The sequence below is a fragment of the Paralichthys olivaceus genome, chromosome 1, assembly GCF_024713975.1.
Source record: "Paralichthys olivaceus isolate ysfri-2021 chromosome 1, ASM2471397v2, whole genome shotgun sequence".
In the NCBI taxonomy this organism is placed as follows: Eukaryota; Metazoa; Chordata; class Actinopteri; order Pleuronectiformes; family Paralichthyidae; genus Paralichthys; species Paralichthys olivaceus.
In genome coordinates, this window is record NC_091093.1 from 8,203,998 (window position 1) to 8,447,790 (window position 243,793).

The 243,793-nt window shown below is 39.4% G+C and overlaps 1 protein-coding gene across 1 annotated transcript; it reads left to right on the forward strand.

Annotated features, from left to right (window-relative positions):
- Positions 1-76,819: 76,819 nt before the first annotated feature.
- Positions 76,820-243,428, forward strand: LOC109624922 (carbohydrate sulfotransferase 8). The gene is made up of 4 exons (XM_020079851.2): positions 76,820-77,432; positions 120,021-120,214; positions 237,326-237,363; positions 239,038-243,428. The coding sequence occupies exons 2-4, from the start codon at positions 120,055-120,057 to the stop codon at positions 240,148-240,150; spliced, it is 1,311 nt and encodes a 436-aa protein (XP_019935410.1). The 5' UTR covers positions 76,820-77,432; positions 120,021-120,054; the 3' UTR covers positions 240,151-243,428.
- Positions 243,429-243,793: the final 365 nt, after the last annotated feature.

Below are 243,793 nucleotides of genomic sequence, written 5' to 3' on the forward strand. Positions count from 1 at the left end.
TGGCCTGCAATGCTTATTTTGGAGGAACATGATTTTATACTTCCGTGTTTGTTTTGGTCTTTGGCTTATTTTGATGATTTCAGCTCATTGTATATTGAAAAGGAAAAAAGCAGAATTAACAGAAACTTCATGTGTGGAGTATTGTAAAGAAATCTGGTAACGTTCAATTATCTGGGTTTTTTAGGAGAGCAGGGTAGGGGAATGAGGATAACTATTATTAGAATGATGCTTTGTCCATTGAATTCATCCACACAGGTTCCATATGAATTTTAGGGTGAATTATAATGATTTATAATAAGAAATGAATGAAAGAACGATGCTATAAAAAATAGTTTTCCTACTTGATCTAACTCAAGGAAAAGTCAACCCATGGTTTCTGATCAGTTTAAAAAAAAAATGTGAGTTGTAGGAAATGGTTTCCATCAAAAGAAGATCAGTTTAGAATCCAAGTGACAAGCAGTCTTGAGATATCACGTTTTAGAGGCCAAAAAAAAGTATTCTGAGGCCACTGTGACCTTGACCTTTGACCAAAGAATTCTAATCAGTTAATCAGTGACGCCAAGGGAATTTTGCCATATGTAATGAAAATCCCTATGGGAAGTCCTACTATATCACATTCTCAGGGACGTGAGGTCACTCTGACCTTGACCTTTGACAGGCACCAATATAAAATCAGTTCATCACTGAGTCCAAGCTTTGTACCAAAGCTGATCTTAGGATATTACTTTCAAGAAAAACATATAGATACTTCGTGAGGATATTTGTACCTAAATTGTATGTACACAGTCCAAATATTGCAGGGTGAGGCCTCCACCATGCAGGCAGACAGGCGTCTCTGTTCTGAAAAAAATTAGCAGAGGGAGCTAGCTTCTGACAAACAGTCAGTGGATTGAGCCACAAGAAGCAATAGGTCAGGTGAGGGGCGGCGGGGAAGTGGAATTAGCAGGGGACTATTTTAGAGATATTTTAAGCCCAAAAGCTTCTAGGTAATTACATTTTAAAAAGTATAACTCGAATAAAAACTTTGGAAATTTAAACTACTTGAGAGTTATTCTAGTTTAATGCATCTCAGTGGTCATTACTGTGACTTGTACTTCACAACAACCAGAAAAAGATTATGATAATATTCAACATTTGCCATTCACCCTGTGCTTGTAGTACTTACAGTAGAGGATTAACTTTAATCCAATTTACCTTTTTTAACAACTGTGACCATCACAACTCAGGCAAAAATGTAACATTTAAGAAAAATCAATGAACATTACACAAAGGCTGTGATGTTTGTCATGTTGACAATGATACAACAGCTCCCCCCTTAGGAGAATCTGTAAAGTTTATGAGTCAGTTACAAGCCAATGCCATGGAGTGCTTGTTTCTAAAAACTGCTAGTTAGATGGTTAAAACCAGAATCTACTCACCACATGGTTCCATCAATGATTGAATTGTCAATGGAAGCCCCAGGATAGCCGTAGTAGATGACTGAGCAATTATGAACACACAATATGAATGAATTAAAAATATGTATAACCATGTATGAATTTTAAAAAACCAAGGTGGTAAATGAATGTGATGTAGCTTATAGAAAGCTACTATTGAAAAAATTCTAATTAAATTGTGTATTTCAGGACAGAATCCTCCTCATTTTCTAGCTGTTAATTTGTACAGGGAAGTAGTTTGCATACTCGAGTACTAAACCCTTTGAGATGCTCCTTAAATACAAAAGGCCAAAGCGTGATTAACTACATCTCAAAATTCTTCATCCATAGTGATGCTGCTCGCTGTCAGTAACCAAACAACAGAGAGAACTCTAAACTCTTGTGACACTGGCAACTTCTGAACTTAAATTCACCTGGGTGACATTATCCTTATTACAACCATCTGAATTAAACAATTAATTGAGATATTAAGAGTAATTAGACACTAGGTCAGACATTATGTTGATGAGGTTTAATGGGAAAAGCATACATTGCACAGATACACACGTATGAAGTGTGACACATCCCTCCTTTAGTGGAGCAGAAGTAGTGCTGGAACAGGCTGGAAACAAAAGTCCACAAGTCAGTTTAACATTTTCAATGAACACCATGGTTTTAAAGAAAACACTTGTTGATGCCATGAGAATTAATTCAGCATTCATTCTTCACTATTCTTCATCACACGGTCAAGCACATGAAATTGTTGTACCAGACACAATGTTCTTACTGTAGATCAATCACCAATTTGATTATGGCCCTGCAAACATTCCATTCTATAATTCATAAACTTATTCCATATCTAAAGTGTATGATAAAACACCATGGACTCCTAAAAGAGCTAGCACGGCTGTGAAACTTGACATAATTTGGAGTACTCACCACTGTATATATAAAAAACAATTGTACAGTTATTAGAATGTTGAAGTTCTCTGTGTTCCATGTGATCTAAAAATAAAGTGTAATTTAACACCTCTCACCTTTCTATTTCATATTATTTTTGGCCAGGTGTCACATGCTTCATGACCTATAACAGTGTGGATATACCTGTATGTGGTTGCGAACGACTGGATGTTAGATGTTGAATCCAAAATCTAGTGGCTGAAAATGCTCAACTCTCTGTGTATGTGACATGATATAAGAGTTTGCAATGTGGCTTTATTGATTACTTGCTGGCAAACTTTATATATTGACTCTACTTGAAGCACAGGAATCTAAGTAGGTGCATTTATTGCTGCTGAGCAACTGTATAACCTAATTAGTTTTCCAGTATCTTTCTCTCCTTGTTTATTTAATGCTGTTGCACTTCCTGTGTCATCTCCACTTTTAAAACAACACTAACAAATGTGGATTAATCCTCAAACATAGTCTGCAGCATTTATGCAAAGTGGATATAAAGAGTTCAAATGTCAGTGAGGGCGTCTGCAAGCAGATGCTGATTGGAGAGAACATTTTCTTGAAACATATAAGGAGAATGTCATATCTGAAAAACTACCAAAATTAGAGACTTTGGGGACTCATGGGTAAAAACATACAACATAAAAACATCTGATCACACTGGTGATCAGTAGAATTAGTGAAATAACAGAGGGAAACAATATTGAATGCTCCCAGTGAATGATTTCAGAGACAGATAACACTGTGAGGTGAACTGCTGCTCCACCCCTAAAGGTTATTCATGGTAATAAAGTTAAATCCTGTGCACAAGAAAAATAAAAGCTTTAATGTTACAGCTTATTGGTCAAAGGCTATCTGTGTTAACTGCTGGCCTCTAAGCTACAGGGTGAAGTTAAAATCAATAACATTTAAACAGTTTACAGCCTCAGAGGATCCTGATGCCTTTAACTCAATGAGCCACTTGACACACTTTGATACTTTGGGTTTTTTAAATCAAGTTCTGAACTTAAAATTTCAGAGCATTTTGTGGGCTTTACTGAAAATCCTGTAGAGAGAACACGTAGCCAAGTCTTGATCCCAAAAATCTTAAAAAATGCTGCACCTTAAATGCTGCACCTTAAATGACTAGAAATGAAAACACATACTAGAGAGTATTAAGGATTTCTACAACAATAGAAGCAAGTAAATAACACAAGGCACGGTAACCAATAGTAACACTGATGAAAGTGAAAGAAAAAAATAGTCCTTTAAAAAAAAAAGAGAACCATACGAACTGTGAAGAGAAGAGGGGGCAAAGGGTTCAATCAAGTCCTTCTCCTCAGGAGGTGTGCCTGAACAGCATTACTCCTTATTTCAGAAAATGTCAATTCATCTGGAGGCTGCAAACTCTAATGCCAAGGACGAGCAGGCAAGCACGAAGTCCATTACAGCCGTGAACACCGACTTCTGACTCTTAGAGGGAAATAAAAGCCCACATTTCTGATCTCACACACACAATAACCTGACTGGGCAGCTGCAATTACAGAGGTTTGTGTATTTAATCAGAATCTGACTGAAAAATGAAAAATGTTATAAGACTAATTTAAAATAACTTACCATTCCACAATGACTGGGTGTAAAAGAGTGTTGTTTACTTGGAACCTGATTTTAAAAGATGTAACAAGAAACAGCACAATTATAGATATATAATGCAATCTGATGCTAATGGTTTTTTTAACTTTGAAAATAAGAACAGAGACTTTTCAAAGCAGTTAAGGTCAGAGTGTCGAGGAGATACAATAATGAAATATATGCAGTTAAAAAAAGAACAAAGGCTAGTGTGAAGGACAACAGTAACATTACATTCATTCATAACTCACAAACAAAGGCTTAATTTAATTACAGTGTGTTCAGAAATAGGTTAATCTGCAGCAGCCAGTGTGCATAAGAGTCTTCTGTATCCTTGGTGGTTAAAGACCCCCCCCCAGTAAAAGAAAGTACAACAATGTTCATGCAAATTGATGGCAAATAAACATACCCACTAATTCCTTCAAAGGAGGCTTCACGGCAGATGCTCCCACTGTCTGTATTCTGTCCTCGCTGCATGGAAGGAAAAACAAACAAAATCACCACCAACTGCATTTTAACAGAGCAGGAGGCTGGTTTATATTCATGATGATGATATATTCCAAAAATAATTTATATAAATATTTAGTTTACTGGATCTGTATAAGTATAAGTAGTAAGAGGACTATACATGAATTCTCAAACTGCATCTTTAAAAGCAGACCAATAATCAGATTTTCAAGCTGACACGATTGTAAATGGCAGATATATGATGCCACTTTAACAGTTAATACACAAACACAATGACAGGATCCATTGTTTTTTGGTTTCATATGACGAATGAGCTGGAGCACAAACATAAAGTAAGACAAGATGGGGTGAGGCACATCTGACTGAAGCTTTTACAGGCCTCCGTCCCTGAAGATTATTCTGTAAAATACTCACACCACACTTGAAGAGTTGCTCTTGTCTTCAGTCATCTGATAGCCTGTAAATGATATATCCAGATATTATCAGGTAAGAATGAGTGATGCATTCCAGTGTTAGGAGCACTGCTGGAGTCAGCTTGGTCAGGACATCAACAATCTGAAGGGAAGCAGAGAAGAAGTGATTAGTAGACTGAGACAAACAATAGAGAAGCAGAAACAACACACATCATCCCTCTTCTACTCTCAGGCAGCAGAATAAAGGTCACTCTGGCAGACGCCATTGTGGCCACATGGTCTCAGGTTCTCTGCAGCACGCAGACCTCAAGCAACATTAGTTCTCCTCTGCTAAAAGACTAAATGTCAAGATTCCTAACCAGACACAGTGGTGATTCTGGAGGATTGTTTTTATTTATTAAAACTGGCTTCTTAAAAGAATTAAAGCAGAGTGCCTAAATTACCCGAAATCTTCATTGCAGCTTTATTTTTGGACACTAGAATAAGTGTCGTGAAATGAATTAGCTAGTTCCAAAGATACAAAAGATTCCTTTAACCACTCTATTGACTGAAAGTATGAACAACAATTAGAGACTTTAGAGATTTAGTCTTAGAGATATATTCTATGCCCAAATAAGATTTACTCATATTTGAAGGAGTTGAATTAAACACACTTGAACCACAGAATGTGGAGCTTCCTCTGCAGAGTAATGAGTTTTTTTTTAAATATAATAAAACTAAAATCAATGCAAAGACTTCAATTAAAGATACAACATAAGTTTGAGATCATATACGACTTGCTGAACAACGTTTTTCCTGAAGATGTTGTCACAGAGATCCAGGATTTCTTCACTCCATCTCAACCGGTGATTAATGAGTACATCTAACACATCAGGTAGGTGGAGAAATTTCAAAATATGAATAAATGAGTCATTTACAGGTCACAGTGTAAATGTAGAAATGCTATCTGATCATATGTTATTAGTTGGCCAGTAAAAACTGTTATATTATAATCTGAATATATTATTTTGATTTGTCAAGATGCATGTTTCCACAGTAGCTCCAGAGCTGTCAAGCCTCTAAAAATGGCTCCCCTCGGAATCGGCTGTCAACACTTCTACACATGACTGTTTCCCAAACTCTGAGAATAAGCAATTACACATTCTGGACAGGACTGAGGTGTTGTTTTAGACTACGTTAATAAACAATTCCCCAGAGAATTTAGTCTGAGCAGTGAACACTGATGAATTGTTCCAACAAATGTATTTTCAGTATGGTGGTGCACGTGCTTTGGGAGAGCTCAGCTACTTACACAGTCCCTCATGCAATGAACTGTCCCCCCAGAGCTTTTACATCATAATGTCCAAAACATCCAATCTAATGCAAACACAAACAGGCCTCTATATTCAAATGTCTATGTTGATTTCTGTTTTAATTCCTTTGAATCACAGGTTTAGTTGAGGAGATGAAAATGATGCAGGTCCAGTGTTTTTGCTGCCACTGATCTTTTTCTTTGACAAGAGAAGAGAGGATGACTTTCACCTTTAAAACAGTCTGTGGAGGCACTAATGTCGTTTCCTGTGAGATCATAGCTCTGTGACTTAACATCAAGGTTCGGTTACGGCACAGGAAAAAGGTCACACACCCAAAGAAGGACGCACACAAACAGACAGACTTACATCACAGGCGTATTGCACGTCATCAACCGCGTACTTCTCCTTGAAGTGCTCTTTCTTAAAGATCCTGTCAACAGATGCAAAACACAAAAGTGGAAAAGACGAGTTGAATAAACAGTAAAAGACAAAAATAGATGGATTATGTTACAGTTCAGGGAAAACCATTTATGGATTCAGAAGAAAGACCAGAGGAACAAAGCAAAACTAAAGAAAACATTAGTACATTGTTGTGCTGATTAAGTAACTCCTGAGTGGAAATGGGCTTTTTATATAAATGACAGGAATGATGCAAGGTTTATCACCTTGTTGCCAAATGTGTGAGTCATTATTGTTAATCTGCAATCAAATGTCATTTTATGGGGGATTTTGGGCATTTTGCAAAAAGATTAATTATTTCCAAAACAAACAATAAGTACATTTAAAAAATCCATTATTTGATTCATTTATAATGTCTAATATAGTGCTAAAAAGTCACTGTAAAAATAAAGCTATGTTACGATGCAATTTTAGCTGCAGTTAAAATTAATGAACTTAATTCAAACACAATCTGTGGAGCAAAGCTCTTTGAGGTGTAGGGGGACTCACTCTCCCATCCAGGTGGCATAGCTGTCAGGCAGTTTTGGAACCAAAAGGAAGGATTTCCTACATCAATGGTTCCTTAACAGTCAGGCTCAGTTACTCCAAAGGCCCAGTGGAAGAAGGACTCCAGAAGGGAAACAGTCAGCGATGATGAAAATGAAGAAAATTATAATACTCAGCGAGAACAAAGCAGGGTGTCAGCATATTCTGCTCAGATGATTACATGAAGAAAAACCAAGATGTTGTGCACTTTGAGCTGGATTTACTGAGGTGAATACATAACTCAGCAACTAAAAACATTCAATGTGTTTATTCATTTATGTTCACATACAGTCACAGTTTCAAACTGAGACCATAAACACTGATTTCTCTGCAAGGCGGTTGTGACACTTTTTTGCATTCCATTAATGCTGTCTATTATTTTATTATAGTGAACTTTGATGGTAATCAAAAAAGTTTTGATTAAAAAGTTATAAAGTTATGGGTGTATATTTTATGTATCCAATAGTCTGTTCTTTAAAACAATGCTTTTGACAAAAACGTGTCTGTCTGTATCAGTCCTGCTGCCATTTGCTCACAGAGACAAGAGACCTGCTACACTGGTGCCCGACATGGAGCTCAACAGACAGTGGTGAATGAGATGGTCTTCGTGCGGATACGCCACTCAACGACTCCAAGAGCACCTTTACGACCATTGCCACTCAATGGTGATCCTGTTTGAACATGTTAGTATTCGCCTCATTGGGAGATTTCACAGAAGGATGTCACTTTTTGTTGGTCCTTGTGGATAATGAAATGTAATATCCAGATGCAGTGCCTTTGCATACCATTTCTGCAAAACAATGTTGCACAGGCAATGTTTTCAGGTCATGTCCTGGGTGAGGATCTCAAAAGAGAACCCTAACCAACCAGGGCACCCATTTCATGTCAGGCAAGCTTAAGAAACAAAGGGTATGTACCCAGACTGGGTAAAAACAACATAACTTGGTCTTCGTGAACAGAAATAATGTTTATGTTTGTTTGTATAGTGCGGGGAGGTGAGATCCAATCTGAGATCCGATCACAAGACGCACACACTCAGAGCTGTCCACTTGTGATCGGATCACAAAAACCACACGTGAATACCAGGTGTGCACAGGGCCTATGATCTGTTCCACTGAGAGTAACTGAACCTGTGGGCCAGAGAAGCCAGGCTGAAACAACACTGGGAGACTTTGTGTCCCTTTGTTTGAAAAACTGTGACAGGAAACCCCCTACATCTTCCATCTGCTTCATAAATGGATGATTTAATCAATATGATCAACTTTATTATTTCGTTTTTTCACTTGGTTGATGTTTTTAGCCACGTTTTTGTAAGGCAGTGAATGTTCATTCTGACAGTACCTGCTTACTGGCCATAGGTGTAGAGTTATCAATGGAGAAGGAAAAGGAGAGGAAACTAAATTGTAGTGGTAAGCAACAGACTGAAAAGCTTCTTAACAAAGAAAACTCCCAGTCAGAGTATTTGAATAAACACTTCCCTATAAAGTTTGAACCGGCCTTCATTTTTAATTGTTGTGGGAAAAGAAATACAATTTAAAAGAAATGCCAGGTTAAATGGAAATGTGTTGACATTGTCACTAATTTAGTGATGCAGTATATGATTAAGAGCCTGATAATTTGCTACATCAATTAAACAAATTAGTGTTTTTGATTTATAGAGAAGGTAGATGAACCAGACAGGGTATCATTAGACCTTATTTATCATTTTTATTTAAAAAATAAAGCACAAGAAATAAGGTTAAATAAGGTTAGAAAAGTTTTTTAAGAAAATGTTTTAAATATTCATTGCTATTTACAACCTGTGTAAATGCTAAAGCATAGAAGCCCAATTCTTAATTCTTCAGCTGACTTAAACATGCAGATGGGACACCTTGCACCCAACTCAGCCTTATTTTTCAGTATTGTCAACAATCAAAGACAACCTATACCTGCCTGAGTGGGACGTCTGTGTCAGTGCAGTAACTGTGTCTGCTCTCCACCCTGCAGCACCACCACTGACTTTGCCAACACTCCGTCTTCACTTTTCAGCCCTTTGCACAGTCTTTGTCGGTTCTGAGCAGCAGACAGGTCTGAGCGGACAGGGAGAGTGGTGGCAGAATCATTGGTACACATGGTGAACATGAGAACTACAATTGAGTCTGATCCACTCTGTCCCAATATCATTCAATTAATTATATGTAATTGTATGTAAATAATCAATTTTAATGCCGTAAAAATCATTTCTGAGAGACATTATGTGAAGTTGAAGTAGCCATGAGCAGGTAGAAACTCAGATATATGGAGAGGAACTACTGAATGTTCTGCACCAATAATCCGCTTATAATTTAAAAAACTTTCTTCTTAACTTCACTGTATTTACTGCTGTCTGCCTTTGTGTTGCAGTATTTACTCATATCTTACTTGCAAACAAAACAATATACTCCAAAGCAGCTAAAGTGGGAAGAACAACTTATTTTCTGACTTGTGAAGCTGGAGATGCTGTGGTAATAGTACACAGTATGACTCATCTGTGTCCTTAAATTTGCATAATTACTATTTCCCGTCATATTTTACTTTATAATACGTTCTAGTATCATACATCTTCAGATACTAATATCTTCCTTATATACTAGATAATATTGATTCAGTTTCACTAATATGACAAGTTTAATATTGCTTTCAACTCTCTCCAACTTATAGAGGCTTCAGTGAAAATTGCTAATTCAAGTTTTCAAGTTTGAGTTCTATCTGTAAGAAATACTGAGAATTTTCAACATCAACATATTTCTTATGCATCATGCAAGCACAGTGAGAAGGTCTAACACATAATTGACCGACCTCAGATTTATAAAATGCTGTTGTTTATGAAGAAGAGTTGAAACCACATCCTTCACCCGGAAGGAAAATAAATAATAACAAAGCATTTATATGATAATTATGGATACAGTATTGACTAATCAACATTTTGTCCTTGATATAAATTTAGACAAGGCAAGGACATTTTCTTTGTATAGCACACTTCAACAGCAAGGCAACTCTAAGTGCTTTACATAAAATACAAAAGACACCATGACAAATTGTCAAAGCAACACAAGACAATACCAAACGCATTTTAAAGGAAATTAAAAGAGTACAATACAAAATAAAAGAATAAATACATAGTTTGAAATAGCAGTGCAGTGTAACAAAATATGAATTATTTGACTTGATAAAAGGCTGTGGCAAACAGGAAAGTCTTCAGCATTGGACCAGCAGTGGCCATATCATACAGCCCTGTTATTATATGCATCAGATTCTGGTGCAATTTCAAATAATTCTCCTGTTTTCTCATCTGATAAAATCTCTTTAGAAAACATAACACATATTTATAATCTGGGTGATGAGTTATTTCCGATATTGCACATTTTAAAGTAGGAACAGTGCTTGACATTATAACCAGTGTGAGACACATAAACAACAAATGCATAAAAAATAAATAATATAATATTACAGTGGTTACAGTACCAGTGAAAACTGGTGAAGGTTACATTCTTATATTACTGCATATTTTTAAAGATATTTTACTGAATTCTATGGGAGTTGAAGTTCTTTCTTTCTTTTTGTCTTTTTTTGAATTATTAATTTATTATCTTCAAAAGACTTAATGAAATGTGCACAAGTTTACCTCAAAGATCTATTCATTTATCAGATAAAACTTGGGTTGCTGTATTATGTTATATATATTTCAATCAATGTATATCTGTCTTTCCATATTTTAAAGAGTTTTGTCTCTGTTTTATCTCTTCTTTTATATAATATATCTATAGCTTTATTTATACCTTCATATGAAAACATTTACTTTATTTACATTTTTATATATTCTAGACTTTTCTATATTAAAGACTTTCTTACTCAGAAACATGGCTTTTATTACAGTGTTGGACTTTCCCAGTCTTTACACTTATATTGCACTTACATAGCACTTTGTAATTTGGCTTTTTGAGTCAAAATGTACTCACTTGATTCTTGTTGTTCTGGGTGGTATGCCTCATGGTTGATGCACTTATTGCAAGTCGCTTTTAATAAAAGCGTCAGCTAAATGAAATGAAATGTAATGTAATGTGTGTGTGTTCACATATATTTATGTGCTTCGTCCAGCTCTGACACGAATATAAATGAGGCCAAACTAAGAGAATTAGAAAATGTTTTATAATCTACAGTGAACAGTAAACTGTGTTCATACTTTAACATGCAGAGGTGAGGAGACACTATTATTTGATTATTTAGTCATCCTTCTTTTCTGGAGCTTTTAAAACATTCTGACTTAAGGTGACTGAAGCCAATGTACCACATACATACTGTATAATTACCTTAATGGTCTGAAAACAAACTGAGTTGTGAGAGGTTCAGAAGCACATAGAAAACTCTTTTGAGGGTAGAGGATGCTGCTTCTTGAATTGATTCTGCCCTGGTGCTTTTACAGTAAGATCAGTAGGGGGAGATGCAACTCTCTTTTGACAGAGTGCAGGGGAAGTCTGAGAAATAATGAATTATTATGAGACTGCAGAAACACAAGGGTGGTAACTCGAAATAATGTGTCAGAAAAGACAACATCCAGGGACAGATGACAGACAGCACACGCACTGAGTAACAGGAGCTAATTTCACTGTAAAAGGTAGATGTCTGATGATAGAGTACATGCTAATAAAATATTACAACACCTGTCACTCACACACAATAAAGTTTGCCAATGATTTCACAGTTCTAGTACTGATAGACAGATCTCTAATGTTTATTTTAAAGTTTAGGGGTAGACTTTCCAAACAAACAAACCAAATGTTAGAGATCCTGGCCTAAAAGATTGTTTAATATTCTGTACAGATTATAATATAATGTATTTTCAAATATCATTTGTCCATATATCCACTTGTATTAAGTATGTCTTGGCAATTTGGACTTAATATTAAGCTGAAAATTATATCGTACACTTCTGTAGATTTTCAGATTGTATTAATAAGACTCCTAACCTTTCCACCACCCCTTCTTCCAATAGAGTCTAAACTAAATGAGGCCAGTGCTCTCAGTAAATTGCACCTTATTTGAACTACAGGCAGTTTTGCTCGTACATCTGTGTGCATACATTTGCCACATCTAAAAGGCCAATGTATAATCCAATCAAAGTCATCCTTTTTCTTGCAAAATACAATAATTTTCCAGAAAAGTCACAATAGTTCATAAACTAATCATTGGCCTCATTAACACTCCTGACGCACACATATATATATATATCCTCTCGTTGCACAATTTTTTTTTTACCCTCAGTGGTCCCCTGGCAGAGAGCAAATGTTTTTGCTGGAAGCACAAAGGAAGACTCTGGGACACCAGGCGTCAAGCCACCACTGTCACTGTAGACTGAGTGCCAATTCCCCTGCATCCTAAGTTTTTATCTCATATGCCAGCTGTAAGTTGTGCTGATACAGTTGAACTGCCCGGCTTTGAACTCAACACTTTGCTCCTTGCGGGCTTTGGACATTTGCAAAGGAAGGAGGGGTGTCTTCAAAGACATGAGGACTTCCAGGACAGAAAAGGGCCAAAATAAATACATGTTTAGTCTAGCAACAAAGTCGGGAGTATGGGGACACACAAACATCCCATTTCTGAGGGTCCTGCAGAAAAAATGTTCAGTAATGATGAGTACGTTGCTATTTCATCAATACCAGGTTTTCTTTCCTTTGGCTATTATTTTCCAGATATAATATAATATATATAACTTCTTCATCATTGCTGTCAAGTCAAGTTCTTAGTCAACATGCTTTATGTATGCATTAAATCGAGAAAGATATGCTCCAAAGAATACAAAAAACACTTTGCTTCTCTTATTCACAGGAAAGACAGTAACACTGAAACAGAAGAGAGAGGAACAGCAGTTCTCAGGACTTGTGTAAAGCCTGAGAAGGAAAACAATGTATCTTACTATATTTTGACAGAATATGTCAGTTTGTGAATGAAAACCAAAGATTAAATTTTTAATGCATTGCAGGAATAATTTCACTAAACATTTTGATTCGCTGATCCATTTCAATTTCGATTTCGATTGGAGTCAATTATAATCTCCATTTACCATAGAACATTTCTTCTACTGTTTTAATTATATACCCTGGTCACCTTTAAAAGTTTAAAGGGAAGAAATCAAAAAACTAAAATCTTTAGACAGTTTAAAATGATGTACAAGCACACCTTTTGTGAGAGGCTCCGAACGGAGGAATGGAATAAATAGAGACTACAGCATGTCGTGGACAGTTAGTCTCTAGGGTGGAAGAGTATTTGTAATGTTTGTCTGATGATTTAATATAGAATAGGGGTAGGACAAGATGAGCATGTTGCTCCTTCCTACTTCTTGATTAACGCTTGTTACTGAATATGTTTTTTCAACTTCATATGTTCCTGATTGTCTATTTTTTATGAATTTATTTTATTCTATCCTTTGAAAACATGTAATCTAAAGTAAATTAAAGTAAACTAAGGTAACTGTAAATCAATGGTGGGGCTGGTAATTTGTAATTCATAAATACTTTTAAAAAGTAGAGATGAATTCTGGCCATTTTATAGAGAGAAAAAGGCCAAACTCAGTCAAGGTAGAAACATGTAGCTGAACTGGCTGAGTTCAGTGGACATTTACTCTTGTTAACGCTCTTCAGTGGAGTTAATGTGCCTGCAGCAGATTTCTCAGGACTGATGTTTCGTGGTAAGCGAGCTAACAAGGTAAGCTAAGCTGAAAAGCTGTACCCTCATTCAGGTGAAGTTGTTGCTGATGTGTGGAACTGCAGGAACAAGGCTTTGTAAAATAGTTCAGTCTCAGTTTGTCTCAACAAAGAAACTGAAAAAACCCCCACTCATAGACCAACAAGCTGTTTTAATGTGAAGGTGGAAGACCTGGGATTTGATTGAACTTCTGAAGATGAGGAGCCATCAGACACCTTGTCAAACAGAAGCAGCCCCAGCCACACATTAGAGAGGTAAGTGTATGTGTGCAATAATTGTGTATGGCTGAGAAAGTGTTATAAAAACTGCAAAAAGTGCAAAAAATACTCAAACCAAAACATGTGAACTTGTTCTTTTAATTCTTTTTTTGAGAACAGGGAAAGTCCTGCTGTGGTACATTTTGTGTGGAGCCACAGCCTCGATTATAAACACTTCTGTATCACAGTGATATGTGGATCCTAAAGTGTTTTTGCACAGATGGAATCAGGAGAGCTTTAGCTCCCAAACAAAGTATAATTTGTGTTGTTGTGTTGTGTGAGGATCTGGTCTAGTACTGACCAAAACACAACAGGAGTAGTGCTTATGAGGCCAAAGTGTCCCCAAATTGGGGCGTTGTGTTTATAAAAAGTTAATCTAAACTGACCATAATACAGACATCTCACTGCAACCTTACAATCCAAATACTAGAAAGCTAGATAAGATTATCTTTATTTTCATCCAGAAAGAATCACTTTTGATTCAGATTATTTATTCTCCTCAGATGAGAGGAACAGGGTTTAATTGAAATACAAAAAGCTGCCTGGCGGCAGGTGGACTGAGCTGAGAGGGCTCTTATTATTATAATACCCTCTGGTAAGCCTCTCTCAGACACATGTCTGTGGCAGAAGTTGATAAATTCAACTGAAAGGCACACAAAATATCAAATAACATCAAATTTAGCAATTCAATTACATTTAAGTACTTTAAAAGCTTGTTTGTTTGTTTTGTGTCTTATTTTCAGGCAAAATACCACAACATTTTCCACATTTAAGCAGCTCCATGATAATGTATGGAGCCAATCTTTAATTAATAGCTTGATTCTTTTGCAGACAAAAAAATGTATGTAAACAAAGGCCCCAACCAAGATTAACGTCTGTGTTACATTGCTTCTAGTTGGTTAGGTTTGGATTCACATTACAATTTAAGTATGAGACTATAGAATTTAGTGTGACATATGTAAAGCTTGCCATCATCTACCTATTCTTGACATGGATTGGTTTGTAGATGGGTGAGTGTCTGACATTAATTTCAATTATTTTTTTGCCTCTGTAATTTAATTATTTTGGTTCAGACTAAACAAGAAAGTTCAAAGCCCCTGACCAAACGGTGTGAGAGCTCTGTGTCTGTATGCTCATGGTTTCACCCAACAAGGGGAAATAAGTGAGTTTAACTCATCAAGCCCTAATATAAATTGTATACATTAACTTCAGGTCACTTACAGCAGCAAGTCCAGATCCATCCAATATCTATACTGCTTATCCTTTGAGAGTCAAAGGGGGGACTGGAGCCAATCCAAGGAGACACTGGGAGAGAGGCAGGGTACACCCTGGGCAGGTCGCCAGCGCATCACATCCAGAGATAACCATCCATGCTCACATTTACACCTTTGTAAAGATTGAGTTTCCAATTAACCTAAGCTGCATATACAGTATCAATATCAAAGCTATGCTTCTTTTTTTTATTTCAGACCTATCCTCTTGTCTGTAATCAATCTGCCTTGAGCAGGTTTCATTTATTCATTCATAAATTTAGTCATACTCCCAGTGTCTCTGTTTTGTTTTTTGCAGGACCATCGACCAATTGGAAACATAAATTGCAGCTCTTCTTCCAAGCTGCTGGCTAACAGTTTAAAGCTTTACTTGTACTGGAGAGCTCAGGTGTGAAGACAAGCATGAATATGAATGTGAATGAGTAGAGTCCTGAAAAAAACCTGAATACACAAAAATCTATTTGAAATTTAAAATAGCCAGTGGGCTGTTTAAATAAATATAATTGTTAATTAAATTAAAATGCAACTTTATCAGATACTTAATTGTGAGAGTTTTTCAGCCCACAGGAGATAAACTCTGAGTGGAGGAAAACCTCTATTACATGAAAATTGGACGATGCGGTACACAGGACAAACTTCAGACTTCGTGATTATGATCAGAGCAGTCGAAGATCAGAGACAATGCTAATCAGTTCAGATCAGTGTTAGACAGTATATGTCTTCATCATCGCAAATGCTTTCTTTTTTCTTGCCCCTTAGATATGCAGCTTTAGGATTACAAAGTGATCTCTAATCATCACACAAACATGCACAGCAACACTTGAGCTGTTCTGACCACTCAAACTTGTCAGCATGTCCTCTACAAGAAGTAAATGAATGAATGATACTGTCCCTTTGCATTAAAATGACCTTGGATTTTGTATATATATATATATTATATACAGTATATAATATGTATATACACCGGTGCACGACATAAAGCTGTCTTTATAATATTTGCCAATTAAAGTTATTCTGATACTAATGTACTGGAGGCAGCGTGTTGTAGGTCACGGCTAATGATCAAGATTAATTATTGTGATAAGCCATGTGTTCATGCAGCACCAACACTTTCATTGTTGACTGATTTCACAACAAGAATCAGCAGCACACAGTAAATACATGAGCTCCGCTGATTTGAATAGTGTTATATGGAACACATAGACATCTACCTGCATGGAAACAAAACTTTCTATCAGAACAATTACACAAAGGGCTGAGTTGAAAGAACAAAGGAAATGGTAGATAATGCTCCCTCACTATGAGGTCTGTTGAAGGTAGCGTAATGCTGATTAGTAGCTTCTGAAACTGATGAATAGGAGGCTAATTACTGCAACACACTGCACATCAGTAAAACTGGAACAACGTTGATTTTACATACTGTAAGAAAACAGAGCAAGGAAAATGTTTGAGGGTACATTTTCACACTTCGATTATTGGGACCATGATGTTAAAAGTCTGGTAGGTGTGCTCCTGGTATGGGTCATCTGTGAGGGTAGAGACAAGCGACCTTGGAGGTCTTCATATAGACTAGACTCTATGGACTGTCTAGACTGCTGGGGGAACTCCCATCATGCACTGAGCACTTCTCCACTTCTCTCTGTCTCTCTGCCCCCCCACACTCATTTATTTGTTTTAATACATGTCAATGACTATTTCACTTTATACTCCCATAGTCTCTCTCTCATTTCATATATCTCTGACCCCGGAACCTCAGGACAACAACTTTTATCATTATTACTATTATTAATTTCAGTATATAATATTAATTATTATATGAATTGTGCCTGTTATCAATAATAATGAATAGTCTTTACAATGTTACTGTTTACATTTCAACTAGTCAGATCTGATACCTGATGGCACTCAAGTGTTCCCGGTCTCTCTCGCCTCTTCCTGTCCTCCCCACTATCACTCTCTCTTCTCTCCCCTCTTTCCACCCATCTCTCCTCTCCTCCCCCAGTCGAGGCAGATGACCGCCCATATTGAGTCTGGTTCTAGAGGTTTCTCCCTGTTAATGAGGGAGTTTTTCCTCCACAGTCGCCACAGTGCTGCTCATTGTGGGAACTGTTGGGTTTCTCTATATTCATACGATTTTAAGATCTTAACTTTCTATGTGAAGTGCCATGAGATAATGTATATTATGATTTGGCGCTATACAAATAAAATTGAATTGAATTGAATATATTCATCTTCCTCACAGCATGTTCATACAGTATAGTATACCTTCTGTTACTTTAAAAAATAAATAAGAAAAGTCAAATTAGCTTTGATTTCAGCGTTAAAGGTCCAAGCAATGATGTAGCCTTATGTGTTTGCACACAATTCTATACTTTACAGCATATTTGGAGGTTTAGGCTGCTTTTACCAGGCTGTCTGTATGAAAGGAAACATTGTGACCACCTGTGTGACCATCTAAATCAATCCTGCTTCTGTCGGTAGAACTGATCTATTGAGGCCACATGTACACTGCTCCAAGGTCAGCGTGCTTTCACTATTAATGGACCTGCACAGACCATTTACTCAAGTTTGCTATAAAAAGATAACAAAACAAAACCTTTGAGGATACTTTCATGAATTCCTTGTATAAGTGGGCTTATATGTTTTATATACCAGGGAATAAATATGCAGAGGACAATCTATTTAAATGTGTGAAATAATTAGATTCTACTATGAATGAGGTGAATGAGGGAACTGGCAGCCACATGCACACAGAAACTCATACCAACCAACACTTGACTGAAATGTAAATATATAAAAATTTGAAGTCTTGAATTTAGCAATAACAATGTTCAGTCATGTTTATTTACTTACTATGAGACTTCTATCCTTCAAAATTTGACAGTCACAATGTTTGCATCCCCGTGGGTGCAATGCTGGTGGCACAGGTATGATGTGCCAATTCCTTTCCATCTGCCGAGATGCCAGAGCGAGAGATGAATGGTCCAGTAGAGACGACTCTGCTTGTTTCCATCTTGTTAATATGCCTCTGAGAGGCCCACTGTAGTCAGGAGACTCACTCGAAGCTGATCTCCAGAGACTTGAACAAGATAAACATGGCTATAGAAGGCAGTGGAGACCTTCCGAGATGCGTAAATAACCCTGAACAGAGTAGAGGATGACTTGCTCTTCTATGCTTTTTGCACAGAGGTAACTGGAGCAGTTTTGACCAAGAAACAGTCTAATATGAGCCACTCAATACCTTAAAGCTGATTGCACTTGTAAAAAAGATTATTTAGCAGTCCTTTACCCGACAAAATTTAAATTTTCTTTGGTATTTTAATCCATGTTCTTTGGCCACTTCATGCTACTCAAATAATTAATAATTGTGCTATGTTGTGGTTGGAAGCAGCTGCCGATGAACCAGCTTGTTTTGTTTATTGGATAAAAATAATTAAACGGTACTGACTGAACATCTATAGATCACATTAGCAGGAGTCATTTGGTTCATGTTAATAAAAATATAATAATAATAATAATAATACATCTTCAAACAGATGTAGTCATGTAAAGTCTTGAGGTCACAGTGGTGGATAGGCATGTACTACATGGACCTATCATTGGCCCTTTTATGAACATTAGACACACCACGTTCATAATGAAAAATCGGAGCATTAGAATTGGAAATAAAATTGACTGTATCCCGCAAGCCTTGGTTTTGCAGAATGTTCTAATGTCAGTATCTGGTGATGGGTTTGCATTTCCAGATGGAACTAGTTTATACCCTTTTTAGTATTGTTTTTCAAAGTGGTCAACTACCCTGTACTATCACAATTATCACTGATGGCCACAAGGAGGCTGTCACCACTGAATGTCCCATTTTTAATGAGTGAATTGAGACATGAATTGGTTTTCATATACAATAAGTCCTATAAATGTTGACACTGCACAGAATGGCTAAAAAAAAAACGTTTTTAGTTACTTCACAATTAAGTTCCATCTAGATTTATATTAATTATTCTTGTTCTGCACCTCCAATTATAAGTGGAGTCCTATACCTAAATACCAATTCTTGTCCTGTATTTGTAAGATTTGTCAAATACAGACACCATGTAGACACACCAGTGTAGTCCTAAGGGGAAATTGCAAAGTTCCACTGTGAAGCAGGGAATACATACTGGAGGATAATATTTATATTCTTTTATATCCGCTGCATGTAAATTAACATCAGGGAGCCTGCAGGGTAATTTCCAGCCTTGACATTTGCACATGTAAACAATGTTAGACCAAAATAATTAGCACAAACAGCAAAACTATCTCCCTGCAGGTTTCAAGAATTGACATTTTACCTTTTTTGTAACTGGGATTCAAAAGCTGTGGCTGCACTCAGATGTCAATGGGTGCATGTGAGAATAGCAACCAGGGCATGTGCGTACATGTTCAGTGAAGTGTGTTAAAAGAAAAAAACAAACAAATAAAGGCTCATGAAGGCTGTTAGGCATTCCAAAGGTTCTTTAAAAAATGTGAGTAATTAAACTATGACAGATGGTGGGGAAAAGAGATCAGGTTAGTGTAGGCAGACCCAAATCCACATCAAAGGGCCTCTCTGTCGGCAGGTTAAGCAGCAGCCACATCCATAACCCAGGACAGCTGGTTATGATTGAAGAGGATTAGGGACAGCATACATATTTCATCAGGATTTATCCTCGTCAAATTGTAAAACTGGATTGCTCTAAAGCCACTCACTTTAACTGCTAAATAATTTCACTTATTATGCAACTTCTATGGAGGTCAGCTGTACCAGTGTCCCAAGCATTTGGCACATCGAGTGTCCTTCAGGTTTATCAGTACTGGCGTGGATGGAAATAGAAAGGCTCTGTTTTCATTTCAGAATGACATAAATGCCTGTATTGGATGCACAGTCTATCAAAATCAACACACAAGGACTTTAAGGATAGCTGTAGAAAACCTGTGACCCTGAATCTGTTCAGTGCAATGACTTTTCTTTGTCCACGACTGTCTGAGTTTTCTACAAGATACATTTGACTATGCTGAAAGGAAAGGGAAACAAGGTCTACTTTTGTTTAATTCAGCTTTTATCTTCCATTAACATCACAGTGCACTGAATAATGGTGGGTCATTTAACCCAAAATGAAGATTTTTACTCCTCTATGACTGTAAATCAGTAAGTAAGTAAAATAAAATTGACCCAACATTGTTCAAAGCTGTTTTCTGATTTAATTTTCTTGTGCTTTGTCAAATGTGTAAAAAGCACATTTGACAAAGCACAAGAAAATAAAAAAAGTTTTAAATGAATACCTAACTGCAATGCACCAGTAACTGCAGGTCTGCTTGTTCCCTGTAGCTCATTCAGATTACTGTCTTACCTCAGACAAACATAGTTAATTTAGCATGATGGTTTAATGTTGACTGTTGATAGGAGACCATCAACGTTGGTATCTTAAAGTAAAAGGTGAACTTAGATATATTACATCAGTGTTATTTATTTATTTATTTAACTATCCAGTTGATCCACTCAATTAAACGTGAGGAGCAGTTGTTTACCCTAAAACTGGAAAAAAATTACGTTCACTTGAGTAAACTGGACTTGTGTTTCTGGAGTGAACGAGAGCTCAGCGGCATAAGTGTGCAGTAGAGCAGGACAAGAACCCTCCAGCATCGACTGGTTCTGCATGTAGCATGTTGGGGGAGATGGACCGACCCTCCCATCATGCTCTGAGACATAGTAGTAGACGTATGTTAAATGGTGTTCTAAGACATTAGAGATGTTACTTGGCACGTTCCATTATTATTCTGTTTCATTATGGTAGGTACAGTTGCTGTTTAAAGATTATTTTGATTCCATTTTGACAATTAGTTACACCCAGAATAGATGTGCAGAAAAAAATGTGGTTGCTACAGAGACAAATGAGAATTTGTTGTGAAATCACTTTCTCTTGCTTGCTCGAGTTCTTGCTTTGTGAAACCCAGTCTGCTAGAGAAGCATACTGGAATGTATGTCATCACTGATGAAGATGAAAGCCATACTCAAGTTGGTTGTGTATGTTGAATAATTCTAGATTTTTGAGACTGAGTAAATAAAATTATCCAATTAAGTCAGCCTAATCACTTGCCAGTTTTACTTTGAACAACTTGACAAGGTTTAAGTGAAATTAACAAGTAGATATTAAGTGAACATAACTAAAGACCATCAATTATGTTTACTCACCTTTTTCAAGGCAACCTAAATTTTTAAGTAAGATCAACTTCAAATTTTACAGTTCTATGTCGATTGGTTGATGATGATTTTGCCCAAAACATAATTCTGTAAGGTTAAACAAATACAATCGTTACGGATTTTTTTGTGCCTAACAATTACTGGAGATTACATTTACTCATGATCTGTAATGAAGTACATTTATGAAGCAATTGTACTTTACCCTCATGCTCACTTGCACTGACTCGGCCACTCCAACAGGGAGATTTTCTCTGCTTGAAGTATTTCTGTAGTAGATTTACTTTTGATGTTTAGTGTCATTGTCCTGCTGCATCACTCGTTTCCTACTGACTTTCAGTTGCTGGACAGACATCCTGTCATCACCCTTTGAGATACCTTGTTTAACTTGAGAATTCATGTAGCGCTCAATGATGGTGAGAGGCTCTAAGGCAGCAAAGCAGCTTCCAAAATCTTGATGATCCTTCCTCTGAACTTTGCCCCTGTTTTCATGTTTGTATGTGGTTCCCTTTTCATACCACATATCTTGTTATGTGTTTTTCACAGACAATTCCTCTTTAGTTTCATCAGTCCACAAAACACTAGGCATTAGCTGTTACTCTGGGCTTGATCATTCTGCATTGTGCTTTTGCATTTATCTTAGCTGGGTGCCCGCTCCTGTGGTGAGCAGCCACAGAACTGAATTGTCTCCATTATAGGCAGAATAACTGTGGAATGATGAATATTTAAACTCTTTGAGGTGACCCTTTCAACCTTCATTCAAATTAACAATTCTTCTGAGATCTTTCACATCAGCATATAGTTCCTATGAATAGAAACTGTTTTTATGAGTCAAAGTTACTCAAAGTTGCACCTTCTTATTTCATTGAATGGACTCATGACTTTTATCAGCAATTATGTGAGTAAATGATACAATATCCAAAAAATAAATTACCATTTGGCTGTAAATGGATGCAATTTATAGCAGAAACAAGACCAAGCAACTATATCAAATGTGGATTTCTCACCTCTGGACAATATCTAATCTACTTAGTATCATGGCCATTATGTTTCAAGGTTGTATCTGGTGCTCCCTTAATATCAACCGATGCACAACACCAATGAACACAAATACAAAGAGAATAGGACAGAAAGAGAGAAAATGTAGTTACATATATAGAGTGTGTAAAGAGTGGTATTTTGACCAGGTGTGGGTATATACAGAATTATGGCTCCGTGAAATTTGATCTTTAAAAAAATGGAGAATGGTTTCATCAGGCTGGAAAGGCCAGGTGTTCTGTCTGAAAGAACAACGTGGGTGAATAGATTCATGAGTCCTTCTGCAGGACACACGCAGTCTCTCATCTATGTCCCTCACTTGTATTTTGGGGATTTTAAAATGAACAAACTGAAGGCCATCCAGCACGTTAACTTGCACTTTACCTTATTTACATACTGTATGTGCAAATATATTTAAAGGTCCGGTGTGTAAGATTTAGGTGAAAGGGAACTATTGGCAGAAATTTAATGTAGAATATTCCTCATGATGTTTTCACTAGTTCGTTGCATCTAAATTTAAGTAGTTTTCTTTACCCCAGAAAAGGCCCTTTATATTTAAATACTTTATATTTACATCGAGGGGGTCCCCTCTACAGAGGCCGCCATGTTTTTTACATTAGTCCAGACTGGACAAACTAATCACTTTTTGAGTTTTTATGACAATTAAAGGCTACCACAGGTTCTTTTTCATGTTTGGAAGGAGAGGGTGAGGTGAGCGGTGTTCAGCTGCAACATGTGATTTCAACACTAGATATCACAAAATTCTACACACTGTACCTTTAAGCAATGTGAAGGCTCTGCAGAGGTTATATCTTGATTGACCAAAAAACAAGTGAATATGAATCTAATCCCATAGGAGATGACCAGCTTTTAATGTATATAAAAATCAAATTTTATGATGTAGTGCACTGAGTGTCAAAACTGAAAAGGAAACTGATAAAGTTGTGGAGAAACCCCTCTGTGCTGCTTTGTTCTTAATGTGGGATATCATTTCAAGACTAATAAAGTAGGTGAGGGATGGCTGGGTGGGGAAAAGCTACAAATGATTAGTGATAGGCTGATACATCATAATTTCAGTCACCCCTTTGTTCGATGAGATAAACCCACTGAAGTTTTCTTTTTTCTGCATTTAAGTGATCATAGTCTCTGACATTATACTAATCATGGTTAGTTTGTCATGTTAGTCAGGGAAAATGCTGTTTTGTCAACCAATTCTTTTATTTCTTATATTTCAAACATGCTGCACCAAGGAAAATATGAAGTGAGTGTTTAGATCCTCATATCACAGCGGATGGTCCGAGGTCATAAATACTCATTAGGCGAAGATATTGAGAGTTGGGGAGACTGGCAGATTAATGAGAATAAAGAAGCTTGTGTGTGTGTGTGTCATTGTAATGAGTTGATAATATTCCTAACCCTGCAGAACAAGCTCAACTGATAGAAACTGTGGAACATAAATGTTATTTATGCTTTGGAGGGGATTGGGGGGTAGAAGTTAATTGCAGATATATTGGGCTTTACATTCACACAGTGATGCCCCCTGTCCTCTAGTGGACTGTGACAACTGGTTATTCATTTAGCAGTGACACTTCATTGCCACAAAATAATTGCCTCTCCTGCCAGGGATAATACGAGATTAAAATATTGATATAATTTAGCCAGATAATGCATGCAAAACCTTTTTTTTTTTTTAACATGATTAAGTGTCCAAGGAAAGATATTTTTAGCTGCACAACCTCTGGCCAAAGCAAAACTAGAGTATGTGCTTGAAATGTTAACTAGTAGACTGGTAGACACCCCTGTCTCTCTAGCTGTTCAATTGAAGTATCCTTATGAAGATTGGCAACAACATCAGCAATGGCAGACAAAACTAGACTGGCCCTCAGAGAGTGCATACCTCTGCCAAGGCCCAGTAGTACCCTTATGAAACCACATTAAAATTCATCGGATCCAGATTTTTATTTGGATCTGCACCAAATTGCACACACATACAAAAGATCCATGTGTTATTCTCTGAGAAATCTTTTAAAATGTCGAAAATGCTCACACGTAATTATCTGTATTTTTTTCGAGAAATTTCAAAAAATGATTGAAACAAACAAACAAACAAACAAAAAACACCCTCTCTCCCACTTTTAAAGATAGTGGGGAAAAAAATCCTGGACCCTTCCCCCCTCTGGATCTGCACCAAAATTGAATGGATTCTTCCCTGACCTGCCCCACATTTTTACAAGAAGTTTCGTGGGAATCTCTCCAGTAGTTTTTACATAATCCTTTAACTAATGGACAGACAAACAAACTTAGATGAAAACATAACTTCAATTTCGGTGGTTATAACTGAGCTGCGAATCAAAGAGCTCTCCAGTTAGCCTGGGTAGAACAGGCAGTCTGTCAGTCCTTGTTGGTCTCTGCAACCATACCACAAGGGGGTGGCACCAACCCCACTCCTGGCTTTTCCTCCTGGGCAATGGTAGTGAAAGGCAGGAGGACAAAATTCTCTTCAGCCACTTTCCTATGAGGTCATGATGACCCTATTATCTACTTTTTCAGGCTCTTGTTAATACATTTTGTAAATAAATAAACTTAAATAGCATCATCCAATGAGTGTTACCCACCCAGAACTTCTTCCAGGATTGATCTCTGATAACTACTATCAAAGCAAAGCTAACTCATAGCTAGCACAGTGATCACATGAGCTTTCTCTCAAAGCTGTTTCTGAACTCTCGTTTACACTGACTCAAATTCAGCCTTCAGTCCAGACAGTCATAGTGCATGTTGGATTATGACGTCTTGTCCAGACGATTAGTCAAGCTCCAGTGCAACTTGTGCAATCATTGGCCGTAAATATTATATCAGTGGTTTCAATTAGTTTTGAACTGAGTTTGATTCATATTAAACTGAGGGCTGACACCCTGGAAACTGGAAGGGGACTGGGGAAATGATGTCAACATCTGAGCAATAATAAAACTCTTAACTCCTTCTGATCCACATCTCAGCAAGACCCTAACTAACTAATCTTGAAAACAATGATGAGGCTCCCTGTTGCTCTTTTTCTCCTTTTAAAGATTAATCTCCAAGTGATAGTTGCCAAGTCAATAAAAATCCTCACAGTAAGTCCACCCAACTAACAACTACAATCATATCCCCGTCACAATCAGTGACAACCGGAGTTCTAAATATAAGAGCCAATTTTCAACATCAAATCAACATTATCCCTACTCACGCCTCCTTTTCCATCCACTTCGCAAAATGTTACTTTAAACTTTCTACATGTTATGATATGATAAATGACCATAGTCTTGATATCATGGTCTTATGTGAAACCTAACTAATGCCTGAAATTGCACTCAGCTTCATTTCTAAATTAAAAAGTGGCATGAAGAAATCAAGGAGAGCATATAGCTGCTGCATATTATTCCAAATCTTGATGATGACAGTGTCTAACAACACGAGAAAGTGACTCAGATTAACTTAAGCAGAGGGGCAAAGAACGAATAACTACCACAGTAGTGACGAGGACGAACTGGCGATGACTGGGAGCACAACCCTGCTGCGGATCAGCGGATGAGCTGCAGATGCGGTGGTGAGCCAGCCTGGCCGTGCCTCTGCCGAGTCATCAGGGGAAGACGGCACACACATGCGGAGGGGAGAGAGACAAGGGAAGGGGGAGAGAAACTGGGGGACACAGAGGAGCTGTGACACGTTGCCTCTATTTCAGATCGAGTTATCAACCAACCTACCTACCCTAGATCACTACCTATTCACTTCTGAGATTACACTGTTAATACTTTATAGCAACCTCTGTGAACACTACTTATCATATTGACTCAAACTTATTTGTGAACTTGCATAGCATCTCCATTCGAATCACCTTAGTTTAGTCCTTCTTCCTTAACAACTTCACTGACAATTTAAATCCCACATTGAATCCAGTTTGCTCATTGTCTGTAAGAAAGCTATAAACTAAAACTGACAAAAAATCTTGAAAAGAAATATGTAGACAACTAAAACACAAAGGAAAGATCAAACTTCTCAGTCTTGTTAGTCTGAGAGCCTACTTGAATATAAACATGCTTTCTGTGCTGCTAGAACTGCTCATTTCTCTGACCTGATACACCATGCTCCCTTGTCACTCTCTATATGCAGGGGTCTCCTTGTTATTCCAGTAGTACATAAAAGACCAGTAGGCAGCAGGGCTTTCTCTTACCAATCTCCTATTCTCTAGAATCATCCTCTTATCCAAATTCAAGAGGCTCAGTTGGCTCCTTCAGAAGTAAACCCAAAACACACAATTTACTTTAGCCTTAAACCACAGTTAATCTTCTTTAAGTACTAAACTCTGGTTATCCAGCTTTAGTTTTGGGTGTACACTGCTACGTATATTATATGTTACACATTTATGTGTGAGTGTTTACTCATCTGTATCCAGGTGTTGGATTTTTAGACTATGTGAATATTTCTCAACAAGTTTAATATACTTATATATATATATATATATATATATATATATATATATATATATATATATATATATATATATATATATATATATGGTTATTATGTTTGCAAACTTTTTTGAGTGCATAGGAAAAAGTAGTCTTTCTGTTTAAATGGAGAAAATAAATGAACCAGTTCATGTTTTTCTAATTGGGTTGCCAATGTAATTACATTATGGTATTACTAGCTGCGTGAATGTCCTAGTTGTACACTTATATAATCAGGTGCCTTAACAAATACACCAATCAACATTCATCTGCTATGTCAAACAAAACATATAAAATACATTTTACTTTTAAACTCATCTGGATCCGTCTGCTGTAGCTGAACGAATTTGACCCGTTTCCAAGGCAGAAGGCAGGATTTCAGCTTTTAATGTAGCACGAATGGAAATCTCTGTTTGGTCAGGTTAATGGTCACATATTGCTCTGGATTAAATGTCATTAATACTCACAGTATGTTGTAGATAGGTTACTCTACGCAGGTACAGAAAATACAATATACTGTATGTTAGAGGATGATTAAAAGGAGGGAAGCTTCAAGCTGCTTTTATATCTGCAGCAACCAATTCTCTTTTTTTCTATTTGTGGGTGACAGCTACTAATTAGGGAAGGAGTGGTATTCTATGGGTTTAGAATCATGAGTAATCTATTCATGTGTTATTTGTATCTTGAGTGCAGCAGTGAAAAAAAATCAGTTTAGACAATTATAAGCACACAGACAAGACAATGTGGGCTGTCCACCAAAATATCAATGAAGTGCTGCTCATGAATGCATCTTACATCATGCACCTTCTTTCAGTGAGCTGAATGTATTGGTCTTTAATTTACCAAAGATGAAAACAACTGAGAACTGAAGGTGGGGTGTAGGCTTCTCAAAAGAACCTCAGATTTACAGATTCCCCAGGACTTGCTTTGAGAAAACATAAGAAACATAAGTGAGTCTACCATAGCTTCTTATTCTTTGAAGTTAATCATATTAGATATAGTGATATTCCATGTTTGAGGCTGTGGTATTTTTTATTCAACAGATTTTTTTGTGTGAAAGTGTTCTTTCTTTGGTGACAGGGACACTGTGGGGGACTAGTGGGAAATATACAGTAATGAGTGTGTAGCTGAATCAGTTTTGAACACTGTGAAATAGAAAAAGCGAATTCTGCCATCCACTTATTTTGTTGTGATCAGGATGCACACTCGTTGGACAAGATGGTGAGTATCCCTTGTACATTCTGCCACACTAATTAATGCCTATCACAGGTTGATGTTATCGGATGTACATGTAAGTGACCACCAGCTGATGTTAGGGACATATTTTCAGTTGTGTACCTTAGCGTCATCAGGTGTTTTGGCCTTTTAATCACAAGACACCCTCTTCTGAGGCAGGCCTACCACAGGTTGATCAGACCTGGGTGCATGTCCCTAGCATCTTGGGACCCAGTTGGGATCATTCCTCCTGATCCAGACCTATTGGCTGCAGCGTTCTGCAGTGTGTGACGTTTCTTTTATGGTTATAATATAAAAAAAGATGCCTGATCTATTTAATCCTTTCCTTACATGCTCCAAAGTTAGCATATATATACCCTATGGAAATGTTAAATGCCATATGAGGGCATCTCAAAGTTAGAAAAAAATCTAATCAGTGGGATGAAGTCAAAGGAATGTACTTTAGTTAATATGAAATGAATGTGGGGGTGGAAAGCCTTCAGCAATATTTTCTTCTTTAATCCTCGCTGCACACAACACTGTGGACTCTATGATTAACTTCGCTCTTAACTAATACTGTGTAGCAACCAAGAACGTTTACTCAAGCTGTACTTTAGTATTTCTATTTTATGCTACTGTACACTTCATAACATTTCAGATGGTATGCTATATTTTAGTTATATATCTGTCAGATGTCTCTGAGGTGTATATATCTCCAAAATAATATTTTAATTATTCTATAAATTCTATAAATGCTCAAATTAAAGGTCCAGTGTGTAACATTTAGGTGAAAGGATTTTTTGGCAGAAATTGAATATAAAATAATCTAAGGGATGTTTTCACTGATGTTTGTCATCTTAATTGTATGAATTGTTGTTTTCTTTGCATTGAATGAACATTTATATTTAAAAACTTTATATTTACATGGAGATGGTCCTCTCTCTGGAGGCCACCATGTTTTTTACTGTCGTCCAAACTGGACAAACTGAAACCTATTGAGTTTTCATGACAACTGAAGTTCACCACAGGTTCTCTTTCATGTTGGGAAGGGGTGGGTGAAATGAGGAGTATTCAGCTGCAACATGACACTTCACCTCTAGATGTCACTGGATTCTACACACTGAACCTTTAAATCTAAAGTCTTAAGTTAGCAGGTGAGTCAGTGACGAGAGGGCAGATGGAGGGGGTGGGATGTATCAGTTGCATTATAGTTGAATAGTATATCCCTGGATAATCAACCCTTGGTTTAATCATCTGGCGGCCCCTCATATTTATCTGTTGTCACTATATAAAACTGTATACTTCGAACTATCTCAACCTCCCCTGTCACTACAACAGTAACATGCTCCTTATACACTGTTTATTTAGTACTAACAAGCTAATTATATCACATATAATATAGTATATGATTTATTGTATTGGTGCTTTTACTTAAGTAAACTGATACTTCATCTATCACTGACCGACCCTTACCTTCTTAATAAGCAAACGGTGACAGGGTAGGGCCTGACAACTGTCATTAATATTCATTCATACACTGCCAATGTCATTTCACTTTTCCTGAGGAACTTTAGTGATTTTCTGCAGCTTGGAGTTGTCAAAGAGAGTTGAAAATGACTTTGAAACACATCCTCCTCTTCTAAGGCTTTTGAGTTGATTACAACGCTTCTCCAGAGTTTGTTTCTGGAAGGCAGTGTACTCCAAAGTCGTAGATCGGAAGTGACCCTGGTAGTTGCTGACTGGGAATCAGTGGGGAGAGGAAATGTATGCAGCCTATCTTATCTCGTCTCCCACTCGCAATCATTACTCAGCTCCATTGCTGATGATACTCATTGCCCAGTGGTGCAGTGGCACACTGATCACCCATTTGCATGGTCTTGCTGGCTGCAAACCTATACAGTAAGTGCCCTGGCATGCCACAAATCAGAAGAAAGCCATGACTTGTTATCTCGTTGCTGCTTTTCCCCGGCCTTTGCTGACGAGCCATATCTCCAGCTTTGAAGTCGGAGCCACTGGCAATGTCTCAAGCGCTGCTGCCATCAAGTGAGCGCCTCTTCATTAAATCCTTGAGCTGCTTCTAATTACTGGCTGTATCAGGAGGCTCTCTGTGGGCACTGGGGCAGAGAACAATGTGCATGACATAAATGCCAAAAATCACAGGGGGTTGGGGGGCATGAACCTCAACAGACAACCAAACCTGTACTGTAACGCTACTCTGTTTCAAGAGGAAACTTGAAGACTGCACTCTCACAATATTCATTAACACAGTTCCTGCCACAATTATCAATCGACAGGTGAGCTTATGACGGAGCCCATGTCTCGGAGTCATATTCTACCTATAAGTTAGTAGATCTGCAGCAAGGGTTTGTGGGGTGGATTTCATCTTTGTCTTTCATCCTGAAACTCTCGGTTCCCTTGTCACCTACACTCCTAGCAGCTCTATTTATAACTTGTAACCATAACAACTGGTCTTTTCTCTTTGCCAAACGAAAAAGAATTCCTGTCACTTGGTGTCTTTATGCTTCAGAATGAAAAAGAATGTCACAGTATGCCAAAACTTTCATCAGCGTTGTCAAAGCAGATACTACCCTCACAACATATTAATGGGGATAACTGCAGCTATTAGTAGGGATTTACATTATTATCTTATAGACGGAGCATCCTAGTGAAATCATAGTATTTTAAATCCAAGGGAACGAATCTAGAACACTTTGTTCCTCCATGATGAATAAATTGTCAGTGCTGAAGGCTGACTGGCAGAGATGAATGAGGCTTTGAAGAAGAGTATAGGCGTTGTTTTAAAAAAAGTTTCATCTACTTTGCATCAGTTTTAAAGATGGAGAAGAGCTGCCAGATAGTTTTCAACCTCACATCTAACGTGTCTCCTTCCTCCAGGGTTTCGATGGGGGGAAAATAATGTCTAATGCATGAAGATTTTGATTAACAAACAGGCTCCTTGGGATTTGTGGGTGGATGAATTTTAACAAAACACAATAGTTTTATTGATTTGAGCAGCTCAGTCACTTACATGCACACACACACACACACACACACACACACACACACACACACACTCGTTATCATGACATGATATAGTGAAGCAAGTTATGTTGAACAGAGTCTGAAATCACTCTGAGCCACAGTGTGTGCATCAGGGGAGTAGTCATGCAGAAACACAAAACGCTGGCAGTTCACCCTCACAGCAGCCAGGGTTAACAGGCACTTAGCTGATGAGGGGTGAAGCCATTGTTTGACATCTCGCTGCTCCCACCATCCCACATCTTTTATTGGGAACTAATTGCTCTCTGAGGGACCAATCCTGTGGTCACACCTAAATGAACCTGACCCAAGTGCATCGAAGGGTATGGGGCGAGACCTTCTCCGTGTCTGCTGTCTTAACACAGCAATCTCTTATGCATCCTTGTCACACATCTGCAATCGACTCCACAACAAGTGCTGTAGTGGGCGAGGAGGGGCGAGCGGATGTCCTCGTGCTTAGAGGAAACCAAAAGTGTTAATTTGCAGCAGCACTGATGAAAAATAAATAAGCACCGCAATTTGTCTTGCGGTGCAAACAGGAGGGGGGGGGGGGGGGGGGGATTTAAAATGATTACAGAAACATTATTATTTCTGAATGTGCTCTGACCTTGTTTGTAATGTAATTTGAAGCGCCTTAAAAGATTATGATGAGATGACTAATGTTCCAGTTCTCAAATCAGGGAACAGAGTGGTCTGCGGAGGGGCCAGTCTGAGTTTTGTCCTAAAAATAAATTATTCAATCAGTTTCAATGCCAGTACAAGGTTGAACAGTTAAAAGCTCAATCTGTCATTCCAAAAGACATCGGAAATACTCAGCCCCATTCATTCACTTTGTTTATTTTGCAAGAAATAATGTTGTTAAGGAAAAAAGTCTGGTTAAATGACATTACAATACTGTATATAAAGTAAAATCTGTGGACATACTGCACTTCCGATCTGATTTACCTGATACATTGTTACAGATATTGATCTTTTTAAGGAGAGTCATTGATTCTTATACAGTTTCTGTTTAGGTCATGAAGTGCATTGTAAAAATGAAGTGTTTCTGCTGTTAGTTCTGTACAGTCAGTCACGGAAGGAGACTGAAAGAGATCCTCACAGTGAGGTTCATCAGTATCATGACCTATAGGGCATTAGTATTGGATGTGTACTGTGTTTCTGCTGTCAAGCTGAGGTATCAGGATCAGGAGAGAAAAGGTTGAATGGGAGCATCCCCACTTCAAGTTTGTGAACTAAGACAGCATTATCTAAATCACCCTCAACCACAGCCAGTGGCCAGAGGCATTATCTTTTATGAGTTGTCTGTCCGTCCGTCCAAGGAACAACTTCAGAGAACCCTTTAAATTTGGCACAAAGATTGATTTAGACTCACGGATTAAGATTTAGATTTAAGTGTATCTCTGTTGTCTAAATGTCTCTGTCTGCGATGCACAGTAACAGGAACCACACACGTGAAATGAAATTCCTTTTCTTCTTTATCAAAAGCATCAGGGGAATGGTGAAGGTGCCTGATGATGGACCCCCATCGGGAATAATAGACTAATAGTTTTACAGCATTGTTCCTTAGCAAAGGTGTGCACACACAATCAAAATGTTCAATCACATTATCAAAAAAAAAAGGTGATGATGTGATGATGAAGACTATTCTCCAGATGCTTTAATGTGAAAAGAGAAGAAAAAGACATGGAGTGCTGACCTCTCTATTTTTCTTGTTAGTTCCCTTTGGTTACCACACTATCTGTTGGTGCAGTCCACTTCTCACTAACCTACTGAAATGCTCAATGCCCCTTCTGAAAACTGTAGGGACAGACATACACAGCTAAGTTAAAGCAGATCTGCTCCCTGACAGTCAAAGATTTGTGCAGTGCAAACACCATTGTTTTCATTTGTAGGGTGAAATAAGACAGGTGATATTCAAACAGTCATGTTCTAAGCAGGACTAATGAGACATGAAACTATTTTTGCATTTAACGAAGCTTGTGGAGAAGGTAGAAAATGTATTTCTGTAGCTGAGCCGTATGAGAGTATCTGAGGCTTTCTCCTGTTTTCTAAGAGCTCTTTGTTTGCTTGCTGCAGGTAAATAATCTCCACTTCAAAATGTATCAGCTTAACATGGAGCCTCTTCCAGAAATCTTCTGTCTCCTTTTCATTTCATTCCTCCCAGTGCTCTAAGAATCACTACAGCAATAAGCATGGGAGGATACACAAACACGATTACATAGTGTGGGCAATCGATTCAGCACTGTTTCAGTTGTAGGAGCCAGTAAGCATTATTTATTTTCTCTGAGAGCCGTGCGTACTGTACATAAGCCTTTAAAATATTTTGAAGCTGAAACATCCTGCCAGAAGTCTATCAACATAGAATGCATGTCAGCCAGGAGTGTTTTCACACTGCTAAGAGTTCAAGGAGGGGAGGTTGTACATGGTAATCAATTTTTGTTAAATAATAAAGACACTTTATCTACATGAGCCTTAAACCTTCTGATATACGTTACATAAAAAACAATAATCTGTTCTTTCTTTCTTTTGCACTCCTGTCATCCATTTTTTTGTCCATCTATGTGTGTGTATCTTTGTATATTAACTTTAGTCAGGTAGTAATTACAATTTTTACTCTTATACAATAGCATCTTGTATCGCTCCTCAAGGACATTTGGTATGACTGGAATTCTATATTTGGAGTTATATATTTAGAATTTGGATAATATTCTCTCTATAAATTGGTGCATGTCAGTTTACATTAGCTTGTGTGAGCTCATATTCCTGCCATGAGAAACCTAAATAAGACACCTGGGATATGCCATAGCTGGGTTACTGAGGCATGTGCAACCTTATGCCCAAGGTTGTCCTGACAGGCAAAGTGCGGTTGCCTTGGTAATACCCTGAGAGAGTCAATGCTGATCATTCATTTTGTGCCTTGACACAACACCAATGTGTACTGGTTGTGTTTACCATGTTCACATGTGCAGACAATAAGAACAACATGCCATTGTTGTATTTACAGTGTTACTGCCTGTTGTGTTATTCTGCACAAGCTTTAGGTTCTCAGGGCAAACTGGAGGGATAAAGAAATGGAGAATGTCCATCCACTTCTCACTCAACTTTTGAAATGCTCAATGCTCCTTCTGAAAACTGTAGGGACAGATAAACACAGCTAAGTTATAGTAGAGCTACTCCCTGACAGTCAAAGATTTGAATCATCAGTCGCAGACCCCCGCAGTTGACTGAGAAACGTCAAGACAAAAATTTATTTTTCAGTGTGCCATGCACTTCAGGGGACACATCGGTCACCAGAAGTAGCTGCAGAGAGCACACTCGATGCTCTTAACACTGCTCTCGGAGGTAAAATCATTCCACTATGTTAACTCATCCTGTCTGCTAGGTTAAGATGTCTTTGACGTGTACAGATCACTGTGGACCCGGACCCAGGGTGAGTCTGAGCGAGACAGAGGCAGCTGCTCGGTCAGAGGTAACCTTTTCCTCCTCCTTCTGTTTAGAAGTGGTGAATTTACAATTTAGCATGATATAATGTCTGGCATTTCTTTGCTATCTTGTGTCTGCAAAAAATGTAGTTGAACATTTTCTATTTGTATAAAGTAGATAGCAGGCATTATCTTGGAGGGATAACCCGGCTTGTTTTCTATTTAAATGTGTGGTTGTTTAATAAAGCATTGCTTGATCTAGGTATAATCCATCCATAGTATCAGTACATGTATATCTGATTCGACTGTCAAAATCCTCAGTTTGATACAGCTCTATGGAAACTAAATTGATTGTAATTTTAATTAAATTTCATCTGTACAGAATTTGTGATGTCATTAAGGACTTTAATTTGATTATGAGTCGTGAACATGTTGTGAAGGAGTTTCAGCAATAGATGATTTTTCACATCTTATTTAGCCAAATCATTATCCTGTGAATCATAAGTGAACACATTGCACAATCAATAATTATGATGCATTCTGCATTTAAATGAAATCATTGTAATAAAATCTGACCAAACAATGGTTAGACGGAAAAATGTATAGATCTTTATGACATTTCATTTGTCCCAAAAAAACTTAATAACATTTAAATTATGTAAATCAAGCAAATGGTCATTACTGCACTCTACCAGTATCAGTATGTGGAAACAATATGTATGACAACATGAAACTGAAGAAATGAGGCCTCTTAGATAACTGCGACATAAGGATGACAAAATCATGTTCCAACTGTTCCGTGATGTTCAAATAACAAATTCATGACGTGATGCCAGAATGATTCCTTGGACCGTGATGTTAGGATTCACTCCATGCTGACCACATGCCCAGCTGGTATAATCCTTACATGAACGCAGCAATAAAGACGCTCTGGGAAGGAGGAGGGCTGGACTTCGGCACTGAAGAGATGGGATGAGACGATGACGTTCATCACAGTTACAGATCCAACACAACATGTGGCATGATGCAGGGTGAAGAGGGCAGACAAACTGAAGAGATTGAGCAGAGCTGACATGCAGAGAGTTGGTGTCCCCTTCCCATCTATGATAAGAACCACCAGCTGAGGACTCTGTGTGATTCTGTAGTAATGTTCATATTGTAGAACATTGCTTTCATAGGATTTCAGGCAATGATACTTCCATCCAAAAGAAAATGTTCCTGTTTCTGTGCCACCATTTTTCTTTCATGTAAGTTTGTCAGATATGTAAAATAATCACAGTTAGAAAACTAACCAGTCACACTAGTTTTAAGTTTAAATGTGCTTCCATGTCATAGTTTAAGAAGAGGTTTAGGATACAAATAACATAGTGGCATAACAGCTTATACTCAAGGTAGGGTTGGTAAGTTATATATTTTTCTCTTTTTTTTTTGAAACCCTTTTCACATCTCAATAGCCACCAATAAATAAAGTTGTGTGAGCAGGCACTCAAAAATAGTTGAGTTAGCCTGGCTTGCCAGTGTCCAATACAATGGTCCAACCTGTTGGGAAAGATTAAAGTCTCAAATCACTGATGGTACATTATCTCTGCAAAACAGGCTTCTCACAACATGTAGAATAGGAAAACATCTTGTATCAAAATTCACAGGGTGTTGACTCTAAAGTGCAACATGCCATAAGATCACACAGCTTATTGTTTGATTCTATATCTGCCAAAGCTGGAAACACACATACGCCTTCACATTTATGAGGAGGGCAAGCCCTGACAACACACATCCATCACAGACATCAGATTAAAAAGGATGGGTTGCCCATGGTGTTTACCAGCTTATAGTTGGCTCAACTTGCTTACTGTGTTGCTGTAGTAGGCTTCATTTAACTGACGTGTGTGTGGTAAAAGATTGCGAGAGCACTAATGCTTAATCTTAACAGTAATATTTGGAATGATAATAATCATGATAACAATAATAATATCCACTGTGATTTTCCTCTTCTGAGGTTGAGATGATAAGAAATGTTGTACTGACACAGGGTTAGTTCAGCCACACAACAAATTCTGTTATATTGTTAGAAATACAAATACCAACATATTCTTATCAGTTACCATGACTTGTATAACAAATGGCTGACTGACTACTGAATCCTGGCAATATATGTTTGAGTGCTTTCTTGTTTGCTGAAATGCACAAGGTCAATAGGGGGCAATGAACCGCTTGTGTCAGTAATGCACCACAGAAATTGACAGCGTGTCTTCTATCAGTGCCGACCCTCAAATGTCAGACAGCCGCTGTCGAGGGAAACACTTTCTCAAAGGCCTCAGACTTCTGCAGACTCAGACACACACGGAAATGCTGTGCCTGCTCTTCTAAAGCAGAATGAATGCTCGTTAACCACCCAGACTTCAGTGTTAAATATGGCTCCTTGTATCACTGTTAAAACTTTAGGCAAGAGCATCAACCACTATCTGGATATCAATGTCTTATCAAAGTCATCCTTCGAAAAGAGCTTGAATAATTACTTTCAGAGTAATTATATTTACCACCATTGTTGACTGTGGAGACCCCCTGACTGTTTTTACTCAATGCAACAAAACTCATTAATGAAATCCCCCAAAACATTCTAATCTTGACAGACTTTAATCCACACGGATAACATGTATCCTACCTCTGTCCTTTCTACATTTTGTGCAGCTCAGTAGGTGCACTTCCAGATTTATTGGTTTCATTTCCAATGAGCCCACTGGTGCTTAAAATGGATGCAATCGTTGAGTTGTAAATTGCTTTCTCGAAAATGAATGTAGATTCAACCACATACTTACAATGGTTAGTTTTCGATACTTTAATGTTTGAAGCTACACCCGGCACATTTTAATGCAAAAATACTCCAGGCTTATCAGCCCAACAACCTCACCCACCCAGAGCCTATGGAGTCACTTGATTTGCCTTATCTGTACTTCTCTGCATAAGAATCCTGTTACTGTTCACTAGCAAATCTTTCTAAAATCTCCTTCTTATCACAATTAATATTGGGGAAAGAAAATCGAGAGGAAGCCTTGACAAATGTTTTTCAAATTCTTTTTTTGCCATTTGCTGAGATGAAAGCAGGTTGGAAACCAGCAGGTGAAACGTATGAGAGCTATGCCAAACAGAGCATGGTGTGTCGGGTCACTGGCTGTGTCCTCGTGTCATATACTTTCCTTCACAGTGAGCACACAGCTGCCTTTGTTTGACCTTTTCACAGATCCCTGCAGTCCCTCTCTTTCCACGGTTTTTCTCCTTCACCCATACCTGCTCTGCCGCATCCTGTCTGCTTTCTAATTACCTCATAGTCATTAGACCTCTCAAATGCCCAGTGCAGTATCTCAGAGCCCGAATGAAACAGATGAGAGATTAAGAAACCCTAACTGGCAATATGGCTTTTCTTTTATAATCATCAGCCCTCAGGTCAAATGCAGCATCTACATGGGTAACTTGAGAATAATAGGTAACAGATAGGATCACAGGTAAAATCCCATTTCATCATGCTCTGGTACACAAACAGGACAAGCTGTGCACATGGTGGAAAATCTGAGAACAATATCAGCAGAGATCTGTTTGCTCATGAGTCAAGGCGTGCAGCTCTGTGTCATATCTGTGGTCTCTAGCTGCTGTTTTAACACTGCAGATGGCTCTAGATACAACACTGCCACAGATTGGCTGAAACAATTACCCAAGCCTCTCTGTTGTTTGGAATCATCCATTCATTGGCGACAAATTCCAGCAGAAAATCCAATCCTGGCTTGGTTTGATGAGCAGAAGAAATTGTAGGTAGCCATGAGAGAAGTGCTGTGACTGTCCTATCTGTACCAGGATAGATATACTACTACAAGCATGGGAACGAAGGCTGACATTGATACGGAACATTCTTTTGATGGAGAAAGAGTGGTACACACCATTCAGTTACATTTTCTTAACTGTCAAACAACATGCACTTTACCTTTCTCTTTATAATACGAAATATTATTGTCACGTCTGCCAAGGAGGTTATGTTTTCATTTTGATTGTGTTTCTGTCTGTCTGTTGGTTGGCAGCAAAACTATAGGAGGGGTTACCACGACACTTGGTGTATGGATGCAGTATGGGTAAGGAAATAACTCAAAAATGTTGGTTTGGATCTGGATCAAGGGTCAGACGCAGGAATTTATTTTCACTTTCCTTAACATTGCGAGATAGGGTGTTTTGACCTGCAAGTTTGCCCAGTTTCTCGTCTCCTCTTGCCATGCGTTCGTTCGTTTGTGCTACGATGGAAACAGTGACCCAGGAGGTAACGGTAACTTGAGTTGTCCCAATTTAGAACTTTATCAAACCACCTGTTCAAAAAACATGAAAGTCTCATCTGTTTGATTGCAAGCAGTCTTGTTAATTATATGAGTTTGTCATGAATTGGAGACTCATGTAAACATATCTACTGTCTGAGACAAACCATTTTATGTACCCTATTAATATATTTTATAAGTAAAGATGTCCCTCAACATTAAGAAGATATATTATTATTACACCAGTAGGACACAAAAAAGAACAAAAACTTTTAAATCCTGACAAGAGATTCATCAGATCTATAGATAGATATAAACATTATCGGCCCCATGGGGAAATTTAACTTGGATTCCACAAAAATAAACCTGTTAACATAGATGGGTCCCCAGCACCAGTGAACAGAAGATGTCAAATCATTTTGTGTTTTCACTAAAGTCATGGATAATGTGACATGAAGAACAAAAGCAAAGATGGCGAGGTTGACAGTCTTTTAACATGCACACATTCTTGGCTCTTGAAGGTGTCTCTGTTGAATGTGAAGAAAAACACTAAAATGCACTTAACTTGTCCCTCAACTGTCCCCAGAGCTGGAAACTCGGGGGTGACTGACAGCTGAAATTATGTCTTTCTCGCTCTTCAGTTGGTCAGATACTCAAGTCAGAAAATGTCCTGTGCTATGTTGCTGAGATGAAAGAAAATGTTTTAGTCCATTGGTCTCTACTCAGCAGGGTTACTTTTGACAAATTCTAACAAAATCTAACAAATGGAAAATGTTATTTCACCCACTGCACCAGTTTCAAATAATGATGTACATTTTATTTCGCTGCTGGCTTATGACAGTGACTCTACTGTAGGTCTGAGTTACATTTTACTTTCCATCAAATGCCATCCTCTGCTCAGGAAGCTGCTCTGAATAACAGCTACAGCCTAATATTTGAAATTGACAACACACCCTGTTGCTTTCCAACTCAGCTCTGTTCAAGGTCAACTTGCCTGACTCAGGACAAATGACAATTCAATTAAGGTCAACCACCATATCTAGTTCACAAGGGAACACTTAATTGTCACAGTATAAGACCAAGTCGGTTGAACTTCAGGGATATCAACCTGTTCATTTTGGAAGCACAAGTGATTGTGAATCAATTTCAACTGCTGACAACAGGTGCAATGGAGGTAATGTGCGGTTGCAAGAAGGTTTGCTGTGTCTCTCAACACACTCTCAAGAGCATGGAGGAGATACCAGAAGGCCGGCCGTCATACGAGGAGAGCTGGACAGGGCTGTAGAAGGGCATCAACCCAGCAGCAGGACTGGTATCTGCTCCTTTGTGCGAGGCGGAACAGGAGGAGCACTGCCAGAGCCCTACAAAATGTCCTCCAGCAAGCTACTAGTGTGCATGTTTCTTACTGTCAGAAGCAGACTCAGTGAGGGTGGCATGAGGGCCTGATGGCTTCTAATGGGACTTGAGCTCACAGCCCAGCACCTTGCAGCTCGATTGGCATTTGCCAGAGAACGCCAGAATTGACAGGTCTGCCACTGGCGCCACGTTCTCTTCACAGATGACAGCCGGTTCACACTAAGCACATGTGACAGGCGTGAAAGAGCCTGTAGACGCTGTGGTGAACGTTTTGCTGCCTGTAACTTCATCTGGCATGACCGGTTTGGTGGTGGGTCAGAGATGGTCTGGGGAGGAATATCCTTGGAGGATCACACAGACCTCCATGTCATAGTCAGCGGCACCCTGACTGCTGTTAGGTACCAGGATGAAATCCTCACAGTGATTCTCAGACCATACTCTGGTGCAGTGGGCCCTGTGTTCCTCCTGGTCCTTAAGTGGCCAGGATGTGTAGGCAGTTCCTGGATGACGAAGGCATTGATGTCATTTAATGAGCCTCACGTTCCACCGAAGTAAATCCAATTGAGCACCTATGGGACATTATATATTGGTGCATCTAACGCCACCAAGTACAGCCACAGACTGTTCAGGAGCTCAATGATGCCCTGATCCAGGTCTGGGAGGTGACCCCCCAGGATACCATCCGCCAACAGGAGCATGCCCAGACGTTGTCGGGAGAGCGCACTGGCACACGGAGGCCATACACACTATTGAGTCACATCGTGAGTTGTGATGATGCAATTCACACAAGTTTGATTAGCCTGTGATTTAAATTTTTAATTTAGATTTTCAGTGTGAAATTCAAATCCAGCCCTCCAAGGGTTGAGGATTTTGGTTTATATTGTCCATTGTTACGTTATTTCGTTCTGAACAAATTATACAACTTACTTAAGTAATGATTTTCAACTTGAATAATTTTTTTATCAAGATCTGATGTGTGATTTAAGTGTTCCTTTAATTTCTTTGAGCAGTTTCCCTTCTATATTATAGAATAAATTGTTGCACAATGGTCTGTAATAATCGGCAGATTAGGAAAAACAGTCAACATTTTTTTTGGGAGGTTCAATATGCCTCACTTTAGAGTCCAAAAAGAACCATCAGCAGTTTAAGTAGAATATCAATGAAAAAGAACAGCTGCTTTCCTGTTAAAATAGACACACTTGAATGGCCAAGTTTATTTTTTGGTTTTTTTTTGTCCTGTTTGGCTTTGTACAGCAGACTTCTTCATCATAATGATTTTTTATGTAACTGTGCTTAAGCGGCACAATCTAGGCCAAGCTGCTGCAAATATTTGATACAAAAAAAAGGGCTGATCTCTGTAGATGGCTAAACAAAGAGTGGCCAGTCTTGAGAGAAACTTTATATTTTAAGACTCAGCCAGGGCATGGAAAGAGGACATCACGTTATAGTTCAGGGAGAGAGGGAGGGACGTGATCAGATGCTTAAAAGAGGCTCAGGTGCTGGAAACAGAAATTTAATGATGTCCCAAGAGAAGACAAAGCCAGAGCAGGCTGACCCTGTCAAGTCAAAGCCAAGGATAGTTACCTAGCAAGGGCACAGGACATGCAAATGGGCTTGTCCCTCTTCATGCTTTGACATTTCAACCAACCAAAATAATCTACCTCATTAAAGTCTTAGAGCATTTAGCAAAGTTGAGGGTGTGTGTGAGATGGTTGTGCGATGTTGTGTGGTGTCAAATGTGTAGAGAAGTTTGGGTCAAAAAGAGCAGATTTGTCTCAGTAACATGAAGTGGAGGCGAGCAAAGCAGCCTCACTGTCATTGAGCTGTACAAGCTTTTTCTACAGTGACAGATGGTGCAGTCAGCTTGAAAACAATGGTGAAGGACGCAACAGCCACAATGTCATGGAGCCTCCCTGCCTCCATCTATTGACTTTGCGTGAGTGCAATTTAGACAGCCTAACGTTTGGCTTCTCTTATAACACACTACATCAAATTTATACAGTGCGTGTTGTTACTGTTCCCCTGACCAACCCTGCCCAGCACCCTCTCATCAAGCAGGTCCAAGGGTCAAATGGCCACATAGTCCGCCTCATGTCAGATTTACAACATACAAGAGTCCTTGAGACACATTCTCACATTTTCTCAACACAGTGCGTGACAGAGTGGCCTCTCCTGGGAGATGCAATCTCCATCCTCCACAGTGGCCTTGGTGGTGCTCTTTGCTTTACGGAGTCAATTAAACTCAACACAAATTACATCAACCACGAATTGTGCAGCCCTGCCCACTGCAGTTGCATTGCTGGTCAGGCTAATCTGCAATGCAGTATTTTTAAATGCACCACCCTTCAACATATGTGGTGGAGGTGAAACTTTGATGGATATTCAGAATGACTGCTTTGGCTCTATTGATGTGAGCTGACACAAGGTTTTAGGTCAATGGTTCAAGGTTTTCTCCTTAGAGAAATTCTCTTGGCTGAAAAACAAGATATTAAATCTCACAGATAGATCACACCATAAAAAGTGATGTCTTCTCACCGACATACACCATCATAAACAACACGCTTCAACTAATTTACTCGTCAGATGGGTGAACTGTATCTAAGAATCAGGAAGATCTGGATATTAGTGTTTATTTTTTGGGATTAATCTGGCAATTGAAAACTACATAATCGTGCAGAGTAGTTTGTGACAGATGGGCATCGCATTATTTCTGTGACAAGAAATTGAAACAAACCCATCTGTGTTTGTGTTCTCACACATACACGTTTCACCAAAGCTTCTTTTCAGTGTCCAAAATGGCTTTTGAGATGCACTCATTAATTTGAATATGATGCTCAGTTGTGCACGAAATATAAGGACATAAAAAGCAATTGCAACTATATTTTATTTTTGAATTACATTTAATCATTCAAAGGGACAAGGAATTCTGATTTAAGAGAGCTTTGCACCATCTGATTAATTTATGAGCTACTTAGTGCCACAGATCTGTTTCGTTATGAAGACAGTGATGGTGCTGATTTAATGGCAGAGGGAAAAATAATGCAGCGAAATAAGTTCTTCTTCATTGAGATACTGAGAAGACATCTTAGGAAAATCACATTGTGAAACAATCACCAGATGAAACATACTTAATTGAGTTAATCAGGGGCCCAACCTGTTATAGTATGTAATAACCGGCACACATGCACCTACAGTGAGTTATCTAAACAATCACATGGAAAAAGGCACCTCAGTGGAGACATTTGCAGCACCGCAAATATTGTTTTCATCTCCCCAATATTACATTAACTGAATAGGATTGTAGTTGCACCACTTCAACATCCATCAGCTGCTGTATAACACAGAGGATTCAAATGTAATTATATTATCAAATCTCTGCTATTCACAGACTGCTGAGTTTCCTCATGACAAAATCTGTGTATTGGGTTACACAAACCACTAAAGGCATCCACAAGGTGTTAATGGGTGAGTGCATAATAACATGTTTATCCAATTAAGTAAGTGAGAATGAAAAGAAATCATACGACTGTACAGATTAATAACATTAATTGTGTCTCGTTATACTCACATGCTGCATTTAACAAAGTATCTGCTTCTGGGGTAGAGTCAGACCTCCACTACTTTGACTCCCTGAAGGTGCTTCCACACCAATAATATTCTGCTCAGATAAATATGCACAGGCCTGCCCATGTGCACTTGCCTTGACCCCAGACACTTTTGAAGACAGCAGATACATTTTTTTTCTCCACATGTGGAATCTATTTGTTTTTGCCCCCTAGAGCCCTGCACTCCTGCAAGTATCCCTGCAGCGATAAAAGAAAAAGTCACAGCCGGTGGAAGTGGAGCAGATATTAGTCTTTATCAGACCAGTGAGACAATGACACTTATGAAGACCTATGCCATTTAATATACATCAGCAGCTTTATCGCTGAGAACGGGAGGAGGAAGCAGAAGCCAGTGCCTCTGGCAGCTCAAGGCCGGCCTAACCAGCAGGCAAGACAAGAAATCTGCCCTGCCTTTCAAGGCCACCTCTTTTATTCTGCTCCAAAAAGAATAAATTTCATTTAAAGATCTCTAGCCTAAGGAGCAGCTGCAGGTTTCAAGGTTCACCCCACATCTCATTATACAATAACACTGGTTTACTGTGAAGAGGACAGTAAATCCCAATGTGGTAATCAGTGTATCAGATGAGCATAGTATGCACAGCATCTGTCTCAGTGACAAACTAGGGTTGGGGGTTAACAGCTACACTGAGGGGTTTGATTTATAATTGAGCGTCTGATTTCACCCGCTGATAGCACCATCTCAACACTACAACAGATCTAATGTATGGCCTGTTATCAGGCACGGTTGTAGTTTACTCATCATCCCCACAGTGTTTACATGTGTTTTATTTACTGTGCAATAGTAAGCTATACATGAATATCCAGGTAACTAAATATAACTATATATTTTGTGAGCAGCTTTGCAGTAGAGATGCCTGTGATGGATGTGTGCCACTGAGAAAGCATTAACTTGCTGTCCTCACTATAAAATACTTAAACAATTAAATGTTATAGTACTAAGACTGATTTATAATTATTCATCACAATATTATATTGTTATAGCCAGTGATATAGTAGCATCTTGCAGTGAGGTTGCAGATTAACTGAATACACACTCTCTTTTCTAAGTGTATAGAAGAACCAATGGGGCTTCAGGTAATGTGAGATCGTGTAAGACCTGTCTGAAGCCAATGTGACCACACTAATGAAAACACATCAAATAATAGATGGGTGCTTGGAGTGCACATACCTCCACCAAAGCTCTTTCTTGACATGTTGGAGAAAGTGAAAAGAAATTCCTGGATCTGCTAATTCAGATCTATTCCAAAATGTTATGGGTTCTTCCTGGGGTCATGTCCCACTCATGGAAATCAGTTTTCTAGTTTTTGAATAATCCTGCTGTCAGACAGACAAATAAATAAACATACAAATGAAAACATAATCTCCTTGGCAGATATATTTATGTTGCCTCTCTGGTAATAGATCCCATTAAATCCTACACACCATTCCTTTAATACTGACCCATCAATATGCAAGCACATATGTGTAACTCAGTGTTTCCCTCAGAATGAATTCAATCTAAGGTGGTAACGGGGGTGTACGTGCCCAGGCACGAAGGTCATTCTCATGTGCAACAGATTCCAACTGATAAGTACACAGACTATAGTTCAAGAAGACCTTTAGAAGAAGTTATTGCGGGAGGATTCAGCTTGCGGGAGGTAGTGCGCACATGCAGCATAGTGAGTCACGACAAGCCTGAGCACTGCATACACCAAGCTATCGAGCTCTAATGTTATTATGAGAAGTGTAAAATATTTGGGGTTATGAAATTCGAATATGGTGGGCCGCCACACACTATGTAATTAACGGGAAACACTGTAAGCTTTAAATTACCTGCAGTAACCCAACCCAACCTGCAGGTGGGTACATTCCAAGGGGTAACATGATATATCTGGGGTCTCATGAGATCATTAATTAAGAATTAATGACTTAAGAAAACTGTTTTCAATCACTGGTCAGACCAATTCTTCCTCCAGTGGTTTCTCGAAAACATTGTCATTGCATCGTTGAGGCTGCCAGTGTGATGATGGGAAGACAGGATACACCAGGAACAAACTCACCATGATGAATGCAGTTGTTTTCAGAGTTATCACACCTGTGCGTCCATCCTGCTACGATATGCTACATATCTGCTGTGGAAAAAGGTCTGTATAGCTGCAGAAAAGAAATAGCAGAGATTGAAGATTGTTGGTGTTTAGTCTGTGAAACACTGTTTGAGTATCACAGTTACTTGAGAAATAGTCTGTCAAACGTGTTGTATAACAGAGCAGTTCTCATACGGACGTGAATGGTGTCACTACTAGTGATATGGACGGTTAGTATCTATTAAATGAATAGTAAAGACGCAGTAAAGCTACCTGAACGTTAGGAAAAGAAGAATATCCTGCTGGCAGTATAATGTGAAGAATATATTTTTTTTATCTGGCAGAAATGTTGGGTTTACAGCCACAACAGCACTGGTTGTAATCACAGCTCTGTGTATTCAGGCTGGCAAGAAGAATTATATTTGGACTATTTGAACAGCCTCATTCAGTGTCCCCCTATACACTGTTTCCTGTGTCTGCAATAGCCTCAGATCACATAGTTTGCTCACATGCTGGCCTGATAATCATACGTAGATGGAGTTAAAAAATACCCACTTAAATTACAGTGAGTATTTGCTCTGAGTGCTGCACTGGACCTAGGCCGAGAACATACAAAATTTGCCAGCCTTAATCTCAGCTGCTGTTGAAGAGCTGCTCGGTGGAGTGAGTGTGAGTGAAGAATACAAAATTTGAAGCGTTCTCATCAGACACGCTCACCTAAAGATAAGAAGACGGTAATAAATATAAACATAATAAAATCAACCCTCAAGACTGCCGTTTTGGTACACATGGCTCAGTTTAAGAGTTTTCAACTGTGTTTGTATTGCCAGAGGCTCACAATCTATTCGCTGCATTAGCTGCACCTTCCTCTAACAGCCTAAATGCTGCAAGAGGATGCCAACCCCCCCACCTTAAAATATGCTCAGAACATGGGTTTTAGAGAAATGTGATGAGTTTGAATAAGGAGCTCGTCTCCCCCTGTGGCAGGTCTGTCCAGCCTTACACGCTTTTACAATTTAGCGGGCTTGACTGGAAATCCTGTTAATGTGGCGCAGGACCTCCAGCTCCTTATCTGTCTTAAGCGCAGGCTGCAAGAACAGACAGCAAACAGAAAGTGTGAGATTTGCTCCCTCTGATCAGTACATCAGCTACTGACCCTGAATATTTATCAAACATCTTCTTCGCCGTGTGTGTGTAGAGCCAAGGAACTCTGCAGCTAAAGTTTGAAGTTACACTCGATTGACCCTTTTAAATCTTTGCTCAAAGTGTCAACTGCCTTTTGTTACCTGTCATACCTGTTGTTAGTAATATGATGCAAGACAAGTAAAATCCAAGGAATAAATGTTTGTTGCTCTTGGTTGTTTCTTTTACATATAGGGTTCTTACACTTAGAGTCACCATTGTGATTTCATAGTGAGAACCATTTGGCGAAGTTATCTATATGTGTATATGTCTGTGAGTTGTGTTATAATAATATCAACTTCTCTGAGTTGTACTGCCTTCTCGCTTCTTACTGACAGGCGAGCTTTGAAGCCGTCAAAATGTCAGGGAAATCAGTTGTTATCTTGTTAGCGAGATGTTCCTAACAGTCTATCTTTAGCTGCTCTCTTATGACTCCCGCTTGGTGATTCTTCAAGTGACACTGCCTCCGATGACTCACTGAGCGACAGACTCCAGAGATTATTAATGTTTTTATACAAAAATACTTACACAGAAATAACAGCAGCGGCAGTAACCCGTGGTTACAGAGATGACATCACCTGGTGTCATTGATCTCCTCTACGCTTCATTCCCAAGTTCCAATTAATCCGAGGTGACAACCTGTCATGTCGGGATGTGTTGTCTCTAAAGTCATTTTCATTTAGAAGACAAAAAAAATAACACTTTCGATTCACTAGCAGCCACCCAACCCGAGAAAATATAAGTCAATATTTTTTCCTCCAGTGGGAGATATGCTCGACTGGTGTCCCGGCTCATTTGAGCAATGTTGCATCGTCAGACAGATTCAGCCCTTGAACTCTGTTTGGTAATCTTTGGTAATAAGCAAGGGGAGCGAAGCAATAGAAAGTTTGCAGGGGAGAGAAGCGTGGCCATAATGAAGCTTCTTCCTGCAGGGTAATAAAAGTCTGCTTCTAACGCCAAGAGGCAGCCAGGCAAGCACCGGGACCATTACAGCTGAGCGGGCTGGCTTACAGCTCAGTCTGGGAGGCCAAAAACAGCTTGGAGAAAGCCCCCGCCCCCAACGCCTCAACCCCCAGCTGCTTTTGACTGTAGAAATAATTATCTTGTAAGGTTCCAGCCAGTATTTCCTTCTGGTGCCAAAGGTGAAGATATGTAATGAAGGTATGAGTGCAATTCTCGCATTTCTTTAGGACAGCAGGACTGAGAGGAGAAGGCAGAGTACGGCAGACACACCACAAAGAGACAGTGTACTTGAGCTGGAGGCAGCGGGCCTGATATTTTCTGAGGTTGCCCTTTGCAGTGTTAAATAAAAGAAAAAATAATTTCTCTTGAAAACTGCAGTTAAAATGCACGCCTTTCACTCTCTCCTGAGTAACTAATGGTAAATTCGTTTCAGCATGTGATGTAATTTCATCTGAGCGTGATTAGCATAAATAAATCCTTGAGGTCAGGCTTTTTCTAAGCTGATGAATAACAAAACATGAAATGCACCCCAACTTCTAATTGCTGAAACACTTTTTTTTGTTCAATGGAAAAGAGATGCAATGAAGAGTCATACTGTGATCTTTTAGCACAGAGCAAAAGAATTTGCACAAAATGAGATGCAGGAAGTCATTTGAAATGGCACTGAGGCTTAAAGAGGAGAATTGCAGATGGTGATTTGTTAAGAAGTTGAACCAACTCTGAATTGAATTTGCTAGGACTTTGACAGCACACATAGTGAGTGTAGCCTCTCTCACACTGCTTGGAAGTGAGTCAAAGCTGCTGAATAAAAATGTACCTCATAGTTTGAAATAAAACTCTATATTGAAGTTGGCCGACATCCCAAACTGCTTCACTTTTGCTCAAGGTTACATCATACTGAGGAGGTCACACAGAGAGGTGTTGATGTAAAGGCCTAACCAAACCAGCAGCTTTACATAAACCACACCTGACATGAAAGAAAAAGCTGCAAAAAAGAAGAAGCTGCACAAAAAAGCAGAGGCTGATTCCTGTTTTATCTCAACACCATGTCTTTTCTTTTTTTCCCCCAAACCACTTCACTGTAAACCATAAAGAAAAAGTGGAGCCAAAATATCTTGATTACCCCCTACTTGCTGGCTGCAGCATAGGTCATAAGCCTTTCCTCCTCCATGTTAGTGGATCGGACATGGACCAAAACAATCAATATACACATTAAATCAAAGTACAAGATAGCCATCCTAATACAGGTGCAGCCTGTTTCAGAGAACTGTTACATTGAGTTAAAGCGTGATCCTTAAGCATAGATGTCTGGTTGCTTGCCAGCACCATTACCTTTTTGTAAAAAGTTTGTCACACAACTGCAGTGAATCCAGGTATAGGATCTTTGGATAGGAATGATTCACCCATTGGAACCTTCCTTTCTCTTGAAAGGATACATTTGTCAGCCGCTGTGACGCAGTCAGTCTTCAGTTGCAGCTCTCTCTGAATTGAGACACATGTATCGGATAATTCTTTTTTCTAAAGATGGTGTTTTCCATTTTAGGTAGTTCTTATCACACTAATGTTTGTTGAAGTGTCATTTTTCAGGCAAGTTTGCTTTTAATCAGTTGGATGAAATATCATGATTGGCAGCTGAGACTTGCGTTTGGTTGAGCATGTTATCTGCAGGATTTTACTACTGCTACTGTGCAGACTGAAGTATTTTAAAACATCTGCAGATGCCTGCACTTTACCGAAGTAACTCTTAGTGCACATGACCATCGCACAGCAAAACAGTGTCAGCTGCACTTCCACAGATGCAATATACTGTGTGTCAAAGTATACAATGAATATAAATACTGAATCTGTGGGTTTCTCTTATAGAAAGCAGGCTTTGAATGTGCAGTGATATATTGCTGAACGTACATTTGTACATTTATTTTCCATGCTTCATATTTTATGTCCTTTGTGCTCTCAAGTCCCATCATTCACTGGTCTAGTGTCAGTGTTTATTCTCCATGCAGCAGGAAGTTCTCTGTTAGACTTTAGGAGCCACCAAGAAAGTAGATATTTTCTTGAAAAAGATCTTGTCTTGAATGTAAGTGTCAGAGAATCTCCCACTATCCACAGCCACAGCAAAAGCTTTAAAGAGATTAAATTATTTTCCGATGTCTCCGCTACTTGGAAAGAGACACGTAATATTTAATCTTTTATCTTTCATCAAACACTTCCTCTCTTTTAGCCATCGTAGACTGGCTATAGGGGGGAATCGTCTTATTTTCTCGTAAGAAATAACTTTGATTCAATAGCATGCTCAGTGTGTGTGTTCTTTGATTCAGTGTAATGAAATTAGTTGCTTGAGAACATCACATTTCTTTCCAAAACATCTGTAACATCAAAGCTGGCATACAATTAGGCTTCCCTCCAAATATCATCTATTTATCCATTACTGTGCCAATGCCATTAGCTGATGTTTCATGGTTTCAATTTAATTTTTGTTTTTATTTAGGGGAGGGGCTGCAGTAAACAAGATGTCACAGGGAAATTTTAATGGATATATCTAGTCAAGGGTCAAAGAAGGTGAGACAGATAAGAGGACACCTAAATCTGAAGTTGTGTGTCTGCAAGACACAATGCACATTTTAATGGCACAATCAACTCTTTTTGTATAGTTACATTTGAAATCCAATTACTCCAAGATAAGCAAATTAAAATATGTATATAAAGAAATAATCACATAAACATACTATTTGGGGTCTTCAAAGAGATATTGGAAGAGACAACACCTTTCTCTGCGCAGATTTAGAGATTCAGTCATGTTTATCTTTGCAGATGAATAATTCTATCTTTAAACCAAGTCCTCTGTAAAGCCATGTATGAACAGTTTAAGATTTCAACTACATACAAGACCTTTTATTGTCTACCTTCAACCTTGATCATCCTGTTACCTTTTCCTCTTTCTTTTTTTGGATTTGCCTAAACTTCGCTCACAAAACACAACAAATGTATATGGTGTCAGATTTGAGGCAATTTAAAGTGAGTAAATGATGATCTAATTGTTTTAAACAAGATTCACCAGTAACTGTGTATATATCAATGTTACATCTCAGTGTTTTCCTGTGTGTACCCCCCAAAACATGTCCTGGTTCCTCACTGTGGAAACTGAATTTGAAGAAAACACACAAAATCTTTGTGCTGAAGCTTAACAATGAAAAACACTGTTCAACGAATTGAAGTGATTTCCATTAAGTGATAGGCACATATAGACCAGCAACAGAAAAATGTCTCTGATTATTGTCTACTTACTGAAATGATCTCCCTGTGGCATTAAGACTCGGAGCACTCAGGCCCTGTAATCTGCTGCTGGAGTCCATATGTGCCAGCTTCCTTTAATATGCCAGACAATATGCAGTAGCTATCGACTCATACTGGCTCTGCAAATTCAGTTTCTCAATTAAACACCAGCCATGACTCATGAGAGGCTCATTCAATTATCCATAGTCTGTACATTTAACAAAATCATCATCATCGTTTGCCCCTGTGAGTAAACTGATGCTGCTGGTTTGTCTGTGGAGGTGACAGAAGATATGATATATATACTGTATATATAAAGTCATATGATGGACATTATGATATAATGATTGACGGATAAGCAGCTCATTATCAGCCACATATAATATGAGGCTAAAACAACAATAATGGTGTTTGCATGGACACCACTATTCTAATATTAAATGAATAAGACAATCGTCTGAATAAGACTGCCATGCCTTCTCTCAGCTCATAATAGCGTCTTAATGAAGATTTAAAACGACATGTATGGAAGTTTGATGTCATATTCTGACTATGACCTGAAACTTGTCAACTGGTAGATGAATGGTATATTGTATCAGCAACCCACGTGAACATCATGATTGAAACAATGTCTTATTCGGAATAGTATGGTTTTTTATAAGTTAAGTTTATTTATTTCATTCATTTCAGTGTAACTAGAAGGTCAGTATTGCTGGTGTCCATGTAACAGTCAATGTTATAATACACTATAAAGTTCATAGATTGTGCTCGAAACACGACTTCACATGCTGTATGACTCAGAGAGAGAAACAGAGCAGGAAAGAGGAGCGTTTAGGTAACTTCTTTCCAGGGCCATCACCTGGCAAAATTGTCCATTTATCTCCAAACTGGCAGTGGGTGTAGGAGAGACATATCCAACAGCATCTTTTTTGAAGTTAACAGAACAAATACAGCATTTATTTCTTATTTTAGTTATCCAAGCGGATTACATAATTAATATTATTCTCCTTAATCACATTATCACTGACATGAAATGGAGACTTTATGTTGTCCTGTTGCTTGTTGCATTAATATCTATATTTTCTGGGTCATCCAAAAATGTGAAATGTTATTTATATGGTTTTCTTAACAACAAACTGATCAAAACAAAGTGCAGTGCTTCACTTTGTCTTTGCTCTCATTGAGGTGACCTATCTATCTGCTGTCTGTCTACCATATTTTTACAGGCATACAGGGCTCAGCCCCACATGTCTCACATGAGTGGTGATGTGGATTTGTGGCTCCCCTGGTACGGAGCAGAACATTTAAAAGGCACAGATCAAATGAGCTTAGTACACTTTATTACCCATCTGCAAACAGCTTAAGTGTCAAGCAACACATCCTTGAGTTGGTAATGTTCACAGGCATTGCATGAATGATGAGGGCAATTAGCCATGAGATGCACACATGGGTGGAACATAAATAAACAACCCAGAGCTCCTATTCAAACCAAAGTCTAACACAATGCCACAGTGTCCTATTGTACAGTGTCTATTCTGTTCAGGAAAGATAAATGGTGCCAACATGAATATGGTTTTGAATGAAACCTTGACTTGATGATGGGTGTGTGACTAAACATGGTGTCTTTCTGTCTACCAGTGCTGCTGTTTGAGTGATGAGGGGATGTCCAAGATGCCTCTGGGCAATAAAGATACCAAATTATGTGTGTGACAGTGCAGATAGTTCTTGTCCCTAAAAAGTAGCAAAGCTCCAGTTTTCCCTATAACAAATCTGAGTTGTCAGTCCAGCTCATTCACAATAGCTTACTGATAGTTCCCATACAGTTGATAAGGATCAACAGACTAACTTCAGTTCAAAGTCTGAAGGTCACCGAGATATCTTCCAGCTTCAAGTCATAATTTTTGGAATTCACTTCGGTGTTTTTATGTAGGACATGTTCACCTGACCCAGTAAGGACAGTGGCTCTCAGACACAAAGGTGATTTGTCAAATTAAGTTTCAGCTGAGAATTACATTACTTTTTCAGTCCTGACAGGAACAGAGAGTTAAACTAATATAATAATATGGGGTCAGTTTGTTTATATTAAGCTATATTTATTTTAGGAAAGGTTTTAAGATGCATTTGGTCCAGTCCCAGTGTCTCTACTTAAGCCCTAAGCACCTTCACACACTTTAATTAACATAACATGTGTGCTCAGCAGAAATGTAAAAGTACAATAGGGAGGCAAGCACTAAGAATGGTTTATAGAGTTGGGACGGCACTTGGTGACATCACATGTTACCTGGGCATCTCCTCAGATGAGGCCAGTAAAATTTGAATCGGTGCTGACTTTCGGAATCATTATTCAGGTCTGAGGAAAAAAAGAATCGCTGCTCAGAGAGAGTCTCAAGCACTTACTGATGTCGTAGTGGGACAGACCTTGTCCCAATCTTTCCCTGCAGACCATGGACTGTATATAAAGATGGATGTCACATCTACACTTCCTCACCATCCAGTAATGTAGCCAAAGTATCCCTGGATACAAACACCGACATCTTGTGTTGATGAAATCATTTGGAGTCAGAGTCTGCCCAATAGCAACTAAGCAATGGAGCCACATTGTAGAGGTCCCACCAAATCACATGCCCCACCAATCACATTTCAATCGATTGAGACATTTCAGACCATTTTTATAGCTTCAAATAAAATCACACCAGAAGCTTGAGCACAAACCATCATTGGGAAAAACTAATTTAATGTGTTCTTTGGCTTTTTTAGTTTGGTCCATGTCTCAGGCATTTATTATCATCATTATTATTATTAAGACCTATACTGAAGCCAGCCACCAGGGGCTGATCGAGATGCTTTGGCTTCACTTTTGGGAAGTCATCTCATCCACCCGGATATTTTTGTATGTTTATTGCATTTAATATACATGTATTATTTATATAATTGACTTCTAAATATTTAATTTACCATACTGTGATGTTTCAGTTTTTTTGTTTGCCTGTTTTTTACCTTTGAGACACCTGCTGGCCATGTGTGGATAATCCAGTTAACATCCTGTCTGGCATTCCAAGACTAATGTGTAAATATGAAATAAAATATGAAATATGTCTACATTCAAGTTGCAAAGATGGATGAGAAAACAGTGGATTGTATTTGGCAAAGATACAACACATAGAGGTGTTTTAAAAATACTTTTGGAGACAATTCATGTATTTTAAGATTGTTAGCACACAGTTGCCACAATTTGTGACAAAAATTGAACTCCTTGGTGTCATAACATATTCAAATCTGAGCACTCAGACATGATAAATGTGTTTCAAGCCAGTGTGACTTTTACTTTCCATTAATAAAATTGTCCCATGAATATTCTTTCCTTTAACCCCTCAACTTGACTGGGAAATGACACATTTTTAAATTGTCTCCAGAATCAAAATTGTTTTTACATCCATGGGGACATCGTAAGTAGGAATATGTATAACTTTTTCTGCCTTCTTTTAACCTAGTGACAATTTGCCCATATATAAACAACTACGAGTTCTACAACCCAACCATATCGCTTCTGATACTTAAAGGCCCAGTATGTAAGATTTAGATGAAAGGGAACTACTGGCAGAAATTTATTGTAGAATAATCCTTTTTTATGAAGCTACCACAGGTTCTCTTTCATGTTTGGAAGGAGAGGGTGAGGTGAGGGGTGTTCAGCTGCAACATGCAATTTCAACAATAGATATAACAAAATTCTACACACTGAACCTTTAAAAAAGCACCTCAATAATGGTAGCTGCACTGGACCTTGATCGCCATAGTTACAATAATAATGACAGGTTATGTTTTGGCACAAAAACTACTTGGTTACATTAAAGAAAAGATCAGATATGGATTCAAATAAGTATTTAAGATTACAGGATGTTTGTTCTTTACAAAAAGGTAATGTGGTTAAGGTTGTGGGATGGAGCCTACACCCTCACCTACGCAAGTGGCCTATGCTGTTGTTGGCATTATATAAATTTGTGGTTTGCAGTGTAAGCTAACTGGCATTTGCTCTGTTGGGTGGAGTTTCCATGTGAGGTTGAGAAAGAGCGTACTGTGTGTTCTACGAATGACCTGACAGTGAACTCATGACCACACAAGTAAACATTAATGCAATTATATAGCGCAGTAACCTGTATTTAAACAACCACTACTGACCACCTCCCAAAAACCAACACCAGTTAATGCAGTTGAAATTAGTTCAACGTTAAACATCTACAGCAATGACATGCAACACACACGTATGCAGCAGTAATGTTATAGCATCAAATGTAATAGTAAAATATTAATTCATTCTTTCAACCTTTTATTTTAACTCAGATATACATTGAGACCTCGATTACAATTGTGAAAAGATAAAAGATTGATGGAGCCAAAAGATAAAGTGAAATAATCAAAAACTAAAGTGAAATAATCAAAAACTAAAGTGAAACTGCTGCAAGACATCATAAATAAATTACCCGATGAAAATAAGGGTACGTTTTAGATTATTCTGCAGGTTTTCCAGGTTACAGGTGCACAGGGAGAAAAAAATAATTCTCTAGACTCAGGAAAAACAGGCAGCACCAGCAGTATAATACAAACACTGACAGGGAACATTTGTACACATTTGTATTAGTGATACTCTTGAGTACATTTTGCTTATAATACAATAATGTCATTATTACTGTATTTCAAATGTAAGCCAATAGTTTCTTGGGAAGCAGAGAAATATATTCAACAAATTAAAACCTACTAGTACTGTATGTCACCCAAAATATTTGGCACTTTAATTAAAAAAACAAAACATTTAAGTATTTGCCAAAGCTCTGGAAGGAGCCTCAAGTGAAGAAAGTACACAATCTGAGAGTAGGTTTACTCAGCATTCACTAATGTAGCAGTGAGCACTCACCTCCATATCAAACATATTGTACTAGAATCCTATTTATCATCATACTTAAAACTCACTGGAGGGTTAAGTAGACGAGAAAATCCTCACTATTAAGCTGATGTAGGAGGACAGCGATGGTCATTTAATTCTGCTTAAATAACCCAGAGGGATCCAAGTGGAGCCCATCATCTCGTTATGACCACTCTCAGTCTGAAAGTGCTCTGCTGCATGTGGGGCTGAAATCTCAATCATTGTTTTACCTCTTTTGAGTTGACACGTGATTATAAATCCATCAAATGTTCTTATGTTTTCGAGTTGACTTTTTTTGATATAGGATAATAATGGTGGTTAAACAGGATTTCCACCAGTCACTGATCCTCTTCGTTCCATGGGCAGAGATCTGACTGTGCTTTTTATCGCATGTCCACATCACACACTCACAGTGTTTACTTTTTTGTTTGGTGCACATGTTAGATCTAGCATCTGCAGTTTTTCACGAGATGAAAAACATCTGAAAAGCTGATTACTAGTTAAGTGGAAAATGACGATCATTACAAGCAATCAAGATGGGCTTGTTTGCATTTTGGAGATAAGTTAAGCAGCTGTAATTGCAGCACTGAGCACAGGGGCTTTTCTGCAGAGATTACATGTGATAGAAGAGGATGATTCAAACAAGATTTAATGCTAAAACTGTCATGGGCCCATTTCCCTTTTTAGTTTCCTCTTATGTAAATTACAGACCCAATAAAACTGTGTTGGTTTCTGGTGTTGAACTCCTTTTACTTGGTTTTAATAGTTAAAACAGAATTGTTCTGCATTTCAGAGTATGTACTGGCTCACTGGTGGATATTCAATATCAATGAATATGACTTTACTTGATTCTCAAAAAGGACGAACTTCACTGCACAAATTGCTCGAAGGAACTTTTTAATTGGGATTAGGAATTAGGATCTCTGTAGATTCTCAGAAAATGTTATTGACATGTTTCTCCCAAAAAGCAGCAAAGGTCATAATCCTCATGCTCGTGACCTTAAAGAGTCTCTGTGACAAGCATTTACAGTGCGGTCGATTAGTCCATTTCTCTTAGGAAGTTTCCTAATTGAGTGATATGACCTGGAAGTATTTCAGTGGCCACTATAATAAGAGCTGTTTAAATTTCCTTAATGATAAGGGAAGGAGCTTCAATCCCTCCTAATTTATCGCTTTTAGCACAGGAAACACTGGATCATCTTTTATGAAAGGAAAGGAGACACTGTCATTTTACAATTCATTGCAGGAGCAATACCTAGTTTTTAGCAACATATGTTGTTATTGTGGAGAGACAAGTGGTTAAATGTTCCCTCTGTATAGTCTTAAAACATCTTTTATTAGGTGATGTCGTTCTCTTTTGGAAACTTTTCTTAAACCGTAAACACACAGCACAGTTTATCACAGTACCATACAGTCTATGCGTATCTTCTGGTGTTAGTGGAGTCGGATTTTCTCCTGGTTTTCCTTCTCTTCTTATGGCTTCTCCTTCACTCCTTTCCTTGACCTTGTGTTGTTTTCAATGGGGGCCAAGGAACAGTGGTTAGAAAAGAAGGTAATTTGACTTTCTGACCACAGCCTTGAGTTGACTTTGGTGGTATTCAAACCCCACAGGCCAAAGGTCAGTGAGAGTTGCTGAATAGATTACAGGTCAATGTTGTGTAATTACTTTCATTGTGATCTTCTTTATAGGCATGTTTTTTATAACAAACTTACTGGGATGATGTGCATGTCCTGCTTGAAGCCGAAATGAGGACCGGTGAACTTGAGCTCGGTATTAAAATATTAATATCCGCCAGTATTGGTGGATTTTGTGCTCAGTATTCAGGCTAAGGGCCAAAAGCTTTATAACATCCAGCTGTCCCAGCAGATCTACCACAGATGCTGCACTTATCACCTACATGCTTATCAGCCATTTCAAATCTGGAGTGAACTGAGGTATATAATACATGTATTTCTATGTATGTTTATTTGCAATTAGAAAAGCTCAATACATTATATTATATTGTTAATGTGTTTGTAGGTTATTTATATTCAAAAATGCAGTCATGGGAAAATACTGATAAGATGCTCATGTGGTGTTATCATTAACATCTATAATAATGCGTATGCTGTCAGATATAACATAAAACATCGATTTGTGGTCAGGTCATCAAAACACAATTTTATGCAAGTAGAAACTATATATTTAAATGCTAATGTCCTTTAATGGTATTAAAAGCTGTGTGTGAGCTATGTTTTCAAACAGTTAATGTTTTCCTCTTGGACAGAGCTGGTCAACTTCCATCAGCAATTTAACAGCTCAGTGCATCTCTGTTTTCAAAATGAACTGCTCTGGATCTACATGAATGTATCCAAATAAAACAAACATGACATTATGTAAAAACACTGACAATCATTTTGTCATGTTTTTTATGATATTTTTACATAAAGTTTTTTTCAAAATAACCTAAAGATTTGCAGATGATAGGTGCAGTATTCTTTGCAATGCTCTGTGGAGAGTGTGTACAAATTACATTGGTCAAAGTCGTGATCTGTTAGACAAATGGAAACTTGAGTGCTGCAGTCAGCCGTTAATGCAATGAGATACACTGCATGCAAAGCATCATGTGGTACTTATGAAACTGTAAATTCTTCACAGTCTGCAGTTGCTTAATAAATATGTTTTCATATTCTCACAGCGGGGCCCAGCCCCTCTATTACACTGCTTACATGGCACGATCAAAAGCTGTGGTGGGGCGATATCAAACCCTGCCTGGATCTGTGTGTTGAGAGGAGTGTTCAACCTGGAGGCAGAGAAGACAACACCTCTGCTTTCATCACCAGCACAGGGCTCCGTCAGAGCGCTGCATGTTGAACAATGCTTGTGAGAAACCAGCCTCTCCTCTCCTCTTCAGTTGTGCCACAGGATTATTTGTGTCATGCTGAAACAGAATAGTTTAATGGCTGTGTTCTCTTCTTAACAGACCCAACAAGTCCCTTTCCAACATACAGCCCCGCAAGATGCAGCAGACTGCTTGAAATCGTTGCCAGCCGCCTCCTGCAGTGAGTCACAATACACTGTTGCAATGCTGCTGAATTATTGACGAGCCAATACAGATTATTCAGACTACAGTCGGCGAAGTTGAAAAAGGAGAAAAAACTAAAACCACAGAGCTACCGGAAACCTGATGTAAAATCATACTATTTTCAGACTGAGCGTCAGATGTATTTTTGTACAGACGGCAGTCCCCACTGGAATTTAGTGAGTCACCCCCGGTTCACCCCTCCTCATTCAGTATGCACCTGATCAGACAGGACATAAAATAGACCAACTCAATATCATCAGATATTAAAAAAGATTTAACACTTAACTGCCTGTGTGACACCTGCCATCTGATATATCTGGAATGAACACCTCCTCTTTCAGTGCAGAGTCTAACTTGGCTGCAACCAAACATGTTGCACAGATGCCTCTCTGATAGGAATGAGCAATATATGCAAAAATAAAGGGTTCAAAAGCCATTAACAAATGTCAAAAATTGTCAAGAAGTCATTCAAAAATAAACATGGTTGTTGTTGCTTAGCAACAGTGAGAGAGCCGAACAACTAAATAGTCAAGCAACCAAACGGCTACTGTAGAGCACGCTGTCCTAAAAGTAACTTTGTTAGTAAAGTATTAGTGACTCTGATGGAAAGCAATTGGAATTCTGAATGGGCACATTCCGATTTTCACTTGTCTGGCTGATAGAAGACTAAAATCATGTGGTGTTGAAACTATCTATAGCTCCACTCCCATTCACATATTATTGAGTGAGACTCTCTTCCTTCTTATTTCAACACATTTCCAATGATGGAACCATGTCTTTGACCTTGTTTCCCAAGAACTATGTTCTGATTCTACTTTGTCCTTCTGTTTATGTATGGGACTATGTCATAATAAATATTTGTACCATCGGCTAACTTTGTCTCAATTCAGAGGCAGAGGCAGCCTTTGTGTCACAATGGCGCGACTACACTGTCCAATTTTTAAAAGGCTCCTCCAAATGCCAAACCAAAATGTATCCTTCCACCTCTGAGAACTAAAGGCTGCAACGGGTAAATCCATCTGAGGCCAACCTATCCCAGAAATCATTGCGCTTTGGTGACAGGTGTGGGTGGAGCAGTAGATAGAGGAGGGAGGTGACGATAAATTCTGTGGCAGAGATCACCTGTCTTTCTTTTCAACACATCACCACCAGCAGCGGCTCATATCACTACAAACTATCTTGACATCATGTGTGTCCTTTGTCTTTTGGTTTTTTCTTTTTTGTATCTGTAGCATGTTAGAGGCATCATCGACCCCCCCATCACACTCACTCATGGTGAATACTTCATCCGCTATGTTCTCACATCGCTCCAGATTTTCTGTAGACTTTATACGAGGGGGCTTGCAGGAAAAGGTTTGAAGAAAGAGGCTCTGACTCGGACATTTGCGTTTACACACAGCCTCTTATGGAGCGACTCCAGGGGATCTCTGGAGATTAGTGCATATCTGAAAGCAGCTTTACAGAAGGCAACACCCATGGAGCTGCAGCTATTGTAATTCATACCAGGACAACTTTATGAATTGTGATGTGTCTTTACAAGGGCGTTCAAATCAACCCTATGGCATTAGAAGAAGAAGAAGAGATACTTTTTTTTTTACATGCATTTTAACCCTGAAACACAACCACACACACACAAAGGGTTCAAAGACATGCAATGTGGAGAGAGATGGTGGAGTGATGGGCAGCCCTGGAGGAGCGCCCTGCTTACAGAAAAATCTTACAAAAAAGTAAAACAGCTAATGACTCATAATTTTAACACCGTAGAATATTTACATTAAGTTGAAGTGAAATTAAATTTAAATATTGCTGTTGAAAAGTCAAAATAATTTATTGTAATCACAAGGAAACAAAACCTGTAATTTCAACTTCACGAATATAAAATACATGAAAAAAACTTAATTTCAGCTTCAATTAAAGTTTTCTTGTCTGCCAGTCACTTTGTCCAGTTATTCATTTTATCCAAAGCAGCAGGTTTTGCATCTTAAGGGACACTGCTAAGTGTCAAAGGAAAAGCATGCATATTTCATCTTAATGTGCCATATGCTTGAGGAAGACAGCTAACATCATGCTAATTGTCATGCAGCTCTGCAGCAATACAGATTGTTTCCATGGACATAACAGCCTGAGGACTTTGTTTTCCCTTAGTGGAAGAATGAAGGGAGATAGATAACTACATTTATAATTGTCCACCTGCCGTTATGTTAGTGTATTAATATAAGAGGAAAACACGTTTTATTAGAAATCAGAATTACAAAATGTATCTTTCACATATGAATAACAGGGAGAAAATATGTGTTTTGCTAAATAAACATCAGAATAGCAATCGAAGACGACTCTCTTTTGTATGCTGATAATTAGGTCAGGTTGGTTTTGATCACTGGCAGCACAGAAATACCAGACAGTTGCTGTGACAATACACAGATAAAAAAAGAACAGCCTCCACTCATTTGTACAACACCTGACAGTGTTTTTGTTAAGTTATGCCCTGCTCACATGCTGCAGAACCTGTCAACACAGGCAAACACAACCTCTCCTAATGAGCAGGCCGCGGGGCGACAGGAGGAGAGGCTTCTTGCAGAGTGGATTAGTGAATGCTGTGGTTCTGCCGTCTCCTGAGGGTGCTTGCATCCACACTGCCAGAGTCACAGCGACTTCCTTGTCAAGGTCAAGCAAATGAGTCAGGTGGGATGGCTCAATGCGGAGGGAAGGTGCAACTGTCCTCCATCCGTCACGCCGAGAAACAGCTTGACTACGATGACACAATGCCACCGTGTCACAGCGAGAAGGACAGTGGATTTATTTAGCTTCTTTACTGTAAGACATCTCACATTGTTTGCACGTGCCACAGTTTCAGACATGGATGCTCGGATAAGGAAACCAGACGAAAGGCAGAACAGTGAGAACATTCAGTGCATGCAATGTCAAAGGGAAGACGGCTACAGCACAGGCAGCAAGCAGCATGGACACAGTGTTGGTTTAAAGTATCAGTTTGTCTCTTTTGTTCCAAGCTGATGTCCTGAAACTGGCTATTCAAAGTGTCATGAATGAGAATGACTGTGGCCATTTTTTAAATTTGTATTTTCCAAGCCATTCTCACAGCATGTCATTGGGCAACGTGCCTCACAAGCTGTTTGCAGGCAATTAAGAATATAACAGCTAATACTTTCTTGTTGCTCCCATTACAGCTATATCAGCAGTGATATCTAGGGAAAATAAGATGCTTACTGTGTGAGAAATAGTGAGTCCCAATAGGCAAGCTTCCATAACCACCACAGTAGTCAGAGGGATAAGCCAGCACTGCTCTAATTAGTCCAACAGAGGAACTTTTAAAAGCTGCATCTGAGCCAGCAGCTGAATAAATACGTATGAATCTGCAATAGAGAAAAGTATAATAATATCAATGTGATCAGCCCTGTGCTGAAGCACTCTTCTATAGGAGTTCTACTGCGAGTCTGTCTCTGATAAGCCGGATACCTCCTATTCAATTTGCTGATTAAAGTCATATCATGCGGCGCTCCTGACAGCCGAGCACCTGTGCAAAGATGAAAGTGCGCAGTCTAAGGAATCAGTTTCAAAACACCAGCGTTTGCCCACAAAGATAGATGCTACACACATGCATCAAAAAAAAGAAAGATTGCATATCCATACTGAAAATGTTTTCATTTAAAAATGAAGCTGCTCTTTTCCCATGTGATGAAGCTCAGGCACCTTGAATGATTTACTCTCTGCATAGTGCTGGATGCTCTCAGGCTTCCCAGAGAAGAAGAGGCTGCTCCATCACTGCCTCCATCACTTTAAAAGCCCAGTGGAAGGCCAACATAAACGCAGGAGTCGTCATCCATGTTCCAGAGTCTCAGTCCACAGAGAATATACATGAATGTTTGTAATGTTAATCAGAAACCCAAACATGTGTGATTGCATATTGTGCTTTTAAGACGAGATATATTTCATATTTGGGAATTTCCATGATTTAATTAATGCTAATTATATACGGTATACAGTATACATAATGTATTCTGCTCCTTAATTTAGAACCAGGACTATATTATGTGGTGCAACTTACATGTATGTTGAGTGAGTCATTTCATCATTTTCATCAGGGATTTGGATAATAAACGCAAAGTTACACAGTCATCGTTCTCTTGCTTTACCCACAATATAGCAGCACATTCAGGAGATGGTTGGCTGGATGTAAAAAAGCTCTTTGGTAGAGGCCAGGGAAAGGTGGGGTTTTTTTTTATTAAATAAAAAAAACCCACTGCATCTGAGATCACTGTGAACTTTTGCTTTTCCTGTCATGGTGTGTCTCAGTTCAGGGGCTGCATCCTTCATCAGCCGCATTCTTAGACCAATTGTGTCACAGCACTGCAACTGGACTGTCCCAATTCGAAGACTTAATGTGCCTGACAAATGTGTCCTTCCACCCCCGAGCAAAAGCAAGGTGAAAACATCAGGAGAATTTTCTTTCAAATGTCAGTAGTCAACCAAACATGAAAACACAAAAAAATCTCTTTAACAATGTTTTTTAACTGTAGCTTTGTTGCTAGGCGACGGCTGCAACACAATAAGTAAGCTGGCGACACAATATGAAGACCAGACCCTCCCATTTCAGTTTGGCCGACGTGGTGTACCGTTGGAGGACGCAGCTGACTTCGGCTGCGTAGACTGGGTCCTCCAAAGGATGCAGAATTGAGAAACAGCTAGTGTATACACCTTCAATTGTATATAAAGATGCACAACATATCTCCACTTCCTCTTCTATCCAGAAATAGAGCCAAATAGCTGGGATACAAACGCTACCATCTTGCAGGTGTGGAGCCTGAGTCTGCACAGAAGCAATCGGGGGATGGCGCCGTGGTATCGAGGTTATATATGCCCTATTATGAGTCACTCTCAGCCCTGAAGTCTCACCCCATTTTTACAACATCAAATAACTCATTAAAACCAAAATTCACCAAAGAAATTAATACTCGCACAAAGATCGAGTGCATCGAAAAATCATTCTAGATGTTTTTCGAAATTGAAATTTCTTTGAGTGATGTCCTTTTGTAGTTTCTTCATACCATTATCTTACAAAGTAGCCAGCCAGAAAGTACGTTGGCAGATCAAATCTAAAATAAGATTGAAAATGTGATTTCTTGCACAATGCGAGATCTCATCTCGGCTATACTCAGGCTTCCCATACAGGTGGGACGCAAAATTCTCTCATGAATACAAGTAACGTCTGAGCCTGACTTCTAATCCTAACTTGTACATCAAAATGTTTGGCTAAACCTCTCTCACATAGGTTTACCCTGCGTCTGACGTTAAACTATTTGTAAAGAAGCATGAGGAACAGCAAAACAAAGGAGAAAACATAACAGTTTCCCCAGCTTCTGTATGTTGTTGGATAGAATGTACCTACAAACCACAAACAAAAGTTTGAGTCGGCACAATGTTTGTAATGCCATAAAACACAACGCAAAAAGATCATGATGCAGCAGCATCCAGTTTACATCAGGGTCATGCATCAGTAAATAAATGTAAAACAGATTTTTATCTTTTTGAATAAAATCAGGTTAAGGTAAAAAGACAACACAAATACTCCAATGGGAGCCTTTCATATTTCTGGGAGTTTAGCATATATGATATATGGTTGATTTATAACAGACCGAAAACAGCAGTGACAGCAACAGCAGTGCTGCGACAATGCTGCTATCCATAAAAGTAATGATAACTCCACAGCACTAGGGTTGCAAATTAGTCCACATAAATAAAACATTGAAAAACTGCAAAGCATTTTAGAAGTGATGAATGAAAACAGAGTAAAAAATACATTAAAATTTAAAGCAGAGCCATTATAAGTGAGTTTTAGTGAAACCTGTTGTTCCTGGACTAAATTCATTACCGACTTTACTTCTGCCTCACTGCTCCTGGAGGCTGATAGATAGGATTAGTGCTCATTGCTCTTTTCTCGTGCCCACACCCAGAGGACAGAGTGATGGATGATTGGCTGAGGACAGCTGCTGCTCTGTCACTCAGTGCAAGTCGGCTGGAGCAGTGAGTACAAAACTGAACAGAATGCCCCCGAGGACAAAAACATTTCTATCTCTTATCATTGCATTAAACAAACCCACAGAGTTTCATACAGCTTCCTCTTCATGTGCTAATATCTCAGACAAATTGGGTGATGAGCTGGAAGCTGGTACCTGAGAGGGCATGCTACATAAATGCGTGGGAGTTGGCAAAACACTCAAGCTACAAATTCACTGGACCCAATAAAAAAAAGGGTAATTCATGATCACACTGTAGGTTCTCCTACATGATAGAAGAAACGAACAAAGATGCATTGATGGAGGATCAATTTTCTTGCTGATATAAATAGCACTAACTAACTTTTTTAACACATGGTTCAGGTTAAAAGTCACTTTTGTGTGATGAATGACAAATGCGATTCTTTCACAATCAGCTTTGTTGTAGTATAATAAAAATAGCTTGGCTAGCCGGGTCTTCTCGTGACCACTGATTTTTTATACATAATGTGGAATAGACCTGGGACCAGCGGTAATTGAACGGGACCCAACCCGGACCCAAGTGACTTTATAAAATAGGGAAAAGGTACAAAGACATGAAACAAAAGAACATCCAATCCAATATCACTGAAAAGCACTAGGAAGAGAAAGGCCGGTACTCTCGACTAAAAGGAAAGAGATAAATTGGCGATGAGGTGATGGAACAAGAGTAAATACACCAATGGGAAGAAGATTGGACACGGATGAATAACGTCAGGGCAATTGCAGAAAATCAAGTTGGCGGGAAACGCATGAGTGCATGAAGTGAAGAGAACAGAATTACTAAAAAATAAAACAGGAAGTGAAAACATGAAACAAAAACTTGATATTGGGGCATGAGACTTGACAGAATGTGATACTTGTTTCATAATAACAGAACACTGAGGATTTGCTGGAACTGCATGGAACTACAAAAGGGATCAGCCGAATGCATTGGCACAAAAATAAAAAAATGTTCAACTAGCATAAATTTATAGCTTGTAGGTATTGCACTAATAGTTCAGAGAGGACTACAGTAACAGTGCTTTACTGTCCAGGCACGCAATTACAGTCACAGCGACAGTGATATGTCCTGCTGTGTTATTATGCAGTGACGTCAAGTCCTCGTAACAAATGGACAGGGAGCAAATAAACAGCAGATGTCCCTTAGAGAGGTCAGTGAGAGCTGGATCTGGAGACACACGTTCACAACCAGAAAGATCTGGTTGACTTGCTGACCTGAGAGAAGTTATGTGCGTGTGGACGATCCCCTGCACGATATTCCACCGTGACTGTGCCAAGTAAATCCAACATGTATCCCAAAGCAAGAGCCACTCTATCTATTTAAAGCACGTGCTTGCAAAGTAGGGAACACAATTGCAAAATGCAGCCTTCCAGCTGTCCTCATACACTAAGTTCTCATTAACATCGAATCCCTTTACTGCACAGGTGACAGTTAATTTGTAAATCTCATGCATACTGCAGCGAGCTCTTTGTTTAATCTACCATGCATTCACACTCCCTTGAGGATTCACAGTTGAGATTATAACAGCAGGCGCTTTTCTGGGTGTGGCTGGCTGCATCCTGCACACAATGGGAACATTGTGTGAGTACACAACTGCACCATCAGCTGTTTCACATATAATCAAAACAATGGACTATATACCAGTGGCAAACAAACAAAGGTAATATTGCAGGAGAGTGCATAAATACTTGCACTGCTTGCAGTGTCAGTGATCCCAAAAGGCTCTGAAGAATCCGAGCCGTGACTTTAAAGGTTGGATTTGTTGTTGAGCTGCTATGGGCCGAGCTGAAAAGATAGAATGGTTTCATTTGGGTCAGGTCATTCGTGCAGTTTGAGCCCCAGAGTACGTTAGAGAGGGCTGAAATAACGCTCTTAGACAGGGCAAGGAGCTGAGTTTAGTGCCATTGTTGCCCTGTAGTGCTTTTATCATGCCCTGTGGATCCTTTGGCTTCATTAAGCAGTTTGGGGTTTGTGTCAGCAGCCTCTCCACAACCTGCCATGACATGGGGAAAATGCCCTTGACTGGGGAAAAAAAGCAAGCGCTACAGGTAATGCCAGTAGGGACGCCTCAAAGGCACTTTCTCTAAAAGCCATTTCCAGAGTGAAAAAGGTAGCAATCTGTGGGTGGAGGATGAAGAGGGAAAGCAGAGCTCATTCATGACTTCCATGTCAAAGTTATATATATATATGGTATTCTATAAATGTAGATATTAGTTAAACTTTTTCTAAAATAAAAATTTAAATATTGTGAAATAGCTCAAGTAGCTGATAAAACTTATATTTAGATATTGTGCTTTGGAACAAATTCTTCATATTTTAAAATCCCAGACTGTTGCTTCTGAGGGCCTGTCTGGCCCAGTGATCAGAGAGAATGTGATTTAAGGTGATGATATGCAGAAGTGCCATCCTTGTCTGGCAGACGGCTGCTGCAGTGCGGTATGAAAGTGCTCCCTTCGGCAGGGAGCGTGCGTTGCTAGCTGCCTCCAACTTAGAATTCACCAGAGATAGACAAGGTTCATTGGCACTTAAGCCAGAACCTCACAGCTTCAGGTATTTATACTTTGTTCAATAGTCGACTGAAATATGGCAAGATACAATGAAAGTATTCTTGAAGTTTGAAGGCCAAAACCTAATAGGATTTGTTAAAGTTTGTTATTTTTGTTCATTGCTGAATAAGAAACGTTTTCATTTTCACAGGGAACAACGTTAGAAAGTTATATTATTCTCATTCATTGTACACATTCTCCATTAAAAGATTCAATCTGCTTGTAGTTTATTTAGATCGGATTTTGAATTCCTGTTTCTTTGCTGATAATGGCTGGTGGACAACTGTCTGATATGTTGCCAGTATCATAGCTTTGAATGTTATCAATGAACACTGTTGAAGGTTTAAAGGTGGATCCACCAATGAAAACCATACTTGGAGAGGTTTATTTTTCTTTTGCTTTTAGGAAACAATGCACAAGTAGCACTGCAGACTGAAATGTGAAGGGATTGTCAGCATATATGATTCATAATCTCTCTAAACGTTCAGTTTTGGAAACAAAACATAAGTGTATTACAGATAAGGCACTTGAGTGTGTAAAAATGTGAGGAACACTCACTCACTCACACACACACACACACACACACGCACACACACACACACTGTCCTTACAACCCAGTGATGACAGTGCATGTTTGCAAATTAGCAATCATTACCATTAATGTAGATAGAAGCAGTGAAATGCACCAGTCCCTAAATTCAATGCAAAACTAAGTCATTTGTATTCTCTTTCTTGGATTATTTATTTAAACTATAAAATAGGCTCTCACTTAAAGGTTCAGTGTGTAGAATTTAGTGATATCTAGTGGTGAAGTTGCATATTGCAGATGAATACCCCTCACCTCACACTCCCCTTCCAAACATTAAGGAGAACCTGTTGCAGCCTTCAGTTGTCATAAAAATTCAAAAGCTGTTTAGTTTGTCCAGTCACGACAACTGTAAATAACATGGTGGCCTCTGTAGAGAGGGCCCACTCCTGATGTAAATATGAAGTATCTAAATATAAAGGGTCCATTCTGGGGTAAAGAAAACAACAATTCATACAATTTACTTGATCACACACAAGTGAAAGCATCACTATGATAATTATATATTCAGTTTACCTTCACACAGCTGAAGGTTCCAAACCAAGGTTGCAGATAAAATGAAATTTGAATTCATCACAAAATCACAAAGGCTGAAATGATTTAAGCAGTAGAGCTTTAGGACAAAATATTGAAGCTTCTTCAGAAGTTCATAGTCCTTATCTCATCCAGTTTTTACTTCCTTAAAATGTGTGTTTTTGGACTCAGCTGGACTGGACACGTCAGATGATTATAAAGTCATAGATAAGTAGTGGAATCTTAGTTCACTGTTACTTATCTAAGCTTGCCTCTTACATGAGGGCTTGTGGAAGAATATTTCAGGTTGTGTTCTTAGCTGAACTCTTTGCATCTCTTTAAGTCATACAGCAATCTTCTTCTAACTCTAGTGAATTAGTCTCTGGGGGCAACAGACCATATTTTGGGACTACCAGTGTAGACAGTGGATACCCAGGCCAAGACTTTGTCTTCTCTTTGCAGTACACTGTTTACATTCCAACTAGACTTTCTTATCAAACAAGTCAAAGCATTTCTCAACACGAATCCCAAACAGAAATGCTTGTTGTAGGAGTTTCAGAATCAGATAACATTTTGGCTAATCTCTATAAACAGCTGTCTGCATATGAATGCAGATAAATTTTAAAAAGTGATGCATTTGGTCAATGTGTTCTGTCTCTTCTGCTCTCCACACAGACTGTTTACCTGTGGGCACCCAAAGCCTGCTCAAACGTGATTGGTCACATGGAGAATCTCACTATAGAGATTAGTAATACAATAACACATGTGCCACTTTATTCTGTGCTGATTTTGTTCCATATTTACATTTTTATGTAACAACTGTAGCCTCACAAAATAATAAATGTAGCCACCATCGAAAGCACCTGGCTGAATTTAGGGATGTCCCAGTCAGATTTGTGATACAACCTGAAATCAATATTTAATGTTCATTTTCACCCTGTCTCCTCCTGAACTATGGCAAATTGGTTGCTGGGTGCCAGACACAACCCAGCAGATGCTAGAGTCAAATATATGACTGCTGGACTAGTAAAGTCGCAACTCATCACTTTGCACTTCTCTGGAAGAGACAGGTCATCCTGTGGTCCTGACACAAACATGAATCCTCCTCACCCAAATACAGCCATCCCAGAGCACATCACCTAGTCAGCAGGCAGGTGCTCTCCAACAGAATCTCAGAGCCACTGAGGCCATTTGTTTCCCTCCCCGACAAAAATAGGTTACAGTAAAATATCTGCAGCTAAAATGAAACAAGGCAGTACAACAACCAAACCAAAATAAGCATAAAAACATGGCACTTCACAGACAACACAGTTTTATTAGCCACAGCAAAGTCAGATGACTTTGCCTTTACAGAGTCTTTATCGCTAAACAGTACTCCGAGCCATGTGTTTAAATATTTGAAGATAATACATAGTCATAGACACATGCAGAGTGTGAGGCAGGGGTCTGACAGTTTGATCTGGCCAAAAACAGACAAACTCAGAAAGCTTTCTGTTGTTAGGAAATAATAGATAAACATTTATTTCTGGTCAGGTCAAATCAGAATGAACACAACACACAGGAAGCTGTTACATCATCACACTATGAGCATTACTGAGACTTTCACATTCAGAAAAGTTGACATGGAATGTTCCACTTTCCAATAGAAATGGTCGAATGGTGATTTTCTTTATTCCAGCTGAAATCAGATTGCCCCTTTCAAAATATATGCAATGATGTGTGGCTTTGCTCAAAGCTATAAAGCAAACAGTAAAGACGGAATGGCTTAAATGTGCCCCGTTACTGAATCTGGAATTATTCACAGATGTTGGACACATATTTTGGCCTCTCTATCTAATTGTGGCCCCTTTATGGCCCCAGACTAAGAAAAATCCTAGATCCATCCCTGCTCTTTGCGTTGCAGGTGAAGCCTTTTGCCAGTAAAACAGAGTCTGTGATAATTTGTCACTGTGAGCCCTGCGTTTTGTAAAAAAAGATGTTTACTCTACACATAGTAATCTTACAAACTAATTAGAGTTAATTTATTGAGTAAATGTTGACGGATGTCTCTTCTTTCTAAAGGACCACGAGGCTCCATTCAAGAATGACCCAAAACCTGAAAAAACAGCCATGAGTAGTATGGGTTGGAATCTCTTGGCACTTTACAATTCATTCAGATTCAGGGGACTCTGATTCGATTATAAAACGATTATCAATGCATCAAATCATTTTATTTCTATAAATTATTGATTTTTTATCACTGTGTGACTACTAGATGATGATGATGATCATGATTTGTGCTTTAAAAAAGTATTTTAGACGATTACTGTTATTGCAAGTTTGCTGTAATTTACAAAATAAGGTCTGACATTCATTTAACTCAGTTTGGACGTGTGTGCTGCATCTTTAGTTTTTACTGTATCAGGGTGTTTAAATACATGCCTCATAAACTCTAAAGCTAATCAACAAACACAAAGTAAATGTCAGTACCGCTCAGGTCCCAATAACTTGTGATTAGTGTTAGTGCTTAGTGTGTAAAGTGAGCACAGGTCAGAGAGATAGTGGAGGTAGGACACTCAAGACCAATTCATGCTTCTGCATCAAAGCTACGCTGTAGCCTATGCATTGACGTGTACCTTACACAGAGCCCTGCACCATACCCTGGCTGGTTTGAATTAAAGGATTTTTGTGCCGTCATTTTCTCTAAAAAAAGGATGCATAGTTGAAGCAAATAGAGCTTTAATGAAAAGAGAAAAAAGCCTGCTGGCATGGATATCAAAAGCCAGTAGCAGGCAGCATGAATCGATTATGTTCTGTCCCTCAGTGATGCAGAGTCGTTCACATCTGCATCGTGATGCATTGAAAAAACGATTCATTTGCATCATCTACATCCCTTTTTCAGACACCTCGCCAAAGAGAAGCAGCTCCAGCCATCACATTTTCGAGGTTAGTGTGATACATCTGTTCAGTATGGCCTTCAAAAGAATTATATGAACATTGAAATGCTCCTTGATTCGAAAAAAATGTTCCCCACTCCTGGCCTATGGTTTTCGCGTCCTAAATGCCTCCACATTTGGTCCTTATGCTTTTTCTCCACACCCTGATACTAGAATGCTCAGCCGGGGGATTGGCTGCCCACGCAGCGCCTTGCCTGTCAATTGATCAGGACCCGACTCCAGCTTAGTGCATCCTCGCTGGAAACCTCAAATGAGGTGCAGCACAAATGCATTCATCTTCATCAGAAGAGCACAGGATGGAGTATCAGGGAGTTATTGTGCTGCAGAGAAAAGCACTGGAACCATGTTTTATTTTTTCCTCTATTTGTTGCTTGGAGTGTACTATCACTATCTCATCATGTCTCTGCTGGGATATCTAATTATGTGCTGTCATATCAGTCTTTGAGCTTACAATTGCATCTTTCTTAACTATATGAAAAACTTTATGCTCACAATTTTTCAGGTCTGCAGGGTTTTTGTTCTTATTGGATGAATCACCGCTCTACCAGACACTTCAGTGACTGGGGTGAAAACACAATGCGCCTTTGAGGCTCCGACTTGTGATGAAAATGGAGATGGTTTGTATGCAGTGTTCCAGTCAATACCAAAGAAGAAACCAGCCCAGTGAGATGGAGAATCTGGATTTATTCTGGCCAGAGTAATTCATTAAACTGTTGCTCATGCCCATTTATCATAATCAATCAAAGGGTGGCTGGGCCAAAAGAGTAATTTAGAGCACTGCAGAGCTATGCAGGAGCTGAGTCTGTAATAAGTTTGAGGAAGATTATATAAGGCATTATTGGACCTTGGAGTACAGTTTGTGTCAGAATCTAATGAATCATTCATTAAGCTACTTGATAACTTGCCTATAGGCTACAAATCCATCCACAGGTTAACCCAGAGAATAGAGTAAAAACTTAAAGTGAATTAGCTGCAAACTTACAAATACACATAAAGAGATGGAGCGGACCAGATGGTGAGAGCATGTGGAGGTTTACGGCTGATTTTTAAGCAATGGAAACAAGAGTTTTATTTAAAATAGCACTGAACTTTTCTGTTGCAAGTTTTCAGTCCAGCTCAGACAAAACAAACATACTTTTGTCATGACGGTAACAGAAGCTATATAATTGGCAACTGCTTGCTCTGGGCAGACTTTGGAACCCAACACTATTGATTGTGAGTAACACCAGATGCCAGGGTTGGATGAGCAATGAGCAGTGAGAGGGATAGAACTGATGAGTGTGCCACGAGGGGGTTGTTTGTCTTTTGGCCAGGGAAATGTGTCAAGACTCAGAACCTTCAAAATCCATCAGGATCCTGCTGTCAAACACACTACATGTTCATTAATGTGCATTAGGCATGTCCAGGAACCCCCCCCCCCCATCCACCTTAAGAATTTGAATCTTAAACAAAGGCGTTAAAACCTAGAAATCTCATTGATCATTCACTCACATAATCACCTCTCACTAATTTCCTTGTCTGTTAATAAGAGGATGCATTATATTTCTTTATTGTAACAAAATACAGATACAGTATTATATGAGAGTATAGTAATGCTTTGTGAGATATTTGTTAGAAAGTACTACTTTGTAAATGGTGCCGAATAAAACAATATAGCCGACAGATTATTCACCGGAACTGATGCCAAATAAGCAGCTCTGATCATTTCCAGTGCTTTTCCTCATCAGGTTTGCTGATACCACACGCAGTGAATGAGCGGCCCACAGTCCCAGCAGACACACGCTGCAGCTGCTGTGCTGCTGCCTCTTAGATCTTCAGGACTTGGGCTATGTTTTGCCCCACTTACATGCAGCAGCTTTGTGAATTAACAAGGCTCCACAATAAAGCCTGCTTGTGCTGCAGTGGTTAGCAAAGCCTTCCTGTGGGTCTGAATTAGTGTTCTTGGACTTGTACCCAGAGTCCCTGCAGCCAAAGTAAGCCAACAAGAGAAAAAGAAAAAAAAGAGAAGTTCTTTGCTGCCTAACACCAGCAGAGGGGGGTGTGCTCAAGTCAGGAGGAGCCTGTGAGGGTGGCTGAAGCCTCCTATTGTTTCTTAGCAGCCACACCCTGGGAAAAAAACACACAGACAAAACTGAATTGTTGTCTTGTGTTTGATTGACGATACAATAATACATCCTGGCACACTTCACAAATCTGGTTCTTTTAATCAAAGCTACATTCAGGATTCAACATATACTTTAAAGAAGAAATGTAACCTTCACTGGTGTATAGAACACAAAAGAATACAATACAGTACATAAAAAGACACAATGAATCGCCTTGATGTAAAAATTCTGAAAATGACCAAATACTGCATGGTAACATGAGTCATCACATAAATAAAATCCACAGATAAATAGATCAAGATAAAATACTATACTTCTTTTCAATATAATAGAATTAACCAATGACACTCAGATATTGAAAACCTTTGACCGACTCCAATAGCTGATATTTATAACCAGTTAATAGAGTTGAGCCCTTTCAGCAGTTTGAGATATGAATTACTTACTCATCATTTCAGTAATAGACTTTTCAAAGTGTTCTGAAAATAGGTTTTTAATTGTTCTGGCTGTTACTCAGGAAACAAACCTGAAAACCAAACTGCCTCAGTAGATCCAAGTCAACAGTGTTCCTCCTGTGGGGTGCTAATATTAAGAGTTTTTTAAAAATGGGGGAAAAAAGGCAAAGAAAAAACTGGTTAGAGAAAGCCTTTCTGTGGGGCTTTGTGAAATAGTCTGAGATGAATTATGCACATCCACTGGCTTTTGATATCCATTCCAGAGGGCATTTTTTCTCTTTTCATAAAGCTCTATTTTCTCCAACTATGCATCCTTTTTTTAGGGAAAATGACAGCACAAAAATAATTTAATTCAAACCAGTGCAAGATTAAATTCATAGCTTAATGTGTGTGTGTTTTTCTGCGGCCTATGGCTGGTCACTGGCTGAAGGCTGTAATGTTTTACATTAGGGCTTAATTTGATAAGGCAGACGTGTTGTAGGGGCAGTTTGATGCTATCACAATGAAACAGAATGACAGTACCTGAAATCAATAACAATCGCAGTGTGCACGTGTGGGGCAGTTGTTGAAGGTATAAAACTTGTAGCAGGTTCACTCTCACATGTGTGCTGTGGCTTTGTGTGTCTGGTGCTGGAACAGTAGAAGTGGAAAGGTGGAACAAAATGCAATGCGACATAAGGGACTGAACATCTAAGTGGCATAAAAAATGTAGCTAGGTTTATTTATCCAATCATAAAACATTCACTCACACACTTGAACATGTTTGGGTACTTGGTGTTTTGAACACATTAAGCACTTAATGTCTCTGTAGTCCAACGTTAGACCAACCTTCCAAATGAGTCAAGTAAGGGCTAGTAATCATGCACTGTTTGCTGATGTAATGCTTGTTACTGACAGTCTTGCATGATAGCATGTTGAGCAGGGGTCCTCACGTTTGTTTGATCCTAAACTGGCAAGAGTGGCACACAGACTTAATGCAGGCGGTGGCTGGGAGGCAGCGCCCCATCCCTCAGTGAGAGAACCATTTTTGAGTTGGACTGTGAAAATGTTAAAAAGTAAAAAAAAATGTACAGAAAAAACTAGAGAAAAGATCATGATTACCAGTCTAAGAATGTCTATAGAGACAAAAATATTTAAAACACAAATACATTACATTACCCTTTTTACAATAACTGGTTCTATGAATATTTCACTGTGACGCAGAGCCCCCCAATCTGATCAAGCTATAGGACCAGCAGATGCACAGCCCTCTCCAACTCTACTCCCAATCTAACCCTCATTAAAGCACCTTGACTTGACTTGACTTTATGGTAAATGGTGAACACAGCTGTTGGTGAAATCATTTCACACAAACAAGAATGCTGGAGGTAGGAGTGCGGATGGCTTTGCAGAAACCCCTACTGGCGAGAAGCTGTAACTATAAGGTTAGAAAAAATAAATAAAAATGTTATATACAAAATTTGATTCCATTTTTAAAATCAGTGTATATGTGAAGCTTATCTGACCTTGAAATGTGGAATGTGGCACAGATACAGTGAGACGGAACTCCTACTGCTGACCTTCCACACAAGCTGCTGTGCTGTTTTGACATACAGCAGGTTGGTGTTCAGGTTTGCTGTCTGTTGTAAAATCCTCTAAAACAAGTGTTTATTATAAATATATATAAAATGTTCTTGGCCATTCAAATGAAAACCAAGACATTGAATGTTGCCCAGCTGCACTGTGTTTAACACTACATGGACTTTCTCTCAGCACCCCCAACTCTGACTGACTTCCAGCATCATATGTCCACAAACATCCCGACATGCAGTGCACCTCTGCTTTCTAAATCACAATTCAAGTAACAAACACTAACAACAACTACTTCATAACTGATGACTTCATTGACTGGACAGATGCTGTGTCTCTCATATGTGATGGAGGGAGATGCATGTAGTGTAAACTCTGTGCAGCCTCAGTCGCATGTTGCAGAGCGCATCGAACAGGGATGCGCACCACAGGACAAAATCAAAAACCCGGGTTGCATTAAGGGAAAGACACGGAGCTCATCCATATTAGAAGAGTCTTTAATGAACTCAGACCGTCAGAGACACTCCTCCTCCTCCTGCTCCGCGCCCGTAGCCAGTGGGTGCGCGGGATGAGCTCCACAGCTCCGTCCCTATCAGCAAGCATCAGCAGCAGCAGCAGCAGCAGAAGCGGCTCCGCCTTGGAGACAAAGGGAAGCACCGCGAACCAAAGTGTGCAGGAGAAGCCAGTTTTTTCAGAGACAACCCCACAGTGCAGCCGTGCTCGCCCGGAAGAGGCACCCAGACGTGCGCCCTGTCCCTGGAGACTCCTCTGGACTGCGCAAAGATGTGAGAGTAAAAGCGCGAGCGGCATCGTGATTGGCCACACTGTCTCTCTCTCTCTCTCTCTCTGAAAAGCACCGGGCAACCGAGTCATGCTTCCTCCACCCACAGCATCATCTTCAGCGAGGCGGCATCAAACTTGAGGGAGCTACGTTCGCAGTGTGCACGGTGGATGCGTTCACAGCGTCGACCGTAAACTTGCATCATTCATCCTCTCCTCCCTCCTCCTCTTCCTCAAAGAGGCGGCGGTGCTGACACACAGGGACTTAGCTGATCAACTAGTGAAGAGGAGGAAGACGCTCTCACTCCTCACAGCTGCTCCACAGCTTCATGGTATATGAGAGCTCCACCTACAAGGTAAGTCCGGAGAAGCTGCCTTCCACTCAGGTCTTTGAGGTTTTGTTGGCTGTTACCATCCTCAGACGCTCCCAGCGTCTGATGTGTTGCTGGTCTCAATGTCTGTCAGATGAGAGTGTAGCTGTACAAAGTTACAGCTGCATTATTTTACATTTAGGAAATGAAAGGACCCACACATCGCCTGTTGATTCCATTGATCCTGCTCACTAAGTGTTCAACATTTCAATTCAGAGACATTTCAGCTGTTTTCTGCAAAACTGCAAAAAAAAGAAAATTCTTGGACCAACTTAGTAAAATGCATAATTTCTTATTAGTAGTTTTCATTAGGGTTAGTAATTGTGTAGTTGAACAAACTATTGATTCGTAATAAGAAAGTTATTTTTTCAGTGCTTTGTTCAGAGGAAGTTTGACCCTAATCTGTTAAATTCTGCTCATAGGTATTTAGTACATATATTAAGAGTTTATTTAATTTAATTCAAATATACTGTTGAGCAATTTGTTTTCTCTGGGCTCTTTTATATTTTCACACATGTCAAGGTATGACTTGTGTGTAACAGGTCGTCTTTTCCTACATTATTGGAGCAACGATGAGGAAGTGATTCATCCCACAGTGCTCAATGAATTTTATAATTTTTTCTCTTGGGTCAAACCTGTGGAGGGAGCAGAATCAGAGTAGAGGAGATCAGTGCAGAGCTTTGTGTGCACTTCTTGTTTTGGTGTCGCATTGGATCGCTGTGTTTACTAGACTACAAAAATAGCCACTGCACGCAAACTGGCCCCGGGCACGTATTTTTTGGGTTATGCCACTTTTGTAGCATAAATGATTTTGCTTTAGCATCTTGAACACAACCTTGAGCTGTGTGGTGACTGTAACACTGGAGATGCTCCGGGAGTGCAGTCCAAAGAAATCAGAATAAAAGCTGCCCGTACCAAATCTAGACAAACAAAAACAAAACAACAACAGAGGAAGCAACTAACACAACATTTCCTGCTTGATTTCCTTTGATTCCTTCAATTCATTATTCAACATCTGTGGTCAGTTAAGAAAGTCTAAAGTCTAAAAGATCTAAAACGGCGTTGTAATTGCAAGTGCTGTGACTTGCTTGCTTTAATCAATTACTCCATGGAGCTGAGAGGGAGCGTGGGAGTCATCAAAGCAGTACAAGACCCTTTTGAGGTGTTAAACCTGTGGCTGAATGACCTGAGTTGCATTTCATTTCAGTGCATGATAAAGCTATGAGCACAATCATACCAGTCTATTGTATTGAAATACATTTGTTATTTGAATCATTAACTGAATTCACTTCGAATTGAGGTTTGCACATTGGTGGCTCAGATCCACAAGTTATACTTAAGTATAAAATACTTTGACCAGCAAAATACTATAGTACAAAACTGTAGAGTCAGATGATCTAACATAATATAATACAGGTTCTGCTGCTGTTTGAGAGATGGTTTCCACTTACGTGTTGATTCACCTCTTAAACCATGGACGGATGAGCATTTCTGCTGGAGTCCGTGCCTGATTAAATTTGTCCTGCATGTCTTCACTAGAGGAAATAGGATTTCCTCCCTAATCTCACCACATGTCGTAATTTAGGCTGGAGACAGGTCCTTTTTTTTCCTGAAAATCTTGTTATGGTACTTGACCTTTGTGTCAGGTTTTAGATTCACTCCTCATGCAAAAACAAACCCTCTGCAAGATCATAAGAAGGGCTGTAATTGCTGGTAAGGTTGCTCAGCAGCTTTAATCAATTACGAAGGCGTCCTCCATCCAGAGAGACGGCGAGCGCAGGTGTCATCAAAGCAGAATGAGGCTCCTTTGAGGTGGGTAAATGTGAGCCTCAATGACTTCACTCAGCTGGGTCACTGGACACACAGCAGAGCTTTGACGCGTACAAATTGTGCTTGAAGATGCTGTGTTCATCCTGGGAGGCTCAGCGGCTGGCAGGGGACCAGCGGAGCGGGGACATTGCACTCCAGATGGCCCAGAGAGGCTAGAGGAAGAGAGCTGTCCAAGCCCAGCTGGGAGCTAGGGAAGCTGGACTGCCGGTAGTGTGTGTGTGAGTGTTTAAGTGATTGTGGGAGGGAGATGGGATGAGAGAAACAGTAAAAGAGGTACGTACGAGGGTGTGTGTGCTGAAGGAGTGATTGGGAGAGAAAGGGAGGGTGAGAGAGAAAATGAGAGGGAATGAAACAAGCGCCTCAGTGTGTGTTTGAGTGTGTGTGTGTGTGTGTGTGTGTGTGTATGTGTGTGTGTGTGCATGGAGGTAGTGATAGGAAAAGTGTGGGAGGAAGACAAAATAAAAGAGAAGATGAAGGAGCTTGTATGTCTGTGCGACTGTGTATTTGTGTGTGTGTGTGTGTTTATTGAAGGAGTGACAGGGATGCAGAAAGGGTTGGAGAAGAAACAGGCGCATGTGTGTGTGTCTGTGTGTGGGAGGAGAGAGAGAGAAAATGAAACTAGGAAAAAGCAGGCATGTGTGTCTGTGTGAGTTAGTGTGCGATCGCAGAGAAAGCATTACTGGGAGAGAGAAAAGCAGGAGGGACCGACAACTAAAAAAGAGGAAGGATAAAAGGAATGTGTGTCCCTGGGAAAAAGAATGCATGAGAGAAAAATGAAAAATAAGAAACTGGTATGGAGGGATGCTTGTGTTTGTGTGTGTGTGTTCAGAGATCGGTGCATATTGGTCTTAATAATAATACTAGTGTTCTCTGATGATAATTAATTTCCACATATAAACAATTCCAACAGCGTCTTATCTCACATATGTTATTAACGCATTTGTTCAATCATTCAGTCGGCTCTGACCTCTGACTCTGAGCTCCTTTATTCACATGCTTGTACAGGAGCCATGTGACGCACAGCACTCGTCATGTATGTGCTTTACGGCACACAGCTGCAGGCACACTACCTGCTGTGAGCTCAGAATCTGATATCAACTCCTCGCTCTGATTGAGAGGATTTGCTGCGTGTGGGAGGCTGTTTTTTTCCCTCCTCTAATTTTAAATCACTAGATCTTTAACGGTTGGCACCCCTTCGAACATGGATCCACCTGAGAACCTGCACAAGATGACAAAACACATGGCGGTGCCGCAGAGAGAACTTTGCCTCACTGTTTCCATTTGGGGGAGCCGCTAGTGAGCAGACGGAGAGAGTGCACGCTCTCTTCATTCCGCCACATCTGCTCTGTGATGGAACGAAGCATGATCTGCACTTTGATCACAATGAATTATTCCTATCCCTGACTATAAATACGGTCTCTCTCTCTTGCCTTGGAATCTGTGCTCGCGCCAGTGTGGCTTTCTCCCGAGTGTTTCGCTGCGGTCGTACTGCTGCTCTGGTTTCCTTCCCCGCACACTGAAGGAATCAGTCGTCATACCTCAGTGCAAAGCTTTTCTGGACTGTTTTGTGTCTAGCCCAGAACATTTTATAGACTGAGAGCAAAACAGTAATAGCAGTATTTTGCAAATAATAGTCTTACAACAAGAAACCTAAAAAGAAAGAGGAACAATAAAGCTGTCCCAGGTGATGCTCACCTTCTGGCACCATTTTCAAGAATGTATTATTCTACATAGAAACTTTAGCTATTCAACATAGCAACCGTATTTAATATGTTTGTTTCCATCACAACTGTTAATTGCCGTACAATACAGAGCTTTCTCTAATGTCCTTCATGCACACGCTGTGTATTTGTAACAAATCCAGTAACTCTCAGTTATAGTTTCACAAATACACAAATAATATAAAGTGATTGATTTCTGCTAATTCAATCCCACTAATAAAGCCATCCAAATCCTCCCTGTCTGTCCGTCCTTCGATTTTCTCGACCAACGTTCATCAAATCACTTCCTTTGTCCTCCTGTTTGCAGAAAAGCCTCTTGAGACTTAAGAGCATCTCTGCTGACAGTTTGAGCTGCTGTAACAAACTGTTTCCAATTAATACAACACTGAAGTGTCATAATAAATAACTGTTTAATGCTGATGGAAATAAGCAATTGTTCAGCTAATAGGTTCAACGTACAGTACACAAATGACAGCATATCTTTGAGAGGACGACGTGTCATTTTAAAATCATGGTATCAAGTTAATGTCATTATTTTTATGTTCACAAGTTGTAATTACTGATATTTTGTTTAAAAAATTAATATATTGTAATTTCTGTGGAAAAGTTTTTCTTTTGAATTTTATAACATGCCTGAGGAAAATATTACCAACAGCCTCATCTTGACCCACTGACATTATTCCTTTGTATTTCCCACATTAAATTACCTGCCTGCTAGCTTATTAAATTGTTAGCTTCTGTGGCTTCAGTAACATTAGCATTCTTGTTGCCGTTGCCTAGCAGCAGCATTCCGCTGACTTCACCATTTGAACGCCAAGCACAGGCCTACACAATGTCTCTCGTCCGAACACACCATCAGTAACGATGCTCGGACAACAGGCAGGAGTCTTTCGGACCAAGTGGCCCAGCCCTTAAGTAGGGTTGTGCAAAATAACCAGAATCTGGTATCCTCTTAGTCATTTCATATCCAGATACATTTATGGCTGTTTCCTTCTTCTCTTCTGTGTCATGATCTCCTGCATGTTTGTGTTGTCTGCATGCACAGTCCCTGTTTTCACCTGAACACAAAGCATCATCCAAATAATGAAAATATAACAGTGATTTGTGGCACAACTAATGAAATGATAGAGTGATATTATAGAGAATATTATATTAAATGGAACATGGAATAGTTGTTTTTCTATCCTCCATCCTACACAACATTTATCGTCATATGGCACAGTGCTACTATACCCAGGTTGTGTTAATGAAACATTCACATGAAAGATGCATTGCACAGTCCCTCAACAACTTATGGCATCCTGTCGCTTTAAGCACATCCATCAATCAATCAATCTCCAAGGAAGAGCTGTCATGCGTGCTTCGAAATACAGTCAATCTTTAATGTAGACTCTGTCTTAGATGCACGGTGCACAGCAGTAGCGCAAAGTTTTACATTCTGAATGTACTATATACATTTGGTGATGTCCAGGGTTCTGTGATTTATTACCTCATTGAAATACAAGACTCTGAAATAAACCATAATTCACTGGAACACAAGGAAACTGGACCTAGGCGGCTGAGCTGGGATTGACTTTGTGTTAATACATCATTTCTGATTCACGGCGCTGACTATAGGCTCTTGACTGGCATACTCAAAAACCCTCTGATGTATGAGGAACAAACTACAGTACGATTCATATGAGAGCATGGGAGTAGTGACAAAGAATGGTTTCAGGCTGTGCTTTAGCAACAATCAACGGAGACTGCATCTATGTCTTTGTATATCAATGAATCCCACAGGGACGTGTCTTTTCTTAGCATCACTGCTTGTGCTTGAGAGTTTTTAATAGAGAAAATCCCTCATTCTTATACACAACACCTTCACATTGTCAAACAGCCTCACCCACAAAGCATGGCACTATCAACCTATCACCTCTAATGGGAACAAAAGGTCAGGTCTTAATTATTCATTCGGGATGTCAAACAATGCGTGCCGGCTGTTATTTAGGGTGGGGGAGACCCACTGAATAATTCACAGGCAGGATTCTATTACCTTCGAGAAGCAGCTCACTGGTTCAGATGTTTGTGAAAGTCTTATCTCCGCCCAGGAGCCCTCTGTCATTCCTTTGCTGACCTTGGCTGTCACTGCCACGGCAACATGGATGGCACAGAAGGTGGCAGAGACTTGTGTTCTTCCCCTATCTGCAGGCCTCCTCCACAGTGAGTGAGAATGAGTAGGAAGCACTGCAGGGAGCTGGCTGTTCCTTGTCTAAGTTCCCTCAGTGTCTGTTTACAGTACACCATGTGCCACGCTGTGCCGAGTGGGTGCCAACATACAAAAAAACAGCAGATTACTCTTTTACAATGTAATTCTGCTTTTCACCCGCAGTTAATTTCTGTCTTGGTACACTAGCCATGTCAATTGTGCTTAAGCGGCTTTCTTAAGATGTTAGGAGTGTTTATTGCGGCTGAAGAGTCAAAAGCAGATATTAATGCTATTAAAGTGCATTAAACTGAAGAATGTTGTAATGTGAGTCACTTCCATGGCAGGATTAGAGGGAGGCGGCATGGGCAGGATATCTGAGTGAGGAGAGAAAATGAAAATGTTGATATGTGAGAAGCAGGAGGAAGAGATGGAGACAGATGAGCCAGTAAGAGAGAGAGTGAGAGAAAGTGTGTCTGTGTAAGTGAGAGAGAGAGAAAGAATCCTTATGTCAACCCTACCATCTCTGAACAATCAAATGCAGAGACACATATACAAATACAGTATACATTTATCATGCTGATGCAGAGCAGCCCAGCGGAAATCAGCCCAGAGGAAATCAGCCCAGAGGAAATCAGCCCAGAGGAAATCAAATGAGCAACATGTTTGTCATTGTAAATGCAATCAACAGAATGACCCCATCTTTCTGCGGCCACTGTCTCACTGCTGTGTGTATTGAGGCACTCTGCAGGCAAAGGAGATCATCCGGACTGACTGCTCTGCCACTATAGATAAAATACAGTGATCAATAACTATGGATAGAGGCACTTAAGTCATCAGCTGCATTACAGGACACTGGGTGTGAAGAGGTTTTGAACAGCTGTCCTCAGAGTGAAGACATCTTTCTGAAGTCTGGTATTATTGGTTAGATCCAGGGAAGTACACAGACATTTTGACAGGCTGGTGTTTTTACATTATGTTACTTTACACGTGGTTATATATGTATTAACAGTATATATGCTCTAGAGTAATCCTGCCAAACTAAGTGTACTTTTAAGGGTGCTTTCATAAATACCGCACCATATTGGTCTGGACCGTTCAGTTTTGTCCAAACCAAAATAACAGCCTTGAAAGGTGCCTCGGACCACAGTCTAAACCAATGGTCCGAAACAACAGACCCAAAGTTTAGTCTCAGTCGAGCTCAAGCTAAACTAGTTCTGTTTGTCGTAACTTTGGTCTGACTTTAGGGCCAGTTACAGGAAATAAAGAAAGTATTGAACAATAGTAGATGAAGAAAGTGGCTTGTGGTCTTTGTCTGGGACAATATAATTTCTGAATGATGAGGATGTTCATTGGGCGCATTCAAAGTAGTGTCAAGTACTGCATCTGAAGTAAGTGTTGCTAGTACTAAAATCATAATGATATTATTAGTATAAAATATTAAATAACCAGCCATCATCATACGCACACCTGTCTACAAACAAATCAATGTCAATTATAGGTACACAGTGTGTGGGCGATGACGACAAGACTTACTGTCATTCAACATTCTGTCAATCAATTGTAAACAATGCAACAAAGACATGAACCTTGGTTTGGAACTTGTGTTGATGTGAAAACGCCCTAAGAAGACAATTTCCACAGCATCTTTCACTTCATCCCACTGCATGGCACTTTGTTATAGAAGTTACCTCACACTCGGCCCTGACCATATGTACTTGTCTGATGTTTTTTCTGATGCTCAGCTTGCCTCTCTTCTCTCTCTGCTCTAGAACGACAGGGTTGTGCCTCTTCTTAAATCAAATTATTAAACTTGGAATTAGATGTAGTATATATTGCATACAGTCTATATTGTCCACAAAATTTTCCAATCAAAGTTGCTTGGTCATGGTAGAAGTGCTATTTAAGATAACAGGTACCTTATATGCACTTTCCCGGTTCAACAATTCCAATCATTTCAATTGTGAAGGTCTGACTGAATCAACAGCCTTTATCTTCTCTGTGAAGAAAAATGCAAAGACAACTGAGTTTACTGAGTGTAGTGTTTAGTGAGTGTGTGTAGACGACTGTAGCTTGACTCATTGTGTTCTGGTAAAGCCTCAGAATATGACAGCGAAAGGTAATTTCTACTAGAATATAGAATGATTACAAACTAACGTCAAAGATTTCTTTAACGTATTTCACAAAAGCTATCAGAAGTATTTTACCTGAACACCCTACTTCTCTGCACTGGAGCCCCTGATATATACTTATGAAACTTTAACACAATGTTACCATTTGCGGCCTGATTAGAAACAATTTTATTCTAAGAAAACAAGCTTATCTCACATTAGATTATTTATGCATGATTTAGTTGCTTTACATTTCTATCACAATGCTTCAGCTGCTGGTTGTCTGAATCTAGCTCTTTGTTGTCCTCGGCTGTAGTCTCCTCCTGCAGCCACAACAGTGAAAAAGAAATACAAATATGTGTATATAAGAGGGCTAATAGGCTGTTGCTCAGCCTCGTGCATGTCCTTGGTTGGTCCTGGGTTAAAGATTGAATGCACAACAGAGTTATACAATCGCTGGGCTTGACAATAAGCAGACATTGCAAACTTACCACAGTTTTGTTTGAATTCAAATACTACCAGTCTGCCTGTGTCCCTGACATTTACTGTAATTGTTGCTGTAGTATTTTTGTGTATGTGAATATAAAAATGCAGTATTGTGTGCCATGTGTCGAATGCACACATTAAGAAGTAGCCTAATAGTTAACGCAATCCTGTTGTCTTGTCTCCTGCTCAGGTTCCAGGTTGATGAATTGGGGAATAAAACAGACTTTTATCCAGAGACACAGATGCTCAGAAGTTGGTTTGTAATGTCAGTATTTCTTTTAGAGCTACTGACCTTATTGCCACCTTCACTGTGTGCAGAGCAGTGACAATGCTTGTTTATCCTGGAGCTGAAAAAATGCCTGAAGAGAAGCAGGTTTCGTCTGTGTCTTATTAAAACTGGGGAGGATGTTGATTGCCCCAGAGAAGCTGCAGGGTGAGGAACAGCCTTTTCTTTCAGGCTGACAAGGTGACTGGTTCAGATGCTGGGCCAGGTGCTCTCTAAGTTTGAAAACAGCAGGGTGCCTTGAAAACCAAGGACCAAGGACATGAACGTGCTCGCTGCCAACTTCTGGCTGCACTGCAGGGCTCTTAAAACATTAACTCTCCTGGAAGCACACATGCCCAGGTGCCAGGGTGTTGCTGACCAAGTTAATTACACTAATTTATCTTGCCTACAGTAAGATTGTCAGTAAAGCCTTGGCAACGCATTTCTGTCTCTTGGATGCAGCGGTAGCTAAGTCTGAAGGTGAGCCCAAATGCATTAATCGTTTCCTCACAGAGCAATCAGGGAATAGGGCTGCATCGATTATTTGTGTTATGATTCAGTGCCATATATTTTGAAGTAGCCTAGTGCCTATATTTACATTTGCATGAAGTCAAAAAACTGACAAATAAAATAAATGTAAAGACAGTATAATATTTCTTTAGAAGTAAACTCTACCATGTGCTGCCAGGATTTACTACCGTAAAGAGGAAAAAGCTGCACAGGTTAAAATAAGACTACCGTAAATAGAAACGCTCCATCAAAATCTCATAATAGGTCTTGGTCTGTATAGAATGGCGTCTAGGTCCGGTCCGGACTGTGGACCACATATTGTTGACCTATATGCTTTAGATGATAATAGGCAATTATTTTGGCTTTAGCTTGCTCTTTGGGTGAATCCATGCTTTGACTGTGCGCAGCCATGGTCCTTATGATGCTTCAACGCACGTTACGCAAAAGGATCTAATCAACGTCATCGATTACGTTGACCTGTCACCCGAGCCGTATCAGGGAAAAACACAAATTTAAGTTGGTTGAGGTTTAAAATTTTAATGGCATACGCCCAATTCAATGAATTCAAAGCATATGTAAGTAAATTGTACACAAACAAAACGGGTTGCAAATCAATTGATTTCTGCTTGTATGCCAAAAAATTATTCATGAAAGTTTAAGGCTGTTACGACCCTGCCCTTTCTCTCTGCAGAGGTTCACCTGGCCACTTAATGCAGGAGCCTGCAGTCAGAGAGGGTCGATATCGTGATGTCATATAGAATTACATCTGTCTGCTGTAGTTAGCATCAGAATAGGGATATTACTCCTGCTCACATTTTACCCCGAGATTGGCTTTCCCATGTGTCTCAGTCGAGGTTTGTGGATTGTTGAGCACTATATGAAGTTGAGATTCCAGAAAAGGAGTGTGAAAAATAGCTTGTCTGAGGCTGGAGTTTTAAGCAGGTACAGGGATGTTAACTCTGGGCAGCAGAAGGAGTTGCTGATGCTGCATACAAAGCAGAAACTGGTTTATTAGTTCAAGAGATTGAATTATAAAAATTTGTTCAAACTTTAAACTTTAAAACATTCAAAGACAGAACTATGTTTTACGAGTTGGTTCTTACTGGTAAAGCAAAGTCTGTCTGTTGAGTGTATGAGAGAGAATGTCTGCAGCATTGTTGGGGGGATCACATAATTCTACACACTGTATCTTTAAGTAAGAGTGGCTTTACTTTTGGCAAGGAAAGTCCAAAAATTAAATGAGGCAGCTCTTCACAAGTCTAGTTATCATGTTAGAACACTTAGTTCTAACTCTTGCAGGTAGTGTCAGGTAGGCCTGGGACGATAACAAATTTTGCTGGACGATATATTGTCACACAAATTATTGCCGATAAACGATATTATTGTCAACATGATAATATATCATAATAATGCACACCCTTTCAAAGACAATAAACTTTTATTTCTCAGTGTTTTTTTACCTTTTGCGATGTAGCGAACTTCACTTTCAATGAGCTCACACCATTTTGCGCTGTTCCGTTTATATTTACTTTGTCGACCGAACGCCTCAGTGAGTGTTGACTGTCGGGACGAAGGCTCTGCATCTCGAGGTGCACTTTGTTTCCCCAGCTGGGAACACTGGGTCGGGTGGTGATGCTTTAGGTGGGCATGCAAGTTTGTTGTGTTGCCTTTTTTCGCTGCCACCACTTTTGAACTGGCTCGTCCGTGTTGATGGGCTCACCTTGCTCATTCGGTTTGGAGCCGAAACATTCCCACACCGGGGCTGTGGCATTTGACTTTGCAATCATCTTTTCTCCTCGCGTTGCTCCGCACGACGCACACTCGCTGCACTCTGTGTGTGTAGCATGTTTGGCTAATGCTAGTGGCCCCGCCTCCCCCCACAGAGACAAAGAGGCTGGATGACTGACAAGAGGGTTCACTCTGTTCATTCCACAACCAACGCCCCCAGGTGCTGAGACCGAGCACAGAGTGAACCCTCTTGTCAGCCAGCCTGGAGGCGAGAGAAGAGGAAAACAAACGCGCATGCACATGGCGATATATCGAGGCCGGAAAAATTATCAAGTTCATTTTAATTTATCGTGTGATTAATTGATTTATTGATTATCGGCCCAGGCCTAGTGTCAGGCAAGGGGCCACTGAAAAGATGTGTGCCTTGTGTTGAAACTTAGGACGGCCTCCAAACTGGTGAAACCTGCGGCCATGGCTTCCCAGGAGCAGGTGGTTATTGTTCAGTAAGAGCCTCGTATTGGTCAGGTGGCTCCTCAGGAAATAACTCTGCCTTCGAGTGAGTAGTTGACAGGAAGTAGTTTTTCAGTTTCTCAAGTCCACACCTATACTGCATTTTGTGTATGGTTCCATTTTCTGTCCCTGTGCAACAAGTTGTGTTGCACGATATACTGATACTAGAAAGGCACCACGTTAAAAACATTAAAATACCTCATTTTATTAGTGTCTGTATTTTATGAAAGACGCCCTGGGCCAAAAGAAACGGGTGTCCTACAACATATTCGACAGATAAACATTGAAACTGTGCTGAAAGATTGTTTTCTCTGTATATGTGAGGTTTTTTTCTTGCAGAAGCTGTCACATGTCACATGTACATCTATAATAAGTCGTTATTTTATTACAGTTAACAAGTTTTGATCTTGATCTTTACAATTATAAAAATCATATATATGATGGAGCTCAAACCCAGGATTATTCTGCACACTACTGGTTGCCTCGCAAACTATTTAAACCCTCTGCTATGACCAATATATCACTTACCACAGAAGTCTGGTGCCACTTGCTCAGATAGAGCAACTCTCTTTTTTTAAGACAAGTATAGAAAAAGTATCAGTATTGAAATTCATGACTCACTATCAGTACCGAAACAAAAATGTTGGTATTGTGAAAACACTAGCAAGTGTTTGGACTTGTCATACTCTTTGCCAGAAGACTACTAAGAAAGTTCACAGACTGAGCTAGTGGCAAAAGAGAGGGACGATTTTTCTCCAACTGAGCTGTTGAAAAGATTTGGGCCAGTGGGAGAGGTGAGGGTTATGGCTCAGTGTTATCAGTTGACTGAGTTCCCTCTTGGAGAAGAGTCTGTAGGAGAGCTAATCTTCCAAGTTGTTGTCCCTGTTGACCTTTACAATAAAGTACCCAGGTTTCATATGGAAATGTGATAAGTCATGTTGGTGTCTGATCATAACAGCAACATTTCTCCTGGCCACACTAATAGCGAGATACCGTTGTCCTCATCAAAACGTCTCCTACATGTCAGCTCAGCCTGATCAGGGTGGTAATCTTGCTCTGTTGTAAATTCATGCAATTGGATGTCATCTGAGAATATGATTGACTCTGTTGGTCCCTTACCCTCATCTACATCAAACATACCTGTTGACTGTAATGTGTCAGGTTACAAGGCATCTGCATATCCACTTTGCTCTATCACAGCCAAGGCAGTTACCAGAGCATCACTTTGCAAATCAGTACCATGCACAAAGTCAGGGCACACTTGATCACTTAAAGGTCCAGTGTGTAAGATTTAGGTGAAAAGGAACTATTGGCAGAAATTTAATGTAGAATAATTCTCATGAGGTTTTCACTAGTTCATATCATCTAAATTGTATGAATTGTAATTTTTTTTTATCCTCGAAAAGGTCCTTTATATTTAAATACTTTATATTTACATTGAGGGGGGTCCTCTCTACGGAGGTATTTTTTACATTTGTTTTTACATTTGTCCAGACAAACTAAACACCTTTTGAGTTTTTATGACAATTAAAGGCTACCACAGTTTCTTTTTCATGTTCGGAAGGAGAGGGTGAGGTGAGGGGTGTTCAGCTGTAACATCCAATTTCAACACTAGATATCACAAAATTCTACACACTGTACCTTTAAACCAAGTCCAGAAAACATTGTTGCACTGTTACTTTTCAGAGCGGTCAGGTGGGTAGGAGGAGGGGCTGTCGTTGTACTGCAAATACTTAATAACCAAATACAGAAATATGCTGCAAATGCTCACAACACAACCAAATGAAACAGGTGTGTTGTTAAACTGATCATGTTTTTTTATTTTTTTTATTTCGATGCGTTTCCTTGGGTTGCAGTGTGTTGTTCCCTCTTGTTTTTTCTACATACATTTACTGCCTGTATGTTGTATATAAATATACAATATAGTTTTGGTTTATTCCCCAACCCAAGTTTAGTGTGGCGCACAATGTTTCAATTACTAATCATGTACACTGAAGACTAGGGCTTGACAAATATGCTGAGAAATATATCTGTGGCCTCTACTAACACCTTCGGATTTAATTGTCAGATAAAACCTTTTGACAAATGACTCAGTCAAACTTTTTTATCAAGCCAATACATCACAAGTTGAGAAAAGTCACGGATTTGAATTTGACACACAGCAATTACATGTAAGATTGTAAACAAGACAAATGTACGGCAATGTGTTGTACACAAATTAGCTTTCACCTGTTGCTTTAATTGAAACAGGCATATCATTAAATTAGCTTATTAGACATTTATTCCCTATTGAACAAATGCATTCACACATTGTTTTTCAGGTAATACCTTTTTCATTAATCACGTATGCATTTGTTCACGATTTAATTTGCCTTTAACCTATTGTTTCCTCTTTCCTCTTTAATTGAGTCAAAACAATCACATCTACCTTGATTGTTATTTAATGTTGATTGAAAAAGTGATCAATTTATGTGGCGCCATAATTACAACAACCCCCCTCGCCTCCTCCTAAAAGAAAATGAATCCCATTTTTTCTGTCTGCTTCTCGGGAATTAAACAAGAATCAGAAGCAGTAGGTCGCTCATTCAATTAGCGTTTCATTTACCACATTTAATTACCCACAATATGTGCCCTCTTCGACCCTGCTGGAAATCTCCTATGACTAATGAGTGCACTTACCTGATTTCCTTGTGTAAGACATCACCTCAGTGTCTATTTTCCATGATGTGCTCACAGGAAGGCAGTGCATCTGGTGACTCAAGATTAAAGGATTTTTTGTGGGTGGGGGGAGAGTATGTTTTGACCAGGGCAGGGGTTTCAAGTCAGTATTGAAAGCCCCTGTGATGAATCCAGCCGGCCACCTCACTCCAGCCTGACACTTTGATCTGCTGAAAGCAAATGAAACCACAAGTTGAACAAGTAAGACATTTGGGCAGGCTGGATAAGAAATACCCTGGACTTGTTAATTTTTATTTGATCATTTAAAATTGTTCAAAAACTGGCCTGTAGCTTTTTTCACTTAGTTTGCTTCACATGGAATTCATTATGTGTTTTGGTTTTGCGCCTTGGATTCATCCTTAATAAGCCATTTTACAGGCTGTCTGTACATTTTGGACCACATATTCTCCCTTTGTGTGGATTGAAGATACCATACTGCCGTCCTTTCTTACTGCTGGTTTACAGGCTAATAACAGTTGTATATACACTGGAGGTTTTTCAATTTTGCTTTATTAAACTTTTTTTTTATCACACTCACTACTGGTGTACGAAAGAGAGACAAAAAGAAGCCAACTTGCTGCTGCATTATACTTAGGAAAGAATAGAATACAGACGTGGTGCAATGTAAATCGGGGACAGTAGAGAATCGCAGGGGCGTTGCAACAGACAAAGCAGGCAATTGACTGGGACACCAAGCTGAGAGGGGTCCCTGATGATGTTAGGCCAGAACAACTGTGGGGCCCCCAAAGTCCCTTGAAACGCTGCTGATCACAGGTGTCATTGTATGTCCACAACAAGGAAAAACCAATCTTTTTTTGGAAAAATGTAAAAACTGCACAATGGTGACCTGGCATTATTTCACCAACAGGAGATGACACTACCAAATACAGTATGTATAATGGACAAGGTAAATCATATCAACCCATAACTTAACCCAAAACTGTTAAATTGGACATCATTTGAATGTTCTTTGAAAACTATTTAATCTGCTGTGTGTGCCACACACTTTCAGATTAGGGGTGGGTTTAGTGTCAATACGTTCTGTAATAGAGATGAGTCACTTGAATGTCAAGATCAGAATTTAGAAGCTTTCATCAGCTGAATACTTAAAGTGCTTTAACAAAAAGCTTTAACTCAAGGACAAGCAGAGTGCTCATTAGCTGCATACATGACTGTCTGAAGAGCTGTAGCAATGGAGTGTGAATGATTTACATTTGTGAAGTGGTTTAACGAAAGTCCTATCACAAACTAAACTGCATGTTTTGCTCATTCTTGTAATTCATTTTCAAATAATGAGCACTAATTGGAGTCACGCAGAAGTAACTGGAACATAGTTTAAACTTGATGGTCTTGGAATGAAATTCTGAAGAAATAATATAAGACATAGTACAACTAAATAATTGAATAATATAAGTGACTTCTTTTCCCCCTTAAATATTAACATTCAACAAAGAAAGACAACAAAAGAAGGATTGAGTTCCCAGGTTAATGAACCGCGACTATCACTTTGGTAGAAAACTCAATTAAACTTTAATATGAGCCATTTGCTTTTAGCCGTGTTGTTTCCCAGAGAACTTAGCCAGTGGAATTAATTTCTTGCATCTTGTTATGGTATACACCTGCCGTTAAGCAGTGGAGTAGTATTTCCTCAATATAAGTGCTGTGCATTCAATTTTAATGAAGGAAACCTATTAATATTTAAGATGAATTGAAGTCTTAGTGTCTGAGCTCTGTGTTGATGTCTTCAGAATCTGGTATGTGGTGTTTGATACGTATAATGACGAATTTATGCAGCCATAAGAAATTTACATTAACATTGAATCACTGTTAATCATCTCCTAATCAGATGTGAGTCTATTATGCTTTGGCAATTTAAGCCTGGTATTAAAGCAGGTATTACAAAGGGCAGGTTCACATGGAGGATAGAGGAATTTGATCATGCACATCCAGAATTACTCCACAGTCCGCATTACCATTTTACCTTTAGTATAATATCAATAACATCTTTCGATCCAAACATCATGTCAGAGACATCCTGTGAAGCTGTGTTAGTACTCTTTTATAAGGTTCATATTGTGTGGTGAGGTTTTGGCAGCAAAAGCAGTTAAAGGTAGATTTGGTTAAATGTCAATGAAGAAAACACATTTGTTTTCAACCACAATCTTTTCTTAACCTTGACTGAGGGTTCAATCATTCTTTAGTTGCATTCATCTGCTAAGAAAACATGAAATACATCACTTATTTTGTGACTTGCCAGATATATTCATAACAAAAGGTTCATTGTTATGTTGATGACATTTTATTTGTAAAAAAATGTCAATATCTACATGCTGTGTGGCTCCCTGTGCTGTCTCCTGTTTTATTTTGTAATTGTTCTTCTTCGGTGCTCTTCCAGCATGTTTCTGACAACCTGTAAGTTTATGACATTCTTTGTTGTTATAAATGTGTATTCTCTTTGCCTGCCTGGGTTGTTGCTTTTGCAGGTTTGTAGTATTCAAATGTAAACCCTAGGAGACAAGGTTGTAATATTGAGTGAAGGCTTTGCTTTATAATGCTTAGTTCAGGTATTCAGCACTGTACAATAGATATTCACACGTGGGAGCTGCCCAGCCAAGGCCACTGAAGGCTTGTGAACAGCTTCTGAGGCTCGGACAGCATTGCTCTTTCCCTTTCTCTGGCCAGACTTTTCCCAGCTGCTTCTGGAAATCAAACCAGCACCTTCTTGTTTTCATTACCTGCCTGGTAGTTTCATATACTCTGTGATCCTAGTCATGTTTGAGCATCTGGATCATTAAATACAGGTCGAGGGCTTTGTACTAATGACCTCAGATGTTAAATTCATGTTGAATTGTTTCAGTTGTTGGCTTTTCAACTGAGGATAAGAATTTGTTTTAGCAGAAAATAAATACTTTCCTTTGAATTGCAGATACACGTTGGCATTCAGTGTCTATAAGTTAATTGTTGGTTCAACAATTGAGACTGAAATTACTGTTTATAGTTAACATGATCATGGTCACTCTTAGCAGATAACTTCCTCTTGTCTGCCGTCTGGTTTACTATAATTTTGTGAGATGCCCACATGGTCCTAGTGAAAAAATATTTTTTTTTCTCCAATGAAAAGACAGAATACGGGAGAAATGGATGTAGTGAAAAGAGACAGGTTTGTAGTTTGATGTAGAAATAGATCTGGGAATTAAAAGATGTTATTGTTGGGATAGTGGGTCTTAATTTTTAATTATTGCAACTTTAACTATAAAATCAAAGATTTAGTGCTCATATCTAAAACTGTAGTAACTGATAAAATATACTGTTTTTCTAAAACAAAGCTGTTGTGTTATTTGTAAAATATTAATTTCTGAGTAACACTTTTGAACATTTGGTGAAATTATACCACAACACTACAAAATTGATTTGTGAAAATCCAATTAAAAAATGAAAAAACGCAACAAAAAAAGCAACACCTACCACCCTTAGTTCATTTTATTGTTTGGAACAGTCTTTGAAACACATGATGCAATTCAGAAAACAAAGGCAACATACTTCTGGATCATAACACTATATATTTATAACTGCAGTCTCACACAAGCAGCCGTGCTATCCTGTGAAGTCTCCCTCTGTTATCACATTCCCCATTTTTTTATTCTGTACTTGCACAGGAAACACTCCATAATTGTTTATGGATTTTAAAAAATCATACTTTGATTTGAACACTAACGAACACTATGACGACAGAGCATTCATGTCACCATGTAAAAGTGACTGTGGAGAAGAAAACGAGGACAAATAATAAGTCAATGGTTCAGATTTTTAACCATGTTTGCAGCATGGCTACTGAACATTGGTCAATGTTAGGTTCACCACTGTGGTCCATGAGGAAATATCTCAGCTACAACTGATGTATTATTTATTTTTTAATGAAATATGTCAACTATTTTATAGATTTGACATATAATTAGACACTGTTATCCATAGTCACCACATGATGAATCCTAATATGGTTATCCTCTGATTTTTTTAATCTACCAATACTGATTGGTCAATTATTTTAACTCATGCAATTAAATATCTTCACATGATGTGTAGATTGGCACAATCCATACAAAGCTTGTGGAATGTGGATAATTAAACTATTGGGTAGTTTGCCATGATATTACATGATATTGCATGAATTGTAACAACTTTGATGATCCCAATGATCTTTTCATCTATGGCCACCAAATAGTCAAGTTTTTAATTCTATTTACCAATTATCTGATAAAAGAATGACTAATTTTGCTAAGTGCTAAGTAAGAAATGCTAGCAGGCTAATATGTTAAACTGAAGAGGTGAATATGGTGAACACTAAACCTTCCTAGCAGCAGCAACATTGTGAGCATATTAGAATTCTGATGTTGGCTTCTAACTTGACAGTACACTCTTAGTCTTGTTTTAACATACAGTGGAAAAAGTCCCTCACCAGCGATTGGAGTTATCGATGCACACTCCTAAAAATTGGGGTGTTTTACACGGTTTTCTCACAACAACAATGGTGTTTGTGTGTTGTCTTTATGCATTTTCTCCCAGTACTTCAGCTTCCTCCCACAATCCAAAGACCAAGATTTGGGTTCTACTAAACTGGCTGGTGATGTAAATGTGGTGTAAGTGTGAATGGTTGTTTGTCTCTTAATGTTGGCTCTGTAATAAGCTGGCGACCTGTCTGGGGGGGCGCTCCGCCTCTCGTCCAAGGTCAGCTTGGATTGGCTCCAGCGCCCCTCCAGCTCTCCTCCAAGACCATAATTTCCTTGTCCCATGACTCAGGGGACACACACAATAACGTAAGACATTTATTTGTAAGTCAAGTGTTGGCAGTGAGGCAGTTGGCAGATATTTTGGCGGCTAACGCATCGTTTTCACATGTTTGTGACTGTCTTTTCAGTGAGTGTGCGATGGCTGTGAATATTTTACCCTGTTTGAATTCAAGGTGAATATACCAAGTATCTACTTTAGTAATAGTTATGAGCACATTGAAAGATACCAAAAGTCACTGCTGTTTAAGACGCTGTTACCTGGAGGCTTCAACACATATTTGTACAAGAATGTATTCCTATATCTGTACCAGGGAAAATTGTGCAAATAAGCAGCCCTCTCTGTTGGAGCATCACTTAAGTAATTTCTGTTTCTAAACAACCCCATGTACATTGTTTAATTTACAGTATAATATGGGACCTGTTCACGGATGTATAATCAGGCTGATTTATCTCTTTCCACTGAGCATATTAATGGTCATTAATCAAACCAAACGTAATCCCAGCTGGCTTTGAGTTCTTAATGTCAACTGGGTTCCTCTATTATAGCCTGTAGAGAAGTGGGGAAATTCTAATTATTCTTCAAGTTAACAGGCTCACCTTGAGGATTTCAATTTGGTCGGCGGAACCTCTTTTTGGATTGAGGTCGACTCTGAGCCAATTTCTTCTTTAACAGTGGACAGCTGATTAAGTATTTCCAGGTTTAATCAATCTTTGTAAAACTCCATTTCCTGCAAAAATTACTTTTTTGTTGAGTCATGTTCAGTGTTCTTGTCTTGAGTCACAGGTGCAGCTTAGATCTAACAGGTCTGTGATGTTACTGCTGACTTTACTAACTCTGGTCAGATTTGTTCTGATTTGAACATTGACCATTAGCTCTTTGTAGTCCATCAGTAAGAGTTGGTACAGTGAGTTGACAGATGTCAGCAGGGTTTGTGGTTCCCATGCCTCAGGCCTAAAGCTCCCTTCAAACAGACTCTCTGGTTAAATGGAATTGTCAGTGATAGCCTTCTCAGATACACCTTGACGTTTTATAAGCTAGAGCTGCATGCTTCTAGGGATGACAATGATCTGCTGCTCTATAGAGCCACCTTTGGTGTAGTTACTGAATTTACTTTGTAGAAACATGAATGGTTCTCACAGGATGAATCATACTGACATTGAAGATCCTCTTGAAGGTATAGTTCACAGACAAATGAAAATTCACTCATTATTTACTCACTTACCCCAGAAACTCCTGAAGTCTTTTGTGGACTCAAACACTTCACTCCCCCCCCATCTGCAGTGTTGATTAGATCTTAATTTTTCGGTGAACTGTCCCTTTATTTTCCCCTTTGCATTACCAAAACCAGAGAGGCGATAAATCAGATCACTGTGAATAAAATATGATTGTAACTTTAAAGACATTTACACTATAATGAATGTTTTCATTGTTTTTGAATATTAAGATATATGTACCTTGTTTGTCTGTGAATTCAATGAGTATCAGTTTAAAGAGCTGTAGTGAAGGCTAATTGGGATACATTAACCCAGTGTAATAGTTTTGCAGTGTCAATTCATAAGCTTGTTAATGTTGACAAGACTGTGTAAAGATGGACAGCATGACAGCTCCCCAAAAGTGAAGCCAAAGCATCCTGATCGCCACCTGGTGGCTGGCTGCAGTAAAGGTTATAAATCCTGCCTCATCTATATTAATGGATAGGACATGGACTCAAAATAATGAGGAGATGTGACCAGCACCACCCTTTTCTATTTTTAAAAAATCATTGTACCTACACACTCTCACTGAGAACTGACTATGGCTTAGTAACATTTTCCATTTAAGGCATCTACAGAATGTGAGCCACTGTCATAGTATTAACACAGTGAGTGAAGCTGTAATTTGGCAAATGTAATTTGTTGGTGACATTTCAAGACAGGCATACAATGCAAGATTGACACTCAATATAGAGCAAAACATCAGCCGGCCAGTATGACAACAGGACACTGATTATACACACAGTACAGGGTAATTAATTGTTGCAGTGCAGCAGACATATAAAGTGATATTTTTGGAGCAGTGTATTAGTCAGGGTCATGAGTACAAACTGTTTCAACAGAGCAGAACAAGAGGAAGCTGCTGAGCATAGCACAAAACAAAGTGACAAGACTGTGCTGGTGTCACAGATGTGCAAAGTACCTGCAATTGTGGCTTTCAGCTTGTGGAGGCTAAAAATGGCTGCGTGTGTTTCGCTGTAACTGTGTGGACAAACTTGCTTGTGTCGAGTCTGACCTCGGAGCGCAAGGAGAGCAGAGGCCAGAGACAGCAGGGGTCGTCATTGCTGTCCATTGTGAAGCTGTGCTCTCACAAATTTTTAGCTAATACCAAAGTGTTCGCTCTGTAGCCTGGTAGCCCAGCTCCAGCACCATCAAAGCAAACAACACCAGTTGCTGCCACCACTTTGTAGTGCTCAAGCCCACTTAATGAGGCCTGTCAGGAGAATTCTGTAACAGCAACGACCCATCAGCTATGAGCTTGTTTTATGTCCTAAGTGGAGCAGAGAATCAGTGCAGGCTGCTCTGAGCAAGGAAGTAGAGCCCAAAAGCTTGAATGGTGGCAAAATGTTTAAATCCAAGATAGGATAATAGAAAATGTATTGATTTTCCTTCAGTGGTTTATTCAGCAATCTTTTCATTTCCTCAGGGAACAGGTATCAATACAGAAACTCTTGTACATTTGATATCTTGTACATTCTCCTATCAAATTCAATTATCTCTATTTTGTCGTCTCCTTGTATGGTTGTTATAATGTAACATATTCACACAGTCATTAAATCACACCTGCTCAGTCTTGCTCCATCTCTTTACATCTCAACTTTTGTTTTACTACAGCACATTCAGATGGAGATCTCAGCAAATAACCTTAATCTGGTCAACCGTCCTTTCGTCACCACATCTTGAGATGCAATTAAAAGGGTTTCCGACTTCCCGGGACGGATAAACTGCTGAAATGAAAACTTAATTACAGCCGACTTCACAGCAACAGATACACAGTGAGGAGTGTGGCAGTGGCAAATAAAAATCCAACAAACAGAAAGGTTGCATGTTTGAGCAACAACAGCTACTTTACATCCATCAGCACTCATTTGTTCTGTCAAAATGCCCTTTAACAAAACGCTGTCTGCTTCCTAACAGTGCAAACTGAGTGCTGGATAAAATGTACAAAACATATTCTCATATGAGATGGATGCCCCTGTTTATTGTCATTTTATACCAAGAACCAAGCCCCTGTATATTGTCATTTTTTAGCATATGAAGACACAGGAAGAGATGACTGAGCACAAATGTGGGCAAAGTTTCTTAGTTGCAGACACAAGCAGACAGACTTTTTATAGTAATGAGTTCAAGTAAAGCCCATTATTCATTCCTTGCTCTGTGTTTTAGGCTGATACGTGGACGCTAGTTTTACTAATAAAAGTGGTTTTAGAAATTATTCAGATCTAGTTATCACACTTAACACACGTATTGTTTTATAGATTTCATTTAACATGGACAAAACTGGCATTTTTCCTGATCAATCCACACACAGTAACCTATAATTAAAAAGTGAAATCATGTTTTTAGTAGTTTTCGAAAAATTATTGGTTTAATTTATTCACAAAATGACAGATTATAGATAGATTACCTTATTTGTCCCTCGGGAACTTGGCTTGCAACAATAATATCAGAGCATTTTTTCACACATCTATATAACTAAGAATATTCAACTGACATAATCAACACTTACACTTAAACCTCTTTTACACCAAAATTAGTGGATATAAGCAGGTTTCTCAGTGCAAGTAAACCTGCTAAAAAATGCTATTTCCCTCAGTTTTTTCGCACATGTGTCATGTTCAACGTCACAAACACTGAAACTTGAGGTGTTATCTCATCTAATTAGCACAATCGACTGGGTGTCACATTTCCAGCACTGTTGTCTTTAGACATGTGAATCCAGTCCAATTGCAGACAGAAGCCACATATTAGTGGGAGTTAGCGTTAGTTAGTGGTTTTTGAACAGTGAAAGGGGGGCTTTATATCGCAGCTCTTGATTGACAGAGGTGGACATTTCGTCCGAAGTAGCTGGACATCCTACTTTGTAAGCATGTTTAAAAACTTCACAGCTTGTGGAAGAAGTATATTTTAATCACATAAAAAACTGTATAAACACTCAATGCCAAGCTTAAGATGCTACAGGGCGGCTACAGAACAGTGCCATGAAAGGTATTCAGTTAGTATTCAGACCCTCGCTTCAGTACTTTGTACTTCGTCGTCATGCCCATGCTTCTTAAAGCTTTGTGCACCTGTCTCTCAAAGCTCATCAGATTGGATGGTAATCATCTGTCAAGTGCCATCTTCAGGTGTCTCTTTAGATGTTCTATGGGATTTGAGTCTTGAATTTGGCTGAATAGAACACACTCAGACTTGTCCTGAAGCCATTCCAGTGTTGCTGTGTGCTTCAGGTCCTTGTTGTGCAGATTAACCTGTCGCCCCAGTCTCCGGTTGTGAGCTTGCAGGAGCAGGTTTTCTTCATGGACCTCTCTGTATTTGGCTTCAATCATCCCTCCCTCGGTTCTGTTGAGCTTTCCTGTTCCTGTCATGAAGAACTCCCCCCCTTATAACAATACAAAACAAATAATGCTGATACTGCCATGTTTCACGGTATGGACGGTATTAGCCAGGTAATAAAAAGAGCCTTTTGTTTGCTAGTTATAGCATTTGGAATTCTTCCCAGAAATAATTTTTTTCTTCTCATCAGACCAGACAATCTTTTCCTCATGCTCCAAGAGTCGTTTGAATACAGTTTGACAAACTCCGAGTGGGCTGTCATATGCCTTTAACTCAAAGTGACTTTCATCTAGCCACTCTACCATGAAGGCCTGATTGATGGAGTGCTGCTGAGATGGTCAAAGTGGTTTTATAGCCTTGCCTTGATCTGTGCCTCACCAAGGTTTTATTGCAAAGGTCCACTGACAGTTGCTTGGTTGGTTTTTGTCCGACATGCAGTGACAATTCCATAATTTTATATACATCAGGTGTGTGCCTTTCTAAATTGTGCAATTTTTTCTATTTGGCAAAGTTCTAGAAACATTTCTAGGACAGGATTCACAAGTCTGAATACTTCAGAGCCCTTAAGACCCAAACGGATATATTTTTCATCTTGCGTACAAGAGTGTAAGCTGCTCACATAAGATAATAACAAATGAAAACTTAAAAAGAATCCACAACTTCATAAATCAACTAAGTTTTATTTTCCCCTTGAAATGTCATATAATAAAGTTTTGTTGCTTAGAAAAGCTTCAAAAGCAATTTACCCTCGCTTTCTCAAAAAAATCATTTGATTTTAGTTTTAAACCTTTAACAAATTTGCAAAAAATAAGTTATCATGGGTTATTGATTGTATTTAAAAAAAAAACTATTTCATGCATTTAAAATTGAATCTACAACACAGTTAAGTGTGTTGGAGTCATCGTCTGAAGCCACGTGTTGTGCAGCTTTTCTGTATATCACCAGCTCAGTGCTTTTAGAGAGAATGAACAAGTTTTTACTAGTCAGAGACCTATTCCACAATCTGACCTATCTGACAAATTAATCACAGAAAATAGTCTTCTGATTCAAACTCGGCGAGAGAGGGGGAACTCAGGGTAATGGGAATGTGTTTCCCAATGGCAATAAAATTGGTTACAGTCTAGTGATTTTTTAAAAATGCTGAGTTCCCCTTCCCTAAATCCCAAGAACCTTGGGCCCCTGTTCATCTGAATCAAATTTGATAGCCATTTTGAGTATACTCTGTACTGTCAAATTTATTCATTTTGCATTGGATTGTCTCCAGCTGGCAGGGATGAATATGAATATATGCTACAGAATGTGATTATTTCAGGATAGTTCCCATGCTTTTAATTTTTAATGCCTACCTAACCAAGAGGGACTAAGGAAATTTTTATTTATTCATTTAAGTGGTTAAGGTTAGCGACAATATTTGAATGCATGCACATAATTCATATTTTTCTGGCATCTGTCCTCTCTTCAGCAGTGCATGCCTGTGGGGAAAAGGGCGACTTGGGCCTGAATGTGTGAGCTTGTTATTTAAATCTCTGCATGGAAGAACACCACTGTCTGTTTCAATCCAGAGCTGTAATTGACATGCATCATTTTTGCTTATCAAATGCACTGTTGCAGTTACATAACATTTTATATAAGTCATTGCATTTCATTTAAGTAAATGTAGAGGGAAAGTTTTCAGTGTATCAGTCAGACTTACGAGGTTAGAAAACAACAAAGGGTAAATATTAGAAAAGAGATTTGTATCTTAAAGATGGGGTTAGTGATTCTGGGGAACGACCTTAGATATTTGAAAATGAATTCACCTGCACTAACGTAATATTGCTTCTGTACCACTGGTGTGCACGACTGACTGCATGCTGCCTGCTGGTTGGGCCTCCATTGAAATGGTTTGCCAATGTTCACGTGGATATTTTTCAATATCTCCTTTGGGTTAGCTCTAGTCTAGTGTATTTTGTTTAAGATGTACGAGGTGATGTTTCCAAATGTTTTATTAAGAATTGCTCTAAGAAAAAGGACTGTGCATACCCGGTTGCTGATTGGCTTGAACAGTGTGTTGCTCCTCGGCTCCAGCTTCCTCTCTTTCCCAAATACAGAGGCAGAGCTGTGTATTTAAACCAGAATTTTTTTCAGCACACACAGAACCTACTGTTGGCGGACTCTAAGGAGACATGAGCAGAATTAGACGAAAGGTGCATAGAATTATTGTCGCTTATCATAACTTTACACAAAATCACACAATGTTAACATCTAATAAGAAGGTAATTGCTGAGCGGAACTGAGCTTCATTGAAGACAGAGAGAAGATGTTATATTTTGTCTTCTCAGTCCATTGGCTCAGGCGTGTTCGATGTCATTGGTCCCTTTTCAGTATCAGCCTGGCACCAATATAGTTCAATCAGAGCAGACATCATTTGAAAAATGAACAAAATGTATTGCCCAGCACAAAGTGATGTGATGTAAATGAGAGTCCAATTGGCGCTTAGACCCCTTGTGATGTCAGCTGTAAAGGAGATGAAGCTTTATGTAAAGAAAAAACCCTGGGGTCTAGACACTGGTGGTGGTTGATGGGATCTAGAGAATCATGAGGATCTAAATGAGACAAGTGACTCGGCTGAACTGGACCAGGACACTGGATATGGAAACTGGAGGTTACAGGAGGGTCGCTGCTAATCAGTTTGGCAGCAATTCTGTAACTGGCTGATTGAGATTATGTGTTTATTATATACTGTAAACACCCAACAGTCAGTGGAGTAGAAGAGGTGGGGAGAGTGAGAGAGAATTGTGAATGAATGGGACATTGAGAAAGTCCTCCTGACTAAACTCTTGCTACGCTTCATTTCTACTTCATCTCTACGAGAGTTACAATCATCCTGTTGCTTTTTCACCTGATGTAATTATGTCCACATCTTCAGAGGTGGAGGAAGTACTCAAACATCTGACTTCAGTAAGGGTACAGATAAATAGACCAAAATCCTCTGAAGCAAAAGTGCCACATTTAACTTCTTTACTTGACTAAAAGTCAAAGTAGATAAAGTAAATATTTGCTTTTAAATACAAGTATTAAAGTAGAAGTACTTGCAGAGTGTAGTAACAGTCTATTACATCATGATGGCAGAGTATCAACCTCCATGAATCCATGTCAGATGATTCTTCTTCACCAGTGATGCTACTGGACTAGGTGGGGTCTAATGATACTGATTAATTCAAATTCAAATTCAAAAAGACTTTATTGTCATTGCACGGTCATACTTTTTACACTAGCACAATGAAATTGTAGCACAGTCCTCCTCCTCGATGCCAAACATACAATTAACAAGACACAAACCACTACACAAATTGAAATAATAATAAGGGGATTCCAGGACTAAAGGCATTTAACGAAGTGGCTATACTATACAAAAAAGAATAATTGTACCGATAATGTACCGATAGATGCAGATAATATGCATATTTGGAGAAGTGCAAACTACAGAATAAGTACTATATACTATATACCGATAATGTACCGATATATCTGGATAATCTGGGAAATATAGAAAGTGTTTTATTGCACCAAAAATGCCCCGAAAGTGTTTATTGCACAGGAAGGTCAAGGACTGAATGACACATGAATTGAGTCAGATATTTACATTTGCATTGATCATTGCAATCGCATTGTTGTAAAAACTGTCTCTCGGTCTGTTTGTCCGTGATCTCAGAACCCTGAGCCTTCTGCCTTTGGGCAGCGGCCCAAACAGTCGGTGTCCTGGATGTGTGCCCTCCTGAGACAGCGGGTGTTATAGAGGTCCTTCAGGGAGGGGAGGGGGCGGCCGATGATTCTTTGGGCAGTCTTAATGACCCTTTGCAGCACCTTCCTGTGTGCCGTGGTGCAGCTGGAGAACCACACAGAGATGCAGTGGGTTAGCACACTCTCGATGGAGCAGCACTAGAAGATTATCATCAGCTCTCTCTTCAGGTTGATACTTTTGAGGATCCTCAGGAAGTGGAGTCGCTGCTGGGCCCTCTTCACCACCGCCGAGGTGTTGGAGCTCCACTGGAAGTCTTCGTCGATGTGCACCCCCAGGAACTTGAAGCTGGTCTTCCTTTTCACACAATCCCCATTGATGTAAATGGGCTGCAGGTCTGACCTCCTTCTCCTGAAGTCAACAATCAGCTCATTTGTCTTGGAGGTGTTGAGGACCAGGTTGTTGTCCGCGCACCACCCCCCAAGCCTCTGGACCTCATCCCTGTATGCGGTCTCATCGCCTCCGGATATAAGCCCCACCAAGGTGGTGTCATCTGCGAACTTGACTGTAGCATTGCCTGGGTGGGTGTTGACACAGTCATGTGTGTACAGAGTGTAGAGCAGCGGACTCAGCACACGACCGTGGGAGTGCCGGTGTTGAGGCTGAGGGCTGTGGAGAGATGGGGGCCTACTCTGACTCACTGCACATGGTTGGAGAGGAAGTTTCTGACCCAACAGCAGATATTGAGCGGAAGGCCAATGTCCAACAGTTTTATTGTGAGTCTGTCTGGGATGTTGTTAAAGGAAGAGCTAAAATCAACAAAGAGCAGCCTGGCATAGCAGCCCTGTTGTTCCAGGTGGAAGATGGTGACGTGGAGCGCTGTGACGATTGCATCCTCCGTGGATCTGTTAGCCCTGTACGCAAACTGAAGCGGGTCTAATAATGGTGGGAGACAGGATAGGATGTGGCGATGGACCAGTTTCTCAAAATACTTCATGACGACAGGTGTCAGAGCGACTGGTCGATAGTCGTTGAGGCTTCTGATGGTGGTCTTTTTGGGCAGCGGGACAATTGTGGCTGACTTCAGGCATGGTGGGATGAAGGACTGGGAGAGTGATGCATTAAAGATGTTGGTGAGGACCCCTGCCAGCTAGTCTGCACACTCTCTGAGGCCCCTCCCGGTCAATCCGTCTGATCCAGCTGCCTTCCTGGGGTTCACCGCCCTCAGTGTGCGCTTCACCTCGTGTTCCTGCACCCTGAAGCTGGAGCTGCCACATTCCGTCGGTCGTGGTATAGCTGCCTCAGATCTTTCAACCTCGAAGTGTGCGAAGAAGTGGTTCAGCTCCTCTGCAAGCTCAGCATTTCCCTCAGCCGCTGTGGTGTTGTCAGACTTGGAGTTGGTGAGTTGCTGGACTTCCTGCCACACTAACAGTAATTGATTACTTTTAGAAATATTAACAAACAAATTCATTGCATTTTAAATATGTCGTGCAGTTGAAAAGTACATATATTAGCTGATATAAGTGGTGCTCTAAAAGTGAAAAGTACCTGGAAATGAATCTATAGAACAGATACATGAAAAATGTACAGTAACAAAGTAAATGTACTTTCCAATCCCACTTCTGCACATGTTGTATAAGAAAACAAGTATTTTGTGATATTTTGGGGGATACACTCAGTGATGAGCCATACACACTGGATTTGAAGGTAAAGACAGACCAGACCTCAGTAAGCTTTAAATGTTAATTTGGCAGTGAAAGTGTCCTTTGCACTTATTGAATGTTTGTGATGTAGTTAATTAAATGATCAGTGTGTGAAACTCTGTTTGAAACCTCGGTATTTCAGACAGAAAACAGCATCTGCACACAGATTTGAGCATAGATACATGTATGTGCTTGCTGTATCCTGGCAACTGTTTGTTAACAGGCATCTTAAGACAAAAAATAATCACAACTACTAAGCATATCAGTAAGCAGCTAGCCATGCTGAATTTCAGTTTGCTGAATTTCTATTTAGTTTTTAATTAAATCCCTGACAAAAGATGAACTGCACTGAAAGAGGATCTATTGTAGGCGTCTTGGTTTTCTCAGCTGTGTTTTTAAGATTAAAAAAAATACTTAGAGATTTAGACCTGCAGGGACGGACAGTTTTAATAAGCCTATTTTCTTATAGCATTCATATATATTTCACCATCCTTTATGTATGGAAGTGATAGATGTGGCAGCAAACATTAATCACGTCACTTTTATAAGGGGTCCAGTGTTCACACATGGAGTCTCAATGACAGAAGAAGAAATATAAAAGTTTCTTAGATAAAATATGCTGACATTTAATATAGGGTGGCACGGTGGTGCAGTGGATAGCACTCTCGAATCACAGCAAGAAGGTTTCCAATTTGGATCCCGGATAGGCTGGGGTTTCAGTGGGGAGTTTGCATGTTCTCCCCGTGTTTGCGTGGGTTCTCTCTAGGTTCTCCTACTTCCTCCCTCAGTCCAAAGACATGCAGATCAGAGTTCAGTTAAATGGAGACTGAAAGTGTAAGCATGAGACTGAATGGTTGTTTGTCTCTGTATTTCCCTGTGGTATGCTTGTGACATGTCCAGGGTGTACCCAGCCTCTCACCCAGCTAGGATTGGCTCAAGCCTCCCCACTACCCTCAAAGGATAATGGATGGATAAGGATATAGATAATGGATGGATAAACATTTATCACAGAGAAGCAAACACAAATTTGTATCATCTCCAAATGGCTTGCAGTCACATTATTCAAGAAAAAATTACCATAATCAGATTGTATGCAAATGCTTTTTGTTTAGCACAGTATTGATTTCATTACATGTGTGTCACTGGTGATGCTAATCCACGTGAATGCTCAGTGTACTGTCTGAGTAAATGTTAAGAAAGGTCACTCTCTGTTTATTTACACTCGATGTCAGAAAGCTGGATGCATAGATCCAGGGTGATATTTTAGTCTTGCTGCATTGCACATCTATATGAGAGTGGCTGCATCATATATATCATATAAAAAAATATATATATATGTTATATATATATATATATATATATATATATATATATATACATGTCACCACTATGACAGAATAATTCAGTTTCACTGCTTTCACATGTAAAACTAATGTTGTATTTTTCCCAGATACAACTATAGTCAATATCCATAATTGGTGAAATACATTATATTACTTTTTTAGGGACTCTCTCTTCAGTACTGCTCAGCGACAGACTCATCCTTTTCTTCTTCATTCATGCATCTTTTATAACATTCTCACTCTCAACTCGTCACATACACACTCTTGGTCAAGACCTCACTTTAATGCACTGAATATCCCCTTTCTCATTCTCGCAGAGGCAAAGTAAAAAAAAAAGAACTACTACATTTGTTGATGGCAGCAGAGACACTAGGAAGTGGTTGAGGTGGGTAGTGGGCACATGAAACTCATGACCGTCACACCAATGACCGGAGGTTTTGGCTGAAGAAGGTGTGCTGTTCTGATATGGATTTGACAGCTGGGTGATGAACAGCAGCCTTTTTGGAAGATTCTTCACTTTTTCTTTTTACTTTGACTCGCTTTCTTTTCATTTCTTCTCCTGACAGCATGCACTGCTGAATGCTGACTCACAGAATTACTTTTGCTTTATTTTTATAATCTCTTTAAGGATTAAGAGATGTTGGACCGATACCAGAATCGAAAATACCGCTGATACTGCAGGAAATTCCAGATTGGGCATCAGCAAGATTGCAAATCTATGTACCTATCCGATACCACATCGTTTATGTATTTTAGTTCCACCCAGTTAAAAATGATACTTTGATACTCTGTACTGGCCAATTTGCAAAGTCCAGGTATCGGAATTGGGAAGGGAAAGTGACATCTCTAACATAATTACTGATTCCACTTGCACGTACTGCTCTTTCATTTGGCTCTTCTGGTCTTACTGTGTTCTGGGTCGTGATTTAACACAAAGCAGATAATCTCTTTCATTTCAAATGTTTAGTTTTGTTTTTGTAACTGGACATTTGGGAAATATTGATCTTGACATTGGAGAAAAATCCTATCTATCTTTTTTTTTCACCAACTTTGTGTCCATTGAAACATATGATTGAAGAACATGGTCACGTGAGGATAATACATTGCTTCATACTTGCAGAGTGCCCGGTAAGCCCTGGCTCCCTCGGGACTTGAGCATGTGTGATGTGGTGTGCACTCTGAGTGATATTGACGTACATTGTCAACATACACCTTTCACATTGTGCAAAGGGCACAGAGCTTTTCTCAGCCCGTGGGTCTCAATAGGAAGCAGTTCATTCTCTGCTAGAACTGAAAACAGGAGCCAATAAAACCTCCTAACAGCTATTTGAATTTAGGAATGATGGGAGCAGTATTTCCACATTGGTTGCAATTTAGGTACAGACATAATAAAACTAGTCTATCTATGACTGGTATCCACCTCAGCCTAAGCAAAAATCTGTAATCATGAAGTATATTTATCTTTCATTTGTATCAGATGCAACTCTCATTTTATTCTGAAACCATTTAACTCCATTAGATGAGACATTAACTAGAGTAGTGCATTTTAAACCCTAATGTTAATGTCTCTGTGGGAAGATGACCAGAGTGGCCTTTATAACATATAGGAAACAACGTCCAGGTGTAAATCATGTGTATTGTACAAAAAATTGGTCCCTTGTTGCACATGTTACAAAAAATATTTACAAAGAAAATTACAAAAACAATAGTTAACACATCTTAAATGAACAAAACATAACTCATAGTAAAGCAAACAAAATTAACATCACAGTGACATGGCTACACTCTGACCTCCTTTGCCCCTGAAAGTCAACTGCTTATATAGCCCCTTCCATCAGCTAACACATGGTGGGAAAGGTGAGTACCAATTAATTAATCATGATGGTATATAGTGTGTGTCTGCTAGCTCAACTCATGGTTTTAACAAGCATAGTTATATTTATGAAGTAAACCATCTGGAAAAAGTGACAAATGTTGTGTTCTCACTGACTTTGTCACAGTCTCAACAAAGTAGTCCCTAGAACAAGATCAGAAGAAAATACTTTTGCTCCACTCACAGTATAGTGATTTTCCAACCATCTATTACACTTCGTATAGAAAATACCATGAATATAACATTTCACTCACAGGGGAATTAGCGGACACGTTCACTGACAATAATGTAAAATGAATTTACATCATAGAGAAAACATGCAGGGTTAGTAGTCACTGACCTCGTGAATTATTAGTGGGAGGGATTTTAAAAACCACTCTTAATGCACCTTTAAACCAGCCAACCCACAGTGGACCTCTGGGTTTCTGTCTATCTCTGTAATGCTTATTGACTCGAGCTAAAGCTCACGTGCCCTGCACAAGGCCACTTTGCAAGTCGTACCAGAAATATGCTGCTCTCCTCAGTTTGATTGTGATACATTGGAGCTGCCAACTCTGATCACCAGAAATATGTATGCAGTGCAGGAGTTCTAGAAGTGCACCATGTGTTACAGTAATTTCACAGCAGGAGGAGATGCAATATTCACAACCTGGTTTGTTAGAAATCTATGGACTATGGAATATTCTTTTAATATCATTGTATCACTTGAACTGAATGGAACATTTGAAAAAAATGTATACATTTATTTTTACTCATCAAGTTTTTTTAAATTCTCATGTTGCATTTCACATACAATATCCAGTATCTAAATAGCAAATTGAATTGTTCAACTGTTTTGAACTGGGAGGTTAGCTGGTAATTGATGTGCTATGTAATTAAATCGTCAACATGTTTTATGGTCTGCAGCACTCCTCACATTTTGGCCTAAAACCATATTTTTGACGGATTTAAACAGAGGATTAAGTTTTGTATTCTATCCCTTTAAATCTTTACCATCAAGTCAGCCCATATTCACAAATCCCAATCTGCCTCATTTTTTTTAACAATCTATACAAGGTGCAACATCCTCTGTGCTTAATCCTTAACTAGAGTCATGAAAAACAGAAAACATACCTTAACAGGGGACACACCAGAAACTTCAGAGATTTGCAGATTGGAATACAATGAAGAATTGTATTTTAATCATGTACTATTTACACATTTCAGAACAGAATGTAACCCAGCACCTGGAACCTCTTTCTCATCTCTACACAAAATGCATGTGTGAGCTTTTTTAAATATTTTGTCTCGTATTATTATGATTTCTTTGGTTTTTCTATAATTATGTGTTTGTTTTCTTACTGAATTCTCATCAGTAGTGCTTGCATGCCTCTTTGATTAATTTTGGAACATGTTGAGAGCCGAGTCTTTTACTGCCTAATTCAGCTCTAATAATTTGTTGCCACTGATGGTCCAAACTCTTTTGACATATAAGGGTTTCTGACAGAATTGTGTTATTTTCAGTTGCTTTCATTATCTCGGTGGAGCAGCTCACGCTTTACAGCACTAATGTGTACGATGCTGCTGTCATTTAAAAGACGTGGAAATGTTGAACATGTATTTCGTGCATCAATTGGAGAGAAAAGCTGTGCAGAAGACTAAAAGAATAACTTTTTTCACTTTTGGTTTGAGTTTTAGTGACAAAGTCCACAACTAAGATCTGGGAGAAAACTAAATCACAATTCGGTGTCTTTAAATTTAGGTCAGTGCATCACTCCAAACAAAAAACCCAAATACTTCATCTTGTGCAACCACTAAACAGACCAAATGTGTTACAACATCAAAACAGAACAAATGGTGTCTCAGAGGACTGTGGTTTTGGTCTTGCTTGTATATTAGTTATGGATTATGCCACCTACATTTTCCAACACAACGCTAACTCTATTTGAACTTCCAAGGCCCCACTGTGCTCAAATGAATGCCAGCATGAAAAGAACTGAAAAGAAAGAAATGGTGATATCCCTCTATATCGTGATTTGTTACTGTTAATCACATTTTGATTGTTCACATCTGCGAGGGAAAAGCATCTTTCAATTGTATTGTAATTAGCATGATGGTGTTCAGAGGAACAATCATTTCACGGAGAGCATCATTTCACTCAAGGGAAGGACTAAAGAGGACAGCTTTGTAGGTATACCTCAGGATTAACAGGGTATATGTACTGAGGGCTTTCTCCCTACTAATGGTGGGATTCTCTGATTAAATTTCTTTTAATCGCTATTTTCAACAAACAGGATTTAGTCACTTAATGTGTGATCCTCTCTCTCTGGCTAGACAAATCAATTCAGGAATATTTGTAAGGGAAATATGGGAATCACCTTCCTTTCAAGATTCACAAGAGATCTAAGAAGCCAATGATTTTAGCATCCAATGTTCTTTTGCACTGCACTGAAATTTAAAGGGAATCAAATAAGAATATAACAGCAAGGTTTTATATAGCAAATGAAGCAGAAAATCATCACGTAGATGTGAAGGCTACGGTTTGACCTCCCTTCTGGCAATCTGCAGAACCCTTTGACAATTAAAAGAAAAACAGGTGAGGAAAAATGAGTGGGATCAGCACAGATTCAGCACTATTGATTTGTACAGTCTGTGTGTTTACCCATGTGGAGGACTTGGGTGGGAACACATTCGGAGCTTGAGGCACTAAATCCTGAGCAGGTCAAGGTTTAGCTGATGCCTGAATGAGCCGAAGGACCTTTCTTCCAAACGACAGAGGTTCTTGGGTGCATCCAGTGAAAACGTTGGAGAAATTAGGCCAAGGTGACAAGGAAAGACTTTGAGTGAAATTTGAGGCCACATCACATTTTATGCCTTCATTTGCAGATTGAGAATTAGTTTCATCAGTCGGCCTTACATTTCTGTAGGCATACAGCTAATGCAGCTAATCCAAATTCCCAGATTAATATGATTTATTGCTGCGCCTCTTTTAGACATTGAATTAAGGCCAATGTCAGAGACTGAGCAGCAGGAAACAGAAGCTTTGGTTGAAAAATTGTTTTTTATTTAATATTAAAAATAAAAAAATAAAGATCAACGAAATATAAAGTCATGATAACTAACTAACTTTTATTTGTTTAGCTCATATTCCCAAATCACAACCCCTTCATAGGGCTTTTAACAATCTGCGACACCTGCTGTGTGTAACGGAGTACTTCTTTTATTTATATTTAGAACATTCATAAGAAAACACAATGTCTAACATTAATGAGGATGTGTATCAATGTTAAAAATATTTATGTAAAAAGAGCCAGAGTAGAAAATATTAGGAATTCCTCTTCGACACGACAGGCTGCACCACCATTGCACCATCTGTGTCTCGGTGTGTTAAAGCATAAAAGCTGCCTATCGTCTCCCTTCTATATGTCCTTCTTTTAAAACTGAGGTGCATTTCATAGCAGATATGAACAGTGAATATTATAGATTTAGGTTTCTCAAGTGACCTTCTTCCACATTTAGCTTTTAATTAAAGCCGTGAGTTGATAGTTAGATCCAGTGGACGATTTCTAAAAAGAGCCCATTCAGTGTAATTATGAGTTTGAAATGGTAATGAAAGCATTACACAATACAGCCTAACTGTTTGCCAGATGAGCCATTTGTCTGATGTTTCGGGGTCAGGTATGTTCCTAGCAAATGAAATGAGCTGCATCTTATTAGAGCTGTAGAAAAAAGTTTATTTCTAACTACACAGAAACTAAAATTAATAAATAAAAATCCTATGCTGTCTAGGGGACAGGTAGAAGCAGCTAGATGTGTTTTACACCTGCAGTAGTGGGCGGATGTATTGTAATTGAAGGTGTCCATCTGTCTAACTTTCACGATAACGATAACTCACGCAGTTTTAATCCAATTTGGATTACACTTTGCAAGCTGACTGGGGAAGGGTCAGAATCTGCACAAGTGATTTCTTTCCTAATCTGTCAAAGGTCAAAGTTACAGCATGGAATCACATCTTGAGTCTAATGCTAACAGTAAAGAGATTGCTTACCACTAAGTCCCAAAAGTTTCCATTCAATTAAGCTGCACCAAATTCCACACACTCATAGATATTAGACCCCTACATATATGACTGATTTATTTCATAAAGATACATTAATTATTCCTGGGAAAATGGGGAAAATACAAAAAAAGACAAAATCCTACAAACATTCCTTGACCCAAAATCCTACAAACATTCCTTGACCCACCCTGAAGCTAAATATCTTCATACATTTCTTGTCTAAGCAAATCACAGCTCTTTTGTCCAATCCTTACTGGCTCATGTCGTCTGGACTTAGTTGGAAATACGAGTATCAAAGCATTTTCACCCCAACCGATAGGCGGCAACACAAACCCAGCACTTACAATTTCACAAAGTTTGGTAGGTATACTCTGGAGGGAAGTATTGACCAAAATCTGAAGTGCCATATTGATTGGTGCAAGTGTTTGGGACCTTTCACAACTTAAACATGAGTCAAGATGCCGTTGAGCAAGTGGGTTAGAACCTGCGCATAGCAGCCTGTGGCTATAATTTAACGTAATTTAATGTTGTGCTACAGCAATGAAATTGATCAAAAAACAAATAGAGGATGCTCATCAGATCTTTAATCTCATTTTACCATGACATTATCAATGTGTTTCAATTTTGCTGGCCTGCATCTCTTATAATTTTCAAGTTTTTACGATTTCATCATTTTGTCAATCAATAACATTCAATTTTGATTAAAAGTTCTAACTTTTGATATCTAAAGCTTTCAATGTTGTGGGTTGAAAACTGAATGCATTTCTAGTCCCTCTGGGATTTTAAGTCTTGTTCCATCAAATAAACTTGCATGTAATTTATCTACTCTCTTCTCTGCTGGTCATTGCGCTGCTGTAAGGCCCTACATATAAATAGAAACTAATCCGTAACCTCATCTGAGAGCTGCGTAGCGGAGCACAGCAGTGCCCTGTGGCAGGTATATGGGCCCACATGAAATGGCAAGGATGTGTTGTATTTGAGCATGTCTGATTGTGTTGGAGCTGTCATCACCTGCCCTGCTTAGCTGGTAGCTGTCCTGAGGCCAGCGTGCCAGGTCACCGTCACACAGCTTTTTCCTTTGAGAGCAAGTTGGGAGATGTTCTTTTTTTTTTCTGGTGTGGCTGCACTTTTGCTGCCATTACTGTGGGTAGATATCGTCCCATTTGATTTGTGGTTATTTATTCATTAGGTTTCTCTCCAAACAGTACAGGGAATGGAGCCAATGGAACAGATGTGGTTCGGTCAACCCCCCCAGCAGAAAACAGAGGAATGCATCACCAACACAGATTATAATTGTAATGATAAAATTTACACACTGAAAACCTGATTGGGCATCCGGTTATTGCTTTATCCCTCTGAATATTTCCAGATGAACATTTCAAATAAAAAGGTGCTATCAAAAGTAAGATTATGTTCATCTCGGGATTTGAAGGATACGATTTGTGCTGCACAGCTTTGTGGTTTTTTCAACATTAATGCATTGATGATTCGGATGCAATCATTTCATTGCGGGTACTGGTTTGTTATTACCTTGCATTTACATAAAGAATGCAGTCAGGGTATTGTTTGCATGCATTACTTTGTCTTTGCTGGCAACCTTTTTTAAACATGATCATAAGACCTTTTCTAACAGTGAGCAGCAATGTGATGAAGCTGACAGGGTTGATGGTTGATATATATTGATTTCAAAGGCTCATCCCTGCAGTGTGTTCCAAGAGATCACCGTCTGTCATAGATAAAGACAATTAGCACAGCTTTGAACACGATCCATACCAGCTCTTATTCTACCATGATCACATTCCCTTTCATATAATCATTAATTTATGAAACAGGCCTGGCAACTGCCTCCCTCTCTTTTTGTTTAGCAGCCAACAATGCTCACTTTCTCCAACACACTGGAAGGATCTGTGCTATTAAGAAAATATTTCCCCAGAACATTTTCTGGAACATCAGAGGAAGAAGCAGGTGATTAGATATACAGTAAGATAATGAAAATGGATTTAATTTGCATTCTTTTCCGAGACATGTTGTGACGCGATCAGCACACCTGCAGTGTCACGTGCATATGTGAGAGCTGCATTTATAATGCTTTGCTATTTCCTTATCTGATTCCAGGGATGCAATAACTGATGATGGTTCTACATTATATCTATATCTTAGTTTATTTTGAATCAGTCAAAAGTTTTGTGATTTGATTTGTTAGTTTTAGTGAATGAAAAACTATTTTGCATGTTGTCTAAACATGTTAAAGCTGCAGCAGTTGCCATCTTTGTTGTGCACAGTTACCTTGGTTACAGGTGTCCTCATCTGTTGTGAGGTTAGTGGAAAGAAGCAGCGGCAAATATATAATATACTTGAGTGTCCATGTCTCCATGTCCGCATTCCCTTTCTTAGTTTTAGTTTCATTTTATAAAGTGAAAATTTCTGCTGACAGCTGCCTTTATTTTGCATTGCAACAATTTCATCATAGAAATTGGATGTTTCATATACGGTAAACCATATTTATTTGATCATTTATATTTGTGGAGGCTACAAAGAACAATTCTTTGATGTGTGTCATATTGGAACATCAAACCCAGAAGCTGTTTCATTACACTGACACAGAAAGTTTTTTTGTCATAAAATGGGAAATGTTATGTCATTTCATGACACATACATCTGTCCTGAAGAGGAGCACAAAGCACATGGAGCACATTGCTTTAAAAATGAAGTGTTGTTTGATTATAATGAGATGTTAACGTCACATTGTGACAGTTGCAGTGATAGGATTTTTTTTCATCCTTTTTATTCATTCAGATGTTACATTGATGAAGTTTGAGGATTTTCCAGCTCTGTAATCATATTAGCTACACATCAAGACCTGGAAAGTATGCACTGCATCGTTTCTTTCAACTGTTCCATCAATGACTGAATGTTATACTCATCAATATGTTTAGAAGGATATTTAACATTTTTGGGTTTGAAATTTAAATGATCTATTTTAGCTTATAGATCACATCCTTTTCTCATTAGAAAAACAGGTTTATATTTCAGTATTTTCCAATTGCCCAATCTTAACAACCACATAGGTCGCTTGATACAACCCATGGAAACACACCAGCAGCAGGCATAGGCCCATAGCATATTTGTCGTTTTAGTAACAATTAAGTAATGTGCCAGTGGTGGGTGCTTTGTACCGTCACTGTCTCTTTAATTCTCACTGTTTAATCCTGCTATGCAACCCAGGTTATGGTAATAAGTATAATCAGAATGCACTTAACTTGTGGTATTAGTGGGAAGAGACAAAGGGCAGGACTGTCTACAGATTTCTCACAGTGAAGAGGTTCGTGTAGCACAGTTTCAGGTTAACAATATAAAAGGAGCTGCTGAAACCAACTTGCTTGAGGCTCAGAAAACAGGGACGGTCTTTTCAAATCACCAAAATCAACACTGACATGTATGAATGCTTTTCACACTTTGCTGACTCCGTACACCATTGCCCCCCCCCCCTTGCACTGAACCCAAAGGGGTATAAATCCTAACATTATTTTATACTTCCAAAAATATCTCCAATATCCAGACACAACACATTGATGTTTACCTTGACCTTATATCTTGTAAAACACTGAGGTGATGAAACTGTTGGGTGACATGGTCAAACCTGGTCTTATTCTGTAAAGCAGAACGAAAGGATAACATCTGAGAATTTTAAGCTGCCTTGCATAAAATGCTTTCATGACTCTCAATGTGCAGGATGAAAACTGAGCCAACTGCAAAGCACTCACTTCAGTCTTACCATGCATTGAAAAATGGATTTCAGCAAAGCAGCTGAAACATGATTTTCTTAATATTCAGCATTCACTCAATACCTCTAATAAAGGCTCTAATTGTTTATAGACAAACCAGTGTAGTGCGATACTGAAGCAGGAGAAAGCAGCAGAGGTGTCATACATATCTGGGATTAAAGAACAAGATGGTGATACCACAGGTACTGGCTTTGTACCAGCTCAGCGGCCAAAGTCCCTGTAATCCCAGTAAAGAACACCCTCAAGAGTCGTGTGGTTTTAATACAATGGATAGCAGTCCGTGTGTACTGATTAAAAAAGGTTTTATCAAAGGGAAGTTTACACCTTGGGATAAAAATGGCAGCCAGTGATGACAGCCACCTGGTTAGCACCTGTGTTGGCATGGCAACAATGCAGGCGGCAAAAGAGACGAACATAGTGGTAGATTAATGAGGTTGAATAGTAATTTATTTACATAATATCATATGAGCTTCTTTTTTTTCTTTTTCCACATTTCATTGAATTTAGCACTTAATCTTAACTCCATCACGTTCCCATGTACCAACAGTGAACATGTGCACAGTGATCATTTCCTCCATTACATGGAAATGTTTTATTTATAACATGTACATTATGTGTATAATATTTATATATTATTCTTTGTCATAATTTCATTCTGTAGGGGTTTTAATGACTATTATGACTGAAATAATGAAATGGGCAGCACAGTAGTGTGTTTAACACTGTTCCTTGTTTGAATCTCAATGTTCGGGGTATTGCTGTGTAGTATTGCTGTGTGGAGTTTGCATGTTCTTCTCGTGTCTGTGTAGGATTTCTCTGGGTACATCTGCTTCCTCCCACACACATACAGATTGGGGTTAGATTGATTGGAGTCTCTAAATAGACTGTAGGTGTGAATGTGAGTGTGAATGGTTGCTGTCTCTCTATGTTGGCCCTGTGATACGTTGGCAACTTGTCCAGAGGGTACAACACCTCTTGCCTAATGTCAGATGGAATAGATGCAGGATGGATGGATAGATGAAATGATAAATATCCATTTCAGGAAGTGAACCTTAGAGTTCACTTGAGTCCACAAGCCAAAGCAAGATAAACATACGCCAATAATACGTCAATGCATCTTCCCTCTCTCCTCTGTATTAAATATACTGCAGGTTTGCCCTTTCATGATAATAATGCTAAGGCGTTGAGAAATTCATTATTGCACTTTTTAATTGTACTCTCTCTTCAGTGGGTATTGCTGCCTGCATGGTTTAATTTCAGAATAGAAAAAAGAACACTCATGGAAATGAGAGATTGTCAATAAAAAGCAGAATAAATGGGTTTCAAGGAGGCCTATTGGTTTGACATCTCTGTGACTAATTTAATACCCACTTAAACAAATGGTCTGATGTCCAATCTGATATCACCTCCACTTCCATGCCAGTCAAAATTAATGTCTCCTGAAAACTTTGATTTTCATTGTAAGGTTTCTAAAGCAGCAGAAACTGACTCATATTTATAAAATGTATATTTCCAGCTCGATACCGTGTTTGGCTGAGACGAGTTCACTGGAGTTGCAAGATATAAACACACACCTGTGACCACGGTACACAAGTATTACTGCATCAGTGACAGGACATTGATGTTGTATCAAGTTGATTGTAGTTTTTGTTGAATATGTCATCAGGGTATACAATTCCTCTTCTTAATATCCAGTGTTTGTGACTGCTAGAAGTTTGTATGTGTTGTACAGAATTTGGAGAGAGAAAATAAATCGCACCTTGAGTTGTTTTGCAGTCCATAAAAGCCTTGGAAATATTCCCGTCGAATGGGATTCAAGCACGAATGAGAAGCATTACCACGGTAACGACACTCATTCATTCTGGTTTGTGAAAGCGCACACTACAGTAGAGACTGAGTTATTTTGCATATTAATTTGAAGGCAGATGACATTTCGTCTTTCTGTTGTTTGAACAGAACCTAAAGTCGGTCTTCAGTCATGACAGTCCTACTGCTGTACTGTTTAAAGTACTCTATCCTTAGAAACACAACACAGATTTCTCTATTTGAAGGTGGTAGACCATCATGTTTTTATGTTGGCATTCTGATCAGACTTCAATGGATTACGTATATATACTGAGGTGTTTGGCTTTTGTAAATGATATATATATAGATGATTTTATTCTAGTTATTTATAAGATACTTGTCCAAGGATGTAGAAGAAGATTTAACTCTGTCCACTGACTACAGGCACACTGCCCACAGGCTATTACAGAGCATTGGGTGCTTGTTTAGTCAAATTGTATTATTATTAAATATATTATGTCTAAATCACACCAAATTTTGTACTGCACTTCCTCTGGAAATTTACAGTACACACACCAAGTCTGAAGCGAGAAAACAGAAAGACAAACAGATAGACAGACGTCTGTGGAATTAGTAGGAAGATATAGTTCCGCAACAGTAACATATCATAAAAGAGAAAAATAGTCATGTACCAGAACTTTAGATTTGTACTGAACTACAGTACTTTGCTACATTTCATCATACAGCTTGAAATCTGTCCTGTGCAACATTAATACAGAAAGATGAAAACCTCTGAACACAGTTGCCTCTTTTGCTCACTCTTCTTTTGTCTATCTCTTTCTTTCCCTCCTCTCCCCATATCCTGCTATCCTTGGTTTTTCTCCAGAACTTATTACATTAGTGTCTGACTGTGCTGCATCATGCTGTGGATGAAGTGGAAGATGGTGGTGGACTCCCTGCGTGGACGGAGAAGGAGACTGCCCTGTTTTCTCTGGTTCCTCCTGCTGTTCGCTGTTGGAGGTCTGGTTCTCTTCATCCACCAGCAGGATCTGTCGGAGATGGTCCAGCAACAAGTCCCAGGTTAGTCTTAATGGCTCCATGGCTCTTTGATGGACGATACAAATGGCCCAACTGTTTTGTTCTGCTGTTTTTAACTTTAATAATTGAATACATATAAAGAAAACACTCTAAAAGAGGTGATAAACACTGAGTTATTGTACAACTCAATATAATATCAAGAAGAAGTGTTTTGCTGCAAAATATATACATAATATATAAGATTTATATATAAAATCTTTATATATAATAAGATATTCTCCATCTTGTCCTGAATTCTGAAATAGAACAGTGTATAGGCAATGATGTCAGATCGACTGAGCAGGTCACATGACAAGGTTTATCTTTAGCCTCAGTGTACCCTCAAGTTCAGCTTGTATCAGTGTATGAGGCCAAAACATCCTTATGTCCCTAACATCCACTGGTGGCTACTTATGCCTGCTAACATCCACTGGTAGTTGGTAACTTACATTGTGCAGAAGACCATTAAACCTACAAGGGACATTCACCATCTAGTCCTATATTCTAAAGTGAGAATACATTTTGGACATAAACACTACAGAGAACCTGTGCTCGCCATAATTTCACTCCAAAATCTTGTGTGTGTTTGTGTGTGTGAGATGAATTCAGGTTTAACCAAAGAACTTAGTGAAGAATTTAAATTTTTTTCCCAATTATACCCTTTTTATTCCAGTTCAGTGGCCCTGTGGTCAGAGTATCCACTGTGATGGTGAGAGGCCGCACATTCAATTTTCCAAATGAGTCAAACCTTTGTCCTCATACAGCGGCCCGGTGTGCCTCTGCTTGGCACAAAGCATTAAGGAGATTGGGGTTTAAGCAGCCGTGATGGATGAGTGTCCTGAGCATGTAAAACTAAGCTGCTTCACGTCTCAGAAACAAGAGATCAGCTGCTTGCTTATGTGCCTCTTTGGCTTGAAATACATTTCCACCTAAATGAGTGCAGCATTATTATCATGTCACTACTGTTGATTGACCAGCCCCTGACTTTGACTTCAGGTATTTTTTATAGACATCAAGGACTTTCTTATGTTGAGCCTTTTGAATTAAACTCCTAACCATAATGCAGTTCACATGGAACTTTATTTCGTTAATGTTTTAACCTCTGATGAATCAGTGAACGGAGAACCCAGTTGATGTGTCTGTGATGATCAAAGAACAAGCTGGCGAACTGGTCCAGCACGCTCTCCAGAAACAAAAACCCTCATCAGCAGAGTCAGAGAAGCTGGATTCCTCTAAGTATCCCCACCACAGTGTGTCAACAGCACAGTGAATCATTATGAATAGCAGAGCAGTGTCACACTCCACAGCAGTAAGAGCCACTTAGTCAGAGTGGAATCCCTCCAACCCTCTAATATTCTCTTGATTGTCAGATATTTTCAGCACAGTGTCTGCAAAAAAATAAAAAAAGGAACATTCACAATGAGGCAACTATGCAGGACACACACAGAAGCACACATACACGATAACGCATAAATGTATAAAGGAGTTGGTTAATGCATTCGAGAATGACATCAAATTGATCATCAAATCTTCATCATTATCATGTGTGACAAGAACCAGATGCTGTGAAAGTCCTGTTTGCCACATGTACAAGGGGCGCAGCAATTTTGAACAAAAGTAATTTAGAGCATTTTGGCCCTGGCTTTCATAACCTGAAAGAATAGACGTGAACATGGTCCCAGTATTAGGATTAATTGGTTTATTGCAAAAGTACTGATAGTGATCTGATAACAAAGGAAAGAGAGAATCCTCAGTAACTACTCTGTACTACTGTGTTTCACTTTGCTTGGGTTATTACATTATCTACTGTTTTTGTGCACACCAACTGTATGATGCGTCATTTTGCCTGAGTAATAGGGTAAGTAGTAAGTTTTTCATGAAGTAATAATAATAAGAAACTTTATTTGTATAGCACCTTTCATACAAGAAATGCAGCTCAAAGTGCATACAATATAGATACAAATAAAAACACGTTAATAAAAATAAGAACATGTTGAAATGTTATTCATATAAGAGAACATGTTTTAATTTTAATAAGACACTACTTGGTGACTACACTAAGTTGGATTTATCATCTAATTTTAAAGACAAAAAATTTATGTTTAATTAATCAGTAATGCATCAACCAGTTATTTTTGCATCTGATGAAATACACACAATACATTTGTTTGTATTTTAATCCATTTTTTTTTTGTTGTATTTTATGAGCCTGACAAATAAATGTCATCATCATCACCATCATCATCAACAACAAATTTAATTTACACAATTTTCTGTGTAACAGAAACAAAAGTGAACTGTAAATCGGTTCACAATCAGTGGATTTATGAGCCAGTTATTGCCTCAAGATTCATGAATTCATTATTTATTAGTATCTATTGAAACTGTTCTCTTAATCATCTTTGTCTACTCCATAGTCCTCGCGATGCACTCATTATCCATTTTCTTCTTAAAAACGAATCAACTGTCAAGTCAGGACTACAAATGGGGTGTTTCAGTGTTTCTGTGGGAGAGAAGTTCTCCCTGTACTGCATACTTGGGCCTTTTTAACTTAGCAGAAATGCAAAAAAAAAAAACTGTCACATACTAAAGGAGAGAAAAGCACAAAAATCATAATATGGGCACTTTAAAATGATGATGAAATACTGAGGAAATATAATGTAGGTCTAGGGCCCAATGTAAAATCCATCTGTTTATTAAAACTGATGATAGAGAAAAACCCAAACCAACATTTATGCCCTGTGGTATCATCATATCATAAACATTTAAGTAGCTGAATACATATAGTTTCACTTAGCGCTGTGATTTATTGTGGTTTACTGGACAAAATGCGAAATGCATCATAAAAAAGTGATTTTTAGCAACTTTACTATTTATAAACATGCAAAAGTGATTTAAGGTGTTAATTTTAGAGACGGGACACAACCAGTACGACAAATCACCAAACATGTGGGAGAAAACCTCATTAAAGTGGTAGCCCTGCATATGTAGTCTGTGAAATAAAGTAATCACTTGTTTAAGCCCAAGGTAATCAAGGTAATCACAAAGGGAAGCTGGGCTGTAAATACACAAAATATATTTAAAATTACAGAATATGTCCATTTGTTAAATGTTATATAAAAACAGATGTCTGTTGTAGTGTAAACAGTAAGTGGAATATACAGTATTTATTTCATATGTTACAGAAATTGAATGAACTAGAGCAGTGCTCGTTCTAAACTGTTTATGTAGTAATGCTGATTGCAGCTTCTTACTGAAACTGTAAAAGTGAATTGCGGAAAATGAGTGCTACACAAAGAGCTGCTCACCTGTTTATTCAAAGTTAAGTGAAGCTCAACTCAGTACGCAGAACCCAGTCCAAGCCACTGTTGCTACTTCCAAAGTGTATTCAGATTTAACGTATTGCATGTCCACATCAAACCAAATTCAAAACTGTCCTCTGACCTTTACACATAGAGAAAAACGTTCTACATACATACAGACAAGATTTGTGGAATTAGTAGGTTAACAAGTTAAGCGCCCGTTACACCTGCCTGTTTGGAATGGTCTGTTTTTTTGCCCTGTGTTAAAGCTCCGCAGCTACATCAGAAGTATTCCTTGTCATTAGTGAGTCCTCCTCAAACAGTTCTACAATATCGCTTTTTATTGTGTGTGTGGAGTTTTTTTAAAACAGTCTATGGTGCAGAGTGAAGCTAGAAAACTTTGTGTTCATCCCACCTGGTTTATCTGCAGTGAAATCATTAGGTCTAAATGGTATCAAATTTGACACTGCATTTCCTTCAACCCTAAATAATTCACACGCCAAGTGTGAAGCCGATTAGATGAAAGGTTCACGAGATAAGCGTTCCACATACAGACAGCTGGACAGAGAGATTTCTGTAATAAGTAGATAGATGGTGAAAAGGAACTGGACAGCACTATTTTATGAATTCATTTTTGATTACAAGCCATTTTTAAGCATATACATAGTGTATGTCATAGGATACATTCTGCAGTCTGAGCAAATCTGTTTATTTCACTTCTTTAGAATTAGTAAGAATTCTGGTTTAGTAAATCATGCATGAGCGACTGTATGTTATATACAGAATCACAGTAGCTACACAGTTTTCCTAGCCCCCCTGCTAAAGCACAATGAGCAAGCAGTATCTTTGCCTGAAGCCATGGTGCATCACCCTAGCAAAAGCTCATATCTAATAGAGCCGAGTTATAATACATTGGTTGTCTGCTTTTATCTGCCTCCCCCTCTTTCTCCACCTCTTTATTTGGCTTTTGGTGCACTTGAGAGCTTTGTATCCCATGGTTTAGATGGCCTGCACAATGGTGGCTGAGAAAACTGCAGTTTAACTGGCCACAGTCTTCCCCAAATCTCTCCCAAGTAATTGTTAAAGGACAATTGGAGAAACAGCAGCCAGTTTCTCAGGGAGAAGAGATACCTGAAGTGCTAGCAGTTGAGATAAATTGTCTGCACAAATTTACACCTCTGGGCATTTTTCAGATGAGTTTGGCAGTGAGGACCAACTGCTCTGGTGAATAGAAGGTCAGTGTGTGTCACCTCACATGCCCTGACAGAGAGCAATCCTTAAGTGGAGGAGAGGAGGTAAAATGTTTGCAGCGCTTCAGTATAATGGTGGAAATTCATCATTCTAAAGTGAGATCAAGGTGAACAAGGGCCTTGTTTAAATGATAAGTGTTTTCAATAGGAGTAGCCTATATCACCCTGTGTGTGTACAGTTTACCATTGCTGGCTTCAGCTGGCTGTGGCTGTGTGGGTGGAACTACACACAAACCACAGGTGGGGGAGGTGTGCCTTCAAAGTGTTCTGCCAGAAAGCCTCTGCAGATGGATCATGTTGTGAAAGGGTCTGTTAACCAAAACCACTGTCTTTTACCGAACCTTACTTACTAGTTCTGTTGCCTAACCTAACCACACTATGAGTTTAAATCAAAGCATATGTCAGTTCTCGCAAAAGCACACAGACAATCCTATTTTTCATTTTGTCTGAATCTTTTATTTTACTTTTAACTTGCATTCAAATTGTTGAAGTTACCTCACTGCAAGAAGGTTCTCAGTTCAAATCCAAGTTCAGCTGGGCATATTCAGTGTGGTATGTTCTCCCTGTGTCTATATGGGTTTTCTCCAGGTGCTCCAGCTTTTTCCCTAAAGTCCAGAGACATTCATAATAAGGGTAAGGTTAACTGGAGAATCTAAATTGACTGTAGGTGTGAATGTGAGAGTGCATGATTGTTTGTTTGTGTATGTTGGCCTTTTGATAGACTGGCAACCTACCTCTAACTCAATGTCAGCTGGGATTGTCTTCAGCTTCCCTCACAACCCTCAAGAGGATAAGCGGTACAGATGGATGAATGGATCTAACCTGCAAATCGAATACACAACTTGAAGTAAAATGATGTTGTAAGAAACTGATTTGCTGCTTTTCATGTGCTCTCTTTTGAGTTTCATTTCTAATGCACATTATACAGTCTTGGAATGAATATGCAATTAAGTAGCACAGCCTTGACAGCGGTAGCTTCTTGAAAGATGTTAGTTTATGCTCTGATGTTTTGATGACTCTCAGTTGAGATTTTAAAATAAATATGCCTCTTGTAATTAAAGAAATTAGTTTAGCATGCTTTTCCACTCAGCCTCCTATGCTGATGAACCCATCAGGCTCCAGCTGCAGCTTGCAGGTGTCAATAGCCGAGAGTGTTGATCAGCTGTAATGACACTGGCAAATACTACAGTGGCCTATTCAACATGAAAGTGCCACAACATTCAATACATAAAGAAAAGAGGGTGTGAAAATAAAGTGATTTTCTGTATTTGCAGGCTTCAGTGTGATTATCTTATGTTATATTCTCATATTACTAATCTGTAGTTGTATCCTTAGCCTTATCCAAATTTAGTAATATTATTTGAAGAATTAAATCCATTCCAGTTTTATTCATATTGCACCAAATCACAACCAATCATCACAGTAATATGAGATCTTACTAAATGAGAGACCCAGCATTTCCCACAACAAGCAAAAACCCTTTGAATGAGAAGAATCTGCTTGAAGAACCAGACAATAAGTTATGATTGTCAAAATATAAAGATCTGATGTTCCCTAAAAGCAGCTATATGTCAATATAGTATATATAGTATATCAATGAGCAGCCTGTGTCATGTAAGAGGCATCTCTCTTGTTATGAACACACAGAGGATTATCAAATGACTGCAGTGTTTGAACATTTTATTTGCTTTACTGCTAATTTTGAAGATATTACTACCTTCCATTTCTTTCCTCACCTAAAGTGGCTGACATCTTCTATAAATGCAGAGGGAGGTGCATGCACAGTTAAAAACCAAAGTCTGAAACAGTCAGTCCCCCGTGACTGAAGCAAAAATAAAACCTTCTTCTTCTCTTCGAAATCCCATGATGCATTAAATCCTATGACATAGTCCAGTCAAGTCTACATCTACTGCTCTCAGTAACATGAAGGAGAAATAAAGTCTATATTCATGTATAGACCCCCCCCACCCCTATATTTAGGCAGCCTGTAAGCTGGAATCTACAGAGGAAATATAGTGTTCAATAAAACACTGAAGTAATGTGTCTTCTAGTGTAGCATGGTGTACCAATACCACAAAAGTATCACAGTACCCCGCTGTTAAAAAATTGTACAATTCCCCATTTTACTTACATCGTTATTTTGAGAATGGCAGTGTTTTAATAACAGTCGTATTTCCTATGAGTTGTTTCGATGTGCAACAGCAGGGGAGTGTGTGTGTGTGCAACGCTCTGCTTCCACTCCCTGCAGGAACAGCAGGTTTGCCATTTTTAGCTTTCATTTTGACAGTAATACGAGAGGTTAGGCTGCTGGTATAAGTGCTCTCGCCACCCGTTAAAGCTCTTTTAAGTCTAGATGTACAACAACGACAGAGACAGTTTAGCCACTGTGAAAGATAACCAAGGACTCATTTCCCTCAAAGTCGAGTGAGTGTGTGAATTATTATATACATGGGAACTTCAGAGTTTGAATTGAATTGAAAAACTAATCAGGGGCAAAAAAACTGTTAAAAGTATCTCACTCTTTATAATTGACTTACCAATGTGGCCAACATTTCTATATGGTCACGGTATAGTCACACAGTTTAACTTTAACTTTAACAAACTTGCAAGCTTCTTAAATCCCCCATTTAGAAGAATGCAGGTCATCCATAACAGTTACCAGTGATATGAACATGGCAATACGTTTTTACAATTATATCACTAAAATGTTAAGGGATGTGTTTTGAGTCTTATTAAATCATTCATCTGGTTGAAACTGTAAAGTTAACTATCAAAGGAATCACATAAAATATGAGGAAATCAGATTATTTGCATATGATGTAAAAGCTTTAAAAGAACAATCATCAAATGTAACTATTAAAGTTACAATTGTGCTAATTCATTGACAAAAACAAAAGGACACAGAGTAAAAAACTTAACTTAACTTTACTACATTTCCATTAACCATGAAAATAATTAACTAAAACTGTAAACCTGTCACTTAATGCTGATGAAGCTTAAACTAAGGATTATTAGTCTGCACATTACAGTAATACACTGAAGTAGACCGAACACAAATGAGTCAATAAACCCCCCTTGGTCGAGGCCTGTACTCTGCTGAGAGCATTTTCGACTTTTTAATTTAGTCAAATTAGATTAAAAAATGTTAATAAAAACAGGTTCATGGTGTTTTCTCAGGATTAGTTTTGAGATATTAAGGCAGATATAAAAGTCATAATTTTGGTACAACAACATCAGTGCCCCCAAGATGTTTTAATGAATAGTGTGAGCTGTACATGTGTATGTTTGAGGTGGTGGTAAAGTAATCGAGATTAACATGATGCATAGAGGCTTGTGGTTTTGGCTGTAATCAAATCAAAATGATTCTGATATCCATTTTTTTCTCTGCTCGTCATTTAGTTTACACTAAATAAAAAAACACAGAATAAAATGAATCATCTGGTTTTGTACTGTTGGCTCCATCCAACTTGTTATCGCTCCATCTCCATGCACATGGAGGCTGCCAGGAAATGGGCATATTGTTTCATGCTGGAAGGAAAAATTTGATCTCTCCGTCAGAGGTCCAATAATCCCTTAAGCCTTGTCTGTTTGCAAAGTCCAATTTAGCCGTCCCTTAATGTAATTAAATTGTGCTGATGACCCCCAGAGCAGTGGTGTGGCACCATATTTGAATGCAAATCCTCCACTGGATGTTTGTGGAAAAAAGCTGAATGTTATTTTATCCTGACTCTCCATTTTTTTCATCTGTGTGCGTAAAGCTCCTTTGACAAAGCTTGTTTGTGTTGTGTTGGCACGATTCCTTCTATTCCTTCCAGAGAAGGATAATCATTGGAAAGCAATAGTTGGCAAAGCCAACTCCATCACAGTGAATTTACACAGCCTTAAGTAGAATGTGCCCCCAGAAAACAAGAGGTCTTCTGTCTCTTGAGCATAAGAATCTCAACATACATTGACTATAACGTTAACATTACAAGCTAAGCTTTGGCCTCTTGCTCAGTGTTGGGATCGCATGGCATCTGCCATGGGACATGTATCCCAGCAACTATGATAGCAACTGCTGTTCCACATTCAGTGCCGCCTTCCCCCTGTTCACCTTAGGGAGCAGAGGAAACCTTACCAGGGGCCCTTGGGATACCTTGCCCAGAAAAAAAACAAGAAAAAAAACTATTTTCATGCATGGGTATCAGGTGCCTGTATCACCGTCTCCTCCAGACCTGGGCCATGTCTATTGGATTTAAAATGTAGCAGCTCAGAGGCAAGTGCAAGGTCATGTGGTTTTCCATTAACATTAATGCCCTGGGTTATGCCACGGGAGCCTTGCAACATAATCTGTTTTCCCTGCCATCTGATCGTTCTGGCCAATGGCCTCTACTGCATTTATCAATCTATACAAATAGATTTAACTTCTTCACATCCCTGCTCCAGCATAGGTCAGTGTAAAGAAGAGGAAAAGAAAGTGCTTGTATAAATATTAAAACAGTTGAAAGAATTGTGCAAGAAAGTGATGCATGAAAAAGAATTTCTACCTAACTTAAAATTTCTCTTTATTAAATACTGTGATGGAAACCTGAAAATAGAAGGCTGGACAGTTAATAAGTAATAGAAAGGTCATAGAGGTTTCAGGTCACAAACAGTTCAGGTCATAAAAGTCTCAGACAGGGATATACAAGTTACTTTTCAACTACAAAATAGTTTCCCACCACACTTTTTTCACTACAATACATAGAAACACAACTGGAACTTCTGTTTTTCAGAAAGCTCATTTGTTTTGGAAAAAGGCTTGCTTTGTGTGGTCCAGTGAGATAAGGTGAAGCCACAAATCACGAATGTCACTCTTGCTGTTTTCAGATTTGAACTCCAGAACATTTCCGCACAGTGTGGTCCGGAGTTCGCCTTTCACATATGCAGATTGTAACAGGAGATTCTTCAGTCAGACATATGATATAGACATCATATATATATATATGTATATTGTTTCTATGATAAATTCTCCTGCAAAGTTCATGCTTGTGTTTACAGCACATTAACACTTACATTTTTAACGCTCTATTTCAATATGTAAAACAACCCCTTTGTCTGGACCCACGCCAAAAGTCAATGGGTTCTTTCTTGGCTCATATCCCATCCTTCCTCCAAGTTTTGTGCAAATTTGTTCAATATTTCTTGTAGAATTCTGCTGAATAACAAACGAACAAACAAATGGACAGAGTGGAAACATAACCTCCCTGGCAGAGGTCATTAAGGCAGCGCTGTGGCTTTGTGTTTCTTCACTGAACTGAAAAACTTTAAAATAGCTGATCTTGTTCTATCCAGACAATTATAAGATAAGAAACAACAAACACTCAGCGTAATATGAGGGGCAAGAGGAAGACAGGGAGAATGCTGACTGAAACAAAAAAGTAAAACATATGCAGGGATCTTTCTTTAAATTCGGTAGACTTGAAGATTTTGAGCCACTGACGGACGTGGTTTGTGACTCCTACTGAGCAGCAGAGCGTGGTTCAGCCATTCTGCTGGGGGACGGGTGGGGCTTCACATTGCCCTTTTCCTTTCTGCCCTGCTGGGTAACATTCAAAACCCCAAAGGAAATAAAACAGATCAGAGCTATAGAGCACCAGGTAGATCCAACAGTGAGGCCGATTTTTGAAAATACCTTTGAAGACCTTATTCACTGATTCTGCCTCTCTGTGCTGTCAGTCTGTCCCAGGCTCTGTCACTGCAAGAACCACAGCTGAGGCTCAATACACCCTCTGTTGCTGTGAACACATAGGAGTTCGTCTTTAGGGAGGCAATTTGATAAACAGACAGTTGGAAAATTATAGCTCTACTGTAGCCACAGAACACGACCCACCACAGCAATAATCATGCTCAGAATTTCAATTTTCTGATCGCTTTCAATGATTGACCACATCTATTTCAGGAAAAAGTCCAAATCCAATAGCAATACAAACTAAAAGTGATTTCAAAAAGAGATCTGTAAAGAAGACATCTTCTTTTGTGCTCTTTCTACCTCTCCCACTTGTACTGAATACATATCAGTTACAGTGTGTGTGTTAAATTCAGTGTAGAGGCACCAAAATGCCAGCGGACACACAGTTGGCAGGACACTTCTCCCAAACACAATGCATGTTTTGTAACCACGTCTGTAATTATGAGGTTGGCCTCAGCAGTACACAGCCTTGTTGCACTGATTAAACTCAGCATTTGGCTAGCTCCTCACTAAGACATTGTCCTTGCTGCTGCTGTTCTGAGTCGCTCTGTGTTCTGTCCAATGCTGGATTTTTTCGGGCATCTCTGGGATCAAGATCACTCCCCACTTGAGCACCGTTCAATCAGTACTGGACAAAACTGCCTTCGTTAATTTATTTAAGCAGGAAATACAACAGAAACAAAACAGTCTGGATTCAGCTGAATCTCAACTCCACAGTGTGGTTCAGAAGTCTGAAATATTCTTCAGGTATTTATGGTACTCCAGCTTGCTCAGATTTTGTCGTCGTCAGATAGTTGAAACATCCACAGCTGTCGTCAGAAAGTGGAAAGCACCTAAAACACCTCCCACTGTGGTTTTAGAGCAATCAGCACTAGCTCAAATAAGCTAGTCGGAGAGTTGATTTTGTGGAGTCAGGGCGCAGTCTGGCCTACGCCGTTAAGTTCCCCCTTGATTTTTTTTTCACTCTGTAAATGTCTGTAATTTGGGAAATCAAACAATGCGTTTGAGGGACTGGGTAATACAAACTCAGTGCAGCTTACATCTACTGCATCAGGCTCTGAAAGGTTTGTTCAACTGTGATGTCCACTGATGCGCTTCACCTCTCCTCCAGCTTGATGTGTCATTCTGAGCAGGATGACAGAAGTGGAGGAGGAAACACCCTATCTGCTCTTGCAGGCATTTTCCTGGTTCAATGTAGTTTGCAGAACACACATACTAGTCAGGTGTTTCTCCCGGGGAAAGATTGAAGTGTGTGACCCCCTGTCATCAGTCAGTCATGTTGTATGATCTCACATTGATGGCAGGACTCCTGATCACAATAAAGCAAGTTGAACTGCACAGCTATCTGAAAACTTTAAAGTTTATTAGTGTTAATGTTTTTATTGAATTCTTAACACAGCTGCCTGAGGTGTAATCCCTCCACTTTACAGTTTGTCTATTTCTCTACTTAGGCCTGCTGTCACCAAGGTATAAATGCAGGACAAGGTGTAATATATCAGCTTTTCCTAATAGTGCTGATTTTGTATAATAACACCCCATCATTAATTTAACTTAAAAGTAAGAGGAGATACCATCATTTTCCAGCCTGACATAAAGAAAATTATTTAGAATTGATTTCATTACGCAGTACTGATGTGGTGCCTAAGAATTAAGATTTTTTTTACAAGTCAGTTCATGTCAGATATGATGTCCCTGCCAGAAGCTTTGTCTTCACCACTGCAAAGACATCGAAATCAGAAAGCCTCGTCTTGTAGCCATCATCCAGTTTAAGCTAGAGAGGCTGCTGACGCCATATAAAGACAGGAAGAGACGTACAAAGGGATGGTGGGAGGAGAGAGGGACGTTGTATAACCACAGTTTTCACCAAGGACACATCTTGGTTTCGAAAGCAAAGCAGTGAAAAAGTGATAATAAATGCCAATGTTCAAGGTTGCTTCGTTATTATTTGCTCAGCAAGGGAAATATTATGCAAGATGGGCTATTATTAGGCCAACAATGCTGTATATTTTATTATTCTGTTCTGTTAATATTATTATTCTGTTATTCCATGCTTCCATGTACACCCCTTTCATATTCTAGTGAGCTCTGTAGAACAGAATGAGAAGGTTAATTTCTAGGTGCCTATTAAACTAGAAAAGCACTAGAGAGTGTATCTCTACCGAGGCCAAACAATCCAAGATGAAGTCGCCAGGTAAACGAAATAATGTATTTGTCATAAAAGATGATCTAAACAGTGGACTGGAAAACCAATTGTACTCTTAACTATGTGTATCTGGTCAAAAGAACAACTATCGATAAAGATATAAAATATGTCAACTAGAAGTCAACTAGTCATCAAACAACTAATTTAAAAAAATAAAAATCAACACATACATTGAGTTTGCATATGTTGAAATGGTAAAGAAAATTCTGTTCAACAATTTGCTTGGTTCTACCCAGGTCCAGTCCCCATCCCTCCACCAGGTTTGGTTGAACTCAGTTCAGTAATTTTAGCAATTTTATGTGTAATCCTATCAACTGATAAACAAACAAACAGACGGTTTATGATTATCTGTTCATAGACGAATGGCTCTAAGGTTTATGCAATAAAATATGAAACTAAAATGTGTATCCAGTGAACCGTTAATTGCCATCTGTAGGAGAGCTCGGACAAAAGGCAGCTGGATGACCACCTGCCTTATCAAGGTCAAAATGTAGCATAAGACTCGTATTGTTTTCTTGGCATCTGGTACCTGCCACCTCTGATAAAAATCTATTCTCCACTCTTCAGTATAGTTTGTTACTGGAGCCTGATGTTTTGTGCAGTAACGTTGAGAAAAAGGTTGCCTCTGACCGCTATCTATATGACTCACAATATCGTACAAGAACAATGCCTTTCTCCGCCCCTATTATGGTCGTGGATTTTATTCTGACAGGGATTTCACAATTGTTCCCAAAGGACAGGCCCTGCCTTAGGAGCTGTGATCCTTCCCAGCAGACCGACGCTGCATTCATATTATCAAATCAGACTTGAACCCATTCCCTGTCTGCTGCGGAGACATGTTGAATGGATATCATTGTGCACTGCTGATACTTCCATCACTGTAATCCCTCTCCAAAGTGCAGGCACTCGAAGAGGAAGATGAAAAGAGTGGAGAGAGTGGTCCATTCACCGCCTGTGTCACCGCAGAGGGCGCAGGGAGGGAAGTTGGTGGCTCGAGCCGGCGACTCCTCAGCCTGCGACTCCTCAGCCCTCCCCTAGCCAGAAAAGAACAAAAGATTAAGCCCTCCTGCTATCCAGAGTGATAACAAGCTGTCAACTCCTAAAATGTAATCTGCTGACTCCGAGAGGAAGTGGTGGTGTCAGTGGAGTGGGCCGCCAGCTGATGCTTATCTCCTGAATGGCGTGCCATTGATAGAGAGAGCCATGGCCCTGCATGGCACACGCACAAAAGCCACCTCTGTCTACCACCAGACAAAGAGGTCTGCGCGGGCAAAGGAATCCATACCGAGCCAATTTTCGACATATTTATATACATATATCCCCTCCAGACCTCTCTGATGTGAGTCACAATGAAAAGGTGATGGGAATGATAAATGATAAACGACATGAATAGCAGCCAATAGACTGGGGGATAATAAGGCATTGCCCCCAACAATGCTGACAAGTGATGGGAGGCTCCCCTCTGTCAGCGTGTCTCTCGAGCCCTTCCACTCCGTCTGGGCCACAGATTGTTAAATGTAAAAGCCAGATTGCTGCCTACACCAGGTCCTAATGCACGCTCCAGTGGGTAGTGAGGCTACGATATGCGAGCTGTCACCAGGCTGCAGCCAGTAAATCAATCTAACCATTACCCAGCCTTTTAACAGGGGGATTGCCATACAGCTAATTGCCCGTTCCGACTGTATATCTTTGTCTCTCATCTACCTCATGCCCTGCACCCACACCGACTCTCTTTATTTCCCCCGAATGTTAAAACCCCAAAACTGCTTTTAATTCACTCAATGGAGCTGCCAGATGGCAAGTAAAACATGTAGAATTTGACCATAATAGCCATTAATATTGACAAGCCAGATTTTCCCCCTTTTTCTTGTTGTGTCTGTCAGATTAACATGGGTGTTGTGTCTCTAATAGGGTAAAGAATCAAATTTTCTGCTTCATACATAAAGGCTCTTACAGTCTTTGTGGTTATGGCAGGGGACAGGAATTAGTCACACACAGAGCTATTTCAGGCTGTTTACAATTAGATTTTAGACCAGGGCCAGAGGATTTTTCCCTTGTGGACATGGGGCTATTGATCCTGAGACACCAGTCATGTGATATGAAATAGATACTTCTAGATGTTTTCCGTACAGCTGAGAGGAAGAGAAATGACTTTGACCTGTTGCTATTTTAGGTACCTCGGAGTCAGCCTGGTCTGATGGTGTCTGGTGCCCCAAAGTGCTGATTGATAATGGTCAAATGACCAAGACAACAGAATGAAATCGTGAGCATTTTTCCAAAAGCTAGTTGATCTATGAGGAAATGCCTAAAGAGAGTACAGTTTATGGAAAACAGGTTGAGATGTGTATGAAAGAAATAAGTATTCTGTCTGTATACAGCCCCGCTAGCAGCTGTGAGACTATACTTTGACAAAATGATGTTTTGAACTGAATGCAAATGGTATTGTGCTGATGTGCTCAAAATGAAAATGCTAGCATGCTGACGCTCAGCAGGGCTAATGTGAACAATGGGCATTATTTTAGCATAGTCTGATAGCATGCTAACATTTTCTAAATAATGATTCATAGAAAATGAAGTTGAAGCTCATGCTTCATTAGTTTTACAGGAATTAAGTCATAAAGCTCAGCCCACTACTGGTGGCAGTGGAAAAGTCATTGGATCACCAAGTCAGTAAAATTCAGCCTCTGCTCTACAATTGTATGATTCTCAATCCAATCATTTATGACATGTTTCGCTCTGGAACACAATGGTGGACAAATCGAATCACCAACATGCTGACATTAACTCAATAGGAAAAGGCTAATAAACAAAAACAATTAACAACATTCTTAATGGTGGAGGACATACTTAAACCCACTTGTACTCTAGTAATAGAACCACATAACTTTTTCTACTTGAGCAAAAGTGAGTTTTGACTATACTTTAAGTATTTAAAGTAAACAGACTTTTCAAGTGAATCCCATTCCTTATAATGCAACGGGGTACTACATCATTATGGCCGAGTCTCAGCCTCTTCGGGGTGTTTCTTCTTCACCAGTGATAATAGTAATACACTAATTATTGATTACTTACTTTTTAGTTGTGGTCATGGGCTTGTAGTTTTGTTAAATTTACTGCCCAAGTGTTATTGATAACTGTTATCTTCAGGTTCACTGCAGAAATCTGCTGGCTGATGAAAATACGACAGTGGTCTCTGAACCTAGGGGGCTCTGCTTTGGATGAAAAAGTCAATTTCCTGGCTTACCGCTGGATTGCTTGTCTGGTAATGATTGTGTCTGTTTCATTGGCTGATGTAAGTGAAACCAGTGCGACAAAGAGAGGAAATGGTGTAGACTGAAGATCCTGTCATTTATCTTGCTTAATTATTTTTACAGTCCTATATCCTGGAGTAAATTGACAGTGCCGCTGCTTTTATAGATTTGCTGAAAAAAACAGATTGTGATATCAAAATTGTGTAAACTTGAAAAAGGAGGAAAACGTAGGTAACAATCTCTTCTCCCTAAAGAAGCACTGCTGATTCGCCCTTATGTCAGAAACTTAAATCGCAAGCTCTCCAGACTGTATTTGTACTGGACAGATGTTAGTGGGATTGTTTGGCTCTACATAATACTTAGTCATTGTGTCGCAGATAGAAAGAGAGGAGACATTTCAGGGGGCTCTCTATGCACTTTACTGGACTCTATTATTCTTTTAGTGTGTCTGTATGTTTTCTATTTTTCTATTTGTATTACGTGTTTTAAAATATTTTGAACACGTAAAGCAATTTGTGTCTAAAAAGTTCTGTTCAGGTAATCTTAGCCCCTTTTGTCTTCAGTGTGATATTTGTCTGTCCAAAAGATTCTTACGTGTGATATATAAATTAACTTGCACTTTAAAATAAAATTTTATCAACAAAAGCTCTTAACACAACTGCAGCACTAGACGTTTCAATCATTCTTTATATAGCTTCTGCAGAGTACGTCACATTACACATCAATGTGTAATCAACTGTAAACCACTTGGGGCGTCAATAAGACTGGAACCGCTACATAAATTGTAATTATATATTCAAGATGCATACAGTCACCATATAGATGAAGTTCACATCTACCTTAAATATTACCTGCATTATTTCCCTATACACAGGCAACCCATTAAGTGAAGAGTTTTACTTTTCAAATTCAAGCCATTACACAACAGAGTACATCTTACTTCAGCTGCAAAGCTTTGTTCCTTTTAGCTAATGGCCTTCAACAACTGAATTAGAGGCCATTAATGTCTGTATTGAGGATGCAGCAAAACAATCTAAACCTCATTTAAGACTTTATTACCACGGTTAGATGATGACCACGTCTATGATGATGAGACTCATGAAATTAAAAATGAGTGCTCATTTTCCCACTGACAGCCTGTATTATTGAAGGAATGCAGTTATGACACATAAATCAACCATGTAATTCTTATTTGAAATAAAGAAAAATTAATTGCTTTTTTTGCTCCAATCTTCTGTTAAAAATGATCACGCTAAAGTGTATTATATCTGAAATTGTTGAGGTAAGGTGAAATAGAAAAAAATGTCCTGCATTTATTTACTTTTCCCTTTTTCTCTTTTTATTAATATTTTTCCGTCTTTGCCTTAGATGCTCGGGCCTTTTAACAAAGCTCCCACAGAAAATTGAAAAGCTTTCAGGCAGCTTCCATGCAGTTTACAGCCTGTTTATCTGAGTCAGAAGCATTTTTGCTTATTGTGTTTTACTCCATTATACTGAGCCCATAACAGGTATTGGCCATTAAATTACATCAAGACAAATAGAGCTGTTCACTACACTTTTCCAATTTTCTCTGAGATTGGCATGAAAGAGAATTAGACATAGATCCTTTTATATTTATTTCTTGATTTAGGGGTAAGTCTTTGAGGCATTTTGTCATCTTGTGTCATAAAACACAGCACTGCTCATTTTATGAGAACTGACTTTGGTGAAGCAAAGGCCAAAGGACTTAACCTCCATATATACAGTAAGTCTGTCTTCCCTTTCCAATTGCTGCTGTATCATGGAGGGGGATTTAGCCCACCTCCACTGGAATTCATACACTGTCCCCATTGTAACCCACTGAATATCTCCCCGGCCCTTTGGCTTATTGGTATCTTCAGACAGTCACAGCACAGAAAACAGGACCCCACCTCTCACACCCCTGTCTATTGATTATAAATCAGGCTATATTTCATGACAGAACATTTCCTCATCTTTTTTGCCAACTTCATTGTGGGTGTTTATGTGGAAAGAGGATTCCGGAGGATCCATACAAAACGGTAGGAGCGCTGTTAAGAAATAAGCCCACTTCAATGAAGGGATTTGCAGAGCCCACTCAGAGGTAGGAGGGAGCCTTTCAAAGCTGCCCTTTTTCCAAGGCTGTTTACTGCGCTGTTCTCCGCACAGTGACTGGCATCACTCAGCATGTTTCCCTCAGCTTGCGGCCAGCAGAACCAACACCACATTGAAAAACTTAAAGCTGCACCGAAGACCTGTCAAGGCCTGCTGTGTGTTTTTATTGTTGATATTGCAGAACAACAAAAGCTGAATGCTTCCTTACCAAAATGACTTAACTTATTAAATTATTTCCTAAATTATTTCTAAAAGCTGTTATGGCCTCCATCCGCAGTGTGAGATATTTACCTTCTTTTTATTCTCATGCTGTTTCTCATGACTGTAGTGTTTTCTTAATTTTAGAAAATTAAAAACTCTGTTTAAAGATCAATGTAGGCGTAAGTCTGACAAATACATTCCCAGCGCTGTCTGACCCGACGTGGTGCGACTGACCCCTAAATGGCAATTCTATCAATCCAGTGTCAATCCCCCTCCAAGCAGAGGCACAGAGGGAAGTGAGGCAGCATTAATTATGAGTCTTCAAGCTCCAAGGGACAGTTAATCTTTGTCATTTTGCTCCTGGAGACATTTGGATTTGCCACCAAGATTGGAACCAGGTCACAGCTCCTGACCGTTAACTAAGAATAAGAATTCTGCTCACGTGTATGGAAGAAACCTATTCTCTACTCTGTCTTTTTTTTTCACACACATCCCCTCCAGGCTGCTTGAGTTCGTGCAGTAATGTCGTCTCTGACTAAGAAGTTTCCGTGATTTAGAGGAAAGAAGTTGGAGATCAGTTGATGACCTTTTGAACAGATACTTTATCTAAATAGTTTGAACTCACTCAAAATAAACTGAGCTGTAGCTGCAATAAATCTGTAGCTACATTGATGACTACATCACAAAAAGAGCCTTTCATAGCATTTGCTATAAATATTTTAAAAAATAGTTTTTAGAAGAATGTTTAATTTATACATCCTAATTATTATTATTATTCTTGTCCATCTTATTATTAACCTCTATATAAATGAAACTGTTAGCAATAAAAAAACTTTTAAAAATTATTTTCTTCCTCTATAACAGAGGTCAGTAAAAGGCGGACCACAGACCCAGTCCTTTCTACCTATAACCGATAAATCATTGAGACCTATCAAATGTTTAGTGTTTATTTTTATAGTGCTTTTATAGCCTTTACAGCACTAGGTAGGTGGCCTAGGAAATCAAGGACCGCGGACTGGTTAAGACTGTTACGTGAAAATTAGTTAAGAACAATGAAAACTTAATCAAGCCCATTAAAAAATGTTTGTCTGTTATGTTTGTTTTTTTACTTGCCATAAAGAAAGTGCATATATATTATTTATAGAGTACCTATTTATAATCAAGTTCATTGTTACAACTGACAAACAATAATGTTAAAATATTGATCTGATAGTCAGTTGTTGATTACAAACAAATGTTGATACTACTAACATTTCAGTATATATGACATTAGTTGTAGACATGGTATTCTGGACCGTTCTTTAAAGAAGTTTTCTTATCTGGGCCTTTTTGAATTAATTTCAATAGCCCTGCTCTATAATGATTCAGTAACACACATAGGCTCTAGTGGGGCCATCATAACTCAGGTGTAAAGAGCTGATTAATTCTTGCAGGCGAACCAGGCAACAAAGAGCCTCAGAATAAAGCGGGAGGACTCAGTGAGCGAACTGTTTGACAGAACTGGGGCATCGCCTCGATTATACTTTCTCAGTGCCCTTTGTGTGTGTTTAATATCTTTAGAACAGAACAGGTTTCACTGCAATAAAACTGATGATGATAATAAATAAAAGCTTTTTTTTTTTCTTTTTTCTTGATGTCCAGTGATTCACATGAGGCAGGCTCTCACGGGTGCATGCATTTGTTGTCTCCATGCTGACAGCGGGCTGAGGACACAAACTAAGCTGCATTGCAGTATGCAGGGTCACGGGCGCAGGTGTGGGAAATATAAAGAGGGGAATTTCAGCGCTGCCTAAGCTGTTAATTCTATAAATGCCTTCACACAGGTTATATTCAAATGCAGGCCGTGTTTGCCTTTCATCTGCTCCCCACCACGTGCTCAGTCTTTTGCCATGACAACTTGCTGCACCTCCAAAATGTTGAAAAGCGTTCTCAAGGGAATATACCACCCTGGCAGACAGGCAGAGAGAAGAAGGAAACTCTGAGTCGAGCTGCTATCACGATTAATGAGGCCTCTGTTGTCAGTGTCAGTTTTAGGCCATCACTGCATGGAGACAAGCGTGGGATGAAGGAGGAAAGAAACCTGCCGTGCAGTGTCTCCTGGTTTGAGCAGTCCTTCTTATCTTGGAAACAGGAAGATGTGGTGGGGGAGGCAGGCAGATTCTGATGTTGGCAGGGTGTGTGTGTGTGTGTGTGTGTGTGTGTGTGTGTGTTTGTGAGTGAGTGTGTGTTGGAACAAGGGGGATGTTGTGTTGGCTGTGGAAAGTTCAAAGACATCACCAGCTTCGTTTGTGGCATCAGAGCCCCTCCGCTCAGGAAAACCCCAACAGCTGCTCCATCTGGACACATAGCTTCTATCCACTATCATCTCCACGGTAACGGCCCAGGAGACGCATACGCACACTATCCTGCTAAATGTGAGTGACACATGATGCATGGCTGCATAGAGGGATTCAAAACCAAAGCATCCTTTGTGCTGTAGTTTGCAGTGATGCATTGTCCACTTAATAACTGTATGATAACTATATTTGGCTGGTTTCTTATTGATGCAATAATATTGTTGTTACCTCAAGCAAGTAGGTTAGGTTTTCACTCATGGCAATAACTTTTTTGTGTGTTTTTTTTGTCTGATTACACAAAAACAACTGAACTGATTCCACAAAATTTGCTGGAAAGATGAGGTATACAAATGTGTTAAGGACGGAACCACCAGATGAGAGAAACAAACAATTAATAGTAAACATTAACAATATTGCTTTCTCAGATAAAGTGACACTAATAGGTTTTGCCTTTATTCATTATTTACAGAATGCATCATGCTTCCATCAGTTGGTTTCAATATTAACCAAAATGAAAATGATCGATGAAATAACAGAAAACTTGTCCATACATGTGAGTGTTTTTTTTTTTTTGCAGCTACCAACTGCAATGCATATAGAAAGGTAACAAACATAACATATGTGAAGATGCCAGAGATAGCGTTATAACATGGATGCTGCAGACACAGTAGATTAGACCACCATGTCAGTCCAGCACCATCAAAATGTGATTACTTAGAAAGGTGAAGCAACAGATTGAAGACAAACCTGTCTTCAATCATAACTTTGCATATGGAGCTGTAACTGGATGGATTATTTATTTTTAAAAGAACTAGTTTGAGCATGGTTGAGGAAACCGCACATTGCTTTCCTCGATGTTGTTAACACAGAGGTGTCAGTGCATTTTTTTTTCTTTCTGACTCACAACTGATGGAATCATATTCACACTTTGTTATTCATGAATTTTCTTTTTTGCAGCTTAAATTATTCTTCCTACTACACTGGGAATAAGATCTAAGCAGATACGCACACGCACACAGATACAAAATGATACACATTGTTTTTTTGAATATGCGGATCTTATGGCTCAGTGCATTTGAGAAGAATGGCTCTGCAGAAAATATGATGCTGCCAGATGCTATTATAGATTCTCCGATTTGTATGCTCTATTATTTGAAGAAGCTGTGTCAATAAATAGAAGAGCTGTTCCTGGGCCGCAGTAAATTAGGAGTGGTTTCGAAAGAGGTTTTATCTGGCTCCGTTTCAGTGCAGCACCTGTCACGTTTGGAGTGACTCTGTGCCAATCACCTCATCAGAGAGATGATTACCGCGTCCAAATTTGAACAGCCGATTATGCAGGCTTCACTGTTTACACTCTCTTAAACAGGGAGGGCTTTGCTGTTCTGTAATCAAAGTGATGGCCATGGGATGTATATTTATGCAAAAACACCGGACTTTTCAGACTAATCACCCTGAGGGGGTAAATTGTTGTAAGTAATGGACCCATTATTTGTAAAAGTTATTCTAAAGCTAAATCCACTGACACTGCGCCAGTTTACAGAATAAATGGTGTGTGAGAGATTCACTTTTGCATGAAACTTCATGTATTTTATCAAAGTAAGACAATAGGTCCTATTAATTCCAAAAAATACAAATTACATATTGCTTGTGGTGTGCTATAATTGCCGTGTTTTCAAAAGTCACTTGATGAATGTGGTGCTAGTAAAAATAGCTCAGAATTAATCAAGGCCAAACGTATGAAATATATTTCATCACCTCACTCGGCTGCCTGTGAACAATACACCACTTTATATTATTGAACCTTACCTCGGATCATTTGTCACTGTCCACGGGGAGACAAAGTTATCTGCAACAGAGGATTAATCTATTAGTTGTCGGGCTTCTCTGTTTCACTGAGACGCCAGAGCCCTGAATACCTTGAGAAACATCTTTCACTTGCTCCTGTCGAGAAAATGTTTGCCCCTGAGATGATGCTGCATTCGATAAGTCCCTGCCTGCGGAGCCGTTGGCTGATAACACATCAGAACATTGTTATTTTTCCCCAGTAACAAGCGGTTCAGCAAATTTGTGTTTAATTTCCAGTGATTATATCAATTACCATGCTGCAACTCATAATATGTTCATTTGGAATAACATAATTAAACATTCAATAAAAGCTCATAATGTAATAACCTGCATATAATTAAGTTAACTCCCAGCTTGAATATTGTATACCTATACATAATGTGCAGTGTGGCTTAAATGTTATTAATGAACAATGTCATGAAAGAACAATGCCTCTCACTGCATCAATATAGCCTCTATAATAGCATACAATGAAATAATTAATTAATAAATAGATAACAATAGATAATAGACAACATGCCACTAAATATGCTGCTAGTTTAAATTTCTAAACATCTTTCTACTAATTCCACAATTAGTTGCGTGTGCTGAACTGTATCATGGCCCCAACATTCATAGCTTCCTCTTAAGAATTTGTCTACCGAGTAAAGGCATAATGTTTGTTTTGTTGCTGCAATGCTTATTATCGAGCTGAATTGCAGAGCTATTGAAAAATTGAGTTGATAGCTAAACACACCTCTAAAATAAAATAACAGCATTTAAGTAAATCATTTAAATTTATAAGCCATGCACACACACACAGTTTTAATGCAAATTCAGTTTTGAGGAATGACGAGGAATAATTCTGAAGTATAGCTCCAGAGCTTTAACACAAGACAAGAGAGCAGCCCTTTACAAACAGGCTTTTCAGTGGGAAATTATTAACAATAGCAACATGTATGTTTCTGTTTTATGATTAATTTCCTTAATATTTAGTCCTCACACTTTGCACCGACATGGGTACACACACTCACATTAACCTGGTTTGAATGCAGTAAGTCTGAGCTCTGACACAGTGTTCCTCCCTGGCAGGGGATGCAGGCACTTCTCTGGTTTTAGTAGATGGCACTGGCCAAAGTCCCACGTCTCTCCCCCGCATCATGTTTCCGCTCGTCTCTTCTGTCCTCTTATCTCATGTTACTGCTTTCTCTTGGCACTCGCCTGTCCAAGTAAGGGATCCCTCTTTGACTGAGAGTGCCAGCCCTCCAGTTTGTACCAGGATCAAATCTTACCAACATTCTCCTCTCTGTGTTTTTTATTACTTAGATCAAAACGCTGTTACTTAATAAAACCCCAAAACATAATTGTCTCAATCTTTGCGGGTCAGTGAGAGATGTAAGGCAGAGTGAGCATGAAGGATAGGTGAGGCCTCGCTGTGTAGACAAGCTCATCTGATGAGCTGTCTTAGCGTAATTTGGCCTCATGGTCCGTCTCTCCCTGGTCCCCCTGCTCAACAGGGCCAGAGGGGTCAGCGGGCTCGATATCCCCCTCTTTAATTACTCACCTCATTAACACACAGCACCTCTCACTCTATCGCTGCTCGATGGACACTCACCCTGCAACTGCGACAAGCCTCTCATAACACGGCCTGATCGATTGGACTCGCTCTTGTTACAGATGTTAACATTACTGGCACGATCAAAACAGACGACTGGGATGGAGGCTCAGGATATGTCAAGATAGGAATGAGAGCATTTCTTACTAATAGGCTGATGCCACGATATCTGCTTCTAATTTTGGACAAGTTGAATATCTACACCAAGAAATAATGTGACATGGCAGATTCCAGATTTATCTGTTTTGAGATAAAAAAAAGTAAAATGGATGGTAAAAATAATTCATGGTTTCACAAGCGTCTCCAGCTGGCTCCTCTGACACATTTGCAATGAAACAGTGAAACAAAGTGGAAAGCACAGAGCACATTTTGCAGTAAGCCTTTGGAGAAGGGCTGAAGCAGCCTCCCTCGTAATCCTGATGTGGCAGATTAAAAAAAGTTTTGAATAATGCATAAATGCAAACCTCTTTCAGGGATCAGCCGCCTCTGTGCTGACCAGTGATAAATCACGCCTGCATTGTCAGTCCTCCAAAAGTTAAGAGGACAATAAGTAAGGTGGCACAGAGACAATGATGAATACTCATCCTTTCCACAGGAGATTGGGGGGGGGGGGGGGTTAGATCCACTTTTCTCTGTCTTGACATTCGTACTATTGATTCTCATTCTTTTCTCCCACTTTGGCTGAGTTTTCTAATTGGATGCTATCTTCACCTGATCTGTACCTTATGGCTGGTTTGTGTAGCATATCAATGAAGGGTTTTTATCCCGTGGTGAAATATTTCTGCAGTTTGTATGAAAAGAACTGTGAATTTAATTCAGTTTAACCTGAAGAATGATATTCCTTTCTTTTCAGTTTTTTTGTTTATGTCTAATCTTTGTTGAGAAAGCAAACTCTGTGAACACAACACAACAGAACTTCAACTTGAATGAATGGAGCGCAGCTGTTTCTGCTCCTTTTAAACAAATCCCATCTTGGCTTTTACACCTTATGAAATCTTCCGGAAAACTGCTGTAATTTGAAAACCCATTTTGTTTCCATGTGTATAGTTTTGACTCCTATAAATACATTGTAGAAAAGTGGTTTGCAATGTCAAGAGACGTCTGTCTACTTAATTTCTGGTCCATGCTTCTCCTCAAGAAGTACCTCAATATGATGTAGAGTCACCGTTAACCTCAACACTGTCTAAATCTGACCCAGAAGCTATGGGGGGGGGGGGGGGGGGGTAGTAGCATCTATTTGGCACAGAGGCATCTAATATACTGACATATTACTTCCAGCCAGTTTGCTCCATTTATTTGACTCCTCTCTCTGGAAAGACCTTCTGTGTTTGAGCCTGGAGTTATTGCAGCCATTTGTTTGCTGGAGAGCGGCTTTATCGAAGAGCAGCTCCAGAGTATGTTTTCTGAATACGACAGGCAGCTTCAATTCTCTCCTCCACTCCGTTGGAGGCTTGATATGATTAATATTGTCATGGACGTATTAATGAAAGTCTATTTTTAAACCCCAGACGAAAGAAGAGCTTTTGCTTGTGCAAAAAATAAATCGAGAGCTTCAGCTTTGTGGGATCAAATAAGACAAGGGGAGTTTACGTGATTATTTTGTGACTTTTGCTCTAATTCCTCAACGCACTGTTATTGTGTGTCTATTTTTAAAGCTGCAGGCGCGAGATAATATGTTCAGCCTGTGCTTGTTTTTCGCTGACTCTGTGTTGTTTATGTTTTGCATATGTACTGATCCATCATATCTGTCAGCAATGACCTTAAATGCCTGTCCCTATATATTGTTGCAATATTTGCAGACATTACAATTTCTGCATATTTATTATTTATAACTTAGAATGTTAAATGTATAATTGTGTTTTTGATTCATGCCGTCAGCTGGCCACTGCAGTTTCTTCTAAACCTTAATAAAGCAGAAATACAACGACACTTATTAATTACCATCCTGCTGTCTCAGTTCTCTGCAGTTATTTTTGAAAAAGCGGAAATCTGTGTGTGTGTGTGTGTGTGTGTGTGTGTGTGTGTGTGTGTGTGTGTGTGCATGAGTGTGAATGGTTTTACTAGCGATATGATAACCAAGCGAGAAAATATCAATGTGCAATTAGAATTTAAGAAATACAAAGTAAAAGTTATTTTCCACCATCAGCAGTTTTAAAATTAAAAAACAAACAGTGAGAGAACCAGACAATTTACAACATGCAATATGTGTACTATTATTTTTCAAACAACTGTTTGAAAACTACAACCTCTTGGTTTATGAGCAATATCTTCCTCGCTCTGTGCAGCAGTGCACATTTACCTTATTGTTATTTAAATCTTTTTTTTAGCCATGGCAGGCTGTAGGAAAACAGTGAAAACACTGCCTTTGCTGGTGCTATTTTTATTTTAAGAGGATTATTTTCAAGGCAACCTTGGGAATGACATTTAAGGGCATGGATTCTGTAATGAAGTACATTTTAAAAGTGACTGGTGTATAGTTATACGAACATTTTCATGCATTGTGTTGCACTTAAAACAGCTGAAATAAATGTAATATATTCTAATTACAGCTACTCAAATTAAAATTACTTATGTACTTAGGTAGAATTATTTTAACTTTAAATATTTACAAAAAATTGTTTTAAGGATTTTGATTATGACGTGTATCTTATGTTTGAATGTCTGATTATGATGTGCATTTTTACATTTGTTTTTATCTGCCATTCGTTTTTTTTTAATTATCAAGTGTCTTTGAGCATTGTAAACAGTGCTATACAAAATAAAATTCATTATTATTATTATTATGTTTGAAGGTAACGTAGCAGTGACACCAGTTTTAACGTGTAAAAGAAGCCGGACACATTATTTAACTTGACACGACATAAACAGGCCGTTTATCAGCTCCTTTAACCAGTCGTGAGTGGTGCACATCAGTGTGATGTCTGTCACTCAACTTTACACATCATCACATTCATCACTGTCATCGCTTGACATGATGGCCATGGTATCCACGCCAGTCTGACAGGAAACATTTGAAGAAGCAAGTTGGCCTTTTTTCATTTTTACACAGAGGGTTTGATGTGGGGGGAGCAGCGAGAGTTGAAACGGTGGAAACTGTTCTGTGATTGGCCAGTGAGCCCATTTACAGAACACACGCAACACGCTCTCATACACACAGGCACACATTGAGGGATGGTAAGGAAACTGACAGGGCCAGGAATAACTATGGATTTTTTGACGGCCCACCAGGATTTATTCTGGTGGGCCTGATGGCTGGTCCCATTATACACACAGCCGTGTCTATACCAGTCAGTAGAGGCCCTCCTCTGACTTGTGATGCCAGCATGCATGGTTTACTGTGAAGCCACACATTCATGTGTGTTCTTATATGCCCTGTTTACTGGCAGTGCTTATTCAAAATAACCACTCCATTATCACAACGCTCTTTCTTATCCCTCAGCCAAGGACAAGTGGTTTAAATTCATTATACGCTGAAAGTGAGCAGGCTGGAGCACTTAAGGGTGTCTACATGTCAAATGGGAAACATTTGGAGGAGTGAAATGTAAAAAAGTAACAGATCGTGAAGCACATAAATCACAGGGCTTCAAAATATAAGCTGTCATTGTCTGCACGAAAATGGAAGACAAAAAACAAAATTAACACAACCACAGGACTTTTATATGAGGGACTATCTGTGTCCTATATGTCAAAGTCATTGTTGTGATCGTCTTTTATCCATGAGCAAATATTTATCAACCTTGACAACAGAGATCATTTACCTATAAAGAGCCATCAAAATCCCAATCTTTTCTTTACCTAGTTTTTGTCTTTAAACCTAAAAACCTGTGACCATTTCACAATGTTGAATGTGCGTTTATTACTGTTACCATGACGACCAAGGTCCCCTATGTTTTCTGCTGGTACATCACAAATCCTGTGTCTTCTAACAGTTTCCCTAGTGTTGGCGTTCATAAAACTACCCAGCAACAACTCGATTAAATCATTCAATCATCACATTATCTCTGGGAGCCTGAGCTGCTCCTTGAGTTGTGATCATTCCCTCCTCAAAACACATCCCTGTCTGATATTGTGCTGAGACAGACAGATGAGTCTATGAGCAGTTCATAATCTCTAAGGTCACGCCTTCTCAATGAATATCACTCACCTATGGTGAGTAATATATCTGGGCGATGCGAGGGCGAAACAGCTATTTTAAAAATCACATTTGGTTAATGAGCCCTGCGTTTTGACAGCGGCAACAGGGAGCACATTGGAATAAATGAATATCCGCAGAAGTGCTCCTCTTCTGTTGGAAAGTTTCCTGGTTTAGGCCTGTGGCATTTCCTGTTATGGAGGTCTTAGAGGGGGCACAGAGAAAGAAGCAGGAGAGAGTCGTTAGGAGGAATCTTCCTCAGCAGCAGGGTGGGTCAGCGGTGTAGATTAGCATTTTAATAAGAGCAGCAGTGGGAACGCACAGCAGGATGACCTGTCAGGTGACACCGGGTGTATGTAAATGATTAATTACAGTATCTAGAATGCAAGGGGATCATTCGGTTTGTTAAGTGAATGAAGTGCACTACAAAATGCAATTCCAGTATTGATACCGTCGCCCTATATCAGGGCTTTCTCCTGGTTAGCCACCAAGTGGGATGTGATGATAATTAAAGCAGAATTAATGAGATTTCTCAAGGTAATATTTAAGCAATATTGAACATTGTCCAGTGAAAATTGCAATTAAAGCACACTGGAGAGCTATGAGCTCTAGTTTGGCTAGAAGACAGATTTTCAAATGCTTGATTGTTTCAATGAAATCCTCATATGTTACTTGGCAACATTCTCTAATCAGCTTTGTTTTGCAAAAAGCCTCAACATAGCATTATATTAGCTAAGCCTGTGAAATTAAACAGACCTTCACAGAGAGCAAGTTAAAATATACATTACATACTCCAAATGACTCATGTCTCATGTACAACAGCAAAGCAAATGTGATGTGACATTAGAGTTAAAATATGTGGGCCATGAGCATGATGAATATTACCCAGCTTTGGCTTTTAATATACCATTTAATTACATCCATTTGAAAATTAGTGCCGCTGTACGATTAACCCTTTCCCTTGTTGATCCAGATTTGCATAAAAATTTGTCTAAGCAGTTTATTTCACTGCAGGGGGGAGGGGGGGGGGGTCATCATTTGAATCCTTCATAAATCATATGAAACGAGTAACCATCTGAAAAGCAGGTGAGAACAGGTTGGAAGAAGTGAACCATACTTCCTGTGTGGAACAAAAAGTGCAGCATGACTCTATGGCGAGGCAGTGAAAAGTAATTTGTGTGAAAGTGTAGACATGCTCTTTGTGAAATTGCCCAAGCAGACCTTCTGCTCTGCCACTGACTTTTTAACCCTCTTTCCTCAAAGCCTTTTAAAAAGTATCTCTGGGACTATTTGTAATATATAATGTGCACCACGACTCGTGTTAACTCTGTGAAAGCTGCGCTTAAAATTTGATGCGTGTCACAGGTCTGACTCGCTGAGCCAAAGTAAGCCACTTTAATTGACAGAGAGGGGATGGATGGCTCCACATGTGATTTTAGGTTCCCCCCTCAGAGATGATCTATGGGAGAGTGCTGTGCAGGCTGGGTTGGGCAGAATGTAAATGAGTTTGTTATAGTGGTCTGGAAAACACATCTTATCAGCATCATGCCAGGTCTGCTCACCACAGTGTACCCCTGACAGAGTGTGTGGCCAAGTGGAGACGTCCGTGGCAGGGTTGGAAATAGGGAGTTCTCCTTCCACAAGCTGTGATTTTAAAGTATTTATTGAGGGACAGAGAGCGGGACAGGTGTAGAATCAGACTGGCAGGGAGTATAGTGTCAGAGATGTAATCATGCTGTAAGGTCATTTTGATTAAATCTATAGCATGCGATGAAATGTGAACCTGTGAAAATGTCACGGACAGTCGACACAAGGATGTCTTATTTCACCTTTTATGTTCAGATAAAAAAATCTATATGAATATATATTTCTCATTCGCAGCTGATAAGATAACATAAGCCTGGCATCCACACTCGTTTGGAGTCACAGAACAGAACAATTTGGAAATGCTCCTGGCCCGGTTTGAGTCTGGATAGGCAGATACATTTTTCTGGTCAGGATGCCTTTGCTAATTTGTGAGCATCCTATTATGACCCCCGAATTCAAGAAGAAAACTAACATTAGCCTCGGCAACCCGTGTAGAACACAACATGGATAACCAATTACGAGCGTTGCTGACAGCTCTTGTACAGTTAAATGCTTCCACACCAGCAAAGGCATGCCTAGTGTACATGAGCAGTCACATGACGTGTTTTCAGGCGTGTTAGTATGGACGGGGATTAAAACTGAACCATAACACTTGTGTTTTCATTTAGAAAACCTGTTTTCAAAAGAAAATACAAAAACAATACAAAAGAAACAGATGAATATTGTATTTGCAGGAGTGGATTTTGATTATTTACCAAGGTGTGATGGTACATTATGAGACCATTGCAGTTTGAGATCATGTATTTGTTTCTGCAGCCAATAACATCCCTCTGCATACACAAACCAATCATACACAATTCAAGGCCAGTGTAGCAAAACCTTGAACAAAGCTTATGCACATGTAATTACCACCCAGAGACTGTGCTTAGTGGTTCATGGCATCTAAAACACCGCCTGCCCTGTGCTTTCTTAATTACTCTAATTATACTGCTGAGTCTTTTTGGTGCTTTACTCCCGATTCCTTCCGATTACTAAAAAGCCAGTGGGAAACAAACTAACACATGCACGCACGCACGCACGCACATACACATGCACACACTCACACGCACACAAGACTTCAGCAAAGCTTCGAAGACAAAACCCTGCAAAACTCTAATTGTAACCTTTGTGCAGACCTAAACCATACACCTGCAGTATACTGATGCTTTGTGTGGATTTCTTGTGCTTTTGGTGCCTGACTGCGATAATATATGGTGCCTTCATGAAACATTAGTCACTTTTTGATTGATGGGCTGATTGTATGTTCAAGCAAATAACAAGTTGCTTAGTTTAGGCCACGAAACCAGTCATTTTTCATTTGTCTAATCTCGGTTACTGCCCAACAGTATTTGTCCATCAGAGAAGGCGCCGAGCAAGGTGAGGTGTCTCAGGTATCACAGCTGATTTACTCAGGGTTAGTCTGTTTTTATTTCCTCAAATAAAAGAGGGAAAACCTTCAAACTTTTTAGTCCTTGAAAACTCCAGTAGTGTCCAACTACATCTCCAGCAGTGCTGCGATGTTAATGGTACGGGTTGTAATATCAGCATTCCCTTCATGATGCACATGAATAATGGATGAGACAATTAATATTGTAAGTCACCATGTGCTTTATTTCAATAACATACAACAAACCACGTTTCATTTATTCTATGATCGCCCCCTCGCCTCCTCACAGTGCCTGATTTCCTTTGCAGTCAGAGCTCCACTGCAGAGACAGTAATAAATGACAATATTGACACAGATGTTTAATTCATTTCACCACCAACAAATGCTTCCATTTACATAATGGGTCATATGGTGTTTATATATATATATATATATATATATATATATATATATATATATATATATATATATATATATATATATATATATATATATATATATATATATATATATATATATATATATATATATATATACAATACTGACTGGCTGAATAGAGTGTGGACAATACAAACTCCAGGGGCCATGCCCTGTGGTTGACCCCCAGCTCTGGCTTAATTTGCGATCAATACAATACCACAAAACATATTTAAATCTATAGATGCAGATTTTGACATTCCTGTAATTTAAGGAATATAATTTGGAGGAAAGTTAGATGACAGATGACCTGAAAGTCAGAATAACCCCCTTGCATTTCACACAATAATAAACTTCAAGCTTGAGATAACAGGACATCTGGCAAAGTGGGGAATTATTTTGTGCATCACTGTAACAAGAGCGCACATTGCTCATCAGGGAAAGAAGACGGGTGGGTGCCAAATCTTCTAATTAATTTAGAGATTCCCATCATGCCATGAAAGTGCTCTGTGGATAAGCAGATTTGACCACAAACAACAAAACCGGTGTCTGTCTTAATGAAAGTGCACACCGTGGTCATATTTCACTTAAAGGCTGATTCCAACAGATGTTATGTTATGGATTCAGGCTGGCTCTTTTTTTCCTCTGGCTTTGTTTCATGTTCAGCTCTCTGAGCTACACAAATCCCCTGATAAGTAGCTATGGAAGCGGCTTCATTCCTCAGCAGAGATTTATTTACTAAGTCATTTGGAAAATTAAGCAAAAGGGAAAAAAGCCAGTTTTTGTTTGTTATGGAGCTGAAGACTTTCTATGGAGAGAGGATTTCTGTGCTGCAGATAATGGTTTCCTCCTTGGAGACAACACACAGCATTATGCCGAACCCAGCTCCGTAAATGAAAGGTTTCATACAGTGAGTGAAGTGTTATCCCTCTGTAATAGCAACAGAACCACTCTACCAGCCAATAATGAATGAAAAAGATAATAATGTAACCAACTACATTATTTAAATGATCCCTCAGCAGTCTGAGCTGTGTGTAATCGTGCTCTCTATTTGACAGTCTATGAAACTTCAGGCCGTCATTCACGACACGCACAGAATCCAAAAGTACATGACAGCATTAGGCATGCTTCTCATGTAACTGAGAGCGAAAAAGGCCATGCTTTCTGAATGGCTCATAAAAATATGGCATTTTTCTCTTAAAAATCCTCATCCAGAATCTGAATCACTCCAGTCACCATCTATCGTGACTACGCAAATTTCTCAAGGTGGCGCCAGTGCAGACTATGATTCATGCAGAGATGAGACTTTGGAGAACAATATGATAAACTAATATATGGACAACTTTAATGATAGTGTTATTCAAGGGTTTGATAGCTACTAAATGGAAAACATGTTACCCCAGCAGAAGGTTAGCAGTGATCGAACTGCTCATACAGTTAGGCCCTGTTAAGACCTGGAATTAACGTCCGACCCGATAAATCCAATCAAAAGTGGACAGTGCTATGTTTGTCTGTTCACACCTGGTGTTAAAATGCATCCTGAATGTATCTCCTGTGATTACTTGTGATTGGATTTCACCTCTCTGCTCTATATGCAAATAAACACTTATGCCATTTGTGTTTGTGATGACCAAATGATGTTGTTTGAAGTCAGGAGAGACTAAATAATTGAATTTGCAGCTATAAGAAAAGCAACTCATCAAACTGACGAGCATAAAAATATATTCCATTCATTGTGAAACTGCAGCGGCTGGCATCAGTTGAGTAGGTGGTCCATGTTCACACAGAGAAAAGACCTGATCAGATGTCGGGACACATTTAGGTACGTTCACACCTGTTTGCTGACCCCTCAAGATCGGATTACTCAGGACGCATATTTATGCTCAGTCTGAAGGTTATTTTTCAATAGATTGTACTGTATTGTTATTTGTTAATGCTTAACCAGATATGAAGAGAGATCATCCCATAATCCCGAAGTCAAAGGGCCAAAGGCTCCACAGGCCACTTCTCCTGACTGCACCTATTCGAAGTACAGTGTCATGTGAGTGGCATATTAGAGATAATTTCCTAATAACAAGTGTGAAGTGCTCCAATTAAAAGGATCCCACCTGTGGCTGTGGGGTCTCCATTTTGCTGATACCATAGCTTTGGCACAGGTGAGTGGGCTGTTAAATGGCAAAATGGATGACGCATCAGAATCCAGTCTGCAGCTCACATCCTGACTGCATTATCCTGTCTGCCCTCCCACACACAGGGAAGAGTGAGGAAACCAGCAGGGCAGATGGGACCAGAATCTGACTCATTTTAATAGGCCTTGGATTTGCCAGTTGGCGTTTAGCCTGTGAAGTGAGGCAGAAAATAACACCTTCTAAATAATGAAATAAGCCTTCATTTAATGAAAGATTCAGACTCCATGTCCGTTTACAAAATCTCAAGGCCTTGGATGAGGATTATGTTACTATGGCAGAGGTTTGCCACATGGCAGAGAGTGCTGTTGTGTAGTATGAATATTACTCACTCTCATCTCTCTCTCTCTCTCTCTCTCTCCCCCTCCCTCTGTCTTTCCCTTTAGTCATACGTCTCTGACTCTCGTCCTCCAGCACCAGCAGATTGTTTTAATTTGCTGCATAAAATAGGAAACTATTTATTGCTGACACATTAGAAGGCAGCCAACAACAGAGGATTTTGAATGTACATGTAAGACACAAAGAAAAAGCCCTATACATATGTAACAGATGGGACATATTGTGTTGTAGCAGATTAAACATCCTGTAGGCAAGACAAGTATAGATTCAAAGCCAAAGATGGGCATTCATCTGGAGATGACTGGTAAATAAGATTTACACTGCGAGCACTGTGGGGGTTGAAAACCCATCAAACCATAACTTATCATGTTCCTCTAATTAGCCTTTTCTACAGTGCATATACCAGCAGTCAAAAATTTAATCTTATTAATATTCTGCCATTACATGAACCACTTGCATAATTTTTCATAGGAATAATGTGACTTAACAACAAAAGACATCAATTTGCAGCAGTGCAGCCTGTGAGGGTTCTGTGTTATTACTAATAAACAGTCCCCTAAATAACATTTCACAGGCATAATGGGATATAACAATCAAAGACACTGCTCTACAACCGCAGAACCTCAACAGCTCCTTGTCAAAGAGTTGAGCTGCTACTTTGAAGTACCACCTCAGGCAGAGCTACTGGAGAGTGTAACCTCACATGAAGTAGTCAGGTGTTGTCCTGCACGTTAAATGATTACTAGATTGTACTTGTAGTATCTGTTGTGAGTGGGAGTTCCCAGTGGCTTAATGTAACTTTCTTCATAAATGTATGTAGCTACCAACGTATTCCACAAATGTCTGTCTTCTTTCTTTCTGTATGGGGAACACATATCTTCCGAACTGCTAATCTGATATGCTTCACACTTAGTGTGTATTCTTAATGATCCAAGGAAGTGCATTGTTGTATTTTGTTTTATTTTGACTAGCATTGTGTAGAAGTGGCAGCTGGGACTCATCAATGTAAGTGACGATGGCGATCATTACAACAGTGCATTCACAACAACGGGCAAGTTCAAATCAACGGGTGTTCGGAGGTTCTGAGCAAGTTGAGCTCCACTGAACTTTGAATAAAGGGATGAACAGCTCTATGTGCAGCAATGGTGGTGCAGCTTCAGAGTTCTGAGTCCAGCAGTCGGTATCTATTTGCCTCAGCTCAATTACTCCAGGTCACTTTAAGGTTTCAGGAATTAAAAGGCAACCAGCATGACGTACCAAGCAAAGAGCCTATTCCAAACTGACATGTTTTGAATGGGTACTTCACTAGGTAATTCAATTGGTTAAATAGTTGATTTCACTGTAGCACGTCTGCCAGCAGCTCCAGCATTATACACTTTACTCTAATGTCTTCTTTCAAGAAGAATTAAATGAAATTGTGATGGTTAGGTTTTGTTTCAGGAGACTTTTGAGGTCTAATGCCATCTTCCTCCAGACTCAGTGTCATGCTATGTTACTTTTGATTAAAGGTAATTGGATTAAAAGAAGTTGGTGCTTTTCTTGAGAAATTTTACCATTCAGTGATACTTGGTGTGCTTGGAAGCAGAGTGGCTGTCAGAGTAGTGTAGGAGGGCACGCCACACAGCTCCTCTGTCGACAGGTTAGATGATTGGTCTCACAGCAGAGGACTGTGGAAGACAAGCAAGCCAAACAAAAGTAGACAGCTGCTGGCTAGTCTGTCAAGGGAGCCAAACTACTTTTCAAGGCAGAAGGCTCCATGAGATTAAATCTCAGAGCCTTGAGTTGTTACATGATGCAATACGTACAGCACTGTGTCCAGCCGTGATATTACTGCTAATAGTGATAGCTCTGGACTTCCTGCTACTGACCTTGTTACCATCTTTGAATGAGTGGAAGATGGTCAGTTGGTCCTCTTAATCGTTTAGTGTTCTTTTGGTCTCCACTTGTGTGTTTGTGTGCATGGACTGCTGAGCATTGGTCTTTAAATTTCGACTAATCGAAAGGACTCATTATGTCAATTCTCTGAACCGTGGGTAAATGAATATACATCTAGATAAAGAACAGTTTCTATATTTTAATGCTATTGAAGTCATTGTGCTATTGTTCTGCTGTTGTTCTTGTCATGGTTAATGAAGCTGTCCCATCAATTGTAGAGTTTCAATAACTTAAATATGGCCAAATCAAAACTCTGACTGGTATCCTGATAAAAAGATAAAACATCATTATATATACTGTATATCCTTTGAGGGTTGTTGGGGAGCTGGAGCCAATCACGGCTGACAGTGAGGCAGTTTACACCCTTGACATGTTACCAACGTATTGTAGGGTCAACACACAGAGACAAATATTCACACATTCACACATACAGCCAATTTTTAGAGTGTCCAATGTATTAAGCCTTTAATAGGCAGGCGGAATACCCAGAGAAAACCCACACACTGACCATGCACCACACAGAGAGCTGGCATTCAAACCAGGACCCCTCTTGCTGTTGTGACACGCCAACCACTGCAACACCATGCCACTGAAGGTAAAACATTGCAAATGTCTTTATCTATTAAAAGGCATATTAATAATTGATTGGTCCTCAAACACCTATAAAAAGAAATGATATCAAGGATATTTGTAAAATCACTAAAATAATTATCTAAATCAATACAGAAGGAGTATTATTGTGAAACTACACTGTTTTGATCAAATCTACATTCACTTAATATTATCAAAGGCTCTTTCCCCTCTTTCAATGAATACCAAATGATAGTGTCCTGATGTCTCATATATTGTTTCCAAAAAAAACGTATTAGGTTGTCGCACAGCTGAAATGAGGATTTCGAACAAAGCATGAAAATGATTATCTGAAATAAGAGGCTCTTTGACAAGATCCCGTCCTCAGTTAAGGTCAGATGTCTCGGGTCTGAGGCTCTCCGCGCTGATTGGATTATTCTGCTATTCAAGCAGAAGTGCTGCTTGGCACACAAATGTAAAGTGAGAAGATTCAATGTGTAAGCCCAGACGAGATGCTAATAGAAAAGAAGAATTGCCCTGAAAAAAAACATTTCAAAAGGGGAGGGAACGTATAGAAGACATTTTAAAACTGACACTCAGGCTGATGTCTAATGCCATCTCAGCCCTGCAGCAGTTAGAGCAGGATGAGATTCTGAGTGAGATAATCACACAGTACAATCAGCTTTTATGTAGGCAATCATAACAGTAATCATGCCTTCCCATCCAAATCATTCCAATGTTGGCATGCTTGTAGCTAGCCAGAATGGCTGCCCTGAGCCACATCCAACCAGTGCATGTCCAGCTTCTTTGGTAAGTTTCCCCTCCATCTCCTTTGTCTCACTACAACAGTAACAGAAACTGATCAAAACTGTTCCTTCTGCACAAATCTTGGATACAGTCTCCTCCCTAGCACCCTGCAGTGGCCACCTTTAATTACCCGATGTTATCAAAGCCATATTCGCTACGAGAAAAGCTGTTCCTCTCACTAAATTAGCCTGTCAATCACAGCACAATCCCAAGTCTGTCCCATTTCCCTCTACTGCTGATTAATGGCGAGAAGTGAGTTTATCAATGTGCCATACGCGGAACGCAATTCATTATCCTTATATCCAGGATTCAGAAAAAGGCATGTCCTGCCTCACTATTTGTGACACGCAAAGGAGCATGCACACAGTAATAGTGCTTGTTAGTATGCTAATGTAAATATCAGTTTAGCACACACCTACAATTTCTGAGCAACACGTGCTGAGACAAGCAAGTATCCCCACTAGGTTGACATGCATCATGTGAGAGGCATACCAGGAAGGGTGGTCATTAATCAAGTCATCCACAACTAACAAGAAAGACTTATTTTTCCTTCTCAATTATCCCATATGAGCCTAGGGAGTCACTGCTGGATACATATGCAGCAGCCCTGAGGTGAAGTCATGCAACGCTGCTTTGCATACATTGATCAGGCTGCACTTATTCACTAATCCGCTGATTCTTTTAAAGTCGCCTGTAATATTTGTTGGATGCATTTATCTTTTAATCATTGCAATAATGGAGATTCTCAGCAGGGGAGCTGTCAAGGTTTAGCCTTATATAAAATACATTTTTACAAATTGGAAAAAATGCATTTCTAAATTGTGCTTATGATTTATTCAATCGCATGTCAATTCTTCTACCATTAATATAGTGAGGAAATCATTTTCTCAATCACTTAATTAAGTGCTGCACCAATGGATGGATTTGCAGATTTAGAACTTGAGGAGAAATGTTTTTTCATATGATCTTGAGCTGTCGGACGGCTGTTTTGATTATGCTCCATTTACTTCAATGTATGACATGGAAGTTATATTATCCTGGGCAGCCGTGTACTTTGCACAAATTGCACTGACACTACAATGCCCTTGCACTGTATCATCCAGTGTTGTTGTAAGCACGACACTTTATCTAGTGAACCAAGGTTTCAGATACTCTCGGAGACAGGCTCTAAATAGCTTGTGCTGCTTTTTATCCATGTGTTTCTAACTTTATCTTGGCAGCTGTATGATGTCGTTTGAGTGAGAGCTCACAAGTGATGACTTGAAGAAAGCATGAGCAGAGAAATGCTCAATGGTAAAGTGCTGCAAGAAGACCCCAGGAGAAATCCTGTGTTATAGAGAGGGGGAGAAAAGAGTCTGCCTTTAAGGGTACTGGAAAATCCTTGACAATTTGTAGCTCTAATGCTTGAGCTATAATCTGGTTTCTCTGCCGATGGAACACAATAGATGATTTAGACCTGATAACGTCCGCTCAGATTTAGGAATAAAGTTATATTTCCCTTCATACATGTATAAATGCCGTATAGTCTGTTTATGGACATAGGCAACTACATTGGCCAGATGTCAGAGCTAACGCTGACATGCTTTGTGTTACGGGTCAAGGGGATATGTGAACCCCAGAGGGTTTGTGGCACATTGCCTGGGGGTCTCTGGAAAGTTTTTAAATTCATCGATTAAAATCATCATGATAGTACTCAGTGTCGACATGGTGAAAATATTTGATTTCATGTCTAAAAGACATATCTTTTGTTTGTTCTTTAACTAAATAACCAAACAGAAGTGATATTATTCCAAAGGACGTACATGAGGGGTCCCCAGAATATTTGCTATGTTCTGGAGCAGACTCAAGGCCCGCGAGCCGCTTCCAGCCTGTGGTTCAATTATATCGGGCCCGCGATAAAATATCGTATCTTTACTGGCCCCCCGGTAAATAGGACGCACCCTTTTTTTGTGAAACAAAAGCTCCATAGGCCTAGCCACGGTGCACAAAGCCTGGCTGGACGCAAGCGAGCCCTACTCTCAACTCGCCGAGCATTTGATGATATTAAATTATTATTATCAAGTTCACCGTGTCTCTCAGGCTTATCTCTCTCTCTATCTTGCTCTGGCCAGAGAGCCAGGCAGCATGCACAGGCTCCAATGGCCGAGCCATGGTGCACAATGCCCGGCTAGACGCACACGGAAAGAGCGCTCCTCCTCACCTGCCGAGTACATGGCGTTAGTAAATTGTTTTTCCAGTGTTCCAGAGATCCCAGCGCCTGCCCCGTCAATTTCACCTAGTGTGATGAAGATGAACAAAAACCCACACAGGAGTTGTCTCACTGATGCACAAGCAAAGAACCAAACCCCAAAAAAATTAATGAACTGGCTAAAAAAATAAAAGAAGAATGTAGCCGACCTAAATATGTTTTCTTTTTGCACCTTAGCTGAGAAAAATCTGAGAGCCCCTAACCTATCACTGCTATATGGTGGCTCCTACATAACAACACTTCTCACTGACACCTCCGACCGATGTCTCAGCTTGAAGCTCAGTGTCCTCTCGTTCATCTCTCCCCAGATACATCCAGTCCCCTCTGCTGTTTGCCCACATTTAGATTTTCTTGTTGTAAAAGTTTGCAAGGTGGAAACAGATATAACAGATCTTGTCTATAGATATTATTTTTCATTATTATTACAGTGTGTCTGCTACAGTCCTGATTTACTACTCACACTGTAGGAAAAGACAAGTGTTCTGAGTTGTAATGACCACATGCTTTAGAAATGAAAAATGTTTGTTTTATTTCTCCATGAATCATTCATTCCTAATATGCTGTGCAAACATCCGCCCTTAGCCCTCTGAGCTCTGAATGTCTCCTCTGCAAGCCCCTCAGCGGTGAGGGAGTTTCTATGGTGACAGGGACAAGAGAATCCCTGTTGTTCATATGTCCACCTGGACCCGTGCAGAATAGACAGGGTTTTTGCAAAATTGAGGTTTGAACACAAATGTCACAGGACATTTGGTAATAAGCTTTAGATGTACTACAGAGAGAGGGTGAGACACTCCACATGTCTGAAACATCCTCATCTTTAATATTGTCATGTAGTTGTGGTCCAGTTCCAGACTCATCTCATTTATGCAGGGGGCATTTATTCCATAACTCACACTACCTTGATTTGACTTCAAGGAGACATTCTCATATTCAGGTTAATCATTTTATTTTTGTCTATTACGACAAATGTGCCCTTCCACCCCCGAGCAACAGAGGCTCCACTGGGTGGATCCTTCTCGGCCCATGATGTCCCATGATTCGTTGCGCTTCAGTGACAAACTGTTTTTAAAAGAGGTAATGGCAGCAAAAAGTGAGGTTGTACTCAACCCAACAGCTACTGGTACAAAAAATGATTTTCAAAATGTTAAATCAACCGTAGAACATTTTTCGCCCATAGCTTTGCTGCTACTTTGTTAGGGGGTGTGCCAGACTAGCTGCTTGGTGTGTATTATGCAAATGTGGGGCTTTGCCATGTCACATGACATCACAAGTGTGTGGAAGTCAGCAGTACTGACAACTTGTTTCCAAGAGCAGTTTTCTTTTAATGCACATTTTACATTTTCAGACATATCCCCCCCCCCCCCCCCCCCCCATAAAAAGCCTAAAATAATGGTAAATGATTGACACAAATGGACACAGATGATTGAAATGTTGTAGGGGGGAAAATATAGTCTGGCAACTGTTGGAAATCATGTATTGATGCCTGTTTTATGCATAATGCAAACACTGAAAAACTTCATAACAGACTGCGTTGTGCAGGCTAAATCTTACATTCGCACACAGAGAACAGGGGCAAGTGTTTGTAGTGGAATGAAAGCGACTCATTATTAACGGAAATGTGTAAATGTCGGGAAAACATGCAAAATGAAATAGATCTGTTTTGCTGCTAGGGTATCACACCCTGGAGTTACAGACTTGAACTGACAGTGAATCTTTTGAACACCAAAGAGAGGAAAGACATTTTAAGCATGGTTAGATTTCTGTGATTCATTTTCTGTAGTAGTTCATAATTCACAGGCGTATCATTTATGAATACATGAATATTTTAAATTTTGCCCATCTGCACAGGTTTGCATGTTGACCTGATGTGTTTGGTATCAGGTTGAGTCTTACCACGAATGTAAGATGCACAAAATATCAACATGATTTTCTGCATTGGAATCCATTTGGTGATTATGATGGTGGCATCACATGGCCATTGTTTGTCTGCTGTGGTCATATTTCTGCTGAATCTCTCTTTGTAGTGCAGAACTGCATGTTTAATATAACCCAGTTTCAAACAAACATCCTCATGGTCGGCTAGACCTTAATGCACCTCTGGACACTTACAGCACGTGTCAATGTTAACATATGCTGACTGATTACAAAGTGGTTTCTAAATACATCTGTTCTGGTTCTGTTTTCAAATTTAAATAATTTGTTTCACTGCCAGTGCATAATTTTCAGCATCGGACTCAATTTGGTGATCATGATGGTGGCATCCCAAACATCAAACAAATGTACCAAAATCATCCAAATGCATCAGCAGAAGCTACATGATACATTTACTGATACTATGACATTTTCAAAATACAGTTTTATAAGCTTCGACCAGGAGATTTTGCAGAAAGACAACTGCAGCCAAATACAGAACATGCAGTCATGCCACCGCACACAGAACCCATATCAGTGAATCCGATTTATTTTCTTCAGTGAGAGATACAAGTAGGAGGACCATGTGGGAAATCACATCAAATTATAGTTTCATCTCCAGACTAATAGCAGTGTATGTTCAGATATTGGTTCTATTACCATCATGGAATTGCAGACTGTGATCTCTTGTGAATTAAGTGTCAGCAGCTATTACTTCTTATTTAATTTGCATGTCGAATGACTCAGGAGCCGCCCCACCACCTCCTTCCACCCCGCCCTCTCTCATTTACCAGTCTATTACTGTAACATCTATTGAGTGGATTGACATCCATCTCCAGTCCACATTCCTGCATGCGCTCTGTCTCACCGTAATGCAGCGGTGTCTCGATGAAAGATTTTCAGTAAGCAGTAATGAGAAGCCTCAGTACTGTAACAAAGTCTTTTATGAACAGGAACACTGACGCACCGAAAAAAAGAATGATTTTATGGTATTCATGTGATGAACAAGCCGTCAGTGCTGGAAGATGTTATCTGTGGATGAGGAAATGAAGGCGCCCCTTGCTTCCTCCATTCTGTGGGAAGCGTGCAGTATTGAGCGTCCATGTTTCTGCATGTTTTGATTTTTTTTCAATGAGTTGTGGGTTATGTTTGAAAGTTTGTGCAGCCCCAAAAAAAGGGCAGCCACTTCTCTCTGTAAACCTGCAAACAAGTCCCTGCTGCTTTTACAATGATAAAATGAGGCCTCTGAAAGAAGCAGTGCGAGAACATGACGGTGATACATTTATTATCAAACAGGGTTTAGCACTGGGTGGAATAAACATGAAGCACATTATCTCATGATGAAGATGTTGGAGCGACTGTCCGTGAATACTGAAGGACTTTTTTTTTTTCCTGAACAGGGGCTGCAAGCGCTGGCCTGCGATTAAGTTGTAAATCTTGAGGAAGCAGCATGGGTGCAACTGCCTCGAGGATAATAGCCTGTTGTTTCGGGGGTCAGGGAAAACTAATTACACAAACTCCACTCCTGTATCGCTACCCACTCTTTTTCAATTCTGCTCAGGAGTAAAAATTACGTGTCAGTTTTTTTGTTATTTGTTAACTTCCAAAATGTTGGGCAGGGTGCCATCTGGAGAGAAATTACGTGGGGATAAGTGTCAAGTATAATTCATCGCAGCATGTCAGTGGGTGTGAGTGGAGTGCTGGGAGAGGGAGTTGATTCATCAAACTCCAAATGATGTGCCTTTTTCTTCGCAGCAAAATGCCAGAACAGTTTTGTAATGTGCCTCATTCCTGGTGCCCTTGGGACGCTTGAAGGTTTTCTGCAAATCATGTCATTTTTTCCGCCAGAGTTCATCCAGTAGCCTCACATGTGTAAATACAGCATGTATGTAAGCCATGATCTTGCACCATTAGTTCAATGCCACCATAAAAGCAATGATGCCAGGACGTTTGTCTCACTGCCATAAGTAATAGACCTCAACGTCATTATCCAGCTTCACTATTTAAAAAGTCCCCCGAGTTGGGACTTTATGTTACACAGATAGCCCCCATGCCACAGAGCTTATATAAGGCTCGAATCAACTATAAGAGATACGCATGAATGGTGCCTGCAGAGTCAACAAAGGTTTTACAACTTCAGCTTGGAGCCCCATTAAAATAAGGCTGTGAACTGGGCTATAACTCACACTCCTGGAACATCTCTGCATTGACCCATTTCTGCTTTGATTGGGCATTTCTGTCAGAAAGGCCTGATGTCAACGTAAAGGAGGTTTATGAGCCGCAGCCAGAAGCTGTGTTTATTTTACGACGGGCATTTCAAAAAAGAAAAGAAAAAAAGAGGAAAACACAAGCAATGTCATTAATTCCTCCACATGGCTGTGAAATCTATTCTTGTTTGTCCGCTGTGATCATATTTCTGCTGAATCTCTCTTTGTAGTCCAGAACTGCTTGTTTAATATAACTCAATTAATTCCGCCAAACATCCTCATGGTCTGCTGGACCTTATTGCACCTCTGGACACTTACAACACGCCGACATTTAATTATGCTGACTGATTTGCTGCGTATAAAGTAAATACATCTTTTCCGGCACTGTTTTGAAAGTTGAATCTTATGTTTTACTGCCAACTCATAGGTATAAAGTCTGTTTTGTATCTGTATATTTCATTATTTCTCCACACTGCCTCTTGTGAAGTGCAGCCTTCCAGTCTGTTGGAAATTCTTTCTTAGATGTTGCTTTAAAAATTCAAGCCAGGAAGCTGCACTACCTTGCTGAAAGCATAGATTATATGATAACTGCTCACAAGAAGGTTTTTCTTTATTCCTTCCTTTATAGTTACTTTCATTTTAACATGCTTATTTTGTCTGCTGCAAAAGCTGTCAGAGTATCTGACATGATGCTTTGTTAATGAGTACATTCATGCAGTGCATCCTGGGACAAAACCGGATGATATTCTCCATGAGCCATGTCGAAGATTAACTTCAGCTGCAAATCTCCACAGGACCTGCATTATACAAGTGTTTTATTTCCAATAAATACTGATTATATTGAATCAGAATGGGTGTGTTGTCAAAACCACAGACGTCCACAGCGCAGCATGGTGACAGTGTCCTGTAGATAAAGCAATAGCTTAATAACGATCTATGTAAAGTGACGCACAGGAAGAGCTGGTAAATCAGTCATCCTGAGGTGATGCTGTCTTACAACAAAGGCTTGATTCAGTGCCAGAATAGATCTCAAGGTGTCACTGGGTGTCACCACTGTGACGACAGAGCAAGTACCAACCTTGGATGTGCGAACGTCTAATCTTTATCTGTGGAAGGCCACAGACCATGGATTATTTATTTATTTTTATTTATTTGTCAGTTGTGTTATTTATCCACAGAAGAACTACAAAACATGCATAACCCGCTCTTCCTCCCCTGTGGCAGAGTAAGTTTACAATCCTGACATAGTCCTCTGATGATAGTAGCTTTCCAGAAAAAGCCACAGGTATTATAACCATGTGTGTGTAAAGATGGGCGACATGACATCTCTTAAAAAGGTGAAGCTGAAAACTCTTTATTTCCCCCTGGTGGCTAGCTTCAGTATAGGTCACAGTCTCATCTCCTCCATGTTAGTAGATGACATGGACCAAAAAATGGTTTCTGTTATTTGAGTTGGCTCTTATCCCACTGATGTACGTTTAAGTTGTATGTTTGTCAACCATTAAGATTGTTTTTGATTTGTTGATTTGATGCTATAAATATGGAGTGAAACATTATGATTGACAGATGAGACTGACATGCGATTGGTCAAGTGTGTGTGTGTCAGCAAGTCCTGAATCCTCTGGCTGTACACCATGATCATTACTGCGGAGGCTCTGGCTCCAAATTACATTGAAAGCTCAAAATGGCAGCCCCCATACCCACAATATTCTGGCTTCATTTTTGTACAGAGAAAGGAAGTGGCGACATGTCATCCATCTTTATTTACAGTGTACAACCATAGTTCTATTTATTTGTGTATTCAGAATTTTACTGAGCACAACATAAAAATCTCATTCAACTAATTTGAATCATAAACATCCACCAACAATTGTGTTAGATCTGCCAATTAAAATTCATTGGTTTTGCCCAAATTGACCAGATGTGGTCTGCTGATCCAATCACTTCCCAGCTCTGTGACACTTTGCGTTACCAAGGTGTAAATACGTGCCTTATCCAGACAGAAATCTAGATTGGAATTTCATGGTAATGCATTGTGTAAAAAGGATATTCATAATAGTGTGTGCTGAACTGCATCTATTTTATGTTCATGTTATTAACATGTGTTAACAGTGCATACATTTAAATGAATTTTAAATTATTCAGAATAGATTGACTATCTCCCAGTAATTGCAATAGACCATAATGATTTCCATCTTTATTATAATGAAACCGTTTCATTTTTATTTTTTGCCAAGCCTTGTGCATTACAGGCACCTAATATATAATCACACAAGTTTCTCATATAGTTAAAATAAGACATTAGAGGCTTAGAGTTAAATGAAAGTACATTAGGCAGATTTATTGTTCTCTATAAGAAGGCTTATTTGAAGCAAACATCCATTTCACATTTCCAATGATTCATAGTCGATTAAATTCGATTTGCTGCAGATGGAAGAGAGAATTATTAAGCTAAGCGCGTATGTGAATTAATTAAAGTCCTACTTTTTAATACAATATAAATGTCAAGCTCTGTGTGTGGCAGGATATTGAAATCAATCAGACTTTAATATAACGGGATCCTCCTCCTGTGACAAGGATCAACACTACTGCAACGCGTTGGCTGCTCGTGCACGAGGAGCAGGATCGGAGGCTCAGACTGTCTGTCCTCTGATTTAGCTGCGTTTTCATGTGTTCGACACCAGAGCAGAAGCACGGTATTGAAAAGTAACTTCAAATCATTCTTAAGAGCAGCGCCTCACCACTGGAAAACTGGATTTGTCGTGGCTACTTAACAGTGCTGATAGCAATATATTTCTTTAACATCCTGACACATCTGACAGAAATTCACTGGTGTGAAAGTGACAGCTAATCCCGGGTTTTATATGTCCCTTCTTGGCAGCTTTATGGCAACTATAGTACAGAGGAAAAGAGACTCATGAATTCACCACCAAATCTTTTGTTTCATGTATTTTTTTTTGTAAACATAACTTTAAATAACAGTCTCCTCATTCTGCAGCAGTAGAATTTATTTCATTGCAGATGAGGAAATCCTTTGAAATTTGAACAGCATTTTAAAAAATGCAGTGCAGCATCAAATGTGACCACAGCAAATGCAAATCGTGGGCAAATGAGCTGTATGTAGAGTTTATCACACAACCTACTGCTTAAAAGTGCATCCATGTGTTGAATTCAAATGTCAAGGCTGTGATGATGTGAGCGCTGAGCAGTGTCAGCATTTACAGATAAGGCTGCCTGCTATAACAAGACAAAGTGAAGATAAATATGATGTTTAATTTTTTGATAATGCTAATAGAAATGAACAGCGACTAGCTGCTTTAAGTTGTCGCTAAACATTTTATCTGGCTCACTGAACAGCCGTCTGGACCATTCCATGAAGAAGGACGAGGAGAAGTTGTTATAGTTTGGAATGAAATCACTTTATTTTCCTTCCACAACAGCAGCAACATTCGAGTCACACCGCGGCCATCACCGTAACAACAACCTTTTGTTTGTTTCCCACAACCCCTAAGTGAACTGCGTCACGCACTGGCTTACGTGCTTGAAGTGACAGGCCAAGCCTGTAAAATCAGGTTCTGGTTGTTGGTGTGTGACGTTTGCCGTAAAGCAGGTTGTAATGTTTCAGCATGGTTGAGAATTACATAGTCAGACATGCGATTCTCCCTACTTTACGTTTGTGTAACATTATTTTTAAGCTGTTATTTTAAGGTGCAAAAAACGTCTAGTTGCTTCAAACCGCAAATCAAACAGAGATGCTTGATTTTGTTTATTGATTTTACGATGTGCAGAGTAAGTTCAACTATGAATACATGAAAACTTAAGTCATAGATACATTCATAGTGCTGTATCAGCAGCAACAGTTACAGTGTGACTGTATTGTGAACATGCTAATGACGAACTACGCTGCCGTTTCATCTTCTCTGCCTCTGGCCAAATCATTATCAGATGGACCAGTTACAAAGTTTCAGGTAGTAATCATAAACCAATTTATATTTTAATGAGCATGACATTAGATGGAGGCTTTGAAAAGGTCATGTTCAGAGGCAGGAAGGAGACTTTTGAGCCCCAGTAAAGGAGGTGGAAAACCAGCTGACTATGATTTGAGGTAATTGGCAAGGCGTTCTGCTCGAGTGCATGTACACACAGTTCGTTCAGTCACTGTGCAGCTTCAATTTTAAAAGCAGCAAAAAATATATTTCTATATTGTATATATTACTTTTGCCTGCAAAAAGTGAGTGTAATCGTCCTCAACTGGATGGGTTTAGTCTCTCACAAGATATGACATGCAGTAATATAATACCTAATTATTTTTGCTGACTGATCTCGAGCTGGGCAACAATCACATAATGAGCTGCACTTCCACCCTTCCCAGCTGAATTGTTAGGCTTCTCTGCAGTTACAGTATACAGTGGTAAGGGATGTGATTCACTAACCAAAAATGTGCAGCACTGAAAACAATATTACCAGTAGCTACAGTGTGACCTTGACAATGTGCCATGTAGCCATACCAGTGTGAGAGTAGGAGGACATGGTGTCACACAGATAGATAGATAGATACTTTATTGATCCCGAAGGAAATTCAACAGCATCATTAATAAAGAACCAAGAGTGACATAAAACTACTTTCTACTACATCTACTACTAAAATAATACACATTATTTACCAAACTAAAATGTCACAAGTACACAACAAATATTTTTTCTTAGAGATGGTTTCTGTCATTTGATGTAGTTCTCATCACTCTGATGTATGTGTGGGCACTTTTTACAGTTAGTTTTGTTCTGAATAGTCGCTTGATGCTTTTAAAATGGAGTGAACAGAGGTGGACAGAGGTACTGCAGCACTGTGTGGTTTAAGACAAATAATGAGAGTTTATTCTAGTTGACACACAAAGTTAAATTCTGAACATGTGAATGGACAAAATATGAACACTTACTCACTCCTTTACTCTTACTCACTACTTTACATTAATAATGTACCACTCCTAACTGCCAGAAAGGTAATGACCTCACTAGTGACCTTATACGAAGTTCAGGAGTGACCTTTCCACTTTAAATAATGTGTGTGTCTTTTTCCTGCTCTAAGTTACATCCTTTTAGTCACGGCTGGCCACGAATGCAATTTTAGCACTTTTTAATGTGTATGATGTGGTGGCATTTAGCAGTGAGGCTGAAGATCCAACTGATACCAGTCACCTCATCCTCTTCTTACGAGGGAGAAGGAGAAGCTATGGTCGCCTTCAGGTGATGAAAAAACTTTAAAGAGCCGGTGTTTGCCTTGTTTGTTCTGGGCTACTGGCAAAACATGGCAGTGCATGATGGCAGGCTCCATAAGAAGTGTTGTTCCTATTGTATATATAAAAGTCTAATTCTAAGTTGACTTAAACACAATCATTCTTAGGTTCACATGATCACACACTAATGAAGTAATATAAGTAACAGGATTAGTTGATTTCCATTTTGTGTCCCTGAAAACTGGCAAACTGTCATAGTGAGACACAAAGCAGATGGTAGTTTGCCAGGTACAGAATACTGAAACTTGGCTCACTTGCTGTCTTCAAATGAAACTCATGAACTCATGGATGGTGCGGTGTTCAAATGGTTAAGTCATGAGAACAACATTGCTGGGCAAAGATATGGTTATATAGAAATACCCAAAGAAAATCTTTCTATGACTAAAATCACAATATATTAACTGATCAGAATGTAACTTCCAGGACACATCAAATCTCATGAACTCTGAGCTTTGAGAAAGATTTTAGGTGCAAAGTCGTGTATACCACATGGATGCAGTGATACAGCATCTCGTGTGCGTGTCTGTCTGTATGAAGGATCACGAGTGTATCACATTTTAAAGTTCATTACATGAACCCTTTATGCTCCCTCAGCCAATTTCACTGTGCCAGACTAATTGTGTTGAGCATAAACTGCAACTGAGTTTGGCTGGATTAATTAACGCTGCACTGTCTCCAGTGCCTGAGAGACATAACAGAAGTTCAAATTAGTTAGTAGAGATACACTGATACTGTGTGTGTGTGTGTGTGTCCCTTTAATACAATGAGAAGAGGAGGTGGTTACATGCTCTATTTTTCTTTAACAACACTAGAAGCAGCAATTTGAGAAAAACAGTGACTGTCATTCAGTCTTTTGTGAAAGAGTAATTGTGTCAGAGAACAATCAATGGCCTTGCTGCTCTTACCTTGTTAAACCAGGATATCACATTACTATTCAGTATAAAAAAACATGTGCATTTTTGTATTTCAGTAATTTTAGAGCATGATCCTTCTGTTACAACTGAATGCATTACTCCAGGCTATGATGCTAATTTCCATCATGTACAGGTGGGAATCTGCTCTGCACCATAGCATTTGCAATTTGATCATCACTTTTATTCAAATACCTCAGAATAAGATTAGCGGATACTATTCTGCCATATATAGGTTCCAATTCAATTCAGTCCCCTGCTCTGTGATAGACAGCTTATCTGACACCATCGGAATTGCCAGTCCCACATCTGCTGCCCCCCTCCTTCAGTGTAGAGCAGACATTAATAAGTATTTGCAAATTGTATTTGAGCCAGCTCTGATCTGTTTATGTAACACAGGAAATCCATTAATATATCTGTAAAATCAAATATTCAAGACAAACCCCATTAATTGGGTGTAATTATAAAAGATAGATGGCCTGCTTTTTATTCAATTAAATAGACGAATATATCTGCCAGCCATTGCTGCCATACCATTATTTACATTGGAAAAGACTGGTGAGTCAATGTCAGTTATTCTCGTTGCAATTTCCATCAAAAATAAAATCCGTCAAATACAGTATCATGTAGTTTGAATGAAGTTGGGGAAAGCAAAGCAAATATAATTTTAAAAAGACTACTCTTTTACAGGAGTTAATAACATTGAAATATTTTTTTCTATAACATGTTTGTTTACATCTTGATTTTTTTCTGACTTTGACATTTGACTTTGGGTATTAAACAGTATTAATACATTTTGCTTATAAACACATACTCAGGTTATAAAAGGCAGCTAATGAGCTCTAATGAGCAACAGCACCCAAGGTTCCCCGGCACTGTTATTTTAATATAAGATGACAGTGTTTTTGCCTGCAAACATTCTTAATATAGTTTTTACCCTTCGGCTGTTCTTGTTGTTGCTGAGAGCTTACCCAGCATACCCTCGCCAAAACTTTGTGATAGCTCTAATTCAAAGATAAGAATAGAATAAATGAATTATTGAAACATCTATTGTCATCTGCATAATTTTTCAGGGACAGATATGTATGTGTAAGAGGTTACTGCAGCCACCACTAGTGATTTTCATAATTTAAACAGGCCAGGCCATATTAAATGTAGATTAATTGCCAAGGTGAAAACTTAATTCAATAAAATATCCTTTCCCTAATGTTTTATTTAATACCGCTGTATAATTAATTAAATCAGCAGCAATTTATTATGAAGTAGCAATACAGACTGTTGAGACTAAATGGGATAATGACATGAAACTGTGCTAAAACAATGGCAGGTGCTCATTTGCTTCCCATTGAACTGAATGTAGTCAGTCTGCTCTTTGTTTTCATCACCTGCATGGACTCAAATCAACAATTGTACAAATTAAATTGACTTATCAACTATTTTGTCTCACCTCATCTAACAATTCTGCTCCTCGTCACGGTTCTCACATTGATATTGGTCTGTGTTGCCTTTAGTTTAGGTACTGGCAGGTCTTAATTATGTTAACATTCATTTAATGCTTCTTCTGTTACAGTTAAAATATATTCATTTTATTTCAAGAGAAATGCTTTGGCGTAGTGCATGATGCAAAGTTTGTAATGTCTCTCTGTGTTGTAGTTCTTGGTACTTATTAGTCTCTTTGAGGGTTATTCTCTACTAGGCTACTTCATCTTTTTTTTAATTAAGGGGAATTAAGACTCTAATATTCCCTCAAATTTCTATTGTTTTGGTCTTTAAAAAAGACATAAAACATTTTTAATTGAAAGCGGCAAAAAACAATTAACATACTTAATATGTAGTGAATAATACAAATTATTGCTGTTTTTTAAGAGACTATTTAAATGTATTTGTAATGAAAATAAGTTACTATCTACAAGTGAACACAAACTCCACAAACCTAAGTTTAGCACAAAGACTGTGAACAGTTGGGAATTTTCTGCCTGGCTCTGTCCATTAAAGCTCACTAAAGACACCAGAGGCACTGGAACGTGGACTTTGACATTTTCTGACAGAGTCAAAGTGGCGTTTAGAGTCTTTGTGCAAAACTGAGCTAATGCCTGCTGGCTCCAGACATGAGAATTAACATTCCCATTTAATTCTGAGCAACAAAAACAAATCAGCTCATTTCCTAATCTGCCTTTCCTGAAATATCTCTTTTAAATGCATTGACCTAACCTGTTATCCACTTAACATCTCGCTCTTAAAAACAAATCATATGTAAGCATCTGCTTCTATTATTCACTACAAGTGTTAACCAGGTCAGTATCTGTAATGCAAAACGTGCTTATATTTGATATTCAAAGTGATGTGAAATATAAACTGGTGAGTGGATTATGTGACTAACTTTGATTTCCTCTTTGTTCCCCTTCCCTGTCACTCTTTCTGTGCTGCCATTCACTCATCTGTTAACGCTGAAATCTTACAGGTAAGAACCACCTCTATTCCTACTCTCGTTTTCAACTCAACATAATAGAGATCAGCAGTAGTTGGTAACTTAGTAGTTACGAAAGCCTTAAAAGGCTCAGGTTATGAGCATGGCACCTAATTAAATCACCAGCTAAACTTATGTTTTTGAGTTTCAACAACAAAGGCATAACTTGAAAGCAATGAAGAAACTAAGTTGGCCAAGTGTATATTACCCAAGTCCTTAAGATTTCCTTATCATATCTTCCCTGGGTTAAGTAATTCCAGTGATGCTCTCTCTTCGCATAAGAAGCCTATGATTTGGGTGCCTAGGCAGTTGTCACTTGCAGACGTAAAACCGGCATCGAACTGAATACTGATTTCAAAAGAAATATAAAGCAGATTTCGGATGAGTTCCACAAGGTTGCTTGTTCACAGAGAAAGCGCATAATAGATATGCAAAGTACATCCCTATGCACAGTGCAGCATGGCAGAAAACATTTCAGCAGAGCTTGCATACTTGCATTTGTTTGAAGATATCAAGGCTATTGTTTCTCCCCTAGAGGAATTTGGCTTGCTGGATGAGGACATTTTTGTGAATTGTTTTCTGTTTTGAAGTGGCTGCACAAGACGTGTAATGAATCTGTTTATGAGCAGCTACAGCTACATAAAAGTAATCTCAGAAAATGGATATTGTTGATAGGAATTTAAAGAATGCTTAGAAACCGTCGGCTGAAAGCTCTTTATGTGAGGTAAATCATTCAGTCTTGTAGAGTGAAACCACAGGAACGTGAGACAAAAGGCTTTGCAGGGTTTAGTCGTCTGGAGTAGCTGAGCGTTCACGTCTTTGGTAGAGTCTGACATGATGAGAGTCAGTTGTTATTTTTTTCTCTATTGATTGTATTGATTTGAATTTGCTGAGTGTAATGGGATCCACTTTGTGTACAAACAAGTCTGCAGCCATCACTACCTGGAATCACTTGTGTTTTGCACTTTTCAAGCTAATCCTTTCTGACTGAAGGAATCTTTGGTAGTGATGTGACAAGGAAGGACAGATATTGAAGAGCTTGAATGTCATCCTTGGAGGGTATCGAGACTGAGGTCTCTGAAGTCAGCTTTGAAAATACTGTTTGCTCTGCATTTAATTTCTGATCACATCCAATGTGTGAAAACTACATTTCTTCTCTTGGACCACAACGTAAGGCAATTGCTCAAAACGATTAATAACACATGTCGTGGTGTTAATGATGATATAACCAGTCCAAGTGCCACTTTAACATCTAGGTAAAAACCTGGCTTGGATATTAGAGCAAAGGGGGAGGAGGGGGAGAGTGAGAATCATTGGAGAGATAAAGTGCCCTCCTCCTCCATCACTGATGTTTAATTAATTGAGACACACAAATCCTCTAGGGGGCGAATTTCAGGAGTCGGTACTGCATAACACACCCATACCCATCGACACTACCCTGCATTACACCTGCACTGCTCCTGTACACCCAGCTCACATCATTACACCCAATAACATGTTCCGTTACCAGCAGACTTGCAGGCTACAGATGATTTACCCACTGTGCTTGAAAACTAAACTATATTGACATTTAAATGCCAAGAAGACATGTCGTCCCAAAGTAAAATAACACTTTTCTTTCAACAAAAAAATAAACAGTCTATGTGCTGTAGAAAATGTATATGTAACATGAATTGTTAAGCATAAAGCAGCTACAACAGTAATTCAGTGGGTGGTGGTGTACATTGTACACCATCACGCTGTGGAGGATGAAAACAGCAGTGTTTAGATCAGAAGATAATCAAACTCCACAGGGACAGGCCCTCCTCCTTTCTGTGGCCAGTCACAGTGACGTTCTTTTTGAATTCCCCCTCAACCCGTTTCTTGTTGCCCCCACCCACGGCTTGTTTATTGCATTCACAGCACTGTCTTTGATTTTCACAAGGCAGCGCCATGCCACATCAGCTGCCAGTGTATTGTCGAGAGAACTCTGTCACATGAGAGGCGTCTAGCTTGTTTGTTGCCCCTGATCTGCCGAGACAGGCGGTGGCGTGGTCCGCCTACTTGGCTCCCATCTCATACTCCCAACTACAGCAGTCTTCCCACATAAATTGAGCCCCATACCATGAGCTACTCGCTACACCACGCTGCCTCACAGTCTGTGGAGATTTAGCAGGGTCAGCCTCCCACGGCTCAGAGCAACACAGTCAGACCTGAATATAATCCCACTCCTACACACCTCTGCTCATTGATGAACCAAGCTCGGTACAGTGATTCAGTCATGCTGGTAGGTGTGCGTGTTGTCCTGGGCATGCACACACACAAACACACATGCACATACCATTCTTGTTCCGCCGTCTCTATGAGAACACTACATTTCCTAGCCTCTTAACTTTACCTCTCTCACAAAATGTCCTTGGGTTAAACTGGTCCTCATAAAGATAAGAAGTACAAGTGTATACACACACACACACACACAAACATACAAACAGTTATTGAGATCATTCATTGGCATAATGTATTACCTAGCCCCATACCCTTACCTCAACCACCAAAACTAAGACTTAACTAAACCTAATTTGAACCTTAACCCTATAAGCAAGTCTTAACCCTCAAAGAGCTGTTCAAAACAGTAAATACCAGCCAAAATGTCCTCGATTTTCCAAATGTCCTCACTTCGTAAGATCTATGCTCAAAATGGTAAATGTGCAAACTCGCACACTCACCCACAGCCTTGCACATCCATTTGTGGACATGAATAGGACAGAGCACAGAACCCTGATATGGAACTGAATGGAAGTAGAGTTGCTCTTTGTGCTGAAGGATCGATGGCTGGTGACAGACGAGTGTCTTCATAAGGTCTTTAATGAAAGATAATCTTTTGAATTGATTTACTGTATGTGCTTTTAGGAGATGTACTGATGGGAGGATTTGATGAGGACAGACAATAAGATATAGCATTAAACTTTAATGTGCTACAGTATCATTTTTTGGGTGAACAAGCTTAATTTTTTGTCATTGTTGGGGAGGAGGGGGGTGTTTTTAAGTTGTAGCACTGTCTATACAGAGTATGAAGAAGCAAGCTTCAGTGGACCCTCAGGTTGATGAACTGAGGCTCACTGATTCTCATTGATTGGCAGACCAATGTTTGGACCCTACAATGCTTTCATCAGTGTCAAAATGGACTCATGGAGTAACAATAACAATTTTGAATCTATTGGATAATGGATCCAAGGATTAAAGATGCCATTGCAAATGTTCATGTGACACACAACCCACCAAATGAACACAGAAAGAGCTTAAAGCAACTACTTTTCCTTAGGGTACAAGCTTTACAATCATTTGGAAGGTATACTGACATGAACCAACTCCCTGAACAAATGTAGGTGTTGAGTAACTTCATTGGCTGTTGCTATGGCTTGTGTTGTTGATAGTCAGTCAGTATAAAACTACCTCCTAACATCTACAATTAAGCACACAATCGCTGAGATTTCTGATGTATTCTATCAACCACATTAGCTGAATGTGGAATTGACATGAGTGGACTGTATGGTTTGTACTGTGATCAGTGACTGAGTGATTTGCCAAACGTTTGAACTCATGTCTTCCTGCTTCTCAAGTAAAAAGTTGATTTGTTTTCCATTGCCTATCTGGCCCTTTGGCAGACCCTTTCACACATCTCAGAAATTCTGACGTTTCTCCATCCTTGTAATTATTTGTTTAGAGCCTTGTGTCATTGATTATTTCTCCTGCTCTGCCTCAGCGCTGTCCTCCTACAGTGATCAGATAGACAGCCAAACAGGCCTTACTCACCAGCCCACTGGCCCATCGTTATTTTCCACAAACGCCGGTAGGGCAGCACAAAGCAGCCTGATTACCACCTGACCGTGGGCTGCTTCCTCACAATATGGATGGCTCTGATGGAACCGTTGACTTTGAAGTCACTGAAAATCCCACACTGCATCATAAACAGATTTGAAACTTTTTTGCTTTCTTTCTTTTTATTTTTGTTACTTCATCCTCCCTCCATCAAATAATTGCGTTCTTGGATATGGCTTTTAAATTATGTTTGCAGACCTTTAGTCTCATTAAAAAGAGGGGTTAAGTTCTTTTCCATTAAGCAATGTTATCTTGTTTCAGCCAGACGCTTAAAAGTGACTTGATGCTTGAGCTCATTAAAAAAAGAAAAAAAATTCAATTAATTAGATGTTTTTTTCCTGTCAGCTTCAGTTACACTGATAATGGTATTAGTTTTCCAGAATGAGGGTTAGGGGCTTTGATTTGGGTCTTGAGCAGGCTGCTGTTACAGGTCCAGTGGAGGACTGAGACCTTTAACACCTGCAGTATCTGAGGGTCTTTGTTCTTTCTTACACCTGATGACTGAATCTTACGGTCACTGTGTTACATCAAAGGCTGATAACTCAGAGCAGAGAAATCCAATTCTTAAAGACTACTGTACCAGAAGAGCAGCAGGAGATAGAAAGCTACTTGTAAGTGTCGGATTCTAAAGGTCCAGTGTGTAAGATTTAGGTGAAAGGGATCTATTGGCAGATATTTCATGTAGAATAATCCTCATGATGTTTTCACTAGTTCGTTTCATCTAAATTGTATGAATTGTAGTTTTCTTTACCCCAGAAAAGTCCCTTTATATTTAAATACTTTATATTTACATCGAGGGGACCCTGTCTACGGAGGCCGCCATGTTTTTTACATTAGTCCAGACTGGACAAACTAAACACCTTTTGAGTTTTTATGACAACTGAAGCTACCACAGGTTATTTTTCATGTTTGGAAGGGGAGGGTGAGGTGAGGGGTGTTCAGCTGCAACATAAAATTTCAACACTAGATATCACAAAATTCTACACACTACCTTTAACAGACATACCTCTGTGTGCTGGTAGAAAACTGACTGTTGGTCTGCAGGGCAAACCTCTTAAGGTTTTATGTTTGCTAATATATCATGCATTATGTACATTCAGATCCTGCATAGAAGACTGTCAGGGAGCAATCAGTGCAATGACCTGAACAAGCTAGGGCTTTGAATGATAACTGCAAGTCAGCATAATCGGATGCGTTATCTGAAGCAGTCAGTAACTAAGCAGCTGGATGAGACCAAATGGAGTGGGTTCCTTGATGGCAGCTGTTCTGATGTCAAGATAGCATTACCCATGTAGGATACAAAACACAAAGTGCTTGTTTTCATCTGTTTCAATAGTCATTGCCTTTCTCCTGACTGCAAGTGGTGCTGAGCTACTAGGCAGTTGATAATAGCACACAGTGGTAAACAGAAAGCACAAGCTGTGGATGTTGGTTTCTTTATCTTTGTCTGTAACTGTGAGTAATGTCTGAGAAGCTTTTTTCCTTCGACTTTTCTTTTTCCAAAATACCACACACATCCTTTTTGAAGCAAACCTTTAAAAAATAGCTATCAATATTTTCTTGCACATAGTGTTTCATTTTCAGTCAGACATTCAGTCTGTCAGGACACTCAATATTTTCACACCATAGATGTCTTGGTTTGAACTTTAAGATTTGTAAAACAGCAGTCGGAGTGATTAGAAAATGTGAAACTCTTACCAACCTTAAAATATTGTAAAATCCTCAAAAGCTTTATGACCAATGTTCAATCTTCATTACTAATGAGTTTGTAATACTAAAAATAAATGTTGTTTTCATAAATCATTACTAGACATATAAGTGCTTGAAATAGTTTATCTGGTGTATGGCAAAAGGAAAATGCTAAACAGGAGTAGGTGTGCCATGTTGTGTTTTATACTATAGTTTCACTTTAATATTTCATAAAGGCAGCATGAGTAAACAAAACTTTTTAAACCACATCATTTCACAAAACTGGTGTAAAGCTTTAGCAGGGAGTGAGGAGTACTTCTAAGATTAGAATTGGCTCATCACAGCTCGTGGCAGGGCAAGGTCACATCCTTTCTGGAGGTATCCTGTATCAAATGCCTTTTGACAAGAGAAAAACATGCCTTCCCTGTAAGGGCACTTAAAAGAGTAACCATTCCAGGGTTTAGTAGGCCACTGCTTCTTTGTGGTGATGCAATGCTGAGTAAATACTTTTCACCCCACAAAACTTAGTCCTTCCACTGGAACATTTCTTTGACCTGCTTTTCAGCACATACTCTGTCTTTTTGCACATGGGTCAGATTTGCAGCCCCAGGACAAATCCTGACGGGCCATTTTTCAAGAAATTCCATAATAACTTTACTGACCCCGTCAAACTCTACACCCTAACCCTGATTTCCCCAAATAAAGCCAAGTCAAGTCCAAACAAACAATTACATTTTCTTACTGTAACGTATGTCAAACTATGCAAATGTAAAACTTTAGACATATAAAATGTAAGGTTTTATCCTCAAATGCTCCACAATAGATCAGTGGAGGGATTGTATTTGTATGGGAGACAGAGCCAGTGACATTTACTGGTGGCTTCACTGATGAAGGAAAGACATGGAAGCAAAAGGATTTAAAAACATATTAAAATCGGTTTTATTTATATGCAAAGTAAAGCTTTAAATTGCCCCAAAAAGGCCACAGATTTTGCTTATAAATTCTTCAGATGTAGTTTTTTTCCCCTAGATGCATTCTCAGGACAATGATGGTTTATCTTTTGACTTAATCTTCAATTGTCTCCTTCCATACTGCCTTTCCTGTATTAGCTTCAAAGAGCTATCTCCAAACCACTGAAGTGCCAGAGAGCTGTAATGGGTGACTTTTTGCAACATTAACTATTTATTGGAATTCTGTGCTGCACCTTCAAAATCTCCCCCATGCCATCCATTATCCTTGAGGAGGAACAATGCATGGATGTGAACACAAATTCCAGGAGAGGATGAATTTAAGTCCATTTTTCTACCCTGGCAATTCATTTGTCATCCTCGCTGCCTTAGGAGCGACTGCTACCTCCCAGGTCTCTGATTAAACAGGGGAGAATTAATAACAGGTGTCTAAGGAAGTGGAAGCTCTGCCTATTGTGAAAAAGAAAGGTTCCTCGTGAAAGAAAGGCCACAATCTGCAATTAGAGCAAAAGAGCAGCAGATACCTTGTGTTGGAGTGTAGTTGCTGTCACATCAAACCAACACAATGGCTTCCAGGTCTGGTAGTTGTAAATAAAGGTAGTATGGTTATCTGTACTGCCTATCCTTTGAGGGTAATGGGGAGGAGGGGGGCTGGAGCCAATCCCAGCTGACATTGGGCAACCATTTACAGTCACATTTACTATAGAATAGAATGCCTTTAATATCATCACACAATGAAGCATGGCGAAATTACTGATTAGAATGTACCATATTGAATTCAAATTGAGGTTTGTATTCATGACTATGTTTCTTGATGCTGTCACAGTAAATTGCCACAAAGTAAAGACACTGGTATTAAAAAGATGTCTCTCACAATCAATCTACCTAAATCCATGATTTATGCCTGTACATAATGTGCCCTTTAAATGCATCTGAGATGGGGGGGAATAGTACATACAAGGTGCCTGCTGGAAGCCAAGGTAACAAATTCAGGAGAATCTTTGATTACCTCTAATGTGGTTATATGTAATGGTGACCTGTCTCTAAGGAGCCAAGCCAGAGCTAAATTATATTTCAAATCCATTAAACCTTTTCTCAGATCCATGATTTGCTCCCAGCAAGCAGCTTCCCAGGGCAGCAGGTAATTGAATTTCAAACCTGAAGCCAGGAAGCAGATAGGCCCCAGAACTAAGTCTACGTCATCAGGTTGAATACTGTTATGCATAGAGCCATGATTTATTTGTGCCTGTCAAATCTTGATATGGGCTGTTCACTGTCATTGAGATGAATAAGCCAATTTGTTGAAACAACACAAAAATTAGATTTCTGACCAAAAGACATGTCCAGATATTACATCTAAGCATTTAAACTAACTGAGTCCAGCTGCAGTAGAAACTCTGAGAAGATGGAGGCACATGTTTAATTACAAAGATACAACAAGCTGAAGACCTATATTATTTGACATATCTGATTAATTTGCATTTTCTGCTAGACTGTTTAAGATCATCACACCCTGAGCCTGTTTACTCTATCCATTTTTGAGAAATCTAGTCTAGCTAGAGGATTCTACACTTCCACACAAAATTTGAGAAAAAGCCAGATCAGTTATTGGAGAAATGGATCGAAAAGCATTGAATAAACATTTAAGATGCAGTTGAGTGGGCACTGTAATAGAAACCATTGTTTTTAAGCAGGCTTTAATTCAGCCTGGTGACAGCCAGACTGAACCGTAACCTTGATGTCTAATTGCTTACAGTGGGCTGAACTCTCAGGCAGACTCTGGGCTGTTAATAGGAGGATCATGCACTCAGGGGAAAGTATTGGCTCTGCTTTCTCATTGCTGTCATCCCAGCTATTTCAAGACATCCCTCAGACATCCCCACGGATTCAAGACAGACAACACCAGACTCAATAGGAAATCAATCATTGGACCAATTTACCAATTAGGCTCATTGTACTCTATAAATAACCCCCCCCCCATGCTCACCATCATGAGGGAACCGTATCAAAATTATGTCCGGCAATCAGGATGCGCAGGCAAACATGTCACATTGATCAGGGATCAGTGTTATACTGTTGCCATGATGCAGACTCAATATATCTTAGCATTACCTCTGCTTCACTGTGTGTGGTTGATGTACAAACTAACGTGCAAAAACAACTATTCATAGCATGTGTGAATTGTACAAACAGCTACAAATGTACATAAATTATGCACTTGTTTTTTATTTCTGAATATTACAGGCATAGTCTGTGGATAATGAATGCGTGAGTATCCACCTATACAAAGAATTATCCAAGCATACACCAGCATTAATAATGCAAGGAGTCCCCAGGGTTTCCTATTACTTTCATCTTAGCAAATTACAGCATCATACAAAACTATCCTTCCCCAAATAGATTTATGTCCACTACAGTGTGCGGGAGCTCACTCAGGTGACATCTAAAACGTTAGGAAACACCACAGTTAAGATTTCAAGACGTAATGTATAATTTATAGTGGAAAGAGAGGCTTTGTACTGATACAACAGCTCTTGGCATCGTCACCTCCCCTGGCAGCCCGTCTCCTGCTCTCACCCTCAATGCTGGAGCTGCCACCGCTGCTGCAGCTGCTGCTGCTGCTGCTGCTGCTGCACAGCCTGCCACGGCTCCAGCATGTTCTTCCCACCTGTCACCAGGAAGAGAAAAACATTTCATTCACACCGGAGATCCATGCCACTATGTCTCACAGAGAACCACAAGCATATACAATAAATGTCAATAAGGGGAATAAATATCCACGTATTTTTCTGATGTTTGTATCCATTGTTCAACCCATGAGCATACAGACACCGTGTGTGTAGCAACTACAGCAACATTTACAGTACAGGGATTGTCCTGTTCATGAAGACATAGAACCGTGTCGTAAAACATGAATAAAACCCATCATGTACAGATCGAGATATAGGGATGATAGCAGTGTAGAAGTTGAATGGCTCTCAGTAGAGTGCTCTGTATAATACTTCCTGTATGAAACCATGTTTATATTCACTAGATAATGATTTTTGTCTGATTTAGTCCTCTTAAGAATTTTTCTGAAGATCTGATGTTATGTGTGAATTATTAAGGAAGGGGCAAAAACATCCTGGATCTGCCCCCTGATCCAGACACACACCAAAATTTAAGTTTTGTCTTTTCTTGGGACATGCAAATGGGTGAGAAAAAGAGGACAGTATGGGATTTTATACTGCATTTAGAGTTTATTCAGCACTTACATGTAGTGCTCTGAATGGACAGCATGCATTTTATCAGTACTTTACAATAGTTCTTTACAACTTATTGTTTCAGAAGTTAACAGTTAAAACTGGGACTATGAAGAAAACCCTGTGCAACACACACACTGCACCACAGAGCAGAAGAGCTCTTAGTGTTACTGAGTCTTTCAACACCAGTGTTGCTTCAGTGGACGACCTCCCAGAAACTGAGTGCATTCCCAGAATAGAAAAAGAACTGGTTATTGACTCCACAGTACGCCCAAGTGGGCTTTATGATTTAGTGCAGTGAGCCGTCAACTCTCAGAGCAATGTGCAGCAAACAAAAAACATTTTATCAATATTCCATCAGGCAGGAGCCCTCTCCCTGTTAATATAGTGCCCAGACGCATCTTAGCACCCTGAGAAGATCGTGCATTCAGGCAGCAGCTGCCTGCAGCGCATGGGACAGTGTTGAATTAAATGAAACGCCACCGGCCATGTCACTATGTTGACAAGCATGTGATGGGTTTTTTTATTTGTTTTTTAGGGGGTCACATGTTGATGCACTATGTTTTTTTCTTTTTTCTTTTCACTAGCAGTTAGCTTTTTGATATTGAGGTTCAAGCCCCAGATAGATAAAAGAAAAATACTTAAAACAAAATGTGCATGATCTAGATTCATTAAAAAGCAAATTTTATCATTCAATATGCTAGTTAAATCTAAGGAAACAGATCTAAAAGCTAGCGTTTGTTGTTGCTACTCTGTTAAATCAGTCTGTGTGTCAGTCTTTGCCAAAAATAGCTTTTTCCATCAGGCAAACAAGCAAGGCTTTAAACCATAAACCTGTAAAACATGTATCTCTTTCCAAAACTCTTCAGATCATGGGAATAAGAGAGGAGTACATTTTAATGTTGAGAGTTACATATCTCTTCTTAAGATATTTCTTCATACAAAACTGATGGTGATGTTTAATCTGGCAAAAACCCAGCTTTTCCTTCACCTTTTATTCCCTGCAGCATTAAGTTAGTCAGTGAAAACTGGAAAATGAGAAAAAATAAGTGTATACATTTATTATCATTTTTTCACTTTGTTGGATCAAATGGGTAAATATATGTGTGCAATTTTCTCTGCACAGAACAGCAAAGGTTGTAGCTTTCAAATGGATGTTTAAAGCATCTCAGTTATTTAGATTCTGAAGTTGGCTAACAAATGAAAAAACAAGCATTTACTAAACAGCTTTTTTTAAATGTCAAAGTGATAAAGCAGAAATAATCCTTTTATACAACCTATTGCTTTTAACAATGTAAATGATTCTGATTACTACAGATTTGAATTGCAACTGTAACTAATTACTCATATTTTGTAACATGTATTCTACAAAACAACACTTTCAACATTCTCACCCAGTATCATGGCTGTAACTCCTTGACCCTCCAAAGGATAAGCGGTATGTAGATGATAGATGGATGCATGGATGGATGGACGGATGGATGGAACAACACTGTCAACATATATGACTGCTGACATACTTACATGTATTGAAGAAGTCAGTCAGGACAGCAGTTGCACTGAGAAAATCAAGTGCTTCAGGCAGTGAGCCACAATGTGAATAATTACACTAGAATGAAAAGATACAATATTGTTGCACTTTTTCTATTTTATCGGATAAGTGATCTCAGCTTTATAAGAGCTTTTTAAACTCTATGGTGAAGTTGTTAGAAGCTTGTTGAGCTCCACACTTAACACAGCACATACTCTGAGGGCCATTAGGGGACTTAGGGTGCTTACCATTATGAGCTATGAAAAACAGTTCATACGCAGGTTGTAGAAATCTAGTGGATTTGTTTAGATAAAGTTAATTCATTGCTGGAATGAATGAGGTTATATGTGCTGAATCCCTCCGTGCTTCTCTCTGCGTTGTACTGATGAGAATTTAGGAGACTGTCATGCTTAAAAGCACCTTTTCCCAGACGCGCTACTGTTTTCGCTGGCACTGCTTCAGAATCATTCCTGCTGCATTATTCATATCAGCTATTTAGCTCTTGTCCAGAGTGACATAAAATAAGTGCAGCACTCGAGTGAGTTTAAATTTAAAAAAAAATTCTATCATTACAACATCCTAACAGTCAAAAATGCAATGTTTAAAAAGACAATCTTAAGGCAGAACATGGAATTAAGTTTTCTGCTTCTTGTCAAGGTTGTAGGTGCTCAGGTGGATGAGGAGTGGAGAGAAAATTAGGGTATTAAGATGAAGATTTTGTGACTGAAGAGGGAAGCATGCATTCCTTCATCTGCTGATTGCATTTTTCACAGCCGGTCAAGAGGCAGAAGGTAAATTCAACTAGAAATGATGCCCTGTGATTGTAAGCCTCTCCCAACCAGTGCACTCTCAGTCTATAACATTTTTCATATGAGGTCACTCTGACCATTGACAATTGACAGTCAAATCATCTTTGATTCCATGTGAACATTTGCACCAAGCTTGAGGAAATTGAGGTGTTCCTGAGATGCTGAGTTCTCAACACAAAATACCTATTTTGTGAGGTCACAGTGACCTTGACCTTTGACCTTTGTCCACCAAATCACTCTATCCCTGAGTCCAAGTGAACAATGGTTTTGATCTTTTTTATATTTTCAGATTGAGATCTTTTTTGTTTTTGTTTCAAATCTTATATTTATGCTTTCACGCAAGATGACATGCCCCTCTCAGTTGATGCCACGCCCCCCACGTCAGATCAAGGATGTCATGGGGTTACCCCATGCTGTGTAATATATAAGGTGGCAAACACTTAACATACGGTTATACTTGTCCTGTGATATGTTAACAACATTGGTTGCAGCACCTCAGTTTCAGTAGCATTAGCATGGCTGTAGTATTATCCAGCATGGTAGCATGTTAAGCTAGCACTCACATTAACTCACATTAAGCTTGAGCCTGTACACCACTGGAGAGTCAGGGGCCTAGTAGTGGTCGTCTTGTCTCAGTTTGAATTTTGTTTTTGTTTCTTTAGTATTTTTCCACTTTATTTCAACTATGCACACTTGCACATCTGTACATGCATCGGACAATAAAATTTAAGCATCAGGTGAAGATTTTGACTCATGTCACCTTTTTCCACCATGGAACTCAACATTACAAAGGACATAAGTCTGAAACTGAAAAAATATTATCTGAAACTGAAAAAAAGATTTAAACCCGAAAACATAAGTTCTCAATCTGAAAATAATATTGTATTCAAAACTATTCCAGGACTGAAACCTTTAAACATATTGTTGTATTTTTCAAAGTGCAAGATCAAATCATAATCTTTCTGTTTAAATTTTTTTTTCAAATGATCAAAACTATTGGCCTGGATTTGGCTCCATACATTGCCCATCTCCAAAAATGTTCAAACCATTACTGTATCAAAGTACAGTCTTTATAGCTAGCGTGTTAGCACTTTACAATTTCATAAACTGTATAAACCGAACCCTTAAATGAACAGAGCTGAATTAAGAGCTGAAATGCTTAGTCACAGCTACAAGCTTCACAAAACTATGATTTATTGCAGGGCTATTGTATTACATTGATTTATATTGCACAGGTGGTGATTTGAGTGTGTCCACCCCCTCTGTAGCCTAAAGTAACTCTTTCTTTGTGCCAGTGGACTGAAATAAGAAAATGTGATATGTCACATCTTTCCATTGCTGCAGCCAGTTTGAAGCTGCAAATTACTTGCCTGCACGTGTCAAAACTTGATGATTCTATTTATTGCACAGATAGTCCTAAATAATTAAAGCACACCCCAGCAGATTACATTGTTCATAATGGATTGATTTCAGAGACAAAGTCACTTAGCATGATATAGTGTTTTTTACTATATAGTGCTCTTATATGAGGAAGGTGATCATTTGTTTTTTTATGCTTTTGATTTTTCACGTACCCATATTTCTGAGGATAATTTGTGGAGCATGCTGGGTATTGATGAGCCCATAGGGGTGTTGGATTTCAGGGATGAAATCTGTGAGGCAGCACTCTGTGAGGCAGCACTCTGTGAGGGCGACACTGAATGTGTGATGCCTTCTTGCATCGCAGATTATGATCTTCATCACATGGCTTTTTGCCATTTAACGATGCATGGTAATCCAAACAGCCCTCTGTGATAAGTAGATGGTGCTGCATGTGATTGTGGCCCTGAGGAGAAGCAGGTTGAACTGCTGAGCCAGAGCCCGGCCCCGCCACCTCCACCAGCAGAGCAGAGGGCCATAGGCTCGCAGGCGGTGTTGAGCACTCTTCACAGCCATCAGAGAAATAGATGACTACTCAGCATGGAAATCAGAGGATCCATGACTTTTGATCACAGTAATTTCCCACCCTTCTAAATTACTACTACACTCTGACCAGGATCTTTTATATGATTCATGCATGAATAGCTTTTTCTGAAAACTTAATACATACAATAATACATTTCATGACACTTGATGTACGTGGTACACTTGATTTAATATAATGCAGTTGTATGTGTTTAACAATAATGATATATCAATCCAGGCGTCTTGTGCAGAAATTTACTGTGAAGTCAGTAAACATACTTCACTCTTTTGAAATACAGCAGCAGTTTCAGATGTACCACAAGCTACGTAAATCAAATGCTAATAATTTTAGCTATTATGTTGGAAATTGTTTGCTTAGATTGGACTGTTTTGAGCACGTCTGAATATAAATCTGCCGGAAAAGCTGCCATCAGCGAAAATTGTTCCATGGGCAGTAAAATGAATTGCATTAAAATGAAGTCTGAGGTTAGATATTATGCAACCATATTTGATCATAATACTAGTTCTTAGTTTGTTATTAATGCAAAAAAAATGGATCGGAGCAAGTGGTTAGAATTGCAACCATGTTACAGATTTGACAATTTTTATGTTTTCGTCCACGTTTGTTTATTTGTTACGTAGCTGGACTATGCAAAAACTGACCATGACCCAAAAAGAATCCATTACATTTGGTTGTGGACTCGGTCAGGGATTGGATCACTTTCTTTGTCATTGTGAGATTTTTTAACATCTTCATTGATTTCTCAGAGAAGAATTCATGGATCTTGATGAAAAAATCAGGCATGTTTAAGAGATGATAATTTGGTGCAGATCCAAATAAAAACCGAATCTAATTTATTTAAATGTAGTTTCATAAGGGAACTGTTGGGCAGCATATTGAAATTAATGAACAATTACAGCTCATTGCACTTAAAATACCAGAATTCCTAGAAACACTTACTAAGTATGCCCTTAATAACCCCTTTGTCAAATGTAGAAGCGCAGACCTTTTAAATTTCAGTGTCAGATAAAAGTAAGGGAGTATATCCACATCCCAGCAGTGAGGGAGCTTCACTGAAAGCCAGCTGTGAGCAGAGGTTGAATTTAGACTTTCTTTCATACAGCGACTGCATCACAATTGTCTCCTGACAAAGTGAAATCATCCAGAGTGCAGATAGGTGACCCCAGCAGAATGTAAAGAAAGCGGTGGGATGTGCGAAACTTGCCGACACAACACATTATATGATCCTTCAGTCTTGGCACAGAGGCAAATGACGGATTTTATGGGGAGCACTGGAGCAGTGGCTTGAGTGGCAGAATGCTCCTAAAGCCCCAGCTAGTTCTAATGAGGCAGCTTGATGTAGCAACCAGGTCCACTGGGCGCATGAAGGACCAGATGTCGCTCGTACACTCACTCATTCCTTCCAGCACAGCCTGCATTCACCTTTCAGCCCATCTGCTGCTACCAAGCACAGTCAATATTTAGCCACTGGGAAAAGGACAGACACGCTCGGCACCTGGATCATTATAGTGCCTCCGGTAAATGGGAGATATTTTTTTTCTTCTCTAAGCCTAACTAAGAAAAAGTAAACAACTCCGATTCAGCCCACTCTCTCTAACCCCTCGGACTTGACCTCCTGATGTTTCAGATTCTTCTTTTCAGTTCCCTCAGCAGTGTATACTAATGAGGAGAAAATATGACACATCTCAGTGCTAGATCGCATTCTGGAACAGTTGAATAAGCCTCACAGCTCATGTTGCATGACTCAGCAGTGAATCACGGGTTGCCAAGCCGCCACAGAGCGAAAGTGACATGCAATATGCCAATTCTCCCCTGAAGAGGAGACATTAACAAATTACTGGATAGAAGGAAAATAAGAAGTCCTCAGAGAAAATGGTTGAATATCTGTTTTCAGTTTTTTTCTGTTGCACGCTGTATGTGACAAGTGTCTGTTGTATCATTTAGCTCAGGGCATGGTGATCTGTGTTACCAAGGCCAATCATGAAAAGTTCAGTTTGACATGGAAATTCTCAATGTAAAGATCAGACCAGAGCCGGTCTAAAAAGAGAGCTCTGAAGAGCCCTGACTTTAAATTATGACTCAGAAATTACTTCATATTATTTACAAAAAAACATGTTTTAAATGTATTTAGATTTACATTACCATATGCATAACAACGAACAAGGAAAAAAAACAGTTTCTTACACAATGCTGTAGAACTCCAACATTTTCTCTTCGATCTGACAAGGTTTCACTGTGCAGCAGTATCACATGCATCATGTGCAATATTTATTTATCATGGCCTTCATGTCACCTCAAAACACTGTGCACTAACCATCATATTTATCATACCACCATATTGCAATACTTTGCAATATTCATATTATCTATGTTATTCATCATCCTGCTACTGTACTGTATACTGTTTGCACCCTCATAACTGTTACTCTTGTTTGCATTATCAAGGAACTCTTATATTTCTTTGGCTTATATTTGTATTTTTCTTTACATTTTATCGTTTTTATTTTTTATATTTGTATATTTTCAACAAGAAACTATTTGATTTGAACTTCTGCTGGCACAAAGACAATAAAGTTCTTGAATCTTGAATTGCCTTTTGCACTTGCCATTTAGGGATGATGCTGTAACCTATCCCAGCATGCACCTATATACCTTATCTTAATGTCACCAATTAACTTTAGCGTCAAGAGCAACAGCAGGATGCTGACATCAGAGGGCCCAGCATTGGCGATTCATAATTGATCTCTGGTGAACAAAACACTTGTATTATTGTGCTGTAGAAGTCTCCTGGGCAATCCAGGGCAACCCTGTGCTCATTCTCCGAGGAGTGTGTAACATGATGAAATTGAGTAAAATTGCTATGCTCTATTACCCCACAGTTATACAGTTCAAAGATTCAAACACACCGCAGACTTCATACAATCCTCTAAAAAACTAAAATCCTGACACAAATCTTCCTCACCTCCATGTGTAGGAGTGTGCTCTCTGCAAGTTCGAGCATGGGTGTCATGCATCTCCGCCCGCACTAGCTATCAAAAGTCTTTTCAGAGCGACAGCCTGTGAAAAGCATGGAGAGCATATCTCATATTCCCAGCATGGCGTGTGCAACGTCGAGCCGCTCCTGTGTGATTTATATTCAAATTCATAGGATGGCATGCTTTGTTGCTGCAACTCTGCTCTGCTTACACAACAAAGTTAAAAGGAGGTGTTAGTGTTTGCTTCCAGGCTCAAAAAGAGGGGTGCTGTTTCAACACTAATTCTTTACAGCTTATAAACTGGGCATCACCCTGTGTGGCTCAGATGAACTAAGGAGCTCTCATTGGAGTTCATATGCATTCAATGGAGCTGTGTGGATGCAGTACTTACTATGAAAATGAAGGTTAATCATGTAGTCTTTGCTTCAAAGTTCCTTTAAACTATAACTGGTATGTGCTTAAACATGTACACCCCTCTGTGGCTTTTCAAGTTTCATTTGTTAAGAGAAACAAAATTCACTTAGATCTCCTGAATCAATAAGATGATCATATTCTCAGAGTCAAACCCTTTAGTTTGGAGAATCAGATCACTGCGCCTAAACACCATAGCCGATACATCCAGTTAGATAAACGATGGACAATATGACTGCTCCATAAAGTGAAGTGGCAGCCTCTCAATCAACACCTTGTGGTTGGCTGCAGCACAGGTCATAAATCCTGCCTCCTCCATGTTAGCAGGTGGGATAAGGAACAAAGTCAAGGTACATGTCAAATAAACTTTTCTTAGAGATTTTAGGTATTTCTTATAACACATTGGTTATGTGATGTTATAAATGGGATGATATGTCACTATTTACAGCTGAGACTGACAATTGATTGGCTAAGCATGTTTGTGGGATATTTGCTACTGAGCAGACTCAATATGGTGACGTTCGTTTCAGCATATTTTGGCTTCATTTCTTGGTAAAGGTGAAGATGGAGACTGTTGAACATATAAGGATCTAGTAGATGGCGTCAAAGTATTAATATTGGAAAAAGATCACATTACATGAGACATAAGAATCTTGCTATGCACCACAATTACGACACAGGGTTCATATAACCTTAAAAAACTGAAAAAACTTTTTTTTTTTTTTTTCTTTTAAATTTGGAAACAATTTTTGTATTTTACTCCTTTTGGGTAAAAACATCAAAAGTACATTACACACAAACATCATTATGTATTTTCCAAACCCGAGCAGTGGTTCTGATATCTCTCTTCACTCAGCACCACTCAGCAACACCATTACCTCAGCCACAGACCACGTGTTTGCATGTCTGCTTATGGTTTGTAACTCTAAATACACTGTGAACACAGGACACATGTATTTGTGTATTGTCACATCAGGGCATGTTACCCATGAGCTAACTGCCACATTTCCATGTCATTAGATACACATCTAATGGAGCTGTTATGAGGCCAATGTGCCTTGAGGGCCGAACTGCCCTTTTCAGTTTGCACCCCTGTAATTACATTAATATCAAACATATCAGACATAAGAAACAGGGAAAGCCTGTGGGTAGTCACCAAGGAATCAGGGCACAGCCTCTCAAGCTCAACTCGTCTGTCAGAACAGCACAGAAGATGCAAACAATCACTGTGTGAGCATGAGATACTCATTTTTATTCTCCTAGTATTTTATTCTGAGAGAGACAGAAAGCCAGAAGGGACAAACAGCAGAGGAGACAAAGAAGAAAGACTTCAGCAAGATTAATTCCAAGGTCACCAAGAAGTCTTCATGACTTAATTTCTGAACAGTAAATGAAATGGTGGTTTGAGTTTTGTAGAAAAATGATCTCATCGGGGGCAAATGGCCTCTTTTCTCCAAACAGCTTCACTTGCCAGAGGAGTACTCATGGCTGTTATTATTCTTTACTGGTGCCTCCTGGTCCATTGTTTCAGGGTAATTTGAGGCCCATGAGTAGACTTGTGGTTTGTCTATCTGCTCTGTCAGTTCTGATGCCCTTCAATCGACAGCATACAAAATGAGTCCCTGTCTCCCTGTAAACACAGGATGATGAGGCAAAAAACCTTCATAATCTCCTCTGATTCCCATGCCTCACTGCTCTGCACATCACACACCTCTTGGAGGGCTCGTTTCCGTTTGGATCGGATGCCCAGATTGACTGTGCTTTTTCATGGTGTAATCATTCCAATACACTGTTTCTGAAAGTGCATTAAATGATAGTTAAACAACCTTAACCCCTAACCCCTTCTATTAAGTGAGTGTGGTTCTATGTTATGAGTGAAGCAATACACTGAAACTGCTTTGAAAGTCTCACACGAAGTGAAGTATCAGGGTTCAGTTACTTAAGGAGATGACTCGACAAACACTTGCTTTGTGTTTGTACTTCATGTCAACATGGGCTGGTGCATAAACAGTGTTACCTTTAAGGACATTTTAACACACTTACAGAGAAATCATGTGGCGTGAAATTACAAGCAATACAATGTGTAGTGATAATAGGAATGGCTGGTATGACCTAAAATTTATATCACTGTATTTTTGACCTTTTAGAGAGATTATTACCTTATTATATCAGTTTTTTTCAAGTTGGTGGATGTCTCCTCATATCCAGGAACATGATGTTTGAAGTGTGTGTGAGAGGAAAATTGCTTGTGACACCCTTATTTTCTATCGCACACAGCATCAAAGTGTGGAGACCCGACCCGAGCCCTCCAGGACCCACGCCTGATAGGACAAAAAGTCTATAATGATATTCGGGTTCAGGTTGGGTTCTGTTGGATGGCATATCTACTACTTGATTTGTTTTACAAGCAGTTACCATATCAGGGAAAAATGTGTCTCGAGCCACACTCAACATATAACATTAAAGCAGTTTCCTCCTCTTTAGATTTATAAGAACAAGTGTTGACCCTGGTGTACTGCCCACCCCTAAGTGATAAAGAGCAAAAGGACTTGGAAAAAAATGGCCTGTTATTCTTTAACATATTTGATATTTTGATCAAACATATGCAGCCACCTCACATCATGCACATGCAAACTCTGGGGCCTCAGCCCAGATCAGTTTGAGGTGAACCATGAATCATCTGGCAGGATTCCTCTTCCCTCGTCTTTTCATCATCTGCCTTCCATCTTCATTTCCAGCCTGCTTCTTAACCTAAAACAGCCTCTGAGCGATACCTCCTTTAAATGGCTCGTGACCTTTGGGTGATGCTGATGCTGGGCTGCCATCAGAGCTAATAATATCTTATTAGAATACAATAGCCATTATCGTTTACAATAACGAAAGCCTCACTAAAGCTGTGCCAGGAGGATTTACCTCATTCCCTCAGAGACTGCCAAAAGCAGAAGAGGGGAGCGCTCCCTGTTTGCATTTCAGAATAAAGCCCCCATGTATAAAACATGGCATAAAATACTTAAATATATTTAATCGTTTACCAATTTATTTCAAAATTTTTATTTTATTTTCAATTATTCTTTAAGCATATATCCATGAAGAAAAAGAAAGCTTCTGTTACACATGGTGTCTGCTGGCACTTTTCAGGCGGACAATTTGAGGATTTATGTGTTTTCAGCAACAAAGTTTAAATCAAAGTCTCTTTATTCATATTTTCTTTTTCTTGCTAGCTGCCAACGGGTAGCTCTGGCTTGCATCCACTGATTCTGGAAACCAGTGGCAAAGCAGCCTCCCACCAACAGATGTTGATGCCTAGATCTGTGTAGAGTGAATTCAGGAAAGGGGTTAAAAGATACCTGCAAAGATAAATAGCAGAGAAAAAAGAGAAGCAGATGGCCCCATACAGTACACATGCATCTGAAGCTTGTGGAGTGGTTTAGACCAAAGAAAAATTTCAGAGGCAATGTTAAATAAATAGGGTCGTTTCTTTCAGCTCATGTGGATAATACATCCACTAATTATTTCCATCAAACTCTTTTTGTTTCCTTATAGTTGGATCAGGGTTAGTGCTGCAGGAACTGACTAAAAATCTGCTGTAAATCTTTTTTTTTACCATTTAGTTTTCAAAACTTGCACAACTCACAAATAAGAGTGTCCATGAAAACTCAACCACAGCAGGCAGCAGCTGCATTAATAGCAGAGAAAAGAACAAAATGCTTACTCTTCTTTGTGTTGTGGCAAAGGACTGAAAGGAAACAACTCTGGGTTGTGGGACATATAATTCTCCCTGGAAAGTTTGGCAGTCGCTCGTGACAAGGAGAGGCAAATGAAAGAAACATGACAAAAAGCTCATCTCTGTACTCAATAGCGTAAAGAGCTTTTCTCTCAACCTGGGGAGAGACCTCTAAGAAGATTGCATCAATCATATTTCTTTCTGTTCTCAGATTACTTTGATTTGTGCAGCGCAGCCAATCCTATTTCACCCAGATACACAAAGGACCACTGAGTGCTCTGTGCTTTTTACCAGCTCAGCACTTCATACCTATATGTGGAGAATTAGGATTTTGCATGATATCATCAAGGTCATGTTATTGACGCCTCACCCCTTGTCCTTTGATTGGATGTTTTAAATTTTGTCATGCCTTGCCTTTGGCCTGCTGTCAGTTCACCTTTGAGAGTGCCACTCCAGCGGAGATATCCCCAGGCAGTTAGAGGCAAGTGCTGGTGGGCAGCCCAGGGAGAATATGCTTTTAGTGCAGAATAAATCAATCTCAAAGAGAGGCTTTAAATCAGGGAAGATTACATTGTTGTCCCATTTTCCTGGCTTCATCCATGCAGCATCATTTTAAAGTCATCTTCATCTCTGAGCACAGAAACAGACATTGTCCTGGCAGAGGCGTTTTTATTCCCTGTAATTTCTTAGGATCGATAGAAGCCGTCGGTGACCCACAAAGCTCGGGGTTAGACCACATGTCTATTTATAGCTGCCAGCGTGTTTGCTCTGTGCTGATGAACAGTAAGATTGAACCCTCGGTTGTATTACGAGTCCTGGCTTGCCCAAGAAACAAGTGCTGGAGTTAGAAGACTCACCAATGAGATGGTGTTAATGGTGCTCATGGTGGTGGGGAAAGTGTAAAACTTGACTAGTGTAGTGAGGAAATGAGGTCAGGGCTGTTTCCAACAGCTTGTTTGTGAGTCACAGCTGTGAGTTAATGCAAAGTGAATAAGGGTTTTCACACAGTGCACTGCAAAAATCTCAAATTGTGATATTAAACTCACATGGTGTGGAAGAGCAAATAATCAATTACAAGCAAAGTAAATTGGATGGCAGGAAAGGAAGGGACGGACAGCTGATGACATATTTATCAAGGCACAATCACTGCTGAGGAATTTTCCAGCTCTGCTCGCACTGAGTGACAGATGGAGAGAGGCTCCCTCGGAGACAGGTTTTAAGGAAATTGGACTATGCAGTACATTTTTGCTATTTGGGGAGGAGACTTGTGCTTCAAAGCTGGAAGACACATAATAAACAATTCATCTTTTACCTGAAATAATAAAATGGAGGCTGCTGGATTATGCATCTGATCCCAACGCGTGCATTTCTAACCAAGTCTGATTTGGAAAAAAAAGCTGCTGAATCCAGGAAGACAGCAAGCTCTTCTCTGAGAGTGTACACCCTATGCCATTTTAATTAGCACAGAAGCCACACACGAGAACGTGTGGGTGATATAGTGTAGGGAGTTATATTGCTTTTGGCTTGCAGCTTTATTCGCTGTTTCACTTTAGGATATTAGCTTCTTCAATGACCAAACAATGCAGCTCCTCAGGCTGAGCCCCCTCGCGAAGATGCGATATCCATGGAGAGAGCTGCCACCGTGAGACACGTTTGCTTTTCCGGCCCACAGTGCATGCTCCAAATGAATCATACAAATGTTTATTTAAAGAGATTAATTCCTTTTACAGTGTATTATTCATCAGGTTTTTGAGGGCATCCTGGCTTATAATACGGCTTGTCATTTTTCTCCAACTGACTGAAGCACGGCTAAATTGTCCTGAATAATTCAGGGGGCTGGTAAATAAAACAGCAGATGGGGCTGGCGTTTGCCTACATGGAACAGACTGAAAGGACTCTCAGTCTCCAGGTGAGGAGTCTGCTCTCCTTTCAGAAACAGAGAGAAATGTGCATTATTTAAGCTCGGAAACACTGGGCCTCTATCCAACAACGGAAGCTACAGTAGGAGACGGAGGAGGCAGGGAGGAGCACAGGACGAGCAGTTGGCAGTCCATAGTCGAGCTTGGAGTGGGAAACAAACAGTACCAGCAAACAGAAGGCAGGACCTCAGAGGAGAGGAAGGCAGAGAGGGCTGGACAGCACAGCATCAGTGCAAATAAAACCTGTGGTGGTGTGTTGAAGACCTGAGGCACAGTTTAGAAAGCAAGTCCCGTGACATGAACTTACATTTCTTTTGGTTATTATTTTAAAAAATCTTATTATAAATACCTGATACCTGTTCAGAGGCTGAAGGGCATGCACTTGGCAGGAGACAGGAAGTCTCCGTGGATATGGAACCAGTGCAAAGTTATCCATTGTTCTAATTTACACCTCCTGATCATTATTCCTGGTAGTTGTTGCATCCAAAAGATTAACAAGTTTCAGATGGTGATAATTTCTCAAAAGAAGGAAGGAACATGTGCAGTGAAAAATCCTGCCCCCCGAGGGAGACTACGTGAAGTGTCTGGAGTGTTTAGGCTACTTTCTTTGCCAGCTCTAAATACATTTTTAATCACCCTGAAACATTCTGTCCCTGTCTATGCTCTCTTAAATTAAAATCAAATTTCAAATGATCTCAGATTTCTATCCATTCAATTAAGATAGTCTGGATGAATTTATAGTTTGTCGGTTTGTTTTGATTTTCATTTTAATTCACCATGAATTTAGCCAAAACCTGTGTGTGTGTTTTAGATGATGATTATAATACATGTATTCTTTACAGTAGCTGAACTATAGTCTCAATACAGGGTAGCCTCGGAGGGATTGCATTAGGGCATAGATTGAGATGACTATCGTTATGCACTAGATACATCAAGATAAAAGAGATGCTCCTCAAAAGTAATGGAGGCTCACTAAGCCATCTGAGTGTATTTCCTATCTACAACATGATAATCTATGCTTGCTCTGGAGTGGTCAGACGTATCATGACAGGTCTCTCATTAGAAAGTCACTAAAAAACAGAATCATCCGACTGTGCTCTCTGCTCTGTCATTCACCCTCAATACCAGTGATGCGAAATTTAGCTGTAAACTCATAATTAGACCAAGAATTGGTAATCAATCGTACAGAAACCAGTTAATAGCCACCATTGTTGTTACTGTTTCTGGCCCATGCTCTTCCCACAAAGCAAAAGTGGGCATGTGCAAAGTAAGCTGAGAGACTCTTTGGGACCATAATAAATATACACATCCCAGCAGATATATATATATATGTTTTAAGATGTATCTCATTATGGTCTTAACTCAGGTTTTTGTTTTTTTCGTAGCTTCTCTGCATGCTTATTTTACTATTCTTGTCATTTTTAGTACTTTCTCATGTTCCCTTGCTGCTTTTCTTTTTAACTGTCACAAAAGCTGCTGGATGCCTACAGTTCCCTGAGGATCACTAAAGTATTTATCAATCTATTTATTTCCATCTTTGGAGCATAGGAGGACATAAAGGCTGGATATGGATAATTGCTGCTATTCTGTTTACATGCTTATATTTGAATTATATATATTTTTCTTACATATTCATGTATCATTAATTCTTCAAGGCTGCCAAAAATTGAATTAAATAGCGTTGGAAATCCCAAAGGTGATTTCCATTCACCACCTTATAATATATAAAATAAGCTATTTTTGGCCCCTAGATCATCATTTAAACGTCTCCACTCACAGAACAAACAGAAATCAGCAATAACAAAGTGCAAAATATTCTGTGGAAAGTAATTACACATTTTTTGTTCATGTTTAGGTATGGCAGCTTTAGTTTTAGCTGAACTTTCTAGGACCGAATTTTTTCATATTAAAGCTCTATAAAGCAGTATTATGGTTATTAACACTGGATCAAAATACTCTACGTAATGTCGAAGGGGGTTCTGCTGAGAATCAGTCACAGAGTAGGCTAAATGAGGACAAATGCTAGTTCAGGTAGAAAAAAAAGTTATTCACTGCGAAGGAGAATTTAGGAAAGAGTTCCAGGGCCTTTTAAATGAAGGCCTAATGAGCAGATGGAGAAACAGCTGTACAAGGAGGAGAAGGGTTAGTCAAGGTAATGAGCAGAGGTCTTAAACCCACCAAGGACACTGAGGAGTCAAATATGCACCAAAGATAAATACAGGTTTATGATGTGATGATATTCGACAGAACTATAGCCAAAGAAATCTTTAGAGAAATGCTCCTTGTATTGTGACTGTAAAGCATCTTATTCTAGTCATTGTAGAATCATGTTAGCAAAGACTGTAATAAAATGTTCATATCTCTAGTCACCTGTAGGAGACTTGGAGTATGATTCCAACTGTACAGTATATGTTTGGCAACAGTTTAAGTTTAGTGATGCCAATACTTAAGCAAAGTATTTAATGGAATATAAAATGTCTTCTCTTACGCAGGTTAAATCAAACTCAATTTGAGCATTAAAAGCAACTAGAAAATTCCTCCCGGAGAAATTTTTAATGGGTTCCTTGTGCTTGCTGCTGGCTCCACAGAGAGACACATATTTTGAAAATCTAGGCTCATAACAGGTTTCCTGGTGTCATACTGTAACTATGGGGGGGGCCTTATTTTGAAAATCTAGGCTGTATTGTAACTTTATTGACAGTTACAATCAACCTTTCCTGGTTGTAACAAGACACTTTAAAAAAAGGAAAGTATTGATTATGTTTGGTTATTGTTCAATGTGTTGATTCAGTCCTGAGCTTCATTATTCTAATGTATCAATAGTCATCATGGTTTCTCTAGATCCTGATTTGAATCCCAGCCTGAACCAGGTCTTTCTGTGTGGGTTTTCTCCATCTTCCTCCCACAGTCACATGCAGACCAGGGCTAGCTCAACTGGAGAATCTAAAATGTCCCTAAGTGTGAATGTGAGCTTGAATGCTTGTTTTTCTCCATTTGTCAGACCTGTGAAACGTCTGAGAGCTGTCCATTGTGCATCCTGCCTCTCGCCCAATCATTGGCTACTGCGTCCCCTGAAGGGCGTGGTCACAGAGTATATAAAATTGTAGTGGCAAATCTTCAACACGTGTGTGAGTTCATCTTTGAATGGCGACATCAATGCCTAAACCAATAGCAAAAGCGTTTGTGTGGATGACCTCACTTGGCTGTCATTGGCTGCAGTTTTTATGGTGAGCCAATACAGGAGACCCTGATATTAGTTGTGTCAAACCAGCCAATACTTTTAATGTCCTACATGAAAATTAGAAAATTATAAAGTAAATAAACTGTTGAAACTGTTGTCTGTGTGCGTCACATCATGCAGCATCACATTCAGCAAGCCACTGTACGTAATTTACCTCAGCAGGCGATTATCATTCTCCTGCATACGTGTATGTGTCACTGTGCCAAGCGGTCCAGATAATGGATGGATGGTTTCCCTGGAGTTAAAGAACATGGTGACCAAACACCCCCTCTTCAGCGATTTAGTAGCATTATGGCCACCTTGTGGTTTGGAGTTGGGATTGTGGAATAAACCTTAACCATCACATCCATCAAACCGAAACCATTCCTGCTCCTCTGAGTTCTTTCATGTGTCGCCTTCCCTGTCCCATATTTATTACTATTTATTAGTTCTGTCTTTAAAACCATTTGGGGGGAATTCTAAGCCAAGAATTATATTCTTACTGAATATTCGAAGATTGGACGGGGGGTTGGGGAGGTAGACAGACTTCAAAGTTAAAGAACATTTTCTCAAATCTGGAGTGAGTGTAAGCTCATAGAGAGCAGCTCTTATTTCATTAGCAGCTGGGTCCTGTGCACACTCAGTATAATGTAGGCTTTTCAGTCCCCCATGAGAGTCAGAGAGGCTGTGCCAAAAGTCAGGAGATGAAGAAATGAATCGCCATCTCTGACTCTAAACCCTACCACCACCTTCACATGAGAAAGGGCGAGACTGCGGCTCCTCGTGTGGGAAAGAACTCTTCATTGTGAACATGCAGCTACCACTGGATTAGGGTTTGTCAGAATCCTCCACAGTCGCCACCCCAACAAACCATCCAGAGCCTCCAGAGGCAGTCACTCACCATTACCCAGCCTAATCACTGAACATGCTGCTGTCTCCCATTAATGGACTGACACTGTTGGGCGGCATCTGGGATGTGATTTGAGTGGCACAGAACCTGCTTGAATGAGCACCTTATTGGCTTGTCAGCACGGAGAGCTGTTTAGTGTTGTGTGATCTAACGAGATATCCTCACCTCGTGAGGGGAAGGGACTGTTCCTAAGCCCTGCTGGGAAGAGAAACAACAATAGCCACCTCTGGTTTGGCAGAGGGTGATGATATCGCTCTTTCTTCAGCCCTGTTATCATTACAGACTGGACGGAGCCCTTTTGGGGCTTAATGTGCACAAGCTGCAACAAAGGTTTACCTGTGTTGGTTTAGTAGCTACAGACATCGCCCGATTTTTACGAGTTTTATGATGTATTTTGAGTGCAAATTTTGGCATCTTGTTTGGCTAAATGCTTTACACAATGATGTTGGTGATATCACCTATTTCATTATCTCACAATTAATTAATTGCATAAGTCCTTCTACTAGTATTTTTAAAATTAGATAAATGGCAGCATACGTCTCCCTGTGGAGCTATACCACAGGGGCTCATATATCACAGGTCGAACAGAGTCTTCTTTGATGCACTTACAGTGTATGAATTTCATACAATACTTATCCTGTCTCTTCAAGATCAAAGTAAAAGGAAATGCTTCCCTGACCTTTTGTATTCGATGTACTTCGGCACAATGTTCACCAGAATGTATTTATTGGTGCATCATAATAATACATAATACATATACACTGTATTTGGATATCAAGAGAAAATAAAATCAAAGACAGGTATTAACAGAAGACATCAAGGGTGATGTTATATATAAAAAGTGAATGATTGAACAATAAATATAAAAGTATTGAAAAATATATCAAATCCACATTTTTAGAATATATGTAATTAACAGCCAGATCATTAAGTAGATCTCCAGCTTTTTCTTACAACTATCAACAAGTTACTTGAAAATATATGTTGCAAGTCTTTGGTGCATTAAAAAAAGAAAAAGATGCCTCAATATATTTTTTATACTTCATATGAAACTCATAAAATCAGCTTATTTATTCCATATCGTATGAGACTGCTCATGTACTGAACTATGTATTGGACTATTCCCAGTCAGCCCTACTTTCATTTCTGGCGTTGGTACATTTCTGCTGGTCCCTGCCTGTCAATAATTGAGTCGCACTCTGAAAAACATCTTTCCAAAACGTCACTTAATAAGGCACCCTGCAGCAACGTTCACTGTGTCGGAGGAAAAGCAGTGTCAAGATTTTTTCTGTCTACCACGTGCTCTGAAGTCCGTAGTAACTATGAGGAATAGACTGTAGCACCTACTTTACCACTGACTCAGAAATTAACTCTCTAAGTGGAATCATACAGAGAAGTTCATCTTTTCTTTGTCAAATGAATTGGAAAATAATTAGTAGGTCCTTTTTTGTGTGCTTTTAGAAATCTCTAAAAAATATACCAAAGGTTGGTAATTCCTCTTCTATGTTGATGAAATCTGATTACACAATACACTATTTACATGCAACAACAAAATTATATATACTTTTTCGAGTATAACTCTTATATTCAGGTTTTTCATCTTTTCATTTCATCTGTGTTTCACCAATAGCAGCTCAAGTACGCTGACTGTCAAGAAGTCCAGAAGTACAGAAAGGACAATACAGTTTTTTGACATTTATACACTGTCCAAAAATCATATAGCCTGTTTTGATCCAACAAGGACAATTTATACAATACAGTTGGAATAAGTAAATCTATGAAAATCTAATAAAAGTCCTGATTTTAAAAGATACAAAATAATGTTGAAAACTTTCCACAAAGCCTCAGCAAAAATAAAAGAAACAGACATCTGGTGTCTGTGTGCATATGTCTAACTAATAAAAATCCCATTGAAACTTCCACAGTTGATTACCTTTATTACAATGATTTATTTTTGTAATAGAAACTTTTTTTCAGATTTTATGTATAATTATTCAGATTAGTCATTATCTAATTAATACATTTATATTTTGCCCACATTTACTGAACAGAAAGCTGGACATGGGAGAAAGCCAGCTTCAAAGCATGGTGTCTCATTTTGCTTAAATACAGTATTAGTGCCAAAGATTTTTACCAAGGGAATTTTAGATATCTCTTTTAATCACTCCACAAATCAAAAAATACTGTCAACAACTAAAGGTCAATTTCTGCCATGTTTTTTAGGGATAAAATCTTTTAGTAATGAGGGTATGAATCAAATATGAAGAAACTCCTCAGTAAAAGCCTTCAAAACATAGATAGGAATAAAAGTGGAAAGTGTGGTGTACGTGAGTGCTCATGAAGTGGAGATTCACTCAGAGTGTGAGTAAAAGCTAATTTTGAGAAAACGGCCTTTTAAATTAAGCATAGTAGTTGGTATTTTAGTTGATATTCTTATAGACACAGACAGACAAAGTGCAGTAAAATAAAGACCTCAATGGGTGTTTTGGATATTTTCTTTCTAAAGGCCTGAAAGAAGAGATCATATGGAAGCTTAGTAGCCCAAATTCTCAAAATTTACCACTGAATGGAAAAAGGCTATTTCTGCCCATAGTGTCTCACCTTGAAAGTGAACATCCCCACTGCACACACACACATACACTCACACACACACACACAAACCCTGGGGGTAGGGCCATGGATCATCTTAGACCATGAAGGTGAAAGCAATGAGGTGGATGAGAGAGAACAAGAGCAGGGGAAACCTGCAAAAGCCTTTGCAACTGCTCAATCACAGACGCCGCTCTGATCCAACTATTAACCAAAATCTACAAAGTCTCCATGTTCACACACACAAACACACACTCCCTAAAATCTCAACCTTCCCCCCCCTGAATCCTAAACAGACGAACGCATTAACATCTGAACATTACAGCCCTATGAGGGTGTACAGTCGTGCTTCAGGCTCAACGCTCAAACAACACTTAGTTAAAACTGTTTCCAGGCAAACTGGTGGTATATGTAAATATGCCTGATGTAAACAGTCTTGGGTAAGAATTAAAATCCCATTAAGTCAAATGGGTTGTTGACCTTCTGTTTGTGAGGGGAAATTATGCAAGCGTGGAACTCTGAAACTATTATGCAAAACTGCTTTTACCCCATGTAGTGTTCTACAGAACAGAGAGGTTCAACTGCAAATTTGACTCATTACCCACCACAGTAGATAAAAAAGGAAAAAGAGAAAAAGAAGAGATATGTGCTCCTATCATTGCCATGAAATTATTATTCAGGAGTGTCACTTAATGCACTGCATCTGCATTTGCTGTCAGTGAGTGTAAGTTGCAGAGAGCAGCCTCAGACAGAGAGATAAAAATGAATCCTGCTGAGGATATTAAATTATAAGGATATTAAAACAGCTCTTCGGGGGATATGAGGTACCGTCTATGGACCAGAGGATTTTATTAACAATAAAATATTGCTTTGGATATTGGTAATAAAAACGGCATGATCTTTCCGGCTGCTTTCTTTATTTTGAGAATAATTTATTGGTTTATTGCACACTGAAGTTCAATGAAGTGACATTTTGAAACTGAGCTTGTCTTCTGCAGCCAGCAAGCCAATTTACATGCAGAGAATAACTCTGTCTTTTCAATGTGAGAGAGCTTGTCGATGTTAATCCCAGTGTACACTGTGCTTCTTTGCATGGTGCATTATGTGTTATGCTGCGATCTTCAGAACCTGCTTGGTTTGACATCAAATGTCAACATAGAACTATTAATATCTAAAAATTATGACCTAACAGCTGTGAAATTCAACAGAGATTAAGAAGATATGTTCCGATTCCATTTTTCCTTATACACAAAGAAAACTACAATTTTAACAGCTGTATGCTACTAACCCTGTATGGAAGTGATGATTGCTATCATTGTTTTATGTCCTGGCTCATGTTAAACCATTTTATTATCTAGTGTCACAGACCTGACCACAAAAAGAACACAAATAAATAAGCGAGGAATACACAACAACTGCTTCTGTTAAATAGCTCGAAATTTAAGTCTTGCATACTGTACACAACAACATTTTATTTGTGGGGGTTTTCAGTGTGAAATGTAATGCTGTACCAGGGGAAATAACTTGCTTTTCACCACTGTAGAAACCAAACTTACAAGTGGCAGTACAGTGCAACTGTTGTAACCCATACTTATAATGCATCTCAATCATTGTGTTCTCTCAGCAAAATGTCTACCTTAAAACCAGACTCATGTTTCGCAGCAAATTCAAAATGTGCCGTATGAAAAGCATTTCAGACCTTTTAGAAAACATCTTCAATCCTGAAAAATCTCACATCTGCCATGAGGAAATCCATAGTGAACATGAACTGGAACAACGTCTTTGTGTTGCCATATGAAGCAGAGAAGGTTATTGTACTACAGTATCGTATAAACATGTAGTATTTCCCCCTGAACATACAGGTCTAGAAGATATGCATAGATTAAATCATAAAATGGCATCAGAGCAGGACTTTACCTGCAAACATGACACTTGACACTGACGATTCAATGTTTTATACATGAACTTCCCAGCTTGAATCCTTAATGCAGTCTCTTCTGGTGCTGCATTCGTAACATGTAGCAGTAGCACAGAGTCCAGATATTGGAAATTTCTTGTTGTTATCAGTGGAGAAGATCTCTGTCAGTGTTAATAGTAATAAATGTACGCTGCATTAATCATTTTCTCTGTGTCTGTCCATCCCTCAACCACTTGAGATCCCATATGAGCGTCTTGTCTTTTCCAAAGTCAAAACTAATCCTCTGCTGCTGTCAGGCCTCTGTTTGATAAAACCAAACTCATTTTATCACTTCATCAGCTTGTATATCAACATGCTCACCTTTTGTTTTTCGCTCTTCCCCCCTGTTGTGTTTTTTTGTTTTGCTGAGTATTACATTTTACATACTGTTTTGTTCTTTGCACTTGTTTTGCAGATGTAAATCAGCTTTGCGTGTGTGTCATAAGAGGCTTGTTGCACCAGTCAGGAAGTGTAAAGAACATCCCATATCTGAAAGCCGACTGGAGACAAAACAGCTGATATCCGCTATATGTTTTGACACCTGTGTAGTTGCAAAAGTAGTGCTAATTGTCAGGCAAAACAAAAATTCACGGCCCATGCTGTGAGTTAGGAAAAGGTCACGTCAATCTAATTAAGTAAGTCTTATCCTTGGGTTGCCATGGCTACCAGAGACTGCAGCAACTCCCTCATCAAATATGAAAAGATGGAGAGCACAGCAGAGTCAGTAGCTGAAGCTAACACTAAAGACATCTGATGTCTTTTACACGACTGTAGCACTTCATATAGAATAAGTGCTACAAGAACACAGCATCTTTGAGTCTGTGACTGCTACTGTATCTTTCCTCATCACAAAAACATTACAGTTATCATATTATTTCCAATAACTGAACACAAACACTGATTCCAACAGTGACCACCCACTTTTAGAAGTACATTCATTTTCTAAATTGATGTTTCAGAAAATCCTTACATGATTTATTTTAAGAACAAAAGGAACTACACATCCAATAAACCATTGTGAATTAATACTTTCCAAAGACTTGTATGCTTCCTCTTAAATTGAACCTTGCTGTTAATACAGTGTTGCAATATAATGTGGTTTGAGTGTATATAGCAGCACCATAGTGTTACTCAATGATTAACACAGTATAGGCTACCTGTCAAAACAGCCTCAGTTTTTCTTGTCATTGATTCCACATGATGGAAACTTTCCTCTGAGATTCTGCTCCGTGTTCACTGTTCTAGCACATCGCAATGTGAAAATATCTGGCATTCATTCAGTACTCTTAGGGAAAAACTGCTTTTTAAGGTGATGCTGACCTCCCCCCGCTGTTCATCTGGGTGTGCCTTTACCACTGACACACACATGTACTCAAAGAGTGTGAGGGTGATGACAAACATTACACTACCACCACCAGTCTGGTCTGATGAGACAAGGTTTCACATGAGAAATATATGTACTTATTTTATGTAAGAAATCCATTGTGTATATATCATATATGTACATACAGAAAGTCTGTTATCAGAAATGTTCCTCCTGCTCCCTGTGTGTGTGTGTGTCTGTGTGTGTGTGTGTGTGTGTGTGTGTGTGTGTGTGTGTGTGTGTGTGTGTACCTAGTGTGGTGAAGGCAGGGTACACTGACCTTTGTCTGATGGATTGTTTTCTCCCAAATGAAGACATAAAGGGGGGTGGAGAGGGTGATGGGAAGACTGTGTGTGTGTGTGCGTGTGTGTGTGTGTGGTCAAGGTATTACTCATGTAGTGGGGACCTAAATCTGTTTACACAGGATTTGAGGAGTTGTCTTCCATATAGCGACAAAAACCAAGTCCCCATAACACAAATCATTACAATTTAAGATGATGACTTGTTTTACGGTTAGAGGAAGTCTCCAGAAAATGGACTTCTATCCATTTCCTCTTAAGTTCTAGAGACACGACCGTCTGACTGTGTGAGTGTCTCTGTCTGAGTGTGTTTGTGCGGGCATGTGTGGGCGGGTGTGTTTTTGTCCTGTAGAGAAGCGGAGTTCTTTCTCAGAGTACCTCGAAATGAGCTTCTCCTCTGCCATGTAATTATGTACCCCACCTCCTTCCACTCTCCTCCTCTCCAATACCGTCACCTTTTTTTTTGGTTCTCATTCTGCAGCCGCTCCCAGCAGAGCCGCAGGTGGTGGCAATCTCTGTCTGTCCCACTGCTCAGACTGTGTACACACAGAGCCGAGAGCGGCTGCTGCCCAATAACACAGGCTTTACCTCTCAGGCAGCACAACCACTCTTGTGTGCGAACAGCTGCAGGAAGAGCACAGACTCAGAGAGACACATGAGCGTGCACATTAAAACAGTGCTCTTGCACATACTCCTTAAAAACTGACATGCATGTACGCTCTGTATTTAAACAGAGCTTCTCTAGTCTTAAAGACCACTCAAAGGGGCTTCATGCTTGGTAGTTTTCCATTCACTCACTCATACATTCATTCATACAGTGCAACTATGTGCAGCACTTTCTCTATCATACATCAATCACACACTCCCCACAGCCATCAGGGGCACGCGCAATGAAGGAGCCTGGGATTGAACCAACGACCCTCTAATTAGTAGATGACCCGCTCTACACCCTAAGACGTTGGACACCAACTACAGATGGCATGCTGGAGTCTTGATGTATGGTTCTGTGTAATATCCGTTTTCATTTAATAATCCTACACTTAATCCCCATCCTCTTCATCACAAAACTTACCAGACTCTTTGAAACAACGTTCAACAAAAGTTTAGCAAAATTAAATTCTGTTGACACAAAGCCATGCAACTGGAACAAAAATGATAAGGTGAAGAAAATTAAAACCAAAATACCAAATTATTGAAAGAGATGAGGTTTTCCAAGAACAAAAGGTAACCCATCAAATGATCACCATGAAAACTTTGAGATTGCATATATTTTGCAGCATGAGAGATTATTAACAGATGATACGAGTAGTTAGTGTTTAATCACGTTGTCTTCATATTAATCAGTGAGCTTGACACTTTATTAATCTCTCACAGTTTGCATGAGGTTGCATCACATCATCTTACATTTACATTCTGTTTCCTCATCTCTGAATCTACCTCTTAGTTTGGTTACTGTCATTTTTGTGTTTGCAAAATAGCAGTTTTGTTGTTTTTATGATGAATGGTTCAGGAAAGAAAGTGCTGATGAGTAAAAGTGGCTCTGTTCTATCAGGCAGTATATTAATCAAATCCCAAATCTATTTCAAATCCAGGCTTTTTTAAATATTTAAATAACATTTTGTGCTTTTTCATCAGATATATCACAAATTTGACAGTTTTTCTACTTCAAGCCTGCAAACACTCAATCACACCACATGCACTTTGGCTGTTTACGGCATTCATTTCTGAACTTAGCACGGAGCATTTTGTTATGAGGATTAATTTTTCTGTTCTTATGGGAACGTGCAGTCATCAACTCTGTCTTTCTCTCTTTGTTCTTCCCCGTGCTCTCTCCAACACACGTGGCTCCCTCTGGAATTAGCTCTGCTTTTATGGGGGCTGGGCTCATTGTATATGACAGTGGCCTTTCGTTTTGCTAATGTAGGTGATTTTCTCCCCATGAAAGCACAGTAATCCATCTCCTGCTCGCAGCGACTGGCGATTTATCGTGCGCACTAAGCGTTAACGCACCACAACTAAGAACAGATGCAGTTCTTCAACAGATAACATGCCAGAATAAGATGGAGCATTCAGATTAGCTGTGGTGTCAAATAAATTGCATGCTATTGGAGTAACCCAGAAGTTCTGAAGCAGTATCCTCTGTATCAGATGTGCCTTAGGTTTTGGCATGACAGAGACTAAATGAAGCGTGGCTATGCATGGGTTGCCTCCACACGGGACAGTCAGCATGCTTCCTGTTTGTGGAGTCTTCATATACAAGTGCATATGCAAACACACAGACAGGCGAGCTCACGTGTTTCTGTCTCAGCCGTCTTCCTCTCTGTCTCTAATGCAACGCTCCCTTGTCCTTTCAGTCTAATGCTAACATTTGCTCTCAGTAGTTTCATTGAAAAACCTACATGTGCAAAGAGGATCAGCAGAATTCATTTCTGAAAGAGCCAGATTCTCTTTGCTGGATCTTTTAACTTCATGGCCTTTCATCAGGGTTTGACAGGCGTAACCCAGAGAGCACGAGCATGTAACGTTTATTTTTTTCTATGAAATTCAATTCCGCTCTTAATATCCTGGTATTAATGTCTAATTTTCTGCACCATGACCATGTTCTCTAGAAAATTCAATTTTTGCCTCAAAATGAAAACATTTAGGTCTTCAATTATCTAAGGGGTAATTACAAATGCATGCCTGTAGCTGCATTAATGTTATAATAATATGCTTATGCAGGAAAAAGGTGGCTTTAAAATAAGATATCACCAACAGTGCTGCTTAGCTTAATGCTGCAGCTCTCTGGGTTCTTTTATTTTCCAGCAACTTTTACTGAGAACTGACAAACTTTCTGAACCTTACACCTGCTGCTTCATCCTCAATCACTGTCAGGTCAGCAGCTTACATCAAACAGCCAAGAAAGCATTTTATTTTGCTGACTTATGAAAGCTATTGATTGACTGATGCTGGTCCAAGGCCTGACTTTCAGCTTTATTCCCTTAATCACATTTTTCTCAATCAGCCAAGTTCACATCGACGACAGCGTCAGACTCCAGGGGGGAAACACCCAACTGCAGGGATTCATTTGGAAACACAGAGCATCAGAGAATGGACCTTGATAATCAATGGTCCCATAACTGAACCGATGCATTTACTCCTGAATATCCTGGCTTCATCCTAAACAACCACTCTCGCTCCACTGGCTGCCGATAGAGCTCTCAGTGTTGTGGTGAGGGAATGGCCGCAGCTTTTCTTAAACGATGGGAATCTTTATGAATATTTGAAAACCCTTTCAACATGGCATGAGAGGAAATGGGGAAACAGCGGCCTTTGTGGGTGGCATTTATCCTGCGCCCGTACAATATGCTCCCCTTCTTAAAAGCCCTTTAGAACAGGAGAGTGAGCAGTGGTGAGAATCCTTTTCTGTGGCAAAATGTCAGTATCACGCAAAGGCGCATCTGCCACACCCACTTATCATGGTGTAATTCACCCCCCATTTGATTTTCCCTCCATCTATTTAATATGAATGGTTTCTTTTACAACAAATCAGATAAAGATGGCCAAAGTGGGAGGACGTGAATCCAGAGTTATCCCTCTATTGATTCATCCTGCAGCAGACGGCCTCCTCTTTTGTGAGTGTGCCCGTGCATTTGTATGCATATTAAACGGCGCCTGTGTAAGAGCTGAGAAAAAGAAAACAAACAGAGATGGAAGAAGAGGTTACCGGAGATAGCGAGAGGCGCCCACACAGTTGGGGTTGCAGCTACATCAGGGCGTTTTGCCCTTCCACCAGCTCTCTCCAAACCAGTTGTTTTGGAGCTAATCCAGTTCTAGCTGCCTCCGGTGAAAACAGAGCTGACCTTTTACCAGCACTCAGGTCTGCAGGATATGGACTCTGAAAGGGCTGTGCTCCTCATCTTGGCACCATTCTCCCTGATTGTATTGCTTTTTCTTCTTGTAGAGCGATTCAATCATAATAGTACACAAGTTGGTCTTTGAAATGTGCGTACTCATATATTTTCTGATCCAGATGTGCATGTTAGCGTTTCACCAGAGGGGTTGGAGCACAGGGGGAAGCCTCTTGTATCCTCTATCAGACAGTTCCATTTTTCATTCGCTGCAACTTGAACAGGGAAAATTTCAAAAAGCAGCAGCATGACCTGACATCACCCTCCATTGGCTCACCCATGTCACTCCTCCTACACTGCTCCCTTTGGCTGCTTCTATCAAACACAGCACTCTGGTGTTGGCACACTAAGATTTGAGGCTTGTTTTATGGCTGCACTCACCATAAGTTGCACAGGAACAGCCCATCAGCTAAATGACTCAAATGAAAATGTAACACCAGAACATCAGGGTAGTTTCTCCAGCCCTCAGTGCTGTACCCTAAAAAGATGTGATTCATTTTGTTTTTCAATCAGCTAATATCAAAAGCTGTCCATCAATTTGGAGACAGCTTGTCATTACTAATATCATCCCTTCATCCATCTCACATTTCATCAGACAAAGCAAAGAGAAATAAAAGAAAAAAGGCCTTAGTGTGTTCACTATCTTTTGATCATGACACAGTGTGACCCACTCTGCTCCCCCAGGGATACGAATCCTTTTTTTTTTTAAATGATATTTGAAGTTAGATGTATATTAACTTTTTCTGTGGGGTTTGCTGGTAAATGGGGAAGACACCTAGAATACACATATATAAACAGACACAAGAGCATGCTTCTTCCCACAAACTATCACTCTGTCTAACAATGAAATCATTCATACGCTGTCAATAACCCTCTCACACCAAACATCAACTTACTTATAATAATAATAATAATAACTCTATTTGTATAGCACTTGTCTAAACAAAGTTACAAAGTGCTTCTCAAGAAAAAATAATAAAATCCATGGCTGAATATATTAGGTATTCAATTCAGAGCAGAGCAGTTTAACTATCACATTTGAGCTCTGTAAGACTGGTTGTTGGAATAAAAATAATATCTTCAATTGTACGTTGGTGTCATCAAGTGTTTCTATTAATCTCAATAATGTTGAGAGAGAGAGAGAGAGGCTAAAGGTATACTGACTGGCTACTGGCTGGCAGTGCTATGAAAGCCATATGGCCTGCTCAGTAGATCAGACATCATTACCTCTGTTAAACCCAACAGTTCCCACAATGAGCAGCCCTTTGGCGACTGTGGAGAGGAGAAACTCCCCCTTTAACTGGGAGAAACCTCTGGCAGAACCAGACTCAGTGTGGGCGGCCATCTGCCTCGACTGGTTGGGGTGAGCGGAGAAAAATGGGGAAAGAGGAGGTGGGTGGCAATGAGGGAGTAGAATAGAGAGAGAGATGGGGTGGTGGGGTCAGGGGAAGGGAGAGGTAGCTCAAGAACATCATACGTGAACTCTATAAGTCTGATTATTGTAGAGAAAGTAATTACAGGTTGCATGTTAGAAATGCTTTCCTGTAAAAATAAATTTTGAGCAGTGATTTAAAGCTCGGTATTGAGTTTGCGAGCCTACTTCCATGTGTGATGTCATTATCACTGTCAAAATATCCTGCTCGCTGTACATAATTGTTAATATAAATCCTGCTAAATCATCTATAGAGATACAAATGTATACCACACAATGTACATATCCATCTCCTGTTCACATGTTCATACAGTATTTATTATGTATTTTATAACAATGTTGATTGCACAAGCTTTTATGGGTCAATAGTGTTTCCAATAAACTGCATATTCTCTTACTTTCTTTCAGTATTTGATCGTATTTGTTGTTCCATTCCCCATACAATGTCCTTGTATGAGTACAGATACTTTGCCATTAAAGCTCTGTCAAGACATATCGAAATGCAAGTAAACAGAACAGGAGCAAACACCAAATAATTATACCTGAGATGAAGAGGATTTAGATTCTCAATTTGTTTTTTAAGTAATCATTTTAAGGAGTAATGCAGATTTTAGGACCAAAAGAAATAATGAAAAAGGAACTAAGGTGAAAAGCTGACAAATACCCAGTGTCTCCACGCAGTTCTGTTTGTCTCAGGCTGAGAGATCTGAATTGAGCTCAAGTGTATATGCCACTATAATAAATGACGCCTCCCAGGTTTCATTTGCAATTAAGGTTAATCAACAGATATACAGTCACGTTTTTTTAGTTTGCTGGTTGTGGATTATTGGACCTCGGTCTGACAGAAGGACACCCTATGGACCCGCACTCAACACACATTGAAGGGGAGCTAATGGCAATACCAGTAATTAGCTTACATTTGGTCTCTAGGTTGTTTAGTGAGGCCAAATGGCTCACGTCATTCAGGACTGGAGATAGGTTCACATTAGTACCAATGGGAAATACTCTGGCTTGTTAAGGTGATGCTGAACCTCCCCCTGCTGTTCCTCTGGGTGTGCCTTTACCACTGACACACACACACACACAAACACACGTACTCAAAGAGTGTGAAGATGAGGACACAAGTGTTTTATGGTCCTATTACAGCACAGCTGCTACAGCATTCTCTTATATCCCAACATATTCTCACAGCCATTCCTCGACATTTCAACATATCTCATGTAACATAACACAATTTGTGAACCATTTCATTGTCATTGTTGTTGAGTTTTATGTACATATATACATACTTTTACAGATATATTTATATTCATACTTGTACATAGTAGTGAAATGTAGTAAAATAGTACGTTGAGAGCAACGGAAAAACCGGAGTCAGATTCTTTGTATGTGTGCGCATACATGGCCAATAAATCTGATTCTGATAACTTGTGATGAAGGTGACTACCCTAAACCAAAAACACAATTTTATTCCTCTTTTAAATCACATATGACACTTTGTCACATTATATTTATAATACAGAAACCTGCACTGCAGCTTTATCATCTATGAATATGCAGATGATGCACTACAACTATTTGCAATTTGTTATAATACAATATTCAACATTTGCTGACTGTTAGGGATAGATGTTTCAACCCTTCAAATTTAGGATGTGAGCAGTCAGTCTGGGACAATGGAAGTGCAACAATGAGACGAGAAGTCCAGGAACTTGGTTCAGAGCTCTGAGTTCACTTTCTCACAAGATAAAGATACATGGCATCAATACACAAAAACTCACACACACACACACAGAAAATTCCCCAGCCCACAGACAAAATGGCAGAACACCTCAAACAATAGCTTTAAATATGTTTGGGTAAAACCACCCCTTAAGTAGAAAAGGTAAAATGAAAACAATTAAAGCAAACAAGAACATTAATAAAGTGTCATTAACTTGATACATTAAAGAGTACAATAACTCTACAGCAAATTGTTAAGGCTAGAGTTAATGTTACCTAAGATTAAGACAAAAAGGAAAATACAAAAGAAAACCAATTGCTCCTTCCCCCCATTCCTCATTCCTACATGGTTTAGTCCTCATTGAAACCACCTGGTGGAGATGTTGCATTCATGTGCGCTGGTTCATGAGCACCAGCCTCAACCAGGAAGTGAACCTCAAAGGAAAACAAACAACAATTAAACAAATATTTGAATGAAAATTATTCATTTAAACAAAGCATGTATTAACTACAGTGGATCCTAATTTAGCTGACAACACAAACAGGGAAACAAATATTCTTAACAGAAACCAAATATTCAGAATAAATGAACAGAGCTAACCAGGCTGGTGAGGGAGTGGGTGCAGCTTCCTACAGTGACAGACTCTGCTCAGTTTGATCAGGGCTGCTGTCAGCTTCAGCAGAATATGATTTGATCCCCAGAATTTAGTAATACTGTCCAAACTTTGTATTTGTATTTATGTCTAATCACTGTCAATATTTTTGTCAAAGCATCAATTCTACATGTTTAAAGATACAATATGTAATAATTCTTCATTTAAAAATGAAGAATGTTGTTGGCCTGGGTACCTACACTGTCCAAAATGTTTCCAATAGTATTAAACCCCAGAGAAATTCCCATTTAATTTCAATTTTTAATTTCCTTTCAATTGTGTCATATCTGCTTTACCCGTGGCTTTAGCCATCTCTGATATACTCTCAGGCCAACGACATACGATGAAGGCAAAAAAAACACACTTCTCATTATGGATCACTATTGTCTATATTTAATTGGCAGTGATGGTGGAGACAACTCCCATGATCACATGCTGCCTCACAACTTAACAACCTAACCAAAGATATGGTATGTCTAACATTAAATCATTCGTAGAATATTGAAATTTGGACAAATGTGTACAGATGCTTGTATATGATCTATGAAATACATATTCTGCTAAATCAACAATCTCATATACATGTTCAACTCAACTGTATCCCCTTACCATGAAAAGAAATGAAACTGAAAGCAGTTCAGTCCTGATTATGAGTCATATTTTACAACATTGATGAAGCACATCTGCTCCCACTTCTAATTGTTACTGTGCTTCACACATTCCGGGACTGTGTGTTCATTAAACATGTTTGACATGGTTCATATTTACACCAGAGAGCCATTTTAAACACGGACCATGACGTTCGATATTCAAATGAAGCAGCTTGAGTAACATCAAAGTGTCATAACCTTCAAAATGATGGAAACACTCAATAGGAGGCAGTGTTCCATGCTGTCAGGTGGCACAATTACTGCACAGCACTGTGGGGGATGAAGGGTGCAACCTAGCAGAAATAACACCTAACACTTCCTGTTTCCTCGCTGACTGCTGGTGCAGAGTTTTATTAAGATCCTCTCCATACAGCTGGTTGGATAGAGAAGGGTTGTGAAGGGTTCAGTGTTAGAAAACCTCAGCAGTGAGAGTCTGGGAACTTGAAGGCAAGTTGAAGGCGAGTTTATTTGGATAATTCCTCTCAACAGTGAGGCAATTCAGCTTTACATAAGACACAAAAGGCATTAAGCCGCATACAAAAGAAGGACATTTCCCTCTCACAGGCTGCTGTTAAGGTGCTTTTGAGCAAGACAAATAAAATCCAGCATAGCAGCTTTTGGGCCAATATTATGTTAATTAATTTTCCTGGAAAATGTAAATTTAAAGCAGTATTAATTAATTTTTTTGTTTTAACAGCTTTTGACCAGTCAATCCCCTATGTTCACCGGCTAGTCTCTGATTTTTTGTGCCTATCATTTAGGTGACATGGAGCAGGCTTATGAGAACCTTACATTTAAAAACCTGCGTATTGAAGCAGTGAGATTGTATAAAAAGTTGCACGCCATAAAACTCCCAATTCAGGGGCCGTAAGGCTCCAACCGGTGGATCCTTCACCGGCCAACCTATCCCAGGATTCATTGCACTTCTGTGACAATGTGTTTTTCAAAGTGGTAATGGCACACGCGAGCAAGATGTCCAATGACTCAGGCTTCAACTCAGCTGCACTGCTAACAGTACACAGGTTAAATAACCAAGGGGCATAAAAACTTTCTTGTTGTGTCCCAACTGCAGCTCTGTTGCTAGGCGACAGCAGTAAGGCAGGGACAAGCTGGTGATGCCGGTCATGGAAATCCTTTGTAGGCCAGACCATCTCATTTCAGCTCAGCTTTCAGCCCCATCCTTCAAATCAGGCAGCCTTTTTATTGGGACAAAGCTTGTGAGCTGAAAGAAACAAAAAATCTGCGTCAAGCTTATGGAACTGCAGCATTTGATAATAAACCTTCATCACAATGACCCGTGTCATTTAAAGTGTAGTAATTTCAAAAACAAGCTTTGAAAAGGATTGCAGAGGTTACAGTAAGTCCAGCTCTGGCTCTGGCTGATCATCACTGTGGACAATCCTGCAGCTCACTGAATTCCTTGCCCATTTTCTGTGGAAGCATTGTGAAGATTAATGGCAGATATTAAGACGATAGCAATGTCATACTTCAGCTATTTAATTTCCTTTGAATATAGAAATTGGCCATGAAGAGTAACATTATTACATCAGCTCATAATCTCACCTATTCATTGCTGCTGTTTGACAGTCATTAACAGCTATTGTAACCCAGCTGCCGTTCATGTGGAGAGTGAGACTGTGTGGCTGTGCTGATTTTCCACTTTTATAAACTCTCTGCTTTACTTTCTGGAATTAATGTAGCGCAGTATTATTTTGGTCAAATGGAGTGAAGTGACTCATTTATTAATTACCTGGCCAATCCCTGTCAGGCCGAACCTTAAAGTCATCTGGCGTCCCCACGAGCTGCGGGTGTAATAAGGTTTTAAGTGTCTGTCATTAATAATGCCGCGCCGACATGACGCAAGGCTGAGCTGTCCTGGTTTGTGGTTTGTTGGCCACTATCATTAGGCAGGATGGCTGGTAAGGCACTTGACTTTCTCCTTCCTCTTCTGAACAATCTGCTGTTTCCTTTTAATGTTCAGTTTACTGACAGCTCATCTACCTGGTAGCGGATGTCATACTCGCTCTGTTGTTCACTCGTGGCCGCTATGGATGGCGTACTATCAGACTGATGCACAGGAGAGATAAATGGCTTCCTTAGCGTGACAAGATGCTTCCCCGATGTTCAAACCCTGATGGGACACAACAACATTAAGTAAACCTTAATGGTATCAAAAGACCAAATCAGTCAAAAACCTCATGTTGAATATGTTAGGTTATGTACTAACTATAGTATCCATCCATGTGGTGTATAAAATAAAATGTATATGTATATTTTACATGATATAAGTCGATTTTAAGGCTTGCAGATTCAATTCAATCATCTTTAAAGACTTATGTGATGTTATCTTTCTTATCTTTTTATGTTTTATCACTTTTATTATTAGTTTTTATTTGTATTCATTTTTTATTTTTTTTATTCTTTCTTTTCAGCTATCCGATTCATTATTTGTTTTTATCAGTGTGAATGTATTTTTTGTGTTTGCTTTGTATGTCAAAGCACCTTTTCAAAAGGAATTTTTTATTATTATTATTATTATTTCATGTGTTGGTCATTAAAGTCCAGACAGATCTGCCACCATTTTCAATTCTTCTGTGATGAATAAGGTAAATATTTCAAGTTATTCCTAAATTTTTGGGCATTAGCTTGCCCATTTAAGGGTAACCTCCAAGACTTTTAACTTTTTTCTTTGTCAGAGAAAAAAATGAACTTTCTGGTTAACAAAAAAATTATACTTGTGAGCATATGCCTAAATGTCTCTTCAGAGCTATGCTGTGATGGCTGTCTCAGCTTCAGGCTGCAAAGAAGCACCTCTAGTATCTCAGTGACGTGGCCGTGCATCTACTAAACTGATCAGTTGGTCTAATTTCCTAATGTGATGTGAGCTTGAAATGGAATACTAAAACTATACTGGACAAATAGCATAAAAACAGCATGACAAACATCTCCAAGTGGCACTCATGCTTCCTCACTTATATACACATATAGTTTAGTGGGTTCAGTTCAATAGCAGCAGTTCCCTTGAGGCTTTTTATTGTGTTCTCTTAGTAAACACATGACTCATGGAAGCTTTACTAATGCTAAGAGTATTATTTATATAAGGCTCAGACAGATGTGAGCCTGACTGTCGGGGGGGGTGGGGTGTCTGTGAATGCAATGAAATTTGATTTTCCCATTGTGGCATGACCATGTACTTTCTAAAGTATAACATGTATCCTAAAAGATATTACTCTATACCAGGTTTATGAAATTTTGGTGCCACGATTATCGTCACGGTTTCACGATTTTCACAATTATTGATAATAGAGACACACAACAAACAATATAGAGCGAATATATAGCTAATAATATAGCTAATTAACAAGAGAAATAAGAGTAATTACAGCATCGGTAGGGTAAATAGTTTGTAGCATGATGGAAAGTAAATTAATTGAGGAATTACTGTCAGTAATGGAAGACAGAGTAGACAGTATATCAGGCAGTCTTGTTGTAATCATAGTCCACGATCAGCAGCCACCACGATTAGGATCCACTATTATAATCCATCATCTTCATCCACTGCCGCCATCAGGATCCACCATCAGGATCCACCATCAGCTGTCATCACCATCATGGTCCATCACTACGATCAGATGTCAGCACGATACAGGATCCGCCATTATGATCACAATCTCTGATTCACGATCTGCGAATAATAAGGCACAGGGACTCCGGGGAAGAAGTAAAGTCAGTAACATGTATTGATGAGACATTCATTTATTTGGTGTGATAAGGAAGGAGAAGAGGAAAATGAAGCTCCATGTGTCATGTGTCCCTCGACATTCTAGACCTATAGCAGCATAACTAAGAGCAGATCTAAGACAAGCCTGGACCAGCTCTAACTATAAGCTTTATCATAAAGGAAGGTTTTAAGCTCTAGTAGGGTGATATGGTACTATGAGCTCTTTAAGGTATGATGGTGCCATATTATTAAGGGCCTTGTCCAGGCTCTTCTACTTTCTCCCACAGTGACATGCAGACCGGAGTTAATTTGAGACTCTTAATTGACCTTAGGTGTGAATGTGAGAGTGAATGGTTGTTTGTTTGATACTCTGGGGAACTGTCTACTTTGCCTCTTGCCCGATGTTGGCTCCAGCTCCCCCCTGCAACCTTGAAGAGAATAAGCGAGACAGATAATGGATGGATGGGTAATTGTTTTTTGCACATTGCATGTGCTTCAGGAACAAGTCACAAATGTGGTCCTGCTGGATCCATCAATATTGTTTTAATCAAATTATACGACAAAAAGCATCAAGTAATAAAATTGTATAATAAACAGTCCAATTTCAGACAATTGACTCTCACCCACTCCTGATACCAGATCAACATGTGATTAACACATACTCTGAATGACTGGCCTCGGTTCATGGATAATTACAGTGTGGCAGGTTGTGGAGAGGGTCCCATCTCTGCCCACTCCTCTTCATGGTTTATGTCATTGTTATATTTCAAGTATAGAGCTGTTGCACTCGGCTGTTTTCTGTTTCTGTTTATTGTGCTTCTTTGCATTTTGTTTCTCTTATTCTCCCCTTTCCTATTATCTTTGTTTCTCACACTCTGGCCCTTGGTGTCATACTTTTTCATCTCTCTCGCTCTGCTCTCCATATCTTTCTGTCTCCTTGTCTCTTATTTTTTGGCCCACCCCCACAGCCCACCAGGGTTTCTGTCCTTGCTCTCGATGTTGCACAAACTGAAGAACTGGTACATTTGTTATAAGACCAATGTTCACCACAGAGCAAGGCGCTGGGTTCAAAGTGAGCCTTATTCAATAACAGAGAGCTCCCATAGAGCTGGCGCTTTCGCAACGCACCGCCGGCCAAAATCCCGCTCGTCCACAGCCCTCATCAGTCAAACCTGCTTTTCATGCAACATCAGAGCTGTCAGTCGATTCATCCACCGAGGGTAGAAACTGGCCAAGTTCAGCAGCAGCACAGTCTCATGGCACACAACACACTACAAAACAAGAGAAAAAGACTGTGCTATATAGGCAACAGCCACAGCAGGGGCAAGGAACGGCTTCTCACACTTTTCCATTGTAGGCATGAGTGCAATGATAAAATAAGATTAAAGTTTTAGGCCAGCAGCATCAAATAGAAAGCGGCACAATAGTGTTGGAGAATTTACATAGTTTTAACCAGAGATGACCGGGCGTGGAGGTGAACCTTCTGCAACACACAGCAACACAAAGCTCTGCGGCTGCCCATCAGGACCACAGTCCTCCACCGCTCACCTGTAAATGAGGTTCTCTAAAACTGAAGAGGAGAAGTCCATTATTTTCCATGTATTGATATTTTATGAAAGTTATTTTGTGATAAAGCTTCTTTTTCTTTCTTTTTAACTTGCCCCCTCAACCTGCCTCAGGTTCACTTCATTTGCTGATTTTATTTTATTCTTATTCCTGCAGCTTCCAGGTAACTTTAGTTGACAGTATTCTCCGTTTACAATTGTGCTGTAAAGTTGTCGCTCTTTTGATTCTGAGAGACTCAAACCAAATAGTTTCACACAAAATAACAGGGCTAAAGGGTTCGTTTTGTACCGACTCATTTCATAGTACAATGAATATCCAATTTTTAAGCTACGAACACCACTTTCAGTTAAACGGCCTCCCACTCCAAGTCTGACACCAGCTCTCTCTGGCTGGCTGCCATGGCCCTTCATGGCCCTATTCATTGTGTACATTAACACTGTGCACTGTTGGTGTTTGCAAAAGAAGCTTTATGTCTCCATTTTCATTCAAGTGTAGACAATCTGGATGCTGCAGTTACACTAAACGCTGGACATACTGTGAGTGCCATCGTTCAGGGACTGCTTTAGGAAACAGAGAGGATCCTAATGCCGATCTGATAACAGCCCTCACACACTGAGCCTGCACAGTTTTGTTAGCGATGCTGCTGCAGAGGAAGCTGACCAGTAGAGACAACTACTTCATATCTGGAAATAATACTTAAATCCACTTTCTGCTTCTATGCAAAATAGTGTGGGTGGATTATTCTGGATTCAAAAACAACTGAGTATTTGAAAGCTAAAACAACAAAAAGACTTCAGAGTTTGACTCGAAAAAGTGAGAATGTTTAAACCAAATTGTGTATTTTTATGTTATCGGCAAGCACTTTTATTAAACTGCCTCTGGTTTGAGCCTCTATAATACCAGTGTTTGCTTTACAGCAGTTTCTAAACTCGCTGTAATCAGTTAAAAAAACTGTCACACTGAAGACAATGTCGTACATTGGCTACTCCTCCTTCCTGTTCTCCTGCACCTCCTGTAATAATCTTACATAGACTCTACACTTAAGAGGACAACATTTGAGATGCACTGTGGAGCAATTTGGCAAGTTGACCCACTTCTCTCTTTTCCACTTGAAAAAGTTAGATAAAAGGAAGTGCTGCTTTCACCATTTAGATTTGTTGTGCTTCATCTTATCTTTATGATGATCTAAGATTTTTTTTTAAAGCACTTTATTTTAATTTCCCGAAATGAAAGAACCAGAGTTCATACTATTGTGGGGCAGTTTATGTGAATGACATTTTATTTTTATGTTTGTTTGAATTCTGCAAACACAGCAAAAGAAATAAGCATCATCACTTGTGACATAACTTTAATTATTTTATTGTATTTTATTTTTTGGGTCTTGTCACAGTTGGTTTTTAACACATGAAAAGCTGCCGTACCCACACTGCACTGTGTGTATTTTGTAGTGAGTGGGCTTTATGGCCGTCAGCTTTATGGTTTCAGTTCAGTCTCACTGCTCTCAACAGCGTAGTTGCTCTTATAAACCAAGTGTAAACAACTTGCCCCGAACCAAACAGCCGATGAAGTTAAAAAGTAGGTGGTGAACATTGTGGGTAATTTTGTTCTGAAACAGCCAGATATTGTCTTCAGGAGTTGGTGGAGACCGAGCTAGAAGATGCTCAAAGAAATGCTAATGCAGATTACAATATGTGCTCAATGCCTAAATAAGCAGTTTAAACACAGAATGCAAATAATACACTGTGGCCTTGGGCCCTCGAATTGGACCTGTGAGTATGCTGCAGTCACATCTTTGTCCCATATAACATCTATCCATCGGAACATATCTGTTTTCCCCTCTCTCTCCCCTTGCTTTTTCCTTTCTTTCTCTCATCTGATTTCACCAGTGCTTTTTTTCCCTGACAGGCACTCCCACCTTCATTCACACATTCACTAACACACACACACACACGCACTGATGTGCACATCTCCCACTTCTCCCCCTCTGTCCATCTTATCTGGATCTCTACCAGCCCGGCAGTTCTGGCCTGTTGCCTGCCCTCCTCAGGGAACACAGCTGAGCAGAGAGAGAAGAGGAGCAATGCCTAAGGCCCAGCCTCCTTAGCCTTATAGTACACACACACACACACACACATACACACATACACACAGTCATACAGAAATGTGGGGTTGTACCATAGGTTGTACATTAGCATTTGGGTCCTTGCAGCTTAACTAAATTGCAATTCTCAGGTGTACATGTCCTGATGAGTCAGTTTTCAATGAACTGCAGGTTGAAATTAAATTGCATTAGTGGAACTTCAGACTGTACAGGTCATGTACAGAGCATGTTAATGGTAAAAGATAGCCTATTAAATGTCTCAGCCCTCCTGATGACAAATCTAGCAGCTTGGCACCGTGTGACACAAGCTGAACTTCTGATGTGTCCGGACAGAAAGTGGAGTGAATTTTTGCCTGGTGTTGTTTGCACAAATCTGACCATTGGACTGCAAACAGCTCATATAGATTAACAGAGGAGCTCCAGGCCTCTGTGTGATTTCCCTCCAGGTCTCTCTCCCTTTTCTTTGGTCTCTAGATGTTGGACCTTTGAACAAAAAGTCAGATGCTAAAGAGAAAATATGGGAAATGATTTTGGACACAGCTTTTGATTATACCAGGAAAAGTATCGTGGAACAATGATGGCAAGATTTTGTGTTTCGGCAAGCAGCCATGTCACAATGTGCTTTTCTGATTCTCTAAGTTATGTCAAAATGTCAGAGGGTCCATGGTGGCTCTGTGATTGATATTAGTTATTTTGCTTACTTTAAAATCTTACGTTTTTTCAAAACATTAAACAAACAGAAAACACACCAATAGTCACATATGTACACAGAGGGGCCAAACTATGTCCAACAATTCTTGATTCAGTAAAATGCACCATTAAGTTGTTTACTATTAGCTCTATAGCTTTGACCGAAGCTGCACATCATTGGATATATTATGGAAATTGTTAAATAAATTAAATAATTACTTAACAAATGATCACATTTATTATGAGTATTTTACATAGGTCGCTTTTTAAGACAGCTGAAAGGACAGGGGCACCTCAGGGGCATACCAGATTTCAGCTGGGGTCATTGCCCCCTGGCCCCACCCATTGATCTGCCTCTGATATGGTGGTTGGCTCTCTGTCAAGTGGTCTAATTATGTCACATTAGTAGTATTATCTTTTTTTTTTCTCATATTTATCTGACTTTTTCTTACTTGAAATTATATCCATGTTCCTCTAGCTCTTTTGGGAGTAAGACTTCATTGTAATTTTTTCTGAATATTTTTCCAGTTGAGTTGATTTTTATAGATAAACTTCCAATTGCTTCATTGCTCTCATAACCAGGGGATCTTAGTCAGTGCACAAGACCTGTGCTGAACATCCCAAAATCTAAAAATTGTGTGCAGAAAAACACACAGTTGAAAATCCATAATAAAGCTTATAAAGTTTCCAATATTAATTTACCAGAAATGCATGTTTACTTGGGTTACTTACCAATTTTCCTAACAAACAGAACCCAATTAAATTCTTCTTTCCAGAAAATGTCAAAGGGAATCATTAGGAATAAAATATACCCATAAAACCCATAAAATACCCATAAAATTAAACATTACCATTTGGGGTTGGGAATGGACTCAGAATAATAATATTGTTTTTATGGAAATTCAGCATTGCTAAATGTAGAAATGCAATGAATCAGTTACTGACAATTAGGCATGAAAACACACACACACATACTGACATGCAGGGCCATCGGCTCAAGCTTAGCCAGAGATCTAACTTTCCTATGTGTGTGAATGGACGTAATTGAGCCTTTGTTACTGCTCCTCAAACTCACCGTGCTTAACAAGGCATCACAGCAGCCACAGCAATCAGCAAACCTGCCCACCCCCAGCCTGCAGGGCAAACTCTAAACTCAAGTATATACACAGAGAACACACGCAGCCACACGTACATACACAACACACACATGCACATGATCATGACACACACACACACACTAGTGTACCTACTCACACAAGCCAGCAGCAGCAGTGGGCGGTCCCCGGCGAACCAGAGACGCACTAATGGATAATGACAGGGTTTGACAGCAGGAGAGTGAGCTGAGTCACTCTGGGCGCACAGGCAATGAATAAAAGAACGAGAGTGCTGTCTGAATATCCCTCACTGACTGGATTTCCTTTGATACCATACTATTCCTGCCAGTCTCTGTGCTGTCCCTCTATTCTGAGGCTGGCAGCAGCGGCCAGTGTGACAGCAGAACAGGAGGAGACAGGAAGTCCTCCTCGCCTACTCACCAGCACCGCCAGAGAGCCTACAAACACAATTGTTGTATTGTCTGCGTCTTGATGATCTCCCATCACCATTGGCAGACTCACAAACACAACTTATTAGAAATTAACGTATCATCTCTTCAGCATGGCAGCCCCTGTTGTCCAAATAGTATGAAAACACCAGTGCAGCTGAGATCTATTTGATGTTTTTGTTTAATTTGTATCCCCCCCAAAAAACACAGACTGTAGCTGTTTGCTCGTGTGTCATTTGCTAATGGGAAGACTCAGTCTTTCCACACTGGAAGCTGTTAAAGACATGCACTGTTCAGTAAAAGGGACCAATTCAAAAGTTCTGTAAACCACTCAGTCATATCATCTTGATGCTTTTGGATTTTTGGTTACTGCTGTTGGACGGGTGCACTTTCAGACAAAAAAAGACTTGTCCCTCTTTGCATCGGCTGATAATGGGGCGATTGGCTCTCTGAACACTCATCACTGTGTGAAAGCTGCCAGTCATATCATCCTGTTATCTCTGGATGCATCTGCCCCACTGAGTTAGGTCCAATTTAAGACATCAGAAAGCCTGCAGCTCTTGCCAGCACTGGCTTGTTGTTCAGGGCCACACTTTTGCCAAAATCATCATTTGTATTGCTCTGGTCTGCTTTCCCACAAAGCGCCTCAGACACGAAGGGCTCTGAGAAAAGGTCAGACGTCTAGTTTGTCTGATTAACCCACCACTGTTTTAGCCGGACAACTTGTGAAATCTATTCCAGGATGCTCCGACTTGCATTCACCCTCCACCATTCCAGACACGTTAAATGTTGAGCTCTCTCCATCAGTGTCACAATGACACGTAAATGCTATTCCAATTATTCTGCATAGTCTCTGCCCGCTGTCAAATTACCAGCACTGGTAGTGGAGCATGGCTCTCACCGCATCTCTCTGGCATTTTCCCTGACAGCAAGAAGAAAGTAGCCTGAAAGAGCAGAGCGAGGACGGGCTCGGGGCTCGATGAGCATTTTAAATGCTGAAGCCAGGTTATCAGATGCAGGGAAGATGTGTGGGATCGAACATGTTTTGCCACGGATGGTTTTCAGCAGATTTTCTAAGCAAGTGTGTAGTGTATGAATACCCAGCAGGCTGCTTCACATGTAATAAAAATGTGAAACAGAATGAAGTAAAAATAGCTCGCAAACTGAATTCATGCTCCTTTAGTGGTTTGTTCTGCAATGTTTTGCTGTATGTGTTGATAACAAAACGTCTGCATCAAGACACAACACACACACATATGTATATATATATATATATTTCTTCTTGTGTGTGTGTTACAATTGTAATCGTAATTTACAAAGCAATTAACCATTTCCCTGCATTTTTACACCACCTAACCTCTTAGATCAAGAAATTAAGCGAAGATTAAGATTATAATAAATGTTATGAAGAGGACTAGCAGAGTTTACAGTGCTACAAGCATTTAATTACAGCCACATTTTCATCATCAGTATTTTCAGTGGTGTGGTTGCTGATTGTCATTCAGCTGTTGGCTGGTTTTTTTGGTGGTGGGGGGGTTGTTTTCTCCATAACTGGCAGTCAGCAGCATGCACTGTTAGCTGCAGCAAAAACAAGCTGTGTTTCTTAAATGACACCTCAGCTCTGGGGACCTTGGGGCAACAGCCACCTGACGTGTGTAAGTTATTTCAGGCATAAGGGAGTGTCAGTCAGTGCGACAGCCCTTTGCAGTATATACACATGCACAGACACACGCACACACACCTCTCATTAGCACAGAGCTGTAGAGAGGTTGAGTAAGTGCTGCTCTGTTCAGATGTTCACACACACTCCACTCTCAGTCAGAGCCCAACCAACACAGAGCTCTGTGGGACAAGAGTCCTCTGTTTATTTAGAAAAAGGGTTTAAAGGTTCAGTGTTTAGAATTTAGTGACATCTAGTGGTGAAGTTGCATGTTGCTGAACACCCCTAAACTCACCCTTTCCTTCCAAACAGGAAAAAGAGCCCGTGGTAACCTTCAGTTGTAATAAAAACTCAAAAGGTGTTTAGTTTGTCCCGTTTTGGCTACTGTTAAAAACATGCCAGCCTACGTAGAGTGGACCAGCTTCTGAATTATAAAGTATTTATAAGGTATTTAAAAATAAAGGGTACCTTTCTAGGGTAAAGAGACCATTTGTACAATTTAGATGAAACACACTAGTGAAAACATCACTAGGATTATTTTATATTCAATTTCTGCCAATACATTCCTTTTCACCTAAATTGTACACACTGGACCTTTACGAATGAAATGTTTGTCATCATTATTTCCCTGGTCATCACCCTGCAGTGTTGAGGACAGAAAGAAACCTGCCGTATAGTCAGTGGAGATGTAATGGGACAAATTGTGTAGGCGTATTGTTCTGTTTATTGTTGGGTGCTATTTTTTTATTGTTTTGCTGGTTATGAATGTAGCTGGGGACCAATGCAGAGGGCACAGCCAGGGGCAAGAGGAAATTACAGGTTGGAGACTGGAGGCCATGAGGTGATGCGCTGAAGATGACCAGAGTGGAGGGGAGAGATGAGATAAGACACTTGGGAGGAGGTAGGGGAGTTGGAAATAAAGGAGCAGCACCTGGAGCGGGAAAGAATTTTGTTGGAGGAGATGCGTAGCAAAACAGAGGCGAGACCAGAGGCGAGGAAGGAGGAACAGGGAAGTGCTGGAGGCTAATCAGAAGTTGCTATGAAGGCCTGGAATGGTCTTGTTTGTGCTGTGGTCAGAGCTCAAAGGTGAACTAGCAGGCACGTTAAGAATGCATGGCTCCAAGGCAAAGAAATAAAGCTGCTTAGGGGAGTGAACCCGTGGTGCTTGTCCTCTACGTCCCAACTCGTAATGCATTTGCTAATGACAACTAATCAATGTGAGCAACATGTGAGTAACACCACCATGCCAATAAGGCTTAGGCTAGTTGCAATTATCAATTTCTCTGAAATGGATTATCTTCACTGGGGAGGGTTATATGACATTTGTATTAGCACTATGTGTGTAAATCTGCTCATACAGGATTAAGGCATCTTGTTGTTTGACTCAGATTACTAACTGTTGACCAGATTGACAAGGTTATAATCTAATACTCCTCTAGTTGACCCTCTCCAGCAAAGTGACTAAAAAGCACAAAATGTTAATCCCTCAAAATGAAAATCACTAAACCACAGGAGAAATACTTCAGTTTGTTGAATCAACAATGTGGTGAGGCCAAAACTATCACACCTGTCAATCAAAGCCCTCACAATTCCCTTTTTTGCTGCTTCAGAAAGTTCACTTTCTAAACTCATGAAAAGTGTCGATGGATAAAATTAGAATCGTCTGTCCTGATTATATAAAATTAAATGACCAGTCATAGTGAAAGTAATCTAACTCAAATAGAGCATAAGTCTTGTTAGCAAGGAACTGAAATTGCACCAGGTTGTGCAGCCATGTGTAAAATCTGCAAATCTTCCTCTTCTCAGTAACAGTTTTGAGAAGCAATATACTATATGTAAAAGTTTTAATGTTATCATGGTAAAAATCTTACATTATGAAGAGAAATAAAAATCTTACTTTTATTGCTTTATATATGGAAATAACAGTCTTAAGTTTGTTACTCTATAGGAAGAAATAACCTTCTTACATTTATTGTGACCATTATTACATATAGAAATAAAATTATTTACATTTACTTAAATAATTCAGAAATTGTTTTGTATTGGCAGAAAACAATAAGCCTTAATTAAGATAGTAGAATCCTGAGGATATAGTCATTATTTCACATGGATCCAACTTAATTTGAAGTCCATGTGATGAACAGATGTGAACTGCAGGCAAAGGGTTAATTCTGGAGCTGCTGATCTACCAGTGTGCCGAGACCGGTCCCTTAACTATTCACTTAGCATTCAGCCACGCTCTCTGTGTTTTACTCACATGTCTGGACTCATCAGTCCCTGCTGTAATCAGTAGTGTTCTGACAGGAAAACAAGGGGTGTGTAAGAGAACGTGACGCTAACTCAAATGAGAAGACAGGGTAAACAGTGACAGAGCCAATTCCTGCTCCCAATCTCATTGCAAATAGAGGTGAACAGGGGAGCACGGCGGCTTAACGAAGACATAGCAGCATCCGATCACAGCACCTCAGTGCAGCGCCAGTGTACCCAGAGGTCATGATGAAAAGGATTTGGTATTGACTTTATCAAGAAGAAATTAAAAATTGTGTGGGGGGGGGAAACACTCAAAAGAGGTCATCAAACAATTCATTTCATCCCTTCAAAAGCAGGTGAACCAAGCCTTAAATGTCAAGAAAGGGAAAAAAAATTGATTAAGGAAAACTGAAGTTTCTCCACAATACATGGAGCAGGACACTTCTAACCAATAATAGAATCCTCTCCTCCTTTATGAGATGCAGATGTTCTTTTGAGATAATACTGAAAACATATCTGCATTTTAAGATGTGACGGTGGATTTTATTTTCATCTCAAACCCTTCAGCTGAATGAAGCCCTTATTTCAGCACCATGGAGCTGTCCATGATCCCGCAGCACAAGAAACGGCCCCTTGTTGCTGCTGCGTTGAAACATGCTGAATAAGCAAGTTTTCATTTGCTGTGTATTTATTCATTTCAAATGTAACATGTAGAGGGGAGAAGGGGAATAAAGCTTTCGCTGAAGCAGCCCCCCCTCTCCTCCCCCCTGTGTGTGATTGTCCTGTATCAGCAGGAGAGTAAAGGGGCAGCAGAATGAGTCGTCACGCTGATACTGGTGTGTGCACTTTCCAGCTTAGAGCAGAGAGTGATCAGCTGGGTCATTGCATGTCAAAGTTTTAGGAACTTGTTTTGCATTTAGGATGAATAATTAAAAGGTTTCATCTAACACGACTGAGTGAGCGACTGTGAGTGAGTGACATAGAATGTGCAGATTTTTGGTGGGTGAGACATCTCACCCAAGGGCATTAAGAGAAAACCCGTAAGCAAAAGCCAACCAACAGAACCACAACATAAGTGAGCAACAATGGATGCTGACGATAAAACGAGCAGACTTGTTTACTAAATCTGAGTCATGGACACATGAGTCAAGTAAAAATCTGGACAAATCAGTCACTGCTTAAAATGTGAAACTTGTATTTGTGTTTTTGTTGTGCGCGTTTTTCATTTATGTTTTCATCTTAATGCACATTTTACAATTTTACTAAAAGTATTAATCACAAGATAACATTTTATAATTCATAATTAATATAATAGGAAATTGTTTTAGTTGCTAATTGGTCTTGACTGTTAAATTACATTAAATACACAACCTATTTCTAACTGTATGTATTTTTATTTTTTAGAAAACTCTGCAGAAGAGGTATAAGTATTTTACTGTCATTTTACTGTAACTTTTGCTGCCAGACTTTTCACCTTTTAGACTTTTTTTTCATAGTGTATAGCAGGAAGATTTGTCGCTGGGTGTTTTCCGATGACTGGAATCTTTTGTTGACAGCACTCGTCAGTGCTGATGGCACGCTGGTTGCAGTGGATGAAATTGGTTTGGTTTGTGTGAGGGCTGACAAGCATTTTCTTTGTCTGTGAGACCTTGAGGTGAAGGAAGGAAGAAATGGTGGAAAAGCCCATTATTGATTTTTTTGACAGGCCACAACGAAGATAATGAGGACTCCAAGGACGCCTGTGTCATCTGCATATGCAGACAAAAGGTGCGCTGTTACCTATAGACACATCCCTGTGTGCACTGGTGATGGTCACATGGGGGTTGGTCAGTGTGTTGTCAATCCTTAGGTCTGTTGCTTAGTATGGATAAAGTATGGATCCAAAAGACGGATGTAGGGAGTTGGTGTTGGTTCAGTTTTCAATTCAACCGGTTTCACAGCATTTAATGTGTATGACAAATCTTGTTCATTCTGATTGCTTCTATTCTTTGGTGGAAAAAATGTATGGGGTGCATAATTACTTCAAACATTGAGGTATTGATTATTAAATAGTTGTTACTAGACGAAACAAACACTACCTGGCTCACTACAAATAAATGAAAGGTCTATTCTCATCGCCAGCTGCTTCACATTCTCCTGTAACATTTACTTCTTGAGTCGTACTCGAATCGTATACGCCTCACTTACTTATATGCAGGCAGACTCTCTGACAAGGGAGGTTACGGATTACTTATGCTTTCCAGCAGAACTACCTGTTGTCTTCCACCAGCGGGCCAGTAAACCACGCCTTGATCTGTTCGGCGTCCGCTCCAGCTACGCCAGGCTCCGTGCTCGTCCAGCTTAGACGCTGTCGTATGGTTAGTGAGATTGTCGAGTGAAAAAGCATCCATGCTCTGTGTCCTGTCCTGTCTCGACTGGAGGTTTGTTGGGTTGCCAGCTGCCATCAGCTGCCCTTGTGCCCCTCGGTCTCTCACGTGTGTAGCGCCACAGAGTGAGTCGTGTTGTCCACTAAAAAGGGAGCTAATCCCACCCCCATTTCAAGTGTCAGCCTTTCCCTACCACCTTGCTGCTCCACCTCAAACACAGCTCCTAATGGGTCATAGTATAATGATTTACAATAATAAATTCATTCTTTTTATTTGGGATTTAAACCTTGATTGTTACAACTTAAGTAGATTTCTGATACATGGCTTTTGATGTCCACAGCAGGAGGCCTTTGATTATTTTTATCCTACATGCTGAGAGTTACTCTTGCTACCTCCCAGTGACTATTTTGTTCACACATCCATCTGTAAAGTTTGGTTCTCTTCACAGAGGGTTTGTTGTCTCTTCCCCTTTGAATCGTTGACTCAGTGCTCAGGCTACAGCAACATCAGAGCCCATCACTCCTCTCATGTCATCATCACCTCTGCCCAATCCTCCCCTTTATCCAGCCGTGCCTCAGCGAGCTCCAGGAGAGCACACAGCAGCTCCGCCTGCTCCGCCTACACATTTGACTGTGTGAACTCACAAATTTCAGGCTTTGATGCAGAAAACTTAACTGAAACTCCACTCTCATTCTGGTCTTTTTTTGTATCCCATCAACTTCCCATTGTCTTTGGCAAGGGAATGGTTTGCAGAGAGGGAGTGCTGCAGTGTGTACTCTTCGCCTAGGTCAACTGTGCCGCAGCATCTCAGTAAGACATGTGCCAATTAAAACCTCCTGCACCTCGTCTCGGCTGAGATGATTCACTTAACCCCTCGCCGCTGACAGGTAGCATTTGTTTACAAATCCCTCCTCATGCGAGTCGCAGGGCCCCATCCTCTGAGTGATACTGAAAACAATCCGCCTCCCACCACACCTGCGCATACAGCTCTCCGACTCTCTCTGTTTCCATGGTAATCTGCCCTAGGAAGCCTTTGCATTTCCTAACCTTGAAATTACCCCAAGTAGGATCTACTGAGAGTATATTGTTGTCAAAATGAATTGTCAAAAGAGTAATCAGTGCCACACTTGATACCCCCTTTCAGCAGAATTCTATCTGTGCAGTTCATTATTTTCTCTCCTGCTGTGTTCAGTGCCAAGTGCTACCAGCATGAGGAAAAAAATTCAGAGTTTGAGGACTTTATTGCCCCGCAGAGGCAGTTTCACTTTACTATTCATTTTTGTCCCCAATTTTGGCTCTATATGAAGGATTTTACAATAAGTCCGTAGAGAGGAAAAAATCAAATTGCCTCAACTTTGTCATTTAATTTTCTGATTTCAAGGATCTTGTCTGTAGAAATGTGGTCAAAAGCTATTTAAGGATAAAGCCTTTTTTAAAGTGCTTTTTTGAGAACAGCTCTATTGGGATCAAACATTTTGTTATACATTACGATTATAGCTTGACAAAATAATCATATACACTACTTTATAACTAGCTATAATGTAGCATACTTAACCCTTTCATAAACTGATTTGCGGTAGTGATCAGTAGTTATGCTCAGAGTGATGATGAGCAGAGCAGCTGCACTGCCTCGGAGCAGGGAAGCAAAGTGCTCTGAAAATAGAGCAAAGGTGTTAATTCAGCACCATAGCTTCACATCATAAATAGTCCTCCACCGAGCTCCGTTTTTCATCTCGCTGAATGTTGATGTCGTCTTTGTATGCTTAGCCCGTGCTCTGCCACAGATTATTATGAGCCAAAGCATGTGTTATTTATGGTTGGTTCGCAGGATGTGTCCTCTTTTTCATTTGAATTTCAACTAATGAGAGAACACATTCTGGGCGATTTATGACTGTTTTCCCCAAAACACTTAACCTTCCTCTGGGGTCAAATGTGAAAACGGGGCCTATACATGGCGTTGTGTGAACACTGTGTAATTCATGGATTTCATTAATAACTCCATCCTTGCCTCTTAGGGGCAGTAAAAAACGAATTGAACGGAGGAGGTCTGAAGAATGGTTTGACTGGGTTTACGAAGGCTGATCGACAGGCAGGTTAATACACATTGTTACCACACATTCAATATAATTTTTTTTAATCAATGCTTCAGGTGTGTACAGCTCTGATCTGTGACATTTACAGATGTAAAAAGAAAAAAGAAAAACACTTCTCAAGCATAAATCTATAGCCTGCAATTACCCTATGACCAAAACAAACAGTAAATACTAATACACTGCAATTAGGACACAGAGCCAGGCAGAGAAATGATAGGTGAATACAGAAGCTATCACCACGCAGACTGCAGTAATAATGAAACAGCTCTGTCATCTGACCTGAGAGGACGACTCTACAGCTCCGACACTTTATGACCTTTCCTAGGTGACGTGCCGTCTGATGCCAGTCGACTGCTCATGGCACTTCGTCTGTGAGTGGTTCAGTTTTAAGATGAGGACAGTGGGAATCCTGTGACTGAGACATATGTTTTAGGAAATGTTTCAATGACCAGATATCTCAGTATGATGAGAAGTACTGTTTAGTTATTAACAACTGGAACAACTCTCCCAAAGATATATGGTGCTGTGTGGTGGTAAAACGCTACAGAGCAGCATCTCTGCTACAGTTGCACATAAAGATGTAGCTTACTGCCTAAATTTGACTTTCAGCCAACACGAGTGTTTGTAGTGGTGGACCAAGTATTATAAGAGGTAATAAATGTTGTGTCCGCACTTTGTTTCCACTGCCCTCAAGTGGCCAAAATTAAAAAGAGTCTAATAGTATAATAACCGTTCTCATTCTTCTCCTGAATGTTCCCTGTGATGATGATCATGATGATGATATATTAACACATAAGAAGCAATTTGGTTGTAGATAATATTTGACAGTGCATCATTTACAGTTTATTTTTCCTGTAGAATGTTAAAAGTAGGCCTGTATTTCCTGCTGTAATCCAATGTAAAAAGTGAAGGCCTCAGGGGTTTATGATGACAACCAGCTTTCAAGTTAAACCAGAGAAAGTTGTTTTACATATTATTATTTAGCTCTCTTTTATATATTGTATTCTAATGCACATGTTTCTGCAAACTTTGTTTTATACACTTATCCACATTTCTATTTTTGGCTGGAGCGACTGCAACAAAACCCAATTTCCTCCTGGGAATTTTGGTTTGTTAGCAGCATTACACAAAAAATACTGCAACAGCACTTTTACTTTCCAGCACTAACCATTGGACAGTAGTTGTGAGGTGCAGAGTTAAAAGTCGGACTAAAGATGAATTAGTGATTCATTCTCGGCCAATACTGTGTTTTGAACAGAAAAACTCCATTGAAAGTCTAAAAACCTTCGAAGCATTCTTTCATGAGCCATACTTGAGATCATAGTAGATGTGTTTGGTTTCTAGAGAGCCTTTCCAAGCACGACTCCAAACCTGAATCATTGATTACTAACCCATCAGCTCCGCTTCCCCCCAGCAGCCGCTCTCTCTGGTCCGGTCCTACTGGAATTCTGCACCAACAGAAGCTACTGTTTTATCTCTTACCACAACAAGTTAGAACATCAATGAACCAGAGCTTAAAGCCTAATACCTCGGTTCCTCAGCGTTTTTCCCTCTGATAAACCACACCAGCAAGCCAGAGCCCTGTGTTCCCACACAGAGTCAAGTGGAGAAGGAGCGTGCATGTGTGCAGAGTGCAGGTGTGGGTGGTTTGTTAAGGTAGGGGGGTGTAGCTGGTTTGGGTCACATTGGCTCAGTGTGCTGAATGACTAATGAAAGGTTTATGGTGGCGCAGGGTGGTCTGAACAGTGGGTTGGAGGAGGACATGACCTGCGCGGCTTCCAGCCCCCTCCCGGCCTGTCTCTGGTTAAAACTGAACACTTAACAAGTTCTGCTCGAGCACTGGGGCCACAGTCCTTCACTTGACAAGCTCATTATTTCACATTGTTTTTGTGCTTTGCTCGTCCTCGGCTGCGGTGGCAGACAAAAGGATGTTTGATGTGTGTCTCTGTTAGAGACTTGTACAAGGGACTTTGAGAGGGAAGGATGTTAATGGATCCACTAATGATGTGGCCCCTGCTTATGTGGATCCTTGCAGTAAAGCTGGGACGTCTGCATGAATATTCAAGGGGCTCTGTCGTGCAAAGAGAGGTGGACACTCAAGGTTACTTTAGAGGGCAACAGAGGACAAAGCTCAAGAGTTTATTCTGCTTTTAAATCAGCTTCCATCATCAGAAAAACATAAATGAAATACCTGACAAATGCCTGATCAAAGTAAAACTTATCAGAGGACTTCTTTTGATCTGCACTGCCAACATTTTGTATGAGTTTAATGGAGGACTTTAGAGCTTCAAAATAACAGTATGTGACATTTAACGTCTGCAGATAAAAACAACTCCAGCTTTATTGGTGTACTGTTTCTCCCCATTACTGAATTCCCCTTTGGTGCATTTATCCTTAATCTCTCCGTCACTGCTGCAGAGAATTTTGTTTTTCTTTAATGCAACCAATGTTTATTCAGCCTCTCAACCAACTTCCAAGTTTTATCCTGGAAAAAACATTCAGTATTAGACTATTAAAGGTACAGTGTGTAGAATATTGTGATAAGTAGTGTTGAGAGGACCCCCTCGATGTAAATATAAAGTATTTAAATATAAAGGGTTTTTTCTGGGATAATGAAAACTACAATTCATACAATTTAGATGAAATTAACTTGTGAAAACATCATGAGGAATATTCTACATTAAATTTCTGCCAATAGTTCCCTCTCACCTAAATCTTACACACTGGACCTATGGATAAATTCCATTCAAAACCTGCATTTCATCTGTAGTTTCTACATTTGTGTGGAAATACCAGGATGAATTCCCTTCATCTCAATGGATGAAACCTCAAGTCTTAACAATTCATCAGTGTTTCACTGTGCAGCAGTAAAAATCAATAGCGTAGTTATGCTGAACAGAATTGACTGAGTGTGAAATTGCAATCAAACAGCAACTATTACCCTCGACCAAAAAGATACTAAAGAGATAAATGATGTTTACAAATCCCAGTGAAATTCAGTTTGTATTGTTATATTACTTGTTTCAGTTATACTCTATCTTGGAAAGATGTTCTCCTCATGAAATTTAATTTTGTCTCGCTGCTTGAGAGAATATTGCCTTTTCAGAGTCAGAATTCAAGACAAGATTCATTAAATCAAATCGCAACATGTCACATTCATTCTCCCAACAACCTTAACAAGTCAGAGCGCTGAGCAGCACAAGTTAGGCACTCAATTAAGTGCCATGGCTTCAATCTAAATAACATTACATTACATTTTAGAATTTTTGCATTTCTTCCTCCTGTTCCTGAAACATGATGTGATATGATATGAATAAAGTTAATATATTCAAGGAACTGGATCTGGCAGTGGTTAGGACCTGATGTTTGACCCAGTTACTGATGATGTAGAAGACGACATGTTCAACTCGGTCCAAAGACTAAAGGCACACTGACTACTGCAGAGTGCTGGGCGCTTGTTTATTTTTATTCATATTGAACCTACCATATGTCCAAATCGCACCCTCCCTCACTAACTTCCTTCGCTTCCGTGGACCATTTACAATACACATGCCAAGTGTGAAAGACGATAAGTAGAACGGTTAGCGAGCTATGAGTTCTACAGACAGAAAGACATTTGTGGAATTAGGAGCTAGATATATTGCTTCATATGTTTCTATCGTGACGTCTGTCGATGGTTCTGCAGCTTGACACCATAAAGGGCTTTTGTTCTGCTTGAAGCTGCGACACAGAATGAGAAAGTGTGACAGTACAGACGTGAACAGCTGTGACAAACTTGTAACCAGACAAAACACCTCTTAGATGCCACCAATTAAACCTTTGGAGATTTCAATTATCACCGTGATGGGGTTTTCAAGATCGATAACACAGTGTGTATGTTGACATGATGGTCAGAGCTGCTGGTGCGACTCACACCTGCCCATCAGTTCAGAACAGGAGACACAGAGAGACCTTACTATTGTTAGCTTTGGATGTGTTTCCCTGGCAGTGGCATCTGTGTGTGCTGTGATAAATATTCATGTGTCTCATATGTGCCAAAGTAAACCGATAGCAAAGATGCACATCCTATACACGAGCCATCATTAGGGTTAGGAGATCAAATAGCTCAGTGGCGCCCAAACAAGATTAGAAAATGTCACACGCCACCTCCTTAGCCCAGCCTTCGTCTTATTTCCCGTTCCTCCTCCACCCACTCTTCCTCCAGTGTCTCGTTCAGAAGAATGAAGACAAGATTCAACACACAGAGCCAGACAGCAACACAGGGTCTCCAGCGCATACTAATCTAAAACAACACAGCATCTGGGCAACACATTTGATTCCCTCCCCACTGAGGCGTGTTAAGTGTTGAGATAGGGCTCTACAGATCTCATCACTTAGGGAAGGTTGTGGCCTGCATCAGCCGCCCTCCCTCCACCGCCCTGCATGCAGGTTCCTATCACTTCCACCCTCAGATTGGAAGTGACATGCCACTCAGGCAGTGGTGTCTTTGCTCCCCCCCATCAGCAGCCATGCAGCCCCATTCAGAGCTGTCAGCCTGATTACATATCAGCTGAATAGGGCGGGGGGAGAAGGAAAGGAGATGTCCAGCTGGAGACGGACCACTAAACATGTTGTCTGTCCTCCTACCGCACATCTGCCCATTCTTACAGCACCTGTCTACGAGGCTGCCACAAAACCAATCTGTGTCTCCATCACTCTGCTGCTGCTGCTCTGGAAACTAAGCAACCTCCTCAGCCGTCTTTCTTCTACATGCTGCATCTTTCCGTCTATCCGTCTGTCTTTCTCTTCATCTGTCTGTCTTCTACATGCTGCGTCTTTCTTCTGGTCTGCATCTGACTTTCTATCTGTATTTCTCTCTCTCTGTTCATAATTTTTGTAGCTCATTACATTCAGGTACACAGAGCCACCTGTGTTCTGTCTGTGGACTAGTAAAGCATCAGGGGTTTGCCGGTGAATCAAAAGTTGACATGCTAAGTGAAAGGAAGTGTTCCATTACTGGAGCCTGTGATGCATCCGAGACGCCTTACTCTCCTCCACAAGGACACAAATACATGTTGTTTACTTAAGTGCTGATTTTCTCCTCTCTTTTCTGTTGTCTCTCCCCAGGCATGATGCTTGGAAGCACTCCACGGCAGTCCAGAGAGGTACGTGTTTACTCTGTTTTATTCCCAAACACTGATACACGCAGGTCGCTCCTGCTCCTGTTATCTATTGCAGAAAGAAGTGATTGTCAGCAGTGTACCTCTCAGCATGTCTGATAGCATCTGTGTAGAGAGGCTGACCTCACGCAGTGAATTCAGTCAGACTTCAGTGAGTAAACGCTCTCTGTTGAACCAGGCCTTGGTTCCCCGGGGTGTCATCACACTTAGAGATGTTTTTCTTTAACCTTCCACTGTAGAAGGTTTTCTGCCATTCTTTTGGTGAATTTGATTCATTATTAATTCCTACCTTGTTATAAGTGGCCTGCATTTATGAACAAAAGCCACTCGGCTACTGGATAACAGCTAACTGTGATTATCAGTTCCTCAAAATAAATCTGAATAAACTGTTCTGTTATAGATACACTGTTTTAATAAACAATCACAGGAGGTAAAATGTGTCCTAAATTTCTATGTATCATTATAAAGTCGTCCACTGGAGATTTGAATTAGGCCTTGACGTTAAAACAACCTATAAACTAGGTTTCTATGTCAGACAGGCAGCACTTTTATGCCAGTATCTTCTCTCATCTGACCCCTGCCTGCTCTCATGTCTGCCACAATCATCAGCACCAATCAGACGCTCACATCAGTGCGAGCCCTGAAGAACACAGTGTTTGATGCACAGTTCACTGTCCCGTGCTTGCCTGGCCAATTAAACACACTGGGCTGAACAACTCCCTCCGTTTTTCCCTCCAGATGTCCCTGCAGATCAAAGAATATGGCCATTTAAGTCAGGAGGGGGGTGAGCCAAGATTCATGATGGTCTCATCACCTTGTCTGTTGTAAAATTAAAATTATACATCCAGTCCATTGGCTTTATGATGCCATTACATTATTTAATTGAAATAAAATGTCAGAATGCACAATGGCCTTGGGCGTCATCTGACAATTATTAGACAGTGGATGATTCCAATTTAGATTCCCCATTAAGTGTTTATAAGACATTTATATGATATCACAGCTCAGTGTATTGATAGGTCATGAATGGCATTGGGCAGTTTGTGACATTTGAGTGGAACGAAGTCAGGCTTATACTGAAGGTGTAGTGAAATAGCACCATCATGTGGTCTGTTTGAGTACTGAAGAGAACATGCAGGGGAAATGTTTTCTCTGGTAATACAGCTCAGGTTCATCACCTTTGTTAGGTCAAAAGTATACATTTGATGTTCTTGCACATACTGTGAGTCCACATTAACGTATGAAAATAATTTAGTAGTTTGTTTTTATCTCAGCTACTGTCTCTTGTCATATTGTTTTTAATAACTATTGATACCTATTACCTATTTATATTTATATCATAAGTATAGTCATGTTGTTCACCATACCTGCATATATACTCAAAACATTCTATAAATACGTATATATATGGCTATGTTCATTTCAAAATCTCAGTTTACATCAGTTTACATGCAATAATTTCGTTCCACTGCACTTCACCCCAGACAAACAATATTTCTGTCTGTATTGAAAGGGGTATATTGTGTTCATATCCTCTGTATTTTAATGTATTGTATTTTTAATTGCCTACTTATTATATTTTATATTTTCATGTATTCTTACCTCATCTCATCTTATCTTAACTTAACTTTTCTTGTTTCTTCTCATCTTATCTTATAGACTCTTTCTACTCAGGACAGAGAGGGAAGTAAATCTGACAACCATCAAGCAACAGAAGGCATCTTGTCCAGCCTGGTTCCTCCAATGCAGTTCCCACACTTTGAGAGTAGCCAACAGACAGCCACCCCTGGGTCTCGAGAACGGGACATAGACCCCCATCACGTCTCCAAAAGACAGCGCAAGCTGCTGAAAACAAGTCCCCAGATTAGTCACATCTCCAATAATGTGTCCTCGTCCTTCACTTCTTCCTACTCAGGCTCTTTTTGCCCTGAGAGCTGGATAAAGCTCATCAAACACTTGGAGGCCCGCAAGAAACTGATGAAGGAAATATGTGCTAAGTACAAAAGCAGCATCTCCAGGACCATCACACGCCATCATGTGAAATACCTCTTTGTGGTGGACAAGTACAAGTTGTTGTACTGCCAGGTGCCCAAGGCGGGCTGTTCCAACTGGAAGAGGACACTGATGGTGCTTGCAGGCCAGGCCTACAACACTCAGAGTATTAAACATGATACAGTCCACTATGACCACCACCTCAAGAAGCTCGACAGCTTTGACCAAAAGGGTATAATGCACCGACTGAAAACCTATACCAAAGTCATGTTTGTCCGAGAACCCTTGGAGAGGATGGTGTCGGCTTATAGGGACAAGTTTGAAAATCCAAACAACTACTACCACTCACTGTTTGGGAAACCCATAATCTCCAAGTACAGGGCCAATGCGTCCTTGGAAGCACTAAGGACGGGCAATGGGGTCACATTCAAGGAGTTTGTCCAGTACCTGCTGGACGTCCACAGGCCCGTGGGAATGGACATCCACTGGGAGCAGGCGAACCAGCTCTGCAACCCTTGTCTCATAGACTACGACTTCATTGGAAAGTTTGAGACCATGGATGAGGAGTCCAACTTTTTCCTGCGATTGATCGGGGCACCACAAAACCTCACGCTGCCTAGTTTTAAAGACAGGAACCCAACCGACAAGAGGACCTCTACGCAGGTCACACAAAATTACTTCTCACAGGTCAGTATGATGGAGAGACAGCGAGTTTATGATTTCTATTACATGGACTACTTGATGTTTAACTACTCCAAGCCTTTTAAAGATTTATATTGACTGACTTCTTATCAAGACTCTTGAATCACAGTTACATTCCACCGTCTACATCTCTACCATCTAGCTCTACATGGAGGAATCTCTGTCCATCTTTCAATTTTCTCCACATCTGCTCGTCCAATCAACTTTAAACTTTGCGGGTGTGTTCCTCAGGATCTAAGGAAGGGAAGTGTGTGCCATGAAGAGTTTTTTGGATGAGTGGTTTTTGAGAAAATTGACAAAGATTCCTCCTTTAATTTCTCTTTTAAATCAAGTCACAACCCTTTGATGATGTCAGGGATGACATCGCCAACGGTCACGTTTCAGCTTGACAGGCAGCGCACAATGATGGTAATGAAGTTCAATGACACAATGACATGGAGCTTTGCACCTGAGCAGAGGGATTAGAAAAAACAAACCATGTAAAATCTGCTTTTTATCCTTGTTTAAAAAAATGATGAGACAAAAGTTATGTTAATGTGACTTATTAAACACAAAATTGTGCTGAAATACAAGGTATTTATTCACTACGTGTGATGAGATATACTTTGAAATTATAAATGTTATGTTTCTAAAAAAAAGTTTCTTGTTGTTTTGCAGGCTGTAAATTATGCCTCTCTGTGAGTCAAATAAAAATTGCAAATTAAATTACATTTGATTTGATTTGTATAGCACAACATCACAACATACATTATCTCAAGGCATTTCACATAGCAAGGTTGAAACCTTACGAAGTTACATAAATGTGTTTTATGGTTTAATTCAACATGGTGCCAGACATTTACCGATCACATTCCTTAATTTATACATGATTCATTATATATTATATTATGCGAGCCCCTATACCATTAGAGGAACCACACCCATACATTTTGCTTTCTTTAGTTTTTGATTGACCTCAGATGAGGCTCATGTATTCATGGGCACCCCCAATCACCCTCAACCACCAGGTACATGCAAGCAGTTTTTCTTTTATTTTGAAATATTTGCACTTACAATTTGACTTACAGTAAGTTGGCCATCAGTATACCTCTATGTATCGATACCTAATAATACAGATAATTCTTGTAAATGGTTTTACTAAAGGTAAAGTGTAACAGAAATGAAATGAGTATAAATCTTGAAGATGTGTACAGTGCTGCCCACTGGGAAACTTTGTGCACTTATTGTAGCATTTTTGTACTTCTAACTTTGTCAGTTAGGTTTGTGCTTTAGTCTAACACATTCACTGCTGTAAGACCTCCCCATCACTACTAGTATTTACGTGGGTTGTCATATGCAGGACAACCAGGTACTCGCAGGGTACAACGTGTTGCTGCCAATCATCTGTTAATATCTGTTAGTAGTACAAAACAATTACTTTCTGTTGACAGCATTGGCAACCAAAAAAGAAAGAATGCAAAAATAGGGGTTTATATTTGGTGTGAAATATAAACCAGTGAAATAATAATAATAATAGAGTGGCCAAACTTCTCCATGGTTCATACCACACAATCTCTGAACAGTTCTGACTTACAGATCTCGCTCACTCCCTCTGTACGTATCACATCTCTTCTACTCCACTATAAAGGCTTTTTTCTGACACTACTGTGTACAATTGTATAATGGGCATTCAGATGACTGTATATTTTTCTATGTATTTCTAAAATATACATATATATATATGAATATATATTCAGTGCTTCTTGGTGAAGGTCAGTTTATTTCCTTTTTGATGTCACTGTTCTTTATATAATACCACTATAGAGTTTTGTGTAACTGAAGAGTTGCTTTCCAAAATAAAATATCTACCATTTAAAACCTGCACATCTCAAGAATAGAATGAGTGGTACCATTTAAACTGCAGAAGATTACTAAATCTGATGGATTATATATACCACTGGTTGCTCTGGAGGTAGCAAACCTTTTATTTTTAAGGAAAATGGATATGTATAATTTTGGAAAGTAGCTCTTTCATTACTTATCCCTGAACTGTTTGGTATCTCAATAGAATAGACGACCCTGTACAGATGAGCTGCATTCCACCTAGTTACTCATCCTGGCTAACGACATCGTTGCCAATAGCAACACCACTATGTGCGTCTGTTTGTGTGTGTGTGTGTGTGAGTATGTGCAATACTGAATACGCTGTTTAGATGCTTTATAATGTTTTTTCCCATATCTTTTGGAAACATACAGTATATATATATATATATATATACACTTTGCAGGTATGGTATCCTGTGTCTAATGTTACTAAACTGGTATATTCCCAACACACCACCCACCTGTGAACTATTTTCTCAAGCTCTGACTGTTGCAGGTCAGACCACACTGTGATCACACACAATGTGCACTGCAAACTGCAAAAAGACTGGCAATTCTTATAGGTCCTAAGCCTTCAAACTAAAACATTGTTAAATTGGGCATCTCTACATCTCTTTATGGGATTCAACGTGTCTTAAGATACTGTTACATATGATTTAATATGAAGAAAGAACTATTCAAAAGAGTAAATATGTACTGAACAGTATAATATTCTGAATGCAGATTTCAGCCAAGGTGTACATGGAGCACAATGATTAAATGCAATGCCAAAATAATGAATAAAAATACCATGGATGCAAAAATAATAAGATAAACGGCTACAATAAATTTGGTAAAGATATTATAGAAATTATTACGAGGTAAAGATGACATCAATCTGCTGTGATGCTGGGAACAACCTATGGCTGGTCTCCAGTAAAGCAGTCACTACACTTCACCACTCACTCAAAATGTGTTTTATGTAACAAAATACTTTATAAGTTATTTTGTTTGCCTATGAGTAAAGGGACATTTATATCATTTAAATCTATACATGCTATAATCAGCTTTTGAAGACTTTCAAGAATTTTGGTGGCATAGCCCTTTTATGGTGATGGTAATTGTATGAACTTTGTCAGTATAGTGCATTGGCTTTTGCAATCCCAAAATAGTTTTGGTTGTGGTCAGATTATAGCTGATATCTCTGGCCAAAACAGCTAATGCATTATGATGAGTATTGCTCTCGCAAACACGGCTCAATTCGCTACCCCTTAACTAATAAAGCTTTCTTGGTATGTGGGTATATGGACAGATTTATCAGAAAAGCATAATTACTGTAACAAGTGAATGTATAACTGTTTATCATTGGTGCAAAAGTGTATAAAACATGATCTTAAGCCCTTTGCCTTATTTTACACTGCCAATCAAATGGTGTATTTCAGGAAGACATTCTTCAGGTGGTTATTGTTTCTGGCTGATGAGTGTCTACTAATAAATTGTCTTTAGCATTTTCAGTGTGAGTACTTTCTCTTTTTTTCTTTTAATGTGCTTAGTTTGCATATGTGTATGAATGAATCCACATTGTAGTCTGAGAGTCACAAATGTGTCTGTATTTGACAGCATGTTAGCTCGCCAACATTTGCTAATTGCAGCCAAGCACAGTTCATGTGAAGCTGGTGGCTATGTTTTATATATATATATATATATTATATTATAAATCTCAAACTATTGGTCATCCAAACATTTTGACCTGATCATGGTGCTTTGTAAAATTACAGGGAATCACCAAAGTGGTAACTATCATCCTGACGGAGACATGAATGTATTAACGGCAGTTGCTGAGACATTTCGCCTAAAACCACAAATGTCAGGCTCGTGG

Excerpts from the sequence above, each read along its gene's own strand:
- LOC109624922 (XM_020079851.2), top strand. The coding sequence starts at position 120,055 with ATGCTGTGGATGAAGTGGAAGATGGTGGTGGACTCCCTGCGTGGACGG. Across the intron at positions 120,215-237,325 it reads GGTCCAGCAACAAGTCCCAG|GCATGATGCTTGGAAGCACT; the intron begins GTTAGTCTTAAT and ends GTCTCTCCCCAG. Across the intron at positions 237,364-239,037 it reads CTCCACGGCAGTCCAGAGAG|ACTCTTTCTACTCAGGACAG; the intron begins GTACGTGTTTAC and ends CTTATCTTATAG.